Raw genomic sequence first — 210,642 nt, forward strand, 5'->3', positions numbered from 1 at the left:
GTACCAATGTCTTATTATTATGGATAAAGAGGTAATGAATGTATTCATGTACATACCTTTTTATTTTTTTTGAATTATTTGTGATAAATTCCTCATGGAACAAAGGACTCGATTATATTTACGTCTATTGTTCTTTGTTGCCATATTCCTTTCCAAAAGGATAGTATTAATTTACAGTGCCATCAAGAATGAGTACATAATTTCACTTCAACACTGACAATTGTTATAATAAAAAGATATACTTCTTTGCTATTTCAGTAAATGTAAAATGTTATTTTAAAGTTGCTTTCACTTGCATTCTTTGGATTACTATCAAGGATGAACATTTTTTTGCCCATGAATTTGTATACTAACTATGTTCCTTGGGTAGAAGAGAGATTTTTCTTCAACTATTAAAAGGCATGTCTGGACAACATAACTACATAATGGGAGCACAGAATTTCAGAATCTGGTGAAGTCTCAGTTTTCATAAATTGGCTTACTAGGAGTGGATATAAATATTTCTGGTTTTAATTTCCTTTTCTGTGATGGGAGCAGAGGGTACTGTCTTAGGAAGGAAGATTCCCAGAGGGTTTGAATATATGATAACATTTCCTCCCATTTTTTTTCTGTTGGAAAACCCAGTGGATTTAACAACCAGTCCTGTGGCTATCCAGTTACAAGTCAATGTACTGACTGCTCCCCTGGGAAGGTGACTTTCCAAGCCAAACAGTGGCTCTGGCCTAATCCACAGAAGCAAGCAAGAAGAGGCGGCAGCTCAGGAGAAAGCATTTACAGAGTAGCTACCTAGACCTGGCTGTAGGCTAGACCAGGTGTACTAGTTAGGGTTCTCAGTGTCAAGCAACCAAATTGACTTGAGCTGATTTAAAACTGACAAGGATTTTTGCTTATCCATTTTGAACAGTGTGCTGGCCTTGGCAATTTTCTTAACCCATAGAGACACAGACACAGTGAGAGAATGCCCAGTTGACAATGATTTTATATCTCCCATGGATTTTACTTCTAGGAAATTTTTTTAAATGTTTTTAACTGATTTTACTTCTACTTAATCTCCAAACAGTAGAATACACAATGACTTCTAGGAAATTTAATCAATTGTTTTCCTTAGTATACAATAGAGTTTTCTTTCTTTAATCGGCACCTTAGTGTCCAATTAAATAGTAAGCCTGCTCAATAAAAAGGTAATAATAACATGGAATTAGCTTTCAAAAACTAGTGAACTTATCAAAAGATTAGGCATTAGGAAACCCTGATTTTAAACCTAGCTTGTTAATGATGCACTCTCCATGCTATTTCTTCCATTTCTGAAACTAACGTAAAACTGGAAATGAAGTCAAAATAATTAATAGCTAAAAGTTTAGTAATCACTCACAAGTAGTAGTACATGCCATAAGGAGATACTCTTGAAGAATGAGAAATAAGATTGCCCTCTGGGTTTTAAAACAAAGATCAATACTGAGATGCACCTTAAAGAAACAAAATAGCCTGCTACCTAATTAATAGAGTAAATGGTAGTGAGACTTGGTCTGCCCCAAGAATATAGGAAAATGAGATTCACAGTGTAAACATTGACAGAGTCCAGTCAATTTGTGTCTTGAGGAAAGAAAACCTAGCCAGCTTCTACTTAGTATCTGGTCTGCCTGGTAGATATTTTCTTAGAGCAGAAATGCATGCATTGGGCTATCTTAACATAATGCCATTAAATATGTCTCTCATAAATACCTCCTCTTCTAAGCCTATCTCCTCAAGGTATCTTCTGATTGTTTGGTTTCTTATGGGGTTTCCATTCAGAGAATGAGAGGAAGAAAAATTAAACAATGGACTCCCCAATCCCTGAAGGTTTTACTTCTCATTGTAAATTAATAAAGTACCTTTCTGATCTCATATATCAGTCTTTTGGGAGGTTTGCTAAATTGAACAACCCCAGTCTGATCAACTTCAAAATACTGATGAAATGTTTTCTAATCCAGAACATTTGGAGAAGACTCTACGGAACAGTTAAATTCTCCAAGTCTTCCCCAGGTAATCTCCTCTGCATTTATAAGTGTCAAACAAACCTTTTCTATTCTAAATTGTCTACACCCTTACTAGTGAGCACAGCGCACTCCAGGTCAGTTACAGAATGTAAACAGAATGGTGGTGCACAGGGATGACATCCAGAAGTTAACTTCCTTTTCTGTCTTCAGGTGAAACAGGCCTCACTTGCCCCACCTCCCTTGATCTGTGTGGCAGCAAATACAGCTCCTAGCACATAGTAGGCCCTCAGTTAATATATGTTGAAATGATGGCTGCTCTTGTGCATGTTTGATGGTCTCTCACAAAGGATAAGGAGGCAACTTGCCATTCTGGGAGTATTTTCGTGACTATGTATGGCTGGACGATTTAGTCTAAGAGTGTGGCCCTAAAGACAGCAGAACTTCCCACAATTTGGGTGACTTCTTTTTTTTTTTTTTAATAGATACTTCTCAGGTTCCCAGGGGAAAAAAACAATGCAAAGAAATGAGGATCATACAATCACCACCAGCTCTGGGCCTCTCTGGGGTACTTGCTAGTGATTCAGTCCTCCCCTTCCAAGTCCCTTCTGCCTTCCATCGGGGTCCCAGGGGATTCCCACCCCACTCACTCCAGTCCTCAGCAACCACAGTAGCTCCTAATTTGGCTGCTCCTCACCGATTCTGATTTCCCTGCGTAGAATGGTGAGGAATAGCTCCAGCTTCAGGTGTGTTCCTACAACTCTCTGAGCTCAGATCCTGCCTGCAGCCACCTTGAACCTGTGAAAAGGTGACCATGGGGCAGGCTGCATCCCTTCCTAAATGCTAATGTGAGTCCCAGGATTAACTATCACCAGAGAGCTGTGTGGCCACACACAGCCTTAGGGCCACAGGTGTTGCTCAGAGCCCAGGAGAGAGAACAGGCAGGTATCTCATCCCTGCTGCTGCTTTGGGATGAGGTTGCTTAGTGCTGCTGCAGGCTGACACCTCCACTGGTCCCACGGGGTTCAGATAGAGCCAGAAGTCCCACTGCAAACTTGAATGGACCAGGAAGAGATAGGCACAGGCTGTTGTCCCAAAAAAAGAGCCAGACTAGGACCTCAGCTGAGAAAATTTCCTGGCCCTGACCCAGATGCCACACATATATATCTTCCAAAGGTCTTCCTAATGCTACATGTGGATAAAATGTACTGCTTCTCTCACCACATCCAGGGAATTTCTGCTTTTCCCCTAATCAAATTTTCCTGCTTTGGCACAGGGGTGAGGGATATCCAATCCTGGGAGGCCTACTGCATTTTGTTAAATAAAAGTGAACTTTGTAGTTGGCAGATTTGTTGATTCACATGTGGGTGCTAAGCAACAGCCTTTACAAGATACATAGCACTGTAATAATAGCATTTGCATTTCCTTTACTATTAAGGATGGTGTTGGGTAATGACCTAGACATTTAGGTATGCTAAATTGGAGGCTAGCTTTTTATCAGAAATGGAGAGAAAGACATAATAGATGAGACACATAAGTAGAGAAGCAAAATATAATGCCAAGAGTTTTCAACATTTGGTATTTGGATTTGGGGCATTAAAATCATATAAAAGTAAACATAGTTTAAAAGTATATAAAATGTTACTTTGTAACTTAAAATTCTTGGTTGGGCTGAATACCAAAGTGTGTGAATTAAATTGGATGCAGTGGATTAAAAAATCAGTCAGAGCCAAGCAAATAGTGTATAATCACTGTTTTTCTAGCTACTAAATGATTACTGTACTCATGTTGTAAGATTGTGGGAAATAACATGAAAACTAGTGAACGATTTTAAGAAAAACAAAGAATAACTCCAAAAGAATTTTTTATAATCTGGGAATACACCTAGTTTGTCAAATAGTGCAAAAGAAAATTAAATTTATAAATATAATTGTATCTGACAAATTCCTGACTGTAAATCCAGAGAAGGCACAATATAAAGGAAGTGATAAAATAATCAAATCAATTCTAGCATCCTTGAAGCAACCTGAATATTGATTAACTGTTATTGATAATTTAAAATCCAATGGTATATTTTTTCATATCTGGGAGTTTATATTAAAGATAAATCATATTTTTGGCTAAATTAGCAAGGAGGTAATGATCTTTCCTTAATGAAATACATCAGCTCACATCTTGAGTCTTCTGAAAGCTTTCTTAGACTACACAATTTAACATTTCCTCAGACTGTGGTTATACAAAATGAAATAGCTATCTTAAAATCATCTGCTTATCTTTCCTGAAGTAGACATTCAAAACAGGATAATTTAATGGATTTGAGGTTTGTGGGTTTTGAGCCTCAACTGTGTCTTGGCACTCAACATTAAATCAGTTAATTACCAAACTGCCATCTCATTTTACAATGACCTTAAAGTCTCCAGTGAACAGTTAGTGCTCTAGTGGTTTGGAATGTAGGTGAGATGAAGTGAAATTCTATTGAACTTCCCTACATGTAAAATCAACATTATTTTCCTCTTAGCTTTATTTCAGGTACAATAATAAAAGTCAGCAGATTATTTTTTTTACTCCGTAAGGTAGCAGTCCTCACCATTGCTATGAGGGAAGTGTGTCCAAGGGCGTCAACCACCTAAGGAAGCCCAGGGCCAGAACTGAGGGTCTTACTTTCAATTTTGATTCAATTTTTCCCCCACATTTTGACGGTAAGCTCAAAGCTAATTTGCATTACTGATTAATCAATATTATACCATGAGTTCTGTTATAGCCTTAAAGGGATTTTTCCACTCAAGTAATCCTGAGAGAACAAAGGTTGCTATCACATAAAATTCTTTTAAAACAGAAAACCGTTTAAAACTGTACTCACAGTAATCAGATTGTACACCATTATTAAATATACAGTGTGATACATAATTTTCTAGCTTCTGTTGATTCACTGGCTTTCAAAGACCTCACTCTATCTGAATGATGAAATAAAGGTAATTGCTTGCAGAGAAGGAAGCTGAAACTAATTGGGGATACAGAGAAGAAAGATAGGTGAGAGCAAGATGTTGAAGATCTTCTCTTATCCACAGAGATGATATTGTTGGAGAAAGAAATATATACAAAGAAGTAACAGACTTTGAGCCGCTCGGCATTGTATATTCACAAAAGATGTCTTTTACTCCACAATTATTCTGAGCACCATATTGAGGAGATGTCCCCATTTATTAATAATTAAATTTGTTATAAGAAAACTTCTCTATTAGTTACAAGAATGTACAGTGTTAAATAGTGTGATGATTGCATCACAGTTAAACTGCATCTTTCTGTAAGTAGCCACGTTTAATCTAATTAAGCATATTTAGAAATTCGAGACAGGTGAATAAAGAGGAATTAAAGAGCAGGCTGTATTTGCTCACTTCTGGTAATTATTATTAATTATCGATCATATTAAATAAATATAAATAGTAAAATTAATAAAGCATCGAAGTTATATTAAAACTGGTGATTAATAGCAGCAAATGCCCCACTTTGAAGAACACAAGTACTTTCTGTCATTCTCCCAGGTTGGATTCAGTGATGCATCTTCTTGGACTCTGACCCAAGGAGCAGGGAGAGGCTCAGAACTGGGATTCTGGGAAAGGGCAGACAGGGCAAGAGGAAGAAGGGAAATCCAGGAAAAAGAGACTCCCAGGTTCCAACTGGAGACAAATTCCACCTCGATGTTCTACAAAGAGCCCCTATGAGAACTATTAAGACTCTGAGACATTCATGTGTCCGTGATCCAGCCTCAAATAAGAAGAGGTTCTTTCTGGTACTGGACCAGCACACCCACCCTGAGGCTGAGGTGCATGAGAGCGTGTTTAGGGGTCAGTAATGGAGTATTCATTTCAGGTAAGATAATGGGGACAATATCGAAACTACAAATGAAGTACTGTATCAGAGTTTAAATAGCAACTCAATAAAACGCAACAGATGGAGCTAAAACTGATGGATGCAACCTAAAAACTGGCATCTCTCCCAATATACTATTTAATTAATTAACACAGGAGAAAAATTGCATTTTCTTGTCTGGCATATCAAAACAATTCAATAAAGTAAAAACAAGATGCCATTCAGAATTCTAATGCAACCTTGTGGAGCACTCACATTCTTTAAAGCTGCCATTAATTACTGAGTTGGACTAAGGCCTATTCATAAGAATTCACGTGCAGTATTATATTATTCAAGGTTAAATTAGATTTACATCTTTCTGTAAAGATGCATTAATAAAAACAACATATAATAATACAGAGGAAAACATACACATATGTGCGTGTTTGAAAAGTTGTTTACCTTTCCCATTGTGGTTGGGAGGGGATTTTTTCCTCTTTTTTTCCACAGGACAGTGGAAAGCCACAGAGCGATGCATCTAACAGTAATCTCCCCTTTATTTACAATGATAATACTGATCTGCCATTATATGACTGAACTGAATTTCTGGTCATGCTGGTGAATTCACTGAGTTACCTGTTCTCTCCTGTCCTATTTTGGGGCTGGAAATGCAAGCTATGGTCATGGGATAAAGTTTTCTTCTGTGTAAAGCTAACAACCACCGCTGAAGGTTGAGCCTATGACTTTACACTCATCAATAACTGGATAAAAATCGAATGAGCTAAGTAATAAAACATGTACCCATCACCTCCCCATCTCCTCCCCTCTTGGCACATAGATACACACATACATGCATAAATACACATACACACTGACAAACATTATCAGCCCTGCCTTGTGTAGATGAGGTGCAGTCTCCTTTTCTGCAGACAGGATGTTTCTTCATGCAAGGTCACTGAGTATGTATATGATGATTGGCAAGAAGCATTGCTCCATCTAAAAAAGTTACCACGTCCCAGTTGAAACTTTGAGGATCTGGTCACTGAACAAGCAGGTCTGAAGTTGGAGGTGACAGAACTAAGAAATTTTTAAATTTTATCTTCGTATAGACCTTCTTTACTCTATGTACCAGTAATTTCTGAATACTTTCACATATAATACTTTTACTATATTTAAGATGACAGATATAAAATTGTGTTACTTTAATAACTTCATTCTAAGACGGTGCCCAGGCCTTAAACTATGAACTCCTTGAGTGCAAGGTGTGTGGGAATGTTAGCCCAGGCACCTAGCACAACGACTAGCATTTGCTTAATGTTCAAAAAACATTTGTTAAATAACTGAATGGTGGCAGAAGAGGTGAGGGTGGAGGGAAAGAGGTAGAATGTAGCATCTGGGCCAGAATAGGAAAGTCCTTAGTAAGATTTTATGAATGGGTCTTATAAAACTATCAACGATATATTGACTGTAATGACAGATTTATGATGTATTTGACTAGGAATTATCTAGAGGAAATGAATTTACCAGAATAGTAACATTAGTCTATAAAGTCTTTCAGGAAATCAATACTGTAGAAGACAATACCTCTTATTTCATTTGTCTTTCTCACCTAGTAAGTCATCATCTTCTTTTATCCCTTTTTGACTCATAAAAGTTCAATTTACCACTCTAGAAGATTCTCTGATTTCTTCATTAGTCACTTAAAAGTTGTTTACATTTTACAAAATAGTGGGTCAAACAAACAAATATTTGAGCTCTTGAACTTCACAAACTGAGACCCTGACCTACAGAAGAATACAGTGTCATAGGGAAGACAGACATTAAAGAGATTTCTGCAAGCAATTACATGACTACCAGTGTGCAAGGTACTTGGAGAGGTATGGGACACTGGGAATGCTTAATGCGGAGAGTGCAAAATTACCTGGACGGCTGACTCAGCACTTGTTTGGGGCACCAGCAGAGGCTCAAGATATGTATACATTTTGCTGTATGTTATTTCAAAAAAAATGGTAAATGTTTCACACTTTTTTGTGTGTGTTTGAATTCATATTTAGTTGGGGGCTAGCAGCCACTGAGATCTTTTAAGTGCGTAGGATTTATAAATGTCTTAACACAGCTCTATAAGGGGACCTGACCTTCTCTGAAGGGTAACTTTTAAGCTGAGACTTAAATGATGAAGAAGAATTGTAAGAGGGAAGAGCCAAATCTTGACTACATGTTGGATCTGTTTCTTTTACTTTAACCTTTGCTTTCCGCTGCTTTTATTCACTAAAAGGATACTGTCTATACATAATGGCCTGCCTTGGGGACCCTGCCCCTCTGCCTGAATGTTAAACCAAAGTGCCTTTGTTCAGGCAAACATCCAGACCCTCTCCACCTGTGGATGGCTGCAAGAAAGAAGAAAGGAACACATCCCCTCCCCAGGCTGGCCATTCCAGGTGATATTTGCAAAACTTACGACCTTCTTACTTTACTTCCTCATCTCCTCCCATTCTCTGTGCTATAAAAGAAACTGGCATCCAAACTCCGATAAGATGGTTATTTTGAGACTTTAGTCTGCCATCTTCTCGGTCTGCGGGCTTTCTGAATAAAGTCGTATTCCTTGCCTCAGCACCTCGTCTCTGATTCATTGGCAGCTTGGACTCGGTAACAGAATTAGTCAAGTAAGACGGTAGAGGATATCAGAAGAGATTTCCAAACAGAGGTACGTGCTGCATGTGGAATGACCCACAAGCGGCTGAGACCACAGCCTCATTCATCTCTTTCATCTCCTCTGTAGGGAGTCACTTCCAAAGGCTGACTCATCCAGATCTTGTCATATATGCACAACAAATGGCTGTCTTGCTGTGAGAGCCATGTCAGGATATTAACCACAGGCAAGTGGGCAATCACAGTAACATAGATACAGAGTTCATTTTGGTACAGCTTTATTTATATAACAGAAAAATTTCTGGGGCTTCCCTGGTGATGCAGTGGTTAAGAATCCGCCTGCCAATGCAGGAGACACGAGTTCGAGCCCTGGTCCGGGAAGATCCCACATGCCACGGAGCAACTAAGCCTGTGCGCCACAACTACTGAGCCTGCGTTCTAGAGCCTGCGAGCCATAGCTACTGAGCCTGCCTGCCACAACTACTTAAGCCCATGCACCTAGAGCCCATGCTCCGCAACAAGAGAAGCCACCGCAATGAGAAGCCCACACACCGCAACGAAGAGTAGCCCCCGCTCGCTGCCAACTAGAGAAAGCCCGCGCGCAGCAACGAAGATCCAATGCAGCCCCCAAATTTCTGAACACATACTGTGTGCCAGGCCCTAGGTTACCCAATGATTTCCTACTCTGGGTTCTTGTAGGGCCACTGCCAGATGTCAGATACCTTCAGTTGAGATCTTTCTCTCACCTGACTCCTGGAGAAGTGTGGCTTCTCCTCCTGGCTGCATTCTGTTTCTGCCGCAGCATCCTATCTCCCCTGATCGCAAACCAACCCAGCCACTGTCTGCAGTCCATCCCAGAGAACTTCTTCTCAGCCTCCCTGAGCACTAAGCAGCAACAGGCTTTATACCTGTTATCCAGGATTATCCAGGACTCTGCCCCACTGCACCCTCACCTGCTCTCTGATATCCCCTTGCTGTTATTACTGTGAATCTCCCAGACACTTCCTTAGTGGAAAGCTATTACCAAAAACCCCTCAAACAAGCAGCCACTTTCTTCCTGTTTCCCATACAGAAACCTCTTTGAATTAGTATTTCTCAATATTCAACTTCCAACCCGTTCTACTTCTTGCAACCTTAACAAACAGTTCTCTCTTTGACTCAGCATGTTTTCTTGCTCACATTTTTTTCCTCCTTTCACATACTGCCTAACCTGGCTTCAGCCTTTACTCGTTCTTTTGTTTCCTTCCAGTTAATCTCCTACTCATACAAGTTAACATCTATACTCATTGTAAAGTAGTGAAAAACATATGTAATTGTGGTAGTGGTAAAGAAATCACATAATCTTCTGATTAGATTATTTGGAGCTCATCGTTATCTTAAAACTAATCTTTATGACTTATAAAATGATTGTCTTATGTTTTCCTTTATTCCTTCTATTCAGAAAAGATTGAAGATGGCTTAACAAAATACACAAAGTATAATAAGATATAAAGGAGGTGGAGTAACCTGCCAAAGGGAAACTAAAAGTAGACAAAATGAGAAGTCAGGGTAAGAGTAATTCACAAAGTATACACTGTAGAGTCTGGGCATTTGCCATAAATAAGCCTCTGAATTTTTAAAGTACCAACACAAGGACAGAAGGAAGCACATTCAATTACATAATGCTCAGAAGCTTATAAAACAAACCAGTTGCTCAAGAGAAGCAGAGTCATTTGTGGTAATGAATTTCTGCAGGCTCTCGTCAAGAGAACACAGTGTGATGAGTGAGCGGTGTTCCCAGTTGCACCTCCACAGCAAAAGCAGTCGCGGGGTTCCTGAGGCTGCTTCTCCTACCGTCTCTAGACTTATGCTGTTCATATGATCCTAAACTGCAGTTCAGTAAAAGTAACTGCAGCAGGAGCCAAAACAAGACTATCTAAAGACAGATTCCTGATCATTTTTCTTTAATCTAAAAATAAAATTGGCATCACTAGAAGAGAGTACATAGCCCTCAGGAAATCCTCCATTAACATTTCTTCTCCCAACTGAGAATTTCTGATAAATCTGCAAATCAAAAAGGCGTGTTGGCAAGTTAGGGCATATTCACTTCCATTAGGACTCAGCAGAATTGGGGATGGAGTTAACGTGGTTTCATAAAAGTTAAGGAAACAGATGGGAGCTAAGGAAATATTTGTGGGCTAAGTCAACACTTTCCTCAGAAAAGAATTTTGGATCTATTCTAATACAGATAAAAGGGCAAATGCCAAGATTTTGCCATTGAGCACAACTGTGATGGTTTAGCCTAGAAAAATCTATGAAGTAGCTGTTAACAAACTCCTCCCTATGCAGTCTTTCCCATTTTTTTTGTTGTGGTAAAATACACATATAAAATTTATCATCTTAACCATTTTTAAGTGTACAGTTCAGAACATATGTATGCTTTACATACTTTGACTTTTTCAAGAAAGAGATCATTTTTATGGATCCTAACTCACAGTGGCTTTGAGTTTCGGTTCTGTATAAGCATAAATAGCCAGAAATTAAAACTGTGTTCATATAACTTAGTCCACAACTGACATCTGTTTGAGAAATTTTCAAGAAAAGTTGCAAATATGTAATATGAGATTGTTCCTGATGAATTTCTTTATGAGGTGATAAAATATATAATCCTGGTCAGCACTGGAAAAAGCTTGCCTGAAGTCTGTTTTTTCTTTGCCTAAAGTCTGGTCTGGAAATTCTGGAATGATAGTTAACCAGGAGGAAACTGCTTTTTAAGCATAATAATTTACAATATACTAGATTTATGATTTTGAGAAAGTAGAAAGCTGCCCTTTTAAAAATGAGAGCAGATTCTAGGACCCACCTGATGGCTCCATCAATGTAGAAATAATTAAGGCAACAGATTGGCAAGGCTTACTGTCCTCCAACCAGACTGAACCTTGAAGAGTTCTGAGAGGCACACAACAGTGTCCTGAGTCTAAAGGATGGTGACCAGTGGTCTTACTGCATAGCTTAGGATCTACTGAAATCATTCAGTATACTTTGCTTTATATCACTTTGATATTCCGGAACTAAATATTTTTTCCCTAACTACTCAGTTATTGGAATTAATTTATTAATTCATTTAACAAACATCTGTTGAGTACCTTTTAGACACTATGGGTTCCAAAACGAATGAGCCAGGAATCGTGACCTTAACAAGCTCACAGTCTGTGCTTCCTATTGATGGTCCAGGATGTTCTGATCAAGAAAAATATCCCTCTTTGTCTTTGTTATACCTAAGAATCTCTACTACAGCAAACCAGGCAATTTTTTACCCCCTGGGAACAAACACATCTCACAGGTATATTTAGCACAGAATTATATTAACAAGTTTACTCAAGAGAAAGAACCATACTTACCATTAAATCAGTGGCTGTTGTGTGATGCTGTGATTCTCTTGAAAGGTCTGTCACTTCACTTGAAATGGCTTAAGTTTCAGGTTTCCTTGTCTGTCGCCAGAGCACAGCTTCCTACAACGTGCTTTACTTCTGGCTCTTTGCCAGTCCAGCACTTTTGAACTGGATGGTTCACTCTAGCAATAATTTCCTATCTGACCTTTCTTCTCTCTTCACCCTATGGACTAACACTCTGATTTCAACCTGTCATTTCATTGTTCAGAAAATTCCAGTGATTGCCCAATTTCCGGTAAACTCCCATGACTAACCAGAAACTCTCCTAATACTACGCCTCCCCTTATTCACCCAACCCCACCTCTTATTACTCCAAATTAGTTGTACCTCAAACATCTTTAGCTTTCCGCACTTCTTCCTGCTGGAAAGCCTTTCCCTCCCACCTTCAAACTCCCATTTCAAGTTCAGCTCAAATTCAGCTCCTTTCTTCTGAACGCTCCTCAACTGCTATTGCCCACATCAGTTTTCTGAAATCAATGACTATGATTGGTAGAGTTGAGAACTTAATCTCATACTGCCTTGGACTGTTATTTAACTGATTCCTCTCTGCAACTTCTCTTTCCAACAAGATTGTAAACTCTCCCCAGAGAGAAGGGCTCACCTTAAAAGTTGCACTTGTGTCTCCTCCTAATTTTAGGCAGTTGTTATGCATACTTTTGGTGTTCAATACATTGAAGAAATAGCTGTGGAATGAATGAACTACCATTGACTACAAATATATTTTCTTTCTTTCCTTTACAGCTGGTGCTTGCCTTAAGTCCTGTATATTCTGATTTCAATGTTTTCAAACCTTTCCAACCACAACCAATAGGAAGACATTCTTTTTATATTGTGATCTGATGTGTGTGTGTGCGCGCACACACACACACACCTGAAACAAGTTTCACAAAACAATACATATTATTTACACTAAGCAATATATTCTGATGTTTTATATTCTGTTTTTTAAAGATACTGATCATGACAGCTCATGACACACTAAATTGATTTAATCACCACTAAAGAGTTATAATCTACAGTATAAAAATACTCTATTTTATGCTTCCTAGGTTAATATGAGGTGTAGAATATTGCTCCTGAAAAATGCTTAGACCAAAACACTGACATGAGTACTCATTCTATTACTGACAGTTTGAGCTACAATTATTATCTTTACACAGCTATCTTGAGATAACGTCTTACCATATTCCACCATGGCATTTAGAATCAACTCCTCCCACTTCCACCTTTTGAAAATTGGGACACAGTTAAATAACAACGCACAAAATGTCCTCTAGATTCCTATTTCTTATCTTGTCTTGACAAACTTTAGTGGCATATAAATAAAAATTTGCTGGTCTAATTTTACTCAGACCACTTGCAAATGAATAAAAATAGGTATGTTCATATTTTTCTTTACAATAGCTTAAGAGCATGAGCTTTTGTTGCCTGACCATCCAGAATCTGAATCCCAGCTCTGCCAAGTTACTTAACCTGCGCCTCCATGTCTGCATCCACACAATGGGAATAATATTGTATCAACTTCAGTAGTATCAACTTCAAAGGCCTGATGGGGTTAAATTAGACCATGCAAGTAAAGAGTTTATTACAGGGCCTGGGACACACAAGTGCTTCATGAATGGTAGTAATGTGTTATCACTATTACAGATAAGTAAATGTATCTCAAACTTCCTTTTAGGGTCATAAAGCAAGGTTCAGTTAGAAGAACAAAAGTGAGATTACTTTTTCTCTTTAAATATCTAGCTAATTTTTATAGTTGGATTTATATATAATGTAAAATTCCACTTCTGGTTTTACAGATCATAAATACTCCTAAGGAAAGGCTCTATTTGTGGTGCTGGATAATCATTATATAATAAAGAATGTCTACTGAAACTAAAAGACTGTGTTTATAGATGCAAAAAACTTGCCTAGTTTTGCTAATCTCATTTAGATTTCTGTTTTCGTTTAATAAAAAAAATCCTTTAACTCTTGTGTGTCGAATGGTGACGTGTGCTTTAATTCAGCAAAATACTGCACACAATACACATACATAACACTTCAAGATGTATACGGGCTTGCTTTTGAATAAAGCGAGCCCCGGCACTTCATTTCAGCCTTTCAAGTCAAAGTTTTAATCCAGTTGCTTTTATATTCCTTCTTACCTCTATTTTTCCACACCCTTCTCTTACCTAGGTCTTGTTATTGATGAGGTGGTTTTGATTGCAGGAGTTCGGCAGTTAACAGTAAACAACTACCTTCCCACAGAAAGTATTTTTCCCGCTAACCTGTTCAATTTAGCACTGCAAGACAGCGTATCTTGTCTATTCTCCCGGGAACGCTAGTCCGCACCGGACCAGGCCCAGGGGAGTTGCATCCCCTTTCAAAATTACTGAAGTGATCAAGATTTCCCTAGCCCCAGCTCAGTCGTTGGCTAAAAAGAGCTGCGTTGAGACAAAGGCTTTGGCAATTTCACTGAACCGAAACTGGAGACCTCCGGGGATTAACTTTCAGTCACTACACTCCTGATCTTGAGTATGCGTGTCGGGCGGCTGGGGGAACCAAAGAAGACAGAAGAGAACCAGAAGCAGACCCGCATCAGGAGGTAGGAATAGAGGAGTCGGCCAGGAGCTGCAGGCTCGGTAGACAGACACACCCACGCGACTAAATCCTACCCCAGAAATGAGAGGAGGAGGCAGAGCCCAGACGCCGCGTTCGGAAGCCCGGCCCCCCTCCACCCTCGCCGCCTTCCCTACCCACGCGGCTGAGCCTGAGCCCTCGGTCCGCGCATCCAATTTCGTCACGTCCGGGGGCGGGCCGGGGCGCCGGGGGCTGGCCCGGGTGGGGCCGGGGGTGGGGTTGTGGCGGTACTGCGGGTGACAACGGTCGGTCAATAATGAAGGTGGTTGCGGCGCGGCAGCGGACTCAGCTGCGCCGGGCGGGGGCGGCGCCGGGACCGCGCCTGTAGGACCTCGGGGCCGGCGCGGCGAGATGGGGCCCCGGCGCGGGGAGTGAGGCGGGAGCGACGGCGAGCGGAACTTCAGCCGGAGGGGCTCTCCTGCTTCCCCCTCTGGCTCTTCGGCCTCCACCTGCAGCCCCTCGGCCCCCGCGTCCCGCGGGACCGGGACGGCGACGGCGGGGGCATGTGGCGCTGGGTCCGGCAGCAGCTGGTAGGTGCCTCCGCCCCTCACCTCCCGGACGCTCGCTCCCGCGCGGTCTCTCGGGCCCAGGTGGCGAGGAAGGGCCGGCGGCGCGGAGCCGCGAGGCCGGGGCGCGGGCTCCGGGCTAGGCCGCAGCGGAGGCGGGCGCGGGCCCGGGAGCCGGCAGAGCCCCGCGCAGCTCCGGCACGCGTCTCGCCGCCGTGCCCGGGCCGCCGAGGTCGGTGGCGGGAGGCGGCCGCTTCCTGCCCGCGCTTCTCGGTTACTCTCTCCTCCTCGGCGCACCTGGGCGGCTGCGATCAGAAGCGAGTCCGGAGCGGGGTCGGCGTCCCTCCTGAGGAACTCGGGCGAGGGCACGGAAAGAGAGTAGGTCTTGGGGAGAGAAAAGAGGCTTGTGTTTGCTGCCTCTAACAATTTGGGACTCGTTTGAGCGAAGGGGAGGGTGAGGACTTGTCTCCAGCTTCTTCTCCTCGCTGTTTTCGCGGTTGCGTTATCAAGGAGGAGGGTCACTTACCTAGTCTAACCGCTCTCAACGAAAGAAATTTTACCCAAGGCCTGGGTGAGGGAAAGAAAGAATATTCCAACACCCCGTCTAGTTTCGAAGGTAAGTAAGATAGTTACGGAGGACTTTTCCTTCTTACCTTGTCCTCACCCTAACCCAAAGTGAAACTTTTCGAACGCGAACCTCCCTTTTTTCCGTTCTCCCGAGGCAGTTTGAACGAGACTGTTTTGGAACCAATGGCTAACTTTTCAGTTTTACTGGAACACCTGGAGAAAAAAAAGGATCTTAGAAAAGGGTGATTTAAGGCATATAAAAAGCGCCACCTTTCTCAGAATTAATTCCCAGAGAAAACTTTCTTGCCTGCTGGCAACTGCAACCCGCAAAACACACCACTAAGGCAACGTGACAGTTAGGACTGAAATTGCTCCTGGCTGAAGAAGCCTAACCTTACCTCCATGATGAGGTCTGTTACTGTTTGCGGCTTAATTTCTAAATCGCATTAGTAATTAAATGCTGTTACAACTCGGTGTTTTCATTTACTAATTCAAGAGGCAGAGAAGCAGAAACGGTTTTTGTGGAACTGTAAAGGTTTTGTGGGACCAAAACATTGATACCTCTTTTTCCCTGCTCTGGAAGAACATTTTTTTTGTTATGACTAAGAAGTATGCTGTTTCAGAGCCAGCCTTCTGTTAATTCATTTGGCAGTGGGCATCATTCTCAAAAAAAAAAAAAAATCTTATAAATGAAACTAGAACTGCCTGCCACTGCCTCAGACAAATGTTAGCTCTCTATTTTTAGGTAATTGGGCATTCATATATCCCAGATATATGCCTTATTAGGAAACCAAGCTAATGATGTCATTATAATACCAAATTGTTGTAATACTTTGGCTTCGTTGCAGTAAGCGGCAGCTCGGTAACTTTACTCTAGAAGTTGATTATTTCAGGTCTCATCTCATGCCTTTGATTTGCCCATCTTCACGTATAGCAGTCTGGTTTACCTGATGGTGTTTTTGTGTGCTAGTGGTTCTCTTAAAGTTTTTTCTAGTAGATTTAAGACACCACTTTTCAGTGTTAGGTATTTTTTTAACCTGAATAAAATCCTGATTGTATAACCATTCTCATCTTCAAGACAGGCAATCTGGTAATTTTTTTTTTAAATGGCTTCAGCTGAACACAACTAAAAGGAAGGGCAGGAAGTTGTGTGGTTAATTTACAAGACAACTGCCTTACGGGGTGGTTAACAAGTTGAACAAGTTCGCTGTGCACAAAAAATGCTCTGACATTAGTCGCTCACTTCACTGGTTTTACTTTTAAGTTATCAGTATGTAAGTACGGAAGTATGTAATCAGACCTGTGCCCATGTAGGACTTTGTTTCTCTGATTAAGTCTGTACAGTCACTTCAATTATACATTAAGGATAGTGGATTCACAGAGTAATGAAAGTGTATTTTACTATCCCAGCCATAAACAGCCATTCTGGTTACTACACCAGGAATTATTCAAAGTCTAGTTTAAATTATACTTCCATTTGCTCAATGAATTGAATCTTTTAGCAATAGGTTCACTTAAGAAAATTCAGATAACTAGGACAGATTTGGAGAAATTAATAAGCAGATCACAAAGACAGGTTTTTTTGAGTTATAAAAACTTTATTCATTATATGCATCCCGATTTTCAACAATTTAAATTGTATTGCCAAAAAAAAGTTTGTTATCATTTTGTACTGAAACAACTCATATGTTCTATTAATTCTTCTCTAATTAAAAAAAGTTTGACTCCATATCTCCGCAGACTATTTTCACTTTTTGACACAATGAGAAAAATTAGGAGGTTGTCAGAAAGTTGATGTTTTCCTTTGGGGAAGCAGACTGAAAAGATTGGACTATCCTTTTCTTTTTCTTTTGTTGTTTCTTTCTTTTTGGGCTCATAATGCTAAAGTTATTTTACACTAAGAAAATTTTCTTATGATGTCTTTCTGGTACAGTTGGTATTATTCTAGCATCACATGTGTGTTAACTCATTAGAGATGACAGCACCATGATTATAGTAGTGGAAATGCCATTAGCTACTCACTGTATTCTCGTATTTAGATTTTTATGGTAGCCATTAACCACCTTGGCTATTAAAATTCTAATTAATTAAAAATCCATGTGGTTATTAGCTACTATATTGGACAGTTCAGAGTAGGACATATTCATTAGCACAGAAAATTATTGTACAGCGCTACTTTAGACAAATGAAAGTCTTTGTCAGTTCATATTTTAGTTGACATGTAATATTTCTTTACAGGGCAATGTAGTGCTGTGTTTTTAAAGCACTTACTGTGTGCAGACATAATAAGCTAAATACTGGGGACACAAATGTAGGTCACTGAGGGCCTTATTCATCTCTGTATGCTCATTGTCTCACACAGTACTTGACATAAGAGTAGACATTGGGTACGTGTTTGCTGAATAAATGAATAGGTGAGAAAATAAAGAATGAATCCATAGCATTGCTTCTGTGTTTAGAGATCAAGTGACAAAATTCAAGGATTGACCAGTCCATAAGAAAGCTAGAAAATTGCTATAATTTTTAAAAACACAACTTAATGTTGTCATACTAGGATACAGTTTATTAAATTGTTCCATAAATGTAGTCCCTTCAGGTTTGTATCCGCAGTGATGGAAGGAGGCTAGTAAGATTGTCTTCTTTTTTTTTTTTTTTTGTGCGAGGGCTTTCTCTAGTTGTGGCTAGCGGGGGCCACTCTTCATCGCCGTGTGTGGGCCTCTCACCGTCGCGGCCTCTCCTGTCACGGAGCACAGGCTCCAGACGCTCAGGCTCAGTAATTGTGGCTCACGGGCCCAGCTGCTCTGCGGCATGTGGGATCCTCCCAGACCAGGGCTCGAACCTGTGTCCCATGCATTGGCAGGCAGACTCCCAACCACTGCGCCACCAGGGAAGGCCGTAAGATTGTATTCTGATTCACTGAGAAAAATGGGAAGCTCTTAACCTAAACTCTCAACCCATTCACATTCACCAAACTTGTTTATATCTTAATCTAACCTTTCCACTTGTCACAGAGGAAGGTGCGACGGTCCTCCCTTCCAAACTAACCAGTCCTCGGTCCTCCCTTCCAAACTAACCAGTCCTCGTGCTCTTTCATCCTGCTCTCCGCACTCCTTATCAATTATCTATAGTATGTTTACTCTTTTTCTTTAAGCTGTGCACATGTTCAAGCCTCCTTCTACTAATTTACTTTGCCCTGTACCTGTGTCAAATTCTTTTCAGTTTTCTAAAAAATAGGTCTATTCTGCATAATTATGCTGTTCAAGACTCTTGAAATGTGGCTAGTTCAAATTGAAATATGCTTAAGTATAAAATATACCTAGGATTTAAAAAATGGTATAAAAAAAGAATGTAAAAATCTCAATTTTTATATTGTTACATGTTGAAATAATATTCTGGATTTATTCAGTAAAGTAAAATATTGCAATTAATTTTGCTTGTTTCTTTTTACCTTTTTAAAAATGGTTACTAGAAATTTTTAAATTACATATGTGGCTTGCATTTGTGGCGCATGTTATGTTTCTGCTAGTGCTGCTGTATAACATTAAAAGTGAGCTTGTGTTTCTCTATGGCACGTTATGTAAGTCTAGGTAGCTCACACACTAGACTGTAAATATCTTAGGATGGGCCGTATTTTGTTCATCTTTATAGCCCTTGCACTCAAGACAGCAGCTGGCCCATATTGTAGGTGCTCACCCACCAAATGTTGGTTGACTAAGTGAATGAGTATCAGATTTGTTTCAGCATCAATTTGGAAGTACCTGTGTTCTTTGCCTTTCTCTCAAGGAATGAATAAGGAGTAGTAGGTCAGGGAAGCACAGGCCTACGGTGGTATTATTTTGGTGTGACTAAATTTTAACCTCAAAAATGTTTAAGATCCGAGATCTTAGAGTATTTGCTTATTTTATCTCTATGTTCAGACTTATATTCTCAGATACCCAATTTTTCATTTGGTTAGAGAGGTCAAGCATTAGTGGAATCCCAATTATCCTAACAGCGCTGAAGTAGGGACCTTGTCCAGATACCCCAAAGAACCTTGTGATTGCCACTATCATCATTAAATATCCCTTCTATCCCTGCAGTCTGTTTTCAACATAGAAACCAGAGTGATCTTATTAAAATACAGGTTAGGTCATGTAATTCCTGTGTTTAAAACCTTCTGAGGACTTGCCTTCTTGCTCAGAGTAAAAGCCAAAGTCTCTGCTAGATCTGTATCCACCCCCCCTCCCCAAACCACTTCTCATCTCCCATCATTCTTTTTATTTTTTTTAAATTTTATATATTTATTTATTTATTTTTGGCTGCATTGGGTCTTCGTTGCTGCATGCGGGCTTCTCATTGCGGCAGCTTCTCATTACGGAGCATGGGCTCTAGGCGCGAGGGCTTCAGTAGTTGTGGCGTGCGGGCTCAGTAGTTGTGGCTCCCAGGCTCTAGAGCGCAGGTTCAGTAGTTGTGGCGCACACAGACTTAGTTGGCTCCTTGGCATGTGGGATGGATCTTCCCCGGACCAGGGCTCGAACTCGTGTTCCCTGCATTGGCAGGCGGATTCTTAACCACCGCGCCACCAGGGAAGTACTCCCATCATTCTTCACTCACTTTGCTTTATCCACACAGATCTTGCTATTCATCAGAAGTGCCAGGCGTACTTCAGTCTTAGGATTTTTGCCTTGGCCGTTACCTCTGCCTGCAGTGTTCTTCCCCTAGGTATCTGCTGGCTCCTTCACTCCCTTCAAATCTTTATTCAGATGTTACCTTATCAGTGAGGCCTTTTCTGGCCATTCAGTATAAAATTGTAAATCCCCAGCCCCATACTTCCCTATCCCCCTTCACTGCTTTTTTTATTTCTCTTAGCACTTATCACTATTTAACATACTCTGTACTCTACTTATTTGTCTCATTTATATCATGAAAGCAAGGATTTTTGTCTATTTTGTTTTAGTTCTCCATGTAATAAAAGCTGTTTCTCAACTCTGCATCTACTTTTAGGTAACACTATTTCTTTCTCATTTATTTATTCATTCACTCAAACATTTTCTGAACATATACCTGTGATAGCATATTGCTAGGCTCTGGAACTACCAAAGTGAAGCAACCCCAGCCCTAGCCATTCTTCGAGGACTAATGGATATTTGAATTGCTGTCATTTTTTTCCTATTTAAAAAAATGTTGCGGTGATCATTTTTGTTTATGTGTGGTTTTTTTAAATTGGAATACCTAGAAGTGGAATTGCTGGGCCATGGGGTGTGCACGTTATGACTGTTACTAGATATTGCCAGATTATTTTCTAAAACATGAGAGTTCCCCTTTTCCTACATCTTGGTCAACACTTTGTACTGTCAGACTTGAAAAACTTACCAACCTGATGAGTGTGAGAGGTATATCATTTTGCCCTAATTTGCATTTTGCTGATTGCTAGTGAGATTCAGGTGTCCTGTGTTTCACTCATATGAATAGATTACCCACTTTTCTTTTCTTTTTATTTTATTGGAGTATGGTTGCTTTACAACGTTGTGTTCGCCTCCATTGATTACCCATTTTTCTGTTGGGTGGTGTGTCTTTTCCTTATTAGTTTCTTCTGTAGTCTGGATGCCAATTCTTTGTTGTATATGTTGTAAATATCTTCTTTTAGCCTGCCCCTTGTATTTAACTTTGCTGATGGTGTCTTTTTTGATGTTTTAAATTTATTTGTAGGTAAATTTATTAGGTGAATGATTTCTACTTTTTATTACTTGTTTAGGAATTCCTTTTCTACACCAGGGTCATAAAGCTGTTTTTCTAGTGTTTTCTTCAAGTTGTCTAAAAATTTAGTTTTACAACATTTAGGTCTTTAATATACCTGGAATTTATTTTTGTGTATGGACTAAAGTAGGGAATTTGTTTTCTCCCACATAAGAAGTTATTTGTCCCAATGCCGTTCATTGAATGAGCCATCTTTTCCCCACTAACCAGTGTTGTTTGCCTTCTCTGTCATATACCATCATTCTCTTTGTTTTGTGTTCTGTTTCTGGGTTCTCTATTCTGTTTCATTCATGTATTGATCTGTTGGTGCACCAGTAATGCACTATCTTAATTATAGTGTTTTATGAGAAGTCTTGATATCTGGCCAGGCAGAACCCCCAATCCTTTTTTTTCCCCCAGAATTGCTTGGGATCTTTACTCTTCCATATGCTATTTTTTATAATCAGTTTGTCTAATTCTGTGGAAATCTTTCTAGGATTTTGATTTGCTTTGCATTGAATTCGTTAAGTTTCTATTCATATTTTTTCCCTTTGATCATGTAGAAGCTATGGATTGTATTTTTATCCTTTTTTTTTTTTTTCTAGTTGTGCCTATATATTGAGCATCTCTATCCACCCACAAATAATATAGGGATTTAGAAGATGTTGACCTCAGTATTCCCTCTCACCTTCCACTACTGTTACATAATAGTTTAGCTCTATTTTTTTCTTTTACCAGCTTTCTTGAGATACAACTCACATACCGTATGATTTACTCATTAAAGTGCATGGTCCAGTTTTTCGGCATATGCGTAGAGTTGTGCAGCCACCACCACACTATGATGTTTGGACATTTTCATACGCCCTGAAGGAGACTCCCTACCCACTAACTCTCATTCTCCATTCCCCCAAGCCACTAGCCCCCAGCCGTAATCAATCACTAATCTACTTTCTGTGTCTGTAGATTTGCCTCCTCTAGACATTTCAGGTAAATGGCATCATACACTATGTGGTATTTTGTCACAGTCGTCTTTTCACCTAGCATAATGTTTTCAAGGTTCATCTGTGTTGTTGCACATATCAGTACTTCATTTCTTCTTCTTTTTTTTTTTTTTTAAATATGGCACCTTGGCATATTAAATTTTTTTTTTTTTTTTTATGGCTGTGTTGGTTCTTCGTTTTCTGTGCGAGGGCTTTCTCTAGTTGCGGCAAGCGGGGGCCACTCTTCATCGCGGTGCGCGGGCCTCTCACTATCGCGGCCTCTCTTGTTGCGGAGCACAGGCTCCAGACGCGCAGGCTCAGTAGTTGTGGCTCACGGGCCCAGTTGCTCCGCGGCATGTGGGATCTTCCCAGACCAGGGCTCAAACCCGTGTCCCCTGCATTGATTGGCAGGCAGACTCTCAACCACTGCACCACCAGGGAAGCCCTTCATTTCTTAATGTCAAATAATATTCCATTGTATAGATGTACCACATTTTGTGTATTCATTCATCAATTAATGGACATTTAGTTTGTTTCCGCCTTTTGACTATCAGAAATAATGATTCTTTGACCATTCATGTGCAGTTTGTGGATGTATATTTTCATTTCTCTTGGGTAAATGCCTAAGGAGTGGAAATTACTGGGTCATATGGTACCTCTCTTTTTTTTTTTTTTTTTTAAAGGATTTTCTTATTTATTTATTTATTTATTTATTTATTTATTTATTTATTTATTTACCTTTGGCTGTGTTGGGTCTTCGGTTCGTGCGAGGGCTTTCTCCAGTTGCGGCAAGCGGGGGCCACTCTTCATCGCGGTGCGGGGACCGCTCTTCATCGCGGTGCGCGGGCCTTTCTCTATCGCGGCCCCTCCCGTCGCGGGGCACAGGCTCCAGACGCGCAGGCTCAGCAATTGTGGCTCACGGGCCCAGCTGCTCCGCGGCATGTGGGATCTTCCCAGACCAGGGCTCGAACCCGTGTCCCCCGCACTAGCAGGCAGACTCTCAACCACTGCGCCACCAGGGAAGCCCGGTACCTCTCTTTTTTGAGGAATTGCCAAACTGTTTTCCAAAGTAACTGCACCGTTTTACATTCCCACCAGCAATGTGTGAGGGTTCCAGTGTCTTCATATCCGTACCAACACTTGTTTTTGCCTTTCTGATTCTAGTCATGGTCGTGAGTATAAATGATAGCTCATGGTTGTGATTTATATTTCCCTAATGACTGATGATTTCGAACATCTTTTCATGTCCCTGTTAACCAGTTTTTTTGTTTGTTTGTATTTTATGGGTTTGTTTGTTTTTTGGTGAAATGCTTACTTAGATCTTTTTGCCTGTATTTAAGTTGTCTTTTTTTTTTTTTTTTTTTTTTTTTGAGTTGTAAGAGTTCTTTATGTGTTCTGGATACAAGACCCTTATCAGATATGTGATTTGCAAATATTTTCTTCCATAATGTGTGTTGTAGTTCTACTTCTTTTTAAACTCAAAACGTTCTCTTAACTTTTTAACTGTTACTCATTTTGATTGATTACAGTGATTTTTTTTAAATTAATTTATTTATTTTTGCTGTGTTGGGTCTTCGTTTCTGTGCGAGGGCTTTCTCTAGCTGCGGCAAGTGGGGGCCACCCTTCATCGCAGTGCGCGGGCCTCTCACTATCGCGGCCTCTCTTGTTGTGGAGCACAGGCTCCAGACGCGCAGGCTCAGTAGTTGTGGCTCACAGGCCTAGTTGCTCCGAGGCATGTGGGATCTTCCCAGACCGGGGCTCAAACCCATGTCCCCTGCATTGGCAGGCAGATTCTCAACCACTGTGCCACCAGGGAAGCCCAACAATGATTTTTTTACTCACCATTATTTCTTGAATACCATCTCTTCCCTCTGTATTTACTTTTATTGTTGCTGAAATATACATCCTTTAGTTATTTTAAGCAAGGCTTCATGTGTGGTAAAGTTTCTTAGTTTTTATGTCTTAAAATGTCTTTATTTCATAATTATTATTGAATACTAATTTAAGTAGATTCAGAATTCTAGATTAACAGTTACTTTCACTCAACATGTTGAAGATACTACTTATTCTGTTGCTTTCGGACGTTTATTGCTGGTGTAAAATATGCTTTTAATCTAATTGTCATTACTTTGCTGATACTCTCTTAAACGTTGTATGTTTTTAAGATTGTCTCTTTGTCCTTGATATTTTGCAGTTTTTACTCTGCTGTATTCATCATGTTGTTTCATATGATTTTTGTTTTTCCTGCTCTACACTTGTGTGTATTTTCAATCTGAAAGCTGTCATTTCTACATTTCAGAAAAGTTTACAATCTTTTTTTCCCTTTAAATATTGCTTCTCAGGCTTTAATTTTCTCATTCTCAAACTCTTGCTTGATATTAATCTGTGCTCTGGCTCTTAACTTCTTGTTCATATTTCTCATCTATTTTCTCTGTGCTGCTTTCAGCGTGAATTCCTTAGTTCTAGCTTCTAGTCATCAGTTCTCTCCATATCCAATCTAGAGTTCATCGTTGTCTTCTGAATTTTTAATTTAAATGACTTTTTTTTCCAGAATTTATTATTGGACCTCTTGCGTTTCTGTCTGTTCTTGATGCATATTGGCCGATTTGTCTTGTAATATTTTGTTCTTTTTTAAAAAAATATATTATTCTGTTACCTCTTTGGAGGTTTTATACATGTTTAAAAATACACAGCTTTTTTCAGCCTCCTTTCAGTTGAACCTGACTCTAGGACCCTGGTACAAAAGGGGATTGAACTTCAGACTGCCTATTTCCAGACCCAGAGTCCCAAAGGCTCAGCCCCTGATTACAGAAATGATTATCTTACTTTAAGCCTAGCTAAGTTGTCTTAATTAAAGAAAAAAAATTTTTTTATCTGTCTTTGCTTTTGTGAAGTAAAAGGAGGAGTTCAAAGTATGTATTTTTCCAAGGTCAGTAACTAATTAGCGCCAGAGGCAGGACTTAACCCAGAGAGTTTTTCCAGAGAGTTTAACAGTGTGGAAGAGAATTAGCAGTAGCAGCAGTTTTCCCTATATATCTCTTTGCTAATCCTGCCATTTTAAATCTACCCAAGAGTGAGGCAAGAAGAATGAGTTAGGGAAAGAAATTTAGGCAGCAGTGTACTCTGGAGATGGGGGTGACAGGTTTGTAGAGGAAGAGGAGAGAAGTGATCAAGAGTTCCTGTAGTTAGTCAGCTATGGCCATTTTCAAGTTGACATAATATTTTAGGTACCAGAAGAAGCTAGACCTTGCTTGTACCTTAATATATATCTCCTCTTGAATATGTTATCTAATATCAAATGCAATACATTTAAATTGATTTTGAACAGCATGGCAAATTTTTTGAAAGATTTTCAGTTTTAAATTTCTTTTTTCATCTTAAACTTTAGGAACCACAAACTATTTTGGAGTTTGAGAAGTTTGTGATGTTGAAATAGAAATTGGAAATGCTGAAGAGTTAAGATAGTTGTCTTTTTTTTTAATTTTTTTTTTTTAATTTTTATTTATTATTTATTTATTATGTTTATTTTTGGCTGTGTTGGGTCTTCGTTTTTGTGTGAGGGCTTTCTCCAGTTGCGGCGAGCGGGGGCCACTCTTCATCGCGGCGCGCGGGCCTGTCACCACCGCGGCCTCTCTTGTTGCGGAGCAGAGGCTCCAGACGCTCAGGCTCAGCAGTTGTGGCTCACGGGCCCAGCCGCTCCGCGGCATGTGGGATCCTCCCAGACCAGGGCTCGAACCCGTGTCCCCTGCACTGGCAGGCAGACTCTCAACCACTGCGCCACCAGGGAAGCCCTTTAATTTTTTTTTTTAATTTTTTTTAATTTTTTTTTTTTTTAAGTTTTTAATTTAAAGCAGGAGCTTTCTCTAGTTGCAGCGAGCCGGGGGTACTCTTTGTTGTGGGGCACGGGCTTCTCATTGTGGTGGTTTCTCTCGTTGTGGAGCACAGGCTCTAGGCGTGCGGGCTTCAGTAGTTGTGGCACGCAGCCATTAGGGCACACAGGCTTCAGTAGTTGCGGTGTGCGGTCTGAGTAGTTGTGGCTCGCGGGCTTTAGAGCGCAGGCTCAGTAGTTGTGGTGCACGGATTTAGCTGCTCTTGGACCAGGGCTCAAACCCATGTCCCCTGCATTGGCGGGCAGATTCTCAACCACTGAGCCACCAGGGAAGTTCCTAGTTGTCCATTTTTATTAATAACTTTTATTATATCTGTAATGAAATTATGCCATACTTTTTTTTATATTTAAAAATTATATTATTTAACTCTTTATTCAGAAGAATGTACTTGATAATTTTCTATAGAAAAAAAGCGAGTCATCTAATGACTTACTGCTATTTCAGTCAAAATTTTACTCATTTTACTTGATATTTGTTTCATTTTTTGTGCTTATTAAAAGGCCTTTTTTTTTTTTTTTTTTAATGAAGCTTTATTCAGGCCCTTACTTCTCATTTTGGTATTTCCACAGTACCAAGCGTATTACCTAGTAAGTAGTCAGTGCTCACAGTATTTACAATGATTTTTAAAATTAAATTATAGGGTAATTTAACAAACAAAATAGTAAGTGGCTTGATAATTCATAATGGTCTAATATTTTTACTTAGATTGGTGCAGTGCCTAGCATAGTATCAAGCACATGTTCCTCAATAAATACTTGTGTTACATATTGGTCTTTTAAGATTTTGCTTTGAAGAGTCTTTTGCAATGAGTGCAATTGACAGATAAAGCTTGAGTAGTATATAAGTCAGTTCAAGTCTTAATCACATTTTACCTAGGAAATTGTTTCTTCACTACTGCATTTCATGAGCTACAAAACAAATATAGATATCCTTCCTTACCTCACTTCTCCACTATGCTCTTTAATATATTAGTTCAGAAAACAAAGATGTGAGGGTGGGCTTGATTTTTTTTTTTTTTTTTTTTTACTACTGAAAGGCAGGGAAGTAGTTCTCTAACCTTGTCTTTTCCTATTGAAAGTTTTTTAAAATTTATTTTATTTATTATTTATTTTTGGCTGTGTTGGGTCTTTGTTGCTGCACACAGGCTTTCTCTAGTTGCAGCGAGCGGGGGACACTCTTCGTTGAGGTGCGCAGGCTTCTCATTGCGGTGGCCTCTCATTGCGGAGCATAGGCTCTAGGAGCACGGGCTTCAGTAGTTGTGGCACACAGGCTCAGTAGTTGTGGCTCGCGGACTCTAGAGCTCAGGCTCAGTAGTTGTGGCGCACGGGCTTAGCTGCTCCGCGGCATGTGGGATCTTCCCGGACCAGGGCTCGAACCCCTGTCCCCTGCATTGGCAGGCAGACTCTCAACCACTGCGCCTCCAGTGAAGTCCCTCCTATTGAAATTTAAATACTGTGGAGGAACTGGCCTCTAACTTAGATGTGCAGACCTTCAGACTTTGTGCGTCCAACTCCTATGCAACATTAAAGGGAATTGATGCAGTGCTTACCTGTGAGTGTTGATCAGCCTTTTTTCCATCGTATATTTGCAGAATTAAAAAAAAAAGAAACTTAGGAATTTATTATGAGACAGCAAAAGTCAAAATTCTTAAATAATCAGAGATGCTTTTATCAGTCTTTATATAGTCTCCTAGACCATGAGTTCCCTAATAAATGATGTTTCCTGTAGATGGAGATAAAGTTTTCAGTGGTCTACAGCAAAATGAGAAAAGCAAGGTCAATGTAACACACACATGTCTGTGTGTGTGTGTCTTTGCTTAAACTTATATATGTCCTTGTTTTTGAGGACTTTTTAACTTTTAAAAAAATAAACTTTTTATTTTAAAATAGTTTTAGATTTTCAGAAAGGTTGCAGAAATAATAGAGAATTCCTATACATTCTTCTCACCCACTTTCTCTTATTGTTAACATATTACTGTGCTACATTTGTTACACTAATAAACCAATATTATTACATTATTATTAATTAAACCCTGTACTTTATTTCATATTTGTATATATTGCAAAATGATCACCACAGTAAGTCTTGTTAATATCCATCACCACCCAGTGTTACAGAATTTGTTTCCCTGTGATGAGAACTTTTTAAGATCTACACTTAGCAGTTTTCACATATACAATACAGTATAATTAGCTATAATTACCAGGCTGTACATTACATCCTATAACTTATTTATTTTATAACTAGAAGTTTGTACCTTTTGACTCCCTTCACCCATTTCACCCACTCCCCAACCCCACCTCTGGCAGCCACCAGTCTGTTCTCCATTATTTCTGTATCTATGAGCTTGGAGGGTTTTTTTAGATTCCACATATAAGTGAGATCATACAGTATTTGTCTTTTCTCTGTCTGACTTATTTCACTTAGCATAACGCCCTCAAAGCCCATCCATGCTGCAGCAGATGGCAAGATTTCATTCTTTTTGATGGCTGAATAATATTTTATTTTATATATATATATATATATATATATATATATATATATATATATATATATATACACACCACATTTTCTTTATCCACTCATTTGTTGATAGACATTCAGTTTTTTCCCATACCTTGGCTATTGTAAATAATGCCACAGTGAACATGGAGTGCATATATCTTTCAAATTAGTGTTTTTCATTTTCTTCCGATAAATACCCAGAAGTGGAATTGCTGGATCATATGGTAGTTCTATTTTTAATTTTTTGAGGAACCTCAGTACTGTTTTCCATAGTGGTTGTACCAGTTTACATCCTCACCAACACTTGTTATTTCTTGTCTTTTTGATAATAGCCATTCTAACGGGTGTGAGGTAATATCTCATTGTGGTTTTCACTAGTATTCTTTTTCTGGTTCAAAATCTCATCTGGGATAACACATTACATTTAGTCTTCATGTGTTCTTAGGCTCCACTGGGCTGTGATAGTTTCTCAGACTTTCGAGAAGAACTAAGTCTTAGGTTGTTTTCCTTACTTTCTTTTTTGTTATTATTCTTGCTTAGAAAAGAATTAGAAGTTGGCACATTTATGTTAGTTTTCCAGTTAAAATTTTTTTTACTGTTCTGTGAAATCCAAAACTCTGTGAACCATTGCCTTTGGTTATCAGAAATCAGTGTGATGACCATTAATAATTAGTGTCTCCAAGTTTCCTAATTATGTTTTTTGTTGTTATAAAAGAAATATCTATTAGTAATTTTTTAAAAAAATGAATGTGAAGTTTAGAGTTAATTGAATCTTATAAGGAAGAATTGGTGATCTGATATGTGGCGGCAGTCAGAGTTTCCATTAGATGTGAGTGTATACAAAAAGCCATAGGAAGATATGAAGTCTGTAAACACTGAGTAACTGAACTTAGTTACTCAGGTGATGACTGTATCAACTCATCATAAAGGTATTTCTTAAAATTACCAAAATAGAAAATGTAGTAGTATATGATTTCAGCTTTCTTCATTTTTCATGTTCAAATTTTTAAATTCCATTTCAAATTAGAGATCCTGTCCATTTCCACAGTTAATGCTTTATACCTTGGCTCTTGATTGTTTTCTCTTCTTTTTCCTTGATCCTTCAGTGATTTTTCCTTCCCATAACTTTTTCTTCCTCTTTACCAGATTCTTCATTTCAAACATAAAAATAAGCTTATGATTCGCTTTTACTAAAAATGTTTCACTTGATCCAGCTTTTCAGTTGTTAACCGCTATCCCCACTTCCCCACCCTCCTCTCCATCCCCAGTCATTAATCCACTGTAGCCCTTTTTTTTTTAATTTTTGAATTTTATTTATTTTTTTATACAGCAGGTTCTTATTAGTCATCCATTTTATACACATCAGTGTATCCATATCAATCCCAATCTCCCGATTCATCCCACCACCACCACCACCACCCCCCCACGGCTTTCCCCCCTTGGTGTCCATACGTTTGTTCTCTACATCTGTGTCTCAATTTCTGCCCTGCAAACCGGTTCATCTGTACCATTTTTCTAGGTTCCACATATATGCATTAATATACGATATTTGTTTTTCTCTTTCTGACTTACTTCACTCTGTATGACAGTCTCTAGATCTCAGCCATAAAAAGAAACAAAATTTAGTTATTTGTAGTGAGGTGGATGGAGTTAGAGTCTGTCATACAGAGTGAAGTAAGTCAGAAAGAGAAAAACAAATACAGTATGCTAACACATATATATGGAATCTAAGGGAAACAAAAAAAAGGTCATGAAGAACCTAGTGGCAAGACGGGAATAAAGACACAGACCTGCTAGAGAATGGACTTGAGGATATGGGGAGGGGGAAGGGTAAGATGTGACAAAGTGAGAGAGTGGCATGGACATATATACACTACCAAACGTAAAATAGATAGCCAGTGGGAAGCAACCGCATAGCACAGGGAGATCAGGTCTGTACTTTGTGACCACTGTAACCCTTTTAACTGTACTCAAACTGCGTTGTCAGAAGCCACTGATGATTTACGAATTGTTAAATTCAGTTGTGTTTTTTTCAGTTCTTATCTTTCTTTGCAGCATATGAAATAATTCCTTTTTGCAACTTCTTCCCAGGTTTCTGCCATACTATTCTTCTTGTTTTTCTTTTGCTCTGATGATCTTTTTTCCTTTTTGCTTATTCCTTTTCTCCCACATGTATCTTAAATGATAGCCCTCAGAATTCCATCTCCTACCCTTATTCTCTTCTTCCTCTGTACTCTCTTAACAGGCAGTCTCATACATATCTTTGACGTTAACCACCATCATTATGCTTGCTGGCTTCCAATCTCAAGTCCAACCCTCTCTCCTAAACTCTACATAAACATATAAGTTGCTTAGTAGATATCCATGCTGGACATACCACATTCAAACCAGAAAATAATTCTAGTTTGATCTTAAATATGTGAGAGGAAATAGGAAATTAGGTGATATCTAAGTAATAAATTGTAGGGCCTAAAACACTAAGGTTTCATCAGCTCCAAGTGGGCAAGGACTAAGTCACGTATTCCTTTTTATCATCAGTGGTCCTTAGTGCATTGAAAAGCACCTAGTTAAATACTCAGTAAATACTCTTTGATTGGTTATTAAAATAAATTTTTTTCATTACATGCCAGAAAATAGCAAAAGGCAAGAATTTGCAGATCAGCAGTAGAATTTTAATAGTCATTAAACAGGGTAAATGATTTGTTTGCCAAAAGAACTGAAAATATGCTAACATATTCTTTTGTGTTTTTTTAAAAATACATTTTCAGAATTATGTCATTTTGACCCAGTGTTGCTGAATAATCATTTCCGTGCTTAAAATTTAATTTTCAAATTTTCATAGCAATAGTTTAGGATTTGCTAAGTTCTTTTTTTTTTTTTAATCTTATATAGACATGTTTTACTTTCTTCTTAAGCATGTTTCTCAGGTTCCCAGCATATAAAATTAGTAAAACAATTGTGTATCTTCCTTCCACCTTACCTTTTTCTACCTTTTGTTTTAGTTCTTGTCTTAGCTAAATAGGATTCACTCAATGTCTCTATTCTCTGACTTCAATATATTTTTATGTTGTTATTGTTTAAAATTTTTCTCCGTAACACCTAAACCTGTTTAAATATGTACTTGGAAATATTTGCTGTAGTTTCCTGGTTTGAATACTGATATTCTGCTCATGGTATAAGCAGCAGCTTCTAACTTGAGGGGATTCTATTATAAACCCAAGATAGTACTTGTAATATTGGTTAGATTTTGGCCATAAAATACATAGTTTTCTTTTTTTTTTTTTTTTTTTTGGGTTTTTAAAAGTAATTATTTATTTTCACACACACACACACACACACACACACACACACTGTATTTTATTTTTACAAGAGATAAATAGACTGACACCAAGCATTGTACATGGATGACCACAACAAAAAAGTACATAGTTTTCAATCCTGTTGGGCCCAGTGCCCCCTATTTCTAACAGATATTTCGTAAATGTTCTTTCCATTTTTATCTTGAAATAAAATTTAAATATGTAACCTGCTACGTATATAACTTGATTTTTTAAAAAAAATCAACATTATAACCCTAGTTATGAAGGAAACTAGTATGAAGGAAAAATAAATACATTTGTATTAAATAATATCTGTTTCAGTATGTAAGTACTCAATCGTAACTACACTAAAGGTAGTGAATAATCAAATGCTGTAATCAGTGTGACTTCATGGCTACTAGTGCAGACTGCTGAAAGTGTAGTGTATTGGTGACTCATATACAAGTGACATTTCCATTGGTGATGCAGTTTTCTGAAACAGTGAACACTCTGGGAAGGTCTGACAAAATGTTATCTTCCTTCATTTTACATGGTAGTTGCATTGCTGAAAAATTCACAAATCCATGCAAAGCATTTTGTGTTTGTTTTTAAAGAGGAGCTTCATATTTTTCTAAAGAGATTTTTACGAATGTGAATATCAGACAGGGCATTTGAAAGTTGTCTGGTTCACAGGACATTTCCTTGTTGTCAGGACTCTGCAGTTCATTGAAGAATGTCTAATATCTCTGCCCCACCCATTCACCCACCTACTAAATGCCACTAGACACCCCCACCCCTCAAATCATTGTGAAAATCAGTACCAGCCTCATTTCTGAAAATGGTTTCTAGAAGTCTTCCTTCCTTCCCTTAGGCTCATTCACCAAAAGGAGTTTTAACTTTGAGGCATGTAATCTCTTAGCTCTAATTGAGAACCATTACATATAATTTCTCTCAATGAGAATAGGGAAACACAATTAAGCAACTGATCAGAAAACATAGGTGAGTAGAAAAGCCTGTAAAGCAAACTATATGGTCATTCAGAAATAGTATTTCAGTGATAGTGTTATTTTGGTTGATTTGCTAAATATTAATGCTTGGTATTCCATTGTAGCTATCTGGTAACAGGAACAGCATACACTTTCATTCAGCATAAGAGCAAGAGTGTTACCAATTTTGAGAAACATTTAAAATGTTTATAATTATGGCAGGATGAAAGGTAGGATGTCTAGATTGTGGAAAGTGAGACTGGTAGTAGGTACAAGATTGTTGGGTTTTGTTATTGCTGCTGCTGCTATTTATTTGGTTCCAGTTTCTTGGTTCAGGCATTCCTGAAAACAAGTTTCCTGTATATAAAATTAACAGGACAATTGTGTATCTTCCTTCCACCCTACTTCTTTCTACCTTTTGTGTCAATTTTTGCCTAAATAAGTAGGATTCACCAGCATCTCTATTCTTTGTTTTCAATATGCTTTTCACCAATTTATTATTTATTTTTTAAATTTTTATTTATTTTTAATTGAAGTATAGTTGATTTCAATATACTTTTTTTTTTTAATTTATTTATTATTTATTTATTTATGTCTGTGTTGGTCTTCATTTCTGTGCGAGGGCTTTCTCTAGTTGCGGCAAGTGGGGGCCACTCTTCATCGCGGTGCGCTGGCCTCTCATTATCGTGGCCTCTCTTTTTGCGGAGCACAGGCTCCAGATGCGCAGGCTCAGCAATTGTGGCTCACGGGCCCAGTTGCTCTGCGGTATGTGGGATCTTCCCAGACCAGGGCTCGAACCCATGTCCCCTGCATTGGCAGGCAGATTCTCAACCACTGCGCCACCAGGGAAGCCCCTCAATATACTTTTTAATGTTGTTACTGTTTAGAATTTTGTGGGTGTGTCTTTGTGATTGATATATATTTTAAAATATTACACTTTGAAGATACTTTGTAAGGGATATGTTTTCTGTGTAAAGGATATTTGTCTCTGGCCTCAGAACTGTAACCCCATTGCTTCTGATATACTGAGGAGGACGTAGGAAGCCATCTTTGTTGCCGTTGTTGTTTATGATTGTGAGTGGAGAGGGAGAAGGCTTAAAAATGTTTGAGAAACCTTAGTAGAAATTCCATTTTACTCATCTGTCTCCAATCTGGATACCACAGGTAGAAGAGTTACTAGTTTCATTCCTTATCCAGCTGGTGTTCAACTGGATAGGTAAACCAAAAAAATCAACTTAGGGTTCTTGGTTACAGAAACCTTAAATTCTCCCTTAGTGAAATCTATGATGTTAAATTTGATCTAAACTAAAACTACCTCACACATTTATTTTTATCATAAATGTCTCTGTGATTTCAAATCACCGGTCTAGCAAATAAGAGACATTTACTGTCACAGTTGAATTATGGCCACATAGGATTCTTGTAATCCAGAAAATCCATGGTAAAGTCCCAAATGGGTGAAATTGACATATTTTAAATTCTAGTAAGATATACTTAACATAAAATTTGCCATTTTAACCATTTCTAAATATACAGTTCAGTGGCATCAAGTACAGTCACACTGTTATGCAGCCATCAATCACCACCATCTGTCTCCTGAACTGTTTCATCTTTCCAGACTGAAACTTTATACCCATTAAACACTAATGCCCTGTTCCTCTCCCCTCCCCAGACCCCCTTGAATAAATGCCTGGCAAAGTATGAATGTGTCAACTCTTACTCCTTATATAAGAGGAATAAATTAAAAATTTCGTCCTTTTGTCACAGGCTTAATTTCACTTAGCATAATGTCTTGAGTGTTCATCCATGTTATATCACGTGTCAAAATCTCCTTCCTTTTTAAGGCTGAATAATATCCCATTGTACACACCACATTTTGTTTATCCATTCATCTGTCAATGGACACTTGGGTTGCTTCTACCTTTTGGCTATTGTGAATAATGCTGCCATGCACATGGGTTTACAAATATCTGTTCGAGTCTCTGCTTTCATTTCTTTTGAGTTTATACACAGAAGTGGAATTGTTGGATCATACAGTTATTCTGTGTTTACTTTTTTGAGGGGTCACCATATTATTTCCACAGGGGCTGCTAGAGGTGTATGTTGGAGTGGGAAATCAAGTTTGGGAGGTAATATAAGAGATGAGCTTCCTATAAGAGATGAACTTCCTGTAGTAAAGTATTTGCAGATGATTTAAGATGTTTGGAGTCAAAGATCACTCTAAATTTTGAACCCTGTAACTGGAAAGCCAGTTCCAACCCACCTCTGCAGTAAGCCAGAGTTCTTGGAAGCCCAGACTGGTCCGATAGATGGCAAACTACCTTAAATCCTAAAATGAAAATTATGTAACATGATACAGAAAGTTAAAATTAAATTGTGTTTAGATCATGGACATTTTAAGTTATTCCCTCTCACCTTGCTTTGGTCTCTTAACAGTGTAAAATTATCTTGTCCTTATAATACCTTCGTATAGATGTATTTTATTCAAAGTCTATATCCAGGAAACAGTAATTCACAATTAGGTTTGTAGATTTGGTAAAATACATTAAATCATTCTTCCCCAGAAGTATTGTGTACATTGGAACACGTAGCCAACAAAAATCACTTTGTGTCATAGAAAGTGTGTGACCGAAATAAAGCTTCTGTTCATTTATTTTAATAACAGTGCCATTGCAGTTTTGATTTTGAAGCTTCTTTTTATGTTGTTTTTCATGGTTTTTTGGTTTGTTTGTAGCTTTTTTCTTTCTGTTATGGAGGAAATAGATCACACATAGGAATGATTAAATGTACAAATTTACTTTAATTACTGTGAACTCTAAAAATGTTTTCTTAGTTATGTTAAAGAAGTGTGACAATATTTAATTATAGGACTGTAGTTTTAGTTTCTTCTTAGTTCTTATTTGTAATGCTTGTATTTTTCATAAAATCTTTGGGATTTTAAGAATAGTACAGAGGCTGGTATATTTGGTATGAAAATATAAAATGTTATGAGTCATTTCTAAGTACTGCTTTGTGCCAGAGACCAACATCTAAAAATTATAAGCTGTTTTCTGGTTTGGTTTCCCTAGGTTTCATCAATTTACTGTTACAAAAGGAATCTTTTTCAAATCAGTCCCATGTGTTTTCAGGTCTTTCCTTGAATGCCATCGTGGGATTTTTTTTTCCACCTTAAATACTCAAACACTTTTTTTTTTTTTTTTTGCTTTTTTTTGGCTGTTTTTTGTTTTTGAAACAAACACTTTTTTTTATTATTATTTATTTTATTTATTTTTGGCTGCATTGGGTCTTCGTTGCTGCGCTTGGGCTTTCTCTAGTTGCAGTGAGCGGTGGCCAATTCCCCGCCATGGCGCGCGGTCCCCTCATTGCGGTGACTTCTCTTGCTGCAGAGCATGGGCCCAGGCACGCGGGCTTCAGTAGTTGTGGCTCGTGGGCTCCAGAGCACATGCCCAGCAGCTGTCGTGCATGGGCCTAGTTGCTCCGTGGCATGTGAGATCCTCCCAGACCAGGGCTGGAACCCGTGTCCCCCGCATTGGCAGGCAGACTCCCAACCACTGCGCCACCAGGGAAGCCCTGATCCACTTTTTTTAAAAGTACCTGTGGTTTTTACATATGCTCATAAATCCAGACAGAAAAGAGGTTTTAATTTCATATTTTTTAGAGTTAATGAGAGTTGTTATTTTTAAATAGTTTAAATTTGTGTGCTTCCAAAAGCCTATACAGTTGACCCTTGAACAAAATGGGTTTGAACTGTGCAGGTCCCCTTGTATGTGGATTTTTCAATAGTAAATAGTACAGTACTATAGGGCTGTATCGGAGGATGCAGAGGGCCAACTCTGAAGTTATACTCAGATTTTTGACTGTGTGGAGGGTTGACTCCTCTAACCCTCGAGTTGTTCAAGGGTCAACTGTACTTTTTAGCAGGCATTAAAATAAAATCAGGGTGGGGACTTTCCTGGTGGTCCAGTGGCTAAGACTCTGCGCTCCCAATGCAGGGGGTCCAGGTTCAATCTCCAGTCAGGGAACTAGATCCCACATGACGCAGCTAAGAGTTCGCGTGCCGGAACTAAAGATCCTGCATGCTGCAGCTAAGACCCGGTACAGCTAAATAAATAAATAAATAAATGTTAAAAAATAAAAATAAAACCAGGGTGGCTAGGATAGCATTAATCTATCTCAGTTCCTTTATCCAGGACAAGATGAAATCATAGAAGAAAGGAGCAAGCCATCCAGGGGTTCAGGGTGTGAATGGGTAGTCTGGGCTGAAAGTGTAATACATACCGGAGGTTTCTGAACCCTGATGTTTAGCCGTAGCCTAGTGATTAGGGAGTTCGGATTGTACAGTAGCATAGAATTGCTGATAATGCTTGTTAGAAATAACATGAAACTATACTTGAACTTCACATTAATAGTATAGTTTTACAATTAATTTTGATAAAATCTGTTTGTTTTGATTCCTGTTAAACAAAGTAGAGGTGTTATTGAAACAACAATTCTCTGTGTCATTTTTAAAATATGGAATATTGAGGTGGGGAACTGATTATAAAAGCAAGACCTTAGATGAATGGTTCTAACTTTCTTTATGTCATCAAAATCTGAGGAAAACTATTCTGTCATCAGCAAAATGCATGTATGGGAGTTCCCTGGTGCTCTAGTGGTTAGGATTCAGCGCTTTCACTGCTGTGACCCAGGTCCAGTCCCTGGTCAGGGAACTGAGATCCCGCAAGCTGCATGGCATGGCCAAAATTAAAAAAAAAAAAATTTTAATGCACAGATATGCAAATTTGCATAAAATTTCAGAGATTCACAGAACTGTCCTAAGTCACTTTTCTCATTTTTGGACAGTTTTGTTCTTTTTATTTAGTTCATGGCTACTTCAATGTGTGGCAGAGAAGTTGATGGTAATGAATTGAAGTTATAGCTTTAATTTTCATGAGGGACGCTTAGCTGTACTTATACCGCAGTCACAAATATAAAATTTAACTATTTTGTGTGTGTAAAAAAATACACACACCCACATGTATATGCATGCCATTGATTATAACATGATTGGATAAGGTCATTTTAATTAATCACTGGAAAAACAACTCAAAATGCTTAAGTGGATGTTATAGCATCTTTGGGAATAAGGAAAAACGTACTATCATTATTCTCCTTTTGGTATTGTCATCTTATTTTAAATTATGATTTCTTGGAATATGGCGATGCTGAATTTAAAATTCAATTTAATTTAAAACTGATTTTATTCTTGGAACATCTCAAAATATCTCCTTGAAATAATTGTAGAAATCTCAGGAGTTCCAAAACTTTAGTATGTGATCACTGTTTCATCCAGGAGAGAGGGATGGAGAATGATGAGCATTTGCTTCCTGTAAAGTGCATGCATTTATATATATAATATATTAATTCTAGTTATGAATGAGAGGTTATAATGTAAACATCAATATATTTTGGGGGAGGGCATTTGTTTTGTTTTTTTGTCTCTTTTTTTTTTTTTAGAGATTTATTATTTATTTTATTTATTTTTGGCTGCGTTGGATCTTTCGTTGTGGCGTGTGGGCTCTTCGTTGCAGCGCGGGCTTCTCTCTAGTTGTGCCGTGCGGGGTTTTTTCTTCTCTGGTTGTGGCACACAGGCTCCAAGGTATGTGGTCTCTGTAGTTGTGGCATGTGGGTTCCAGAGCGCGTGGGCTCTGTAGTTTGCGGCACACGGGCTCTCTAGTTGAGGCACGCAAGCTCAGTAGTTGTGGCACACGGGCTTAGTTGCCCTGCGACATGAGGGATCTTAGTTCCCTGACCAGGGAGCGAACCCATGTCCCCCTGGATTGTAAGGCGGATTCTTTACCTCTGGACTACCAGGGAAGTCCCTGTTTTTTGTTTCTTAACTTTAGATGTACATAGTAATAATCTTGGTGGGATTTAGCAAAAAATAAAATAAAATTTTATATCAGTGGTTCTCAGTCTCAGTTGTCTTGACATCTTCTTAAAGGTTTATGTATTCTTTCCAACCCTCAAGTTTACTTTTTTTTCTTTATCTCAGAAGTTTACATGCATGGGGTATGACTTAGTGTTATGTTAACATGGTTACAGAGTGGATACAGAATAAATATGCTCCATGGAGTCTAATGCTTCCGTTACCTGTGTGTCCCTTTTGTTATTTTATGAACGTTACAGGCAAACTTCTGTGGACCATCTTTGAAAAACACATCCATAGACTACAGCAGTAGCATTCAAACTATTTGTTCATTGATTTGTTAATTGAGTTGGAGCATGTTATGATATGCTCGAGTATGTAACAAATCACATAATCCTTCATGGCTTAACATAGTGCTTAAACTCAGTAAAGAGTTATTGACTGAATAAATGATATGTATCTTTTAAATGATTATGATATTCCAGATAGAGCAGTGAGTTCTGACTCTGATTTTGAAACCTGCCCTCTTTCTCCCATGAGTTATTACAGGGCACAATTGTGAAATGTTTAAAAGAAAATTTATGAGGAAAATAAACATGTGTGCCACATTTTATCCTTAAACTGATTTTGAAATCAGATACATAATGGCACATTCACATTCACAAAATGTGGTCATCACTTTAAGTAGCATAAACAAACAAAATAAAACTTCATTTTTTTAATGGAGTATACAAATACATTTAATTTGCACAGTTCTGTACTAGCTGTTTCTAAGATCACAAAATAAATTGTTTAAAACCATGAATAACAGGAGTTGAAACCCATATATAGCACTCCTAATATTCTGATGTGCTAAATAAAATATCCCTCTAGGTAATATGGGAATTTCCACTATTTGTGTGTGTCTGTGCTTAGTGGAAATTTTACAGGGATGCCGATATCTATCAAAGGAGTCTTAAAGATTCACTTGCCACTCTGGAAAAGAGTACAATGCTGTAGGAATAAAGTATCAGTATTCTTGTCGCCAGGGCAAACTTTTCCACTAGAGATCATTCTGAAATGTACCTTAATTGAGGGTCTTCTAAATTTGAGGCCAGAATTATAGCATATATCCATATTGCAGGGAGTAGATTGATAATGTAACTAGCGCAAAGAAATGCTTGTATGGAATGAATCTGGGCTATCCAATACATTTTAAGTCCTCTGGGAACAAAGCCCTTTGAAACCGAGTTGATCTGGGTGTAAAATAAAATGTTAAGCCTTTGTGCTTAGATATGGTAGGTGCTGACTGGGCCTTAGCTACACAGGACTTCCATATCACTGGCTAGGAGTCTATCCTAAGAGAAAAGCAAGGAACCCCAGGAATGAAAGGGAAGGAAAGAAACCTTGTCTTCAAGTGCTTCTGTAGGTCTCCTTGTGGTAGCATTTCTGACAGAGTATGGATTATTTTTCATTACCAGAGGTTATTACCTAGTTAGTTTATATCTGAAGAAAATGTACCTGTTTACTTTGAAAGAAAAAAATATATGGCTTAACTCTTCTGATAATTAAATAGATTGAGCCTATATGCAGTTCAAGGCCAGTAATAATATGTGTAATATGATCAGTTAAATAGAACGAGCAGTAAAGAATCATAACAGCTAACCTTGTTGACCATTATTTTTCTTTTGCTTGGCCTTAGGGTTTTGACCCACCACATCAAAGTGACACAAGAACTATTTACATAGCCAACAGGTTTCCTCAGTATGGCCTTTACACACCTCAGAAATTTATAGATAACCGGATCATTTCATCTAAGGTAAGAAGTAACACTTTTATTACTAAAACTGTGGGTTATGTACTATTTTGTTTTAAAAGGTGATTTGTTTGTATTTATATCCTTAAAAATTCAAGGAAATGGTGGTTGGTAGATTTATCTTAACCAAAATTGTGAACTGTAAAATAAGTTTCTGGTTGCTAATATCAGGTAGCCAATATGCCAAAAATTACCCTTAGTTGCAATTAAAGTAAGGAACTAATATTTATACCATGTGCCAGACACTGTATTAGGTACTTCTCATGTTATTTAATTCTTAAAACAACTTTAAGATAGCTTTAACACAGTGTTGTTATACTGATTTTATATCAGTTTTTTCAACTGAAGTGCAGGGAAATAATTTACCCAGGGATGAGATTGGAGTTTGAACTCAGTTCTGTGTGACTTTAAAGCCTGACTTCCTCCAGTTTTATCATTCTTCTATAAACATTTTATAGTACCAAGGAACCACTTCACTTTTACATATTTTTCCTTGTTTCATTTTTTCCTATGGCATTTTTAAGATGTCTTAGCATTATTCTATAATCTTCAATTTCAAAATAGACTATCTGATAGACTCTTCTCTCATGATGGAAATGTTTTCCATGCTGTCTAATATGATAGCCATTAGCCACATAGGGCTGTTTAGGCCTTGAAATGTGGTAATGTAACTGAGGAACTTAATTTTTAATTTAATTTTTTTAAATTGTCAATAGCCACATGTGACTAGTGGCTGCCTTATTGGACAGTGCAATTATAGAGGATGTGAGTCAGAAACTGAGGGTAAAGTTCTCTCTGAGCATAGCTATTGCTTAATAGACCACCTTAAGAAGCATCTTTGTATTGCTCCTTCCCTCTCTTCCAGGGCGACTAATATTTTCTCTCTAATCCTGATCTCATTTTTCTTAAAGATGTTGTTTTAGGCCAATGGTTCCTTTTCCCTGTTCCTTTTTTCAAGCCTTTGCATTATTTACATATGCAACACACCCATTACTGACATCTCATTTTGGACAGTGGTTCTAAAGTAGAGGGCAGGAAGGGGAAATATCAGAATCTAGGGTAATAGAGGAGCTTTAGATTAATGATAAAGTTCTTAGTAAGTGATGCAAGAAATAAAAGTCCTTCTTGAAAAAAAATTTTAAAACACTGGGTATAATTTATATACAATAAAATTCACTAATTTTAAGTGTATAATTTGATAAGTTTTGACAAATGTGTAACATGTGACCGCCGTCATCAAGATACAGAATATATTTGTCACTCCAAAAAGTTAGTAGCCAGTCCCACTCCTCCTCACCTTTAGCACTAGCAGCTGATCTGCTTTCTTTAACTATAGTTTTGTGTTTTCCAGAATGTCATATAAATACAGTTATACAGTAGGAGTCTTTTGTGTCTGACTTCTTTTCACTTAACACAGTACTCTTGAGATTCATCCTTGTTGTTGCAAATATCAGTATCATTAGTTCATTTCCTTTTTAGTGCATAGTTTAGCTGTCAGCCTAGGTTTGGATAGTTTATGTCCTGAATTTGGGTCATTTTCCTTGCATGGTTTCGTGATCAGTATTTTCCCATCAATTTGCAGCCACTTTTCTAGCCCTGAACTCTGAATCTCTGTGATATTTTGTTGATAAGGGGGTAGTTTTCCCCCACTGTTTGGCTGCTATAGCTGTGAGAGTTGGATATTATCTTTAGGCTAAGAAGCCATAGTTTATCATTCATACTCCTTCCATTTGTAATTTTTTTGAAATTAAACTCTCTTCCAGTTTCTGTCTATATTTTGGACATGTTCCAGGATTTTAAATAGTTTGTTTTAATCTAGTTTTCATAATTCTTATCTGCTAGGAGTTCACAGTCTGCAAATACTGGAAGCTGAGTGTCCTGGAGAACTTCTGAGATTAACTATCTTTATATGACTTTTTATATGCAGCGGTATGAGGTTTAATGTTTTTGACCACAGTTTCAAAAATGTAGATATTTAAATAAACATTGCCCTTTTTTCACACACATGGAGACTGTCTTTCTCATTACTCCCTTATTACTTCCTTATTATTCCACTACCACTTTTTTAAACTTCCAAACCAGATTACCTGCTATTCCATGAACTCATGTTGAACTTCCCTACCACTGTGCCTTTGCTATGATTCTGTATTGATAACTGCAGTTTTTTAAATGTAGATTATATGTTTTTGCAGAGAATGTATATTTCATGTTTTTGACCACAATTTCAAGAATGTAGATATTTATATAGACAGTGTCTTTTTTTTTCCTGACCATAAATGAAGCTGGCTTCTCATTGTTCCCTTTTTACTGCCTTTCTACTCCCCTATTTTTCCCCTAAACTCCTTTCAGACTGTATATCTTCTATCCCACAAAGCCACGATCAACTTCCCTCCTCGCTGCCTTTGTTCATTCTGTCTTTCCTTCCTGAAATGTTCTCCCTCTGTTTGCCCCCTATTTTCAGTCTGCTGAGTGTTCCTCTCTTAAAGCCGGTGTCAAATGTGACCTCCTTCATTAAATTTTTCTTTCTCATTGACTTCTTGAATTGCCTTCCCATTGAATTCTTTGTCTATTCCTTCTTTATCTTTGAATATAGCTATTGATACATTGTTCTTAATCGCCTCTATTTAAATTAAACTTCTTCTCTTTGTTCCTCTTATAGTGTGTCTTACACATTGTAGATGCATGATATGTCTTTAATTTAATTTGCTATAGTAACTTCCTTATCTTAAATTTAAATTTCCTTGCAATATCCCCTGAGAAAACCATAATTCAAAAAGAGTCATGTACCACACTGTTCATTGCAGCTCTGTTTACACTAGCCAGGACATGGAAGCAACCTAAGTGTCCACTGACAGATGAATGGATAAAGAAGATGTGGCACATATATACAGTGGAATATTACTCAGCCATAAAAAGAAACGAAATTGAGTTATTTGTAGTGAGGTGGATGGACCTAGAGTCTGTCATACAGAGTGAAGTAAGTCAGAAAGAGAAAAACAAATACCGTATGCTAACACATATATATGGAATCAAAAAAAAAAAAAGGAAAAAAAATGGTTCTGAAGAACCTAGGGGCAGGACAGGAATAAAGATGCAGACGTTCTGAAAGGTAAAATATATTGTCACTATTATATAGATTGATGTAAAACATAGAACATCGTCAAGTTAATTCCTATAAAGTTTTATACATTTGATCTGGTGCTGAGGAAGTTGCATGGAAATACTATGACCCCTGTAGGGACAACTGCCTTTTTACCCCAGTGAAGATCAACTGGCGATGGTTTGACCCAGAATTATCACCTCATATGCACACATTGAGCACTGACTTCTTCTGGTTCCAGGAAGTCTGTACCTCTCTTCTCTCTAGAGCCTTGAACATAGTTCCCAATCCCAGATTGTAGAGCCACTGGTGCTACCACTACCGCAGGTAAATATGTTGCAGGTATCCCAGATTAGAACTGAAAATATAATTTCACCTAAGAAAGGAAGGTGTTTGGCATTGTACTATTCTTTATATACCCTTGGGTCAAATAGGCTTTTGTGGGCTCTTCTGGGACCCTAACTGTATTTATAAAATTGTTCATATGTGAAAGGATGTTTGAGGTCTCAAAAAACTGATTAAGGGAATTCCCTGGTGATCCAGTGGTTAGGATTCCTCTCTTACTGCTGAGGACACGGGTTCAATCCTAAATCAGGGAACTAAAATCCTGCAAGCCGCACAGCACAGCCAAAAAAAAAGAAAAGGAAAAAACTGATTAAGAAGTAAATTTCTGACACACCAAAATTCAGAAATTAGAACCGTCTTCCATTGCACCAGAGAAAATCTTGAATTGGTCAGTGGTTGAATTGACCAATGGTTATTGGTCAATAGTTGAATTGACCAGTGGTTATTGGTCAGTAGTTGAATTGACCAATGGTTATTGGTCAGTAGTTGAATTGACCAATGGTTATTGCCTGACATCAGGAGAATTATCTGGAAAAAAAATTCTTTTTCCAACCATATTTATTTATTTATCTATTCTGCTAAAGTTTTGATCTCTGTGTGCTCTAGTGTAACTGCAATAGAGCAGTAAATAAAACAATGTCTCTAGGGATCTTACATTCTACTGAGAGAATGGACATAGAGTAAAGTAACAGTGCTGTGAAGTGTTTCCCTGTTTCATGCATAAAGTTGTGTTGTGAATAGTGAGTGGCACAAGTAAAATTTGTACGATATTACCCTGCCCCCATAATATAGCATTATAGGCTTATAAACTGATTAATAATGTAACAACAGACACACAGCAGTTAATATGAGCCAGGGTCTGTTGTAAGTGCTTCATAAATATATTAGCTCATTTAATTTTTATAACAACCCTATACAGTATGATTGTTATTATTGTCCTCATTTTATAGAGGCACAAAGTGAGGTACAAAGAGATTAGGTCCAAGGTCACTAAAATGACCTTGGATTAGGATTTAGGCTACAGCAGTTTAACCCTTTACCATCTATGTTTGTAACCATTATACTCTACTGTCTTCAAAAATTGACATTGTGACAGATTTTCATATCCTTTATGAGATTTTCTTGATGGTTATACCAGTGATCACTTATCTAAAGTAATTTTTTTTTTTTTAATTTATTTATTTTATTTATTTTTGGCTGTGTTGGGTCTTCGTTTCTGTGCGAGGGCTTTCTCTAGTTGTGGCAAGCGGGGGCCACTCTTCATCACGGCGCGCGGGCCTCTCACTATCGCGGCCTCTCTTGTTGCGGAGCACAGGCTCCAGATGCGCAGGCTCAGTAATTGTGGCTCACGGGCCCAGTTGCTCCGCGGCATGTGGGATCTTCCCAGACCAGGGCTCGAACCCGTGTCCCCTGCATTAGCAGGCAGATTCTCAACCACTGCGCCACCAGGGAAGCCCTAAAGTAATTTTTAATCTTTTTCACATTCTAGGTTATTTTTCCATATCCCATGCTTAACGGAATAACTGAATAACTTATACCATTTCCTCTGTTTCTGAATAAATAAAATATAAAATAAATAAATAAATATAATATAATATAAATTTAATAAAATTTAAAATAAATTGAATCCAGTGTTAACATTTCTATCAACTCTTACTTCATCTTCAGCATTAGGTTCAGTCTTGTGTAACCAAAATCCAAAATCAATTATTAAAATATTATTTTAGATCTGCCATCTCCAACTTCTAAAAAACCAAGAATTTAATAGCAAAATTGATGGGTTCCAGTTTATCTCATTTTTAAAAATTATACAAAAATTGCCAATAAATAGTAAGAGACAGAAAAAATTAGAATAAAAGCCCTGAAACTCTAAAAACCAGATAGTTTTTGTAGCATTGAGAGTTACATGAATTTGTCTAAGGGCTTAGTAAATCTGATACTACTTTTCTTGTTATTATATGTATATAGTATATATTATTTTAAAATATTAACTTATTGATCTTTTTTTTCTTTTTTTTTTCTTTTTTTTTTTTTAGTATACTGTGTGGAATTTTGTTCCAAAAAATTTATTTGAACAATTCAGAAGAGTGGCAAACTTTTATTTTCTTATTATATTTTTGGTTCAGGTAAGCTTTATCACTTCATAAATTGTTAAGTTTATAGACATGGGTTCTAAAAATATATCTTCAGGGAAAAGTTATATTTCATTCTAAATCATTTGACTGTGGGACCATTTTTTTTTTTTGCAGAGCTTCCCCATTGTATTCACTGAATACAATGATTTAAACCGCATCAAGATGTCTGAAAAATAGCCAATGAATTTTAAGATTAATTGTATTTTGTTTTATCACTGATTGCTATGGTGCTGATAATCATAATCAAAGCCAAGAAAATAACATCATCCTTTCAGATGTTCTGCCTCGGACATAAATATTTTGGCTTTTAATATACAGCACATGTTTTTGGCACATTTCTGCCTATGGAACCATCTTTGTACAAAGTAAATCTTTCTTTGGCTTTTCTTTTTTTTTAATTTAAATTTTACTTTTATTTAAAAATTTTTTTAATTATAATTTTTAAGAATCCCCATGAATATTGATTTTTCTCCAGGAGACTATTTTTTAACCTAAATCTATGTTCATTATAAGCTGTTTGACAGTTTCTTGATTTTCACATTGTGCTTTTTTTCCTAATGTCAAAATATCAAGAGAACAGCTTATGAAACTTGAGTATAAGTCAAGATTTAAAATAAGTAATTGTCATTTTCTTTTAAAGAGGTTATTCTTTTCTGATAATACCTTGGCAGTCTCCTCCAGTGTGGCATTGAATTTTTGTATAAACTCTGAACTTTTCTCTCCATAGAACCTGGGCTTTCAAAAGAAAAGAAACTTGTGAAGTAGTCACTGTAAAGCTTGAGGAAACTTTTTTTTTTAATTGCTTTGCTTCATGAACAGAAAAGGAACTTCTGATTTTTTTTCATCAAAAGAACTTCAGCTTGGTTTAGTTGGAAAAATGAGAAATTTATACTTACTATGCCCATGTAACATGCATTTGTGAAATTACTAGCTAAGATCAGGAACTCAGCTTGTGTGTGGAGTAGAACAAATTTTTTTTTTTTTTTTTTGGAGTAGAACAAATTTAATTGGCCTACCCAGAGTAAAGGAATATTAATAAATCGTTAGACCCATGTTCTAAATAACCAAATATAATTACTGCAAATATTTCTTTTCCAGCAGTTTATTGAAATCTCAGTTGTATGATTTAGATAATTGCAGCAGCATTTTCTAAGTTGTACCCTTCTGGCTCCGCTAGGTGTAACAATATCGCTTGTAGAAAGAAACCCTTTCCCTAGTCCCATTTCTTGTTCTCTCTCCTTAAGTGGTGAGGTTATTCTGGATCCCAGGGTAGAAACTGACAGACTTTACAGCATTTCTCAGGATGGGCAAAGAAATGTGAAATGAGATTCTGAGCAGCTATAGCTCCTCTCCAAGGCAAATACCGAGGAAGACCTTAAGTACTCTGTGTTACGAAAGCAGAGACTGAGTCCACTCTAGCAGTATTTGTGGGTATGCAATACATTTGATATTCTTAACCCCATCTAAAAGCCATCAAAGTGAACTTGTGAAACTGTGAACTAAACTACACTCACTGCGTAGTCTCTCTCTCATGTTATTTTTTCATCTGGACCATGATACATGTTTTGTATAATGTTTTCAGATTTCCCAATAATTATGAGATTCTAGATGTTAATAGTGTGATGTGTACAATATAAAATGTACTCTGCCTTCTCTGTTTTTTAATGCAGCTTATGATTGATACACCTACCAGTCCAATTACCAGTGGACTTCCATTATTCTTTGTGATAACAGTAACTGCCATAAAGCAGGTATGAAATACTTTGTATTGTTTTTTTTCTCCCAAGTCATTCAGAAGTTGCTTAATATTTCCACTTCAAAGTAAGATTTATTGTTGTGAAAATAATTTTCATAAGAAGAAATTTATTTGATTCTGCCTATGGTAAAATTAAACTGAGTTAAGCCATCGTTATCAGGTACCTGGTGACTGATGGGATGATTACAATTGTTAAAATATGTCGTTCCTTTGATACACCTAGGAAGCATCCAAAAACAAGCATTTTATATGTACAAACCAATTCATATATGAAACAGATTATTATAATCATCTTTGTAGAGTTTGGTCGTATTTAAAGGAAATACAGTTCAAAGGGGATATGTTTATAAGGAGTGGAACATGTACTTCTGGCATGAACATTTCTGAATAAAAATTATATAGTGCTTTCCTACTTTTTACAACTTCCTCTGGTGAGGTCGATTTTTATGTAAAGTAGTACTCTAGGGGAAATAGCTTCAATCAGATCTTGAATTGATATTAAAATGTAGGTATAGAAAAACAGTATTATTGGATAAACATGACAAGTAAGAAGTTTAAAAATTCCTAGAAATGTCATGTTTACATACTACCACTTCTCAAAATATCTTTGAGAAGATCTTGGACCAGAGGCTCAATTATACAGAACTGAGCCCTTCCTCCTGAAAGGGAGTTAATTTGAATTTTCTTGTGTCAGTATGATAAATATTCATTATATAAGATTTAGGGATAAGGTAGAAATTGACATGGAAACAAAATTGGAAAACATTTTATAATTCTGAGATGTAGTATATTTATTACTTACATGATAAGGGTAAGGGGAGTCTGTAGATTAACAGTTACATTATTTATCTAGTGTGTCAGAATATCATGCTACTATTCTAAGTTTGATTTCCCTATATTCGGTGTTCTGTTGGAGATGAGAATTCCTCTTAGTCAGTAAGCATCCACATCCCTTAATGCAATTACATATTTACTTGGCTTTGTAGATGTCATTTATTTCATCAAAGTAACACACATTTGTCCCTTGGACCTCTTTTCTATATATAGTTTCCTTTTTGGTGATTTCTTCCAATCTAGTGGCTTAAGGTACCATTTATATGTTGATGGGTCTCAAATTTACATGTATCCTGAAACTATGCTCTGAACTCCAGACACACATATACAACTTTTTGTGCTTGGAAATACAACTGTTTCCACTTGGATATCTTAGGCTTTTCCTGACCTCTGTGTCACTCTCTCCTTTGCTGCTCTGGTCTTTTTGCTTCATATCATTTTTGCCTGCCTATGGTTCTATTGAATAAATGCTTATTCATTAGTTTGTCTGTCGTCTTCATTTGAATGTTTCGTTCAATGAGGGCAGAGACTTTGTTTTATATTACTAGTTTATTACCAGTGACCAGAACAAGGTTGTGCACATATTTGGCCTTCAGTAAATATTTGTTTGATAGGTGAATAAATGAATGAATGAATCTCTTGAATATTTTTAAGGCAATGTTAAATGTTGTAATACTTCTTGCCCTGGTTTATACTTTAATATGAATGAAGTTGTTAGATTTTTTTTTTTTTAACTTCTTCCAACTATATTTGCATATTGTCTTCTCTTTAGTTGTGTAATGCAAGATATAGTGCTCTGGTAAATATCATAATCTTTGTCCTGTATGAGCTTAAAACGTATGAAGTAGAGAAGGCAAGACCAAATACAAAAATAATTATAGTTTAATAAGATCATAGAAAGAGCCAGTGAGCTGTAGGTATTCAGAGAAAGGATGGAACACTTCATCTGGATAATCAAGGAAGGCTTCATGGAAGAAATATTATTAGAGATGAGACTTGGAATATGGATAAAATGATAGTTGGTAAAGAAGGTGAGATAGAAACAAACAACTTGAGCAAAGGCTTAAATGGAAGAAAAGGCATTACCTATTTAGGGAATGACATATCTGACTAATGTTTGACCCTGTGTAGGAATGTACTAAAAGATAACATACTGGAAATGGATGTTGGTACTAAATTAAAAAGGCTGGAAGACTCTTTGAGAGTTATCAGGAGGGGTTTGAACAGGATAGTGAATTAAAACAGTGTTTTGGAAAGCTTAATCTGGCAGTGACATATCTGGCAGTGACATGTAGGATGAATTATAGTTTGTAAACTTGTGTTTTAAAAGATTTTAACTGTATGCCTCCCCAACTGTTTAGAGTTGTTGCTGATATATATTTGGATTTGGGGAGACAAATGTATCTACACAAAAGAATAATAGTAAGCAAGATATGAAAGGTAATTAGGAATGTAAAAAGCAGAACAACAAGAGTCTGAAGAATGAAGGGAAGCAACATTTTCCAGGGTAGGAAACATCAAGAAATGGTCTCTAGAGTTTTCAGTTGAAAAATCAGAAATTATGTTAGCACTTGAAATCCCTGCACTATAAAATCGCTGTATAACTGCTAAAAACAAAACAAAACAAATTTTTAAAAAATCAAAATAAAAAAACCCTAAGTAAATCTGCTTATGACTGCTCTTGTGAAAAAGCAGTCTATTTTGTATCATAGATTGTATGTAATGATACTCTTTCATTTGTACTTGTAAGCCAAAGATTTCTAATACATTTTTGTTTTAGTTTAAGTTTGTCAATGGAAGTAAATGGAATGATAACTTCAGAAAAAGATAATTTTAAAATTATTGCTTTATTGATGTCATCTGACTATAAAAGTATGCTTTTTGACAGTTTCAGGAAAAGTATTTTGACTCTCAATTAAATTTCTCTAAAATTGACATACCACATCTTAAATTGAGCCAACATAATTTGTGTCTTAAAAATGCTTTCCCAAAAGGATTCTCCCTGAAAAACATAGACCTTCAGAGCAATTTTTAGTATTTGTTTTATATTTTATAATGTTATAATATTTTTAGGTAATAGATGCACATATTTTTAAAAAATGGAAACAGTATAAAATAACATATAGGGACTTCCCTGGTGGTCCAGCAGTTAAGACTGTGTGCACCCAGTGCAGGGGACCTGGGTTCAGTCCCTGTTCAGGGGACTAGATCCTACATGCCACAGCTAAAGATCCTGCATGCTGCAACAAAGATCCCACATGCCGCAACTAAGACCCAGCACAGCCAAATAATTTTTTTTTTAACATCTTTATTGGAGTATAATTGCTTTATGATGGTGTGTTAGTTTCTGCTTTATAACAAAGTGAATCAGCTATACATATACATATATCCCCATATCTCCTCCCTCTTGCATCTCCCTCCCACCCTCCCTATCCCACCCCTCTACTCTAGGTGGTCACAAAGCACCGAGCTGATCTCCCTGTGCTATGTGGCTGCTTCCCACTAGCTATCTGTTTTACTTTTGGTAGTGTACATATGTCCATGCCACTCTCTCACTTCGTCCCAGCTTACCCTTCCCCCTCCCCATGTCCTCAAGTCAATTCTCTACGTCTGCGTCTTTATTCCTGTCCTGCCCCTAGGTTCTTCAGAACCTTTTTTTTTTTTTTTAGATTCCATATGTATGTAGCATACAGTATTTATTTTTCTCTTTCTGACTTACTTCACTCCGTATGACAGACTCTAAGTCCATCCACCTCACTACCAATAACTCAATTTCTTTTTTTTTATGGTTGAGTAATATTCCATTGTATATATCTGCCACATCTTCTTTATCCATTCATCTGTCGATGGACACTTAGGTTGCTTCCATGTCCTGGCTATTGAAAACCAAATAAATATTTAAATAAATAAATAAATAAATAAAATAACATATAGTAAAAGTCTCTTATGTTCCTATCCCTTAGTCTCCTAGTTCTCCTCCCCTGAGGGAGCCATTATTTGTACATTAGTCCAGGTATCTATACAAAGTGTTCACATTAGTAAGCATATATTTTTCACGAATGATAGCATAGACTACAGCACATTCTGTACCTTACTTTTATCACTTAATGTTATCTCTTAGATATCATTCCATTATCTATACTTGTGCTATACCTCTGAGTTCTTGAATTTTCTCTAAAATAGCATAAGTCATTTCCAGTGGATAAGTCTCCACGCTCCCAATGCAGGGGCCCTGGGTTTGATCCCTGGTCAGGGAACTAGATCCCACATGCATGCCGCAACTAAGGAGCTAGTGAGCCACAACTAAGGAGCCCGCAAGCCACAACTAAGGAGCCCTCCTGCCGCAACTAAGACTCAGTGCAAGCAAATAAAAAATAAATAAATAAATCTTTTTAAAAAATTGCCACTCTTTAACATTTAATCAAAGATTCTTTGTGAAATGCTTATGTTTCCCTTTTTTTAACATAACTTTTTTAAATTGGGGTTTGTTTGTTTGTTTGTTTTAAACTTTTGGGTTTTATTTATTTATTTATAGCTGTGTTAGGTCTTCGTTTCTGTGCGAGGGCTTTCTCTAGTTGTGGCAAGTGGGGGCCACTCTTCATCGCAGTGCGCGGGCCTCTCATTATCGCGGCCTCTCTTGTTGCGGAGCACAGGCTCCAGAAGCGCAGGCTCAGTAATTGTGGCTCACGGGCCCAGTTGCTCCGCGGCATGTGGGATCTTCCCAGACCAGGGCTCGAACCCGTGTCCCCTGCATTGGTAGGCAGATTCTCAACCACTGCGCCACCAGGGAAGCCCTCCCTTTTTTTAATATAAATTTATTTATTTTTATTTATTTATTTTTGGCTGCGTTGGGTCTTTGTTGCTGTGCATGGGCTTTCTCTAGTTGCAGCGAGCGGGGGCTACTCTTTGTTGCAGTGCGTGGGCTTCTCATTGCAGTGACTTCTCTTGTTGCAGAGCACAGGCTCTAGGTGCACAGGCTTCAGTAGTTGTGGCTCGTGGGCTCAGTAGTTGTGGCTTGTGGGCTCTAGAGCGCAGGCTCAGTAGTTGTGGCACACGGACTTAGTTGCTCCGCGGCACGTGGGATCTTCCCAGACCAGGGCTCGAACCCGTGTCCCCTGCATTAGCAGGCAGATTCTTAACCACTGCACCACCAGGGAAGTCCCTAAATTTCAGAACTTTTTGAAGACACAGGGATAGAAGAAATCTGGTAGTGAGAAAGTAAACGGTGAAAAAGCCCATTAAGGTGACGTAGAAGGAGCCTCCCATAAGGAAGCTGAGGAGGAGTAATTAGAGAGATAGTATGAAAACCAGGAACATGTATGTGATGAAAACCAAGAGAAGAGAGTGTTTCTAGTAGTGATGAATGTCAAATACCTGAGTCAGAATAGCCTAACATAATTCTAATGAATGAAATGTTTGGGGGAAGTTTTTATGTTTCTTTTTCTCATTTGATAAAAAGTATCTTCTAATACTAAGAGGGGCATTTTTTATTCTTTTGATGTTTACAGGGATATGAAGATTGGTTAAGACATAACTCAGATAATGAAGTTAATGGAGCTCCTGTTTATGTTGTTCGAAGTGGTGGCCTTGTAAAAACTAGATCAAAAAACATTCGGGTATGCACTTAGTAAATAATAGAAATCAATTATATTTTGAAATCACAAATTCTCTGATTATGTTTTAGTTAAAAGTCTGCTTTCCTACATTAAAATATTATGATAGACCACTTGTTTAGAACTCAATAAAATTAAGTCCTTGCCTTTTAAAATCTGTATATCCACTTTTCCCCCAAATTCTTCATAGGTGGGTGATATTGTTCGAGTAGCCAAAGATGAAATTTTCCCTGCAGATTTGGTGCTTCTGTCCTCAGATCGACTTGATGGTTCTTGTCACGTTACAACTGCTAGCTTGGATGGAGAAACTAACCTGAAGGTTTGCACATGCTTATGTTTGAGTGTAGCTCTTGGTGAACAAAATGTCTTTGGATTATAGTAATATTTTCCTTTGGTTAAGGTAATAAAGTGTGACCTGATAAAGGAGAAATGTTTTCAATTACTGAAACTTTTTAAAAGTTAAGTTTTTTTTAAAGAAATAATGTTATTATACATTTACTTCAAGGATAGCCTCACATAATTTAGTCAAGTTTAAGAAAAGTGAAAAGTGTTTTTAGGAAAAAAATAATCTTCTAATACATTGGTGCTTTTTTAGATAGGGGACACATTTACATTTTTCTCAGTTTTCAAAGTATTAATACAATCAAGGATTTTATTTGATTCACTTTTTTCCCCCTATTAAATTTTTTATAATAAACTTAGAGCAGTAATGACTGTTAACACAGACTTAATTTCCTGGTATGCAAATGTCCTCTGTAGACAGGTAATCACAGTAGCTCCTTTTACTACTTGTTATTTTACATTCTTCTTTCTCTTCTGCCATCTAGCTAAGTGATCTCAGCTACAGAATGCTGTGATTTCATATGTAAAAGAGGTTTGAAATAAATGTTATCTAAAGTCCCATGTAGATCTCAAAACCGTGTGATTTAATTTTTCTTTTTTTCAGACCCATGTGGCAGTTCCAGAAACAGCAGTATTACAAACAGTTGCCAATTTGGACACTCTTATAGCTGTGATAGAATGTCAGCAACCAGAAGCAGACTTGTACAGGTATGGTGTGATAATCACCATACTCATTTTAAGTTCTGTTTACAGATTTCGTTTTTACAATGATAAACGTGCACTGAGTTAGTTAGCTAATTGACACTATTGGGGGGAGCAAGGTGGGAGATATGTTAAAGGGGGAAAAAGCTAAAAGCAGAATTTGCCAGAATTCTAAGCCAAAGTATTAATTCAAAAGCCATGCTTTTATTCACATGTTCTTTCCTATTACCTTCTACTTTGGTATGAATTGGCTTTATAACAATAGCAATAAACTTTATAATAGTAGTTACAGCAGAAATAAGATTATTTCCGTAGAAGAAAATAATCTAACGGTGTGTGTGTGTGAGTGCGTGTGTATATATGTGCTCCATGAAGGCAAGGGCCATGTCTTTGTGTTCAGTAGGAACTAACTCCTTTTAACATTACAATTTACTAAATATTAATACAGTATAAGTCATCTTTCAGTGAGTGCTATGCTAATTATTGTGGTCTGTGGAATGGAAACAACTTTTTATTATTAAAGACTTCCATGAGAAACTACTCATTTTTACTCAATAACTGGTGATAGAATATAAATTATAACCACATTGTAAAAATTACCCTCAGCTTCTTGTCATATTCTCAATCTCCATTTGTTGGTTGAAATGTTTTAAAATCTTATCACTAGTCATTGGATTTTTCAGATCTCTTACATATCTTTATTCTGGATCCATATATTTATAATGGAGTTTTCTCTGTGATATTATAAAGATCTTGCATTTTCATCAAAGTCAAATATGGATACAATACGGTGTTTTCCAATTAACTGTAAAAATTTGGAGTTCTATGCTTTAAGAGCATTTAAATCATAAGATAGATTTAACTGTGAAGAATTTAGTACTTTAAGAGTTCTCTATTGCTGTTATTTCCAAGTCTCAGACAAGGGTGAATTATTAAAAGATTAGTATTAAAAACTAGAAAATGATGCAGCATTAAGAAAGCATAAGATTAATATGAGATCAAATGTAACTAATGCTTTGGTGGGTGGTTTTACATTATTTGGAAAATGGGGAGAAAGTTTAAAAAAAATTTTTTTTAAATAAGAAATAATTCACTGTTAAATATAAGGTGTTCCTCTTTATTTTCTCTTTTCCTCTTCCTTACTGAAAGTATATTTTTTTTAAAATACAAATGTAATGTAATTACTACAGAAGACTTTTGTAATAGAAAAATAACTCATAATTATACCACTACTTTAAAATTTTTATTGCTGTTTTTATTCATTCATTCAACAAATTATTGTTGAGCACCTTTGTGCTCATTATGATAAGTGATAAATAAGATTAATAAGCACAGTTTCCATCCTTGAGGAACTCACAGCTGTAAAGATATTTTATGTATCTCTAACTGTATTTTTTCAGTTTACTATACTATATGCTATTTATAAGGGAAATATTGAAAGCATTTTTAATGTCCAAGTAGGAGGAATGCTTAAATGGCTTTATGGTATAGATGTAAGATGAATTAGGTAGGTAATAAAAATGATGCTTTCAAAGAATTTAATGACATAGGAACATACTGAAATACAATATTGAATAAAATGTTATAGAGCTGTAGTCTCATATGATCCCAATTATATAAAAAGAAATGTGTATGTATGTGTATTTGATAGGTAGTTAAGTAGTTAGATAGAAAAAATAAATAGGTATAGAGAGAAAGAAAAACCTAGAGGAATTACATGTCAGAATGTTAGTACTTATTTCTTGGTGGTAGGATTTCAGCTGCTTTTTAATCACCTTTTTTATTCTCCATATTTTCTAATATTTCTTGAAAGAATATGGATTGCCTTTGGGTTTTTTTAAAGTATTTTCCATCTTACTGCACAGTATTCTTAATGATCTTTTTTAATGGCTGCTTAATAGTCTAAGTAAATGTACTAGAACCTAACGGTTCCCCAGTCTTTCCATACTTAACTCTTCCATTGTTTTGCTATTAGAAATATTGCATGACACCTTATTACATATAAGTTCATGAACTCAGAATCCAGTAGTTAGATAGTTCATCATTCCCTCCTCTTTGGTACAACTTGTTCACTTGGCTTCCAGGACATTTCCCTCTCTTGATTTTCCTCTTACTTCAGTAGTCCCTCCTTCTCAATCTCTTTGGCTGATTTCTCCTCTTCTCTCTGACTTCTTGATGTTAGAGTGCCCCAGGACTATCCTAAGTCCTCTTCCCTCCTCTACCTATACCTTTCACTATCTGATCTCATCCCGGCTGATGGCTTTCAAGACCATCTATATGCTGATGACTCCAAATTTTTATCTCAATCCCAGATTTCTTTCCTAGTCTTCAGATTCTTATATCCAACTTCCTGTTCCACAATTCCACTTGGATATTTAGTAAAAATCTCAAATGAATCATGTTGAAAACTGAATTCCTGATCTTTCCTCCAGAAGTTTTTATGCTAACGGCCTTTCCCATTTCAGCTGATGACAGTCCATCTTTTCAGTTGTTCAGGCCAGAAACCTTGGAGTCAGCCATGACTCCTTCATCCCCTCTCCGCTCACCTCTTGTCACATCCTCTCCCACATCTCATCCCAATCCATCAGAATATCTTATAGGTTTACCTTCAAAATACATCCAGAACCTGACCATCTTTCACCCCCTTCTCTGCTACTAAATTGATCCAAACCAGCATTATCTCCTGCTTGGATTACTGCTATCAAAGGCTTCCTTACTGGTTTTTCTGCTTTTACTCTTCTTTCCCTTGCAGTCAGTCTGTTCTCACAAAAGCAGCCAGAGTCATCCTTTTTAAATGTAAGTCAGATCATGGCATTCCTCTGCCCAAACCTTACAATGGCTTTTCTGTCTCACTCATATCTTTATAATGATCTTACTGATTGCCTCCATCCCCAACTGATCTCTGATCTAATTTTTGACCCTTCTCCCTCTTGCCTCACCCTCCAGCTACACTGGCCTCCTTATTTTCCCTTGAACATGCCATATCCACTTTTACCTTTTCACTAGCTGTTCTTTATCTAACTCCTTTACCACCTTCTAGTCTTTGCTTAAATCACCTCTTCAGTGAGACCTACTTTGACTATTTAATACTGTGACTTAATCCTTCTTACCCTCTCCTGCTTTTTTTTAATAGCACATAATACCTTCTAGTATACTATCTAATGTACTTATTTATTATGTTTGTTGCTTATTATCTCCTTCTCCAACTAAATTGTAAACTCAAGGACAGACATCTTTGTGTGTTTTGTTCACTGAGGTATCCCAAGCACCTAGAATGGATCTGGCATATAGGAGGCCTTACTACATGTTTGTTGACAGTTGAAAAGCATAACTATCTTTATGGACTTAATTTTATGCACTTAAGTTCTTCCTTTTATTGAATTATGTGATATATGCAACTAAGATTAGTGTGTGTTAAATTCACTTAACTATGGAATTGAAATACCTAGAACAGAATAGACACTCAATAAATATCTGTTGAATGAGTAAATGAATGATAGAGTTCCACAGTATTACTTAATCAAAGGATTTGAGAACATTTTTATTGCCCATTTATTCATCATATATTGAGTGCCTCCAATAACTGAGGCATAGTGCTAGATACTGGGAATGCAGCAGTAAAGAAACAGTTATAGCTCCTGAATCCTAGAGTTTATAGTCTAATACTACATTATTCCCTAAGAACAGACAGAGCTGCAAAAGTGGAATTATTAGATTAAAACCCTAATCGAATTTGGCCTTTATTAAACCTACTGACACGTTACTTTCCAAAAACATTGGATTAATTTTTATTGCTATGAGCTAAGTATAAGTTTATGAGGCTTATTATTGTTTCAAAATGTTACTAGTATTAAGTTTTGTTTTTTGTGTTTTTTAAATTTATTTATTTATTTATTTTTGGCTGTGTTGGGGCTTCGTTGCTGTGCGCGGGCTTTTCTGCTGTGCGCGGGTGTCCCCTGCATTGGCAGGCAGATTCTTAACCACTGCGCCACCAGGGAAGTCCCTAGTATTAAGTATTATAGTTTTTAAATTTTTGCTAATTTTGTAGATAATAGTTTTATAGTTTTAAAACTAGTTTTAATTTATTGCTTTACTAGAAAGGCTGAACAGGGAGTTCCCCGGCAGTCCAGTGGTTAGGACTCGGCGCTTTCACTCCCAGGGCCTGAGTTCAATCGCTGGTTGGGGAACTAAGATCCTGCAAGCCATGCAGCACGGCCAAGAAAAAAAAGGAAGGAAAGAAAAAAAAGAAAGGCTGAACATTTTTCTGTGTTTATTAATTTTTCTCCTTTGAACATTGTCAGTTCCTTCCCAATTACCTATTAGTTAACAGTGGTTACATTATTTCCCTTTTTCTTTTTTTTTAAATAAATTTATTTATTTACTTATTTTTGGCTGCATTGGGTCTTTGTTGCTGCGCACGGGCTTTTCTCTAGTTGGGGCGAGCGAGGGCTATTCGTTCTGGTGCACGGGCTTCTCATTGCGGTGGCTTCTCTTGTTGCGGAGCACGGGCTCTAGGTGCATGGGCTTCAGTACTTGTGGCTGGCAGGCTCTAGAGCACAGGCTCAGTAGTTGTGGCCCACGGGCTCCAGAGCTCAGGCTCAGTAGTTGTGGTGCACGGGCTTAGTTGCTCTGCGGCACGTGGAATCTTCCCGGACCAGGGCTCAAACCCTTGTTCCCTGAATTGGCAGATAGATTCTTAACCACTGCGCCACCAGGGAAGTCCACATTATTTCCTTTTTAAAAACTTTAACAGCTTATTGAGGAGAGGCTAGAGTATGGTTAAGAAATTATCTCTGCCCAACCACTGGAAGAAATAAAAACTAGGAGAGTCTTCTGTTTAGGTACAGACTCTAGCAGGTGCCTATTTCACAGTATTCTCCATAGTCTCTTTCCTTGGCTCCTTTGCTCTTTTTGTTCTTTTTTTTTATTCTTTCTATTCTCTTTATTTTTTGTAGACTCTAACTCATCAGTTCTACTTCTAGGAATTTTTCCTAACAAAATAATGAAATTCTGCTTCTAGAAATATATCTTAATGAAAATGTGAAAAGATATGTACACTGGCTTGTTCAGGGCTGTATTGTTTAGACTGTCCATAAGTTGGGAAAAAAACCTAAGCTTCTGTCAGTAGTGAATTACTTAAATAAATTATGCAGTGACCCAAAAATACAATGCTATGTGTGGCCATTAAAAGTAATGATGTGGATCTGTATTTTTGACAGGACATGTTAAGTGGGGAGAAAATGTTACCAGCAGTATTTATGATATGATCCCATATTTGTTTTTAAGATACATACATATTTATATGTGCATGGAAAAAAAGCCTGGAAAACATACCTCAAAATATTAATAATGTTTTATTTGAGTAGTGGGATTACTGATGATTGTTATTTCCTTTTTGTCGTCTTTTTACATTGTCTGAATCATTTTATAAAGTATGTGTATTTGAGTGTATTTAGTCTTTATAATCAGTAAAGAATAATAAAGCTCTTTTCCATTTTGAAACAAATCATAGTGTGGGTTTGGAGAAAGGGCTACGGAAAGTGCAGAATGAGTTAATCCAGCATGGTACTGGCATGAACAAATACAAGAAGTGCTTTAGAATCAAGGATAACGGGACAGATAAAATGAAGGAGAACAGATCTCTTGTTGGCATTTGGCTCAGGAAAATTGAAAGACTGACCACACATTATCTCTGAACAGTGCCTAGGAGTCACCAGCTGAATTGGCTCTTTGAATCTAAATCCAAAGTTTGAGGCTCAAACCAGAGCTACATAAAATTCCGTTAAGTGAAGATAATTAAAAAGCAGGACTTCCCTGGTGGTCCAGTGGTTAAGACTCCATGCTTTCACTGCAGGGGGCACGGGTTCGATCCCTGGTTGGGGAACTAAGATCCCGCATGCCACGCGGCACGGCGAAAAAATAAATATTAAAAAAAAAAAAAAGCAGTGCTTCTCCCTGATACAGGAGGGTGAAGGAAGAAGAAGTAAGAGATTAGCAGGAAATAATGAATCCAAAGTCTGCAAGGGGTAAAGCATCTGTGACCTGGAAACAGGAGGGATAATAGGGGACATTTGGAAAGTCATGCTTAATATTTCTTTGCATAGTTAAATGATTAACATGAGGCTCTGCCCAGAATTTGCTTCAACTCAGAATTTACCTCTCACTATTATAGAAAGTAATTTTTCACTTGAGTTGACTTTGTGCTATGGAGCTGTTTTGGTAGTGGACGTTGGAACTAAAAGGCCAGGTTATGAAAATTCATTATAACAACAGGCCACTCACTCTAAATTTCAGGAAACCAAAAGTTAAAGAAACTCTGGAGGTCACTAATAGTTTTTTTGCTTACTACTCTACCCTCCGCACGTAATTCACACATAGTAGTTGCTCAGTGAATATTTGTTGGATAAATGAGTGCATGAATAAGTACGTGAATGAGTGAATGAATGATTCTGGTTACCGGAGTCTTTATTTAGTAAACTGTGATAAAAATGTATGAGCATTCATTGTTAGCTAAATAATATATGCATCTGTGTGTAGCAATTATAAAGTCTCATCATGACCAAACTGATAATCACAATAATATATTACATTTGCATTGCCATTTTGAAAACATTTTTTCATTCATTAGTTTGCTCATAGCTGGAGTAGAGATGGCAAGAATATTATTATTATTTTTTTAAAGACAATACTTTCATGTCACCATTTGGAACACCTGGTGTCCCAGTCTGCTCTTAATCATCAGAATACTTAATTTATAGTCAAATGTCAAGTCATCTTTGAGCCTGTGTCCTTATCCCCAGCCAGGAGCCTGTGTCCTGTATCCCCAGGCCCAATATATTCCTTGAGTTGTGGGTAACTGCATAAAAGCTACAGTATCCCACCTTAGGAGGTCGCAGAGATGGGATGGAGAGGGGAGAGTGGCAAGTTGAAGAAAGCCATAGGCAAAGTCCAATCAGTAGTCATTAGAGGGCAAGAAAGGCCCAGGATGTCAATAATCACAGGGGAAAGGAAATGTTGAGGACAAAATCTGAAGGAGAATGAAGGGTGGGAGAGGCCTGAGCCCAGAGGCAGTCTTGATCCAGAAGAGGTCAACCTGAGTCAGGAACCCTGGAGGCTGTGAAGCAAAGGGCAATGGATTAGGGGAATCAGACATCACAGAAGAGTTGGACAAGCTGGTACCCATTGGAGAAGGTGACAACACCGCACATGCCGTGTAGCAGCGGCAGGAACAGAGTGAGGTTTCTCTAATGCATGGACCCATAGACTTTAAGTAGCAAGTTGACAAGGGTCATGTACAGAACACTGCCAGCAGCCCCATGTAGACATAGTACAGGATCCCCAAGTCTAGATGCAGGCCAAGAATTGGACAGAAGGCTTGGGTACCAAAAAGGTCATGTTGCCAAAGTTGGTGAAATAGACCATGAGGAGAGGTAGTGTGAGGCAGCTGTGGGCAGCAGCAGCAGCTTATAACGCCAGTGCAGATTCAATACATCATCTGCGAAGCCCAGGAAGATTATGCAGCAGATGGCAAGGAGCACACTTCATGGTGAGGGAAGGCTTTACACTGCTCCTCCACAAAGCAGTTCAGGAAAGGGAAAGGGGTGAAGCAGAAGAGGATAAGGCAAACAGCACCACTGATCGCTCCCTGGGACTCTAAGAATATTAATTTTTTAAAGCTTAATGACTGATTTACCTTTGTAATTTCTAACATGAATATCGGACCATTCATATATGCAAAAGATTGGTTTTGTTTCATATCTAAGAATAGTGCCAGAACTGTCTTAAAATTTTCCACCCATTGATGTCATAAGTAATGTATCATTAGTTTTTTTGTAACATAGTGAATTCTTTGATAGATTCATGGGACGAATGATAATAACTCAACAAATGGAAGAAATTGTAAGGTAAGAATAAATTTGCATTATCCAATTGCTTTTAAGTGAGAATTGTTTGGGGGAGGGACTAAAATCAAGTTAAAGGGAGATTAGATAAGTAAGCAGCATATCATGGGAAAGGGTTAATTTAAAAACATTTAGCATTTCATCTTCTAGTAGTTTCTAGCAGCAGATGAGATGAGGATGAAGCAAATGCCAGGAAATGACATCAAAATCATTTAGTAAGATTATTTGTGTACTCGTATTTCTTTGTCTGATATATTAGGTAGTAACATAAAGGAATCATAGTGGTCCCTATCCAGATCCTTACACATCTAAACCTACCACCACATAAGTCTGTAATACAAAAAATGTCTTATGTAATATTTAACAAATAAAAATGTTATGGTCTTCTTCACTTCAAAATCATTCCTTACAAACTAGAATATTTATTGGCCAATAACTTCTTATATACTCTTCTGATTGGTTATTTGGTTGGTTGGTTGTTTTGATTTGTTTTCCCTCAATATTCAGGTTAATTTCTGGTATGTACATGAAAGGCTTTGGGTCATTTCAAAGATTTTCTAATAGGGTGAGATTACATTGTTACTCATGACCACAAAGCTGAATTTAGAATAAACCTTGGAATCAGCCCTTGAACTTGTAATTAACGTAGCACTCCACCTCTTTTCTGGAGATGTTCAATTTATACTGACTGCATGAAATAAGTCACTGACATAAAGAGTTGAATATTTTTTAAAATGAAATCCTTAAGACAAGCTACCAAAAATATGCATCAGCATGTATTCACATTTTTAATAAAAGTCAACACAGGAGCACTTTCAATAAACTGTGTAACAAGGTCTTTGTAAGTGTAGGACCCCTGCTGAATAACAGTGACTGGGTTTTATTTTGATTTCTATAGTGACATACTGGGATGCATGTGTGGATACACAGTATGAATTGCATTAAGATATTGTGGCTGGTAAAGGAAAAGATCAATTATGTTACCTTAGCAGGTAGAATGGTTTAAAAAAAAAGAGAGCCGTGTTCTTTGCTAAAGCAACCAGAGTGAACTGATGGATTATCTTTTAATTTGAAGCTTTCTATCATTATATCCCAATTTTATATGCCAACATGAGCTCAAAGTTTTTCTATTCATTGCTGGAACCAAAACCAAGTAGAAAAGAGCTATAATATGGCTCCTGAATAATTGATTTTGGAATATCCATTCAGTGTGCTCCAGATACAACTATATAATAAAACCATGCTTGTTAACCATAGCCCAAACACCTGGCCTCCCCCCCCCCCACCGCCGCTGTGTTCATTGGATTATTTTTTTTACAGTGTTTAGGTTTGCAGACCTCTTCAGAATTGGTTCAGATTCTGTTTGATTTGGATAACTGTATGTATATTTCAGAGAAGCCTTATGATAAGGAATATCAACAAAATTAAGGCTTTTTTACTTATCCATACCAGAGTATTACCATTTGCTATCACTAAGAAAATACAATTTTCCTTTCTAGTTATTTCTTCTCGTTTTATATCTCCTTTATGGAGAGAAATTCAAACAGCAAGAAGACCTGTGCTCCAAGAAGTATGCAATGCAAGTAGTCAAGTTGTAGTGTTGATCTTGCCTAGAAAAAGTACTAACTCACTTACTATGTTATCTTTTATAACCTAGTATAATTTTAATTGTGCAGAACTCATGCAGTTATATACAAATCATACTACAATTTATGTTTATTTTGCATTTTTTTCTTCACGCAACCTTGTTTACACTGCATTTTAATTCTGTATTTTCCCTTTGGAAACTGTTAATTGATTTTGCTCAAAATTTTAAAATTTTATCTTCTGTAAAACATTTTAAAGTCATTGCTTAATTTTTGGTTTTGTTGAGTTTTATGTTTAAACTTCTGAAACAAGTGGCTTTGTGATTTTATCTACAGGCATAGTCTTATTTCTGAGCCATTAATCTTAAAATGAGTGAAATGCTAAGGCAGATATTTGTTGTTATGGTAACTAACATCATGATTGACCTCGACAGCTTTACAGTAGCAGAAATTTTGGTTTTATATGAAAGCATTGTTATAAGTATAGCTGAAGTACCTTCTGTCTGCTAAAGATGCCATTTTAAAATTAATTGAAATTTTAATATATTCAATGGTTTTGGTTATTTTTTCCCTAGACCTCTGGGGCCAGAGAGTCTCTTGCTTCGTGGAGCCAGATTAAAAAACACAAAAGAAATTTTTGGTTTGTATATATTGAAAATTTAAAATTATAGATTTGTTTTGATGCTTTATATGAAGTATTTTTAAAAGCACAGCATTTGTGGTCTTTTGGTTAGATAATTTATTGTCTATGATAATTTTCTTTCAAAGATGGTATTAATATAATTTTGTGTTGTATTTTTTGTTAATTCCTATTTTTGAGTAATAGGTTAGAACCTTGCTCTTATATTTTCTTCGTGAATACTTCATGCTAAGATAATTCTGGCACTTCTGTTAATGGTGTTGAGAACTATATACTCTGACACCTTGGTGCAGTAAACCACTTGTATAATTCCATTATGATTATTCTTAGATTGGATTGTTAAAACTGCTGACTCATTTGTTCATCCATTTATTCATTCAATGAATTCTTATTGATCTGTGACTATATAACAGATACTGTTGGAACATACACTGACTGGATCAAAAGGATGAATAAATAGTGCTCTTGCATTGTTGGGCTGAACTAATTCACTATGCTCTGAGTCAACTCTAGGTAAATTGTGAAGTCAATGATAACCTGTGGCTGTCAACTGGCTCCTCGCCTTTCAGGAATGGCCCGTCGTATTCTGGCCAGCTTATGTTATTCACTGAATATTTACAGCTTTTGAGCTCTTCTTCCTCAGTCTCTTCTTTCCTGTTTACTGTACTGTATCTTATCTCTCAGTATTAGGCTCTCTGATAAAGAATTCCATATATATTTTAAAAAGGAAAATAACTAGTATGGCAAAGATGTGGAGAAATTGGAACCCTCATACATTGCTGGTGGGAGTATAGAATGTTGCAGCTGCTGCGGAAAATAGTTTGGCAGTTCCTCAATAAGTTAAACATAGAATTACCATATCACTCAGGAATTCTGCTTCTAGCTATATACCCTAAAGAATTGAAGACAGGTGCTCAAACAAAGGCTTGTATGAGAATGTTCATAGCAGCACTGTTCACAATAGCCAAAGGGTAGAAACTGCCCAAATGTCTATCAACTAATGAATGGATAAACAAAGTGTAGGATATCCAAGTAATGGAATATTATTCATCCATAAGAAATGAAGTACTGATACATGCTACAACATACATAAACTTTGAAAACATTATGCTGAGTGAACGAAGTCAAACACAAAAGGCCACATATTGTATGATTTCATTTATACTTAAAATACCCAGAATATGCAAATTCATAGAGACAAAGTAGATTAGTGGTTCCCAGCAGCTGGGGAGTGGAGGGGAATTGGGAATGATTGTTTAATGGGTACAGGGTTTTTTTGGCGGGGGGTGGGTGATGAAATAGTCTCAACTTAGATTAGGATGGTTGCACAACATTGTGAATGTAACTAAGTGCCACTGAATTGTATTAAAAAGGCAAACTGTATGTTATGTGTATTTTACCACAATTTTTAAAAGGGGACCATAGTAAAGTTTTAATGGCAGAAGCCAGAGAAAATCTCCAGGGCTTTTAGGCCCTCTCGTGTAATGCTGTATTTTAACAACTCTCTAGCAGTAACACCTTTCACACTCTTAAAATTTAGGAAATGTGTATTTGAATGCCTTTAAATGGGTCTGCTATTGTTTTCCTCAGCACCACCTCTCTGTGTTGTACCATTTTGTCTGATTTCTCACATTTCTATAATTTTGGTGCCCTTTGTCATTTGAGTTGTAATCCCTGCCTTGGAAGGATAATTCCAATAGTGAAAATTCCAGTTATTGATCATCTTTCTGTTTCTAGGCATTTTGCTAATCTGTCACACAACTCTCATACCAGTTTTATTAGATATTTTTCCCATTTAAAGATGGGGAAATTGAGACTCAGAAAGATTAGATAACTTGCTCAAGGTCACGGAACTAATAAGTGGCAGAGCTAGCCTTCAAACCAAGCTCTAACTCCAAAGTTTTTTAATAAGACTGGTCTTACCCCAGTTTTAGTCCCCTTATTACTGTCATTCTCATCTCAGTCATTCACATAGGCACGTATTTTTAAAATAGCACTTTCCTTGTGTTTATTTCATTTACTCTGGCAGATTCCATATTATCTTTCCAGTGTTTATGAGATTATGTCTAGACTCCAGATACTGGCATTCAAGGTCTTTCAAACTGACGCCAATCCATTGTTATAGCCTAACAGAAAGCAGCTTTTCTATTTCTTTGTCAACACTGTTTGCTCTGTCTATAATAGCCTTCCCTGCCTTCTTTATCTTTCCGAATTCTTTCCTCCATCAATTCCAACTCAAATAATACCTCTTTCATTCAGATATCCCAGTTATAATTCAGGAACAGAACCCACATGCCTTCCTCATTCAGCAGGTTGAATGACTGGAATTTCCCAAAATTGCACTTGGAAAGCCTTTTTTAAAAAGCTCCAGAAAGACTTAAAGGAAAGCCAAATTCTGACAACTCTCAGATGATACAGTTTCTTAGATTTTCTTTCGTGCTAGTGAGTACATTTCTTTTGTGAAATATGGTAGAGGATTATCTTAAGACTGTTTTGTTTTGCAGGTGTTGCTGTGTATACTGGAATGGAAACTAAGATGGCATTAAATTACAAGAGCAAATCACAGAAACGATCTGCAGTAGAAAAGTAAGAAAACTATTTTCATTTATTTACACATAAATATGACTTTTTAAAAATTATTTTATTTGCTTGCACTGGGTCTTAGTTGGCGGCAGGCAGGCTCCTTAGTTGTCGCTTGAGGGCTCCTTAGTTGCAGCATGTGAACTCTTAGTTGTAGCATGCATGTGGGATCTAGTTCCCTGACCAGGGATCAAACTCAGGCCGCCTGCATTGGGAGCGCAGAGTCTTAACCACTGAGCCACCATGGAAGTCCCAATATGACTATTGATATGTATATTATTCTATATGTATAAAATGTGTATATAAAAATATATATTTCAAGTCAACAAAAGATAGTATCCTTGAAGATAGGGATGGTTTCTCATTTTTATTTATTTAATTTTAATTTATTGAAATATAGTTGACATAAAATATTATGTTAGTTTCAGGTGTAGTACATAGTGATTTGACATTTGCATACATTATGAAATGATCACCACAGTGAGTCTAGTAATCGTCTGTCCCCATACAAAGTTATTGCAATATTATTGACCATATTCCTTATGCTGTATATTACATTCTCATGGCTTACTTGTTTTATAACCCAAGGTTTGTACCTCTTAATCCCTTTCACCTATTTTACCCATCCCCCCAATACCAGCAAGGAACCACCTATTTATATCTGTGAGTCTGTTTTCATTTTGTTTTGTTTTGTTTGTTTTTTAATATTTATTTATTTATTTATTTGATGTGGACCATTTTTGAACGTCTTTATTGAATTTGTTACAATGTTGCTTCTGTTTTATGTTTTTGGGTTTTTTTGGCTGTAAGGCATGTGGGATCTTAGTTCCTCAACCAGGGACTGTGTGTGTGTTCTTAGCTCCCTGACCAGGGATCAAACCCGCACCCCCTGCATTGGAAAGCAGAGTCTTAACCACTGGACCACCAGGGAAGTCCCTGTTTTGTTTTTCTAGATTCCACATATAAGTGAGATCATACGGTATTTGTCTTTTTCTGTCTGACTTAGCATAATGACCTCTAGATTCATCCATGTTGTCACAAATGGCAAGATTCCATTTTTTTTCTCCCCCAGAGAAAAGACTCTTGGGAGTCTCCCTGCCTAATGGGAGACTTAGGCAGGTTTATTGGCTATGGGGAAGTACCAACATAAAGGGTGTACCAGTGAGCCACTGCCACCAAATTGCTGCATCATAAACTGTCCTACAACTCATTCACTTCCATTCATTGTCACAGATGAGTGGATTGGCTGAGGGTCAGCTGAGCTCTGCCGGGAGGAGCTGGGATGACTCAGCGTTGCCTCTCATGTCTCTCTTCTTCCTGGGACAGGCTAATGCAGAAATGTCCTCTTCTTCTTCTTCTTTTTTTTTTTTAATGATTTATTTATTTATTTTTGGCTGCATTGGGTCTTTGTTGCTGTGTGCAGGCTTTCTCTAGTTGCGGCAAGCGGGGGCTACTCTTCATTGCTGTGCGAAGGCTTCTCATTGCAGTGGCTTCTCTTGTTGCGGAACATGGGCTCTAGGTGCGCGGGCTTCAGTAGTTGTGGCACACGGGCTCAGTAGTTGTGGCTCGCGGGCTCTAGAGCACAGGCTCAGTAGTTGTGGTACACATGTGCTTAGTTGCTCCGTGGCATGTGGGATCTTCCCGGACCAGGGCTCAAACCCATGTCCCTGCGTTGGCAGGCGGATTCTTAACCACGGCACCACCAGAGAAGCCCACTATAAGCATTTTGAACGGTAGTTAACTATAGTAAATATGCTTGTAATCTTATGTATCTGTTCTTTTATTGCTAGTAAATGGATTGAATTGAACGGTCATTTCTTAAAAACAGAGACTGTGTCCTTTAAATAGCTACCGTAATATCTTATATGTTGATATTTAGTATCTTATTTAATACCAATGTTAATTTCCAAACAAATGAGTATAGTAACATATAATTGATACACTTTATATTCTCTTTCTTCATTTCAGGTCAATGAATACATTTTTGATAATTTATCTAATAATCCTTATTTCTGAAGCCATCATCAGTACTATCTTGAAATATACATGGCAAGCTGAAGAAAAATGGGATGAACCTTGGTATAACCAAAAAACAGAACATCAAAGAAATAGTAGTAAGGTACTTCATGGTGTTCTTGACTCTGTTACAAAGAAAATTTTATTCTTTGGAAATTTTATTTCTTTTAATGCTTTGGTAGTGACTTCTGATAGGAGTGACCACTGTCATCCCTAAAACTATCACTATTCAAGGGTGACAAAAGGATATTGCACGTGAAGAGTAGCCAGTGTGTTTGTACTGGTATGCTTTTTACATTTTACAGCATAAGCAGTTATATTCCCTATGGCATGACTTGAATAATTAAAAGAGATCACAGACATTTAAGTCATCTGTATTGGCATTCCACTTCAGTACTACAAATTGAAATTTTTATTCTATTTACTGTATGTAAATAGAATTTTCAATTCTATCAGAATAATTCAAGGAGTCTTACTGTCAATATATTGGTGGTATGAAGTAAATACAAATTATATCATAAAAAGTTTTAAACTGATTAAATATGGACTACCAGGAGAAGTTAACCTGCAATTTTGGTAAATTGTTCTCCAAATTTCACTTTAGATTAAAGTACAAATATTGGAAGATAAGTCTGAATCTCAAGAGACCAAAAAGCAGATAATCACAGGAACATATTTTCAGTATCATTTACAATTAGGTATTTTATCTTTTACAGAACATATTTTAAAATGTGGAACTGCTATGCCATTGAAGTAGGCTATTCCTGTGTAATCTGTAATTGAGGGTTTTAATTTCTAGCAATTCTAGCCTAGCAATTATTTTACATTTTTAAAATTACAGTCAATTTTTAGTTATCTGTGATTTTGATGTGTAGAAATAGAATGGTAAGTATGCTACAGAGGATCTAATTATAATTTTGCCGTAAGTAATTTCAGTCACACCAGGCTTTTTTGGTAGCTTCTAAAAAGTAACAAATTAAGTAATTTGGTTTTAACCTTTTTTCTTTTAATTTGTTCAAGATTCTAATGAGCAATAAAATAACCAAAGGAGATGTGTTAAGACGACAATTCAGTAAATGAATTTCAATTCATGAGACTTTTCTGCTTCAGAATATAGTTGATGGTCTGTTTAGATATGAAACTATCTGATAATTTTCTTCATATTTTTCTCTTATCAAGCAATCATTTTTTTCCCCTAGATTCTGAAATTTATTTCAGACTTCCTTGCTTTTTTGGTACTCTACAATTTCATCATTCCAATTTCATTATATGTGACAGTCGAAATGCAGAAATTTCTTGGATCATTTTTTATTGGCTGGGATCTTGATCTCTATCATGAAGAATCAGATCAGAAAGCTCAAGTCAATACTTCTGATCTGAATGAAGAACTTGGACAGGTAAAAATGATCCGTTTTTTTCCTAATTTGTTATTTTTATCAAAATAATGTGTACAAAGACTAATAAAACTAAATATTACAAGGCTTATACCAAAAAACAACCCCACTTTCTTTGCTCCACACCTAATTTCTTGTTTCCCATTTTGAAATCTTAAGCTGTTTCTTTCATTATTTAGCACTGTATTTCTATATAGTATTCTTTCTTGATTTTTAAATTTGAGACATTATTTACTATGGAATATAGATATAATACTACACTACTCCTTCCACACACATACCCAGACATATACCCACTTTGCCTCCCCATGACACCCCAGTATTGTTAAATCACAATTTGGGATTTAATAAATATTCATTTACCTTATTAAGACTGTTTTGATATTATTTACTAATTCCTAGTTCTCTTTGTTTGCTCTGTAATACTATACTTACATTTTTCTTTCTTATGTATTTTGGTTTTGCTGGAGTTAATTGCTCTGTTTTTTATTTGCTTAATTTTCAATTACCACAAACAAATCTCTGACAAGTATATGAACCATCTCTCCACGTATTTCAAACACACCAGGTAATCTAGGATTTCCTTTCTCTTTCTAGTTATCTTGCTCACTTTCTGTTTTGAAGCCTTTTATTTTTCTGCTTCAATTTGCACTTCTTTCTGGGCCTGCTTCTCAGCTGTCACTGTGGACTTGCTTTTCCATCACCCTAGAACTTCCTTTGTCTCCCACCCGTTTTGGATTTCCTGTGTTCTGGATCCCATGTCTTCTCACCTGTTGCTTATTCTCTTATTTTGGTGGAACACATCTCCTAATAACTTGAAAAAGGATGCATAACAGGGAAATATTTTGAGACTTTGCACGTCTGAAAATATCTTTATTCCCTTCTTACACTTGATTAGTAATTTAACTGGGTGAGGACTTCACTGGTGGTCCAGTGGTAAGGGATCTGCCTTGCAGTGCAGGGGACGCGGGTTTGATCCCTGGTCAGGGAACTAGGATCCCACATGCCGCAGGGCAACTAAGATCCCACGTGCAGCAACTACTGAGCTTGCGCACTCCAAGAAATGTCTGTTTGCGGCTTCTGCCCATTTTTTGATTGGGTTGTTTGTTAATGTTGAGCTGCATGAGCTGTTTATATATTTTGGAGATTAATCCTTTGTCCGTTGATTCATTTGCAAATATTTTCTCCTATTCTAAAGGTTGTCTTTTCATCTTGTTTGTAGTTTCTTTTGCTTTGCAAAAGCTTTTAAGTTTCATTAGGTCCCATTTGTTTATTTCTGTTTTTATTTCCATTACCCTAGGAGGTGGATCAAAAAATATCTTGCTGTGATTTATGTCAAAGAGTATTCTTCGTATGTTTTCCCCCTAAGAGTTTTATAGTGTCCAGTCTTACATTTAGGTCTCTAATCCATTTTGAGTTTATTTTTGTGTATGGTGTTAGGGAGTGTTCTAATTTCATTCTTTTACAGGTAGCTGTCCAGTTTTCCCAGCACCACTTACTGAAGAGACTGTCTTTTCTCCATTGTATATCTTTGCCTCCTTTGTCATAGATTAGTTGACCATAGGTGTGTGGGTTTATCTCTGGGCTTTCTATCTTGTTCCATTGATCTATGTTTGTTTTTGTGCCACTACCATATTGTCTTGATTACTGTAGCTTTGTAGTATAGTCTGAGGTCAGGGAGTCTGATTCCTCCAGCTCCGTTTTTTTCCCTCAAGACTGCTTTGGCTATTCGGGGTCTTTTGTGTCTCCATACAAATTTTAAGATGATTTGTTCTAGTTCTGTAAAAAATGCCATTGGTAATATGATAGGGATTGCATTGAATCTGTACATTGCTTTGGGTAGTATAGTCATTTTCACAATATTGATCTTCCAATCCAAGAACATGGTATATCTCTCCATCTGTTGGTATCATCTTTAATTTCTTTCATCAGTGTCTTATAGTTTTCTGTATACAGGTCTTTTGTCTCCCTAGGTAGGTTTATTCCTAGGTATTTTATTCGTTTTGTTGCAATGGTAAATGGGAGTGTTTCCATAATTTCTCTTTCAGATTTTTCATCATTAGTGTATAGGAATGCAAGAGATTTCTGTGCATTAATTTTGTATCCTGCAACTTTACCAAATTCATTAATGAGCTCTAGCAGTTTTCTGGTGGCATTTTTAGGATTCTGTGTGTATAGTATCATATCATCTGCAAACAGTGCCAGTTTTACTTCTTCTTTTCCAATTTGTATTCCTTTTATTTCTTTTTCTTCTCTGATTGCCGTGGCTAGGACTTCCAAAACTATGTTGAATAATAGTGGTGAGAATGGACATCCTTGTCTCGTTCTTGATCTTACAGGAAATGCTTTCAGTTTTTCACCATTGAGAATGATGTTTGCTGTGGGTTTGTCCTATATGGCCTTTATTATGTTGAGGTAGGTTCCCTCTATGCCCACTTTCTGGAGAGATTTTTTCATAAATGGATGTTGAATTTTTTCAGAAGCTTTTTCTGCATCTATTGAGATGATCGTATGGTTTTTATTCTTCAGTTTGTTAATATGGTGTATCACATTGATTGATTTGCGTATACTGAAGAATCCTTGCATCCCTGGGGTAAATCCCACTTGATCATGGTGTATGATCCTTTTAATGTGTTGTTGGATTCTGTTTGCTAGTATTTTGTTGAGGATTTTTGCATCTATATTCATCAGTGATATTGGTCTGTAATTTTCTTTTGTAGTATCTTTGTCTGGTTTTGGTATCAGGGTGATGGTGGCCTCATAGAAGGAGTTTGGGAGTGTTCCTTCCTCTGCAGTTTTTTGGAAGAGTATGAGAAGGATCGGTGTTAGCTCTTCTCTAAATGTTTCATAGAATTTTCCTGTGAAGCCATCTGGTCCTGGACTTTTGTTTGTTGGAAGATTTTTAATCACAGTTTCAATTTCATTACTTGTGATTGGTCTGTTCATATTTTCTATTTCTTCCTGGTTCAGTCTTGGAACGTTATACCTTTCTAAGAATGTGTCCATTTCTTCCAGGTTGTCCATTTTATAGGCATAGAGTTGCTTGTAGTTGTCTCTTAGGATGCTTTGTTTTTCTGCAATGTCTGTTGTAATTTCTCCTTTTTCATTTCTAATTTTATTGATTTGAGTCCTCTCCCTCTTTTTCTTGATGAGTCTGGCTAATGGTTTATCAATTTTGTTTATCTTCTCAAAGAACCAGCTTTTAGTTTTATTGATTTCTTTCTTTCTATTGTTTCTTTGTTCTTTGTTTCTGTTTCATTTATTTCTGCTCTGATCTTTATAATTTCTTTCCTTCTGCTAACTTTGGGTTTTGTTTGTTCTTCTTTCTCTAGTTCCTTTAGGTGTAAGGTTAGATTGTTTATTTGAGATTTTTCTTGTTTCTTGAGGTAGGTTTGTATTGCTATAAACTTCCCTCTGAGAACTGCTTTTGCTGCATCCCATAGGTTTGGATCGTCGTGTTTTTGTTGTAATTTGTCTCTAGGTATTTTTTGATTTCCTCTTTGAATTCTTCAGTGATCTCTTGGTTATTTAGTAACGTATTGTTTAGCCTCCATGTGTTTTGTGTTTTTTACGTTTTTTTCCCTGTAATTCATTTCTAATCTCATAGTGTTGTGGTCAGAAAAGATGCTTGATATGATTTCAATTTTCTTGAATTTACTGAGGCTTGATTTGTGACCCAAGATGTGATCTATCCTGGAGAATGTTCCATGTGCACTTGAGAAGAAAGTGTAATCTGCTGGTTTTGGATATAATGTCCTATAAATATTAAATCTATCTGGTCTATTGTGTCATTTAAAGCTTCTGTTTCCTTATTTATTTTCACTTTGGATGACCTGTCCATTGGTGTAAGTGAGGTGTTAAAGTCCCCCACTGTTATTTGTTGCTGTCGATTTCCTCTTTTATAGCTGTTAGCAGTTGCCTTATGTATTGAGGTGGTCCTATGTTGGGTGCATATATATTTATAATTGTTATATCTTCTTCTTGGATTGATCCCTTGATCATTATGTAGTGTCCTTCCTTGTCTCTTGTAACATTCTTTATTTTAAAGTCTATTTTATCTGATATGAGTATAGCTACTCCAGCTTTCTTTTGCTTTCCATTTGCATGGAATATCTTTTTCCATCCCCTCACTTTCAGTCTGTATGTGCCCCTAGGTCTGAAGTGCATCTCTTGTAGACAGGCATATATATGGGTCTTGTTTTTGTATCCATTCAGCAAGCCTGTTTCTTTTGGTTGGAGCATTTAATCCACTCACATTTAAGGTAATTATTGATATGTATGTTCCTATGACCATTTTCTTAATTGTTTTGGGGTTTTTTTTTGGTAGGTCCTTTTCTTCTCTTGTGTTTCCCACTTAGAGAAGTTCCTTTAACATTTGTTGTAGAGCTGGTTTGGTGGTGCTGAATTCTCTTAGCTTTTGCTTGTCTGTAAAGCTTTTGATTTCTCCATCGAATCTGAATGAGATTCTTGCCAGGTAGAGTAATCTTAGTTGTAGGTTCTTCCCTTTCATTACTTTAAGTATATCGTGCCACTCCCTTCTGGCTTGTAGAGTTTCTGCTGAGAAATCAGCTGTTAACCTTATGGGAGTTTCCTTGTATGTTATTTGTCCTTTTTCCCTAGCTGCTTTCAATAATTTTTCTTTGTCCTTAATTTTTGCCAGATTCATTACCATGTGTCTCGGCGTGTTTCTCCTTGGGTTTATCCTGTATGGAACTCGCTGCGCTTCCTGGACTTGGGTGGCTATTTCCTTTCCCATGTTAGGGAAGTTTTCGACTATAATCTTTTCAAATATTTTCTCTGGTCCTTTCTCTCTCTCTTCTCCTTCTGGGACCCCTATAATGCGAATGTTGTTGTGTTTAATGTTGTCCCAGAGGTCTCTTAGGCTGTCTTCATTTCCTTTCATTCTTTTTTCTTTATTCTGTTCCACAGCAGTGAATTCCACCATTCTGTCTTCCAGGTCACTTATCCGTTCTTCTGCCTCAGTTATTCTGCTATTGATTCCTTCTAGTGTAGTTTTCATTTCAGTTATTGTATTGTTCATCTCTGTTTGTTTGTTCTTTAATTCTTCTACATCTTTGTTAAACATTTCTTGCATCTTCTCGATCTTTGCCTCCATTCTTTATCCGAGGTCCTGGATCATCTTCACTATCATTATTCTGAACTCTTTTTCTGGAAGGTTGCCTATCTCCACTTTATTTAGTTGTTTTTCTGGGGTTTTATCTTGTTCCTTCATCTGGTATATAGCCCCCTGCCTTTTCATCTTGTCTATCTTTCTGTGAATGTGGTTTTTTTCCACAGGCTGCAGGATTGTAGTTCTTCTTGCTTCTGCTGTTTGCCCTCTGGTTCCAGCTGTGTTTTGATTTCTTTTATTTGTATTGTAATGTTTCTAATTTCTAATATCCTAGTATATCTGAATGGTCTTTTTTTTTTGGCTGCGCAGCTTGTGGCATCTAAGTTCCCCAACCAGGGATCGAACCCATGTCCCCGCAGTGGAAGCGCAGAGCCCTAACCACTGGATAACCAGGGAATTCCCAGAATGTTCGTCTTTTAATTACATCTTATTCTTTTTTTTTTAAATTTAATTTTATTTATATTTTTTATACAGCAGGCCCTTATTAGTCATCCATTTTATACACATCAGTGTACACGTGTCAATCCCAATCGCCCAATTCAGCACACCACCACCCCCACCCCCGCTGCTTTCTCCGCTTGGTGTCCATACGTTTGTTCTCTACATCTGTGTCTCAATTTCTGCCCTGCAAACCGCTTCATCTGTACCATTTTTCTAGGTTCCACATAAATGCGTTAATATACGATATTTGTTTTTCTCTTTCTGACTTACTTCACTCTGTATGACAGTCTCTAGATCCATCCATGTCTCTACAAATGACCCAATTTTGTTCCTTTTTATGGCTGAGTAATATTCCATTCTATATATGTACCACATCTTCTTTATCCATTCATCTGTCGATGGGCATTTAGGTTGCTTCCATGACCTGGCTATTGTAAATAATGCTGCAGTGAACACTGGGGTACGTGTGTCCTTTTGAATTATGGCTTTCTCAGGGTATATGCCCAGTAGTGGGATTGCTGGGTCGTATGGTAGTTCTATTTTTAGTTTGTTAAGGAACCTCCATACTGTTCTCCATAGTGGCTGTATCAATTTACATTCCCACCAGCAGTGCAAGAGTGTTCCCTTTTCTCCACACCCTCTCCAGCATTTATTGTTTCTAGATTTTTTGATGATGGCCATTCTGACCGGTGTGAGATGATATCTCATTGTTGTTTTGATTTGCATTTCTCTAATGATTAATGATGTTGAGCATTCTTTCATGTGTCTGTTGGCCATCTGTATATCTTTTTTGGAGAAATGTCTGTTTAGGTCTTCTGCCCATTTTTGGATTGGGTTGTTTGTTTTTTTGTTATTGAGCTGCATGAGCTGCTTGTAAATCTTGGAGATTAATCCTTTATCAGTTGCTTCATTTGCAAATATTTTCTCCCATTCTGAGGGTTGTCTTTTGGTCTTGTTCATGGTTTTCTTTGCTGTGCAAAAGCTTTTAAGTTTCATTAGGTCCCATTTGTTTATTTGTGTTTTTATTTCCATTTCTCTAGGAGGTGCATCAAAAAGGATCTTTCTGTGATTTATGTCATAGTGTGTTCTGCCTATGTTTTCCTCTAAGAGTTTGATAGTGTCTGGCCTTACATTTAGGTCTTTAATCCATTTTGAGTTTATTTTTGTGTATGGTGTCAGGGAGTGTTCTTATTTCATACTTTTACATGTAGCTGTCCAGTTTTCCAGCACCACTTATTGAAGAGGCTGTCTTTTCTCCACTGTATATGCTTGCCTCCTTTATCAAAGATAAGGTGACCATATGTGTGTGGGTTTATCTCTGGGCTTTCTATCCTGTTCCATTGATCTATGTTTCTGTTTTTGTGCCAGTACCAAACTGTCTTGATTACTGTAGCTTTGTAATATAGTCTGAAGTCAGGGAGCCTGATTCCTCCAGCTCCATTTTTCGTTCTCAAGATTGCTTTGGCTATTCGGGGTCTTTTGTGTCTCCATACAAATTGTGAAATTTTTTGTTCTAGTTCTGTGAAAAATGCCTGTGGTAGTTTGATAGGGATTGCATTGAATCTGTAGATTGCTTTGGGTAGTATAGTCATTTTCACAATGTTGATTCTTCCAATCCAAGAACATGGTATATCTCTCCATCTATTTGTATCATCTTTAATTTCTTTCATCAGTGTCTTATAATTTTCTGCATACAGGTCTTTTGTCTCCTTAGGTAGGTTTATTCCTAGATATTTTATTCTTTTCGTTGCAATGGTAAACGGGAGTGTTTTCTTAATTTCACTTTCAGATTTTTCATCATTAGTGTATAGGAATGCAAGAGATTTCTGTGCATTAATTTTGTATCCTGCTACTTTACCAAATTCATTGATTAGCTCTAGTAGTCTTCTGGTAGTATCTTTAGGATTCTCTATGTATAGTATCATGTCATCTGCAAACAGTGACAGCTTTACTTCTTCTTTTCCGATTTGGACTCCTTTTATTTCTTTTTCTTCTCTGATTGCTGTGGCTAACACTTCCAAAACTATGTTGAATAATAGTGGTGAGAGTGGGCAACCTTGTCTTGTTCCTCATCTTAGTGAAAATGGTTTCAGTTTTTCACCATTGAGGACAATGTTGGCTGTGGGTTTGCCATATATAGCCTTTATGTTGAGGAAAGTTCCCTCTATGCCTACTTTCTGCAGGGCATTTATCATAAATGGGTGTTGAATTTTGTTGAAAGCTTTCTCTGCATCTATTGAGATGATCATATGGTTTTTCTCCTTCGATTTGTTAATATGATGTATCACATTGATTGATTTGTGTATATTGAACAATCCTTGCATTCCTGGGATAAACCCCACTTCATCATGTTGTATGATCCTTTTAATGTGCTGTTGGATTCTGTTTGCTAGTATTCTGTTGAGGATTTTTGCATCTATGTTCATCAGTGATATTGGCCTGTAGTTTTCTTTTTTTGTGTCATCTCTGTCTGGTTTTGGTATTGGGGTGATGGTGGCCTCGTAGAATGAGTTTGGGAGTGTTCCTCCCTCTGCTATATTTTGGAAGAGTTTGAGATGGATGGGTGTTAGCTCTTCTCTAAATGTTTGATAGAATTCTCTTGTGAAGCCATCTGGTCCTGGGCTTTTGTTTGTTGGAAGATTTTTAATCACAGTTTCAATTTCAGTGCTTGTGATTGGTCTGTTCATATTTTCTCTTTCTTCCTGGTTCAGTCTCGGAAGGTTGTGAATTTCTAAGAATGTGTCCATTTCTTCCAGGTTGTCCATTTTATTGGCATAGAGTTGCTTGTAGTAATCTCTTAGGATGCTTTGTTTTTCTGCAGTGTCAGTGGTTACTTCTTGTTTTTCATTTCTAGTTCTATTGATTTGAGTCTTCTCCCTTTTTCTCTTGATGAGTCTGGCTAATGGTTTATCAATTTTGTTTATCTTCTCAAAGAACCAGCTTTTAGTTTTATTGATCTTTGCTGTTGTTTCCTTCATTTCTTTTTCATTTATTTCTGATCTGATCTTTATGATTTCTTTCCTTCTGCTAGCTTTGGGGTTTCTTTGTTCTTCTTTCTCTAATTGCTTCAGGTGCAAGGTTAGGTTGTTTATTCGAGATGTTTCCTGTTTCTTGATGCAGGCTTTTATTGCTATAAACTTCCCTCTTAGAACTGCTTTTGCTGCATCCCATAGGTTTTGGGTCGTTGTGTCTCCATTGTCATTTGTTTCTAGGTATTTTTTGATTTCCCCTTTGATTTCTTCAGTGATCACTTCCTTATTAAGTAGTGTGTTGTGTAGCATCCATGTGTTTGTATTTTTTACAGATCTTTTCCTGTAATTGATATCTAGTCTCATAGCGTTGTGGTCGGAAAAGATACTTGATACAATTTCAGTTTTCTTAATTTTACCAAGGCTTGATTTGTGACCCAAGATATGATCTATCCTGGAGAATGTTCCATGAGCACTTGAGAAAAATATGTATTCTGTTGTTTTTGGGTGGAATGTCCTATAAATATCAATTAAGTCCATCTTGTTTAATGTATCATTTAAAGCTTGTGTTTCCTTATTTATTTTCATTTTGGATGATCTGTCCATTGGTGAAAGTGGGGTGTTAAAGTCCCCTACTATGATTGTGTTGCTGTCGATTTCCCCTTTTATGGCTGTTAGTATTTGCCTTATGTATTGAGGTGCTCCTATGTTGGGTGCATAAATATTTACAATTGTTACACCTTCTTCTTGGATTGATCCCTTGATCATTATATAGTGTCTTTCTTTGTCTCTTGTAATAGTCTTTATTTTAAAGTCTATTTTGTCTGATATAAGAATTGCTACTCCAGCTTTCTTTTGATTTCCATTTGCATGGAATATCTTTTTCCATCCCCTCACTTTCAGTCTGTATGTGTCTCTAGGTCTGAAGTGGGTCTCTTGTAGACAGCATGTATATGGGTCTTGTTTTTGTATCCATTCAGCCAGTCTGTGTCTTTTGGTGGGAGCATTTAATCCATTTACATTTAAGGTAATTATCGATATGTATGTTCCTATTCCTATATTCTTAAATGTTTTGAGTTTGTTATTGTAGGTTTTTTCCTTCTCTTGTGCTTCTTGCCTAGAGAAGTTCCTTTTGCATTTGTTGTAAAGCTGGTTTGGTGGTGCTGAACTCTCTCAGCTTTTGCTTGTCTGTAAAGGTTTTAATTTTTCCATCAAATCTGAATGAGATCCTTGCTGGGTAGAGTAATCTTGGTTGTAGGTTTTTCTCCTTCATCACTTTTAAGTATATCCTGCCACTCCCTTCTGGCTTGCAGAGTTTCTGCTGAAAGATCAGCTGTTAACCTTATGGGGATTCCCTTGTGTGTTATTTGTTGTTTTTCCCTTGCTGCTTTTAATATGTTTTCTTTATATTTAATTTTTGATAGTTTGATTAATATGTGTCTTGGCGTGTTTCTCCTTGGATTTATCCTGTATGGGCCTCTCTGTGCTTCCAGGACTTGATTAACTATTTCCTTTCCCATATTAGGGAAGTTTTCAACTATAATCTCTTCAAATATTTTCTCAGTCCCTTTCTTTTTCTCTTCTTCTTCTGGGACCCCTATAATTCGAATGTTGGTGCGTTTAATGTTGTCCCAGAGGTCTCTGAGACTGTCCTCAGTTCTTTTCATTCTTTTTTCTTTTTTCTGCTCTGCATTAGTTATTTCCACTATTTTATCTTCCAGGTCACTTACCCGTTCTTCTGCCTCAGTTATTCTGCTATTAATCCCTTCTAGAGTATTTTACATTTCATTTATTGTGTTTATCATCGTTGCTTGGTTCCTCTTTAGTTCTTCTATGTCCTTGTTAAATGTTTCTTGCATTTTGTCTATTCTTTTTCCAAGATTTTGGATCATCTTTACTATCATTATTCTGAATTCTTTTTCAGGTAGACTGCCTATTTCCTCTTCATTTGTTAGGTCTGGTGGGTTTTGACCCTGCTCCTTCATCTGCTGTGTGTTTTTCTGTCTTCTCATTTTGCTTATCTTACTGTGTTTGGGGTCTTCTTTTCACAGGCTGCAGGTTCGTGGTTCCCGTTGTTTTTGGTATCTGTCCCCAGTGGCTAAGGTTGCTTCAGTGGGTTGTGTAGGCTTCCTGGTAGAGGGGACTAGTGCCTGTGTTCTGGTGGATGAGGTTGGATCTTGTCTTTCTGGTGGGTACGTCCACATCTGGTGGTGTGTTTTGGGGTATCTGTGGCCTTACTATGATTTTAGGCAGCCTCTCTGGTAATGGATGGGGCTGTGTTCCTGTCTTGCTAGTTGTTTGGCATAGGGTGTGAGCACTGTAGCTTGCTGGTCATTGAGTGAAGCTGGGTCTTGATGTTGAGATGGAAATCTCTGAGGGATTTTCGCCATTTGGTATTACGTGGAGCTGGGAGGTCTCTTGTGGACCAGTGTCCTGAAGTTGGCTCTCTCACCTCAGAGGCACAGCCCTGATGCCTGGGTGGAGCACCTAGAGCCTTTCATCCACACGGGTCACGCTTTCCACAAGGAAAATGTTCCAATGGATTAAAGTCTGAACCCCCACTTCCAGCTGGACCCGGTTCTGGTGCTTTTCCCACAGCTGAGTCGGTGAAGCAAAAAACTGGCCGAGAGGTGCCACTGTCACTCCCACTTCGCAGCTCACATCTTATTCTTGTTTCTTGAATATAACCTGTTCTTTCACCTCTTTGAGGATATTAGTGACAGTTTCTTTAAAGCCTTCTGCTAGTTGCATTTTCTCAGTTTTTTCCTAGTTCCTTTTTCAGTACATCAGTTCTGCTGTAATGTGACATATGCATTCCTAAAATCACTGTGCTATGCAAAATTACTTAGTAAAAACCACAGGGCTTATGGGAAAATGGGATTGGGATACAACAAAAACTTTGTCAGTAACACATTTAAAATAAAAAGATAAGAACCTAATGACAACAGGACTTGCTAAATTATTAAGAAATACGTAAATACTACAATAAATATGGCACTTTATCTTGAAAATGACCTGAAGTTTACTTGTGGAAGTGGCCATCAGAAGTATTGCAACTTGTGTGTTATTGTGAAGTGTTGGAAGGAAGGTTATCTGAAAACAGAAGGAAAGTATAATACCAGATGTGAATGGTTATGGCTCATAACACACATGGTGACCTGAGGTAGCTTGCTAGCTGTTTGAGGTTTGTATATTTCATGTATTCTGGGTGCAGTTTTCTGTGTTCACCTAGTGTTTCTCACAGATGAAACTGTTCATAATCAAACGCAAAGTTCATATTTTGCTCAAATTGTTCCCTTATATATCAATCTCATTGTAATAAATTCTTGTGTTTTCAAGACAGTGTTATAGTGGAACTGCCTGTCGTTTGCTTTAGACTCTCTTTACCTTTTCATGTAAGGTGATATCCTCAAATGAATGCTAATCTTTGGTTTTCTTTACAAGTCCAAAAGTTTTCCCTAGAAAAGCCTGGCAGCCCAGCTGTTTTCGGGGGGTATCCCCAAATATCAGTATTGGCTTTTCCTCAGTTTACCCAGAGAGAATAACTGCAGTTCATATTTCTGCTGCTTGTTGAACATAAATTATCCACCAACTCTATAGATGAACATGAACCTAAAGATGCCACAGACTTCAAAGAGTATATAGGTTTTAAATATTTTGTATTACCCTGTTTTGTTTCTGTGGCATCTTTAATTATTTGCTTGTGCTCGGATTATAAGTAAGAGTACAAAGTTTTTTTGTTTAACATAATACCCTGAACATAAAGGTTTTTTTTCTTTTGTTTTCTGTCTCTAGGTGGAGTATGTGTTTACAGATAAAACTGGTACACTGACCGAAAACGAGATGCAGTTTCGGGAATGTTCAATTAATGGTATAAAATACCAAGAAATCAATGGTAGACTTGTATCTGAAGGACCAACACCAGACTCTTCAGAAGGAAACTTATCTTATCTTAGTAGTTTATCCCATCTTAACAACTTATCCCATCTTGCAACCAGTTCCTCTTTTAGAACCAGTCCTGAAAATGAAACTGAACTAGTAAGCAATTTTTAAGTTAATAAATAGGAGTTTCATTTGAAATAGTAATTCTTTGTTAGTTGGTGGGTTGTAGGAGAAAAAGTTTAAATGTTAGTGGCGCAAGGAATATACATTTGAAATGTTTATCCTTTGATTCAGCACAGAGAATTTATAGTCATAAGCCAGCTTAACTTGTCACTTAATATGCATCTACTTTACGGAGGGAGGCTCAAGAGGGAGGGGATATGGGGGCATGTGTATGCATATGGCTGATTCGCTTTGTTGTGCAACAGAAACTAACACAGTATTGTGAAGCAATTATATACTCCAATAAAGATCTATTTAAAAAATATAAATAAATAAATTAAATTAAATGTTCCACTAAAATAAAAAATATATATGCATCTACTTTAGTTCTCTGGGTACTTAAATGGGACTAAGTTAAGGAAAGCCCTTTCTGCCTTGAAATAAAGAAGACTTTGCTAAGGAATAGAGCTTCTGAGATCTCAGTTCTTCCACAAAAGAGTTTTCACCTTTACTTGCAATTTGGTTATGCCTCCTAAAAATATACTCAGATGTTGAAGGGTCATAAGCAAATGTGACATTTTACTCTTGGAATTCAGAAGCAACCAACTATTATTTATGCAATTCAGAATTGTAGCACTCTTGTTCTACATCTTAGTTTATCAAATTATGAGCTGTATTTATTGGCATTTTTTAGAATTTTGTTTTTGGTTTCCTACATGTTCCTACATGTTATTTGGTATTGGTATATTTTATTATGAATATTAATTATGTTTCTGCAGATTAAAGAACATGATCTCTTCTTTAAAGCAGTCAGTCTCTGTCACACTGTGCAGATTAGCAGTGTTCAGACTGATGGCATTGGTGATGGTCCCTGGCAAACCAACCTTGCACCCTCCCAGTTGGAGTACTATGCATCTTCACCAGATGAAAAGGCTCTCGTGGAAGCTGCTGCAAGGTAGTTTAAGTCTAATTTTCAAATCTTCAGAAAAATACATTTTAAATGAAAATGTGAAAATACAAGAACATAATTTTAAATTCTCAGACAAAATTCAGAAACAAAGGTATTTTATTTTTACACATTTTTTTACACATAAAGGTATTTTATTTATATGTATATATTTTTACACATAAAGGTATTTTAAATGAGAATTTGAAATGTCATTAATTTTGTTGTCAAGCTTGAATTAAGTCATATTTTGAAGAGATCTCTTTAAAAGTCTGGTTACTGTGAAATATGAACAATATAATTTGTGAGAAATACTTGTGTATGTATTGTTTTAGATCTACTCTCACCCTTCAAGTTCTTAAAAATAATCCTATACTCAAAGGAAATAACTTTAAAATACACCTTAAACTTATATTTTAAATGTTTTTATTCAAGTTAGTTATATTGTGAATTATAAAATATCATCCTTTAAATCTTATATTTCTTTCTCCTTTTATTCCCTAGATTCGGCATTGTATTTATTGGCAATTCTGGAGAAACTATGGAAGTTAAAACACTTGGAAAACTGGAACGGTAATTTTTTTCTATATTGTAATTTTCTATATATTAAGTGTTTACTATAGAACAGGAATTGGTAAACTATGACCCAGAAACCAGATCTGGCCTACAGCCTGTTTCTGTACAGCCTGCAAACTAAATTACATTTTTAAAGTGTTTTCCAAAACAAAAAAATATGCAGCAGAGATCATATATGGTCTTCAAAGCCTAAAGTATTTACTGTCTGGCCCCTTACAGGAAAAGTTTACTGACATCTGCTCTAGAATGATGTCAGTATTACATTGTATCTCATCATGGTAATAACAGTATAATGCTCTGAAACTTTCATCTGTATTTTAGCTTAATGGTTCTTGAATTTACTTATGTGTTTATTTTTACACATTCTTAGGGTAATGAGTTTTGTAAATTTCTACTCACTAAATTAAAAACTTCCTTATCTTTCCTATGATTTTTATCTTTCAAACATTAAGGAACCGTTGTATTATTTCCAGTATTTCCACTGTTTGATAAATTAATCCATTCTTATCACATTCATATCTTTCGTGGTTTTATCATTTCTGATCATATCTCAGCTCCACTTGTGCTTTTCCAGACTATGCTTTTCTGAACTAAATATTGCCCAGTCTTTGGCTACTTTTATCTGGAAGCCTGTCTGGCTCATTTTATCAACTTATAAACCATTCTACTCAGTGTTTTTCTTTGAGATGTGCCAAAACATTCCATATGCACATCATTGTATAAATTCATCCAGAAGACTTTTCAATCCACACCTGACCCATCCACACAAATTCTTTTACAGCTCCCTAGAGAGGCCTTTGTGTCCCCCAACTGCACACACATGCCCTGTCGTAGGTTCAGAATCACTGCTGTAATGAGCCTCTGTTACTAATGTGAGTGTTCATATTTCTCAGGTGTGTTTAGGCAGAAAAAAGAGTTGAGAATCAGTCACCTTTTTTAATGAGGAAAAACATGAAGCTGGGCAGATATGTATTCCCATTCACATGCTTATTTGACTTAAGGCAAATGAGTGTATCTTTCTGAGTTTAATAGTCCTCACTTGTAAAATGAGATAAGCCCTACCTCCTTTGGTTCTCATGGGTATTAAATGATATAAGGTATGTAAAGTATGTGGCATTTGGTAAGTACTTAATAAATGTCAGTTACTTCTTTTTCTGTCTTGTGTTATTAATGACTCATAATCCATCATCTTGAAAAATGTAATTGAGATTAATTTCTTGTTCTAAATTAACCATTTTATCTTTTATAGGGATTCTTTCCAAATATTCACTTAATATTATTCAAAACAGTACAGATTTTGTCTTTCTTATTTTTTCTTCCTTAGGTACAAACTGCTTCATATTCTGGAATTTGATTCAGATCGTAGAAGAATGAGTGTAATTGTTCAGGCACCTTCAGGTAACCAATTTAAATGTTCATGAATTTTTAGTTAAATAATACTAAGAGCTTGATAACTCATTTTTCTTTTTAGGTGAGAAACTTTTATTTGTTAAAGGAGCCGAATCATCAGTTCTCCCGGAATGTATAGGTGGAGAAATAGAAAAAACCAGAATTCATGTAGATGAATTTGCTTTGGTAAGTGCAAATTTCTCTAATTTAAAAACCGCTAAAAATATATATATATGAAAGATTTAGGGTTTCATTTTTGCATTAGTATTTTATCAAAAATTATAGAAATTCTGCAGTTCTGTTACATTATGTGTTGGCTCCTCATTCGTTGGTTAAAATTTGACCTTTTTTAACCTGCTAAAATATGTCTTCTCTTTGCACCTAGTACAGCCAGAGTACTTACGGCTACAAGGACCACTCAGATTGCTGTATTAAAAAGGGAGGGACTTCCCTGGCGGTCCAGTGGTTAAGACTGCGTGCTTCCATTGCAGGGGCGTGGGTTCCATCCCTGGTCGGGGGATTAAGATTCTGCATGCCGTGCAGCATGGCCGAAAAAAAAAAGGAGACGTACAAAAATCCCAAGTATTTGTAGAAACTGGAACCCTGATACATTGCTGATAGGAATATAAATGATATGGCCACTTTCAAAAATAGTTTTACAATTCCTCATAGAACATAGAGTAATATAGAGTTACTGTATGACTTGGTAATTTCACTCCTAGGTATACATCCAAGAGAATTGAAAACATACGTCTACACAAAAACTTGTACTTAGCAGCTTTATTCCTAATAGCCAAAAAAATGGAAAAACCCAAATGTCCATCAACTGATGTGTCATATCCATATAACAAAATGTTATTTGGCCATTAAAAGGGATGAAGTACTGATACGTGCCACATCATGGATGAACTTTGAAAAGATTGCTAAGTGCAAGAAGCCAGTCACAAAAGGCCACATGTTCCATTTATATGAAATACCCAGAAAAGACAAAGTCATAGAGCCAGAAAGCATATTAGTGGTTGCCAGGAGCTGGAGGGAAGTGTCTGCTAATGAATATGGAATTCCTTTTGGGGGTGATGCAAATGTTCTGGAATTAGATAGTAATAACAATTGCACGACTTTGTGAGTACACTAAAGACCACTGAATTGTACTTTTTAAAGTGAATTATGGTACGTGAATTATGTCCCTCTTAATAAAAGAATGTAGGGAAATCTTACAAAAACAAAGTGCCACAATTCCTGTGAAGAGGAAACTTATTAAGCAGCTCTGTCTCAGTCTAAGAGCCTCATGATCTCTCATTTCTGCATTTCTATAAATGCTGCCCACCTGCCTCTTTTACTTACTTACAGTTTCTTTTCTCCCATTACTTTCTATTTGTTTATGGTCTAGTTCATCTACCATGCTGTAATATCCATAAGAACAAAGGCATTGTTCTATTTTTTTTGGGCGGGCGGGGCAGGGACTACGGTGGGTCCTCGCTGCGCGTGTGGGCTTTCTCTAGTTGCGGCGAGCGGGGGCTACTCTTCATTGCGGTACATGGGCTTCTTGTTGCAGTGGCTTCTCTTGTTGCGGAGCACCGGCTCTAGGCATGCAGGCTTCAGTAGTTGCAACATGTGGTCTCAGTAGTTGCGGAGCACGGGATCAGTAGTTGTGGCGCACGGGCTTAGTTGCTCCGCGGCATGTGGGATCTTCCTGGACCAGGGATCGAACCCGTGTCCCCTGCATTGGCAGGCAGATTCTTAACCACTGCACCACCAGGGAAGTTCTATTCTACTTTTCTGTCATTTTAATCCAGAAAAATGCTGGCACGTAGTTGGCACTCAATAAATGTTTGTTGTAGAATGAATTGATTTAGTAACTCTCATAGTCTCTTAACTGTTATTTAAGAGAAACAGGTGTAGGTCATTTGTAAATCAAGGCATGACAACATTTAGAAATCTGCTAAGTAGTGTCATATAGTATTTTAAAACCTTCCCTTTCTGAGTCCTACTATTAGAACATTTATGTTGGGTTTCTCTGAGGAAAAGTATTGCAAGAAAAAGAACTTTTGTAAGCTTTCAGATTTAGATACCAACTTTGAAATATTAACACCATAAGAAACGTTTACACCTGATAGAATCAGATAATCAAATATATATTCCTAAGTTTTGTGAAATTCCAATTCACCAGTGAAGGTATACAATTTAAAATCATTCATTCAGTGGCTCTAGAAAGTATTGGTTGGTTGATAATGACCACTTTACAGGCTTCTTTATTTGAAATGTGAATTTGTCATATCATGAACCCTCAGGAAATTATAGTCCCCTTTGCTTAAAAAAAAGTTCTTTTAAAGTAGATAAAAGTGGGGACTTCCCTGGCAGTCCAGTGGTTAAGACTTCACCTTCCAATGCAGGTTCAATCCCTGGTCGGGAGGATCCCACATGCCTCGCGGCCAAAAAGCCAAAAAAACACATAAAACAGAAGCCATTTTGTAACAAATTCAATAAAGACTTTAAAAAAAAATTGTCTAAAAAAAATAAAGTAGATAAAAGTGGAGTTGTAGTGGTTAAAACAGGAGAGAAGAACCTGGGGCTGCCTCTCTCTTGACAATCCTAAAGGTACCATTATAGAACTTTTTGGCTTTCCTGGTAAAACGTATTTAAAATCACAGGTAGATCGTCTTTATGATCCTGTCTAGGCTCTATAATGTTCTACAATTCAATGACCTTAATTATTTTGAGCAACTGTTTAAGAACTCATCAGAAATTGCAAGAGCTATGATAATATGTGTCCCATAACTCAGATGACTAGGGTTTTGTGACAGTTTATTTCCTATCACTAGATGATAGTACTTTTTAAATTATTTATAATTGAATTTTGGTAACAGGGTCCTCAGTTTATTTCAATGACTTCTTAATTCCCCATTAGTTATTTTTGTTCAATTTTTGTCTTTAATTTTCCTATTTTAGAAAGGGCTAAGAACTCTGTGTATGGCCTGTAGAGAGTTTACACCTAAAGAGTATGAGGAAATAGATAGACGTTTATTTGAAGCCAGGACTGCCTTGCAGCAACGGGAAGAGAAACTGGCAGATGTCTTCCAGTTCATAGAGAAAGACCTGATATTAGTGGGAGCTACAGCAGTAGAAGACAAGTAAGTATCAGACAAATAGGCAATATCATTTTTCTCTCATAAGAATTTTTCTAGCCAAGTGTTTCTAATTTATGACAAATTCTATTTTTTAACATTTTATACTTAATATATTTAAAATCAAAATAGAGAATTAAAACCTTAATTTTTCCCAGTCCATATATCTAATTTTTGTTCTAACCAGCTATGTGAAATAGTTGAAAGAATCCAGCCATGTATAGTTTTGCCTGTAGTCTTGAGTTTTTAGACTATTCCTCAGTGTTCCATACAAAGATTTTACGCTCCTGCTTAATTCTCCAGCCTCACCTTTTACCACTGCCCCCCTCGACTTTACATTTCAACAGTACCAAACTGTCTAGTTCTCTGAACAACAACTATAGTTAAAAGTGTTCTATTTTGTGCCTTTTTTCGTTGGTAAGGCTGTGCTTTCTGCCTGAATCATTCTTCCCTTATCCATCTGTGAATACCTGTTCATAAACCATAGTTCATATATCACCCCCACTCCAGGAAGACCTTTCCTAACCCCTAATAGTATTAAAAATTCTCTTCTTTGGAAAGCCTCCATGTTTTGTAGGTAGTTCTGTTGTTGTCCTTGTGGCAGTATATTATTTGTTTGAAGACTTTGTCCTCTGTTAGCCTGTGAATTCCTTGAGGTCTACTTATTCTTTGCCTTTGTTCACAGCATCTCTCTCCATGTGTGTTTCACAGTTTCTTGAATTAAATTGAATTCTACAAATTAAACCTATTGTTATGTTTTTCTCTACCCCCTAGATCTAAAGGTGCTTGCATTTTTTAAAATCTAGGGTTTCATTTACTTTTCAGTTGTCCTCATAAGATTTCTGAGACTCCCTGAGGTTATATGTAGACCATTATTGTCCACAGTCTGATTTTTGAACTAATGAGGTAAGAGATTTTCTTGCCAAAAAAGGAGAAAATCTTCTAATTTGAAATTTAAGACTTTCTAAGAAAATGAGTTTATGAAGACTATATAGTTAGTTGGTTCTATAAAAATCAACTTTGAAGATACACTCTTAAAATATGAAGTTGTAGATTTTACATTTATGTTTACATAGTGCTCCAACATATCAATACCCTGTGAGCTTCAAAAAACCGAATACATTTACAGTAGTATTATCAGTAACCAAAATGAAGGGAAGGAAACCTTACAATTGTGAGAATGCACAAATGTTCTCATTAAGGCAGTATTGATCCAGGCGATCATTTAGTATCTGTCACCTAAAATGCCTCACAACTCTGGAATGCCCATTGTGACAAACATGTGTTAGCACACAGTTGTAGATTTTATATTAGCCAGGTGGTCACTAATTTGGTTATTCCTATTTTTTCCCTAATGGAAAAAAAATTCAGTTATATTACTATACTATAACATTCCTAGGTTAAGGAGTTCGGAATTACCTTATTTGTACTTTGTGGTTTATACTTAAAATACAGTCAAAACAGTGTTCTCTACTACTAATTTTGTTTCTTTTATTTTCAGACTACAAGATAAAGTTCGAGAAACTATTGAAGCATTGAGAATGGCTGGCATCAAAGTATGGGTACTTACTGGAGATAAACATGAAACAGCTGTTAGTGTGAGTTTGTCATGTGGACATTTTCACAGAACCATGAACATCCTTGAACTTATAAACCAGACGTCAGACAGTGAATGTGCTGAAAAGTTGAGGCAGCTTGCCAGAAGGTAAGAATATAATTATCTGGATCATGGAGTTCAGGGACCAGCAAGCTATGGCCCATGGGCCCAAATACGGCCCACTGCCTTTTTTACAGCCCATGAGCTCAAAATAATATTTACATTTTTTAATGGATGAAAAAGAAGTCAAAGAAGAATAATATTTCATGGTGTGAAAATTACATGAAATTAAAAGTTTGGTGTCTGTAAATAAAGCTTTATTGGAACAGAGCCACATTTGTTCATTTACATATCATCAGTGAAGGCTTTTGCACTATAACAGCACAGTTGAGTAATTGGGACAGAGACCTTATAAAGCACTTTTATCATTTCTCACTGCTGCTTGATATACTACAGATCACAGCGACACAATTATAACTTGTTAATGTTTTCCGTGCCACACATTTTGCCATATGACATTTTAGTATATTTTTATTATCAGTATTTAACCATCATGTCCAAACATGAAAAGAAAAATGGACTTTTAATATCACACTCTTAAAACATAGTGGAGTGTTGATTATTATCAAATTAGGTGGCAAAGCATTGTGTTTATTATTCAGTGATAATATGCTTTAATATACTGCCTGTTTGAAAAGATAATCAAAAATGACATACAAAATCTCATTACAGATGGTTCTTTTGCAATAAAATGTAAAATCTCATTACAGATCAGCATTAACGGATGGACATGTGCAATTGATTTTGATGATAGGAAACATGAACTTTGAACCCCAATTAATCAAAATTAATTGGGGTTCTTCCCCCTGCAAAAAAAAAGGTTTCTGTTCTCCTCATTAGTAGACTTCTATTATTTTAAAAATTGTACTTAATTTTTTTTTTTTTTCGAGAAAAGGAAAGATTTATTACTTGCAGCAAGTAAGGAGAACACTGGGGATCCTTCCTAGAATAGTGTCTCCCCCGGACAGCGAACTTGGGGAAGTTTTAAGTTAAGGGTACATGCATATTCATGAAGGGGCTTGAGCAGAGGAGAATTCAGCATAGAATTGGGGCCACGATTGATAGAGTCCAAGCTTTAGTTGATTGAAGTCATGTGGGTCAACATCATCATTCCATCCTCCACCTGGGTGTGGGCCTTAGTTCCAGCAGAACTCAAAGACTGGCCTCAGGACTTAATGAAGCTCAGGTTCTTGATGTCTCATCACAGAAAGAATTCAGTGAGAGACAAAGTGATAGATAAGAAGTGGATTTATTTAGGGAGAAACACTCCACAGACAAGAGTGTGGGCCATCTCAGAAGGCGAGAGAGGCCCTAATTATTATACTTTTTACTTAAAATTTTTTTTGTCAAAATTTGTTTCCTCTTTGTAGCATAATTACCTACATAATATCCTCAATTTAGCCTCATGGCCCACAAAACTTAACATCAAAATGTTTACTTCTAACGCTTTACAGAAAACATTTGCCAACCACTGATGAGGTTCACATGACCAAACAGGGAAATTAATCTGCATTTTACTGTTCAAAGATAATTTCATAGGTATTTATGCTCTTAATGCGTTCTCTTTTTCTCTAAACCTGCTTTTTTAGGTATTTAGGAGCCCCCATTTAACACAGTCGGTTGTTTTTACAGTAAATTAGGAGTGCTTCAGTGTAAGCATCAGGGTTGCCTGTATGTAGCCATCTGAGATATTCTACAGGTACCTGTCTTTGCAGTCTTGTGATATTAATGCAGAAAAACAAATAGGAAAAGACAGTGCCACAGTTGTCAATGTACATTCAGTGCTTGATTTACATTTGTTATGCAGGGATTGATGTGATACTAACCTCTAGATTTCATCAGAGAAAAACTTACTTAAGGAATGTTTTAAAGAGACAGTACAGCTCTCAGAAGGGTCTTTGCTTGAGCTCAAAAAGGTGATTGATCTAGGTAATTATACTACAGTTTTGGAGCAGTGCCGACACTATTGTGATTGCTTAAACATTTAAGTATCATAATGTCAAGAACTCCCTAAAACATACAAACTATTTGCTCAGAATCATTTACTTCTTAAATATTAGTCCTGATTTTAAAAATTATAAATGTTCATTTAAAAAATACTGAAAATGGTAAAGAAGGTAATGATGGTTAATAACAATACAGCCATCTAAAGATAATTATTACTTGTATTTTAGAATTTTTTTTAAGTTTTCTATATGTGTGCTTTTAGTGAGTCTGTTAAGATCATGGGTATTGTTCATTTCCCTTTTTGTACAAAAGCTGTATTATAAAGTGAAGGTTATACCTTAAAATGAATTTTAGGCTTGCTGTGTGAAACTTGTGTTTTAGAGATACCATCTTTTTGGTGGAGTACGTTTTCTTTTCTTTTTTTCCTTTGGCCATGCCATGAGGCTTGTGGGATGTTAGCTCCCCGACCAGAGACTGAACCTGGGCCCTCAGCAGTGAGAGCACAGGGTCCTAACCACTGGACTGCCAGGGAATTCCTGGAGTGCATTTCTGAGTTAACCGTGTAAGTCAATAGGATTTTGATTTACAGACTTTCAGGAAGTATCTATTCTAAAAATCTTGGGTATAGCAAAAGAATTCCATACCTTTGAAAGCTTTAGTGTATATATCCAGTCCTTCACAAACATATAATGATTGTCTCTTACCTAGGCATTTGGAACAGAGTCACATAAGGTGTATTGTTTATTCCCAGAATACTTACAATGTGTAGGAAAAACAGAAATAAATATATTGTCATAGACCTATCACAACTGAATTGTAACTGAGGCAAGAACAGAGAGTTGTGGGTAGACAGAAGAGGGAAGCTTAGCCTAGGCTAAGCTCTTGCTCTACATTAGAACTCACGACTGTGTTGTTTCCAGCGATGAAATGTAAACTGGTCAGAGAGTAACACCAGGAAGCAAAGGGGGCAATGTATGCAAATTCCCAGAGCTGAGAGATTCATTCAAGGAATTAATAGTAGTTAAGTAGGGCCAGAGAATGGAATAGATGGGAGAGGATGTGGGAAGTATTGAGACATGAGACTACAGAAATAAGCAGATGCTACCTTACTGTGTACCAGAACTGTGAGCTGGTTTTCCATACTGCATAAATGTCACCCCATGGATTGTGAGATAATACGCTGATTTATGAAACCTGTCCAGAGGAAAACCTAAGTTAGTATGCCGTGGGAAGGTTGCCAAGGAAAACTGATCTGATCTATCCTACTCTTGGCTGCTACTCCTTCTTATGAGGCCATGTACTCAGGTGGTGCTCATGCTGAATGCATTGGAGGCAGCAGAGGCTGCTAAATAAGTTCAGCAAACAGGGAGGAAGAATAGTTTAGGTGCTGATTTTGGATGTTGGAGAATTATTAAAAGAAATATACATTTTTTTAATTTTATGTTGTGAATGTTAATTGTTTGCCACTTATTAGTTGTAATGCAACACAGTAGTTGTTAGGCATACTATGAAAGACATCATTTTAACTTACAGAAAACATTTAAGTATTAGAAGACAAAAAATTACAGTATTTGTTTAGTTTTTATAGCTTGTTGCTCATTTAATAGTCCTCTCACGTGTCATTTAAAAATTGAGGGTACAACCACTATGGAAAGCAGTATGGAAAAAATTTTAAATAGAACTACCATTTGATTCAGCAATTCCACTCCTGGGTATTTATCCAAAGGAAATGAAATCTCTATCTCAGAGATATCCACACTCCCATGTTCATTGCATCATTATTCACAATAGCCAAGAATGGAAACAACCTAAATGTCCATTGATGTGTGTATGGATAAAGAAAATGTGATGTGTGTGTGTGTGTATACACACACACAAAGGAATATTATTCAACCATAAAAAAGAAGGAAATCTTGCTTTTTGTGATAACATGGATGGACCTTGAGGGCATTATGCTGAGTAAAATAAGTCAGAGAGAAACAAATACTTATATGTGGAATTTTAAAAAGCCAGTGGTAGAAGGGTGGTTGCCAAGAGCTGGGGTGTGGGGGAAATGGGGAGATGATATTCACAGGGTACAAACTTATATATAAGATGAATAAGTTCTGGGGATCTAATGTACAGCATGGTGACTGTAATTAACAGTACTATATTATATATTTGAAAGTTGTAAAGAAAGTAGATCTTAAATGTTATCACCACACACAAAAAAGTATGTGAAAGGATGGAGGTGTTAACTAACCTTATTGTGGTAGTCATTTTTGCAGTATATATGTGTATCAAATCATCATGTTGCACACCTTAAACTTACATATGTTATATGTTAATCATATCTCAATAAAGCTGAAAAAATAATTGAAAATGTATGGATGTTTCTCAGTAGCAATCTTGCTATACTGTGAACCCAGTGGTGAATGTAGTATTTTCCTTTTGGTGGATTTAGTGCAGTGCAACTTTGAGTGCTGGCCTTTAGCAGCATAAGAAGCTTGCTCCAGAATGTAAATCTGTATATACATACACTGCTTCTTTCAACGAGAAACTCTTATTACCAAAGGAGGAGCTGGGTAAAGCAGTTGAACAAAATAGTGTGCTCAATAATACAGTTGTTTTACATACTGATGCAAGCTTCTTATCTTTCTTTTTGTTTTTCTTCTTCTTCTTACCTCTTTCTTGTCACAAGTAGTTTGCCCAGCTGCCAGTAATTAGGTCATGCTTTGGAGTAGTCCTCGGTGTAGTTTATGCCCACAAGGGGGGGTGTTATCAGTGTTCCACTGTCGTAATACGTGGCATTACAGTCCATTGTAGGGTTAAATATCAAGAGACAGTTACGATTCCTTCATTCCTTTCCTTCCTACGGTGAATCTAGCTTGTAAATTTTCCTAAACATTCTTGATTTCATTTAATTTTTTAAAATTAGGATTTGCTAAATGTATAACTAGTAACTTTTTTATTTTTGTAAGACTTTTCATACTCACAGTTTGGGAGAATATCCTCAGATTATGTGTTACAGTTCACATTTTAGAAAATATAGTTACTGCGTGTATATACCAATTCATTGTAAAAATGAATATCATCTGTTTTACTCATCATATCAGTCACTCTCAGTTCTGCTTAATCTTAACTTTCAAGTGATAGAACTCAGTTTGTTCCCTGACATGCCAGTTTTGTAACAGTGAAGTCTGTGAGTAAATGATCCATCTTTCAGTAAGAAGCTTTTGTTTACTAGATGAGTCTGAATAATATGGCTTTAAAGGGTCTTACAGAGGATATAATTATTTTCTTTTTTAGAATTACAGAGGACCATGTGATTCAGCATGGCCTGGTGGTGGATGGGACCAGTCTGTCTCTTGCACTCAGGGAGCATGAAAAACTATTTATGGAAGTTTGTAAGAATTGTTCAGCTGTCCTGTGCTGTCGCATGGCACCACTGCAGAAAGCAAAGGTATGTTTATGTCATAACAAGTCCCATGAAGATATGTAGATTTAGAAGTATTCTTGGGACTCCCCTGGTGGCGCAGTGGTTAAGAATCCGCCTGCCAGTGCAGGGGACACGGGTTCGAGCCCTGGTCTGGGAAGATCCCACATGCCGCGGAGCAACTAAGCCCGTGTGCCACAACTACTGAGCCTGCGCTCTAGAGCCCGCGAGCCACAACTGCTGAGCCCATGCGCCACAACTAATGAAGCCCGTGTGCCTAGAGCCCGTGCTCCGCAACAAGAGAAGCCACCGCAATGAGAAGCCCGCACACCACGAGGAAGAGTAGCCCCCGCTCGCCGCAACTAGAGAAAGCCCACATGCAACAAAGACCCAAAGCAGCCAAAAATAAAATTAATTAAAAAAAAAAAAAGTATTCTTTAACGTTAATGCCTCATCTAGTTCCATTTGGTGGTATACAGTATATGTATCTTACTAGGGGCCAGTCACTTCTCATAATATGAATTTTAACCACGTACATTAGGCCTTTGGAAATTTCACAGTGAATATTGAAGTTTCAACTATTCATAATGACCTAGAAATAGATCACTGTGACCTAGAAATGACCACGTGGTAGGTAGCAGTTTGTGATTTTCCTGAGACATAAATTTGAACTGTGATAACTAAAGTCTCACAAGTTAGTTACTTAACTGGTGAGGGAGCCTATAAGACTTCAGTTCATCTGCACCTCCAGGTGGTTCTGTTGATCTGTGCTTATTCTTGCATTCTTACGAAGTGATAATTCTCTCTTTGTTAAAGATAGCTGTTAAGTGATAAATAGAACTTTAGTAAAAAGTTGAAAAGCCAATTAATTCTGATATGAAGCTATATACAGGAAATATTTAAAGTTCAGCTAACTATCATTCAAGTGATAGCCTATACAAATATTTTTACAACTGTAATCTTCACAAGGATACCCTTTGAAATGCACATCTTAACACATTTTTTCACATATAGATCTAAAAAATTTTACATCCAGTTTTTTTTGGCTTCATGGATTTTTTTTTACAGTGCCTATTTTATTATTATTATAACCCATGTACTCCCCCCAGTCTATGGAGACTAAAACTTGAGACCAAACAGAGCTAATGCCTAGATTCTTTTTTTTTTCCTTGGTTGCAGCGGGTGGGCTCCTTGATTGCAGCCAGCAGGCTCTTTAGTTGTTGCATGCTAACTCTTAGTTGCAGCATGCATGTGGGATCTAGTTCCTGACCAGGGATCGAACCTGCATCCCCTGCATTGGAAGGCGGATTCTTAACCAGTGTGCCACCAGGGAAGTCCTCCTAGATTCTTTATAAAAGTATATTCAAGTATTCCAAAGAAACCTTTCTTTTGATTTTATTGAATTTAATTTTGATTGCTTTATAAATTTTTAAAAATTTTATTACAGGAGAAAATAATTATCTTTCCCCTGTATCAAATGAAAAGAATAATTTCTTGAGAAAGAAAAAAAATTGCCTGACAAAGTTCAATTAATTGTAATTATTTTTTTACACAATTATTATTAAGCTTTTTACAAATTTAAACTGTGTTTAAAAGATTCTTACATACCATCATGAAATCCAAAGATAGTACTCTGTTTTGCTGTGTCATTTCTGAAAGACATTCCTAACATCTTAATGGAGACATCCCTCAAAAAGTGAACCTCGGTACCTATTATCGTCTAATATAAAAATTTTTTTCATTGCTCTACTTTTCTTACAACAGATCATTTCAGATAAATGACTTTATATAAGTACACGAAGGTTTAAATTTTATCATAACTAATTAGTTGTATGTCTTTCAGGTAATAAGACTGATAAAAATCTCACCTGAGAAGCCTATAACATTGGCTGTTGGCGATGGTGCTAATGATGTAAGCATGATACAAGAAGCACATGTTGGCATAGGTGACTGATTTTTTCTTGAACTTTTAAAGTTGGTTTAATCATTCGGTGATTTTGAATTTTCCTTTTGTAGACTAAAGCACAATATCAAATATATGAATGAAAACTAAATGCAGCAGGGTAATATATCACAGTGTATTTCCATCAGAAAGCTATTATAATTAAGCCCGATATTTAGGATATTTTACTTCCAAATTTTCAAGGAAATAAATACCACATTAGTGAATTTTATCTTTGCCAATTCTCCTTCCCAATAAAGTAACTTTATTTTTACTTGCCATTTTGTACCTTTTAAAGTACTTTTACACATTATTTTATCATTTTAAAACTCTAAATTTGTGATTTACATAGTTACCCTCATGGTTTTAAATTCTCATTTTAGAATGTTATTATTATTTACTTTATTCATCAAAGATTCTGTGACTTATTTTAAAGATAATTTTAGAGACAGAAAATTACACCAAACTATAATATAATTATAAAATTTCAAATAACTTTCTTATTTAATAACCTTCATTCTGATTTCTTTTCTATTTTTGCCTAAAATTTTTATTACATTCAGAATACTAAAATTATTTTATTATGTCTAAATTATCAGTCATTTCCTATTTAAACCATATTCTGACCTATCTTCCTCAATAATTTTATTGAGGAAGGAAAAGAGAAGACTATGGGTTTTTTGCTGAAGGATAAAATTTTAGAGTTAGAAAAGAGGATAGTCCTCGCACTGGAATTGCCTATGTGATGAGTAGTTATTGGGTCTAATATTTCCAGTGTATCTCTCAAATCAACTCCTTCCTCTTTGGGATTATTAACTCTTCATTTTGAAAATTTCATTTTCTTTCTAGTGTGTATACTGTTGTTTCCCAGAAATCTTCGTAATAAGTTGATGATAACTTCCTATACCATATGTTAGAGCATAAAAAGCTACAGTATTTATAACAGTTTGATTCTAATATGATAACAGCCAGACCAGTGAACAGAATCAGTTCAAACATCTGGAAATTTAGTATATAACAAAGGAGATGTTTCAGATAAGTAGGGAAACAAATTATTTGATTAAAAAATACTGATATAACTAGTTAGTTATTTGGAAAAAAAGAAGTGGGTTCCTTTCCATTGCTTATAGCAAAACAAATTCCAGATGGATTAAGGATTTAAATAATTTTTGAAGGCCATAAAAAATAATAGGAAACTTTAATGAATAATCCTGTTATTTGAGGTATGGAAGGATCTTTTAGGTACAAAACCAAACAAAACAAGGAACTAAAAAGGAAAAAGATCAGTATGTGTGGCAGAAGTAAATACTTCCCATAAAGAAATTTTAAAGACAAACTGGTAAGGAATATTTGCAAAATAGATGACAGTCTTAATCTTCCTAATATGTGAGGTCTTAACAAATTAAGGAGAATAAGGAAAACATTCTAGTAGAAATATGTTGAAAGGTGTGAGCCATCAGTTGTCACAAAAGGAGAAATCTAAACAGAATACTAAATGCATGAAAAAAATGTCTCCCTAATAATCAAAAGAATATAAATTAAAATTGCTTATCAGATTGGCAAAAATTACAAAGATTGATAAAACCTGGAATTGACAAAGGTATAGATTAACAGATGCCCTTATACGATGTTAGTGGGAATGTAAATTGGTACACCCTGCATTATTATGTATAACAATTTTAAATGTGTGCCTATTGACCTAGCAATTTTGCATCCAGGAATTTCTTTTAAGAAAATAAATGAATATGTTAACAAACACATATGTTATAAACAATGTCCATAATGTAGTAAGTGACAAAAGCAGATTACAAAACAAATAATCCCATCTTTATGCACTCGTTTTTAATATATGTTAAATACACATACATGAAATATGCATAAGGAAAAATTCTAAAAGTATATAGACCAAAAATAGTGGTTTTCTCTAGGAGTTGTGAATATAGGTGATTGTCTTTACCTATACATTTTGGAACATTTTTGATCCTTTTATGACAAAAGTAAAAAATTTTAATTTTGAAAACATTTTTTCGAAGCTGCTTCCATATTGAATAAACAAACTTGACAATAACTTTTGAAACCTAAAGAATTATAGTAACCTAAAAAAAAGTTCTCTTATTTATCAGATAAAATTATGTACTGATTTCAAGTAATAGTGTACATTTTTCTTTTAAAAAGCACACTGTTTGACTTACGCATGAAAGTTTTAAGACCATTAAACATCATATTTGCTTGGTTCAAATTACTCAATTTGCATATTTTTCATGTTCATTGGAAATAGTGAAGTCAAAGCTGTTTTATAGCATTCTCTTCATTAGAATTTTTTAAAAATGTTCTTAGTTCCTGAACTTTTAATATTATTTTTATATTAATTTTATTATATTCTGATTCTTTGAAAATTGATGTTACATGCCTGGTATAAGTTACAGCTTTGTGTTAATTACATATTTGATTTAAGTGGAGCAACCTTTTGGGAATCTATTGTCTACTATATTTTAGGATATAGTGATCCTAAGTCCAGGTTCAACTGCTACAGTTAATTAAGGTATTTGCAGATACATCATAAAAATTAAACTTATCATTTATCAATGAACTTACCTTTTTGTCCCCTTTATTACAGGAATCATGGGTAAAGAAGGAAGACAAGCTGCAAGGAACAGTGACTATGCAATAGCTAGATTTAAATTTCTCTCCAAATTGCTTTTTGTTCATGGTCATTTTTATTATATTAGAATAGCTACCCTTGTACAGTATTTTTTTTATAAGGTAAGTTTCATGGATATATTTTAGAATCAATTTCTGACAGAGTATTTGAGGTTTCAATTTAAGGAATGCTATTACCATACAAAATATTCTTAAAATTTTTTTCTCTGTAAGTAAAACTAACAGTTTATGGAATATCCTTTTATTATTTTATTATAATAAATCTAATGTGTACTCACAGAAAGCAAATCAGTGGTTGCCTGAGGCCAAGGGTGCAGGTGATAGAATTGACTAGAAAGGAATATGAGAGAACTTTGCATGACAGAAAAGTTCAACCTGATTATGGTGGTGGTTACATGGCTGTATGAATTTATCAGAATACATCAAAATTCACACTTAAAATTAATATTTTATTCTATGCAAATTAGAACACAATTAGTTTGATTTCTTTATTGTTATTTTGTCCTGAACCAGTAATAAATTTTAACTCCAATATGATGATTTCAAGCAGAGGTTCTTAATCTTTTTTGAGATTACAAATTATAGGGATTTTAGATGCATAAAATAAAATACATAGGATTACAAGGAAACCAATTACGTTGAAACACTGTCCTAATCTCTTGACCCTTATGGGCAAAGATGGGGTTCTGTGGAATCCATATTAAGAGCCTCTGAGTACCAAGACATTTAATACATCAGAATGTGCTATATTGCATATATTTCTATAATTAATTAATAGCTGCAACCCAGTGAAAGAACACAGGTAGATTGCATAATGCTAACAGATGATGGTGGCAGTTTTTTCCTAGCTTATTATTATAACTTTTGCTGTGACATAAGGCTATTGAAATGGAAAGATGTTTTGATCGTTCCATTTGTTGTATTTTAAATATTTTTGCATTTTAAAGCAATTTTAGCCCTAAAGTTTAAGTAAACCTTTCTTATTATACTATAAATGAAAAGTATTGAATAATAGTTGGTAGGTTATAAATTCAAAATTACGGTATTGCTTGGCAATTATAGGAGTCAGAGGTGTTTTCTTTCTGACATTTGCAATGCTGCCTAGACTACTTTTAGACATTTTTTAATAAAATGGGAATCCTATTTCCCCATTTTATACGGACAGGTTCTTATGGGCAGATCTACTTACCATATCAACTGATACTATATTTTTGGACTCTTTAAATAGCCATTTTTAGAAATTATTTCTCTTTTAGATCTAAATATTTCAATTATTTCCATTTAATCTTGTTTTTCAGAATGTGTGCTTTATCACACCCCAGTTTTTATATCAGTTCTACTGTTTGTTTTCTCAACAAGTAAGTAAATAGAATCTTTTGTTTTATCCTTTTGGAGTAAAGTGTGTGTGTTCAGTTTTTGGTAGATACTTGGAGGGACTTTTTCCATTTTTCCTAGTCCTACAGATAACTAGACAAAACTTTTCTAATAGTGTATTTAATTAGCATAACATCCATAATATTTCTTTATTCTGATTTTCAGTTTGAAGCAAGTGTTAATACCAAAATATATTTTAACTCTGGATGCTTTTTTAAAAAAATAGATATTAACTCTTAATAGCTTATGAGAGAATTTTGTGAACTTTTTTCGACTTATGTGTAGTATTTCTGCAAAATCGTATCAAGCTAGGCCAGATAATTATTGGAAGTTTACCTCATTATTTTTTGAGTCATAGAATTTTTTTAGATTTGGAAGAAACATTAGTGATTGAGTCCAGGGTTGACATACAGGTTTCATCTCAGAAGGTAAATAATTAATAGAGGTTCCAGGAGTGCTATACTGAAAAGGGTTCTGAAGCTGTAGGCTCAGAGGGAAAACTCTGTAATAGGTTAGCAGTAGCTATAATAAACACATGGTGGGTCTTTTGTTGTATACATGTCACATAGAAAAGGAAATTGAAATCCATAGAGATTAAGTAACTTGCCCAAGATCACATAGCTAAACCATACTTGGACCTACTGCTTCTGACCACCTGAGCACCCTTTTCACATACCACACTCCACATCTCTAATTGATCAAGACATTTATTCTAGTTTATTGAAATGACAAGTGTATTATTCTTAGGTTTTTTTTAATGAGTTGTTTCTACCCTTAATCACTGTTTTCTCCTCTGTTTACAACCTATAACTCTAAATTTCAGATACCTGCTTGGACATTGATTGCCAGTAACAATGTTTGCTTACTTGGATGAAATAAAGAATGGTGTAAGAGCATGTGACAAGGAGACTTAACCTATTTTGATTTTTTGGGGGAGTTTATAGTATAATTTGAGAGACAGTATCAATATTAAGAAAAGCAATATATGAAGAGTAGGCAAAGTGCTAAGCAATTAGTACCAACTAATTACCAACAGTAGCACATATGACTTTAGTAGAAGCAGCTGTCATCAGGAATTTGAGCCAGTGTTTTTAAGTTTCATGGATCATGGATTAAAGGAAGTGTAGGACTTAGATGGGAAGACAAAGCCATGAAAGCAAAACTATATGTGTAGCATATCAAGGGAATAATAACAAGCCCAGGATGCATGTAGGAGAATTGTGTAAAATTACATCACAGTGACCAAATTTGAGTATCCTGAAATATAGATCCATCCAATTCACTATAATAGCAGAATCACTTGACATAACAAAATGTTCCAGTTTCCACAAAGATTATAAATCTAGGAACATTATGTCTATATAAGAAACAAGTTGGAATTATTAAAATGGATTTTGTGTAAATTTGAAAATATGTAATGTAATTTTTATATTTTTAATATGCTTCTTTGTAATTACATGCATAAGTATAATAGTAACACATAGTTTAGGGTCTCAAAATTCCTACAAATTTCTCTTTCTAGACATTGTATGACAGCGTGTACCTGACTTTATACAATATTTGTTTTACATCCCTGCCTATTCTGATATATAGTCTGTTGGAACAGCATATAGACCCTCATGTGTTACAGAACAAGCCCACTCTCTATCGGTAAGTGTTTTCCAGTATTAAATGTCCATACATTTCTTACTGCAAATACTACATTACATAGTTACCAATTTTTGAAAGTATCTTAAAAATAAGCAAGTATATCAGGCACTGTCTTGGTGGTTAATGCTTTACTAAGGAAGTACTTCAGTTGTCATATGGTTTATAATTGTTGAACATTAAAGAGAACATTTGAATGATTTTTTCCAATGTTTTTAGGAATGAATAGTTTCATCCTAGGAATGCACTGAGCAGTTGTGTAATTGGCACTTACTGTTGTAAACTAGTAATACTCTGTTTCATGGGCACAAAAGAAGTTATTCAGTAATTAGTTGTCTCTAGAGTTCCTAAAAAATTAGTTCATGTTCTAGCACTGCCAAATTTATGAGTAGTAGTTGATGCAAAATGCAGAGTTGAGGACATTAAATCTTCCCAGCTCCCCTGGATTATTCCTTTCTCAGAACCAAGTAATCATAGATATGTGGAGTCAGCTCAGGACCAGCTTATGGTTCCCACATTAACTTGACCTCTACACTTACAGAGATATTCAGTTATCCAGAAATGGCAGTAACTTACCTTGATTTCCCAGGTTATCTAGGACTGGGCTTGACCCAAGATTGGCACAGATGGTTCTTCTCATAATAGCTATTGATAGACAAGAACTGATTTAGGAGCCTCAGTGCTGAACCTAACTCAGATGACTCCACTAAAAAGAAACAATCATGGCAGAATGACTGAATGTTTACAACGGAATATAACGAAGAGGGAATTCCCTGGCGGTCCAGTGGTTAGGATTCCAGGCTTTCACTGCTCTGGGGCCCAGGTTCGATCCCTGGTCGGAGAACTAAGATCCCACAAGCCATGAGGCGCAGCCAAAAAAAAAAAAAAAGAATATAACAAAGAAAAATCAACTTTTCACAGTTAAACTGAAGTATTATGCCTATATCATATTTCTTTATTAAATGAGAAAATGTATTTGAATATGTTATGAGAATTATAAGCTGTTACACAGATGTATATTATAAGCAGTGGTTTGTAAACTAGGTTTTATTCTTTCTGCTAAAATTTTTAAGCAATTTTAAATTAAAAATCCATCTTGTTTTTTAATTATCAAACTGTAATAATTATTTAGTAGGTATAATAAGTCCTAATACATTTCTTTTTTTCTTCCTTTTTTTTAAATTTGCAGAGACATTAGTAAAAACCGTCAACTAAGCATGAAAACGTTTCTTTATTGGACCATCTTGGGTTTCAGTCATGCCTTTATTTTCTTTTTTGGATCCTATTTTCTAATAGGGAAAGATACATCTCTGCTTGGAAATGGCCAGGTAAAATATATAGTTTTTTAAAGAACATTTTTAATAATTTAGTTTGGCTTTTGATAACTTTCTGTCATACAAAATAAAGTAAAATTCCATTTAAGTTATAAAATTGCAGGTATTAAATTAAAATGCAATTATAAAAAGGTTTTTAACTTTTTACTTAATAAAATTTTTTTTTTTTTTTCCAAATTTTTTTATTTATTTATTTTTTATTTATGGCTGTGTTGGGTCTTCGTTTCTGTGCGAGGGCTTTCTCTAGTTGTGGCAAGCGGGGGCCACTCTTCATCGCGGTGCGCGGGCCTCTCACTGTCGCGGCCTCTCTTGTTGCGGAGCACAGGCTCCAGACGTGCAGGCTCAGTAATTGTGGCTCACGGGCCCAGTTGCTCCGTGGCATGTGGGATCTTCCCAGACCAGGACTCGAACCCGTGTCCCCTGCATTGGCAGGCAGATTCTCAACCACTGCGCCACCAGGGAAGCCCCTTAATAAAATTTTATACAAATGAGAATTAAAACAGAAAGGCAATGCAGTGTAATTTTAATATGAAACTCAAGTTACCTAAGCAGTTTTGCTTTTCAAAAATTAATTTACACAAGGGGATATGTTCATGCCCCTGCATGATGTTCACTTCAGGATTGTGTTTTAACAATGGCTACTGTTTATTTAGTACTTAACTATTGTGTTCAGTGCTTTCCATGCCCCATTTCCATTAATCCTCACAATAATCCCATTGGAGAGATATTATGATTCAGCTTTTTGAGATGAGAAATAAGGACTTAGTGTTTAGGTTTTTGCTTTTAATTGCAGGAATTTTTTTTGGGGTGGGGCGGTGGTATGCTTAGGAAGTGCTACTGTACTTTTCAGTGCACTCCAGCAATTCTGAGGATGTCAAGTTACTGTTCAGAATGGCCATTTTTCTGAAATGTGAAATTGGAAAGGAGTACCACACAGTACGTTGTTTCTGTGTCCTGATTGGAGTGCTCATGTTGAGAGACTCTGCAGAACTAGGCCTCTCTTTCTAGGCTTAGCTAGATGGGTCAGAGGAAAAGTAATGACAGCTGTGGTACTATGGTAGACTGGAAATGCTTGTCACCTTTAGTTTATCTTTTCCATTGGCAGTACTTAAGTATTCCAAAATATTCAGTATATTTGCAGAAACAGAGATACAAGGTTTGCAGTTGGGAGAATATGAAGTTTTATCTGTTCAACAAATATTTATTGAGGACCAACCATTCCCATGTTCTATACCAGTGTCTGGATTTATGAGAGGAACTAACACACTCAGTTATGGAGCTTAAGAGTCTTGTGAGGGATACAGAAAATAAACAAGTAAAATAACAAAATATTCAAGTGCAGTGAAGGAAATGGGTTTCAATTTTAGAGAGGCTTTAACCATGCAGATCCCTTTAGGATGTAGAAATGGAACATACGTATTATTGCCACTCTACTTTTGAGGACATATTTAGCCTGGTTTGGACAAATATATGAATCTAGTTTGTGTAACATGAAGGTTACAGCACTTCCCCCAAGTAATAACAACCTTTTATTGAATTTTTTTCTCTTCTGCCAGGTATATTCCATGTATTAGCTTTCTAAATTGTAATAACCCTGTATGAGGAGAATATTTTTTCATATTAGAAAATTAACCTCAGAAAGGTTAAGAAACTTGCCTCAGGTCACATAGTAAATAAATTACAAGAGTATAATTCAAACTCAGATCTGTATAACTTCAAAGCCTATGTGCTTAGCCAAGATCCTAAATTCCTTTGAGAAACAAGTATTAGCCTGGTACCCTTCTGTGCAGTATTGCCACTTGTGCAAAGACCATCAAACGTATAGATATATGAGTGAGCATGCCCATTTCCACCTGAAATACTGGGCTGCAACTGGACAGAGTGAAGAGGGGAAAAGAGTTAAGAAAGAAGGAAGATGTCATTGGATGAAAAGGAAGTTAAAGAGATCTCTCTTGTTGCTAGTTACTACTTTTCTTCTGATTTTAAAAGTAACATGTGCCCATTATGGTAAATTTGAAATACTTCATAAGAAAAATATACAAAGAAAATAAACCGCCTGTTCTCCTTCTACCCAGGTGTAATTATTTCTGTCATTTTTACGTATTTTCTTCCATTCTTTTTTTTATTTTTTTACTATTTTTCATTAACCTCATAACTTATCCCCTTATTTCTCAATGATAGGCTTATTATAATTATCCCCTTACTATAGTCTAAGTGATTTTTCATGTTATTAAAAATGCTTCAAAGATATTTTTTCACAGCTACGTAATATTCATTACATGGCATAAATCATTTAAGAATACTTATAATTTAGGTTTGTTTCTAGTTTTTAGTGACTTTTAAAATTAAATCTTTGGCGACTTCCCTGGTGGTCCAGTGGCTAAGACTCCGTGCTCCCAATGCATGGGGCCCGGGTTCAATCCCTGGTCAGGGAACTAGATCCCACGTGCCACAACTAAGAGTTCACATGCCGCAACTCAAGATCCCGCACGCAGCAACAAAGATCCTGCATGCCGCAACTAAGACCCAGCACAGCCAAACAAACAAACAAATAAATAAATAATTTTTTTTAAAATTAAATCTTGAGCATGCTTTATACAAAAGAAAAGAATCTTAATGAAGTGTAAATTGTTGTTGGCCCAAATCTTAATGAAGTGTAAATTGTTGTTGGCCCTTTAGTACAAAAGTTTTTCTTCTTTTTACCACCTGTTATTGTTTTTTTTAACTCAAATTGTACGTCATAAACTTCCCCTTTTAGCCTACCGGTTCTACCACTCATATATACCACTAGAAATTAATCTACCACTCCCTGTAGAAACAGTGGAAAAGAAGCATACATTGCAATCAGTCAAATTGGATTTACATCCTGGCACCTGAAGTTATCATTTGAGTGATTTGGGATTAGTTCTTTAACTTCTCTAAGACTCAGTTTCGGGCTTCCCTGGTGGCGCAGTGGTTGAGAATCTGCCTGCTAATGCAGGAGACACGGGTTCGAGCCCTGGTCTGGGAGGATCCCACATGCCGCGGAGCGGCTGGGCCCGTGAGCCACGGCTGCTGAGCCTGCGCTTCTGGAGCCTGTGCCCCGCGACGGGAGGGGCCGCGATAGTGAAAGGCCCACGCACCGCGATGAAGAGCGGTCCCCGCACCGCGATGAAGAGTGGCCCCCACTTGCCGCAACTGGAGAAAGCCCTCGCACGAACCAAAGACCCAGCACAGCCAAAAATAAATAAATAAATAAATAAATAAATAAATAAAAATTAAAAAAAAAAAAAAAAAAGACAGTGGGTTTGAGTCCCAATCTGAGTTTAAAAAAAAAAAAAAAAAAAAGACTCAGTTTCCTCGCTGCAAAATTAGGAACATGATTACTACCTTATAGGTTTGCTGTGAGGAATAAACAACATACTACATGTAGGGCATTAGGCATAGTGGCTAGCATATAGAAGTACTCAATAAATCTTAGCAGTATTACTTGTTATTATTACTACCAAATCATTATATTGAAGACCCTGTCCTACCCAGTCCCCCCTAATCTACTTCTCCCAGAAACTCTCCTCTTTAACGGTGTTAAGTTAAACTGTCCTTGCTGGCTGTCTCAGAACATGCAGTGCTCATTTCTAGTTCCAAGCCATTACTGTATTTTCTCTCTAGAATGCTCTTGCCTCTTTTTCCCAAAGTCAGTCTTATGACTGTCTATTCTTCAACATTGAGCCCACAGGTCCCTGTCCTTTCACTCCAGCTCCCTCTTACGCCTCCCTATACTGCAAGTCTTTTTCGACATGGGTTGAATGCTTTCTGTTTTCCAGTAATTATTCTTGTATGCCCAAGAAATCTGCAAACAATGGAGGACCTAGAGTAGAAAATATTAGGGGGAAGTACTGGGAAGAGAAGTGGCTAGAGGTGAAGATGAAGTCAGTGCAAACGAATGATCCTGAGAAAGGAGGAGGAGAAAGAGTTGCAGTAGTTTGGGATCCACGAAGGGCAAGACAGTTCAGGGGAAGTTAAGATTCTGCCCCCATCTTTTGTGATGGGCCTAGCAGTATCATGAATATTCTAGGTATTAATTAATTTTCAACAATTTTTTTTTGGCCATGCCATGTGGCTTGCAGGATCTCAGTTCCCTGACCAGGGATTGAACCTGGGCCACAGCAGTGAAAGTGCCGAATCCTAACTACTAGACCACCAGGGAGCTCCCTCAACAGATATTTTTGAAGTATCCATTCATTCATTCTTAACTTCTCTTTTACTTAGGAAAGAACTATTTAGTCTTCATATATTCCCCTCAGATCTTTTTAATAGGTTTTTTCTTTTAGTAAAATATAAGAATCCTGATAAGTTTTCTCTGAGATTTGGAAAGACTAGAAGAATGTATGTGACATGTCTGAGTACCTGTTTGTGTATGTGTCTATAAACTGCTTTCCTATGGACAGATCTTTACCTTCCAAGCACCATAAAAAAGATATCCCTTTACTGTCACTCCTTGATTGCCAGAGAACAAAAAATATATTAAGAGGACTGAACTACTGACTAATTTTTAATTGTTTTTCTTCTAAATATTAGAAGAGTTAAACTCATATAAAATTTGTCTAGCCTTATGCAGGCTTAAAATACTCAAAGTATTTGGAATATAAGTATTAGTTAAAAACTGGGGCTTGTCTTCCAATACCTCAGTATCATCTTATCACAAACATTTGTCAAAAAGTCAGATTTGTAATTTGGTGAATATTTATTTGGGTAATCTTTTCTTTTTCTTTTTTTTTTTTTATAAATTCATTTATTATTTATTTATGGCTGTGTTGGGTCTTTGTTGCTGTGCTTGGGCTTTCTCTAGTTGTGGTGAACAGGGGTACTCTTCGTTGCAGTGCGCGGGCTTCTCATTGCGGTGGCTTCTCATTGTGGAGCACAGGCTCAGTAGTTGTGGCTCACAGGCTCTAGAGCACAGGCTCAGTAATTGTGGCACACAGGCTTAATTACTCTGCGGCATGTGAGATCTTCCCGGACCAGGGCTCGAACCCGTGTCCCCTGCATTGGCAGGCGGTTTCTTAACGACTGTGCCACCAGGGAAGTCCCTTCATTTTTTTTTTTTCCAAAGTTGAAAATGAGCTTAACATAAAACTTCATATTATTTCTGTAATCCAACAAGATCAACTTTGAGTTGGTGTTTTTTAACAGGCTTTGTGGAAGAGAACAATCATTTCTTTTTTATTAATTGAATTTTGACAAAAGGAAAAATTGTTATAATGTATTTTGTTAGAGATCTTAATGTAACTTTTAAAAAATGTTAACTCCTCCAAGAATAATAGAAAAAACTGACTTCCGTGATACTAGTTTTTAAAACACAGCTTAATTGAGGTATAGTTGGTATACAATAAGCTGCATATATTTAAAATTTATAATTTGATACTTTTTTACCATCTTAACATTTTCAAGAATACAGTTCAGTAGTGTTAAGTAAATTCACATTGTTATGCAACAGATCTCCAGAACTTTTTCATCTTGCAAAGCTGAAACTCTGTGCCTATTAAAGAACTACCCATTTCCCTTCTTACCGGCTCCTGGAATTTACCGTTCTTTCTGCTTCTATGAATTTGAACACCTATGAAATCATTTTTTTTTAGAAGCTAAGTAATTGGGAGGTGAACACCAACGAAGAATGTTTATTAAGGTTACTATAAATTACAAAGGTACTAAAAGCAAATGACTATGTTTTTTAAAAAAAAAATTTATCTCCTTTGTTTATCTCTACAGAGTAAGTGTTCTCATATTGGGATACTACTTGTTCTAACAGTGTTGCTGTTGTCCAGAATATTTTTGGAAATAGCTTATGTTGCCTTTCTGTGATCTCACAAAGAAACTTTCTCAGGGAAGAATCTATTTAAAGTTATAGACAAGGGAAAATGTTACTTAAGATTATAGATATGGAAAGTATGAGAGGAACAATTTAGATTACAGGAGTTCACCTCCAGTTAAAGCAAACTTCCATAGAATGCAATGGCAAAGGCATCGTGGCTTGGGTAAGTGTATATTAGAAGAATTAAAAAAAAATTTATAGTGAAGGAAACAGAACAGAGGGAATTTTAGTCATGTGGTAAGAGTGGAAAGCTAAGATGATGTAGGGAGAAAAATATTGGGAGAATAGTTTCAGAGGTAGCTGAGTTCCCATCCCAACATTCCATGACATTCTGCTTGTCTAGTGGTTTCAACCGAAGGCTTCAGAAGAAAAAGAGAATAAAGAAAAAAAGAATCCTTTGTTAACTCAGGAACTTAAACACTAATACCTATTCCACTCATTCTCAGTGGTCTGATATGAAAATTACAATCTAGATAACTACTGTTTAAAATGAGATCCCGCCCAAATAAGGGTTTTTAAAATTTGTTTTGGTTTTGTTTTACTGAAGTATACAGAAACTCAAAGAAAAATGTCAACCATTAATTTCTTTTTTTCTCTCTTTATGGAATTATACCCAGTTTGGAAAACTAAAGTAATTGAAATTCAAAAAAATGTGGGATCGGAGAAAAAGGGAAAAACTATTAGAGTATTCTAATTCCAGTTAGACTTCTCCAGTAGAGAAGCTGGAATTGTCAGACCCTCGGCCCCGTTCTAAACTATATATTCACTGTTCCACCACATTAAAAATCAAATGACAAAGGAAAGAATAAGGATGAAAAAGTAATTCTTCACCTCTTATTCAAGCCTTCTAGGTCTGGACTGTTTGCCAGATTAGTTGGGGGGAAACAATCAGCAACACAGAATGGAGGAGTTGAAATTTCAGGTTGTAATTTTGAGAGAAAGAGAAAAATAAACCTTTTTGTAGTTTTACTACTATTCTTTTTAATGTTGATGATTTCTCCCCTTACTTCCTATCTTTAATTAGTTTCTCTTTCACACTATACATGTCATCAGCTGTTGAAACCTAGCCATCAAGTGATAAGAGCTCTGTGTTAAGATAGAAATATACTATTTTATATTCATACTCCACCGAGAATTCAGTATCCTTTACTTTCATTCAAATGATTTAACCACCATAATTACCAATCAGGTCATTCAAGAACACATATGCAATTTAATTCCTGTCAGTAGATACAGATTGCTTTTAATTAAAGCCTGTATGATTAAAATATCTTTGATTATCTAGTTCATTACAGAATTTCCCTGTGTGTTCATTTATTCATGAGACAAATATTTAAAGCACTAATAATATTCCAAGTAATTAATAGAAAATTACATCATATACAGAGAACAGGAAAATATACCTTGCTTCTTATGGTATCACCCAACAATTGGTCAATGTTTAAAACCAATAATAAAGAGATAGTTTGTGCTGGAGAACTGAACAACTGATTAGAAGATAATTCTTTTATAGATCAATGGGTAGTTAAGTTAGACCTGTTACAAAATTTGGAGAAGTTATATTTTTTACTGTTTCTACTTTCTGGCCTCCTCTTCTCCCTTGAATGTTCTCCTGTGGGGCTTTCACCCCCAGCACTCCCATCAAAACCATGTTCTTTATGGTCACCAGCCACCACTTCATTGCTAAATCTAAGAGCGTGCCTCAGCCCTTTTGAACTCAACCATTGGGTACAATTTTTGAAGCCTTCCTGCCTGCCACATTATCTTCTCTCAGCCTCTGTAAGTTACTTTGGCTTCCTTACCAACTGTTCCTCTTCAGTCTTCACCTCCTACCCTCAGAATCAGGGCTTCTCAACCTCTGCACCAATGGCATTTTGAGCCAGATAGCTTTTTGCTGTGGAGGTTCACCCTATGAATTGTAGGATGTTTAGCAGCATGCCTACCCACTAGATACCAGTAGCACACAGGCATGCACCCCTAACCCGCCCCCCCCCCCAGTTATGACAACCAAAAATGTCTTCAGATCCAGCCAACTGTCCACCGTGAGGCAAAATGCCCCCAACTTGAGAACCACTGTTCTAGCTGTTCTCCGTGGAGCGGTGGCCTAGGACTCAGTGCTGTGCCATCTCTTCTTTATCTGCACACAGGGTGAATTCATCCTTCTCATGGTTGAAACACGGCTTATGTGCCGAACTCCCAGTTTTACATCTCTGCCAGTTGCTTATCAGATTCCGATAACTAACGGCCTTCTCTGCCTGTAAGTCTCATAAGAATCCCAAAGTTAATATTGCTAAACAGAATTTTTTTATGTCTTCTGCAAACCCGTTCGTTTCCCTTCCAATTCTTCTTATATTTATTAATAAATGGAACTACCTTTTACCCATCTGCTCAGGCAGAAATCTAGGAATCATCCTTCATTTCACTTCTTCTCTCACAACCCATATGAAATCGCATTGGTTCTGATGTCACACATATCCTGGATGTTTCTGCTTCTCTCCTCCTCCACACCAGTCAGATCATCACCATCTCTTTCGGAGACCATAGTAACTGCCTTCTTCCTGCTCCTGCTTCTGTTCTTCCCCTTCCTACTATCTGTTCTCCACACAGTAGCCCCAGTGATCTTTTAAAAATGAAAAGATCTTGGACTGTATTTCCTTCCACCCTCCCTTTTATTCACTCTACTCCAGCCACACTGATTTTCTTGCTCTTTCAGACCAGTTAGTTCCTGACTTAGGACTTCTGCACTTGCTGTTTCTCTGCCTGGATGCTTTTCTCTCATGTGGTCATTTGACTGACTCCCTTATTCCTTCAGGTCTCCTGAAATGTCACTGGCTTGAGTAGGCCTTTCTAGCTGACTCCAGTAAAATCCCATCTTCCTCACCTTCCATCACTTCCCGACCCCTTACTCTACATTTATTTTATTTGTTTGTTTGTTTGTTTATTTTTGGCTGCGTCAGGTCTTTGTTCCTGCACACGGGCTTTCTCTAGTTGCAGCGAGCGGGGTCTACTCTTTGTTACAGTGTGCGGGCTTCTCTGTGGTGGCTTCTCTTGTTGCAGAGCACGGGCTCTCTACCTGAAAGTATGTATTTTTAGGTTTATTTATTTTTTGCCTCCTCCACTATGTGTAAGCTCCTTGAGGTCAGGAACTTTACCTTATTGCTGCTTTATTCCCCAAGGCCTGGAATGGTACTTGGCATAGAATAGATGCTCAATTACTATTTCTTGAGTGTACAAATGAATAATGAATGATCCTTTTTAATTTGGAATACACGGTTGGCTTTATTTAATTAGATAACAAATTAAGTTAGAGTAAGTGATTCAAAAAAAACAAATTGTGTTAGTGTTTTGAGCATCTGTCTTCTGAGCAGGGGCAGATCCAGGTTTAGTAGAGTAATCTAAGCCTTACTCGTTTTGGCAGACCCTCTTTAAGGGAAAGAACTGTAAGTACAAACACAAGTATATGTGAAAGTGATTATGAGTGACGTAAATAGGTCCCACTTAACCCAAGCCAATGTAATAAGCCCAACTCAACTTCTCTTTTGCCAGATCCCCAAAATTCCCTCTGCCACTCACTTCATCACCACCTAAACTAATTCAAGGGGAAATCAGAGTGGAAAGAGTCTTAACTGATTGATGCAATTGAAATACATAACTTGTGCTAATTTTATCCAGAAAACAGAGAGAATGTGAATGTGTTTTCTACAGCTCCCTCTAGGGCCTTGAATGCTAGAAGGAGCCCTAAATCGTCCTCTGCTTCTAATGGAAGATACCATGTAACTAGCCCCAGTCTGGGCCCAGTAAAACCATATACTGAAGGATAGACATGTGTGGTTGTTACCACTTCCAGGCCCAGGTTCCCTGACTGCATCAATTACCTATCTCCATATCCCTGAAAGAGGAGCTGGCTCTCTTAAGAGCTGAGTTAAGTGAGATCCAATGATTTTTCGGTATTTCCAGGTCATTTCTAGAGATGATAAAAGCAGGAAAAGTCAATATAACTTTTCCATTATTTTCCTCATGACACACTCCCCAAAATACCCTCAAATGAAGGAATATTAATGTTTCATTGTTGATTATAATAACCATTATTTATTGATTCTTTTTTTTTTTTTTTTGCCTTTTAAGCTATTTATTTTTTTAACTGAAGTGTAGTGAATTTACAGTGTTGTTAGTTTCAAGTATACAGCATAGTGATTCAGTTATATATATATATAAATATTCTTTTTCAGATTCTCTTCCATTATATGTTATTACAAGATAGTGAGTATAGTTCCCTGTGCTATTAGGTCTTTGTTGTTTACCTATTTTATATTTAGTAGTGTGTATATTTTAATCCCAAACTTCTAATTTATCTTCTCCCACCCACCACCACCCCCTGCTATCCCCTTTGGTAACCATAAGTTTGTTTTCTATCTCTGTGAATCTATTTCTCTTTTGTAAATAAGTTCATTTGTATCACTTTTTAGATTCCACATTTAAGCAATATCATATTTTATTTGTCTTTCTCTGACTTACTTCACTTAATATGATAAACTCTGGGTCCATCCATGTTGCTGCAAATGGCATGATTTCATTCTTTTTTATGGCTGACTGATATTCCATTGTGTATATGTACCACATCTTCTTTGTCCATTCACCTGTCAGTGGACATTTAGGTTGCTTCCATGTCTTGGTTATTGTAAATAGTGCTGCTGTGGACACTGGGGTCTGTGTATCTTTTCAAATTAGAGTTTTCTCCGGATATATGCCCAGGATTGGGATTGCAGGATCATATGGCAACTCTTTTTAGCTTTTAAGGAACCTCCATACTGTTCTCCTAAATGGCTGCACTAATTTACATTCCCACCAACAGTGTAGGAGGGTTCCTTTTTCACCACACCCTCTCCAGCATTTACTATTTGTAGACTTTTTAATAATGGCCATTCTCACCAGTGTGAGGGGATACCTCATTGTAGTTTCGATTTGCATTTCTCCTATAATTAGTTATATTGAGCATCTTTTCGTATGCCTGTGGGCCATCTGTATGTTTTCTTTAGAGAAATGTCTGTTTATGTCTTCTGCCCATTTTTTGATTGGGTTGTTTGTCTTTTTGATAATTAAGCTGTGTGAACTGTTTGTGTACTTTGGAAATTAATACCATGTCAGTAGCATCATTTGCAAATACTTTTTCCCAGTCCATAAGTTGTCTTGTCATTTTGTGGATAGTTTCCTTTGCTGTGCAAAAGCTTTTAAGCTTAGTTAGGTCCCATATGTTTATTTTTGTTTTTATTTCCATTGCTCTAGGAGACAGATCCAAAAAAATATTCCTGCATTTTATGTCAAAGAGTGATCTGCCTGTGTTTTCCTCTAGAAGTTTTACATTTAGGTCTTGAATCCATTTTGAGTTTATTTTTGTATATGGTGTTAGAGAATGTTCTAATTTTATTCTTTTATGTGTAGCTGTCCAATTTTCCCAGGGCCACTTATTGAAGAGACTGTCTTTTCTCCATTGTATATTATTGCCTCCTTTGTCATAGATTAATTGACAATAGGTGCATGGGTTTATTTCTGGGCTTTCTATCCTGTTGCATTGATCTATATGTCTGTTTTTGTGCCGGTACCATACTGTTTTGATTACATTAGCTTTATAGCGTAGTCTGGAGTCAGGGAGTGTGGTTCCTCCAGCTCCATTATCCTTTCTCGAGATTGTTTTGGCTATTCAGGGTCTTTTGTGTTTCCATACAAATTTTAAAAATTTTTGTTGAGTATTTTATTTATACCAGGCAATATACTAAGTATTTTAAAGTAAACAATAATTTTATAAACACTGAGGTTGTGGTTTATCTTTAATTACTTAGATGAGTTTTATTGCCATCGGAACCTGTATTTTTTGTTGTTTTTTTTTTTAATTAATTAATTTATTTTTTGAATTTTTGGCTGTGTTGGGTCTTCGTTTCTGTGCGAGGGCTTTCTCTCGTTGTGGCAAGCGGGGGCCACTCTTCATCGTGGTGCATGGGCCTCTCACTATCGCGGCCTCTCCTGTTGCGGAGTACAGGCTCCAGAAGCGCAGGCTCAGTAGTTGTGGCTCACAGGCCCAGCTGCTCCGCAGCATGTGGGATCCTCCCAGACCAGGGCCCGAACCCGTGTCCCCTGCATTGGCAGGCAGATTCTCAACCACTGCACCACCAGGAAAGCCCATCTTTTTTTTTTTTTTAAACAACCAATCTTTTAAATACCTTTTTTAAACCAATGGTAAAGATTATGACTACTTTGTAAACTAAATTAACGTAAAGTTCTGGTTGTACTCTTATTTGTGGAAATTAAATCCTGACATTCTTTGGGGATTCTGCATTTTTAATAGGCCTTAGTAAGTTTTGGCTATAAAGCCCAGGGCAATACTATCTAACTGGCATTAACTGCATTTTTACATGAAATCCCTTGAATAGGTCCACTGGCCATTGTCTTTCCTTTCAGGTGTTGGTTTTGTGTATAAATTTCTTTTTACCTGCTGTTTCTATGGTGTGTCCAGAATACAGTGGCAGGTGATCTGCTGTGACTTCTGGTTGGGATGGTTTCAGAAAATAATTGTGATTGAACAGGGTTTATTATCATTTTTACTTTGTGATAGGAGTAAAGCAGTCACTAACAGCTATATCATTATCACTAAAAACTGTGCCACATAATTCCAAACCCATCTTTGAGTTTCCAGTCTGATAATGTTATCCAAAGAATCATTTTACATAATAATAAACATGATAATGCTTTATGGTGTTTCTTCTCATTCTCCTTTAACTTATCTAGTCACAGATTTCAAATGTAACTGGTGTAAATGATGCAAATGATTTTTAGTAAAGAATGTACACTAGTTTGCGTCACTTCTGATTTAGCATCATTTTAACCCATAATGCAATACTGGTTTATTTGTTCTGTTTTAGATGTTTGGAAATTGGACATTTGGTACCTTGGTCTTCACAGTCATGCTTATTACAGTCACAGTAAAGGTATGGTACAGAAATTAGAAGCATGGATACATTTTGTGTCTGCATAATTCTTAGTTAATTTTCCTCATTTCTTTATTGATAGATTTTCCTTTTTCAGTCATGAATAATTTCATGGATGCCTAGTTTAATAATTCATTTTAATTTTTGTCAAAAGATTCATTATGAATCCATTTTTTAAATTCATTATTTTGGAAAGCCTCAGCTGATTTTTTGGTCAGATAAAGGTTAACCCCTCAATACTCATCTCCGAAATTCTGCTTCTCTCTATGTAACGCAAGACAACACAAGCTGGTTTAGGCCATGGAGTTCTGAATAAAGTACTCATGAAATTTTAATACTGCTTCCTCACAGAAGAAAAATACTATAAACTTGAAATTGTTGAATTTCATACTAGGATCTTTTCATTAATATTTATCTTCTGAGGGACTTTGCCATAGCAACCTTAGTCACTTATAATTAATACATTTTATTCTTAAGTTTTAGCTGAGAAGTTAAAGATTTATTAATTTATATTAAGGATTTTTTAATTTATTTTTTTAGATGGCTTTGGAAACTCATTTTTGGACCTGGATCAATCATCTTGTTACCTGGGGATCTATTTTATTCTATTTTGTATTTTCTTTGTTTTATGGAGGGATTCTCTGGTGAGTGACTTTATTTTATTTTAATTATATTGATTCAACTCTAATAAATAGTTATTATGATAGATTTTATTATGAACAAATTCGACTCAGAATAGTTTTGAGACCCTATCCTGATAAGAAATTTAGTTTTTTCAGTTGATCTGGAAGATCAAAAGAAACTAACAATTACTGAATACCTACTATATTCTAGTGTTTTACCTAGGATATTACATTGATTCATCACGATAATCTTGTTACCCCTGTTTTTTCTATTTGGAAACTGAGCTCCAAGATCACAACAGTTAAAAGTAGCAAAGCTAAGATTTACTTGAAAATTAATGTTCTTTACACTAATCATATTACCTCTAAATTATTATTAATGTATATAATTTAAAAAGTCACGTAGAATCATTAAATTTTCATGAATGAGTTAACTTCTCTCTCAAAAGTAGTGTGCTGCATATTCATAGGTAAAATCAGATATTCAGCTATTCTGATAGATTAAAAATTAATGCTTTTCCTAAGATTCTTTGGTAAGTGATGGACAGCTGAAGTCTCTCAATTGTAGAATGTATATTACATTGCCTACTGTGCCTGTGATCCCTGTATCAGGCAAAATATTACAAAAGGCAGGGAAAAAACTTGTATTGGCTAAACATTAACTTTCATTTAGGATTATAAAAAGATACTCTACTGAATATCATTTGTTTGTTTTTAATCCTCTTTATTTCTGCATTTCTTCCTGTATTTCCCCTCATTCTTTTGAAGTGATATATACACAAACCCAAAAAGAGTATGTTGACAATACCTACTACTATGTAGAACTAATATTTGTGAGTACATTTATTTTAAAATACATGTGTAGAGAAGATCCTCTAAGTAGAGCTTTTCAACCTAAAATTTGGGTAATCAAGCTTGTAGTTGCTTAGTAGAAAATATTTTATTACATACTTTTTCTTGCTTTTTTGGTCTCTTAAGTCTGTATTATTCACTACATAATTCTTTTGAATTATCCTAACACTAAGATAGGATAAGTCGATTACTTGCCACTTTCCTAATTATAAAAACTATGGTTGTCATTCAAATGAATTAAATTGGATTTTATTTTTAACAATTAAGATCTACCATGTTTTATTAGTTAGTTGATTAATTAAATTACACTGATTCCACATTTTGAACATTTTCCTGGAGTATTCTTAAAATTGTAACCTTCATGTATAGTGGGTTTACTTAATGTCTTGATTTAAGAATCTGTCTTGTCGGTTTCTTCTTTTATTAATCCCACTTTCTTTCTTTGCAGGCCATTTTTGAGCTCCCAGAATATGTACTTTGTATTTATTCAGCTCCTGTCAAGTGGTTCTGCTTGGTTTGCCATAATTCTCATGGTTGTTACATGCCTGTTTCTTGATATTGTGAAGAAAGTGTTTGACCGACAGTTTCATCCTACAAATATTGAAAAGGCACAGGTAACCACTTTTTATATACAATACCTTTTTAATTAGGAGCCTTGATGAATAGCTGTCATTATAATTTGCTTACATTAGAAAATAGGAAATTATCTATTCCTGTATCAAGTATTTTGCAATATAAATATTGTTAAATGTGATATTTTTAAAGTTGTTATTGTTGCTATGAATTTTATGACTCCTGAAAAATTATAATTTTTAAAAATTACATTGTGTTATTAATAGAACTAGATTTTAAGTATAAAACTATCAAGTTATGTCCAAATAATAGTATAAATATGTCTTAAATAGTATTATCACAGCCTTCTATCAAATATATATAATTGGGATATATATCCATTTCTTTAGAACCATTAGAATTTCAGTAGTACTTCTTCAGGTCATATTGTTTTCAACAAAAGTATGAAATAAGTTCTTTAACCTAAGTAACTTCTACAGAATGGATTTTTATAAAATATATTCTCTCACTAAACACTTACTAATAATATTAAACTACAGCAGATATTAACAGTATGTTACATAGTGTTTAAGAATATGGTCTTTAGGGCCTGATAGTTGTGGGTTCAAAACCCACATTCTACCACTGAGTACCTCCTGTAACTTTAAGTCTCCGTTTCTTCATGGGTAAAATTATGACAGAAATGTCTATTTCATTACATTTGTAATAAGGATTAAATGAAATAATGTTCAAACACAGAGTATATCCTCAAGAAATGATAGCTATTTAGTATATTTGACTTTTTTTGTGTATTTGACTTGTACATAAGCTAGAAATATTGGTTTGTCCTATTAACCGTATCATGACATTGAACATATATCCTCAAGAGTACATTCTAATCAACTTTTATGCCCTTGTAAACACAGAGTTTATTAATCATTTAGTTCTGCCTAGGTTGAGGGTTTTGTGGGTGGATTTGTTTTTGTTTTTGTTTTTTGCATGTTTGCTATATGCCAAGCAAATTTTGGAAATTTAGTTGTGTGTTCATGCTACAAATAGAATAAGTGCTTCTTAAGTATTTAGTGATTTGAGTCAGGCTTCTTAAACAGTGTATTGGTTTTAATTTCAGTTGATCATATTTACATTTCTTTAGCACTTATTTGCTTTGGTCAGTCAGTCCTAGCCAATATACATTTTAACACCACTGAAGCAGCATAGGCCTCTGAAGCCTGACAAACTTAATTCAGATACTGTTTTAACCACTTATAAAATGTATGTCCTTAATCAAGTCACTTCCCTAAGCCTCAGTTTCTTCCTCTGTAGAATCAGAATAATAACTACCTTACTTGATGGTTAGAGATCATTAATATAAAGTGCCTAACCCTGGGTCTGTATGTAGTAAGTCCTCAGTAAGAACATAATTATAAGAATGATGAGGATGTTGCTCTGATACTGATCTTCAGCTGGGGCTGAAAAAATTTGCATAATCTGGTTACTGTGTCTGCCTATGCATATATTTATATCAGTATGGGCAGACTTTTCCACCATGCAATATATTACTTAAATATATATCAGAAAGGTTTGCCTATCTTTTTTCTAATCTTCAGAGATATTCATGATAATAGAATACTACTTTTAATACATTGTCTATTATACTTTTTTTAGATCTTTATGGAGAACATATTTGTCTTGCCCTCTTGGCTATATAAAGTTATATTTCACCAAAATATATTAATGACATCACTTAAAAACTTACTTCTTTATAAAAGTAAATAATGATTTATTTACATTTATCCTTAGAAATTTTCTTTAGGCAGAGCATTATGTCTTTTCATAGAGATTTCTTAATGATAATAAAAGGTGATAATATTAGTCCTTATTACCATTTTTATAGACCTCTTTTTAAGGGATTACACAGCAAATATTTGATACCTTAAGGCGGACCCTTAGACAAGAAAAAGTAAAAAGTACTTTATATATATTTTAGTTCTTTTACCATAGGTTAAATTGATTAAAAATGGAGTTGATTTAAAAAATCAATCATTTTTCTATGTATGAAAGCCAGTATAATCTCCCTTTCTACTCTACTAAATTACTTTTAAATGATTTGACTGGATATTCAACTGTGATCTAATCTAAAGAGGAAAAGAATGTGATATATATTTTTAAAATTGAGTCACTTTGCTGTACAGCAGAGATTGGCCCAACATTGTAAATCAACTATACGTCAATAAAAAATAAACATGGAAATAAAAATAATCTAAAGAGGAAATCTCTACTTCCACTCAGGGATTTTCTAGCCTACTGGGGATTTTTTTTGTTTTTGTTGAGACAGTATATGGTCATTCATATCCCGTGTGTGACATTATTCTTTCGCTGTAGTCAGTAATCTTTATTATTTCAGCCTTGTACTTTCACCTCTAATTTCAAATGTTGAGAAAGTTGTCAGTTACTTACTTCATTGCTTACCAAAAGTAGCAAGAAAAATCATATCAAAAGAAGAGTTGTCAGCATTTATTTTGAGCTTTGTTTTTCTGCAGAATAACAATGTGGTATTAAGAATAAATTCTTTTGATAGCAAAGCCAATGGCCCTACAAACGTCAGTTATGTATGTGTACCATGTATGATATATCCTACTCTTGTAGGGACAAATGTCTTTACAAAGCTTGTCCTGTGTCTGTCTCTTAGGTGATAAATACAGCTCACTGACTTGTTGTATGTCCCATCCCTTTTCTGTCCACTTATAGATGTACTCCAACACAGTCGCTTTCAGTGACGAGTTCATCGCACTGCAGCCATTGTCGAGGGCAAGGAATCAGCTGAGCAAACTTAGGTAGAGTAGGAGGAGTAGAACCTCACTAACTCTTCTGCATGCTAAAGGTCAATTTAAAAATATTCAAAAGATGGGCAGAGGCATGAATTAAGAGTGGGGCATTTTTGTTAGCACAGCTCTGTCTCTAATTTGACCTTTATCAATATGTATGTTAAAACCTAAAAAATATATCCATTTCTTTGAGACAAAAATTCAGCATAACAGGACAGAGATCTGTACCTTATTATATATTTTATACCTTAACTACCTTTTCTAGCACAATTCTAATGCTTCTGCTTGTCATATTGGTACGTAAGAATGCTCCTGCATGTTGAGTAATTTAAGCTACAGAAATTCATCATAAAATTTAAAGTTTTAAGTTTCAGTTACTTGGAAGTGAGAATTGCCCATTTTTATCTTGCCTTAATCTATGCTGCAAATACATGTGTATATTTGTCTTTGTACACTGTAATGGCTGCTGAAACGTTTCATATCCTTGCTGCTGTTTAGTGCATCTATAAATTTACTTTTTTTTTTTTTTACTTTTTAATTATTTTATTGGTATAAATAATTCAGCCCTGAAAAAAAATCACTCTAGACTTCAAGTGGGTTTATTGACTACAAATTATTTTAAAATAATGCAAAAGTGTGTCCTAATTTTTTTTTCCTTTTTTTTTTGCTTAAACAATAGGTAAGATTTTAACAATACATTTTGTATCTCATATATATACCTTTATCTCCACAGACAGATCCATTCTGTCAGTTTCCACAAAAAATAATCAGTAATCCGAAGATGTCTTGATGGAAGAGAATGAAAGTTTAAATCCTAGAACTTTTCATATTAAGATATCAAAGCTGTATATTAATTTTAACTCCAGTCTGGTTTGAAAAGGAAAAGTAATATAACTGAATTTTTTGTTTTGTTTTGTTTTGGCACCCTTCAACTTCTTACCCTGGATTTTTAGTCATACATTTTTTTAAAATTCTTTTTTATTCTCAAGGTTTCTAATCCATCTATGTTCACTTGATCAAACGAATGACTTTGACAAAGCACTGCTTAAATAACTTCTTATGTAATCCTATGAGTTCATAATTTTGAGCTGTTCCAAAATTTTACCAAACCTTTCGATTTTATTATTCCTATTAGCATCAGGATTTTTGAAATACTCTACTTTGAATTACAAAGGTATAATAATTGTAGATGAATATACAAATGGGTGTTTAAGTGGTAGTCAACTAAATTTCATGTTTAAAACAAGAACTAAAATCAAAACAAACTTGGAAGATTTGCCTTCACCTTTGGTTGAGCCAAATATGTGCATCACATTTTATCTATATGTGCCTTCTGAAAACAGTGTGTATTTATCACATTTTCAAACATCTAATTATTTAACTCCAAGGCAATAGGAGAGCTCATTATTTAAAAGAACACTCCGGCAAGCACTTTTGTGAGGATTAACTTTTACATTGTGAATAATCTTAATGTTTTTATTAAATCATATTTTCTCATATCATGGTGGCTCAAATCAAGCAACATTTTTTGAACAATGATAGACTAAAAAAGAATGATACACGGAGATCATAAATTAAAGAGATCCCACTCTTCTTAATAGTGTAATAAAGTAGTAAGCTTAACATTCATCTATGAAGGAACACAATGAGAGCAGGGTACATGAGTCAGGTAGTGTTTCCTGCAAGCACTGTCCAATCAGGTGGTGTAACAAAGGGAGAAGAGCCCTGTTGGGGAGATGGTGGGCCTGAATGCTAGCACAGCGTGCCCTTGGCCCTGCACCCTCTATATCCTAATCAAATTAGTTCACCTCTCTGAGCCTCTAGGTTCTTCACCTATCAAATGACTATTTTGCATACTGTGGTCTATATGCTTACTTACTATCAGCATCAGAGAAAAACGAAAAGAAAGAAATACTATGCTCAACCAAAGGCCAGGCAGAAATAACAATTGCTTACATGAGTGGTAAATGATCACTGGATGGGCATTTGCTCATAGCTTCATGGAGAACAAGTGCCCACAAACATCTGTCTGTTGATGCATGCTGTGGATTTTGAATACATCTTGTTTTTGAACTATGTTGAATGGTATTCCTGGGTGTGATCCATGGTAGCTTAATTGTTTACTGTTGTGACAGAGAGGAAGATTGTGCATATATCAAATATCTTTAAGAGCTTTCAAATCTTTAATCAGGTTAGTACTTCTTAAGGACCATTAACACAAAACTATTAATAATTTTCTTTTGAATAAAAGAAAACTCATTTTGAGTATTTTACACTCCTTTATGTTATAGGCAAAGCTATAATAATAATCTACCTTTACATAAACTTTTATTGTACTCTTGAAACCAAGGAATTCTACTACTTTATTTTTTATGTATGTAAGAAATTTACTATAGCATTTTTTATAGAAATAATTATTGATTAGTCCTAAGACTGAGAAAACACATAGAAATGAGGGAAAAAATTGTTTTTTATTTATTGAGGACATTTTTTTTATAATTTAAGAAAGGTTAAAATTAGCTTGGCTGTAGGCACATACTCCTTAGAAGGTTTCTGATACTTAAAATATAGAGGGAATTCCCTGGGGGGCCAGTGGTTAGGACTTCGCCCTTTCACTGCTGAGGGCCTGGGGTTCAATCCCTGGTCGGGGAACTAAGATCCCACAAGCCACAAGACACAGCCAAAAAAAAAAAAAAAAATAGGAAAAGCAAAAGAGTAGAAATTTATATAAGTAAGTTAACACTCACTTAAAAAATATATTTCAAATTAAGGATTAAATTAATTTTGTTTACTACATCAAGTCAAGCTCCGCCTTACTCGTATGTCTAACATTTGAAAGGCCATATGATTGACCCTTCCACTCTGCTGAATTCCAGTTAAAGTAGAGAAGTCTTCTGAGAGGGAGCATCAGAGATGCGAAATGGGACATACCTTTGCAATAAGAACCCTAACTCTTGGTTGCAAGGAATTTGTTTAATAGAAGAAATTTAATTTTATTGATGGAAACCTGGTTTTAATTTAACTTTGTGCACCAGAAAATCATGGCTTTTTTTTGTATGCTCTGTTGTATGCTCCTTAAGAAGCTACTATTTGCTCTCTTTTGTGACAGTAAATGAATGTGGTGTTGTGTGAACTTTCATTTGTGCCTCACAGATTGTGGACCCCAACTTGCTATTTTGATTCTAAACTTATGTACAGTGAGAGTATTGTTCTGTAATATGAGACTTGTTGCTTTTCTGTCCTTCCAGATGGAAGAAGATAAGGGTTCAGTCAGCTCAGCATATGAATTTGCTGAAAGCAAGCACAGAGGGGAGGACAGTAGGCACCTGCTAGCTGAGGCTTGCAGCCAGCAGGACAGTTCTTACGTGCACTAGGTAGTACTGCGCTGGACCTTCTTGGGGACATATCCGCTAAGTTCTCAAGCTTGGGGCATGCTATGGGAGAACTGGCCTGACATTTCAGTTTTTACTTTACTAATTCCTTCACCGTTTCTCATATATTGTTTTTGTTTACCTGTTTTCCTTTTTTATGATCTTTACATTTTTTATATGTCCGTACCTGAATATTTCATTAATCTTCCTTTGGAGTTATAGTGTTAAATCTTACTTTACTTCAAATTCTAACCTATTGTCTTATACTCAAGAATTTATTCCTTTTCACTTCTTTTGAAAATATGTCATGCTATTTCTGTTATTTCCCAAATCACTTTTGCCACTTGTAGTTATGTGTCATTTTATACATGTTAACATAGTTAGACACTGAATTACTTATCTAAGTCTACCTCTTGAGTTGAATGGTCAAATGAGTGAGTGCTTAGACTTGGTACTGAATAATTTTCTGTTGACTGGTATTCACCAAACTCTCAGTTCTTACTTTTCATAAACTTTCATAGTTACATCTTTGTAATAAAAAAGTATGAATTAATGAGGACTTGATTCACTCCCTCTTGAGAATTAAACCCTAACAACCACTTCTAGACCTAATTGGGATATGCAAAATATTTTAATTGGTAGTAACCATGGAAGATAAAAATTCTTACCACTAGTAATTATATTTTTACTTGGGCTGTTTGCCACTTTGTACATTCTAATTACTGGTCAAGAAGGTGCTGTTGTCTCATCTGAGATAACCCTCATAAATGGTGAAACTTTAAAACAAAGCTACTTGAAGATTATAAATCAGACAGTGGAACAGGTACAATAATTTGAAAAAAATGTGTATTCTGGAAGACATATTTTTAAAATTAGATTCCTTTAGTGAATTGCCCAAAATGGAAAATGTTGAAGATTAGTCAACTCCCAGTCATTATTATTATTAGTTGAAAAGAAATTCAAAACAATTCTGAATTTTTATTTTGTTTGGGGATATTTCATATGATTACCTTCATAATATATTTATCTTGTATTTTGCTTTGATAAATATAGAAAGATTTTTAGTTTTTAGAACATGTGCTCATTGGCTACAAGGAAAACTCAGCTGAAGAACTCATTGATTAAAGAGGGGAAGCTGGCTGGGATTTATATGATGTCCTGGTTAATTCCCAGAGCACATAATCCATTTGGGAACTGACTGTGCTAATACTGTGAAATTATGTCCTCTGCGATAAAAGTTCCGCAAAGATTCAAGCTCAAGTGGATATTTCAAAAGACATGGATATGGTGCTGCTTTACTTTAATATGTCCATTAAAATATATAGAACAGTTGAGAAATTGGGTTCTTAGAATACCCCTATTAAATAATAGGGGCCTTGTTATGGTTACTTTTACAAAGGAATGATAAGTGAACTCTTTTATCATCCTGTGACATATGGTCTCTCTTCCTATAAACAAGAAAGTAGAAGAGCCCTCAAACCATGGATATGATTTTAGTAAAATTGCTGAAAAAAAAAAAAAAAAAAAAATTGCTGGAGGTGTTTACCCTGATCTGCAGTTTTTTTCTGCTTATCACTGAATTTTAATTAGTTGAATGAAATATATCTTGAGTATTTCTCATCTCATATATTTCTGTCTTTGGCATATATTTTGAGATGAAAATCACTTTTAAAAAAGTAAGTATTAAATAATATCTCTCTCCTATATTTTCTGTCTTGAAATGGCAGTTGTTTCTCTAATCAAAATTTGGTCAGCCTTGCCAAATCAGGCAGAATTATGCTGAGCCCTAAATGTTGCCATGGGCTAGACTCTCCTAGTCATCTCCCTCTACGTCACCCTGCCTCTTAGGCCTTCATCGTTCTGTCACATTTTTATCTCTGGATTGCTGGCCCTACTCTGGATGCCCTCTTTCCAGCTTGCACCTAGCTACCATAGATATATCAACAGGATGCTACGGCTACTGACCTTTCGCATTGTGAACCAGGACGCTTAAGCCCGAGACCTGAAATCTGCCACCACCAACAACAAAAAACATTTTAAGCAGTTTCAACCAACTACAAGTCACCTTCCTCTTCTTGTGTGACAAAGATACGTACAGCTATTGCTTCACTTAACAAAGCAGTGAACTACAAAAGGAACAGAAAACCTTAATGGCCTGTATTTAGTTATTTGCCACTAAAAGCTACACTTTTCTGAATGAGTAAAATTTTGTAAACAAATACAATCGAACATTTAAAAGACTAATAATAATAAGGCAGGACCTAGATGCATATCTGATAAGTGTGACAGTTTACAAAACTAATGTTATTTTCAAATCTGTGCTGACTTAACAGCTTTTTCATCTGGAGGTCAAAATGAAGAAAAATATTAGTATTGATATTATTTCTACCAAACGGTAATGATATGCTGTGAATGATTGATACTTAGAAAACTGATTTCTTAACATCAGCTGTGCTGATTAGTTAATTGTTGCTATTCTGATTTACCCTCTCCATTAAATTAAAATTGGAGATTTTATCATTTTTCACAGATAACTCATACTCTTGTTCACCTAAACTACAAATTCCTAGTCAGATATTGTTATTTTGCAATCACATCATTAAAATAAAGGGGCCTCAGTCTTTTGAAACAAGGAATAAGCCAAGTTTATTAAAATAAGCTTACCTAATAAATAGAATTCATATTGTATGCTTATTTTCACACTTAAATTTAGGCAACACATATGGGAATCTCCTTCATTCTGGAGATCCCTAAAAGTCAGTATAGAGGTATTTTATTTATACTTATAATTGGCTTTCAAAATTGTTTATTTTACTTGGTGAGAAAGAAAGGGAAGGGAGTCCAGGGGAGTAAATGTGAGCTTACAGCATGTTTTGGAGAAAGAGGCCTTGAGTAAGAGAAGCAGTTACTTAAATACCATCATTAAACAGGTACCTCTTCCAATTCTGAATAAGAACTTGAAGCTATTAACTTGTTTTAGGGGTTTTATTATTCTTAACCAAATATGGAAATTGGTAATATTTGATGACTTTTGATCTCACATTTAAAAGAAAAACATTTCCTTAAACAGAAGCCTTTTTTTCCCTCCATAATTATAGTTTAAGGCTTCTTTACAAATATCTCCTTTAAGGCTAAGCAAGGTGTTCACTTTGATTATGAAGTATATAAAACAATTTTAAGGGCAAAAGAACAAATATGGTCAATAGTTAAATAATTTTTATCTAAACTTAAAGAACTTTATTTGATTTGATAGGGTAAAATGTCATAGGCATGACTAAAAAACTTAGAAATGTATGACAGTTTTCCAACACTTAGAAAATTTAAGGAAGATTTTTGTAGAAGTAACAGGAGAAACTTCTAGATGTTTACCATCATTGATGTGAAAATAATGGAAATAAGAGCAGTGAGCCAGAATTTATTTCAAAAGGGAAGTTCTATAAAGATGAAAATTTTTATTAGCTATACATACCCATGTTGGATCTCCATAGTTGTTTTGCTTGGCAGCCCTTTTAGCTCTAAGTTATGTGGTTGTTTCTGGGAAGTAAATGTGGTGGAGAGTGAGTCTTACCAATAAATCAAAATTTCTGTTAAGTTAAAAGTTACTGTTTAGTGCCACCAGGTAGGGTCTCACTCCTGTTACTTTGCTTGTTTTCTTTTCTACAAAAAAGTGTACAAATCAATTTTCACTGCAAAGTAAAGGAGCTGTTACAGTGGAGTGGAGGATTACTGGACTGAATGTCAATATTATGACATAGTATGAGTGTGTTTCGTGTTTGGTAATTGCAGTCATTGTTGCTTTTGTTGTGGTCATCCATGTACAATGCTTGGTGTCAGTCTATTTATCTCTTGTAAAAATAAAATACAGTGTGTGTGTGTGGGAAAAAAAAAAAAGTTACTGTTTAGTGCCACCAGGTAGGGTCTCACTCCTGTTACTTTGCTTGTTTTCTTTTCTAGTATTTATTAATAGTCTTCTTGTTTAAAAAGGTAATGACTCCCTCTCCTTACTTTGAATGAAATGAGATCTAAATGCTCCACCCCCGGTTATACTGGAAGCTGTGCTATGAGATCAAAGATGTATATATGGAAAAGTGATGGAGCTTGGAGGTTTGCTAGAGAACAGTATAGTGTTTTCTATAGATAGCTTTACAGAAACACAGTTAACCAGCATTTTCAAAGCAGGTGGGGTTTTTTTTCTCCTTAGGGAATAAAAAGGAAATATATTTTGCTTAGTTCAGAAGGTGATCTGAAAAGTCATTTCTTTATAATATTTTTGACATATTAAGATGTTTACTCTCTGTGTTGAGTTGCCCTTAGTTTAATACTTGTCCTTAGGTTTTAAAGTAAAAGGTGATGAATGCAAAGCAGATCCAAACCTAAGCAGTGTTCTGCATGTATGTGGACACTCAAATGCTGCTGACCTTATGGATGTTATCTTTAGTGAATCCCTGTCAGTTGGTCGAGCACCAGCAGTAGTAAAGCACGTGTTGTTAAGCTAAGAAGAACCAAACCCCTTGCTCTTTCAAGTTTCTGGTCTAGTTCAGTGCTCCCCAGATAAATGTTGTGAATGACCAGTTTGTTTTCTTGTTTGTTTTGTTGTTGTTCATTTCCGATTCATCACGGACCAATACTTTTGTAAAATACAATAAAAATGAATTACTAGGAAATGAAATTTAAAAGATATATAAAATAAGCCCCAATTTTTTAATTAGATTCAACAGTTACAAAACTATTCTGTCAAATTGCCATAAAATTGTCTAATCTCTTACTCTCACGGACCAGATGCACTTGTCTCTCATGAGCTAGTAACAGTGTTTTCAGACCAACAATGGTCCATAGATCACACTTTGAGTCACGCTGGTCTTTTTGCAAGGGGGTAGGAGTAACAACTACTCTCTCTACACTTAGGCTAAACATGCACTAAATGCACATCATACTTTTCTGCCCACACAGTTACTCATTCTCTCTGCTTAGCCTGGAATGCTGTTTCTCTCCCATCTCCAGCTATTGAAATCCCATCCAGTCTTCAGTATGCCATCTTTTTCATCAAATCTCTCATGCTCTCCCACTAATGCCAACAACAACAGCTGGGTTTGAGCTTTCCTTCCTCTTTTTCGATATTGTACTCTGCTTCATACCATAATTATAAGAAGGTAGTATAACAGCATGGTAAAGAGGTTTGGGCTCTGGAATCAAACCAAGACTCAAGCCCCAGCTGGGTGAGCATGAACATATTTTTAACTTCTCTGTTTCCTCATCTGTAAAATGTGTATGAGTCTGGTGCCTGTCTGAAAAGGTGATTGTAAATGAGATAATCCATGAGAAGCATCTTACATACTAACTGGCACATACATAGTAAGCATTCCATTAATATAACTGCCATTATTACTTGTTCCTGGCTTATCTCCCACCCTTTTCTTTATCCTTTACTCAACAGATTGAAGGCAGGGTTGCTGTCCCCTTTAGGAACCAGCACAGTGCCTTGCTCAATGAAGTATAAGTTGAATTTAAGTGCTTCTGTCATTTAAATGATACAAACAAGAATTGGAATAGAAGCTAGAGAGAAAGAGATAGTACTGATAGTTGGAGAGGTGGAGGAGGTTTCATAGAGATGATGGTATTTAAACTGAACTTGGTGTTAGGGGTCAGCATTCTGCCCCCAATTGGTGACAGGCCCTGACACATACCCACAGGCAGGGAGCACTGCCTGGTTGGCTGTGTGGAGACTGTACAGGAGCATTTAGAAGTAGAGCAGGAAAGGCAGCCTGAGATCAGGTTATAAAGGGCCCTACAGGCCTCTTTGAGGTGTAGCACTTTATCCTTGAGCATGTGGGAGCTCTAAAGTCCTGCTTCCTACAGAGGATGGCTTTGAGATGGAGGAAGCTGGAGCCCAGTAACCCAAGGAGGAAACTGGGAAACTGGTGAAATCCTGTTACCTAAACCAGCATTTCCTAAAATCTTCCACTGAATATTAATGTTCCTGCTGGTGTTGATCAATGTTCCATGTGGGGAGGGGAGGAAGGGGAGTTTACTGAAAAAAACAAATTTGAGAATTGCACCATGTCTAGCTCTCTCCCTGGAGACTGACCGTACAACCTGACTTACTGACAGTCCTTTACTCACAAAGTCTGTTTAGACATTCCTTGAACTAGTGTTTCTCAAACTTAATTGGCCACAGAACTTTTTTTCGTGCAATGTCTGTAAATATAATACACAGTTTAAGAAATAGTATCGTAAACAGTCCTAAACCCAAGGGTATTATAATGAAAGAATAAGTAAAATTTGGCTATTTCTCAGTGCTTAGCAGATCCTAGGACATTGATGCAATCAGTTCATTGCCTAACAGGAACCAAGTTGTCTCGCACTGCTTGGTATTTGGCAGGATTATTCTGAGCAGAGATTTTGCAGGACCTCACCAGTTGCTTAGGTTCAGAATGCCAGGTTATTTACGTTTCATCATGTTCGTGTCCTCTGTCCATTGTGAGTGTCTCCACAAGTGTCCACTGTTGCCATGCCTACACTCTACACTTGGTGATTCCCAACCTTTGTGAATTGCAGCACTCTAATGAATCTATTTTTGTTGTTTTCCTTCCTCTACACTTTTGAAAGATTTGTTATGCAATATGTTATATATGTAAAGGAAAATGAGTGAAAAATAAGTTTGTTTAAAATGATAACCCTTGAGAAATTTAGGTGTACCCTTGACTGTGTCAAAACCAGGGTTAGGAGTCATTGGGCTATGTGGTCATACCATTTTTTCCCCCTTATTTTAACAGGATTGAAATTATTAGTACTGTGGCTTTAAGTTTTTCTTGCCAGGTTTTTTTATCCCTCAATCAATATAAATCTTGCAAGCTTACAGAAATTAATTCAGTTTTAAATCTAAATAGTACTACTTAGTTACTTCTTTATTTTAATAATGTATCATCAGTTAATTTTTAAAAAGCAAGATGAACTTATTATGGGCATGGTTAGCACTTAATAGTTGCTTAGCAATTTAAGGCAGATGATGCTTTTTTCAAGAATTATTTATGATGTGCATATATATATCTATATGGTGTTTAGAACCTGGCACTACGTAAGGTGTTTGCTACTGTTGTTGTTGTTATTGTTGAAGATTGGGATTTGGTCCTGCCTGGTTATTTCCCAGTCTTCAAATTAATTTAAACTCTACTTTTCTCAGTTACTAGATATTTTTAATTGAAGTTGCAGGAGCATTTCACCTAAACAAAAGCTCAAGGAAGAATGAGAATTCATTAAGTCTCTGAGTGGTTGATGTAAATAAATCATTTTAATCATAATATATTAAGATATTAAAATACAAAATCTTTGCAGATTTATATAGTATCCAGTTACTTGTTTTATATAATGATTTTACTCAGCCTCTAATTTAGGACACAGTGCCTTTTAAATATTTTGGTATGATTACTCTTAATTAAAGCCTTCCATACATTTCCATATTATAGAAAACATGTATATATTACTTTTGGTTTTAAAGTGCTTGTTGCAGTTTTTTTAATGCTTTTTGGAAGTACAAATCTATAACTAACTAATATTTTTCTCCTTCAACTCCTTCAGCTTACTGAAACAAATTCAAGTATCAAGTGCTTGGACTCCATGTGCTGTTTCTCAGAAGGAGAAACAGCGTGCGCATCTGTTGGAAGAATGCTGGAACGAGTAATAGGAAGATGTAGTCCGTCCCATGTCAGCAGGTGTGAAATTTCTCTAAGTAGCCTTTGCTGCAGATGAGTATCCTATAAACTGGAACAGGATGAACCTGCATCTCTAGATACCTAATAAATCAGCCCCTGGTTTTACCAACTGAAGCAGGAAGTATGCTGTTTATTAGCACTCTTTGATGGTATTTCACTTTGTGGCTTTAGGGTGTAGGGGGTTCTTTCACTAACAAAGGAACAGAAAGCACCTTTGAAGAGACTTTTCATCTAATGAACAAAAAATCTTGCTTTACAGTCTTTCTCAAATGTGGTGAATAGGAGTGTGTATCTGGTACTCGTTTCGTTTTTATAACTTTCTTTTTTTGATTATACCTAAACTGTTGTTTTATTTCCTGTATTTGTTTTGCTGGTATGTTTGCTTTTTGTATTTACAAAATAATCTACACATAATAGTAAAGTCAAAAGATTTTGCCTTTCTTATTCTTCATGTATATTGTCTAGTCACTCATTTGAGACTTTGAGGTATTTATAAACATAAAAGGCTGAAATTCTGCTCTCCTACACCTTTTTAATGTGTGTAATGAGGTTTTAAAATACGTTGTGATTTTTAAGTTTTTACTCGGTATTTATGGTCTAATTAAAAGTTTATAAGTTAGAACAGGCTCTTTAAATTATGGTTTAGAAGAATTTTAGTGTTTTTGTCTCCTCCCAAATGCGTTTCTTGAACTAGATTTGCTCTTTTGGATCATAACAAAAATACCATTTTTTGGTATATACCACTTAAATTATTTAAAAGTGAAATTGATTCAATTCTTTATACATTTCCCCAAGAGACATGTTATTATTTAGGGAATATTAAGGAATAGAAATAATTTTTTTCACACTTTGGTATTCTTTAGGTGAATGATATCAAAGTCTCAAAGTCAGAGCAGCAGTGCACTCGTGTGCATGAAGGGTTACGGATGGGCAAGGATGGACGGTGATTTCCATTGTCCGCAGCGTGCCACATGAATAGTATCACTTTCTACATGTGCCACGCCTGGGAAGAGGTTGGAAAGACCCCAGGAGCAGGGAATAAAGGGCAGAGGAGGCACTACTCTTATCTGTTGATAAAAGAATTTTTAATATTTGGTTGGCTTTATGTTTTAAAAATGATGAGTATGGCATCATTCTTGTATCATAGAATTCAGGTAACTTTTACTGGTGAACTTGTTAGTTCCCACTTTGCCTTTAGTTGTGGCCATTTCTTTATGGTACAGTTGCATTTATAAATAGCATTCTTATGTTAATAACATACTGTCTGTGGTTTCAGTCCCCATTTGTTAATTTAATGTGATCAAAAATATTTCCATAATGCTGTGATATTATTTTGTAGGCATTTTATTCCACATGTAAGAATTACTATGACACCTAAATTTATTGGGACTTGTATGTTATGACTTACACAATTGTATTATGAAATGCATTATAAGAGAGTAGTTCTGTCATGTACCCAGTCCAACAAGTGTCCCAAAGGAAGTTCCAGAAAGACCTAATGTATAATATAAGACAGCTTTACTGCACAGAACTAAGGTGGGAATTAGACTAAGAGACTACTGTAGAACTTGTATAGAATTTTTAGAACATCTTTTTCAACACGAAATTCTCTTTAATGACAATATACATTTTCACTAACTACTAAAAAAAAGACTAGAATTAATTTTAAATGATCCCAGAATATTTTTCTGCTTTATATATATTCCCATTTTCTGGATATCAACTATTTAGGTGATGCACCCCATCATTCTTTACATAACCATTTTTATGCTGCATTATCCCTTTTGAACCTGCCCAAGGAATTATGGGATTTATTTCTGCATGTTCTGTTGAAGGTGTCTCTTCTCATCTGTACTTCTTTCCCCTTAAAATTGTATCTCACTTTTTTCTTTTTTAAGAGTTTTTTTTTCTAATAAAATGTTTAACAGTAATGAATATCTTATTTGACAGACTATAAATACCTTTCCAATTATGTCCAGCATCTCAGGTTATGCTATCGGTTACTACTGTCATTATCTCCCTGTTTTCTTCAAATGAATAATCTAAAAAGTCTTTTGAGATTTGTTCTATTTTTTTTTTTTAGTGGATAAAATTATACAATATTCAAAACCACTTGGTGCTTTTCTAGGGGCTATATGAATATTGCCATGGATCCATTAACATTATATTTAAACTTTGAAAAGTCATTTGTTTTTGTTTTTTACCTGTAGTTGTTTTAGTGAAATATATTTGGCATTCTGTTTTGCTTTTGGAATAGCATCTATTCTACATTTCTCTCTCATGTCTAATTTAAAAGGTAGGGACAGACTGATACCTCTATTTACAAGATGTAGAATCCTTTGGATATTTGTTCCATTAACATTAATTAAACATAAGAGGTAATGGTCATCACTTGAGAAATACAATTAGTGCTTTCATATGACAGATTTCTTTACTAATAAAGTTTTACCATCCAGGCACAAAAATTCTACTTATATTTTACTAATTGATGTTGTCAAAGGAATATGCCATATTGCAAGCTCTGTTTCAAAGATAGCATCATGGTGCTATATAAAGGATTATGCCATGTTGTACTCTAAAGGGCTGTACTTCAGCAATAAATGCTTTTCTCTATGTAATTTACAAACAGTTACTTTATCCTAATCAAAACTGTCTTTTAAGTAGAAAGGAGTTAATAGTTAATATGTAGTTCAGGTGTTTAATGTTCTGTCAAATATGATATTTAACAATATGAATGCACATGTGTGCTTTGAAAAGATCAAAAATGAAGGAAACCTTACCTATATAAGATTCTTCTGTGTAAGCAATGGTTGGAAAAGAGGAAAAACTAAAATATTGGCAGTTTGGGAGTATTGTTTATAGTTATGTTTTGTCATGTGTGTCAGAGCATACTTTTTCTTGCATAAATACTTACTCTAAGAAATGTTCATAGTCTTATTCCATTCATTTATTTTACCAATACTGAGTACCTACTGTGGCACAGTTCTAGGTGCTAGAGAGACCGTAGTGAACAAGCCCTTCTTAAACGAAGGTAGATACTGTTTAAGTTTTCTGGAAACTAGTAAAATTAGAGAACCTGTAAACCACTGGTATGGTTGTTGCTTGTTTGTCTTCCTCTTTGCCAACTTTGTAAAGTTTCTGGGTTCCAATCTTCATTGTGACTGTGCTCACTTAATCGGTTTAAAATTGAACTACATACAAACTTTAGTCTCTAGGAAACATTTTTTATAAAAGTGAATTTGGGCCATTTTAAGTGCTAATCTCTTTCTCTAACTTCTTTATTTAAGGAAAGTGGGAACCCTGGAAAAAGTTACATAAAATGTATTTATTAAGTGCTTTTAGTATTCTAAGAAAAGCCATCTTTAACTTGGTAATCCTAATACTGTCCTTGAAATAGGTTAGGCTATTTTAAGCATGGCAGGCTATTTTTAGTCTTAAGTTATTTTAGCTGAAATTGGTACAGCTGCAAATAAAGTATTATATAATGAATTGCTTATGGCCTTATCATTCAGACAGACAGTAGTTAACTTTTTCCAGACCAGTAGAGGATCATTTGTTCTTAGTTAAGTGAAAACCCTAGTGACTTCTAGGTGTCTTTGATACCTATTGAGTCAAAACATTTACTTCGTTCAAGGTGTCTTTGATACCTGTTGAATTAAAACATTTACTTTTTTCAAGCTAATTAATGCTAAAACCTTTAGAATAGAATTTATACCTGAAAAGAAATAATAATATAATATGAACATACTACTGTTTCATTCCAAAACTTTTGGTAAGTGAGATTTTTGTTTGTTTGCTTTCGTGATGTCAAAATACAGCCTAGTTGCTTTTCGGTAAAACCAAATGTGCAATACCTCTTAATAACATACTTGTTTCTTATTGAATTAAGATTTTAAGAGTGTCTCATGCTTTACTACCTATAGAAATTGTTTTAATGGTAATGAATTTTGGCTAATATTTTTATATGATGACTAGAGCATTATTTTTCCCAAGTTTTTGTATAATATAAATAGAATGTTTGGTCCTTCAATGCTAGTAAGAAGAACTTATCTTTAGCATTTAAAAATGAATCAATCAGTGCTTATTTTAATACTCAAATCGCATTTTGGTCCTAAGTTTTAGAGTACAATTTTTTCTCAATTGAAACATAGGTCCTGGTGAGCCAAACTTCTCTCTTATTGTTACTTTAGATCATGGAGTGCATCGGATCCTTTCTATACCAACGACAGGAGCATCTTGACTCTCTCCACAATGGACTCGTCTACTTGTTAAAGGGGCCGTAGTACTTTGTGGGAGCCATTTCAACTCCCTTCCTAAAATTCAGTGTGATCATCCTGGTAATGGCCACACTACCTCTGCGGAATTACTTTCTGAAATCTCTGGAGTAGTTCATGCCCACTCAGAGTTATAATGGCAAACAAACAAAAAGCATTACCATGCACCCCTGTCAGCCGCCCTCTTAATTTAAATCTGAACATGTTAAAATTTATGAATAAAGAGCCATTTTTCATCTCTTTATCTGGGTTGTCCCCGTGTGCTTACGGGACTCCCAATGGCATTTCAGCCTTTTGCTAAGGCCACTAAATATTTTAACATCAAGGTAGAAAAGGGAGCTAATTCCTAGTTAATTGTATTTTTTAGTATGGCTTGGTTATTGAGTCTTCTGTTTAAATCTGCCTCTATAAATTATGCTGAAAAGTTTTCCTTGAAAACTCTATTTTTTTATTAGAGTTATATTTGAAACTTTTCATGGGAAAAGTTAATGTGAATAGTAAGGAATTTTGGTCCCTCAGTGACCCACGTTTGTTCATTCATTAGTGCTTTCTAAGTTCACAGAGCAAATTAGGAGAATGCATTTCCAACCATTATTTACTGCAGTATGGGTAGTAAATATATACCAGTACCAAAACTTCTCTAAATGTACTGTAACACAACCAGTTAAGTTAACCATATACATGCAAAGGGTATATCATATCTTACCTATAAATCAGGAATCAAGTCCATTCACCAAATTTCAAATTGATGTTTACTATTTTTGTGACAATGTAAAGAACCTATAGTGGGTAAATTAGACATCATTAGCATATTATTATTTAATGTGTTTATCATTGGATCTTTTGCATGCTTTAATCTGGCTAATATATTTAAATTTGCTTTTTTTGTCTATCTGAAGGCTCTGTTTATAGTATTTTATGACACTGTTGTAAATTCAACTATAATCAATAAAAAAAAGTTTGAAAACTATTTAAATATTGCAAATACTTTTAATTATACAAATCAAAATATTAGGATAATTAAATCAATAAAATGAGAAGAGCCTCTTTCTGTAACTAGCTCAGAATTGCTCTTGACTTTCAGTAAGCTAGCTTTTAGAATAAAGAATTTCAGATGAGAATCCTGTTATTTTTAGGTTAGTATACATTATCTAACTTACAGCAGACTACTACAGTAAAGTGAAATCTGCCCAGTGTCCCATTATAAGGTGTGGCTATAGAATGTAAATGAAGCAAAGTCTAAAATGCTAAATTATATGGGGTAATGGCTGCAGTAAATTTAAATGCTAAAAATGATTAATCAGGTGTGTATTACTGCCGTTAGCTCACTGCAGTTCAGTACTTGATTTTCATCCTGAGTTTATCATGTAGATCCAGTGTTGTCATTTGTTTTGATAAAAAGTAATGTTTTAAAACTTGGAAATGATTATTAAAGAACTGTTACCCATCCCTAAGCATATTATTGTGTACATATACATTCAAAATTGTATGGAAATGGTTAAGTAAGGTGTTGCCAAAATTTTCCCTGGAGAATATGATAATTCCTTTCTGTAGGTTTATTGCACAACCCTCCACCCCTTTCCCATTTCATGAATATAAGACTTCTGGAATTGGGCTGGTAGGGAAAGAATGGTAGAATTAAGACTTTACCTTTGTTCACTGGTAAACTGTTTTCTTGCTAATGTAACATTTGTCTGTTTCAATAATGCAAGGATATTAGGTTATGAATTTCAGCCTAAATATTAATTTTCATAAATAGCCCTTCTTTAACTTAGGTTGAGTTTAGGAAGATACTGTTATCCTGCAAATACAGTAAAGGGATAATAAAATGTACAGTGTGTACCCTTACCAGCTCATGTTCCAGAAGAGGAAATATTGCAGAAAATATTCAGTAGAGTATTAGTGGAGAATAATACAGAATTTGCTTTTTCTTAGAATGTCTTATAAAATGTTCATATAACAAAATGACGTTCAGTAGCCCTGCATTACATCTACCTTACAGTGTTTATTTGCCATCAGTTTAACTGACTACTAACACCAGGGAAGGACGGCAAAGCCATCAAGCAGTCTCTGATCAACTACAGCAAGGCATGAGGTCAGCTATCCTATATGGTGCTCAAGGTGTGATTGATGCAATTTTCTGCGTTCAGTATTTGAAGTTATGTAGGAATTTTATATCTGAAAAAAGTTAATAGCATCCGCTGACATGCTTCTCCTAGTCTGTTGTTCAAAACCTACTCCATTTAAAGGAAGATTATCTTGTAAGAAAGGGGTTTTCTTCTGTTTATTTAAGAAAGTAACTGTTGTCTACAAACTTGCAGTAGTTTTCTAGTGCTAAATATTCATATTGTAAAACTATTACTGCATAATGAGTAATCAGAAATTTTCTCCCTTGCATATTTCTTTAAAATTCTTTGGAAAGTATGATGTTGATAATTAACTTACTCTTATCTGCCAAAACCAGGGTACGATGCTACATGTGTTACTGCTAGTTGGTGGTCTCAAATCTATTTGCCTCACTTGCTTGCTTTTGCCTAGCCTGAAGCCTGTAGCCCTGAAGATAGCAGTAAGCACCAAGTCAGTTTCCAAAATTGCCTATCAGCTGCTTTAGGTGACTCAGCACCCTGCCTCAGCTTTAGCAAGCATTAGGCTCACCCCAGAAGGAGTAGAGTGTGGGCCAGGAGAACTATAGCTACCCAGCCTTTCTGTGGGGTTGAGAAGAAAAAAGGGGAGAATTTAGTTTGAATTTCTCTTAACTAGCCTCCTCCTTGGGTCTTAATCTCCCTGAGGTCCAAAGGCTTCCCACACCTGATCCAGACTCTGGCACTGTCCTGAGTAGGAGGTTAAACAGAGGCAAATCATCCAGTTAGGGAATACCTTACTCAGACCAGGGTCGTTTCTACTGCGTTAAGATTGTGAAATTGGGCTTCTGTGGTAAGCTTCAGACTCCTATCTGATAGGCAGGAGTCACGGCCACTAAAAAATTTATAATTAATACCAAAAGTTTTTAACATACGCTGCTCTGAAAAGTTATTGGGGACTGGGGAGAAAGGGAAAATCATCCATGTTTGTGTTTTTCCTGTAAAGATCAATTTGGAGTATGATACAAGCAGGCATTAATAAAACTAACACACCAAAGAGTTATGTAAAACATGTTTTATTAATTTTGGTCCCCCTTTAGAGACATTTTTATTTCTATCCTGATATGAGTCATCTATTTTCATAAAAATAGAACATTATTAAAGTGCTGTTTATGTGAGATAACCTGAATGATATTGCTGCAAAAAATAGATCATAACTAATGATATGTTTGTAATAATGGTGACTTAGATTTTTATGAATAATTAGTAGTTGGAAATACTGTCACAACACTCAGTTTAAAATTTTGGACCTCAGACACTGTGGCTGTCTAATATCTAAATTATCTGCATTGTCAGTAAATGTAGTATACCTATTGTACAGCTCTCAGTAATTTTTTAAAGTTTATGAAATTATATTTATCAAATAAAAATTTTCCTATGTAAGTAGAAGCCTTTTTCCATTATTTAAATGCATTTTAATCCTCTCTCTGCTCGTCACAACCAGCACTGCCAAGTTTTTTGGGGGGTTTTTAGCTAAATTTTACTACATTTACCCACCATTAGAGTACAGAAATTCCATTATGCCTTTCACTAACTGCAGTTTTCAAAAATCCAGAAGTTCTTTTGTTACCCAAGTTTTATAGCTTATCGGTACAGTTCCTGAAAAGCTGTCTGATTCAAATGCACCAACTGTAAAGACCAACACACTTCAACTAGAAAATGTATCATTCATGAAAAACCAGCCAGTGTAAATTTGGAAATGCCTTAGTTGAATAGAAAATATGTGCTTTCTGGGACTTCCTTGGCGGTTCAGTGGTTAAGACTCCATGCTTCCAATTCAGGGTTCAGTCCCTGATCGGGGAACTAAGATCCCACATGTTGTGTGGCACGGCCAAAAAATTTAAAGTTTTTAAAAATTTTTTTTAAAAAGTGCTTTAAAATATAACATTTAAAAAATATATATATAATATATATAACATTTATTTCTAAAAAATATTCTAACCTAATGATGTTCAGTCATTGTTTCTAATGCTTCAGTTGCCACGTAATTATTTCATCTACGTTTATTAAAAAGGTAAGCTGTTGTTTTTGCGTGTTAGTATTTACAAAGGGTGACAATGTATAATATATGTATTTTTATTTCTGAAATGAAACAAGAACATGATCCTGGACAAGTCAATTTATCTCGGCATCTGTTTTTATTTTAAAAAGAGTTGAGGGTTTGGACTATCTTTAGGGTACTTCGGTCTCTAACTTTTAGTGTACAACATAATGAATCATGTTCCTTTTTTCTATATAAATTTATTTATCTTTGGCCGTGTTGGGTCTTCGTTGCTGCGCACAGGCTTTCTCTAGTTGCGGCGAGCAGGGGCTACTCTTCGTTGCAGTGCGCGGGCTTCTAATTGCGGTGGCTTCTCTTTGTTGCAGAGCACAGGCTCTAGGCATGCAGGCTTCAGTAGTTGTGGCACGCAGGCTCAGAGTTGTGGCTCGCAGGCTCTGGAGTGCAGGCTCAGTAGTTGTGGCTTATGGGCTTAGTTGCTCTGCAGCATGTGGGATCTTCCTGGACCAGGGCTGAAACCCGTGTCCCTGCATTGGCAGGCAGATTCTTAACCACTGCGCCACCAGGGAAGTCCCTGAATCATGTTCTTAATGAATAAGAAATTTAGGGCAAGAAAGTAAAATTTTATGAGCAGCATTTCACTAGAAAATTTAGTGAATTTGAAAACAATTCAAGTTTTATTTTGAAGAGTAACTGACTCAACGAACAAAGCTATTGTAAATTGAGGTGAGTTCACATGTCTGTGTGAACAGCTGTTTTTGGAAGTGGCAGATCTGATAAAAATCTGATGTCAGATTTTTTTTTTTTTTTTTTGTGGCTGTGTTGGGTCTTCATTGCTGCACGCAGGCTTTCTCCAGTTGCAGCGAGCGGGGGCTACTCTTTGTTGCGGTGCGTGGGCTTCTCATTGCAGTGGCTTCTCATTGCAGAGCACGGGCTCTAGGCATGCGGGTTCAGTAGTTGTGGCATGCAGACTCAGTAGTTGTGGCTCACGGGCTCTAGAGCACAGGCTCAGTAGTTGTGGTGCACGGGCTTAGTTGTTCTGCGGCATGTGGGATATTCCTGGACCAGGGATTGAACCCGTGTCCCCAGCCTTGGCAGGTGGATTCTTAACCACTGCACCACGAGAGAAGCCCTGATGTCAGATTTTTAATACTAATTTTTAAGGTAAAACGGTCTGTATTCAAGTAAAATCTGTAGACAGTGAAGTGCATAGATTTTAGGATTATGTTCTATTTATTTTGACATTGTATACATCTATGTGATCCTAATCCAAGTCCAGATAGAGAACTTTTCTATCATCTCAGAAAGTGTGCAGGAAATATATTTCTCTCCCCTTCTGCCCTTGGCAACCATTTTTTTCTGTTATCTATTGTCATAGATCAGTTTCACCTGTTCTTGAATTTCATATAAATGGAATTATACATGTTCACTTTTGCATCTGACTTTGTTGTTCACAATGTCTGCGAGGTTCATACATGTTGTTGCGTATATCCATAGTTTGGAGGGTTTTTTCCTACTCAGTAGTGTTCCTTTTCATGAACATCCCACAATTTATCCTTTCTCTGGTTTATGGACATTTGAGTTCTTTACAGTTTGGGGTGATTACAAATAAAGTTATTATGAACATCCTTCGTGGACGTGTTTTCATTTCTCTTATTAAATAATGAGTAGAGGGCTTCCCTGGTGGCGCAGTGGTTGAGAATCTGCCTGCCAATGCAGGGAACACGGGTTCGAGCCCTGGTCTGGGAAGATCCCACATGCCACGGAGCAACTGGGCCGTGAGCCACAACTACTGAGCCTGCGCGTCTGGAGCCTGTGCCCCGCAGCAGGAGGGGCCACGATGGTGAGAGGCCCGCGCACCGCAATGAAGAGTGGCCCCCGCACCACGATGAAGCGTGGCCCCCGCTTGCCGCAACTGGAGAAAGCCCTCGCACGAAACGAAGACCCAACACAGCTATAAATAAATAAATAAATAAATAAAGTAGCTATTAAAAAAAAAAAAAAATAATGAGTAGAATTGCTGGGTCATAAGGTAGGTTTATGTTTAATTTTATGAGAAACTGCCAGAAGTTTTCCCAAGTGACTGTAGGTGCCATTTTATGTGCATTTGTGTACAATAATGAGAGTTCCAGTTATTTTATTATATCTCATGATTTTAATTTGCATAACAAATGATGTTTAACTCCTTTTTATATGCTTACTGACAATTTATCTTCTTTTTTTCTGAAATGTGTATTGAAGGCTCTGGCCATTTTTTTTCATTAGGTTGCTTGTCTCAGTACAGAATGGTTGGAATCCTCTTCATAAGGATGTTAGTAAGTTCTTTGTCATATGTATGTATTACTAGCATTTTCCCTCAGTCTGTGCCCTGCCTGTATATTTTCTTACTGGTGACTTTGGGGAGCAGGAGTGTTTTATTTTGATGAAGTCCATTTTTTTTCCTTTATCGTTATGTGTTTTTTTGTGTCTTATCTAAAATATTCTTGTCAACCCCAAGTTCATGAAGATAATTTCCTATGTTTTCTTCTGAAAGCAGCCTCTTACATTTAAGTCCATGATCCATCTCAAATTCATTTATGTGTAAGATGTGAGGCAAGGATTGAGGATCTTCCTTCCTCCCAGCCCCCATAAGAGTATCTATTTGGTTTAGCTCCATTTGTTCAAAATGTTCTCTATCTCCATTGAATTCATTTGGTGCCTCTTTAAAATTAGCTGACTGGGGAATTCCCTGGCAGTCCAGTGATCAGGGCTCCATGCTCCCACTGCAGGGGGCATGGGTTTGATCCCTGGTTGGGGAACCAAGATCCCACAAGCCACGCAGTGTGGCCAAAACATTTATAAAATAAAGTTAACTGTATAAATGTGGGTCTATTTCTGGACTCTCCAATTCTGTTCATTTATCCTTACACCGGTAGCACACTGTCTTGATTACTATAGCTTTATGCCTAGCTTTGAGATCAGGTAGTGTAAGCCCTTCAACTCTGTTGTCAAGATTGTTTTGTCTATCCTAGGTTCTTTGCATTTCCGTATAAATTTTGGAATCAGCTAGCTGATCAATTTATTTTAAAAAAATCCTGATACGATTTTGATTTGGATCTCTCTGAATTTATATATCAATTTTGAAAGCACTGACATCTTAATATTGACTCTTCTAATCCATGAACATGGTATATCTCTCCATTTATCTTAGGTCTTTTCTCAGGAAGGTTTTGTAGTCTTCATTATAGACATCTGGCAAATCTTTGTTAAACTCTTAAAATTTTTAAGGTTTTTGGTGCTGTGGTAAGTAGAATTGTTTCTTAATTTATCTTCCAATTACTCATTATTGTTATACATAAATGCAATTAATTTTTGTGCTTTTTACTTCGTAACATAACAACCTTGCTAAATTCATTCAATTTTTCTATTTTTTTTAACTTTTGTGTAGAACGCTTTTGATTTTGATGTACACAATTATGTCATCTGAGAATTGTTACAGTTTTTTCAATTTTCATGGGTTTTGTCTCTTGTTATTGCGTTATTGCACTGGCTAGAACTTCCTGTACAATGTTAAATAGACATGGTGAGAACCATGAGGTGTTGAGTTTTGAAAATGTTTTTTCTCCATTTTTCAAGATGATCATATGGTTTTGTATGTTTTAGCTTGGTACTATGGTGAACTATTTTGGTTGATTTTCAAATGTTAAACCAACTTTATATCACTGAAGTAAATTTCACTTGGGTATGATGTGTTATCTATTTATATATTGCTGTTTGATATGCTAATACTGTGTTAGAGGCTTTTGTATCCGTGCTTATGAAGGATATAGATCTGTGATTTCATTTTCTTATACCATCTCTGTCAGGTTTTGGTATTAGGGTTATGCTGGCCTCACAAAACAATTTGGGAAGTGTTCCCTCCTCCCCTTTTTTGGAAGAGTTTATGAGGTTATTATTTTTTCTTTTAATGTTTTGAAGAATTCACCATTGATGTCATCTGGACCTAGTTAGAGGGGTTTGCGGGGTGTTTTTTTTGCGGGGGGGAATATTATGGATCACAAATTCAATTTCTGAAACAGGTACAGGATTATTCACATTTTCTGTTTCTTTTGTGAAATTTGGTAAGTTGTATCTTTTAAGGAATTTGTCTATTTCATATAATTTCCAATATTTTTGACATAAAGTTGTTCAGAATATTCTTTGATTATCCTTATAGTGACTATAGGATATGTATTGGTTTTGCTTATTGGTAGCTTTTTTTCTAGACTTTTTACCTGACCAATCTTGCTAGGGGTTTAATAAAGTCTATTAATTTTTTCAAAGAATCAACTTTTGGCTTTGTTAATTTTACCCATTTATTTTTATTGCCCTATGCTCTCATCTATATTATTCCTTTCTATTTTGATTTTGTTTTCTAACATTTATTCATTTATTTATTTGGCTGCACCAGGCCTTAGTTGCAGCACACAGGCTCTTTGCAGCATGTGGGATCTTTAGTTGCAACATGTGGGATCTAGTTCCCTAACCAGGGATCGAACCCGTGCTCCCTGTATTGGGAGCAAGGATTCTTAACTGCTGGACCACCAGGGAAGTCCCTCTATTTTGGTTTTAATTTGCTCTTCTTTTATGGCTTTTTTGAAGCTTAGATAAATTGATTTTTAACCCTTTTTAATAAAGGCATTAAAACTACACATTTCCCTCTATGTACTGCTTTTACATAGATTCCCACAGATTTTATCTTTTCATTGTTATTCAAATCAGAATATTTTCTTATTTCCTTTATGATTTCTTTTTTGATCCCTGGATTATTTAGAGGTGTTTTGATTTCTAAATATTTGGGGGATATACTTTTTTTTCCTTCCAGTCCCTTCACTTTTTTCTTAATAGTGTTAGTCAGGATTTCCAATACTGTGTTAAACATTTGTGGTGATAAGGATGTCCTAATCTTGTTTCTTATCTTAAAGGGAATGCATCTTAAAGGTTTACCCATTTAGTGTGATATATACTGTTTGCGTATACATAGGGTTTGAGTATACATAGCTTTTCCCTCATTAATATTTCCTTCTATTTCTAGTTTACTAACAATTATAGACAGGTGTTGAACTTTGCAAAATGATTGTTCTGGTTCAACTAAAATTATCATGAAATGTTTTACTCCGTTATTTTATTAATATAGAGAAGTATATTGATGGATTTTTCTGATATTGAACAATCCTTGCATTACTGGCACAAATCCTGCTTGTTCATGATATATTATTTTTAGTGCTCTGTTGTATTGATTTAACTATTGCTTTATTTAGGATTTTGAATCTGCATACATAAACAAAATGGGCCTATAATTTTCCTTTTTATTCTCTTGGTTTGGGTTTTTTGTTTGTTTCTGGTTTTTGAGTCAGTATTACACTAATCTCAAGGAATGAGCTGGGAAGACCTCCCACTTCCCCTGTTTTCTGGTTTCTGGAACAGCTTGCATAAAATAGAATTAGCTATTTTGAAAGTTTGGTAGAATTTGATAGAATAAAAACATTTGGACCTGAGGTTTTTTCAGAGGACAGGTCCTTGACTACTATTTCTAATATACTTTTTACAGTTTATGAGTCTATTCAAGTTATTCCTATACATTTTATATGTTTCTAGGAGTTTATCCATTTTATTTAAATATTTCAATTTAGTTCATAAGACTTTTATCTCCATATGTCTGAAATAATTTCTCCTTTCTAAATTATCTTTCCACACTTTTTTTTGTTTTTTTAAATTGAGGTATAATTGACAGATAACATTAGTTTCAGGTATACAGCATAATGATATTTGTATATATTGTGAAATGGTTAATAGGCCTAGTTAACATCCCTCACCATAGTTAGAAAATTTTTTCTTGTGATGAGAATTTTTAAGATCTCTCAGCACTTTCAAATTTGCAGTACAGTATTAACTGTAGTCACCATACTGTACATTACATCCTCATGACTTACTTATTCTGTAACTGGAAGTTTGTACCTTTGACCCCCTTCACCCATTTTACCCAACCCTAAGCCCCCACCTCTAGCAGCCACCAATCTGTTCTCTCTCTAATTCATGAGCTCAGTTTTCTTGTTTTTGTTTTTTAGATTCTACATATAAGTTGGCTCATACGGTATTTGTCTTTCTCTGTCAGATTTATTTCACGTAGCATAATGCCCTCAAAGTCCATCCATGTTGTCCCAAATGGCAGGATTTCCTTATTTTTTATGGCTGAATATTCCTTCATGTATGTATGTACACTTTCTTTATCCATTTCTTCATTGTTGGACACTTAGGTTGTTTCCATATCTTAGATACTGTAAATAATGCTTCAGTGAACATGGGTGTGCACATATCTTTTCGAGTTAATGTTTTTTCTTTTCTTTGGATAAATCCCCAGAAGTAGAATCACTGGGTCATAGGTAGAACTTCTATACTGTTTTCCATAGTAGCTACACCAATTTACATTCCTGCCAACAGTGTAGAAGGGTTCCCTTTTCTCCACATCCTCACCAATACTTATTTCTTTTTTTGATAGTAGCCATTCTAACAGGTGTGATGTGACATTGTGGTTTTGATTTGCATTTCCCTGATGATGAGTGATGTTGAGCACCTTTTCATGTGCCATTTGTATGGCTTCTTTGGGAAAATGTCTATTCAGATCCTCTGCCCATTTCTTAATTGGATAGTTTATTTTCTTGCTATTGAATTGTATGAGTTCCTTGTACATTTTGGATATTAACCCTTTGTCAGATATATGATTTGCAAGTATTTTCTCCCATTCAGTAGGTTGCCTTTTCATTTTGTTGATGGCTTCCTTTGCTGTGCAGAAGTTTTTTAGTTTGATGTACTCCCACTTTTTTATTTTTGACTTTGTTGCCTTTACTTTTCATATCAAATCCAAAAAATCAATGCCAACACTGATGTCAAGGAGTTTACCACCTATGTTTTTCTAGGACTTTTATGGTTTCAGGTCTTACATTTAGATCTTTAATCCATTTTGAGCTTTTGTGTGGGGTGTGTGTGTGTGTGTATGGTAGAAGATAGTGGTCCAGTTTTCCCAACACCATTTATTAAGAGACTCCTTTCCCTATTGTAGGTTTTTGGCTCCTTTGTTGTAAATTAATTGACCATATGTGTATGGGTTTCTTTCTGGTTTCTCTGTTCTGTTCCATTGATCTATATATGTCTTTATGCCAATACCATACTGTTCTATTAGAGTTCTGTGATATATTTGGAAGTCAGGAAGCATGATACCTCCAGCTTTGTTCTTTTTTCTCAAGGTGGCTTTGGCTGTTCAAGGTCTCTTGTGGTTCTATACAAATGTTAGGATTGTTTGTTCCATTTCTGTGAAAAATGCCATTGGAATTTTGATGAGGATTGCACTGGATCTGTAATTTGCTTTGGAGAGTATGGACATTTTAGCAGTAATCTTCTAATCCATGAGCATGGACTAGTTTTCCATTTATTTGTGTCTTCTTCAGTTTCTTTCTTCAGTGTCGTATAGTTTTCAGTGTACAGGTCTTTCACTACCTTGGTTAAATTTATTCCCCAGTATTTTATTCTTTTTGATGCAATTGTACATGGGATTGTTTTCTTAATTTTCCTTTTTGACAGTTTGTTATTTGTGTATAGAAACACCACAGATTTCTGTATATTGATTTTGTATCCTGCAACTTTACCGAATTTGTTTATTAGTTTTAATAGTTTTGGGTGGAGTTTTTAGGGTTTTCTATATATAATATCATGTCATCTGTAAATAGTTTTACTTATTTCTGATTTGGATGCCTTTTATTTCTTTTTCTTGCCTAATGAATTGCTCTGCTTAGGACTTCCAGTACTATGTTGAATAAAAGTGGCAAAAGGGGACATTCTTGTCTTGTTCCTGATGTTAAAGGAAAAGCTTTTAGCTTTTTAGCATTGAGCATGTTATCTGTGGACTTGTCAAATGGCCTTTATTATGTTGATGTGAATCTTCTCTATACCCACTTTGTTGAGAATTTTTATCATAAATGAGTGTTGAATTTTGTCAAAAGCTTTTTCTCCATCTATTGAGACTGACAAAATAAAGGATAAAAATCATATGACAATGTAGTATATTACATTTATTGATTTGCAGATGTTGAACCATCCTTGTATCCCTGGAATAAATCCTACTTGATCATGGTGTCTGATCCCTTTAATGTATTCTTGAATTCAGCTTCCTAATATTTTGTTGAGGGTTTTTGTATCTATGTTCATCAGGGATATAGTCCTGTAACTTTTCTTCTTGCTGTCCTTGTCTGATTTTGGAACCAGGGTAATGCTGACCTCGTAAAATGAGATTGGAAACATTCCTTCTTTTTCTGTTTTTTTAGAAGAGTCTGAGAAAGTTTGGTATTAATTCTTTAAATTTTGGTAGAATTCAGCAGTGAAGCCATCTGATCCTGGAGTTTTTGTTTGTTGGGAGGTTTTGGATTACTGATTCAATCTCCCTACTAGTAATTGATCTACTCAGATTTTCTGTATGTTTCTAGGGATTTATCCATTTCTTCTAGGCTATTCAATTTGTTAGCATATAATCGTTCATAATAGTTTCATGATCCTTTGAATTTTTGTGGTATCACTTGTAACATCTCTTTCATTTCTTATTTTATTTGAGTCCTCTCTTTTTCTTGATGGGTCTAGATAAAGGTTTGTCAATTTTGTTTACTTTTCAAAGATCCAGCTCTTAGTTTTATTGATCTTTTCTATTGTCTTTTTAATCTATTTCCAGTCTGATCTTTGTTATTTCCTTCCTTTTACTAATTAGGGCTTTGTTTATTCTTCTTTTTCTAGTTCCTTAAGGTGTAAAGTTAGGTTGTTTGAGATTTTTCTTGTTTCTTGTTTCTTTCTAGGTGCTTATCTTCCCTCTAAGAATTGTATTCCATAAGTTTTGGTATGTTGTATTTTCATTTGTCTCAAGGTATTTTTTATTTCTCTTGATTTCTTCTTTGACCCTTTGGTTGTCCAGTAGCATGTTGTTTAATCTACATATTTGTGAATTTTCCAGTTTTTTGTTTGTTTCTTTGTTTTGTAATTGATTTGTAGTTTCATACCATGTGCTCAAAAAAAGAAGCTTGATATGATTTCAATCTTCTTAAATTTATTAAGACTTGATTTGTGACCTAAAATCTGTCCTGGAGAGTGTTCCTGTGAAGTTGAGAAGAATGTGTATTTTGTTGCTTTAGGATGAAATTTTCTGTATATTCTGTTAAGTCCATCTGGTTTAGCATGTCATTTAAAGCCAATGTTTTCTTAATTGATTTTCTGTCTGGATGATCTATTTATTGACAGTGGAGTATTAAAGTCCCCTACTATTACTGTATTGCTATCTATTTCTCCCTTTAAGTCTGTTAATATTTGCTTTATATATTTAAGTGTTCCTGTGTTGGGCTCATAAATGTTTACAAATATTATATCCTTTTGTTGAATTGACCCCTTTATCATTACGTAATGCCCTTCTTTGTCATTTATTACAGTCTTTCTTTGTTTTAAAGTCTATTTTGTCTAATATAAATGTAGCCACTGCAACTTTCATTTGGTTTCTGTTTACACGGATTATCTCTTTTAGTCCCTTCACTTTCGGTCAGTGTGTACCACTTACATCTGTGTCCTTACATCTGAAGTGTGTTACTTGTAGACAGCATATAGATTGGTCTTGGGTTGGTTGGTTGGTTTTTTATCCACTCACCTACTCTATCTTTGGCAAATGTAGTCCATTTACTTTTAAAGTAATTATTGATAGGTATATACTCATGGCCATTTGTGCATTGTTTTCTGGCTGTATTATAGTTTCTCTGTCCCTTTCTTCTCTTGCTCTCTTCCTGTGTGATTTGATGATTTTCTTTTGTGGTATGCTTAGATTCCTTTCTCTATCTTTTGTGCATCTATTATAGGTTTTCCTTTGTGGTTACCATGAAGTTTACATATAACAAAACAGTCCTTGAAGTTGATAACAACTTAAGTATGAACACATTCTAAAGCTCTATATTTTCACTCTCCCCCACTTACATTTCAGGGTTTTGATGTCACACTTTACATCTTTTTATATTGTGTATCACTTAACTATTATAGTTATTTTTACTACTTTTGTCTTTTAAGCGTCATACTAGTTTTATAAGTGATTAATCTTTATAAGAATTAAGCTTTATTTAATCTAAGTTTTCTAAGTGTTTTAATGATTTTAATTAACATTTTTAAGTAAGTTTCTATTTAATTTCCAAGTATTTGGGGGGGTACACTTTTTAATTATTTATAATTCTGTTAGAGAACATACCCTGTATGATTTCAGACCTTGTGAATATATTAAAACCCAGCATTTGATATATCTTGGTGAATGTTCCAAGTGCACATCAAGACTTTGTTTCTGGTTCTGCATTTAAAGAGCTGGAAGTCACCACTCCATCCTAGCAGCAAGTAAGAAGTTGAACAGATATTGAAATTTTTTAAACTTCTTGGATTCATAAGAGACTGGAGGACAGAGGGCAAACTGCTGCCCCATATTGGAAAGGCAGGCAAATACAAAGACTGGAAAAAAAAAAAAACCCAATATATTATGCAAGTACTTTGGTACAACTACAAACGGTATAACATATGTACAATGGTAATATCAATAGAAGAAATAAAGGAAAAGATGAAATATTTCAAACAACAGATTGCCCCCAAATTAATGTCAGACACCAAACCACAGATCCAGGAAACTCAGAGATCACCAAGCTAATCTGAAGGAAGCCAGAGGTAAGAAACATTTTATCTACAGAGGAACAAAGATAAGTATCACATCTAACTACTCAGAAGCCATGTGAGCAAGAAAAAAGTGGAGTGAACTATTTAAATTTTTGAAAGAAAAATATCACCAACATAGATTTCTGTACTCTGCAAAACTGTTCTTTCAAAACTGAATAAACACTTTCTCAAACAAAAATTGATGGAATTTGTTGCCAGTACACTCACCATGCAAGAAATGTTAAAAGTTCTTTAGAGAGAATGAATGTAATATAGGTCAAAAACGCAGATCTATATAAAATAAGGAAGAGCAGTGAAGAAGGAATAACTGAAGATAAAAGCTTTATTTTTAGTTGATCTAACAGATAACGGTTTCTTCCAAATGCCAACAATGTATTCGATTATGTATGCTTATGTATTTGTGTTATGAATATGTATGCTAATGTATATGCTTATATATAAGTGAAATGAATAACAGCAGTGATACAAAGGACAGGAAGAAGGACTTCTTAGGATTATTTTATTACTATAAGGTACACTACCTGTGATGTGTTATTCGACAAAATTGGATTAGCTATAATTGTATATACAAATTCTAGGGCACCCACTAAAAACAAGGTGGGAAATAAAGTATAACTAATATGCTAAGAAGAAAGGAGAGAAATGGAATCATAGAAAATGCTATTAAAACTACAAAAGCCAGAAAAAGAATCAAAGACAAAAATAGAACAAGGGCAACAAATAGAAGCAGTAATGCATATGATATATATTAACAGAAATGTATCAGTAATCACTTTGAATGTTATTTAAATGTACCTATTTAAAAATAGAGATTGTTAGAGTGGATCTAAAAACATGACCAAACAAACAATATGTTATCTACAAGAAACCCACTTTAAATATAAAGATATATAGATTAAATGTAAATGGATGGAGGGACTTCCCAGTGTTCCAGTGGTTAAGACTTTGCCTTCCAATGCAGGGGGTGCAGGATTGATCCTGGTCATGGAGCTAAGATCCCACATGCCTTGGGGCCAAAAAAACAAAACATAAAACAGCAATATTGTAACAAATTCAATAAAGATTTTTAAAATGGTCCTGGTCCACACCAAAAAATCTTTAAAAAAAAAAAAAAAGTAAATGGATGGAGAGAAATACACCACACTAATGCTAATCGAAAGAAAGCAAGAGCAGCTATATAATTTTCAAAAAGAGCAGATTTCAAAGCAAGGAACGTTATCAGTAATAAGGGCATTAGATTATGACAAAGGGAAGATATAACAACTTTATGAAGATATAAAGATGATATAACACATTTAATGTGCATGTGCCTAAAAACAGCATCAAACTATGTGAAGCAAAAACTAATAGAAATAGATAAATTCACTGTCAGAGTCGGGGATTTCAACAATCCTGATCAGAAGTGGACAGATCCAAGCCAAAAATCAGTAAAGATATAGTTGAAATAAACAACGTCATCAATCAACTGGATAAAATGGACATCTACAGACTGCTTTATCCAACAACAGAATACAAAGTCTTCTCAAGCTCACATTAAACATTCACCAAGATAGACCACATCTGGGACATAAAACACACCTTTAAAAGAATAGAAATTATGCAATATCTGCTCTCAGACCACAGTACAATTAAACTAGAAATAAGTAACAAGAAGATAACTGGAAAATTCTAAAATACATGGAGATTAAGCAACACTTCTAAAAAACACACAGGTCAATCAAAGCAGAAATCTCAAAGAGAAATTTTTAAAATATTTTGAACTAAATGAAAACACAACTTACCAAAATTTGTGGGATGCAGCAAAAGCAGTGTTTAGAAGGAAATTTATAACATTAAATGTATATATTAGAAAAGAAGATATAAAATTAATAATTAAATATCCACTTTAGGAAACCAGAAAGAGAAGGGCAAATTATATCCAAAGTCAGCAGAAGAAAAGAGATAGTAAGAACTACAGCAGAAATTAATGAAATTGAAAACAGGATATCAATAGAGAAAATGAGTGAAACCAAAATCTGGTTCTTTGAAAGGAGCAATAAAATTGATAAATCTCTAACCAGGCTAACCGAGGAAAAAAGGGGAAACAAATACTAATATCAGAAATGAAAGAGGAGACATCACTACAGATCACAAAGACATTAAAAGGATAATAAAGGAAGATATGAACAACTCTATGGCCACAAATGTGATTACCTAGAATAAACGAACCAATTCCTTTAAATACACAATTTTCGGGGGACCTACAAGATGGCAGAGGAGTAAGACGTGGAGATCACCTTCCTCCCCACAAATACATCAAAAATACATCTACATGTGAAACAACTCCTACAGAACACCTACTGAACACTGGCAGAAGACCTCAGACTTCCCAAAAGGCAAGAAAATCCCCACGTACCTGGCCATGTGGCTGACAGGGTCTTAGTGCTCCGGCCTGGTGTCAGGCCTGAGCCTCTCATGTGGGAGAGCCGAGTTCAGGACATTGGACCACCAGAGACCTCCCGGCCCCACGTAATATCAATTGGTGAGAGCTCTGCCAGAGATCTCCATCTCAGTGCTAAGACCCAGCTCCACCCAATGGCCAGCAAGCTCCAGTGCTGGACACCCCATGCCAAACAACTAGAAAGACAGGAACACAACCCCACCCATTAGCAGAGAGGCTGCCTAAAATCATACTAAGTTCACAGACACCCCAAAACACACCACCAGACACGGCCCTGTCCACCAGAAAGACAAGATCCAGCCCCACCCACCAGAACACAGGCACCAGTCCCCTCCACCAGGAAGCCTACACAAGCCACTGAACCAACCACACCCACTGGGGGCAGACAGCAAAAACAAGGGAACTATGAACCTGCAGCCTGTGAGAAGGAGACCCCAAACAGTAAGTTAAACAAAATAAGAAAGAAATATGCAGCAGATGAAGGAGCAAGGTAAAATCACACCAGACCAAACAAATGAAGAAGAAATAGGCAGTCTACCTGAAAAAGAATTCAGAGTAATGATAGTAAAGATGATCCAAAATGTTGGAAATAGAGTGGAGAAAATACAAGAAACGTTTAACAAGGACCTAGAAGAACTAAAGAGTGAAAAAAAACAATGATGAACAACACAATAAATGAAATTTAAAATTCTCTAGAAGGAATCAATAGCAGAAGAACAGATAAGTGACCTGGAAGATAAAATAGTGGAAATGACTACCACAGAGCTGAATAAAGAAAAAAGAATGAAAAGAATTGAGGACAGTCTCAGAGACCTCTGGGACAACATTAAACACACCAACATTCAAATTATAGGGGTCCCAGAAGAAGAAGAGGAAAAGAAAGTGAGAAAATATTTGAACAGATTATAGTTGAAAACTTCCCTAATATGGAAAGAAAATAGTCAATCAAGTCCAGGAAGCACAGAGAGTCCCATACAGGATGAATCCAAAGAGAAACACACCAAGACACATATTCATCAAACTATCAAAAATTAAATACAAAGAAAAAATACTAAAAGCAGCAAGGGAAAAGCAACAAATAACATACAAGGGAATCCCTATAAGGTTAACAGCCAATCTTTCAGCAAAAACTCTGCAAGCCAGAAGGGAGCAGCAGGACATATTTAAAGAGATGAAAGGAAAACACCTGCAACCAATATTACTCTACCCAGCAAGGATCTAATTCAGATTCAATGAAGAAATTAAAACCTTTACAGACAAGCAAAAGTTACGAGAATTCAGCACCACCAAACCAGCTTTACAACAAATGCTAAAGGAACTTCTCTAGGCAGGAAACACAAGAGAAGGAAAAGACCTACAATAACAAACCCAAAACAGTTAAGAAAGTGGCAATAGGAACATACATACTGATGATTACCTTAAATGTAAATGGATTAAATGCTCCAACCAAAAGACATAGACTGGCTGAATGGATACAGAAACAAGACCTGTATATATGCTGTCTACAAGAGACCCACTTCAGACCTAGGGACACATACGGACTGAAAGTGAGGGGATGGAAAAAGATATTCCATGCAAATGGAAATCAAAAGAAAGCTGGAGTAGCAATTCTCATATTAGAAAAAATAGACTTTAAAGACTACTACAAGAGACAAAGAAGGACACTATGTAATGATCAAGGGATCAATCCAAGAAGAAGGTATAACAATTGTAAATATTTATGCACCCAACATAGGAGCACCTCAACACATAAGACAAATGCTAACAGCCATTAAAGGGGAAATCGACAGTAACACAGTTATAGTAGGGGACTTAAACACCCCACTTTCACCAATGGACAGATCATCCAAAATGAAAATAAATAAGGAAACACAAGCTTTAAAGGACACATTAGACAAGATGGACTTAATGGATATGTATAGGACATTCCATCCAAAAACAAGAGAATACACTTTCTTCTCAAGTGCTCATGGAACATCCTCCAGAATAGATCATATCTCATGTCACAAATCAAGCCTCAGTAAATTTAAGAAAATTGAAATCATATCAAGTATCTTTTCCGACCACAATGCTATGAGACTAGATATCCATTACAGGAAAACAAACTGTAAAATATACAAACACATGGAGGCTAAACAGTACACTACTAAATAACCTAGAGATCACCCTAAAGAAACCAAAGAGGAAATCAAAAAATACCTAGAAACAGATGACAATGAAAACACGACAACCCAAAATCGATGGAATGCAGCAAAAGCAGTTCTAAGAGGGAAGTTTATAGCAACACAATCCTACCTCAGTAAACAAGAAAAATCTCAAATAACGTAAATTTACAGCTAAAGTAATTAGGGAAAGAAGAAGAAGAACAACAACAACAACAAAAAGTCAGCAGAAAGAAAGAAATAAAGATCAGATCAGAAATAAATGAAAAAGAAATGAAAACAATAGCAAAGATCAAAAAACTAAAACCTGGTTCTTTGAGAAGATAAACAAAATTGATAAACCATTAGCCAAACTTATCAAGAAAAAAAGGTAGAAGACTCAAATCAACAGAAATAGAAATGAAAAAGGAGAAATAACAACTGACACTTCAGAAATACAAAGGACCATGAGAGATTACTACAAGCAACTATATGCCAGTAAAATGGACAACCTGGAAGAAACTGACAAATTCTTAGAAAAGCACAATCTTCCAAGACTGAACCAGGAAGAAATAGAAAATATGAACAGACCAATCACAAGCACTGAATTTGAAACTGTGATTAAAAACCTTCCAACAAACAAAAGCCCAGGACCAGATGGCTTCACAGGCGAATTCTACCAAACATTTAGAGAAGAGCTAACACCTATCCTTCTCAAACTCTTCCAAAATGTAGCAGAGGGAGGAACACTCCCAAACTCATTCTATGAGGCCACCATCACCCTGATACCAAAACCAGACAAAGATGTCACAAAAAAAGAAAACTACAGGCCAATATCACTGATGAACATAAATGCAAAAATCCTCAACAAAATACTAGCAAACAGAATCCAACAGCAAATTAACAGGATCATACACCATGATCAAGTGGGATTTATCCCAGGGATGCAAGGATTCTTCAATATACACAAATCAATCAACATGATACTCCATATTAACAAATTGAAGGATAAAAACTATATGATAATCTCAATAGATGCAGAAAAAGCTTTTGACAAAATTCAACACCCATTTATGATAAAAACTCTCCAGAAAGTAGGCATAGAGGGAACCTACCTCAACATAATAAAGGCCATATATGACAAACTCACAGCCAACATCGTTCTCAATGGTGAAAAAAATGAAACCATTTCCACTAAGATCAGGAACAGGACAAGGTTGCCCACTGTCACCACTATTATTCAACATAGTTTTGGACGTTTCAGCCACAGAAATCAGAGACAAGAAAGAAATAAAAGGAATCCAAATTGGAAAAGAAGTAAAACTGTCACTGTTCACAGATGACATGATACTATATAGAGAATCCTAAAGATGCTACCAGAAACTGCTAGAGCTAATCAATGAATTTGGTAAAGTAGCAGGATACAAAATTAATGCACAGAAATCTCTTGCATTCCTATACACTAACGACGAAAAATCTGAAAGAGAAATTAAGGAAACAATCTCATTCACCACTGCCACAAAAAGAATAAAATACCTAGCAATAAACCTACCTAAGGAGTCAAAAGACCTGTATGCAGAAAACCATAAGACACTGATGAAAGAAATTAAGGACGGTACAAATAGATGGAGAGATATACCATGTTCTTGGATTGGAAGAATCAATGTTGTGAAAATGACTTTACTACCCAAAGCAATCTAGAGATTCAATGCAATCCCTGTCAAACTACCAATGGAATTTTTCACAGAACTAGAACAAAAACTTGCACAATTTGTATGGAAACACAAAAGACCCCAAATAGCCAAAGCAATCTTGAGAAATGAAAACGGAGCTGGAGGAATTGGGCTCCCTGGCTTCAGACTATACTACAAAGCTACAGTAATCAAGACAGTATGGTACTGGCACAAAAACAGAAATATAGATCAATGGAACAGGATAGAAAGCACAGAGATAAACCCACGCACCTATGGTCACCTTATCATTGATAAAGGAGACAAGAATATACAATGGAGGAAAAACAGCCTCTTCAATAAGTGGTGCTGGGAAAACTAGACAGCTACATGTAAAAGTATGAAATTACAACACTCCCTAACACCATACACAAAAATAAACTCAAAATGGATTAAAGACCTGAATGTAAGGCCAGACACTATAAAACTCTTAGAGGAAAGCATAGGCAGAACACTCTATGACATAAATCACAGCAAAATCCTTTTTGATGCACCTCCTAGAGAAATGGAAATAAAAACACAAACAAATGGGACCTAATGACACTTAAAAGCTTTTGCACAGCAAAGGAAACTATAAATAAGATGAAAAGACAACCCTCAGAATGGGAGAAAATATTTGTAAATGAAGCAACTGACAAAGGATTAATCACCAAAATATACAAGCAGCTCATACGGCTCAATATCAAAAAAAACAAACAACCCAATCCACAAATGGGCAGAAGACCTAATTTCTCCAAAGAATATATACAGATTGCCAACAAACACATGAAAGGATGCTCAACATCACTAATCATTAGAGAAATGCAAATCAAAACTACAGTGAATTATCAATCACCTCACACTGGTCAGAATGGCCATCATCAAAACATCTACAAACAATAAATGCTGGAGAGGGTGTGGAGAAAAGGGAACACTCTTGCACTGTTGGTGGAAATGTAAATTGGTACAACCACTATGGAGAACAGTATGGAGGTTAAAAAACTAAAAATAGAACTACCATATGACCCAGCAATCCCACTACTGGGCATATACCCTGTTAAAACCATAATTCAAAAAGAGACAATGTTCATTGCAGCACTATTTCCAATAGCCATGACATAGAAGCAACGTAAGTGTCCACTGACAGATGAATGGATATAGAAGATGTGACACGTATATACAATGGAATATTACTCCGCCAGAAAAAGAAACCAAATTGAGTTACTTGTAATGAGATGCATGGACCTAGAGTCTGTCATACAGAGTGAAGTAAGTCAGAAAGAGGAAAACAAATACTGTATGCTAACACATATATATGGAATCTTAAAAAAAAAAAATGGTTCTGCTGAACCTAGGGGCAGGACAGCAATAAAGACGCAGACATAGAGAACGGATTTGAGGTCACGGGTGGGGGTGGGAAGGGGAAGCTGGGATGAAGTGAGAGTGTAGCATTGACATATATACACTACCAAATGTAAAATAGATAGCTAGTGGGAAGCAGCTGCATAGCACAGGGAGATCAGCTTGGTGCTTTGTGACCACCCGGAAGGGTGGTAAAGGGAGGGTGGGAGGGAGACGCAGAGGGAGGGGATATGGGGATATATGTATACATATAGCTGATTCACTTTGTTATACAGCAGAAAATAACATTTTAAAGCAATTATACTCCAATCAAGATGTTAAAAGAAAAAAAAAGACACAATTGTCCAGTACTCACACAAGAAGAGATAAACAATCTGAATAGGCCCATATCTACTAAAGAAAGTGAATCAAACATTAATAAGCTTCTAAAACAGCAGCAAGGTCAGATGGTTTCACCTGTAAATTCTACGAAACATTTAAGGAGGAAATTACACCAATTCTCTGCAATCTACTTTAGAAAATAGAAGCAGGGGAAATACGTCCTAACACATTCTTTGAGCCCAGCATTACCCTAATACCAATGCCAGATAAAGACATTATACACATTATAGAAAAAAGAAAACTACAGGCCAATATCTCTCATGAACATCGATGTAAAATCCTCAATAAAGTATTAGCAAATCAGGAGGGGTGATGTCAGCCTCATGGCAGCATCTCCTCTCTCCTTTGATTTACATCTAACTGGACATCCATAATACAGAAAAAGTACCTCTACACAGCACACCAGGCTACCTGAGAGATCCATCCACCTTGCACCTGAATGTGGGTGGACTGGAACCTCAGAGGAGGCTGGGGACCCAATACATTGGTGGCAGCAGGAGCAGCAGTGGGCCAGCATGCCATTCGGGCAATGGAGGTGGAGGGTCAAAGTAGTGAGTGGGGGTCTCCCTGGCCATGCATGCTGGAGCTGGAAGGACCCATTGCTCTCTCTGAGGATAGGCTGCAGTGACTGAGAGGACAGAAAGGAAAAAGAAGAAGGCAAAGAGAACCTAAATGCCCATCTACAGAGGAATGGATAAAGAAGATGTGGTACATATATACAATGGGATACTACTCAGCCATAAAAAAAAAAGCCATTTGCAGCAACATGGATGGACCTAGAGATTATCATACTAAGTGAAGTAAGTCAGACAAAGACAAATATCATATGATCTCACTCATATGTAGAATCTAATTTTAAAATGATATAAATGAACTTATTTACAGAACAGAAACAGACTCAGATTTCAAAAACAAACTTATGGTTACCAAAGGGGAAATGGAGGGGGGAGGGATAAATCAGGAGCTTGGGATGAATATATACACACTACTATATATAAGATAGATAACAATGAGGACCTACCATATAGCACAGGGAATTCTAGTCAATATTCTGTGATAACCCATATGAGAAAAGAATCTGAAAAAGAATGAACATATGGGGGCTTCCCTGGTGGCGCAGTGGTTGAGAATCTGCCTGCTAATGCAGGGGACACGGGTTCGAGCCCTGGTCTGGGAAGATCCCACATGCCACGGAGCAACTGGGCCCGTGAGCCACAGCTACTGAGCCTGCGCGTCTGGAGCCTGTGCCCCGCAACGGGAGGGGCCGCGATAGTGAAAGGCCCGCGCACCGCGATGAAGAGCGGTCCCCGCACCGCGATGAAGAGTGGCCCCCACTTGCCGTAACCAGAGAAAGCCCTCGCACGAACCGAAGACCCAACACAGCCAAAAATAAATAAATAAATAAATAAAGTAGCTATAAAATTAAAAAAAAAAAAAAAAGAATGAACATATGTATAACTGAATCACTTTGCTATACACCTGAAAGTAACACAACACTGTAAATCAACTATACTCCAATAAAATTAAAATAATAAAATAAAGAAGGCAAAGAGAACTGAAAGGATGCATTTCCTGCTGTCTGCCCCACGATTCTGGCAAGAGGACTGCCCACAAACCCAAGACACCCCACACACACATTCAAGGATCCCCGTACCAGGCTGTAGGCAACCCAAAGCCTCAGGTGCCAAGCATATACCTTCCCCAGCTCTGCCATTGCCATTTTCCACCCTTTTATTTCTATCTGCCAGCTTTTTTTTTTTTTTTTTTTTTAATGTGCACACTCCCAACCTCCTTAGTGGTGAGTCAGCTTTGGGAAGAGAAATCAAAAACTTGTGCTATAGTGCCACATTCTGAAAAGAAACAAAAGGAAGTGTCCTAATTACCAACCTGTTGAACTGTTAGAATCAAAGTAAACAAAGTCTTAATAAGAAAGGTGTTCTCTACTTCAGATGCAGTGGCAAAGGCACTTTTCATCAAATACTATTGAAAAAATCATGGTATTACAGTAGCACAAAAAGAAAATGACAGTTTTACAGGAACTGAACCCAAAGATTTGGAATATTGTCATCTAGCTGATAAAGAATTCAAAACAGTTGTTATGAAGAAATTCAACAAGCTACAAGATAACTCAGAAAGGTAATACAATGATCTCAGGAATAAAGTCAATGAATAGAAGGAGTACTATACCAAAGGGATTGAAATTCTAAAAAAGAACAAAACAAATTCTGGGGCTCAAGAACTCAATAAATGAGATGAAGAATGCATTAAAAAGCATTGGAAATAGAGCAGGTCAGATGGAAGAAAGAATAAGTGAGCTCAAGGATAGCAATATAGAAGTGTTTCAGGTGGAAAAGGAGAGAGAACTAAGATTTTTTAAAAGTGAAGAAACCCCATGAGAATTTTCAGACTCCATTAGAAGAGCCAACATAAGATTAATGAGTATACCATAAGGAGAAGAGAAAGGAGCTGAGAGCATATTTAAAGAAATAATAGCTGAGACCTTCCTAACCTGGGGAAGGAACTGGATATACAGGTCCACGAAGCTAATAGAACACTTTATCTCAATGAAAAAGACCTTCTCCAGGACACATTAAAACTGTCAAAAGTCAGTGATAAAGAATTTTAAAAGCAGCCAGTGAAAAGGATAGCAACCTACAAAGGAACCCCTATTATGCAATCAGGAGATTTCTCAACAGGAATTCTACACACCAGGAGAGAGTGGGATGACATATTCGAAGTATTGAAAGATAAAAATTGTCAGTCAAGAATACCCTACCCAGATTGACACATACACACTACTATATATAAAATAGATAACTAATAAGGACCTACTGTACAGCACAGGGAACTCCACTTAATTCTCTGTAATGACCTATATGGGAAAAGAATCTAAAAAAGAGTGGATATATGTATAACTGATTCACTTTGCTGTAGAGCAGAAACTATCACAACATTGTAAATCAACTATACTCCAATAAAAAAAAAAAAACATACCCTATCCAGCAAAGTTATCCTTCAGATAGAAAGGAGAAATAATAGCTTTCCCAGACAAACAAAACCTGAGGGAGTTTACCACCACTATATGTGCCTTAAAAGAAACGTTGATCAGAGCTCTTCAAGGTAAAATGAAAAGGCAAAAGTACACAAAAGTGATTAAGGTGATAGTCAGAATTGGAAAACTGTAAATTTTTTAGAATAGTATATTAAACAATTATAGCATAAAGGTTAAAAGGGGAAGAACATTTAACATAACTATAGCTACTAAAACTCGGTAACAAAAATCACAGCATAAAAAGAGATAATTTGTGAAATCAAAAAATACAAAAGGGGAAGAGTAAAAGGATGGAACATATTTAGACAAATGGACATAAATTGCTATCAGCAGAAAAAGGACTATTGTATCTATGAGATGTTTTATGTAAACCTCATGGTAACCACAAAGCAAAAAGCTAGAGCAGAGATGCAAACATATAAAAGAGAGTGAGCAAATCACCATGGAAAATCACCAACTTACAAAAGTAGAAACAGAAGGAAAAAGAAACAATGAAGAGACAAAATAACCGAAGGCAAAAGATAAAATGGCGGTAGTACACCCTTACATATCAATAATCTCCCTAAGTGTAAATGGATTGAATTCACCAATCATGAGGCACAGACTGTATGGATTAAAAAACAAAGACTCAACTGTATGCTGCTTACAGGAGACTTATTTCAGCTCTAAAGACACTCACAGGCTTAAGGTAAAAGGATGGAAAAATATATTCCAAGCAAATGGAAACCAAAAGATGGTGAAACTATACTTATATGAAACAAAATAGACTTCAAGCCAAACGCGGTATCAAAAGTCAAAGAAGGTTATTATATAATGATAAAAGAGTCCATATGTCAAGAAGATACAGCAATCATAAATACATATGCTCCCAACACCCAAGTAACCAAACATATTAAGCAAATACTAACACCTTAAGGGAGAAGTAGACAACAATACAATAATAGTAGGGAAGGTCAATAGCCCACTGTCAGCAATGAATAAATTGTCCAGACAGAAAAGCAATAAGAAAATGTTGGAATTGAACCACACATTAGAATAAGTTGACTTAACAGTCATATACATAACACTCTATGCAACAGCAGCAGAATACACATTCTTTTCAGGTACATGTGGAACATTCTCCAGAATAGATCATACAATAGAACACAAATCTTAGCAAATTTAAGAAAATTGAAATCATACCAGCTACCTCTTCTGACCAAAAGGGTATGAAACTAGAAATCTACAAAAAGAAAGAAGATCTACAAATATGTGGAAACTAAACAGCACAATGGGTCAAAGAAGAAATCAAAGGGAAATGTAAAATTATCTCTAGGAATTCCCTGGTGGTCCAGTGGTTAGGACTTCGCACTTTCACTGCCAAGGGTGCGGGTTCAATCCCTGGTGGGGGAACTAAGATCCCACAAACCATGTGGAGCAGCCAAAAGAAACAAAAAACAAAAAACTCAAAACCAAATGAAAATGGAAAATACAACCTATCGAATATGGTGGGATACAGCAAAAACAGAGAGGAAAGTTTATAGCAATAAATACATATTAAGAAATTAGAGGGCTTCCCTGGTGGCGCAGTGGTTAAGAACCCACCTGCCAACACAAGGCACACGGTTTCGAGCCCTGGTCCGGGAAGATCCCACATGCCGCGGAGCAACTAAGCCCGTGTGCCACAACTACTGAGCCTGTGCTCTAGAGCCCGTGAGCCACAACTACTGAGCCCCCACGCCACACCTACTGAAGCCCATGTGCCTAGAGCCCATGCACTGCAACAAGAGAAGCCACTGCAATGAGAAGCCTGTGCACCACAACGAAGAGTAGCCCCTGCTCGCCACAACTAGAGAAAGCCCGCACACAGCAACGAAGACCCAACACAGCCAAAAATTTAAAAAATAAAATAAATATATATATATATAAAAAGAAATTAGAGAGATCTCAAATAAATAACCTAACTTAAACGTACCAGAAAAAGAAGAACAAATCAAGCCCAAAGTTAGCAGACGGAAATAATACAGATTAGAGTGAAAGTAAACAAAATAGAGACCAGAAAAACAATACAAAGAATAAGCAAAACTAAGGGCTGGTTCTCTGAAAAGATAACGAAAATTAACAAACCTTTAGCTAGACTAAGAAAAAAAAGACAAAAAAAATTAGAAATGAAAGAGGAGATGTGACAGCTGATATTGCAGAGATACAGAGGATCATAAGACACTATTATGAACAATTATGTGCCACGAATTACATAACCTAGACAAAATAGATATATTTCTAGAAACACAAACCTACCAAGACTGAAGCAGGAAGAAATGGAAAATCTGAACAGACCAATAGTAAGTAAAGAGATTGAATCAGTAATCAACAAACTCCCAACACAGAAAACTCCAGGACCAAATGGCTTCTGGAGATTGCTACCAAACATTTAAAGAAGAATTAACACTAATCTTCCTCAAAATTCCAAAATATCAAGGAATAGAAACACTTCCAAACTCATTCTACAAAATCAGCATAACCTTGATAGCAAAACCAGATAAGGATAACGAAAGAAAAGATCAATAATTCTGATTAAAAAGAAAAAAAGCCCTTAACAGATTGGGTATAGAAGGAACTTAATTAAGGCCATATATGACAAACCCACAGCTAATATTATTATACCCAATGGAGAAAAATTGAAAGCATTTCCTCTAAGATCAGGAACAAGACAAGGATGCCCATTCTCACCACTTCTATTCAATATAGTAATGGAATTACTATACTAGCTAGAGCAATTAAGCAAAACAAAGTAATGAAAGGCATCCAAATCAGAAAGGAAGAAGTAAAATTGTCATCATTTGCTGATGATATGAATTTACATATAGAAAATCCCAAAGAGTCAGTCAAAAAATTGTTGATATTAACAATTTCAGTAAAGTGACAATACAAAATCAACATACAAAAATCAGTTGCATTCCTTTACACTTATGATGAAACATCTGAAAAAGAAAGAAAACTATCTCATTTACAATAACATCAAAAACAATAAAACACTTAGGAATAAAGTTAACCAAGGAAGACGTGTACAATGAAAAACTACAAGACTTTGCAAAAAGAAATTGAAAAAGAAACAAATAGAAAGACATCCCATGTTCATGGATTGGAAGAATATTGTTAAAATGGCCATAACACCCAAATACATCTACAGATTTAGTGCAATCCCCATCAAAATATCAATGATATTCTTTACAGAAATAGAAGAAATCATCCTAGAATTTATGTAAGACCACACAAGACCCTAAATAGCCAAGCAATAATGAAAATAAAGGAAAAAAGCCAGAGGTATCATGCTTCCAGGTTTCAAACTATACTACAAAGCCATAGTAATAAAAGCAGTATGCTACTGGCACAAAAATAGACACATCAACCAATGGAACAGAATAGAGAGCCCAGAATTAAACCTCAGCATATATGGTCAAGTAGTATTCCACAAGGGAGCCAAGAGCACCAAATGTGGAAAGGATAGTCTTTTCAACAAATGGTGCTGAGAAAACTGGAGAAACACATGTAGAGCAATGAAATTAGTTCCCTATCTCACATCACTCAAAAACAAACAAACAAATTTGAGGGACTTCCCTGGTAGTCCAATGGTTAAGACTCTGCACTTCTGGGACTTCCCTGGTGGTCCAGTGGGTAAGACTTCACGCTTCCAGTGCAGGGGGCCTGAGATATATATATATATATATATCTCAGTAAATCAAATCCAATATTTATCTCAGGTATGCAAGGCTCGTTCAACATTTGAAAATCAATTAATGAAGTCAAAGTTAGGCCATTATGCTGTACACCTTCAACTTACATAGTGCTGTATGTAAATTATATCTTAATAAAACTGAAAGAAAAAATCAATTAATGTCACATCAACAGGCTAGGGAATTCCTTGGCAGTTCAGTAGTTAGGACTCGTGCTTCCACTGCAGGGGGCACGGATTTAATCCCTGGTCAGGGAACTAAGATCCTGCAAGCTGTGCCTCATGCCCAAAAAAACAAAAAAACAAACAAAAAAGGCTAAAGAAGAAAAATCACATGATACTATCAACAGATGCAGAAAAAGCACTTGACAAAATCCAACACCCAGTAAACTAGGAATAGAGAGGAATTTCCTCAGCTTGATAAAGAATATCTACAAAAACCTACAGCTAACATACTTAACAGTACAAAATCAAAGCTTTCCTACTAAGATCAGGTACAAGACAAAGATATCTCCTCCCACTACTCCTTTCAACATTACACTGGAAGTTCCAGCTAATGCAACAAGACAAGAAAAAAATAAAACTGTCTTTGTTCACAGATGACATGATCATCTATGAAGAAAATCCAAAAGAATTGACAAAAAAAAAAAAAAAAACTCCTGGAACTAATAATTGATTATAACAAGTTTGCAGGTTGAAGGTTAACATACAAAAGTCAACCACTTTTTTATTTACCAGCAATGAGAAAGTGAGACTTGAAATTAAAAACACAATACCATTTACATTAGGACCTCAAAAAAAAATTAGGTGTAAATCTAACAAAACATGCATACAATCTATATGAGGATCTGATGAATGAAATCAAAGATCTAAATAAATGGAGAGTTATTCCATGTTCATGGATAGGAAGACTCAATATTTTCAAGATTTCAGTTCTTCCTAAATTGATCCTACACATTCAATGTAATCCCAGTCAAAATTCCACCAAGTGTACTATAGAATGTGTAGCATGTAACAGCTATAGAATTAGTATTCTACAGTTGCTGAATATGTTCTATAAACATCAATTAGTTGTGATTTTCAAATCTATATTCATACATGTGTGTGTGTGTACGTGTGTGTGTGTGTGTGGCTTTTGATCAAGTCTATCAATTACTGAATGAGTAGTAAAATCTCCAACAGTAATTGTGGATTTGCCCATTTCTGTCATTTTTTGCTTCATACATTTTGAAGGTACATTAGGTGCATACACATTTAGGATTACATTTTGATGACATTGATCCTTTTATCAATGTGAAATGTCCTTTTATACCTTATATTAACACAGCCACACTACTTTTCTTATGCTTGTTTACATGGTACATCTTTTTCTATCCTTTTACTTCTAGCCCATCTGTGTCTTTATATTTAAAGCATGACTCTTGTATAAAGCCTCTACTTGGGTCTTGCTTTTTATCTGTTCCAACAGCCTCTTTTAATTGGAATGTTTAAGCCCATTGATGTTCAATATAATTATTGATATATTTGTATTTAAACTTTCCATCTTGCTCTTTCTTCTCTATTCCATCTCTTCTTGTGCCTTTCTTATTCCTTTTCTGCCTTCGTTTGGATTATTTTTTAGCATTCAGTCTCCTATTTTAGCTTTTTGCTTATACCTGTTTTCAGTGGTAACTCCTATGATTTATAATACATCATCCTTACATTGAACCAGTCTGTATTTATTATACCACTTCATTTATAATATACTAAACACTAAAATTCCATTTATTCCTCATCTAATCCTTTGTACTATTGTCATGTATTTTACTTTTACATCTTATAAACCCAACTAAACACTTTTTGCTTTAAACAGAATTATTTTAAAGAAATTAAAAAATTTAAAGCATTTTATATTTATCTAATCTTACCATTTCCAACATGCTTCATTCTTTCCAGGTCTGTACTTTCTCAAAGACTAACAAGTGTCACTAGATTGTGATTTTTATATGGTACATTCTCCAATATTTTAAATTTCTTGTTAGTAAAAATGTAAAATTAATTGTGGATTCACATTGGTAGCATAAGAAGGATAATTAAGAATGAGAATAAAAAAATAAAAAATAAAAAAAAATTAAAAAGAAAAAAGAATGAGAATAATAGAATGAACTGGCCTGGACAAAGTAGACTGGACTAAGGTGCCAGTTCATAATGCAAAATCTTTTATAAGAACTTTAATATAAAAAAATTTACAGAATTTACAGTATAAGTTGTATTTTTTCGTGTCCATTGCCTGAGAAAAGACACATGTAAGGATGTAAAGACCCCCTGCACTAGCAAAGGTACACCAGAGGTACAACCTGTAGTAGAACTACCCTACCTGGCATTTAAAAATATGTGTGCAATTTAGATAATCACATGGAGGGGGGGCAGTTTTTCATTTCCTGTGGTAAAATGTACAGCTCTGAGATCCAATGCAGAATTGTCCTAGCCAAAAATGCTCATAGCACCCAGATTGGAGGCACTAAAACTATCTGGCTATACTTTGGTGCATTACTTATTTTTACTTGTTTGAGAGAATAAGAAACATTCATGTCTAACAACAGAATACTTGATTCCCCCCCTCATTTCTAATCTAATTGTCTCCCATTAGGATAAATGACACCATCATCCACACAACTGTTCCAACTAGACATATTTCCTTCCGTCCCCCCAACATACAACCCATCATTAAATTATTTGATGCCACCTTTAAAATATATCCCTAGTCTGCCAACCTCTCTTCTATCACTGTCACACTAGTTCAAAGGAGCATCACCTCTAGTCTAGACAGCAACCTCCTAACTCCCTGGAAACCATTCTCCACACAGCAGCCAGTCATCTTTTAAAAGCAAAACTCAAAAATTTTTTCTTCCCTGTTTTAAAATCTCCAAAGGTGTCTCATTGCACTTAGGAATTCAGACTCCTTGTGTTAGTTCACAAAATCATACGTGATGTGCCGCCTGCCTGCCTCTCTTCTCATCTCACGGCACTCTGCTCCTCAGCCACTGTGCTGCCACCTCACTGCCTTACCTTCCATTCCTCAAACTTGCCAAGTTCATTCATGACTCAGGGACTTTGAACTACTGTTCTCTGCTAGATCTAGACCACATGGGTGGCTCCTTTTCTTTTGGAGCTCTGGCCCTGCTGAACCAATTCAGAATCTCCAGAAGTAGGACTAAGGTGGTTACCTTAAAAATAAGTAAACTAAAAAACTTAGATACACTAAAGTTTGTGAACCAGTGAGCTAAACTTTCTTTTCCTCATGTCTCTAAGCAAGTTACAGATTTGTTAATGAGCCTGGAAATAAAAAGTATCTAAGGATCCAATTCAATAATTTTTCTTGTTTCCCTTAGAAAACTTTCACATTCAGTGCATGTAGTAGTTAGATACAGCCATACTGCTGCAACAGACACCCAACAATAATAAAGAGACTTAAAGAGGTGTAACATTTAGTGATTACATTCTGTGGAGAGTTCCAGTAGGAATTATACAACATGACAAAGTGGGAGTTATTCCTGGAATGCAAGGACGGTTCAACACATGAAAATCAATCATTCTAATATACCACATTAACAGAGTGAAGGGCAAAAACCACATGATCATACTAATTGATGCAGAAAAGCATTTGATAAGACTCAACACCCTTTCCTGACACCCCTCCCCCCAAGAAAAAATCAACAAACCAGGGATAGAAGGAAACTACCTTGGCATAATAAAGACCATATATGAAAATCCCATTGCTAACATTTTACTTCAATGGTAAAAGATGCAAAGCTTTTCCTCTAAGATCAGGAACAAGGATGCCCACTCTTGCCACTTCTATTCTACATGGTTTTTGAAGTCCTAGTCATAGCAATTAGGAAAGAAAAAGAATTAAAAATCATTGAAATTGGAAAGAAGAAAAATTATGTTTACAGATATTATCTTTCATGTTGAAAATCCAAGATTCCATACACATACACACAAACCCTTATTTTAATATAAAGCAAAATAAAAGAAGAAATCTAAAGAGAGAAATAGACAGCAATATAATAATAGTAGGGGCCTTCAATATCCCATTTTCATCAATCATCCAGACAGAAAATCAATACAGACACATTGGACTTAATAAGGCCAAATGCTTAATATCTCGAATATCAAAAGAACTCCTACAACTCAACACCAAAAAAATCAAATAACCCAATTCAAAAATGGGCAAAAGACTTGAATAGTCATTTTTCCAAAGATAATATACAAATGACCAACAAGCATGTGAAAAGATGCTCAATATCACTAACCAGAGAAATGCAATTCAAAACCACAATGAGATATTACCTCATATCCATTAGGATGGCTAGTATTAAAAAAAAAAAAAAAGGAAGGAAGGGAGGGAGGGAGGGAGGAAATAAGTAATGATGAAGATGTGGAGAAATTGGAACCCTTGTGCACTGTTGGTAGGATTGTAAAATGGTGCGACTGCTGTGGAAAACAGTACAGAAGTTCCACAAAAGATTTAAACTAGAACTGCCATAGGATCCAGCAATAGCACTTCTGGGTATGTAACCTAAAGAACTGAAAGGATCTCAAAGAGATACTTGCACACGTATGTTCACAGCAGCACTGTTCACAATAGCCAAATGTCCACTGACAGATAAATGGATAAGCAAAATAAAATGTGATATATACTTACAATGGAATATTATTCAGCCTTTAAAAGGAATGAATTCCTGTCACATTCTGCAACAAGGGTGAAGCTTGAGGACATTAAGTGAAAGAAGCAAATCACAAAAAAGATAAATACTGTGTGATTTCATTTATATGAAGTACCTAAAATAATCAAATTCATAGATACAAAGTAAGATAGTGGTTACCAGGGGCTGGAATGTTATGTTTTCAAGTCTATTTGTAGGAGTGGAATTGCTGAGTCATATGTTAACTCTATGTTTAACTTTTTGAGGAACAGCCAAACTGTGTTCCACAGCTGCTGCACCATGTTACATTCCCACCAATGTACAAGGGTTCCTATTCATCCACATGCTCTTCAACACTTGTCCATTTTTATTAAAGTAATCCTTGAGGGTGTGAAGTGATAACTTACTGTGGTTTTGAGTTGTATTTCCCTAATGACTGATGAGGTTGAGCGTTTTTTCATGTGCTCATTAGCCATTTGTATATACGTTTTGGAGAAAGGTCTATTCAAATACTTTGCTCATTTGTAAATTGTGTTGTCTTTCTATTCTTAAGTTGTAAGAGTTCTTTATATATTCTGGATACAAGTCCCGTTATATTTTAAAGTTAAGGGAATGTCTGTTGATACAATTATTGTGGCTTTCTAGACTACACTTCATTAACTTCCAAAATATTTTCAAGTTAACAGTATTTTTTGATTAAGTACATCAAATATCACCTTAAATATAATTGCATAGAAGTTGAACAATTTAAAGCAACCACTGCATTTTCAAACAAATGAATTCCGAGCTGAGGAGAGGCAGGTATGGGGATCCGTAAGTTAAAAGAAATTCAGAGATATATGCAACATATGGACCTTATTTGAAACCTGACTTGAACTGGAAAATTAATTATGAGACAATTTTAAATGCTAACTGAATAATTACTAATAAATTGTTAACATTTAAGTGTGATAACAGTATTGTGGTTATCTTTAAGAGCTTTATCTTTCAGACATACATAACTGACATATTTACAAATGAAACTATTTGCTACCTGGGATTTGCTTCAAAATAAATCAGGGTTGGGAAGATGGGTGGCATATAGATAAATCAAGATCGGCCATGAATTGATTATGTTGAAGTAAGTTCATCATACTATTTTGTATATTCTGAAATTTAGCATTAAAAATAAACACTACGCCAATGTCCACTATGTATTAAGAGCACAGGTGGCTGGCAGCAACTAAACAGTATCAACTAAAGTTTTACAAACTTAAGAAATTAATTTCTCAAAGCAAAAGAGCTCTGAGAAAATTAATAATGAGACTGACATATCTGTACAATTATATATACAACGTTTTAAGTATTACCACCAGTCACAGGCTAACTGGGTAGTTATATCAATCACCGTACACACAATAGCACAAAGCAACAGCCATCAGCATCACTCTTTACCTACACAGTTCACCCCCTCACCAGAGTTCACTACGGGACTGGAACTCCCACTGGAAGGGTGTAACAATTACACTCACTAGTGACAGAAAATACTGCCTTCAAGTAAGTATAAGTACATTGCAAGTAATTTTACAGCAATCCCTCAGGCCACCTTATGTTGGGTTGGCCAAAACGTTCATTGGGGATTTTCCATTACATCATATGGGAAACCCAAACGAACTTTTTGGCCAACCCAATACTTACCCAAATTGCACATCCCACAGACAGGTGAATTAGGATAGCTAGATATATATAACTTGCACACTTAAGATACATATCCACCAGAATGACAATAATAATAGTAATAATAATAAACATTCACAAGGATTTAGAGAAGCTGCAACCCTTATGCATTGTGATAGGAATATTTTTAAATGGTACAGCCACTTTGGAAAACAGTTTGGCAGTTTAGAAAGTCAAACAAAATTTCCAAACAACCCGACAATTACACTCCTAGGAATCTACCTAAAAGAAATTAAAATATATGTCCACACAATGACAAATATGGGGAATGTTCACAGCATTACTATTCATAACCAAAAATGTAAACGATACAAATGTCCGACTGGTGAATGAATAAACAAAATGTAGTATATCCATACAATGGAATACTATATAGCAACTAAAAGAACTAAAGTACAGGTATATGCTATAACACAGATGAACCTCAAAAACATTATGCCAAGGGAAAGAAGCCAGATACAAAAGACTCCAAATTGTATGGTTCTATTCACATGTAATTTCTAGACAGGGAAAATTTATAGGAACAGATTAGTGTGGCTGCCTAGGGCTTGGAGTAGGAACAGGAACTAACTGCAAAGGACCATGAGGGGAACTTTTATGGGCTGATGGAAATTTTCTAAAACTGGATTGTGATGGTGGTTTTGCAACTCCATGAATTTACTAAAACCACTGAATTATACACTTACAATGGGTGGATTTTAAGGTGTGTAGATTATAACTCAATAAAGTTGTTGTTGAGTACCATCACAATAAAGTCTTAGGAATGACTATTTTAAACCTCTGGCTTTCATTTCATATAATTTCAATATATTTAATTCTAACATACTCTCAGGATTAAGAATATCGAAAACTAAACTGGCTATTTTCAAAGGATTCCAAGTACACACCTCTCTAAACCTTACTGATCAAATACTGCTCTTTAAGCTCTGTGTCATGTAACTATGTGACAAAAATCACTGTCTGGAGCTTTCCTTAGCATTTCCCCTTAGCCATTTTGTTTTCCCCTAAACTTATGCCCTACAGTGTTCCTTTCCGTAAAAATCTCATTTGGCACCGCCCAAGTTTTCCGTTAGATCCAATGTTTTCTTAAAATATTTCTTAACCTGAAATAAAATTTTAAGTAGTTATATTAAACATCTACCTAAATACATATACATTCTAAATATAAAATGAATATTATCCTTTTTTTCTTTGCTTTGTTCATTAAGCCACTCACATGCTGCCGTCTGGTAAGCTTCCAAACTTTGAAACAATGAAGTTTCAAATCAAGCTTTGTTTTCACTATTTTGGTTAAAAATTATTGTTTGTTTTACACTTATTTGATGGATTCTGACTCCATCTCTTCCCATTCCACTGAAAAATCTGCCAAAGCGGTAATGTTCCCTTTAAGCCAGTCATTAAAACAAACATTTTTTTAACCAAACATTTTTTCCCCAAACCAAATCTCATATGAAACGCCAATAACCTACAAGAGATAAAATAGAAAGCTTCCAACCTCATAAATATAGCAGCCTCAAGGTATGGCTTGAAAACAAATGCTTTAAGTTACAAACTACACTGACTTCTGCACAGCACAAATACAAAAAAGGCAAGCTGAAAATACATAAGCAATACTTGTAAGAAAAACTTGGATATACTTGATTAAAAATATACTTTTTAGGAACTCAATTTTTAAAATGGATTAATTATAAAATGATTCCCCAAACAATTTGTCTTTAAAACTCCACAAATAAAGACATTACTTTTTAGGAATTCCATCTACTACAAAGGCTGTGCACATTTTATCATAATTTCCGTATTATGACAGATTAAAAAAAGACCAATGAAAGAGAAGTCAAAAGCCACATTAACACAAAACACTGGGCCTAGCGGAAAAGTGTCAAATAAATGAGTTTGTCAGCAAGAAATGCCAATTACCCAACAGGCAGTAAAGAAAATAGATGGCAAGAATGCTCTGGTAAAACCATTTATGTAACTGTATTATGAATTAAGAAAAAAAAAAACAGGACTATCTGCCTCCAGAATCAGGTACAAATCAGGCAAATATTCAACCAAAATAGGGACAAATAGTAAGGGTAAACCTGGAAAAGGGGATTTGTACTATTAGGAATTTTCAAATTTATCAACTACAAAATATAAACCCCTTCCCCTTCAGAAATCAAAGGTAAAGGTATCATGATATATAACTTCACCACATTTCTATAAAATAAAAATAGAAATTATTGCTATATGATTGTAAAAATGGAGGCAAGTAAAGAGTTCAGAAATATACTCGTTTATAATCAATTAAATGATGAGCCATAATTTGAACCCTAATTATCACATTATGTAGAAATCACAATTCAGGTATTGCGTCCTCAGATATTAAGTTATATGTTAAATAGTTCACATTTTAAAAACATTTTATCATTACATTATCAAATTTGATAAAATCTTATCAAAACATCTATGTATGCAATATAAATCATATTGTTAAAAGTATAAAGTAACATTTAAAGAAAACTGCTGAGGTGTCAAGTATTGTCTATTAAATATACACAATTTAACATTTAGAACTCCATAAATTAATTCTTGCTAAAAGTTGATTCAGGTTTACAAAGGCATACTTCGTGAACTATAATAAATTTCCCCAGCACCACTTTCCTTTTTTTATTCCAAAATTCTTTCATTAGGTTTAACTTTCTTCTGTCATTCATACGTAAAAGTTACAGAAGGTTTACAATACGTAGTCTTCATCGTAACATGTTTTAAAAAATCTAAGCAAAGTGCACATTAAACTGGCTACAACTACTCAAACCTCTTGATTATCGTCAAATAAAAAATAGATGAACACTTCATTCACTTAAATTTTTCTGAGGAAAAAAAATAGTATACCTTGCTTAAATAAGAATTCCCCAGTAAGCATATTATATAAAAGATTTCCCATGTTATTTTATTAAGTTTTCTTTCTCTCATTAAAACTTTTTAAAAGTCTAATGAAGAACACATACTTACAAAGCCGTATTACACAACTACAGTACTGTTAATTAAATAAAGCAGCCCAGTATAGTTGTAAACATTTTAAATGTAGTAAACAAGACTTGGCATGTCTTTTCTCCCCAAAACTTGCCATTATAATGCTCTTTCCATAAATAATTATCCTTTCTGGAAAAGTTTTCCGGTATATTTTAGTCTTTAAAAGTATTACACTGAAATAATATGTGAAAAGATTTAGTCATGGCAATTTCACTGAAGCTTTTATTGCCTCTGTTGGTAATATGACAGGGATGTAAGAAACACAATTGAACTTACAGAGATATGCAGATGATAGTCACTAAAGATAATCTTGATCTCAAGTATTTTTATATGTGGGCACTTCTAATTTTATACACTTTACTATTTAAAAAGCATTACATTGTAAAATGTGTACCTGTTTTGACATTTGGCAAAAAGGAAACTGTACCTGTGGTTCAGTTTAAAACAAAGAATCAGCATGGGGAGTTTACCAGAATGAAGACTGAAACACTAATGAATTAAAGCAATTCAAGTTGTGTGTGTGTGTGTGTGTGTGTGTGTGTGTGTGTGAGCATGTGTGTCTCTTTCAATCTGTCAATCTCTCTCTTTCACACACACTCACACACACACGGCCATTATGTGTAAGCATTTTCAGTACAAAATATTCCCTGTAACCAGACATGTATCCTCAGAATAACCACACCACATTAAATCAGTCTTCTCTTTTCAGCCCTAGTAATAGTATTGTTTAATTCTAAGATGCCATCATAGAGTTAACAACCTTAACTTTTATGCTACATGATTATATTCAAAGCTTTATGTATTTTTTTGTTTATAATTACATAGTAATTATAAATGTTTAGTACCAAACTGATGACAAACACTATTTTGTTGAAAAGGTCTTGCATTTAAAAGGAAAAGTCTGTAAAACCCAAGGCACTAGGCCACGAATCAATATCAGACTTTTATGAAAAACAATTTATATTGGGGAAAAAAAGCTAATCGGATCTCATTTCAAAACACAGCATACCGGAATTAATTAATCAATTCAAAAACAACACCATAACTCAAAATCTTCAAGACAGGAAACAAAATAGTACATTTATATATATATATCTTTTTAAAATTTTTCATAATTGAAGTTCCTCTTAATATTTACAAATATGAAATCAGGAAATGCTGAAAGCAGCAGGATTCTTCTTTTTTCTTTTCTTTTTTAATAACCAATTCTAGTAACCTGAATAGAAATTTTCAAAATTTTCTTTTGATAGAATCATATTCTTGAATTAAAGTTATGATTAGAATATTAATATCTATGGGGAAAGCTTTCTAGTCAATTTCAAAATCATGTAAATAAAAAGTTTTAATATATCATTGTTTCTTAAAATCATTTCCGCATATACCTTATAATGTACTGCTATTCTGAAGTACATACCTTTGATAATTTCAACATTAGAACTTAGAGTGCCTGGATACACCAAGCAAAATCTACTCCTGCTAAAAACCAGTCATCCAATATCTGAAATTTTACATTTTTTAACCTGCCTTATAGAAATGTTTAAGAAAGCAATAAACCCTTCTTCACAGGTCAAGAAGTGAACAAAGAAATGAGCATTTTCAGCATGAAAGCAGTTCATGGGTCTTGTAATGAAGAAAAAAAAAAAAACATACAAGACAGAGTTCTGCTTTGATGTGAAAACTGAGCTAATCTGAGTGAAACAAAGAACAGCAGAAATTAAATAATTTATGAAAATAGAAGCCAGACTGGTACTTTGCATCAAGTGCATGCCTGCTTGAAAATCTTTGCTCCTGAAATATTTGGCAACCACAGTGATTAGCAGTTAAAGCAATTTCAACAAAATAAGAAGTCATCAAAAATGGACTATTTGTCTGAAAGAGCAGTACCTATAAGAATTGAACTTTATGGCTCATTACAACCATTTTCAAAATTTAATTCCTACTATCTTCTTATAAATTAAGAGAATTTCATTTGTGTTCCATAGTGCGCTGACCAAAAAAACCCCAAAAAACAAAAATAAACCCTCATGCCTAAATTTAGAATATTGTATTATGTAGCAATCTAAAACATTCAAAACAAATTAAATAGTTTAACTTACTCGACAGGCATATAAGCGTTTCAAAATCATAATGAAATCCAATTATGGAGTGCATAATGTAGACAGGAGTAGAATCTAACATTATGCAGATGTTTTTCTAAATAAAACCCCCTGTAAGACAACTATATATAAACATGGGTAAGATAAGTGCAGACTAGTTCTGTGGAACCTTCTGAAATCGAGGGTCTAAAACACAGTAAAATTTTGGGTAGGCACACCAAGTTATCCTAAAAATTTTTCACGTTGGTTATTTTGACTTTTTTTTCAACAGATACTCTACTCACGTTAACAATACATGTGATTTGCCAGGAAAAAAAAAAATCCCCCCATACCAAAACACCATTCCAGATCTGGTACACTTAAATATATCACTCTCACTGGAAGTGCTATCAGCATAGTCTTTGCAACTAGCCCAAAGCATATATTTAAGAAGTTTTTATAAATTGTGATGTTCACATGTTTAATTCTTATGCCAAACTGTTTTCTGATGAAGACAGCATTGTGCTTTATGCAAGAATGGAAACTTCAAAAAAATCACCATAAAGCTTCTAAGACTTATGGGAGAATAAACTAGGATGGTCCACAGATATAAGATGAAATCCACAATGTTGGAATAATAAATGTTTAGAGCGGCCCAGACTAGAAGACAAGCCCAAACCACCATTAGAAGAATGAAATACGATATGGTCCAAGATGTATCCTTAAAGTTTTGTCTCAACCCTCAGTCTGAATTGTGAGGATTGATCTTCAGTTCAGTCCAGCCAGCAGAAATTGACTGTGCAATTTTCCATTGTATTTATTGTACAGACTATGTACATTCTAGAAGGTTCCTTTAGTGCTACACTGTTGTACTTTTTGTCCCAGCAATTTGAGGGCGTGCAAATTCCACAAAGTCATCAATAAGAACGGGCCATGCTCCTGTGGGGGGGGGATGGGAGAAAGGAAAGAAAGAAAAGCAGAAATAAGGCTAACATTTTAATAGAATCCTTTATTTTTTAAAAATATCTTCCCCATAATTGTTAAAGTATGTCATTATACGTATTCCCACTGATAGGACTTCCAAATTTCTAGCTCTTTAGTGTTTCTACCTAGAGTATTCCCTTCTTTCTTCTCTATTATTCCAACACTTGATAATTCCTTGAATGATAAATAACCCTTCTGGTAATTAATAATATTATGGCTTTCTGAAGGCCACTGAAGTCAGGCCACTGAAGTAATTTGGTCAAATCTGACCTTGATATGATGACATGCTGCCAGTGTTGCTGAAAGCACAGTAGGTTGGAGTTAATCTTTTTTTGCACTTTGTGGCAATCTTACAAATGAAATTAACAGCAAGGATCAAACTCTAACCTATTTCATGGTAATAAATTACTAAAGGATTTTAAATTACATATATGCATGCCTCTATACATGCCTCTATGCCAACCTCCAAATCAGGAAGTTCTTCACTTTTGTGTAAGGTCTAATAGAAAGCACAATTATCAATTATCAGTCATTTCTCACTTCTTAAGAAGACAATACATGACAATGGAAACAAAGATAAGGAAATAACATTATCTTTGGTTACATTAAGTAGTTCCAGGACACTTTTAAGGACACCAAGGTTACTAGAGATTTTTCAAAGAATACCTCTGTCTATTCAACAATATCAAAAAAAAAAAAAAATTCTGCTAATTCTCAAGGGAAACTAGGTAAGTATGAGAGAAGAAACGAATGTAAATCACTGCCAGTTCCAGAAAAACAAAAGCACATGTCCTGATAGTGGATGGTAGAATCATCCTTATACATACATGAAGAAACAGCAGAAAAGCATTCAATCAGTGAATATTTACGGAATGCCAAGAGTACTACAGTAGGAAACTAAAGTCCGTTTCCATTTGGACAAGGTCACTAAACTTAAGGAGTTTACAATCAAGTTCACAGACAAAACAAACAGACAACAACAAAAAATACATATACAAGTACTATAAAAGTACATTAAGAAAAGAATAGGTTCCTAAAGTAAAGTGAAAATCTAAAACATGGATGAAAAGTACTCATGCCTTTCTGGAAGACATGAATACACAGAGTTGGTATTTAAGGAAACAATGCAGATTGGTAAAGAGGATGAAGGTATTTCATACATTCAGAAGAGCACAAATAAAAGCTCAGAAGAGGGAAATCTAACTCTAAGAAAAACAGAAGTAGACAAGAAGTTCAAGAGTGTGTGATAAAAGAAGACAAATTTTTCAAAAAACTGGTAGAGCAAAATGTTCATTACCTTCTTCATCATAATTAGACATGTCATCTGCAATCATTGTACTGAAGTCTAAAAGAAGATTCCAAGTATCTTTTGGTATTGATCGTTTATGATGTTCCTATTAAAAAACAAACAAACAAAAGCATCCAAATCACTAAAAAGAGTTTCAAAAAAACAGTCCAGATGATGCCAAATACAAGAATGCAAAACAACCTATGTAATAAAATTCTGGAAATCAAATTTTTCATTCTATGTCCATTACATGCTCTGAAATGAGTTAGTTATGCTTTAAAATGTTAATTTATCTTCAAACAAAGCAAAAGTTTAGAGAAAACACCAAACTGCAGAAAATATGAACTTACCAACAAAAATTTATTCCATAAGTCTAAGAATTTAAATCTTCCATTAAGCACTAAATTCCAGTAGGCAATGGCCATTTCTAGATCTGTAATATTAAAAATAAATTATATACTTCAAATGTCAGGAATATTTGTCCCTGAAAAAAAAACACCAGGTAAGACAAAAGATAGCCTTTAAAAAAAAAAAAAAAAAAGGCTTGTGTCCTGAATACTTACATAATAAAAATTTCCTATAGAGTTAAGTCCAAGCTTTGTATCCTGCTTCCATCACAAATGAATGGTGCCTTCAGGGCAAGAAGGGTATCACTTACCTCATAAGGGGTTTCTGAAGTTTAAATGAGATAATGTAGGTAAGCATGTTTGACTAGCTCATAAGTATTCAAATATTAATGTACACCAGTGTTTCTTGACCTCAGCACTTTTGACATTTTGGGGCAGATAATTTTTTGTTGTGGGAAGCTGTCCTATGCATTACAGCATTAGCAGCATCCCTGGCCTCTATCCACTAGACGCCAGGAGCAGTTCTGCCCCACCCCCAGTGGTGACAACCAAAAGTATCTCCACATATTGACGAAGGTCCCCTGGGAGGCAAAACTGCCCCCAGCTGTAAATCACTGAGGTACACCTATAAGCTGTAACGCAAAGAATTACTACCCACAATCCTAACCAATCTTACACTCCAAGCTGTTGGCTGACTGATCCTCAAGGAGACCATTAAGAATATTAAAAATTAAAAATAAACTAAGGGGCTTCCCTGGTGGCGCAGTGGTTGAGAACCTGCCTGCCAATGCAGGGGACACGGGTTCGAGCCCTGGTCTGGGAAGATCCCACATGCCGCGGAGCAACTAAGCCCGTGTGCCACAACTACTGAGCTTGCGCGTCTGGAGCCTGTGCTCCGCAACAAGAGAGGCCACGACAGTGAGAGGCCCGCGCACCGCGATGAAGAGCGGCCCCCGCTTGCCGCAGCTAGAGAAAGCCCTCGCACAGAAACGAAAACCCAACACAGCCAAAAAATAAATAAAGTGAAATTCTTTAAAAAAAATAAATAAATAAATAAAAATAAACTAAGATTTGTCCTTTTAAAAGTTAGATGAAGAGGATATAAATGACTATTTAACTGGTTTTGGAGCCGATAAGGATAAAGAAGCAATATTACCACATGACAAAAAACTGTCTGTCATAACAACAGAGAGAAAGAACTATGATCTCTTTGAAAGAACTAAAGTAGTTAGGTCAAGCTTTTACGAGTAAATTTACATTTGCAGGTCAGGAAAAAGTACACCCCAAGTAACTTAAAAGTCTTTTAGATATTATCTCCAAACTACTCTGGATAATCTGAGGAATCATGGAAGACTAGGAAAGACTCCAAAAAGGCTCACATCCTGCCTGAAAAAAAACATATAGGACATAAGGCAAAAAATCCCCCATCTTCACTAGACCCTAACCTCTTCAAGGATAGGGACTACATATCCGCTAACTAGCAGACTGAAACACACAGTAGGCATTCAGAAACTGCTGAATAAACAAGTTTCCTGTGGTTCCATGTGCAATGTACTTACTATCAAATGCATCATTATGTCTTCCTTCAAACTCAATGGAAAAGGTGCCTCTTCTCCCATCCAAGGTTAAGCCCTTAACACCATTATTATGGATCCAATATGCCATCCTGCCTTTTCAAGGAATCTGGTCTACTGATTAGTTTTCTTCTCTCCCTGTATCTTCAACTTTGCCCTGTCTTCCAGCTTTCCCCTCCACAAAGGAACATGCTCAAGTTATCACCTATCTTTAATAAATCTTTCTTGTATCTCTCCATTCCCTTACAAGCTACCCTCTTTCTCCTTCCCTTCACAGATCATCTTGAGAGAGTACATGGAGTCTTCTACTTTTATTTTTAATGTGCTCATGAAAACATGTCTGAAAGTCAAGTTCAGATCCCCATGTTTTAAGAGAACTAGAAATATGACAACAATCCCTAATCACAATTCCTTTTTAATCTTTGCAGTCTTTAAAGCTCTATACCAAATATTCCTTCCAGGTTCTTTAATTTTATTGTTTTCTTTACCAACCAAACATATAATTGTCTATCTTAAGTGCAGTAAGATCGCTGTTATTAGCATGTATAGTAGGATTTGCTGTTATTAGCATGCTTAATGATATCCTTCTTCACTTCAAATGCATTAAATTTATGAGAACTAAGCTTATTACTAGTGTTAGCATTTTTTTCCCTTTTCAATTAATTTTTAGAAAATAAGGATGAGAAACAATGAAATATTCAAATAACTGTAAACCATGAGACACCTATAAATGCCCATTTCTCAGCTGATATACTAACCTAAGTAAGAATCTTAAAAGAATAGGAGTGTACATATATGATGTTTGAAAGTTCAGGTAGTTAAAAGAACGCTTTGTAATCTACATTCATTGTCCAATTTCCTCACCTACCACACATTTTAATTCTATAAACTAGTGTCCACCTCCATCACTCACCCCACTGAAAGTAATCTCTGAAGGGTCACCAAGCCCTTCTGGTTGCCAAATAAACCTGTAAGTCCTTAGTTTACTCGGCTCTCTGCCGTATTTGACAAAATTGAGTACACCTCCTGGATGGAACTGTCGCTTCTTTCAGCCTTAATGGTATCACTCTATTGATTTTCCTTTGTCCTCTCTGGCCTTATTTTCTTTTACTGCTCCTCTTCCTCCATTCGTCCATTAAATGTTGATGTTCTATAACACTGTACGTCAGCAATAACCACCTCTACTTCTCTCAGTAGATTTTTCAAACCTTTACCTTTTTTCAAGTTATACGCTCAAACCATCTCTACCAAGTCCTAAATCTGAAACTGCTCTCTCTATATTCTAGATTCTTACATCTAATTGCCTAAGGACATCTTCAACTGGATATCCACAAACAACTCAAATTCAATAGGGCTCAAACTGAACTCATCTTACCTCTATAGACCTACCATTTTCTTTTCTCTCAATGAATGTCATCACCCTACAGTATTTCTCAATGAAACACAATTTTTCATTGTAAGGAAATGAAGTCCTATGCACTGCAGGTCATTTAGCAGACCCCTAATCCCAGTAGAAACCCTCAGTCGTTATAACAATACCAAAAATACCCCCCCCATTTCCAAATATCCCCAAATGGGGGTTAAGACTAACTTCCTCATCACACTTTCAATCAAAGCTTTCTCATTTTGGCTTCTAAGTACCTTTTAAATCTCTCTCTCTTCTCCATCCCTTGCTAGGGCCTATGCTAGGGTCCTCTTCATGTCTAGCTAAATCACTGCAACAGCTTCATAACCAATTTCTCTTCCTCTAGTTCTGCCTCCACACCTTTTAAAGGACCACACTGCTTTCAGATGGACCTTTCAGGCATATAAATTTGGTTTCACTTCCATGTTAAAATTCTTCAATGATTAAAACAACGAGATACCACTACACTCCTTTTGGAATGGCCAAAATCCAAAACACTGACAACACCAAATGCTGGTGAGGATGTGGAGCAACAGGAACTCTCATTCACTGCTGGTGGGAATGCAAAATAGTACAGCCACTTTGGAACAGTTTGGCAGTTTCTTACAATACTAAACATACGCTTACCATACAATCCAGCAATCACACTCCTGGGTATTTTCCCAAATGAACTGAAAACTTATATCCACACAAAAACCTGCTCATGGATGTTTATAGAAGTCATAACTGCCAAAACTTGGAAGCAACCAAGATGTCCTTTAGTAGGTAGACAGATATATAAACTGTGGTACATCCAGATGAAGGAAAATTATTCAGTGCCAAAATGAAATGAGCTATCAAGCCATGAAAAGATACGGAGGAAAACAAATGCATAATATTATCAAGTGAAAGAAGTCAATCTGCAAAGGCTACATACTGCATGATTCCAACTATATGACATTCTGGAAAAGGCAAAGCTATGGAGAGAGTAAAAAGATCAGTGGTTGCCAGGGGTAAGGAGGGAGGAAAGGATGAACAGGCAGAGCACAGAGGTTTATTAGGGAGAGTGAAACTTCTCTGTATGAAGCTATTATGGTGGATACATGTCATTATACATTTGTCCAAACTCATAGAATGTACAACATTAACAGTGAACCCTAGGGGAGGGATAAATTAGGAGTATGGGATTAAGATATACACACTACTATATATGGAGTAGAGAACCAACAAGGACCTACTGTATAGCACAGGGAACTATACTCAATATCTTGTAATAACCTATAATGGAAAAGAATCTTATATGTATCCCATATATATGTAACTGAATTACTTTGCTATACACCAGAAACTAACACAACATTGTACATCAACTATATTTCAATAAAATTAAAAAAAGAAAAAAAGAGTGAACCCTACTGTGAAGTTGAACTCTGGATGATAATGATGTGTCAATGTAGGTACAACTGTAACAAATGTACCATTCTGGTGGGGGTTTGATAATGGGAGAAGCTATGCATGTGTGGGGGAAGGGAGTAGTTGGGAAATCTCTGTACCTTCTGTTCAATTTTGCTGTAAATCTAAAGCAGTTCAAAAAATAAAGTCTATTAACTTTTTAAAATCTGCAATATTTCCTACTGCCTTCAGATAAAAATCTACATTTCTAGTCAAATGAACTTACTTGCAGTTTCTCAAAGGTGCTATGTCTCTCACCTCTAAGCAACTGAACTTGCTAATCTCTCCACATTAGAGATGGCTTCTTTTTCTTTTGGCTTTGAAAACATATATTCATTCTTCAAGGCTCAAAAATTACAATCTTTGTGAAGACTTTGCAAACTCACCCAGACAGATTTAAGATGTTCCTAACTCCATGCTCTCAGAGTAACCAGCCAATAAATGTTTTTGGATGAAACAGGAATATTCAAAAAGATTAATAAGTTATTATTAGGAGCTGAAACACACAAGATTAAGTTGTACAGGGATAAAATGTCAATTGCCACAAGCATATGAAAAACTGCCCTTTAGGGAATTCCCTGGTGGTCCAGTGGTTAGGATTCAGCACTCTCACTGCCAGGGCCCCAGGTTCAATCCCTGGTCAGGGAACTAAAATCCTGTAAGCCGCACGGTACGGCCACACACACACACAAAAAAACGGAAAGGAAGGGAGAGAGGGAGGGAGGGAGGGAGGGAGGGAGGAAGAAGGGAAGGAAGGAAGGAAGGAAGGAAGAAAGGAAGGAAGGAAGGCTGCCCTTTAGTTAGAAATGTCTGAGTGACAAAGGAATAGCCCAGCTAGAGAGAAGTGGTTTAATATAGTAGTTTAGCCTCTTAAATCTCAACTCCACCACTAATTAAGTAGCCTCGGGCAACTAAGTTCACCTCTCGGTAATTCAGTTTAAAAAAAGATAACAGTACCTACCCTCACAGGGTTGTTGTAATAATTAAACGAGTGAATACACCTAAAACATTGGAACAGTGCCTGGTAAATAACGTGTCCTTACTATTACTATTGTTTATTTTTAATAATTTTAAAAATTACTATTATAGATTCTGAAGCAGTATTGGAAAGAGAACTAAGTCAATAATAATGTAACAAGAACCAACAACAGCAGTTAGAATAAACAGAAGGATAACACAGAGAAAAAGACACAAGCAAGTCCTAATAATAGTATTACCTGGGGCTTCCCTGGTGGCGCAGTGGTTGAGAATCTGGCTGCCAATGCAGGGGACACGGGTTCGAGCCCTGGTCTGGGAAGATCCCACATGCCGCCGAGCAGCTGGGCCCGTGAGCCACAATTACTGAGCCTGCTCGTCTGGAGCCTGTGCTCCGCAACAAGAGAGGCCGCGATAGTGAGAGGCTCGCGCACCGCGATGAAGAGTGGCCCCCACTTGCCGCAACTAGAGAAAGCCCTCGCACAGAAAACGAAGACCCAACACAGCCATAAATAAATGAATAAATAAATAAATAAATAAAATTAAAAAAAAATAGTATTACCTAAAATTGAGATACTTGAAGAATGAATCCTTAAGCCCTTATAATAAAATTAAAAATGCAAACAGAGGTAATCCCAGTGTCATTCTTTCAAACTGAATCAACAAGGGCAATGTGCTGTTTCATAAAAGATGATCAATTGAATGACAGATGAATATGGAAATGAATTGAGACTGGATCCAAACACCATCCCTAAGGGGAACAAAATGTTGCCAACTCACTAGGGAGGATGAATGGGGATTTAAAATCCTATTCACAAAGTCTTAATTTACCTAGAGATATCTATAGTTAGCACAACATAATATAATAAAAAGAATATAAAATGTGGAATCAGAAGATCTGAGGTTGAGTCCCAATTCTACCAACTCTAAAGTTACGTGACCTTAATAAGTCAGCCTCTCTGACCATGAGTTTCCTCATCTTTATGCAAAGAGGTTTTTTACTTAGCTCCAAGGGTTGTTATGAGAAGCAAATGGGATTACGTAAATGAAAATACACATTAAAAACACTCTATAAAATTATTTCTGAATATTAAATAAATGTTTAACAAGTAATGTTAAAAATGTTTAAATCAACTGCACAGGTATAACATTCTAGCTGAACCACAACAGTTTATAAGAAAATAACCTACAGACTTTAAGAAAGTTCAGGATGGTCCTAAAAATACCATGGCTGTAAAAAACAAATGTAATTTTTGAACAAATTAATAGAATGAACAGTCTCGCAAAAAATAACAGACCCATAGTATTCTACATTAAACAGCCTCCTTCTGGAGTATTATGTTCAGCTTTAAGAACTCTATTTTGAGAGAAACTGGAAATGTTATCTAGGGGTGACAGCAACGGAATAACAAAGGTCTTTTCAAATGAAGAACAGTTAAAATTTGGAATGCTGACCTGAAAAAAAGGAGAAGGGATAAATGAGAAAAAAAATGGTTAGACTTCCTTTGTGCTGCAGCAAAGGTCAAATAAGAACAAAGGTAAAAGTTATAAAGACAAAGATGTTAGCTTAATAAGGAAAAACTTTGTGATAGCAAGGAAGAGTATTCTGTGATAAGAATGGACCACTTTCTAAAACAATGTGTGTTCAATCCCCGCCCTGTATATTCAAACATAAAAGCTAAATGAGCATCAGGTACAGGTGCTACTTTGCACAGGTTAGATTTAACACAGGACTTATGAAATCCCTTTCAAATTTAAGATTCAGAAGACCATCAGAAATGGCAGGTGACTGAAGCAGATTGTGACAGAGGAAGTACCCTATCCTGGTGTCACAAGAAATAAGGTTATAGAAAATGAGAAAATATGGAAAACACCAGCTCTCATTAGAATTAGCACAGCTATTTATAAATAAACTGCAGTGCTGTCACTGTCACTCTTTGCCAATTTGTTTGGGCCTCACCTCCTCTCCTACGATCTCATAATTCCTTTCTGCCAAATATTATAATTTAAGAGCCCTGTGAACCCTTAGAAAGGCTGTCAAGAAAACTGTTTTCTTTTTAATTAAGTTCTTCAACTAAGCAAGTCATTACATTTCCTGACACCCAATACCAATGCAAAACAAAAAGAGAAATTATGATTTGTCTTTTATTACATTTTTTCTTTTTTTCTAAATTAAGACTTTTTTAGTTTTAGGTTTATGGAAAAACTGAGCAGAAAGTACAGAGTTCCCATATACCTTTACCCCACATTCCCCCCATTTCCACTATTTTTAAGATACTGTTTTAGTGTGGTATATTTCTTATAACTGATGAGCCAACATTATTAACTAAAGTCCAGTATTTTACATCAGGGCTCACTCTGTGCTGTATATTCTATGGTTCGGGGCTTTTTTTAAAACAACTTCTAAATTGTGGTTAAATACACATAAAATTTATCATCTTAACCATTTTTCAGTGTACAGTTCAGTAGTGTTAGTTACATTCACGGTGGTGTACAATGAATCTCCAGAACTCTTCATCTTACAAAACAGAAACTCTATACCCATTAAACAATGTTACATTTTTCTTAAGCTCAATACTTACTACATAATAGAATAAAACATAATTTTAAAATCGAATTCTTCAGCACAATATTTTTCTCAACTTTTCCTGTAATCTAAAATTCCAATTTATCATCATATTGATATATCGAACAGCTATAAAAATGTTAATTTTACTTTATCTTCACCAAATATAATAAAAACTAAGATTCAATATCAAGACTACATAGTCACCCAAAAACATCATTTATTTTGTGCTCTAGTAAGGGGTAGGGTTATAACTAAGGAATAGGTTCAGCCCCTTTAAATCAACACTTGAGATTCAAAACATTTTCTCTAATGGTATCAAAACATTGTGCTACATTTCTAAACACAAAGAAATAATTCTTTTAGTATATACATGTAAGTTCGAAGACGTTAATTGGTTTTTATTTGTGGGAATACAAGAGGAGACTAGAAAAAATAGCCCAGTTAAACTTGTGGCCACAGATACAAGATAGAGAAACTAACACTAGGTATCCCAGCTTATTTTGCCTGCAAAAACAAACAGAATAAGATGCAACCTAAATTAATTGGAAAGGAGACTTCATTATTTCGAATTTTGCTTAATAGGTATTTTGTAAATCTTAATTCAGTCACATTTAGTCACTCTTTAGGCCAATTCTCAAATACAAATGTTGTATATTCATCCCTTCTACTAGCTTTCAGTCACTTCCTCAGTCTAATTCCTATTCACATAATCCTTTTCTCAAAGCTTTTTTTCTCTCTAATCTAAAATATAAAGAATGATTCGTACAAGAGGCCCCTATTAGCCTCTCCAACTACTGTATCTTCAAAATCAAAAACTCACTTCCATCATTGGGTAAGTTATTTAACTTGCGTGCCTCAGTTTCCTCATCTGCCAAATAAGGATAAAAAATGTCTAGCACTCTATGACCGGCACGTGGCAGCTGGTGAATTACTGAATGGAAGAATGAATAACTCATAAAGTTGTTAAACACTAAACGAGGCAGTGTATGTACAGTACTTAGCACGCTGCCAGGCACACCAAAAGCTCACACTAAATGGCTGCTACTGCCACCATCATCTTCAGTGCATCCCCACTGCCCGTAAATTCCAATTTAAGCCTTTCTGTCCTGTTTTTAAAAGAAGCCTTATCTCACCAATTTAAGCTCCAAACAAACATTCCCACTAAAATCAAATCATTTTCTCTCTTCCAGAAAGAAGCCAAGCTTATTTCTGAAGTCTTAGACCTTCATTCATAACTATCCTCTCCCTGGAACATTTTTCATCATCCCTTGCCCAAATATCAAATCCTTTAGTTTTCATCACTTCTTGCCCAGGAAGCATTTCCCAACCATTCCTGCTTTTACTCATTTCTCCTTTTATCTAAAACGCTCACACTCATATTTATTATTTTGCATTATGTGCTACTGTCTACTTTTTCTGAATAATCTGCAAATTACACTGTAGCTTTTACCTTCACTTCCCTTAGCCATCCCCAAAGCAAATGTGTGGTTGTTTCTACAGTATAAACTGATCTAAACTGTTAACAGTGGCTATTTCTGGATAAGATTATGAATGACAATCATTTTTTTATTCTTTCTTATAGTTTCCAAATAATTCACACCAAAAAAGAATACATTTATCTGGCATTCTGTGACTCAGAAATCTTACAATGCTATTTCAACAGATACATAGTGAAAAACTTATGATCCTAAGATCCTATAATATCTTCTGAAAAATAAACGATCAAACATACATACCTATGTCAGTGGAATTTTAACAACTATTTTCTGTACTGTAGTTCTTAAAAAAAAAAAAAAAATCAGTGGTTCACATATAGTATCCAGGGTAACCCTGTTATTGAATAGGCAGGGTATTATCTGATTAACTAGAAGTTCACTGTTTCTCAGTATTTTTCAGTAACTGATAATGACTTTATGCTCAAAACATAGAACTTTCTATTACAAACGTGATGCTGTCAATGTATTTGAATATATTTGAAACACCAAATATAATTTTTAAAAATTCTTACCTAATCCTTTTTGTCCTGGATTCTTTGCAAAATTAAAAGTAAACTGGTAAAAATCCTTAAATCGTCCTGGTTCTTTCAATTCTTGTTCCATCTTGGGTATCTGGGCCTTTAGTTTTTCTATGCTGTCACATCTATATTGTAAAATTAAGTTTATAAAAGATAAACTTTTTCACTATATATTAAGAACATTTATTCCTACAACAGTTTATATTTCATAGAACTTCTTAAAAACTCCATTAAATTTTCATCTTTTTACATTACATAAACAAGTATGGGGTTAGATGGAGGAAGAAAAGATCTGGGGTGATTAAATGTTAGAAATAACTACTATTTTTAAAAGAAATGGGCTATTACTTTTAATTATGTAATTCACTGGACTGTCAACACACCCAAACTGTAGAAGTCAGCTGTAGTGAACAGATGAGAATGTATAGTAATCAGCTTTACAATCATCAATTCAAACTGTAGTAGATATTCCTTACATGGTAACAAATCACATGTCTAGCTTCCAAACAAATTGAAAGCATAGTGTCTTGACTAGGTGAGGAAACAAGCATTCCTCTTGAAAACTTCTTGATATATACAAAGTATCATAATAAACATCATCTCCAACCATCTCCAACTGAAGTTACCTCAAATCAATATTAAACTTTCTCTATATGTGCAAAGCATTCAATTTCCAAGGAGCTGAAAGGGTCCAAGCACCAAGTCCTACTTTCCACATAACAGCCATAAGGTAGAAATCTTCGATCTGTTATAGATTCCACAAACCAAGCATTCCACTTTTTTTCCTTCAAATCATTTTTGCTTTTATGCTCCTTCCATGCTCTTTATAACACCTCCCAGATTATTAGTTTGTAAATTAAAATTTTGATTTGGAAGTTCATTACATTTTACATGAACTCACTTTTAAATGGAAAAAAAAAAAAAAAAAAGAGAGAGTTCTAATGAAACCTGTCCTAGCATAGAACATTTCATTAAGTTCAGGATAAGGCTGGCTTTGGCTGTAGAACATAGTGGCTAGGCCAGTTATTAATTTATTGTCTCTCGGCTTTAAACTCACCCTTCTTTGCCCTACTTTGTGACTATCTGCAGTGGACTATAAATTGTGAAACTTAATTTTTCTTGCCAGCTGGCTCACTATTAGGTTCTACCAAGAGAGGGCGATGAAAGGCTGGAAGAGGACGAAGGAACTTTTCTTATCCCAGTCTGTTTTCTGCACAGAGCAAGGGTTTCAGCGTGTTGGGAGGTCCCTGCAGTGTTCACCAATGGAGGCAACTTGCATGACTCTGCAGCAAGTGGCCCCTAGCGAGCTTCTTCTCCACCAGAGAAGCAGGCAAGGCAAGCAGCGTGCTCCTACAGCAGCTACGCACTGTTTTCTGGGGTCGGAATCTCAGCCTTGCGGGGATCCTCTTAAGTGTCTAGGCTCCTTCCTTGTTTCCTTCCCTCTGTTCCAGGAGTGATGGCAGCTTCTTGCAACTGCCACCTTCGTTATGCTTAGAGTTTTCTTTTACCCCATTTACACAATAAAACAATTTTTTAAATTTACCCTGCTCAAATTACTGGTATGGTTTGTGTGTCTTGCCTGGACCCTGACTGATTACAATGTCCCTCAGGCCCAAGAATCAGAATGCCTGAGCCCAAATCCTGGCTTTAATACTACCTCTCTAGTTTCTCTGTACCTCCATTTCCTCATCTCTAAAATGCGGATATAAACACCACTTCTCTCACAAAGTTGTTCTGAAGTGGTAGGTGAAGTACTTATTTAGCATAGTTCCTGAAAGAAAATAAACGTTCAAAAAGTGTTTAGCTATTATCATTCAAAAGCACCCACTAAAAACAGAAAGGGCAGCCTGTTACCGATCCACAAATTGAATACTTTTGGAGCTTCATCAAATACAGACAACTAAAGGCCACAGGTAAAACCGCTACCTGTGACTTTTCAATCTGTTTATACCAAGACATTTAGCTAATCAGTTGTCCAGGTCTATGCAGAACACAAAGTGATTAGTAACTTCCAAGATTTTAAATTCTAGGAATTTGTTTATAAATTCAGAGTTCACAGCTTCACATTAGGAAATAACTTAAAACTTGCTCATTTCACTTACCCATGTAAAATATTAAAGCACAGTAATTTTAACATTAGTCAATCTCCCTTAGAAACAAATGATAAAAGCATAATGCAAATAGAGTAGGTTGTACTAACTACACAAATAACTTGACATGGGAAGGAACTAGCATATTAGCCCATTTCTATTTATAGCAATGTTTGGGGGCACGAATGTCAGTTCCACAGTAATTCTCACAGTAATGTACCTAATTTCCTATGGTAATTATACACTCACCCTAATTCTGTCATGCCGTCCATGAACTCCTGTTTGGAGAACTCGCACTGCGTTGCTGCTCTGAACTTCCACGCGATGATCAACACACTAATGCTGGCTGGATCCAGTGCCAGATCATCACAGAACTGCTGTATACCATCTATTCCAATTTTATTTTCATCTTGAGGATCTTCAAAAACAACAATGCAACATGAAATCAGTGCCATACTTTACTGTGCTACTCCTGAAACTGAGAAAGGTATTGCTTTATATTCCATTTTTTTAAATGATCACAATAGACCAAAAGTATGAAGCAATATTGCTCTGAGATATTTTCCCCCTGTAATATTTAAAGCCACTTTGCCCCTGAAACAGCATTCTTACAATTAACAGCAAGATATATATCCAGATAGACACCTGATTTTTAAGTCTCATTTATTCATATGAAAAAAGTTCCATACTTATTTAACACACATTCAGAAAATCAGACATTCCTATATAGGGACGAAGGATTTTTACTGAACATAGCCACATTTTACAGAGGCATTCTAAACAGTATTATACACAGAAATTCTTTTTTTCTTAAAGTTCATTTCACTACAGAAATCACTTCCTAAAGAATATCAAAAAAAACATAAACTCTGCAATTCAATTTTAATCACAATACAAACACCTGTTGTTCAAATTAAAGAAGAAAACCTCCAACTATCAATATTTACTTTTCAGACAGCAGACATTTAAATACAAATACAAGAAGAAAGAGGCACTCATACACTGTTGTCAAATGTGATTTGCTAACATCTCTAGGAATAAAAAATTTGCACATCCTTTGATTTTTGAGGCATGAGCTATGCATAAAATATAATTCCACTTTTGGAAAAATTTTGAAATAACTCTGCATATATATTTCTGCATAAACATAAAAGACACAGAAAGTTGGACACCAGGCTATTAAATATTGGTTCCCTCAGGAGAATAAATAAGCAAAAGATGGAGAAACTCTTAACTTTTTCTTTATTCAATCTATTCTGTATTAACTTTTTAAGTGTATATTACTTTATAATTATTTAAAGGTTATTAAAATTATTAGGCAGCTGAGTTTTATAAGAAAAGGAAGGAAAAAACCTTGTCCCCCAGCCCCCATTCTCAAATTGGATCACAAAGGAGGAAAGCGGGGGGGCGGGGGGGGCGGATAAAGGGGGAGGAAATAAAGACATTAAGAAGAAATTTTAGTGAAAAGAGGAAAATTTTTTTTCAGATTTCTTAAAGTAATTCTAAGATCTAAAGAGCTCTGTATCCACCCAATTAATGGTCTCTGTATCATTTGATTTCTCACAAGAAGCATGTAAATTTGCAAAACCTCATTCAAAATATTTAAAGTCACAAGCAAACACTCACCTTTGTATCTATTGTATAGTTGTTCTAACTTCTTCCTGTCCAATGATCCTTTTACACTCTCTCGTATATAAAGTTCAGGATTTTGGAAAAAATTGTCTGTTGCAACATCTAACTTCCAGTCATTTTGAGACAGACAACTTACTGCTGTTTTTTCACTAGATTGTGTGAAGATCATAAACTGACGAACTTTATCCTTCTGCGATGATTTCAACTTGTTCTATTGAAACCAGAAAATAAACTGAAACTCTGTGTAACGTCACAAAAGACTAAGTATTTCTATACTGCTGACTAAATCACTATTAGCAGTACTTTCTCCTCATAAAATATTAAAACGTTTAGCTCAAGACTTATTTTCAATCTATTAATCAGAAAGACAAATTTTTAAAAAATCTAAAACATAAAATTCGTATCATTTTGGGAAAGAAACTAGGACAGAGGCAAGAGAAGTTCACCTACCCTGCGTTTCTCCTAAAATTGGGTCCCGTGAGCATGTACAAAGGCTCTCGAAGGGAAGGAGAGCTACTCTCAAAACCTTAACCAAGCAACAAAGCTCTAAGGGATGCTTAAGGAGCGGTGAGGAAGACCACCACTAATGTCACTAATGGTGACATTATTTAGCCAGTCAGAACAGTCAAGTGACCCTGAGGAACAATGAGATTAACAGGTATTTGTTGCAGTCCTAAAACCCATTATAAAGAATATGGGGTGCAATTCTCCCCAACCTCACCCCCACCCTACCCCCTTGTTTTCTTGCTATTTTTACCAATGTGAGAAAGCAATAGAATGTAAGAACTCTGCATTTCTCCTCGCATGTCCAGGAACCAAGATAATTATCCATAGAATTTCCTCATATTTTCAGTCAAATCAGAAGCAGTGAAATATGAACAAGTACCCCGCATCCTTCCAACCAAGGTAATTTTTAACAGAATTCTCTCTTTTTTACCCTGAAAGAATCACCTCTTTCCCTTAGCCTGAACCTAGCAGATGTTCTCTCTAACCAGCCTCCCTACTGTAATAACCTTCTCTCACTGGCCTTGTGTCGACACATATTCATTTCTCATCTGACCTAAGCCCTAAGCAAAATGAAGCAAGGCAATTAGGCCCTCCACTCTCTCCCAGTATCAAGGGCCATGTTCTTTTTCTCCTCTCACCCAAGCTGGTCTCCTGTGCAACTTCAGCCTCCCCAGTATTACTCTTCCCTCTCATAAGTCCTAATACCATCTCTCAGCAAAATACTTGGGTTCTTCCTGAGCTATTATTGCAAATGAAGGGGAAAAAAGCATGTGAGAAGGGCACACATTAATAGATACAGTGTTCTGTGGTTTAAGCAACACATCTGAAAACCCCAGCATTTTTGATCTGGCCCAAACTGACAGATCACAAACCTCAACCACCTGATTGTACAGATGAGAGAACAGACCCCAAAGGTTAAGGAATTTGTTAAAAAAATCATCCAGGTTATTATTAGTAGAAATGGGACAAGAACAGAAAGCTCTCATGAATCTGGGTCTTAGTAATCTTTCCATAAATCACACTGCTTGCTGTACATATTTATAAACCTTTTTAGGTTTTCAGGAAAAAGGCTACCAAAGATATAAATATTTCTACCTACCACAGAGTAAAAATAAGACTATGCAAAATCAAATATGAAAACCAACCCTATCTTTTATACCCTGGAGTCTAATCTGTCAGCCATACTCTTCTCTCTCTGCAAATATGTTATTGCTTAGGATTACAGATTAAAATCTCAATCTCTGTTCTCCATTAAAATTGAGAAACTATAAATTCACTAACCTCCCGTTATTTCACAAATAACTCTACCACTTCTGGATTTCACAAATAACTCTACCACTTCCCGATAACTCATATCTTATTATGGGACACATCTCTCAAATGTCTAGGAGTCTTCCCTCTTGAAAAGTATCTCCTCAAGAAGTTATTCAATTGCAACAAACCCACAGTGAAATCAAATGCCAAGGAAGAGACCTGTCTTATTTTAATATACTGTTTAACTGAAAGGAAACCACTTTGATTTCAACTTTTTTTACTGAGAGCTATTTTTAAAATTAGTATACCTTTCTAAGAGATATAGTATACATAAGAGATACAGTATCTAAGAGATATAGTATACTGACATATGTTTTAATCCTTTGAAGAACAGGGAAGTACCTAAGGGTCACTATGATCATCACTGACCACTGTATAATGCTGTACAAAGTATTGGAGATTAACCTAGAAGTATAACAACTACAGGCCACAACCTGGAAATTACTTTATAATTAAACCTGACGTAACTTCTCTGTATAACCTTTTTCCATTCTCCTAAAAGTTAAAGGCAGCAAAACAATCAGGATTATTGGGGGTTTTATCATACAGTATTAAATCCAGTGTTCTCCCCTGAAGCTTGAATCAGTTTTGTTGAAGAGAGGGAGGAAAAACACAGCTTAAGTCACTTCTGCAAGCCTAAAAGGGCTGTTCACTCTACTAATGACTTCCTGTTGGAAAGCAAGATATTAGAAAATTGGGGGGACCAAGTTAAAAAACAGTCTTATCCATAAAAACTAACAACAAAATAATGTAAGTGAATTCTTTAACTCCATTTTGTATCTTATTTGAAATAAAAGTATATGTGATCAATAATGTCTATGTATACGCAAATAGAAACTATTTTAACTGGTTTAAATTTCCAGTACATGGGGCAATATCAATATATTTTAAGAAAAAGGGTTGCAGCTACCCATTTCCAACACCACAGAGGCTAATGAGTGATACCTCGCAGAGAACTGATAGTATGAGTTCCTGCTAGGCCAAGCAGTAATAAGCAATTCCATTTCTGCAAAGTCTGATAAGTACCCTCCCCTTTCTTGTACTTAAAATGTACTGTGACCATTTCTCTGTCAGCTCTCTGTGCCTAGAATAAATCTTAACACTTGCTCTCCTACTACGGAGGATGTACTCAATTCTGTAGTCCCAAAGGCTGTCCTAGAGGAAAGCTGGAGTGGGCTACACAGACCTGCCCTTTTCACAAGCCTATTTAGGAGAGCTACAACACCCCCAACCCCTTTTCCCAGGCCACAAGAGGGCACCAGGCAAGGTGTTCTGATTTTCTGAGTACAGCTCAAAGGTTTAAATTTCTATCAACTTAAGGAAGAGAAAAAGGATATCTAGCCAGCAAAGAATTATTTTATAGGGGACGAGAGGGTGAATAGAAAGCTGACGTGGAAGAAATAACAGATGGGTTGTCTTTGTTTCTACTACAAAGCCAGTGGGTATCTTCCCAAGAGCAAAAACATATGACAACTACAATGATTCAGCACTCAAATGTAGTACATACTATTTAAGACTTATTTAAAAGGAACAAACTAGAGTGGTCATTAAATAAGATTAGGCAATACAATCTTCAGGACTCAAATGTGAAAACTATCTGGAGATTATCAAATTTTCAAGGAAATTCAATATTGGTTAAGTATGTAAAATGTATAAAATACAGAATATACCCTGATTATTTATAATTCTAGCAAAAAGGGGGGGAAGGAGAAAGGAAGAAGGGAGGAAAGAGGGGGAGGGAGATAAAGAAATGCTGTCTCTTGTAATAGAAAGCTAATAACTGCATCAAAGATTACCAAAGTTAGAAATACTATTATTACTATAATCTAAACAGTAAAAAGTACCTACTTACTCATCTTTCCAAAATAAAAGAAAATCTGGTTATCAATATACATTGTTTAATACTTAAATCTAGCATGTTTGCAATTTTTTTCCACTCAAGAAATTTAAGAATTACATGTAAAGTATCAGTTTATCTGGGGAAAAAAAAATCAAATACTTTGGATGTAGCCAAGTATCATATAATCAAGTGTATGACCACTGAACTTACAAAGTCTATTGTGATAGAAGAATAGGGATACAGAAAAACTCTATAATAAAAAAATAATGCTGCACCCCAGGGAGCAGCCAGCTGACAACGGGGAGGGCTGGGGGAGGGGACGTCACCCCTGCCCGCCTCCCACTGCCCTGCCCCCCACCCGCAGGCTCCCGAGCAGCAGTCGGCGCCCAGCATCCCGATGCCCAGGACCCTGCCACGGGCACACACCGGGCTCAACTCAGGCTCGGAACTGCATGTGAACATCTTCACTGCCCGGCAATCACTGAGTGTGCGGACAGGACAGCCTCCTTGGAAGGCCGGCTATACCAGAGTCCCGCCTCAGCATGGGCCTTGCCATCGAGGCAGCTTCTCAGTCCGTGCTTGTCTGAGGGTGCTGCCCATCATGGCATGGGGGCAGCCATCTCCCAGGGGGCCCTCACTGCCATCATCTGCAACGGCCTCCTAGGCTTCTTGCTGCTGCTCTGGGTCATTCTCTGCTGGGCCTGCCACTCCCGCTCTGCCAACATCGACTCCCTCTCCAAATCCAGTCCCAACTCCAGCCCTGGCCCCTGTCCCGAGAAGGCGCCCCTGGCCCAGAAGCTCAGCCGTGAAGGCAGCTACCTGCTGCAGCCCTGAAGGCCCCAGGCCTAGCCCGGAGTCTGGGACTTAAGTCCACCCTACTTGGAACCTGGAATCGGGATCCCAGGGTCCAGCCAGACTGGGGTCCAGAACTCAGAGTCCAGCCTGTCTGGATCTGGACCCAGCAGCCCAGAGTCTGGTCGGCCTGGCTCCAAGAGGGGCTCTGCTGGCCCTCGGTAGACAGGCCTGGGGTCGGGGTTCATGAGTTGGTGCTAGGGCCAGGGCCATCTGGACTCTGCTCCATCCCAGCGGTCGGGACTGGGTCCACCGGCCCCCTAGGCCAAGCGCCTCTAGGCTCTCGAGGTTGGGGAAGCAATCCATGGCAATAATGGGAGGGTGTCGAGGCTGGGCCCCTCCTCTGGTCCTCCTACTCTTTGCTGGATAATAAATGGAACTACGGCTTTAAAAAAAAAAAAAAAAGCTCATAAAGTTATAAAATTCCTCTTATAAGTATTTCCATCAAGAAAAACAACAAACATGGAAAATTATTTTCTAGTTAACTAAGTTCTAATAATTTTAAAATAAAAATAATTTTAACAGGTAACATTTTTAAAAGCAAGAAATTAAGATTCATTATTTCTATTATTCTGAATAGAATCTCACCCTTAAGTTTCAATCTCTCACCCTTAAGTGTCAAATTCAGTCTAAACTCCAGAAAAAAAGACCTTTATATTTTTAAAGGAATTAATTTCCTAACTCAATTCTAGTTATCTCAGGATTTGATGAATCTAGCTCACAAAAGACAATGTTTAAAAAATCAAACACTGTAATGATCACCCATAATTTTCATTAAAAGCTCTGTATGTTGTTCTCATGTGTTTACCATATGATTAACAGTTTAACTTCATCTGAAATTTAGAAGAGCTGGTTTAAGTCCAGAAAATCATACTTTCCACATATGATACATAGTGTTCAGCAGATATAGCCAAATGTTACCAATATCCCAAACCACTCATCTATAAAAGGCCTTCTCACAGATTATAGGTCTTAAGTCAAAAGTACAAGAAAAATCAATTCAACTAACCAGACTACCTACTCCTAGAGAAGACTTTCACCTAGGGGTAAAGTTCTACCAGCAAGCCAGGCTAAGAATCTAGGTAAGAGTAGCTAGAAATTCTCTTCCCTTCCACCTGCAGCAGAGAGGTGAAGAGTGCAGACTCTCATATTAAACTGGCAGGATTTTAATTCCACCTGTGCCTCCTAATTGCTGTGTGACTTCGGGAAAATTACTTAATCTCTGTGTGCTTCAATTTCTTCAGTTGTAAATCGGGTGAGAAGGTTATCTGAACTAATTCAAGTTAAACTCTTAGAACTGTAACTAGCACATAGTAAGGACTCCTTACAAGTCCACAAAGAATATACTCCAGAGAAAAAAGTAATTCTCTGTAAATAAGAAGAAAGAATAACCACCACCATAATCAGAACACTGGCAGCTAATGTTTATTTGAGCTCCTACTGTGTGCCAACTCTGTGCTAGGTATTTAATTATTAACAATTCTGCAAGGTGGTTATCACTGATTCTGTTTTACCAATGAGGAGACCAAGCCTCAGAGCTCGTTTTATCTAAACAGACTTATCCAAAAAGTAGCAGAGCCAGAAATGAAACCCTGGTGCCTGGCTTCAAGGCATGCAGTTTTCCATTTCTTCTACATTGTTGTCAAGTAAGAGAAGAAACAAAAAAGGCAAAAATGCAACCACTGAGAAATTATTGTGTGCACTGGGGAGAGAGGGGAATTGTGAACAGTATTTCTTCACCTATTTTTATGGAAAAGTTAAATAAGTAATCAACTGACCTTTTCCCTTTCAAATGTAAACAATTTGCATTCTGACTAAAAATTGCACATTAAGCATTCCTTTACTAACTAAAAGACTAATTTAAGGATAGAACTTCCTTTCAGGGTTTTTTGGGAAGGGGGAGGGGAGAAGAGGTGGATTGGTTATTTTTAAGACAAGTAATTCATCAGGAAGAAAAAATGTGTTTATAGTCCTGTCATAGTCTATTTTTAAAAAGATGGCCAAAATCTATAGCTTTAACTATACAGAGGTGGAAAATTAGGGGCACTGAAAGTCAGGGTTTCCTTTTCCAATGAGAAGGCTTGAAACCCAGAGGGGGGGAAAAAAAACATGTACAGGTTATAGCCAGATAATATAAGCAAATGTATACAATTTCAAATATTAAGCAAAACAAAAACAAAAACCCAAACCCTCAGTATTCATGTAAATTATAATCTGCAGTTTAGAATAGTTACTCCTGGTAGGCCTGTGGGTCTTATCATTCATCCCTAAACTTCCTGCGCTTTGAATGACAGTTACAATGAACTCTTCTTTGAGAGGAGCTGCATTACTTCTAAGTCAAAAGTGGAATAATAGGGCTTCCCTGGTGGCGCAGTGGTTGAGAGTCTGCCTGCTAGTGCAGGGGACACGGGTTCGAGCCCTGGTCTGGGAAGATCCCACATGCCACGGAGCAGCTGGGCCCGTGAGCCACAATTGCTGAGCCTGCGCGTCTGGAGCCTGTGCCCCGCGACGGGAGGGGCCGCGATAGAGAAAGGCCCGCGCACCGCGATGAAGAGCGGTCCCCGCACCGCGATGAAGAGTGGCCCCCGCTTGCCGCAACTGGAGAAAGCCCTCGCACGAACCGAAGGCCCAACACAGCCAAAAATAAATAAATAAATAAATAAATAAATAAATAAGAAAATCCTTAAAAAAAAAAAAAAAAAAAAGTGGAATAATATACTATACTGTGTAATCATTGCACCCAATTATGTTTTATATTGATATAATGGCAATTCACCTGAAAAAATATTTCAGAAGTATATCTGTAAGATTCAAACTGGTTTTGTACGCTTTTAAATAATTTTCCTCAAAGTTTTTAAAAAAATATTCCATTAATGAAAATTTAAAGGATTTTCTCCTCCCCATCCTCAGAATTATTTTTCAAAAGATGACTACCACTGTAAATGGAATAAATGTTTTGATTCTGGTTTACAGAAGACTGTTTTGACTATTAAAAAGTTATTTTTGCTAATTCCTGATTATCTTTGATAATGGGATAGAAATAACCTCCTTAAAATACTTGTGTTAGCCATCGTCTTTCAACTGATTCTCCCAAACTTACTGCTTGAACATTTAACAAGTAGTCAAGGTAGCTCATTTAAATTGCTCCTCCTCTCCATAAACATCTTTTCTAAAGAAATCTTGAATTAACACAAAGATTACTGAGGTGAAAACAAAACAACAACAAAAAAGAATTAAATGAGATTTTTAAAGTTCCACAGTTAAAGAACTTATAACAACCACTAGCATTCTACAGTCATGGATACTTGTTTCATAAAGAGAATAAATGATCCTCAAAAAATGAAATTTCCTAATTCTAAGATTTGGTATCTACTCAAGTCCTGAATCTAGAAATAGTAAAATCCTATGAATAATAAGTGCTTTAAATGTTTACTGAAACAAAAATATCCTAATATAACAAAGGAATGGGCCACGTACTTCAACTTAATCTCTATTGCTGAACACTATTCAGTGTTGAGGGATTCGAAAGTATAATGCAATAAGAATTCTTCAGCAAAGAACTGTTGAAAAGTAAATCTCTCTTAAAATTTTACAATGCAAATAAGCAGCCTAATCACTCTAAATGATTAGGTACTAATCATATAAAATGGATTCAACAAAGTGATGAAAGACATTTCAGTGGCATTTTCCCCTTCTGCTTTTGCTTTTTCTTAGGTGGGGGGTATACACCTAAAGTGACTAGGTAAACTAGATAGTCAGCAGGTTATTCAAGAGCTTGTTTGTGTCCACAAAGCAACTGAATCCTATTTGGAACTATCTCTCTTCATCAAATGTCATGGCTAATACTATCACAACTTGAACAACAACACACTCAAATTTAAAAGGGGCTTTCTCACAGATTTTCATTATGCTTGACCCAACCTACGAAGCCAAAATCAAAAGAGCCACTTGACTCAAATGAGCTCAGCTCTTTTAAAACTTAAAAAACAAAACAAAAAAACCACAAGTTAATTTTACTTTCAACTTTTTTTTTTACCATATGTACCAAAAGAGTTCTAATTTTTCAATTACTTAAATGTTTACATCAGATCATCTGATTTGATATGGAAACAACTAGGTCACTATTCAATATAAGGAAGAAACCAGAGTGAAACCAATCAAAAATTCTACACCTATACGGAAGGGGTGCTTGCTGGGTTTTTCTAAAAAAAAAAAAAAAGAGGAGGAGTAAATAAACTGTGGAACCAGAGACCAGGCTTCTAATCCCTGCTCTGTCATATACTAGCTCTTTACCTTGGCCATCTCTTCAGAAACACTAAACCTCCTTTTTCAGGTATGTTAAAAGAAGGTAGCAATACCTATCTCACAAACTGGAGTGGAGATAAAATAAGAGTTGTGAATTGTCTGACTAGCAGACATATGTTCTCAGTAAAGATTAAGGTCCTTCTTCCTTCCCAAAGGCCCAGTTTTTTGCATACAGTCATTAAACAACATGCAAACGACAAGAACATACTCAAAAGCAATCTACAAAAGAGAGCATGCTGTGTTGTTTTTATTAACGAGCATGGCTAGGTAAACTTGATGTTCAACTAGTTTTTATTGAATATTGGACAGTCACCTTAATCAGAATTCAAAACTCTGCACACAGAAACTGCATAAGTTGTCTTTAAAAACTGCTTTGAAGATAATTATGTATACTATAATTTTACTAGGACACTGAGAGAGTAGAAACAAGGTCTATCATACTACTCAGAATCCTTCACTGGCTTCCCATTTCTCTTGGAGTAAAAACACAATATCCTTACAATAGTCACCCATGCCCGTCTCCACTCCTTACTACTCAGACCTCATCTGCTCCAACGCCCAACATGCCCCTCTCCCCCGGCCACATTACCCCAGCCACACTGGACTCAGTGCTCCTCAAACTGTCTCTGACCACATTTGTGCATGGCTTACTCCTTCATCTCCTAGTCAGCTCAAAACCCACTTCATCAGTGGTGCAAACACCATTTTGCAACCCCAAATCCACTGTGCCCCAACACTCCCAATTCTCCTCCCTAACACTGCCTTTCTCCCATAGCCCTTAACACCTTCTAACATAGTAAGGAAGAAAAATATATGCTATGTTTATTATTTGTCTCTCCCTACTAAAACGTAACCCTCACCAGGGCAGGGATTTTTATTTTTTCAGTTGGGGGGGGGGGAATATATATATATATATATATATATATATATATATATATATATATATATATATAATACATGTGTGTATATCCATATACTCAGTGCCTAGAACAGTGCCTGGCACATGGTAGGCATTTAAGAAATAATTATTAAAATTAAGGCCCTCCCTTAATTTACTTATGTATATGCAAAACAACGTGAAACGAGTTCTACAGAGACAACCTTCAACAGGCCTACATTAATCTGGACTTACAAACTCTGATATTTGTTGAAAATATAATCTTAAGTTTCAAAGTCCACACATTTAAAAAAATAAAAAAACATTAAAAACACAGTAAATTAACACCATTAATCATTAATTTGAATTTTGTTATTTAACATTTTCATTAATAACACTTGGGTTTCCCTCTGTTTAAATGAGTAAATTAATTTCAAATCCAATTTTCAACCATTTCTTTAGATTTCATGTGAGTTAAAAGATTACATGTAGCACAAATACTGGGGGAAATAGTAAAACCAGGAAAAGTTAGTTTCAGTTCTGCAACTAACAATTTTGCAAACTTGAACCTCAAAACCTCCTTGATCTTCAATTTCTTCTTCTGTAAAAGGGAAGAGGAGTAAATGAGATGATCTCTGAAGCCATTTCAGGTCTAAAAATTCTACGATGCTGTGAGTCTATAAAAATCTAGTAGGTTACACAGTCTACAAACTTCTCACACATCTAAAAAATAATTAAAATCAAAATTTTTAGCTGAATATAACTCTGGAATCATCAAATCCTGTCCTCTTACAAATAAGAAAACAAGCCAGAAATCAAACACTTTTTAAAAAGATTTTCAGGGGTAACAGAATATTGTCTAGTTTTGGAGCTATTTTTGGCCTTTCTATGTGGGTGTCAGGTAGGTTAAATGAACAATTTTTTTTTTCTTACACAACATATTCAGATATCCTGTCATTTAAATTTGCCCCAGAATTGACAATATAACATGTGCTCTAGAAATGGGCTGCATTACACACACCGAAAAACATTAGCCCCAAAATTCTATCAAGAAATAATTATAAGTAAAATCAATTTACAATGAAAAACTTAACTAGAAAATTCTTATGGCCTAACTTCTATTAGGGCCCATGGTGATTTAGTTTCCAAACTAACAAGAGCATACCAAGACAATTCTAGTGACATGATCTGAGTTCAGCCACAAAAAATGTTTTAAATTAGTGATATCTTGTCATTAGTAGTGTAATTAAATAGTTATGGCTAAGTTCCAAAACTAGCTAATTTAATAGTAGTAAAAGGATAGAAGCTTACAAGTTCCAATACAAGCTGAACTCTCATATGAACCACATGACTCCTGAATTCGTAACAAGTAATGAGCATTATCAACACTTTGGATTCCAGAGGATGGTGCTGATTGGAGACTATTATGAGCAGAACACATTTCAGTGCTCTCACAGAGTGTTTACCGGGGAATTACATTTCATTACTTCAAGCATACTCTTACAAGCCAAGAGTCTGGAAACTTCAGGAGTAATGTCTATGACCGTCAAAATGCTTAAGAAATTGGAAACTGTTTAGCCGCCCTGGTGGATCTTTAAACATTGTAACATCAGTCTAAACATTCACCTGTACTTTATGGCAAAGTTTTCTTACAAATACAAATGGTAAACTTTCATGGAACTTACCACAGAACCTAAGTTCTTGAGTATATGGCAAACTAAACCACATATCCATACGCGCGACACCAAAATTCTGCCAAGTTGGAGGCTGAGACTAGGTAAGTGTCATTCAGCAGAAATAAGACCAGCTAAAAACAAGACACCAGGGCATTCCCTTAACAGACACACACATACACCCTCCTCAAAGAGGCCTTTATGTTCCCCATGAGCAAAAGGACAAGAACATCATTTTTACTGTCTATTCATACAGTAACCTGCATGGAATTCAACTCATGCTCAGATTATAATACTAAACATAGCTTCTGAAAAACAGAAAGTCCAAGAATCAGGTACATAATTACCAAAATGTAAACAGATAACTTGAATACCACGTCTTCGAGCTTGTAAGGCATTTTCCAAACAAAAAAGGGAGAGGGGACTAACTTGACAAACTGTTTTTTAAACATCACGAATGGTTTTTAACTGACACAATAAAGCAATTACTCCTCCCACCTCAAGGAAATAAAATATGTGCCCAAAAGGTAGCAAGTCTGTTTCTCCTAATTTTATGAAATGAGAACAGGTTGCACTTCCGTACTCCCCCCTCCCCCCACGTCCCCCAAGCTCAGCGGTCTCCCATGTTCTCAGTAGAGAGGTAAATATAACCTCCACCAACTGGCCAGTGAAACTCCCATTTTCCAGGACTACGGGGCGCATCGAGAGGTGATGGAGAAAGGAACAGGGCTGTTACCCCGCCCCAAGCAAAACTGCCTGGAGACTTGAGGGGTGTTGGAGCCGGAGCAGAGGAGGGAGGGGAGAGCCGGGAAAGTCTTTCCTTCTCCCCGGCGGAGCGGAGGGGGAAGCCCCGGCTCCGGGCGGGGGGAGGCTCCTCACCCGGAACCCCGGACCCCGGTCCCCGGCCAGACACAATGGAGCCGGCGTGGGGGCCGGGCAGAGACAGGGCCGTTGCCCCATCCCCTCCCCCCGCCCCAACGCCTCCCCTAGCCGCGCCGGGCCCAGCAAGGGGCACCCGGGGCCGCTACCCGCGCCCCAAACTACCCGGGGCTCCCGACTAGGCCCGGCTCCGCTCCGCCTCCTCGGCTCTCGCGTAGCAGCGGCGCCCGGGCGGGAAGGGGCGAAGGAGGAAGGGAGAGGCGGGGAGGAGAGCCCCGCCGGGGAGCTGGACGGAGGCCGCGGGCCGAAGCTCGGGGCGGCAGGGTCGCCGCGGGGCGGAGGGCGGCCGGGGCGGGGGTGCGCGGCTGCGCCGGCCCCCAGCCGGCGGGGCGGGCGGCCGCAGTGCCTCACCATGTTGGTGTCCTCCAGGCCTCTCCCCTCCTCCTCCGGCTCCGCAGCGAATGGACGGCGGCGGCGGCGGCGGCTCCTCTCACGGGCTCGCCGGGCTCCCGCTCATGCGCAGTGCGGGGCGGCCCCAGCGCGGCCCGAAGAGGCAGCCCCGGGCCTCCGGGAGGCGGAGGGACTGGGGCGGGCGGCGGGCGCCCCGCGCGGGGCTTCCCCTGGGCGCGAGGGTCCCCCCGGGCGGGGGGCGGGGGCGCGGGGGGGGGGCAGGGGGCGACGCACGCGCTGCGCGCGCCGACATCCTCCCGCCGCGCCCGGCGGGTGGGGGCTCCGGGGGACACCACCTCCGCTTCCTACGCGCTTCTTCCGCCGTCCGCTGGCCAGGGCCGTGTCTACACTGTCTCGAGGAGGGGAAGAGCTGTGGCCGATAACTTATGCAGCTGGGGGCGACTGGAAGGGCTAGGACTGAGGCGCTAGATCCGTCCCAAACCACCCCTCCCCATAAATATCCAGAAAAAAAAAAAAAGGGAGAAAACAGTAAAAACACCTCCACCCCCAAGTGTTTTCTTGTCCCAGTCCAGTGTCTGGAATGCGTCGGGTCCCCGACGTGAACATGCCAGAGGAGACCTTAGTCTAGCCATGTGGGAGCCGGAATGCCCTTTGGAATGGCCCAGACTCTTCCCAGATCTTTGTCCACGGGAAGACTGGTGGGATGGCCCTCGGGTTCCAGGCGAGGAAGACCGAGGATTCAGGGCCCCATTCATGCCGCACTGGTGGCAGATATCAGCGCCTACCACTTTCTCTAAATATCCGCTTAGTTCAGCCTTCCTAGGGTAAAGTTTTGGGAAGTAACGAACATCTTTTTTACCGAGGGTTGATGTCAGGCTTGTCCTAATTTTGGTTCTAAGTCTGCTAAGGCTGAGGGTACCAGGATTCTCTGCTGGGGGTCAAGTGGACAAGTGTGTGCTGCAGGGAGTAGAAAAGACTCTTTGGAGTGGTCCCTGCCCTTAAGAAATTGACTATCCAATTGAAGAGATGAGACACTTTCACACACAAAGGAAGGAAATAAGAAAAACAGGTAATAAAGCAAAGATCAGAAAATCACATCTAAGACTGAGCAAACAAATCTGTTTCAGAACAGAACCAACCTGAGTGGAAGCGTTATCACCCTCACCTGTTATCACTGTACTCAGCAACATCCTTTTCCCCCCAATCCTGGCATAATCCGCCAGATCAACCCTATAACTTTATGGCTTTGAAATTCTTATCAAAGCAACAGAACTCCTTTGGCAACTCCTGGGGGCCTCCTAACACTTCCTGGAGCAGCCATGTATCAGGAGCTCCAGGGACTCTACCAAAACATCCTGGGCCACCCCTAAGCATACATCCATTCTTTTCACCAACCTTCAGTGTATACATATTAATGTGCCAGTCTCCTTGCTAGGCTCTGGGAAAACAGCCTGGTCAGGACAGGCCAGATCTGCCTTGTGCAACAAGCCTGAAGCTGAACCACATCCATGGATATTGTCCAGGAATTCACCTAGCATTTGACCTGAAATATCAACTAACATCTAGGGTCTTAATGAAGTGGATTCACTGTATCTCTTTCCCCATACTGTTATACTTCACTGAGGTAATACCTCATGGGTTTTAAGCTCTTTTTCCTAATTGCCAACTCCAGCAAACAGCTCTCAGTTCTCATTCTACTTGACCTCTCTCCTGCATTAGAACACTTCTTCCTTAAATTCCCTCTCCATCATTTTCCATGATCCACTTTCTTCTGTGTTTCCTCCTTCCTCTGTGACCACTCTCCTTGGCTGGCTCAGCTCTCTTTGGCTCTTAAATCGTGGGCTTTCCAGAACTATCCCTGAATCTCTTCCTGTATATGAGCTGTGTCATGCTCTCACTCACATTCCCACAATGTCAACTACTACCTGTGTCTTGAGGAGTCCTAAATCTTGACTTCTGGGTCCTGAGTGGCAGGCCTACACACTAATTTTGGTTACTCCACAGGCCTGTCAATCTTGACAAATCCAAAACCTTATCCCCAAACCTGCTTTTCCTCCTGTCTTTTTACCAGATCATCCAAGCCAGAAATCTAAGAGTCATTCACAACTCCTTCTACTTCATACACCTTAATCTAATCGCTCACCAAACCTCATCAGTTTTACCTCCTAAATAACTTTGCATCTGCATTCTATTCTCTATCCCTCAGCCAAGCCTATATTATATCTCTTCTCATCAACAGCCTCTTAACCA

General features: G+C 36.3%; 3 protein-coding genes across 8 annotated transcripts; 2 read left to right on the top strand and 1 right to left on the bottom strand.

The window, feature by feature from the left end:
* The first annotated feature begins 14,726 nt into the window (after window positions 1–14,726).
* On the top strand, window positions 14,727–141,772 carry ATP11B (ATPase phospholipid transporting 11B (putative)). Of its 5 annotated transcripts, none has more exons than XM_057545042.1 (31): window positions 14,727–15,051; window positions 40,559–40,675; window positions 46,154–46,243; window positions 47,923–48,003; window positions 53,351–53,458; window positions 53,646–53,774; window positions 54,402–54,505; window positions 62,356–62,403; window positions 64,562–64,626; window positions 67,131–67,212; window positions 69,175–69,325; window positions 70,422–70,619; window positions 82,953–83,195; window positions 83,981–84,156; window positions 84,652–84,720; window positions 86,048–86,121; window positions 86,195–86,298; window positions 89,062–89,243; window positions 90,739–90,942; window positions 96,130–96,283; window positions 98,100–98,202; window positions 100,816–100,961; window positions 102,158–102,217; window positions 103,756–103,883; window positions 105,070–105,208; window positions 117,977–118,042; window positions 118,583–118,686; window positions 119,966–120,131; window positions 122,818–122,903; window positions 133,841–133,974; window positions 138,165–141,772. In XM_057545042.1, exons 1-30 carry the CDS (start codon window positions 15,025–15,027, stop codon window positions 133,941–133,943), a joined length of 3,507 nt encoding a protein of 1,168 aa, XP_057401025.1. In that variant the 5' UTR covers window positions 14,727–15,024; the 3' UTR covers window positions 133,944–133,974; window positions 138,165–141,772. The 5 variants fall into 5 exon arrangements, 4 of the variants coding, with proteins under 4 accessions (XP_057401025.1, XP_057401026.1, XP_057401024.1 ...); XM_057545043.1 differs by lacking the exon at window positions 138,165–141,772 and adding an exon at window positions 126,143–126,268 and having other exon boundaries at window positions 133,841–133,967; XM_057545041.1 differs by lacking the exon at window positions 122,818–122,903.
* A 34,516-nt stretch (window positions 141,773–176,288) lies between these two features.
* On the bottom strand, window positions 176,289–208,647 carry DCUN1D1 (defective in cullin neddylation 1 domain containing 1). Of its 2 annotated transcripts, none has more exons than XM_057545425.1 (7): window positions 208,393–208,647; window positions 195,729–195,945; window positions 194,352–194,520; window positions 192,007–192,137; window positions 182,048–182,130; window positions 181,707–181,803; window positions 176,289–180,364 (listed from the first exon to the last, which is right to left on the bottom strand). In XM_057545425.1, the coding sequence occupies exons 1-7, from the start codon at window positions 208,393–208,395 to the stop codon at window positions 180,285–180,287; spliced, it is 780 nt and encodes a 259-aa protein (XP_057401408.1). In that variant the 5' UTR covers window positions 208,396–208,647; the 3' UTR covers window positions 176,289–180,284. The 2 variants fall into 2 exon arrangements, with proteins under 2 accessions (XP_057401408.1, XP_007195422.1); XM_007195360.3 differs by lacking the exon at window positions 208,393–208,647 and adding an exon at window positions 207,450–207,666.
* Window positions 200,002–200,229, top strand: LOC103018834 (adropin-like). Its single transcript, XM_007195359.2, has one exon. The coding sequence runs from the start codon at window positions 200,002–200,004 to the stop codon at window positions 200,227–200,229; it is 228 nt and encodes a 75-aa protein (XP_007195421.1).
* Window positions 208,648–210,642: the final 1,995 nt, after the last annotated feature.

This window comes from Balaenoptera acutorostrata, chromosome 4 (genome assembly GCF_949987535.1).
Source record: "Balaenoptera acutorostrata chromosome 4, mBalAcu1.1, whole genome shotgun sequence".
In the NCBI taxonomy this organism is placed as follows: Eukaryota; Metazoa; Chordata; class Mammalia; order Artiodactyla; family Balaenopteridae; genus Balaenoptera; species Balaenoptera acutorostrata.

Excerpts from the sequence above, each read along its gene's own strand:
- DCUN1D1 (XM_007195360.3), bottom strand. The coding sequence starts at position 207,554 with ATGTTTAAAAAACAGTTTGTCAAGTTAGTCCCCTCTCCCTTTTTTGTT. Across the intron at positions 195,946-207,449 it reads AGTTATCTGTTTACATTTTG|AACAAGTTGAAATCATCGCA; the intron begins GTAATTATGTAC and ends TGGTTTCAATAG. Across the intron at positions 182,131-192,006 it reads TCCAGGACAAAAAGGATTAG|ATCTAGAAATGGCCATTGCC; the intron begins GTAAGAATTTTT and ends TTAATATTACAG.
- ATP11B (XM_057545041.1), top strand. The coding sequence starts at position 15,025 with ATGTGGCGCTGGGTCCGGCAGCAGCTG. Across the intron at positions 118,043-118,582 it reads TTATTACAGTCACAGTAAAG|ATGGCTTTGGAAACTCATTT; the intron begins GTATGGTACAGA and ends TTATTTTTTTAG. Across the intron at positions 133,975-138,164 it reads AGTCCGTCCCATGTCAGCAG|ATCATGGAGTGCATCGGATC; the intron begins GTGTGAAATTTC and ends TTGTTACTTTAG.
- LOC103018834 (XM_007195359.2), top strand. The coding sequence starts at position 200,002 with ATGGGGGCAGCCATCTCCCAGGGGGCCCTCACTGCCATCATCTGCAAC.